The 288,358-nt window shown below is 43.6% G+C and overlaps 11 protein-coding genes and 1 non-coding gene across 13 annotated transcripts in view; 5 read left to right on the forward strand and 7 right to left on the reverse strand.

Annotated features, from left to right (window-relative positions):
* Nucleotides 1-3,216: 3,216 nt before the first annotated feature.
* On the forward strand, nt 3,217-6,380 carry ccnb1 (cyclin B1). Its single transcript, XM_034547527.1, has 9 exons — nt 3,217-3,348; nt 3,593-3,721; nt 4,025-4,141; nt 4,245-4,433; nt 4,512-4,670; nt 4,791-5,027; nt 5,119-5,259; nt 5,400-5,510; nt 5,661-6,380. Exons 1-9 carry the CDS (start codon nt 3,328-3,330, stop codon nt 5,763-5,765), a joined length of 1,209 nt encoding a protein of 402 aa, XP_034403418.1. The 5' UTR covers nt 3,217-3,327; the 3' UTR covers nt 5,766-6,380.
* Nucleotides 6,381-20,206: 13,826 nt separating this feature from the next.
* On the reverse strand, nt 20,207-27,707 carry LOC117740734 (calcium-dependent protein kinase 18-like). The gene is made up of 9 exons (XM_034547272.1): nt 27,062-27,707; nt 22,614-22,817; nt 22,158-22,316; nt 21,692-21,786; nt 21,549-21,599; nt 20,951-21,166; nt 20,681-20,858; nt 20,386-20,562; nt 20,207-20,298 (listed from the first exon to the last, which is right to left on the reverse strand). The coding sequence occupies exons 1-9, from the start codon at nt 27,705-27,707 to the stop codon at nt 20,207-20,209; spliced, it is 1,818 nt and encodes a 605-aa protein (XP_034403163.1).
* Nucleotides 27,708-51,378: 23,671 nt separating this feature from the next.
* pmchl (pro-melanin-concentrating hormone, like) lies at nt 51,379-51,759 on the reverse strand. Its single transcript, XM_034547178.1, has one exon. It carries the CDS (start codon nt 51,757-51,759, stop codon nt 51,379-51,381), a length of 381 nt encoding a protein of 126 aa, XP_034403069.1.
* A 4,067-nt stretch (nt 51,760-55,826) lies between these two features.
* Nucleotides 55,827-60,221, reverse strand: spag8 (sperm associated antigen 8). The gene is made up of 6 exons (XM_034547273.1): nt 60,061-60,221; nt 59,284-59,443; nt 58,995-59,040; nt 57,816-57,930; nt 56,327-56,389; nt 55,827-55,934 (listed from the first exon to the last, which is right to left on the reverse strand). Exons 1-6 carry the CDS (start codon nt 60,127-60,129, stop codon nt 55,827-55,829), a joined length of 561 nt encoding a protein of 186 aa, XP_034403164.1. The 5' UTR covers nt 60,130-60,221.
* A 6,002-nt stretch (nt 60,222-66,223) lies between these two features.
* Nucleotides 66,224-110,151, reverse strand: LOC117740420 (atrial natriuretic peptide receptor 2). The gene is made up of 22 exons (XM_034546813.1): nt 109,438-110,151; nt 100,832-101,013; nt 98,952-99,065; nt 98,459-98,594; nt 97,642-97,736; nt 95,307-95,442; nt 93,490-93,574; nt 87,606-87,726; nt 86,079-86,153; nt 85,052-85,129; nt 82,685-82,789; nt 81,994-82,065; nt 81,094-81,253; nt 80,809-80,964; nt 78,508-78,676; nt 72,958-73,104; nt 71,633-71,756; nt 70,520-70,588; nt 70,138-70,312; nt 68,865-68,963; nt 67,883-67,974; nt 66,224-66,778 (listed from the first exon to the last, which is right to left on the reverse strand). Exons 1-22 carry the CDS (start codon nt 110,132-110,134, stop codon nt 66,716-66,718), a joined length of 3,150 nt encoding a protein of 1,049 aa, XP_034402704.1. The 5' UTR covers nt 110,135-110,151; the 3' UTR covers nt 66,224-66,715.
* A 2,772-nt stretch (nt 110,152-112,923) lies between these two features.
* alad (aminolevulinate dehydratase) lies at nt 112,924-118,219 on the reverse strand. The gene is given in 13 exon segments (XM_034547572.1): nt 112,924-113,323; nt 113,946-114,075; nt 114,244-114,330; nt 114,413-114,506; nt 114,610-114,632; nt 114,634-114,660; nt 115,098-115,186; nt 115,332-115,415; nt 115,514-115,649; nt 116,255-116,351; nt 116,950-117,000; nt 117,201-117,326; nt 118,117-118,219. Coding segments are annotated over 12 exon segments (996 nt in total). The 5' UTR covers nt 117,320-117,326; nt 118,117-118,219; the 3' UTR covers nt 112,924-113,264.
* A 236-nt stretch (nt 118,220-118,455) lies between these two features.
* Nucleotides 118,456-121,027, forward strand: tmem203 (transmembrane protein 203). 2 transcript variants are annotated; one of them, XM_034547570.1, is made up of 2 exons: nt 118,456-118,567; nt 119,045-121,027. In XM_034547570.1, the coding sequence occupies exon 2, from the start codon at nt 119,319-119,321 to the stop codon at nt 119,733-119,735; it is 417 nt and encodes a 138-aa protein (XP_034403461.1). In that variant the 5' UTR covers nt 118,456-118,567; nt 119,045-119,318; the 3' UTR covers nt 119,736-121,027. The 2 variants fall into 2 exon arrangements, with proteins under 2 accessions (XP_034403461.1, XP_034403462.1); XM_034547571.1 differs by having other exon boundaries at nt 118,463-118,567; nt 119,049-121,027.
* A 1,476-nt stretch (nt 121,028-122,503) lies between these two features.
* Nucleotides 122,504-142,617, forward strand: tprn (taperin). Its single transcript, XM_034547569.1, has 4 exons — nt 122,504-124,932; nt 138,737-138,941; nt 140,270-140,394; nt 140,827-142,617. The coding sequence occupies exons 1-4, from the start codon at nt 122,671-122,673 to the stop codon at nt 140,887-140,889; spliced, it is 2,655 nt and encodes an 884-aa protein (XP_034403460.1). The 5' UTR covers nt 122,504-122,670; the 3' UTR covers nt 140,890-142,617.
* Nucleotides 142,618-144,433: 1,816 nt separating this feature from the next.
* ssna1 (Sjogren syndrome nuclear autoantigen 1) lies at nt 144,434-146,685 on the reverse strand. Its single transcript, XM_034547573.1, has 3 exons — nt 146,375-146,685; nt 145,264-145,463; nt 144,434-144,685 (listed from the first exon to the last, which is right to left on the reverse strand). The coding sequence occupies exons 1-3, from the start codon at nt 146,424-146,426 to the stop codon at nt 144,593-144,595; spliced, it is 345 nt and encodes a 114-aa protein (XP_034403464.1). The 5' UTR covers nt 146,427-146,685; the 3' UTR covers nt 144,434-144,592.
* A 1,562-nt stretch (nt 146,686-148,247) lies between these two features.
* ehmt1b (euchromatic histone-lysine N-methyltransferase 1b) lies at nt 148,248-170,815 on the forward strand. The gene is made up of 26 exons (XM_034546911.1): nt 148,248-148,299; nt 157,034-157,124; nt 157,207-157,757; nt 158,467-158,716; nt 158,830-158,978; nt 160,073-160,228; nt 160,630-160,701; nt 160,819-160,921; nt 161,710-161,847; nt 162,497-162,774; nt 163,460-163,704; nt 163,919-164,134; nt 164,247-164,329; nt 164,446-164,552; nt 164,740-164,862; nt 164,999-165,100; nt 166,056-166,160; nt 166,255-166,409; nt 166,530-166,700; nt 166,902-167,046; nt 167,166-167,243; nt 167,404-167,519; nt 167,713-167,799; nt 168,830-168,908; nt 169,082-169,257; nt 169,394-170,815. The coding sequence occupies exons 1-26, from the start codon at nt 148,279-148,281 to the stop codon at nt 169,581-169,583; spliced, it is 3,987 nt and encodes a 1,328-aa protein (XP_034402802.1). The 5' UTR covers nt 148,248-148,278; the 3' UTR covers nt 169,584-170,815.
* A 10,664-nt stretch (nt 170,816-181,479) lies between these two features.
* Nucleotides 181,480-288,358, forward strand: part of cacna1bb (calcium channel, voltage-dependent, N type, alpha 1B subunit, b) — a 135,663-nt gene continuing 28,784 nt past the window's right edge. The window contains 32 exon segments of the mRNA XM_034546505.1: nt 181,480-181,580; nt 184,407-184,546; nt 226,774-226,865; nt 227,518-227,670; nt 232,283-232,470; nt 245,298-245,401; nt 247,000-247,115; nt 247,254-247,343; nt 249,370-249,459; nt 251,819-252,040; nt 252,137-252,249; nt 252,350-252,462; nt 252,999-253,130; nt 258,675-258,747; nt 259,060-259,177; nt 259,657-259,724; nt 259,911-260,017; nt 262,561-262,623; nt 266,052-266,804; nt 268,419-268,624; nt 269,648-269,783; nt 271,437-271,566; nt 272,033-272,092; nt 272,266-272,372; nt 278,505-278,601; nt 281,008-281,168; nt 282,133-282,270; nt 284,752-284,953; nt 285,399-285,563; nt 286,269-286,298; nt 286,300-286,380; nt 287,784-287,867. Coding sequence (XP_034402396.1) covers nt 181,488-181,580; nt 184,407-184,546; nt 226,774-226,865; nt 227,518-227,670; nt 232,283-232,470; nt 245,298-245,401; nt 247,000-247,115; nt 247,254-247,343; nt 249,370-249,459; nt 251,819-252,040; nt 252,137-252,249; nt 252,350-252,462; nt 252,999-253,130; nt 258,675-258,747; nt 259,060-259,177; nt 259,657-259,724; nt 259,911-260,017; nt 262,561-262,623; nt 266,052-266,804; nt 268,419-268,624; nt 269,648-269,783; nt 271,437-271,566; nt 272,033-272,092; nt 272,266-272,372; nt 278,505-278,601; nt 281,008-281,168; nt 282,133-282,270; nt 284,752-284,953; nt 285,399-285,563; nt 286,269-286,298; nt 286,300-286,380; nt 287,784-287,867 — 4,425 coding nt within the window. The 5' untranslated portion in view covers nt 181,480-181,487.
* On the reverse strand, nt 241,681-241,762 carry trnal-uag. The gene has a single exon. It is a non-coding gene; the product is annotated as a tRNA-Leu (tRNA).

Raw genomic sequence — 288,358 nt, forward strand, 5'->3', positions numbered from 1 at the left:
CAAAAGACGTTTATACGTTCACTGTTGAGCTGCGATGTTGTCTTACCTTGTTCTTTGACATGGTTCTTGTGTCTCCCCTCGAACAGGTCAATGAAATTAATAGTACAGGTCCATCATACCGGAATGGGATACTCAACAGGTCTAGGCACAGGGTTCAGGGGGCACCAGAGCAAAAGTCTCCAAAAGTAGGGATGTCTCCAGTCCTGATCAGTTTTTTTAATCCTGATAATGTAATACTGTCTCCTGATACCATGTCTGAGCTGCTCTTTTTTTGTGTATTACATACTAATCACAATTTCCTTGTGCCTTTATACAAATACAAGACAAACAATGGTATTAAAAACACCATAAAACTCAATGACAAGCCCCAGCTCATTCATGACTACATTCGGCCCGACTCCCTTACCCGCTCAGCCCAGACCTTGGCTCTCGATATTGATGGCTCCATCGTCACCCCTCCACCCAGGTCATGATGGCTCCATCGTCACCCCCTCCACCCAGGTCCACAACCTCAGTATCATCCTTGACCTCACCCTCTCTTTCCTACCCCACACCAACCACATCACCAAAACTGTCTTCTTTCATCTCAGGAACATTGCACGCCTCCGGCCCTCCCTGTCCTCTGCCACCACTGAAATTCTTATCCATGCCCTCGTAACCTCCAGACTTGACTACTGCAACAGCACCTCTTTGGCTCTCCTAACAAAATTCTCAACAAACTTCAGTATGTTCAGAACTCTGCTGCTCGACTGCTCACCTCCACCCGCCGCTATGACCACATCACCCCGGTCCTACACAACCTTCACTGGCTCCCGGTCAAATTCAGGATAGACTTTGAAATACTATTCAACACTTACAAAGTCCTAAACAACATGGGCCCTCCCTACCTTTCAGACCTCCTCCCCCTCCAAGCCCCAACCCGTTGCCTCAGGTCCGCCGGTGCAAACACTCTGAAGACCATCAGGACCAAGCACTGGACCTGGGGTGACAGGGCTTTCTCAGCTGCTGCCCCCCCCCCCCTCTGGAACGCCCTCCCCATTCACATCCGCCATGCTCCCACCCTTTCATCATTCAAACAAGCCCTCAAAACCAACCTCTTCAAACTCGCCTTCACCTGCTGACCCCTGCACTCTACCCTCCACTATATGACTCATTCCTCAGAGCTTCTCAAGTTTTTACCTGAACTGTTCTATTTGTTTGTTTGTTTGTTTGCTCTTTGTCTTTCTATTTAGTTTTGTATGTCTATGCTCGGATACAAGCGGCCGAAATGAGCTTCCTCCGTAGGGTGGCCGGGCTCAGCCTTAGAGATAGGGTAAGGAGCTCGGACATCAGGGGGGAGCTTGGAGTCGAGTCGCTGCTCCTTCGTGTCCAAAGGAGTCAGCTGAGGTGGTTCGGGCATCTAGTCAGGATGCCTCCTGGACGCCTCCCATTAGAGGTTTTCCGGGCACGTCCAACTGGTAGGAGGCCCCGGGGAAGACCGAGGACACGCTGGAGGGATTATATCTCCCGGCTGGCCTTGGAACGCCTCGGGATCCCCAGAATGAGCTGGAAAGTGTTGCGGGTGAGAGGGAAGCCTGGGTCGGCCTGCTGAACCTGCTGCCACTGCGACCCGACCCCGGATAAGCGGGTGATAATGGATGGATGTCTATGCCTTATGTAAAGCGTATTTGTGTGTTTTGAAAAGCACTATATAAATTCGATGTATTATTATTATTATACATTGCTGATTCAACTTTAGTTCCAAAGCATTTTGAGTTTTGTAGGTAAAGAGTTCCACATATTGATCCCCGGACACACAATATAGCTGCATATTCAAAGTAGAGCAATTTGAAGACAGCAGAATGGCTGTTTTGGGGAATGTAGGGCGATCAAGTCGTTATTTCAATTCAATTCAATTTATTTTGTAAAGCAGTATTCACAAATTACAAATTTGCCTCAGAGGCTTTTATAATCTGTACACTTACGACATCCTCTGTCCCGGGACCTCACATCGATACACCAATAATAACAGCAACAGTGGATATAGTAGAATAATAATGATAAGAAAAGCAGTAATGGTATTGGCAATACTAATTGCAATGCAACAAGCAATAGAGAGAGAAAGCACAAAAACTCAGGGGAAGAAGTAGAGTTAGTAATGTGCATTGATGGGACATGCATTCATACAAAAGGAGATAGAGAAGAGGAGAGAGGAACAGAACCAAACAACATAATCAGAATCAGAATCACACACCTCATAGGGTCCATTGGACCTGGCGGTGTCTGATGCCTGGTGAGCCGGCCTCCCGCGTTGGCCCTGCTGATGTGCCCAGCCCCCCCTCCTCTCTACTTTCTTCTGTTTCATGGATTGGAGCTCCATTCATACATTATCATATTCATGTAATGTGTTTATGTAACTTTGTAAATGCTGTTCATTCTGTACACATGACATCTATTGCTTCTGTCCATCCGGGGAGAGGGATCCTCCTCTGTTGCTCTCCTGAAGGTTTCTTCCCTTTTTTCCCTGTGAAAGGTTATTTTTTGGGGGAGTTTTTTCCTGATCCGATGTGAGGTCCTGGGACAGGGATGTCGTATGTGTACAGATTGTAAAGCCCTCTGAGGCAAATTTGTAATTTGTGATATTGGGCTATACAAAATAAACTGAATTGAATTGAATCAGCTTTATTGGCCATGTTTGTGTGCACATACATGGAATTTGACTCCGGTAACACGTACGCTCTCGTCGTACATACATATTTAAATGACACATATAGATAAATATAAAAAGACATTAAAGACAACAGAGTAGCAACATGTATGTACAATATAAAAACAACAACAGTGACAATGAATTGGGGATGTAGTGCAGAAAATAACGTGAGAGTAATCTGGGGTTCACTGCAGCCCACGGTTCCTTAATAACTAAGGATGGGTTAAATGCAGAGAATGAAAACACATGTAAATGCATTAACTTCCGGATTGTGATCATTCTTTTTGTGAAACAAGCCAGCACGGTTCTTGTTTTGGGGGAAAACAAACGTGTTCACTGAATATTTTCGTTGCTGTAAAGAACACATTTTTAAAAAAATGTTGAATTTAGAAAACAAAAATGAAAGACTTAGCCGGAAATAGGAAAATAACAACTCTAAATCACGTGACCCGTAGTTGTCCGGGGAACGCATTTGAAACAGATGTGCTCAGCCAATCAATGGCTCGGAGCATTCAGCTCACAGCGAATCAGCTTGAAGGGAGCGAGGATTTAAACCACGACGGCGAGGCTCAAAACTACACCGCATCATTCTCCATTACGATTGTCCACCCCGTTGTTGAAGCGACACACATTTCGAAATGGCTCTTCGTGTGACCAGAGTACGTACTTTAAAGGTTTTTTTGCTTCTCTCTATTGCTGCTTTTTGTGACTTTTAAAGGCGTTTAAAAGAAACGCTTCTTTATCGGTTTTCTATTTATTGGATTCGATGTTAAATGTCCTCGTGCGCCGCTGTCTGCTCTGCTCTCGTGCAGCCGGTCTATCATAGGGGTTCGACCAAATGCTGTGCTATACATTATGACTCGGTAACATGCAATTTTAACTTTTATTCTATTTTGACTGCAGAACCGCTTGGCCTCTACCAGGACCGACCTCGGAGGGAAGGCTTGCTCGGTCACCGGGCCCGCAATGAAGCCTCGAGCTGCGCTTGGAGAGATCGGAAACATCGCAGTCACCAAAGAAGTACAGAAAAAGGTGAATATGTGACTTATTTATGAAATCTCCTCCTGAGTCAATTGTGTTTTGAGCTGATTGGTGAATGAAATAATTCGGCTTGTTACTGAAAGATTAGCATTTACAAAAAAAATGCTAATTTAGGCTACATAGTTAAATAGCCCATAGTTATGTCTTGGCAACTGCTTTGTTTGACTGACACTCAAACACCTATGTTTTACTATGAGTAGTTAAATCTCCACATTTAAGTGTATGTACATATTGTAATGACTTGACCTAGAATACAATTTCAGTTTTAACTTCAGACTTTTTATTTTATTTTAGATTGTCAAGCCGGAGGCCACAAAGAAGACCAGAGTCGTAACCAAAAAGGCAGCAGTAGCCGTTGTTGTTGTTCAACCAAAACCAGAAAATGTTGTTCCTGCTGAGCCTGAGGTGCAGGTGAGTTGTCTGCCAACTGCTATCTGGCCACTGGGACACAAATGGTTGCGGGGCGTCGTGCTTCAGTTCGTTTGACCTCTCGCTGCGATCTCCACGGTTCCAGGTTCTCCCTGAACCAGCATCCCCCACGCCAATGGAGACCTCAGGCTGTGCGCCTGCTGACCTCTGTCAAGCGTTTTCCGACGTCATGCTTCACGCCGCCGTCCGCGACGTGGATGCAGAGGACTACGACAACCCCATGCTCTGCAGCGAATATGTCAAAGACATCTACAAGTACCTCAGACAGCTTGAGGCAAGTGCAAATGTATTTTTTTAAATGTATTTACCACACCTGCACTTTTTAGTTTTAACCAGTTTCTTGTCTCCCCAGGTTGAGCAGAACGTCAACCTCTCGTATCTTCAGGGTCAGGAGGTGACAGGTAACATGCGGGCCATCCTTATTGATTGGCTAGTGCAAGTGAGCCTGAAGTTCCGTCTGCTGCAGGAGACGATGTACATGACCGTGGGAATCATTGACCGCTTTCTTCAGGTGATTAACTGTATCAACCTTAAGCCAGTCGCTTGCTTCTCTGCGTGAAACGCTGCTCTCACGATAGCGATGTGGAACAGGCCAGTTTCTAAACTCTGCATGTGATTGCGCCTCACACAGGAGCACCCAGTCCCCAAGAAGCAGCTGCAGCTGGTCGGCGTCTCCGCCATGTTCCTTGCTTCCAAATACGAGGAGATGTACCCACCGGAGATCTCGGACTTTGCCTACGTGACGGACCGGGCCTACACCACCGCCCAGATCAGAGACATGGAGATGTCTCTCCTCCGGGTGCTCAAGTTCCAACTGGGCCGCCCTCTTCCCCTGCAGTTCCTCAGAAGGGCCTCAAAAATTTACGAGGTTTGTGGCTGCGTCTTAAAGCCGTCAGTTATCCGACCACTCTTGTATCTGTTAACCAGCCGCTAACGGTCCTGGCTCGTCTCCTTCCCAGGTAACTGCAGAGCAACACACCCTGGCCAAATACCTCCTGGAGCTCACCATGGTCGACTATGAGATGGTTCACTTCCCACCTTCCATGGTGGCAAGTGCTGCTTTGGCTCTTGCCCTCAAGGTCTTGGATGCTGGTGAATGGGTGGGTGTCCTTATGCCAACTCTTCTGGTGTTGAATAAGGCTTTTTGGCAATGCTGTACCCAAGTGGAGTGTTTAATGAAGAGATGGGTTATATCTCATCAGCTGCAGAAGGTAACGTTGTCTGTCACGTTTTCCCTCAGGATGTGACGCTGCAGCACTACATGGACTACACAGCAGAGAGTTTGATTCCTGTGATGGCACACATTGCAAAGAACGTTGTGAAGGTGAACGATGGGCTGACCAAGCACATGGTAGGTGTTAATTTGATCCACAGTGGCTGTTATTGGTCTGAACTGGATCCCTGACCGCTCAGCCAAAAGAGGGACTTCATTGAACGTCATTTATATTTCCATGCCTATTAAATTATCTGAAGCGTAATTCTCAACTTTCTCTTCTTGCAGGCCATTAAAGGAAAATACTCCACTTCGAAGCAGATGAGGATCGCCACCATCGCGCAGCTCAAGTCTTCGGTGGTGAAGGATCTCGCAAAGCAGCTCACCCAGTGAGATGACCATGCGTTTGGCACCATGTGCTGATTTGTACAGTTTTAACTTAAACTTTTTTTTCTTTTTCTAATGTGACTGAAGGAGCTTCACACCAACGACCATGTTAGTGGTTTGCATGAGACCCAACTGAATATCGTGTACTTTTTTTTTTTAAAGCATGCTACAAGTTTTTAATCTGAAAGCTGGTCCCCCTAAAATGCAGAGCCCACAAAGGCAGTTTAGACTTGAGGAAACGACTTGCTGCTCAGGGAACCGTGTCTCCTCCTCACGAGTCGGTGACTGACTACCTCCACGTCACAACGCTTACACCACCGTTCATTAATGCACTACTTGCCAACTGACATCGTAGCGGTGTTTCCTTGAGCATGTTTTGAATATTCACATTTCAATGTCACTATACAATCTGACCACGTTTATATCCAGGAAAAGCTATTTTTATTGCTTAAACTCCTGCGACTATAGAACTTGTGGCATGCTTTAACTTGGTCTCCATCAAAGGGGCCAGTGGTGTGGCTTTTATTTTTTTAATGGGATTGTTTTATTCTGTGTGAAATGTACAGCTGTTTTTAACTGTCTTGTTCTTAAAGCCTCTATTAAATGGTTCCAACCAGACTTGCACTCCTTGTCAATGTTTATCTCCACTAGAGGGAACTCTAAGCTCAAAGTTGTGCCTGGTTGACTACAGGATCTAGAAAGTGATTATGTACTTCAGTTGAGGCGTAACTCAAGGGGAATCTTTACTTCAGTGAAAGGCACTTTTTATTTGTCATGTGCTGACATATAGACCTGCCTTGGGCTGTCAGCACTCGTTTCATATCAAAGTAATTAGTGGCCAATTTGTCCAATAAATTTTAAAAAATCAAATTGCCACTGACTCACCACTGCGCTGGTAAAAAAAAACCGGTGTACCTGCTTACTCCTACATATAACCTCAGGTGCCTAAACAATTACACTATGAACAATGAAAAGACTAATATCTAGACAACGAAGAACTATTTAAAGAAAAATCTAACATAATGAGGAAGCTATTAGAATAAGTAAACGATGATGATTTCAAATTGCGCCTACAGTCATTAAGACTTTCCTCCACATTGCAAAAATGTCCCACTGGCTTCATATTGGTTGCAATTGTATTTTAAAAGGGGCTATTCACCGCTTTAAGGGTCAGCTCCATGAGCTTTCCCGGTTCTACTCAGACATGTTCTGTCCTCCTTGCCTTTAGGTTCCCCTTTTCCCATTACTTACCCAGCTCTGATTTGTAAATTCCACCTTTTGGAAAAGTGAACGCTTTGATTTAATAAATACAACAAAATGTTTCTAAAGTGTTATTGTTCGGTTGCTCTGGGTGTTTGTGTGTAATGTCTCAAACTGTATATTGTAGTATTGTACACGTGCCACAAGATGGCACACCCTGCATTTGAAGCAGTGTTGGACCGTTTTCCTGCAAACGTTTTACAATAAAAGCCTTGACAGGAAATTAAGATATTCCTTCCACTGAAACAACAGAGGGCTTTTATTTTTAAGCAGAAAGTGTTGAGTTTGTACGATTTCATCTGATTAGACCAGAATTCAAACTGGAGACGAGCATTAAGAATAACTATAGAGATAAACAGTCTTCTCTCTGATGGTCTCGTTTAATGATGGAGGTAAAAAAAAAAAAGAATCCTATTTCATGCAAAGTGTGATGAGACTTTATTTAAAGTTGATTCAGTGAAACACGAGGAGTCAGTCCACATAAAATATCAGTGATGCTTTAATACGTTTTTTGAGCTGAACCAGGCTTTGATAGTTATTAAAGTTATGTATAATTGTTGGACAACAGAGCAGTAATGCTGACACCTTGAAGCTTCTACCCATTCAGCTCAGAGCCTTCTGTTTTCCACAGAGACACATAATTAGCCTCCGTTATCCTGGAAAGCCGGGCTTTTGAAACCCCCAGATCGGTATGATCTGTGGGTTTCAATTCATACTCGGAGGCTGAGGTCATGACTGGACAGCCATATCGGTTTACAAGACAGATTCCTCCTGTGCGGGGCTCCAAACCATACACTTGCAGCTGCCTGCAACACTTATTGGCCTTTGGGACGAAGATTCAGCTGCGTGACATCTATCATGACGGGAAACTGTTGCCGTTCAAGAGAACTCGCCAACACAGAAACACACGAGCAACCTCACTGTAGAAATGCGTGACGGGGTCATTTCACGCCAATTACAAAGAACTAAACATGTAATTCATCACTCAACCCTTGGTGCCGGTTTTAGGTGCGGAGTTTACATGTCGGCTTCAGAAAAGACTTTCATTCTGTGAAGACAAAGCAATCAGAGCTGATCGAGAGTCCGATTTGGATCGACTCCATTATTCGTCATATAAACAAATACAGAGACCCAAGACAATCAGTCTCGGGAACCCATTGGCCATCGGTCCGGCGATGGATACGCCTTTGGGGACAAGGAGCTATATTTCTGATGTCCCGGATACGCCGGCCAAGACTTCCTTCTCGGTGCGCTGCTCATTCTTTACAGTCCAATTAGGAACTTGAGATGCAACATTGGAGTTGGAGTTGAGATGGACCTGTACAGCACTTTTCTAGTCTCCCGACCACTCAAAGCACTAAGACATCACTCGCACCCATTCACACACTGATGATAGGAGCCACCTGTCAATCAGCAGTAACTAAGGAGCAATGTTGGGGTTAAGTGTGTCTTGCCCAAGGACACATCGACATGGACTAACTGAGCCAGGGATCGAACCGCGATGGACGACCCAGCTCACCACTGAGCCACAATCGCCCCCCAAGACGAGACGACGACGCGCTCGACCGGATTGTTTCTCAAGCAGCCAGTGTACGAGTTCATTTTAAAGCAATAAAAATCACCGTCCGCTCGGCGTCCAGTCGGCGGATGCCCAGATTGCATTTTGGCCTCTTTTGCTCTCCACACGGACCGTGACCTGCATTCAACCGAAGCCTGCACATGTTGACGTCTGTGGCTCACAGTGAAACAGTTTCAACATGGATGGATTGGCACATGGTTTTGCAAAGAAATTCATGGGGCCCAGATAAACTCCCTAATAATGTTGGTGTACAGCTCAGCAGCCTGTTATTTATGATAGAGTAATATGATTATGACTCTTTCTGTAGCATTCAGTATTTTAATTTGCTTTTAATGAGGAGTTAACGTACTGTGCATCAGCACTGAGCTGACAACGGCGTACTCAGCCACCGGTTAGAGGAGCTCCACTGCTTAGAGGCGACTGCTCTTCCTTCTGGAAGAAAGCAGTTCCAGTGACATAACAAGTCATTTATTGAATTAGTTCAGAGCGGATCTCTCTAATTCAATGTGCGCTGTACAAATACAACTATCTGCATGGCTAGATATCACATTTAATGATGTACTATTTTGGGTGACCCAACTACTTCAGTGTGCAATCGCGAAGAATTCATGGCTTTTAAAGATCTCAAGTGATGTTCAACACACATTGTCCGACACAATGTGAGAACCTTCATGATTCATGCGCATTCCAATGTCCTCAAAGCACAAATGCTTCTGTCCTGTTCCATATTTATTCAAGCTCTAGCCCATTAAATGAATTTGCTAGTCAGCACTGAGGTACCGAAAGAATGCAAAGCTTGGCTGAAGACCTCTCGGCATTTCAGCAGTACCTCTCACCCACAAGCAGTTGGTCCAAGACCAGTGTGGAGCTCCTTCCCAGTCTAAACATCGTCCAAGATGGCCAGAGATTAAACAAGTGCACCCTTCAAAATGAGTCAATGCCCATTCTCACCTCCCGTCCACTGCGCGTCTCAATTCAATATGACAAAGTCAAACAAACAGCCGCCCCGCGGCAGCACTGTGAGGGTTTCTGCGTGGCCGCTGGAGGCTGGCAGGCAGAACGAGGCCTCCGGGCCTGAGACTGGAGTGAAATGAAAATAAACTCGAGGGCATTCATTTTCACAATTTACAGATTCTCAAATAAAAATCATGTGCTTTCTGAACTTCGCTGACCTGGGACGCTCCGTGTCACATGAATGAAAGAAAGGCTCCCATTGTGGCCTGAACAGTGGAGCGTTTGAGCCAGGTGTGAATGGGATTTTCACCAGACCGCCGTAAGCAGGAAGTCATCTTCCCCTCCGGATCAAGGTCTTTGACATGTAATTGCAGAGTAAACCATGGTGTTATTAGTCACACTGATTATGGCCCTGTTCCATTCAAGTGGGCCAGGACGCTGGTATTGGCTGTTAAATGGCTGTGACTAAATAGAATAATACTACATTACATTTTTATCAATTACACCTGTGTTTACCCTGCTATGACATGTCATAATGGCTCCTGTGAAAAGGGCCTACTGGGCAAGCTGATGGAGATTATGTGATATGATTGACAGCTCCAGAACAGCTACTTAAATTCAAATGAGATCAAAGTGTGTAGTAAATTCATAATTTTTTATACTGGTTAACAAGAACATTTCAAGACAGCATTGCCCAATGTCCTATGATAACCATATGTTCTCTGCACACATTACAAATAAAAGCCTGGATACAAAACAGCGAGATTAAGTTAAATTGGACAAAGAAAAACATTGTAGAAATCTAAACGGTTATTATATGCTTGCTTTGGCAAGATATGTGGTTTTGGGGAGACAAAACAAAGTTATTATCTTGTTTAGGCTTTCAGAGATTACTTTTGGCACTGCGCAGCTCCAGTTCAAAGGAGAGTATGGTTGCAGGGAAGTGACTGTTGGTGGTTCACTTCCCTAAATGAGATTTTCACACTGGCCTTCACTATTTTAAAGTGCACGTGGACTTTCTCACGGGGAAGAAACTCAATAAGAAAAAACAAGGTCCAATTTCTATCTTAATCAGGGAGTTGCATTTTGAACTTGTTTCTGTACCAAATAATACATCAGTATTTCTGATGTGATGAGGACATTTGTTTATGCTGCTTCCAGACTGGTTAGATAAACAATCGACCAATCATAGCTGAGCAGGGGCGATTCAAATGGAGATTTCATCCTCCTTCACAGCAAGCTAGCTGGCGCAACATCCATGACAAATAATAGCAACTGAGAACTGGCCAAAAAAGGTGTGGATGACATTTAGACGCAGCTGTTGTCCGTCCACTTGCGGTTACAAGTCTGAAATAATAATCCCATAATACAAGTCCTCACCTTGTCTTAAAATCGTTCTCACGTGGCTTCGGAAATGCATCGCGCCAACTCCCTCGCCAGTGGTCACGTAGAGTGCATCTCTATGTTCACGTCACACCGTATCGACTGGAGCGCCGATGGTTTATGGTTCTCCGACTGTTCGCTGTGTTCTACCCTGTCATCACTGAGCAACAAAATAACCACCGAAGGGCTATTAAGTTAATGCTGTTACGCACCGGAACCATCAGAGGTTGTAAGTGGGGCCAGTGTTTGTGTTTGGATTTACGAGATCAGTAATAATGAGAACACGGGTGCTCATGAGTCCAGTGCTTGGTGCTGTGGTTGGAGGTGCGTTGGTACAAGTTCTACGGGCTAGTCTCTCGTGAGCCATGCGGTGCGGTACTGTCGTATTTGAAGTCTGCTTTGTTGATCCTCGACGTACATTTTTAAGCACGTATGTCCCGAAAAAAATAATCCTTCTACTCACAGAAAAACAACAACAAAACCTTTTCCACGTGAAGTAGTAATAGAATCCTTTTGCTCCTTCGTTTTAGTGATGTGAGGACTACAGAGAAGTCCCCTGGGATCCACAGTGTGTTGTAATCGGACCTGGTCAGGCCGCCTGGCACACGCCCGCCAATGGGCTGTGATAAATCCTCAGTGAGCTTGGAGGAAGGGAGGGGATCCACTGCTGCTCCTGCTGACACGTCGTAAATCAACCTCCGGGATCACTTGGCCATGCCCTTTGTTGTCTGCGTGCGACTCGGAGATTGGCAGAGACTGAACCACTTCCACTGCTTTATATGGGAAACCCATACGGCCTGAATCCATGAGCGCAATCTGCACTTAACCATTCTCTACCTTTTTTTCCCCAGTCACTCCTAGAAGGAGGATTTCTGACACCCAGGTTATACCGAAACATATTACCTGTCTGCAAAATGTATTCTGGGGAAAACATGGATGTCTGTACAAAATTTGATGGCAATTTATTATTTAGTATTCAAAGACATTTCACTCAAATGTCAGAGGATCACCAGAGACAGTAAGACACACCTGCTGGGCACCATAATTGTCTCTACAAAATGTCATGGCAAACCAATTAATTGCTGTCGAAATATTTCAAATCTGGAATAAATCGCCATCACAACACCGGTGTCGCTAAAAACGCAGAAGGGCATTTAACAACGCTTTTACCCGTTTTGAAGATTTATTCAGATGACAACCCCCCCCCCCCAAAACAATTTTTTAAGCCATTTCTCCAAGTTGGAACTCTTTTTCTTTTCTTTCGTCTTCCTACAGTGCTCCCGGCAGCTGTGTAGTGTGCACAGTGCTGTGAAAGCACTTTGGTAAATTAGAGTGGAGTCATCAGCTTTCACCTCATCAAGGTGAGCTCCTGCTCCTGATGAGGAGGACTCTCATCCCACTCATTTGTCACGTCACTCTCCTGTCACACTGAGTTCCCTTGGTCGTAGAGCTCTTTCCTCGTTGAGATTGGTCCCCTCAGGCACACGACGCATGTCGTCTGCCGTGCGTCTCGGCCTTGCCGTGTGGGGAAAAGATGTTTCTGCTTGTTGCAGATGGCTCCTCACTCGGCGACGTCAAGAAATGAAAGAACAAAATCGTTCCAATTGTCATCAGCTGCTTCACTCCACCAAGAATCAGGGATAAACCGATTTCCCTCAAAATGTAATTGAGGTTGCTTTTTTGTTGTTCTCTGGAGTGTTTTCTGGTAGTTTGACCAATCATCCCACACACACACAGCAACCTCCAGGGGCTCAACGGCGAACAGAAGCACAGTTATTGATTGTATCAGTCAATAAAAGCTAGTTTCCTCCCCAACTATTATACTAATGCACTTTGGGTGAGTGTCCCGGCGAGCCTCGCAGGCCAGGTTATAAAGTGCACCAGAGCTCCTAAATTATTAACAATGCCCCCTCCACCAGCTCCGGGCCTCCATTAGAGACAGCGGGGGAAGAGGGGGGTGGGGGGTGACGATGATGTCACCCGGCCCCATGGAGCCAGTCAAGGGCACCTGGGAATGAATGATGGAGTCAGCTGTGGAGAGGAGGACCACAGCTCTGCCTGAAGAGTCTCTCGGAGCAGACGAGTGCTCTGCCTCTGCAGGTCACTCCACCGACTGGCCTCAAGAGGGAAACGCCGTCTGTGAATACAATACATGTAACCACGGCTCATAATGACCAATGATTGTCAAAGTACAGATGGTTCATAGATTCAGAAACTCTACTGGAGGAAAGAACTCTTCCTCTGAAAGATATTCCCTCATTTGGTGTTTGGATGACTGGTGGAGAGTGCTGTCATGTCGCCCCCATCGGCATTCAACCGCCTAAAGGACCCCTCCAAGCGCCTTAAGGTCAACTACAACTTCCTACCTGACGCAAGTATTTTTAGATGAGCAGGCGCACGGGGAGGACCAAGAACCAGTCAGGAGGGGCCCATGAGAAATCAGAAATTTCTATTAGAAATAAATACAATTGAAAAAGGCTTAGAAGAAGACATTGGGCACAATTTTCAGGCACACGTGCAGAGCCCTGGTATTACATGGAAAGTGTCACTAACCTAGAATCAATCCGTGGTACTCAAACCCAATGGCGTTTGGTTTGCACCAGGACACCATACAAACAACACCAAAGGTTCCAGTGAACCTCCTAATGGCCCACTAGAGCGACCAGGACCGGTTGAACCGCCTCAATGACCACTACAACTACCTGTTTCTTGTCATGTTGAAGCATCCCTCTGAAGGCTGAAGTCAGGGAGCATACGTTTCCCTCCACAGCAAACATCTCAGATTAAATGACCAAGAGTGACACGTTTGGCTCTGCAGGATAGACACATCTCTCACACCTCTTATTGTATATTAGGAAACATAAAAACAAGATGACACACCATCCTCCCCACAGATGGTGGTTTTCATCAATCTGATACTGACAGACTGCATGCAGGAGAGAAACTGTATGGAAATTCAGATTGAAGTGATCCACTGTAAAATGCAACCGCTACGGCTGACAGGCTTCTGGGTGAAAACACCAGTGTGTGAGATGTCAGAGAGGGTAAAGTGGAGGAAAGCCTGATTGTTCTTTTGTGGTACACAAGGGAGCAAACTCAGCCATTATCCGACCTCACCAGGAGGACGACTGCTTACTGACCTTTTTTTCTGACGAGTATTGACGAGTTACCGCTTTACAACATCCTCCATGTACACCACTTGACTATAATCATATTCCAACTGCCTATATTCCCTCTGCTTCTTGTGGCAGTGTGAATGAACCCAAGGAACCCTCGTGAGAGGCTCTGGAAATAAAAGACAAGAAAGGTTATTTGACTTGGACGATCTCGTCAAAATACAGGCCTTGCTCCGCCACTGATCCGAACTTAAAAGCGCATGAAATAGGCCGTGCATGCTTCTAGCGTAGTGCGAGGTATTTCCGCTCTGCGCTCTACGGACGGTCTGCTTCTGTCTCATTTCTGGGAAGCTCAGCGCGTCGAATGCCAAACATTCAAACACAGTCCAGAAGAAGAAAGTAACCCTGTTGCCAAGACACATCTTTCTTTCTCTATATCTCTGGGCAGAGGGCTTCATGAAGCCGGGAAAGGCCTTCCAATCACTGGCACACGCTGACATCTGGTGTGTCTTTGCTCTGATGTCTGTGGGATAGTCAAGCAAGGATGGAGGATGGACGTCGCACATTTAACATCTGTGTGTGAATGCAGTGCTGGAGTCAGGATGAATAAATTAAGGGACGATGGGAATAAATCAGAAATGTTATCAAGGTCTCGAGTGTTTAAAATACCACAATATTGACTTCTGATGGCATAATAACAGCGATGCTTTGAGCAAAATGCGTACATATCCTAAAATGTTGAGTAAACGGCAAGGCTGACCAATCGTAGCGTAGCATCAGCAAGCTCAGAGCACTATCTGCTCCACAGACTCTCATGCAACCCTTTCGGATATTCTTCATTTTAGGCCAGTTTAGGCCAACACTCGGGCCTTCATTTTGATCTCAACACACCTGTAAAGATTGGCTTCTTGCACAGTGGTCCACAGACATATAAAATGACATAATGACACACACACACACAAACACACACACAAACACACACACACAAACACACACACAACACGCTGTCGCAACTGCTAACAAGGAAGTAACGCACTGTAGCCAATGTAATAGCTGAGCTCCAGCGGTATTAGAAAATACTGAGTCATGTAGTGACAAAGATTTGTTCGTAAATGTACTGAAGACCTCTACACTGAACCCCATATTGCTCCTGAGAGGCAGGACTGAGCCTTGCATGGCGAATGAGAGACATTATGAAGCCCTTTGTCCCGGTAGAAAAGGTCTGTAAGTGCAGTCCATCTAACACTGCGTGTAGATTACTGAAAGACATATGGCATTCAAACATCTTGCCTTCTGTAAAACCATCTGAGCTTCCTTTGGCCTTTTGGTGATTAACAGCTCGTCAGGTTCAAACATGTTTGAGCCGTTACACTGATTATTCAAACTGACTAAGAGGAATTCAATTAGCACCGGACATCGGAGAGCTCCCTTTGGCGCCAGATGTCGTGTAACTGGTTGGCCAAACTACCGGAGTGATGGGCCCAGTTACATTTCTGTCTCAGGTTTCAGGCACATAGAGACAGTCATTATCAATGCATGTAATGCAATAAATCTGGAGATCAAGTATGATGCTTACGGCTTGAGACAGATGGTAGAGCAGATGTTCACCTTAAAATAAAATTAACAACATCAGATCCAATATGTCTTTTCAAAACTGTGAGGAAACTTAAGTGCGTGCCACTTTATGCCTTCTATTTCTTAGATGTCTAGATATAATACTTAGTTTGTATATGATCTATATTGTAAAAATATATTTCATGTTTTTTTTAATAAATAAATAATGAATAAAAAATAATAAATAAATACTCCGCCCAGACCGTGTTACCCTGTGTCACTACATTACACTAGATGTATAATAATGCAATTGTTTGCTATAACAACTTGATAACGTAAATGTTTAATTATCTCTGTGTGTGTGTGTGTGTATGTGTGTGTGTGAGAGTGTTCTAAAGACCCAATATAATTCCCATGGTGACCAAGTCTTGCCAGCAAGAAGATGTAACAAAAATGTTGGTTTGATGTACAATCCAAAAATAATCTAGCAAACCCGTATATGAGATGTAGCATACAGTTGTATTCAGTTTCACAAGCCAGACATAATGTCTCAGGGACACAAATAAAAAATATAGTGCAGTTGAGATTTGGTGAAACAATGCACTGATTTTTATCTTGACAGCCCAGACAGAATAATCACTTGGTCAAATAATGGGTTCCAGATGTTTCTTTTCTCTCCAAGGCACCCTATTGAGGGAACAAGCTATTTGTTGTCAACTGTGCAAAACGAGCACATGTTGAACAAACAGAAATGTGCAAGGATCACACAGATGAGTCCTTCCCTGCTATAATTAGCCTCCCTGTGTTCACCTCCTTTCACTGTGCCAGCTGTTTCAACCATTTCAGATTGCAGGCGTGTTAAAACCTTCCCCGCTCTCCACTGTAAAATAACACTAATTCTGCTTTGTGCCACATCCGGAGCTGAGCAAGATTCAAAAGATGAGCAATAATTCATTTTCTTCTTTTTCTTTTTTAACAAGCCTTCCAAACATGTTCCATTTTCTAATCATTCACTCTTATATCAGCTAGAAATATGTTAAGTTACCCAAGCAGTTGTTGAGTCACCAGCCCTAACTTTGGAACAGATTTATTTATTTATATATATTTGTTTGTGTATATGTTTTAAAAAAATATATTTTTCTTTATATATGTTCTTATTTTGGGCTGCACGGTGGTGTAGTGGCTAGCACTGTCGCCTCACAGCAAGAGGGCTGCGGGTTCGATTCCCGGTCGGAGCGGTCCTTCTGTGTGGAGTTTGCATGTTCTCCCCGTGGCAGCGTGGGTTCTCTCCGGGCTCTCCGGCTTCCTCCCACAGTCCAAAGACATGCTGCAGGTTAATTGATCTCTAAATTGCCCATAGGTGTGAATGTGAGAGTGAATGGTTGTATGTCCCTACATGTGCCCTCGATGGACTGGCGGCCTGTCCAAGGGGTCCCCTGCCTTTGCCCTATGTCAGCTGGGATAGGCTCCAGCGCCCCCGCGACCCTAATGAGGATAAGCGGTATTGAAAATGGATGGATGGATGTTCTTATTTTTTTTGTTTGTTTTGTACAGGGCCCCTAAAATGCCAAATCATGATTTATTTAGTATGAATTAGTTTTTTACAAGGATTAAGCCTCGTGAGGACAATATCAACCAAATAATTTGAACGCACAAGATAAAAAAACATTATGTCTCTGCGAACCCTGATTCTAATTTTCTGTGCATTTGTTCCCCAAAAATGCTGTAATGTTAATTATTTCTTGCGAATCGCCACTCAAGAATCTCATTAAACCTCCATTGAGTGAGTTCAACTTGTCCAAAGGCTTCTCACAAGTCTTATCGTCCCAAATGGAATCATCCCGACTCAGTAGTGTGTAGCATGAAGCAGACAAGCTGTGCTTTCCACCCTTTTAAGCCGGAGACAGTTTCAATGGATAGCTAACCTTTCTCCTGCTGGTCCTCAGCTATTAATAGTGCTTTTCTTCCAGAAGAAACGACAGGCAACGAAAGCAAACCTTACAATGGCTGCCCTTCATAAGATACTTTGTGCATTTTAATCCCTCAATTAACTGGAGCAACGTTGAGCCAGTATTATTAAGTGTAACTGAAGGGACATTACACACATTAATTACCTTGATAAAGGCTTTTGCTGCAATAATTAGAGGTTTAATGTAAAGTTCACATACACATTGGTATCAGTGTACCTGTTATTGGTATGGAGACCTTAACTAAAAAGTACAAAAAAATAAAGAAAAGACCAGAAACCAGGGGAAAACTGTTTTTTGAAAACAGGTCATTTATTAAGTTAGCCATGCTAACAATATTTTTGGTGAATGAAAGCAACAAAGACACTGAAGTGAAGGTCACAGTTCAAGCATTACAGAAGGAACACAGTGAATTGTGAGTTCTCTGTTTATCTTGACAGTATTTCTTGGTGACGCAGGTTATTGCAGTTGATGCTGTTCGCTTAGGAAGAGGCAAACCTCTGCTCGGCTTTGCAATTGCTGAAAACCATATGTTGCATATGAATTTGGTGCCATTTAGTGACAAGTAAACAAGGCCGGTAAAGTAATTTTGACTTGCAATTTTGCTATTATTATTGTAGCAGCAGTATTATATTTAATTCTGGAAAAAGAAACATAACATTGTCTCTACTGATAGAGAATGAGGAAAAAACAGAAAGACCATTGCACAGTATCTTGTTTAACTGTTTTCAGATGTTGCGCTCCACAGTTATCGGTAAAGCGAAACACCTTCCCATAAAGTATTTATCTGGATTGTGTACTATTATGGGTAAGTAAATGTCAAAAGATGTCAAAGAGGCAGGAATTGCGGCAGGAATTGCTATCTGTTGGAAATATTGCAGTTTATGTAGCATAATTCTACTTACCCTACATTTGTTTATCTTCTCGGCCATATGACTCATTAATTGCCCTTCAATCCTCCATTCATTAGTTAGATTCATTAGTGTTAGTAAAGTCTAGTAAAGCCATTTGTCCACAATAAAACAATGCTCAGAGTTTGATTCTGGATATTTATGTTATGCCAACGAAGCGGTGGTATTTTTTTGGATGGTCCAGGAATGGGAAGCTGCACGGAGGCTGCAGCGAGAACCGCTCTGAGCTGAGGCACAGTGGAGACAGCGGGAATTGACGGAGCAATCGGCAGCGGGAGGCGGCAATCGGGAGGCGGCAAGCGAAAGGCGCAGCAATGAGGCGGCAATGCAGTTGGTGGCGGCAGCGGCAACCGGCAGCGGCAACTGGCATTGGCTGCAACCCTAAGGTGGTAACGGGAGGTGCCGTGTGCAGTTGGAGGAACAGAGGTGGCAGCAGGAAGTGGCAGCGGCGTGGGCAGTTGGAGGTGCCAGCAGGAGGCGACAGTGGGAGGCTGTAGTGGGAACCGGCATTGGCTGCGACATTGAGGTGGCATAGAGGTGGCAGCGGGAAGTGGCAGCGGCGTGGGCAGTTGGAGGCGCCAGCAGGAGGCGGTAGTGGGAGGCGGCAGCGGCAACCGGCAGCGGCAACCGGCAGCGGAAACCGTCAGCAGCTTATCTGCGACCCTAAGGTGGTAGCGGGAGGCGTTGTGTGCAGTTGGAGGCAGCCGTGGGAGGCGGCAGTGGAAGGCGGCAACCGGCATTGACTGCGACCCTAAGGCGGTAGCAGGAGGCGGTGTGTGCAGTGGGAGGCACAAAGGCACAGCGGCAACTGGCATTGGGTGCGGCTTTTTGCTGCGACACAGAGTTGGCATAGATGTGGCAACGGCAACTGGGAGGCTGCAGTGGGAGGCGGCAGCGGCAACCGGCAGCGGCAACCAGCTTTTGCTGCGACACAGAGGTGGCACAGAGGTGGCAGCGGGAAGTGGCAGCGGCGTGGGCAGTTGGAGGTGCCAGCAGGAGGCGTCAGTGGGACGCTGCAGTGGGAACCGGCATTGGCTGCGACACTGAGGTGGCATAGAGGTGGCAGCGGGAAGTGGCAGCGGGAAGTGGCAGCGGGAAGTGGCAGCGCCGTGGGCAGTTGGAGACGCCAGCAGGAGGCGGCAGTGGGAGGCTGTAGTGGGAACCGGCATTGGCTGTGGCATTGGCTGTGACACTGAGGTGGCATAGAAGTGGCAGCAGCGTGGGCAGTTGGAGGCGCCAGCAGGAGGCGGTAGTGGGAGGCTTCAGTGGGAGAAGGCGGTAGCGGGAGGCGGTGTGTGCAGTTGGAGGCACAGCGGCAACCGGCATTGGCTGCGGCTTTTTGCTGCGACACAAAGTTGGCATAGAGGTGGCAGCGGCAACTGGGAGGCTGCAGTGGGAGGCGGCAGCGGCAACCAGCTTTTGCTGCGACACAGAGGTGGCACAGAGGTGGCAGCAGGAAGTGGCAGCGGGAAGTGGCAGCGGCGTGGGCAGTTGGAAACGCCAGCAGGAGTCGGCAGTGGGAGGCTGCAGTGGAAGGCGGCAGCGGCAACCGGCAGCGGCAACCGGCATTGGCTGCGAACAAGGCGGTAACGGGAGGCGCCATGTCCAGTTGGAAGCACCTAGGTGGAAGTGGCAGCGGCAACCGGCAATGGCTGCGGCACAGAGTTGGCAGCCGGCGTGGGCAATTGGAGGCAGCAGCGGCAACCGCTGTGCTCAGTCTCGATCACATCAGCCAGGGGTGGTGCTTCAGTTCCTCCAGGGTGGGTCTGTCCTCTGGGCTCTTTTCCAGGCAGCTCAGAAGAAAAGCGTTGCATTCTGGTCGGACGAACAGGAATCATGTTTTAATACACTGGAATGTACGTGCGGGCCTGATTCCACTGCATGTGTGTGTCTAGGACTTACCTGATGAAAGATATTCACTGATGTCAGGGTCTTCAAAGCTGACTTGATGCCTGCCTCTGAAGGGGAGACGTCCATGCAGCAACGCAAACAGCACTACACCAAGCTGCCACACAGTAGTGGGTTCAGCACTGTAGCACCTGTGCAGGAACCACTCAGGGGAGGTGTAGACAACGGTTCCTACGATACACACAGTCACAGAGACACACAGGTAATGGTAAGGGACAGAGGTAGAGGACATAAACCACAAAGCTGCTGGGTTGTTTCAGAGAACAGATACAGAAGAAATACAACCTACCTTGTGCTGTACTGTATGTTCCCTCAGACAGAAGTGTGCCACGGCCAAAGTCAATGAGCCGGACACGTGGGACATCGGAGCCGGTCTCGATAAGAATGTTGTCCAGCTTGATGTCCCTGTGGAAGACCCCTCTGGAGTGGACTTCAATGAGAGCCTCCACCAGCTGTGTTGTTATGGTCTGTGGGAGAAAGAAAGAGACATGGAGACTGTGAGATATTGTATGGACACGTAAACAGAGACAGGTACAAACAAAACATGTCAGCTTCTTACTTTAGCTTCGTGCTCAGGCAGGGAATAATCTTTTGAGTTGATGAACTCGACTAGGTCCATGCAGGGGACTGGTCTTTCTAGGACAAGAATCAGCTCAAGGTCTATATCGTACCAGTCCAGCAGGGTCACCACTGTGCTGGTTCCTTCTGCTGCTGGTCGGAGTTTCAGCATCAGCGCCACCTCCAAAGGGACCGTCCTCATTTCCCCTTCCAGCATCTGTAGACATGTAGAAATAGAGAAAGCAAATAATGAAACCTTCATGTACACTTATACACAAAAGTTAACAGTATTGTGGGCCGACTGAGGGTCAGTAGTTAGCAGGTCCGTCTTTCATTCAGAGGATCGGGGGTTCGATCCCCGCGGCCCGCCCTAGTCGATGTGTCCTTGGGCAAGACACTTAACCCTGAATTGCTCCCTGTAGCTGTGTCTACGGTGTAAGAATGTAAGTCGCTTTGGATAAAAGTGTCAGCTAAATGTAATGTAATGTAAAATTGTAACGGTTAGATTGTGTGAAGAACAAGAGGAACAGTACCAGTAGATATTTAAAAATGAGATATTAATAGTGTGTTGGCATTAGGATGAAGATCAAATCACTTACCATTGATATGTGCTCAACTTTCTTTTTCTTGGAGATGCGTTTTATGGCCACCTACGAGAAAGAAACACAGACATTTGGTTAGTTTATACTACTTACAGTTTGAATGGAGTGTGTGTGTGTGTGTGTGTGTGTGTGTGTCTTACAGGCAGATTGTTGTCTCTACGGTGGCCGGCAAACACTGTCCCAAAGCCTCCCTCGCCCAGCAGTTCCTCCTGCTCGTACCGGTCCTCAAAGGCATCTGCAGAAACAAAAAACGTTGATTATTCTTGTTCATAACTTTCATTCCACTTATAAAGTAACTCAAAATACAACAGGTCCTTGTAATTATTTGACATTGAATCATATTTCCAATTTGAATCAAAAACTCAAGACCATGAAGCTACAGTTTGACCTATAGTTGACCTTTTGAGGCAGGAGAAGATTAGCTTAGCTTAGCATAAAGACTGTAAACAGACTGATTCTGCCCAAAGGTAACACAATCCACCTATCAACACCCCTCCAGATCCACTAGACACTAACAACCATCTTTACAGGCTAGAGTTAAGAAACTGTATTTACTGAAGGAACACCGAGTTCAACAGTGTTTCATGTATTTCTATCTCCTCTCACCTCTGCTGTTAGTAGCACCGGTGTTTCTTGCTGAGGAGGTGCCAGGTTTGTCACCGGAGGAGGTCTTTCTGCTCCTTTTCCTGGGTTCTTCTGGCTCCTCAGACTTTCTCTTTCTGCTGTTCACCTTTTCAGCTCCAGTGCTGACGTGTGTCTCAGAATCTAGAGTCAGTGGGACAATCAACACAAATAGAAAAAGACAAGAAACACAAGCTTGTTAGTTTCAGTGTTGATCAGATAATAATAGACTGTGCCCACTGGTATTCAGACTAATCAGACACATTCATCCTTTCACGTCTCAGACTTCGGAATCGTTTCAATAATCTCAATTAAGTTAAGCGAAAGTATATTTCCACATAACTTGGCAATAGATGTTTCTACTGAACTGAGAACAAAGACACTAAATATCCCCTTACTGAGGTTTGACTGAATTGTTCTATTATCTCTGTCTCAAGCTACCTGTACTGTCAGATGGGTCACTATACGCGGAGGCGGAACTGGCATCACTGTCAATTATTAAAGGCCCACTGAAAGTTTGGCTGCAGCCCTCGGAGGGACTTTGACTGGTCCTGCTCCTCTTGCTGGCTCTTTCAAGACTCTCCTCAGACTTCCTCTTGGAGGTCGTCCCTCTTCCATGTGAGATGATGGGGTCAGTGTGGCGCCCTGCAAGGACAGAAAAAGATCATTTAGTTTGCTGCTTGTGCTGATATGATCTACTATATGATCTACTGTCTGTGTTACTAAAGGAAGAACCAGCATCAGTGATCAATAGCTGCTAAATCATATGGATCGTCAGCCCAGATTCACCAAGTGATGTAATAGTGACTGATTTGTTATTCATTTCAGCACTTGTCAGAACAACTGTCATGTTTTAAAAATTTAGAAAGACTATTGATGGTGAACGAGTGAAATAAAAAACACAGGACTTTCAACCAGGAGACCGGTGTTTGTGTCTTAAAGTGTATTTGAGTTATTTAAATTACATTGTTAATGGTTCAGTTCATTTATAAACTGATCTTCAGTCCAACCATGATGTTTTTTTAAACATAACCAAGTGGAGATTGACAGTAACAACGTGGCGTAAAATGACACGTGAAAAGCCTAAAGTTATTGACAGAATGTCAATAAAATATGGTACTATCCATACACCTTCCCCTAAAATCAGGTTGGGAATCTTAGCTTAGAGACTGCAGCTGTTAACCAGTATTATGTAATCACTACTCACCCAGTTGTCTACTGGAAGGCGGACACTGAAAAGCGCTTGTAGTTGTCCACGATTTGGAAGTCATGACTCTCAAACTGTAATGCTTCATCGTTGAAATAATAATGCTGTGGATTAGTCCTGCTGTCTTGTTATGGGTCTTCTGTAGAACTGATGCCTGGAGTGTTGAGAGGTCAATAGAGCCAACTCAACATTCTACAGTTCAACATTCTACTCATTAGTATGCGGAATGTAAAGTCAAATCTAAACTATGGTAACCACATTTAAACTAAAATAAAGACATTGTATATATTGTTTTATTTTTATGATAGAGACAACCACTTCTGACAGTTTAGGATTCTTGTACTAATATAATAATAATAAAGTTTCCCTTGGCAAAGAATCACAGACCTCCAGTGTCCAGAGTACTTTACTTACCCGATACCTTCATTCATTATTGAAATCTTTGGACACAAACGTTTATTTGTTAACTTGTTTTGAACTTGTTTGCCCATTTTTGTATATATCTTTAATATATATATATCGTTAATATATATATATATATATATATATATATATATATATATGTAAATATATAAATATACATACATACACACATATATACTGTATATATATAATATATATATATATATATTTATATATATGTATATATACACATATATATATATATATACACGTAATATATATACACATATATATATACACATATATATATATATATATATATATATATATATACATATATATTAACTTTTCAAATATACAGAGGAGCAGCAGAGTTTAAATGTATGTTAGTCGATATTAATAGTATCTATATTAATATTAACTCCACCCTGGATTACAAATGATAACAATGACAATTAATTAAATCAGATTATTTTATGTTATGGCCTTATATGTAAAAGTCAGGGGTCAACAACTTTTATAATCCAAAGAGACATATTCCCCAATGTTCCATGAATGTCAATACCGTGACGTATACGTGTTCTTATATTCAACTTCTACAGTCTACTATATAATATATAAAAAAGCCAACGACCATACTGTGGTTTCGGTTAGAAATACTTTCAAATGCATACTCAATTCTTATTCTCAGTCTCATAGAAGGAGCTGTTTTTTTGGATGGTCGGCCAACATTTGTTCTTTACTGGCAAACCCTCCAGCTTCGTAACAAACGACCGATGGATTGCATTCATCGTTTCCAAAGTTCTGTCTGTGACCCATCCGTTGTTACCCAGACATGAGTCCGGATTCTTCAGGTTTTCTGGGAATACTGTCAGGTCCAGGAAGGTACTTTCATTCACATTGGCAAAAAGGAATGGGCTATTTATGTTATGCCTTGGGTGGTCCAGGAATGTGCTGCTGCACGGAGGCTGACAATCAGATATTGTGACCTGCTAATAGTGCTAAAAGACAACTCTATACCATTTGACCTCTAGGGACCAAGAATATCTGGACAACTATTTGATGACAAAAATGTCAACTTGATGGTGTCGCTAGGGGAATACTCAGGGATTACCAAAGTAAGTAGGATTCATCCTCTTTGGGACCATGAAGTCTGTACAAAATGTGATGAGAATCCAGCTGTGGAGATATGACCACCTTGGAGATACGTGGTGTTCTGACAGACAAGCCAAGCACCATTGCCATCTTTATGAAACACCACTAGCATGGCTACTCATCTCAGCCTTACAAACGAACAAACAAACATCTTGTTCTTCTCCGTTAAGCGAAACCAATATGAGTCATGTTTTTTTTCCCCAGTAGACATTACACTTTCTACATGCTGGATATCTGCCTGTCTTCAGTGTAATTGTTTTCCAACCAGAACCGTACTCCCAAATACCAAAAAGGTGCAGCCAATCCCAGAAAAGGATCCTCATTTTCTATTTTGTGGGGAATGTTCTGCAGTGGTTGACTGTGCCCCAAGTCCCAGTTGAACCTCACTGTGAGGTTGAACCTCACATACATGCCAGACCGCAAACCACTTTGAATTCATTTACATTATCAACTCCCACACAACCAGATCGTCACTCTGCACCAACAGCGCCTTTCTGCATCATAATACTCTCTTCACTGGTGTCACCCAGGACGGAAACGAGATGGGGTGAAATCATTTTTCACATTTTCTTGTCCTGCTAACAGATGAACAGGTCGGAAAACAACTTATTAGAGGTAACAATACAACAGGATATCAGACCCTCATTGCTCCATAAACTGCGCAGAAAGAGGTGTGTGTTTGAATCTATGGATCTTCATTATCAGCTGCATTTGGCAAGGCAGAAGTCACAGCAGCTATAATGAGCCAAATTATATGTAATTGATGTTTATTGGACATCAGGAAGCTTCCTGATTGATTGAAAGGCACTCTCAGTCCGGGAGGCAGACACAGTCACCTCATTCAAGAATAGACTTAAGACTTTCCTGTTTGATAGTGCTTATAGTTAGGGCTGAATCAGGTTTGCCCTGGTCGAGCCCCTTGATATGCTGCTATAGGCTTATAGGCTGCTGGGGGATGTTTTAGGATACACTGAGCACCTATCTCATCTTCTCTCTCTCCTTATGGATACATTTACATCTCTCCATTGCACCTTATTAACTCTGCTTCCTCCCCGGAGTCGTTGTGACTTCACGTCTCATAGGGTCTATTGGACCTCGAGGTGTCTGATGCCTGGTGAGCCGGCCTCCCGCGTTGGCCCTGCTGATGCGCCTCCTCTCTACCTCCTTCTGTTTCATGGATTGGAGTTCCATTCATACATTGTCATATTCATGTAATGTGTTTATGTAACTTTGTAAATACTGTTCATTCTGTACACATGACATCTATTGCTTCTGTCCATCCGGGGAAAGGGATCCTCCTCTGTTGCTCTCCTGAAGGTTTCTTCCCTTTTTTCCCTGTGAAAGGTTATTTTTGGGGAGTTTTTCCTGATTCGATGTGAGGTCCTGGGACAGGGATGTCATATGTGTACAGATTGTAAAGCCCTCTGAGGCAAATTTGTAATTTGTGATATTGGGCTATACAAAATAAACTGAATTGAATTGAATTGAATTGAAAGGCCATTTCCTATCAATCCCTGCCCCTGCTTGACGACACATCTAAAGAATCTGCAGGAACACATTAAGAAACAGCTTTTGTGTATTGTGAAATTTGCTCTTTCTTCCCTTATCCTGTATCTAGTTTTGAGTCTTAAAGAAGTAGTTCAACGTTTTAGCTTCCTTGTCAGTGTTAGATGAGAAGATTGATTCCCACTTTCATGTCTGTGTTAAGTATGGGGCTGAAGTATGGAGGTGATTAGCCTAGTTTAGCATTAAGATTGGAAGCAGAGGGACACAGTTAGCCCAATACTTAACCTACCAGTACCTTTAAAGCTCACACATTCGTAACAATGGCCATTCTGTTACATGCTATAACTATCTAACCAGTTCTTCTAAGCCATCACGTATGAACAGAGCTGAAAGTAGAACTGTAACCCTCAGAATCTCAGAGTTAAGAGTTAAGTAGTGAGACAGTGACCAAACATGCACAAGACATAAGGCAGAATTCAGTCGTTTTATTGAGCAGATCTGCAATAATTGAAATATAGATTTTTTGGATTATGTTGCAACTCAGTGTGAGGCAGGAAAGGAAGTGGTGGTCGTCCGCTGTTTCGGCACCTCGACGAGCAGAGAAACCCGCAGCGGCAACCGGCTTTGGCTGGGAAACAGAAGTGGCAGCGGGAAGTGGCAGCGTCGTGGGCAGTTGGAAACGCCATCAGGAGGCGGCAGAGGGAGGCTGCAGTGGAAGGCGGCAGCGGCAACCGGCAGCGGCAACCGGCAGCGGCAACCGGCTTTGGCTGCGACCAAGGCGGTAACGGGAGGCGCCATGTGCAGTTGGCTGCGGCACAGAGGTGGCATAGAGGAGGCAGCGGCAACTGGAAGGCTGCAGTGGGAGGTGGCAATGCGGAAACCGGCATTGGCTGCAACCCTAAGGCGGTAGTGGGAGGCGTTGTGTGCAGTTGGAGGCACAAAGGCACAGCGGCAACCGGCATTGGCTGCGGCTTTTTGCTGCGACACAGAGTTGGCATAGAGGTGGCAGCGGCAACTGGGAGGCTGCAGTGGGAGGCGGCAGCGGCAACCAGCTTTTGCTGCGACACAGAGGTGGCACAGAGGTGGCAGCAGGAAGTGGCAGCGGGAAGTGGCAGCGGGAAGTGGCAGCGGGAAGTGGCAGCGGCGTGGGCAGTTGGAAACGCCAGCAGGAGTCGGCAGTGGGAGGCTGCAGTGGAAGGCGGCAGAGGCAACCGGCAGCGGCAACCGGCATTGGCTGCGAACAAGGCGGTAACGGGAGGCGCCATGTGTAGTTGGAAGCACCTAGGTGGAAGTGGCAGCGGCAACCGGCAATGGCTGCGGCACAGAGTTGGCAGCCGGCGTGGGCAATTGGAGGCAGCAGCGGCAACCGCTGTGCTCAGTCTCGATCACATCAGCCAGGGGTGGTGCTTCAGTTCCTCCAGGGTGGGTCTGTCCTCTGGGCTCTTTTCCAGGCAGCTCAGAAGAAAAGCGTTGCATTCTGGTCGGACGAACAGGAATCATGTTTTAATACACTGGAATGTACGTGCGGGCCTGATTCCACTGCATGTGTGTGTCTAGGACTTACCTGATGAAAGATATTCACTGATGTCAGGGTCTTCAAAGCTGACTTGATGCCTGCCTCTGAAGGGGAGACGTCCATGCAGCAACGCAAACAGCACTACACCAAGCTGCCACACAGTAGTGGGTTCAGCACTGTAGCACCTGTGCAGGAACCACTCAGGGGAGGTGTAGACAACGGTTCCTACGATACACACAGTCACAGAGACACACAGGTAATGGTAAGGGACAGAGGTAGAGGACATAAACCACAAAGCTGCTGGGTTGTTTCAGAGAACAGGTACAGAAGAAATACAACCTACCTTGTGCTGTACTGTATGTTCCCTCAGACAGAAGTGTGCCACGGCCAAAGTCAATGAGCCGGACACGTGGGACATCGGAGCCGGTCTCGATAAGAATGTTGTCCAGCTTGATGTCCCTGTGGAAGACCCCTCTGGAGTGGACTTCAATGAGAGCCTCCACCAGCTGTGTTGTTATGGTCTGTGGGAGAAAGAAAGAGACATGGAGACTGTGAGATATTGTATGGACACGTAAACAGAGACAGGTACAAACAAAACATGTCAGCTTCTTACTTTAGCTTCGTGCTCAGGCAGGGAATAATCTTTTGAGTTGATGAACTCGACTAGGTCCATGCAGGGGACTGGTCTTTCTAGGACAAGAATCAGCTCAAGGTCTATATCGTACCAGTCCAGCAGGGTCACCACTGTGCTGGTTCCTTCTGCTGCTGGTCGGAGTTTCAGCATCAGCGCCACCTCCAAAGGGACCGTCCTCATTTCCCCTTCCAGCATCTGTAGACATGGAGAAATAGAGAAAGCAAATAATGAAACCTTCATGTACACTTATACACAAAAGTTAACAGTATTGTGGGCCGACTGAGGGTCAGTAGTTAGCAGGTCCGTCTTTCATTCAGAGGATCGGCGGTTCGATCCCCGCGGCCCGCCCTAGTCGATGTGTCCTTGGGCAAGATACTTAACCCTGAATTGCTCCCTGTAGCTGTGTCTACGGTGTAAGAATGTAAGTCGCTTTGGATAAAAGTGTCAGCTAAATGTAATGTAATGTAAAATTGTAACGGTTAGATTGTGTGAAGAACAAAAGGAACAGTACCAGTAGATATTTAAAAAATGAGATATTAATAGTGTGTTGGCATTAGGATGAAGATCAAATCACTTACCATTGATATGTGCTCAACTTTCTTTTTCTTGGAGATGCGTTTTATGGCCACCTACGAGAAAGAAACACAGACATTTGGTTAGTTTATACTACTTACAGTTTGAATGGAGTGTGTGTGTGTGTGTGTGTGTGTGTGTGTCTTACAGGCAGATTGTTGTCTCTACGGTGGCCGGCAAACACTGTCCCAAAGCCTCCCTCGCCCAGCAGTTCCTCCTGCTCGTACCGGTCCTCAAAGGCATCTGCAGAAACAAAAAACTTTGATTATTCTTGTTCATAACTTTCATTCCACTTATAAAGTAACTCAAAATACAACAGGTCCTTGTAATTATTTGACATTGAATCATATTTCCAATTTGAATCAAAAACTCAAGACCATGAAGCTATAGTTTGACCTATAGTTGACCTTTTGAGGCAGGAGAAGATTAGCTTAGCTTAGCATAAAGACTGTAAACAGACTGATTCTGCCCAAAGGTAACACAATCCACCTATCAACACCCCTCCAGATCCACTAGACACTAACAACCATATTTACAGGCTAGAGTTAAGAAACTGTATTTACTGAAGGAACACAGAGTTCATCAGTGTTTCATGTATTTCTATCTCCTCTCACCTCTGCTGTTAGTAGCACCGGTGTTTCTTGCTGAGGAGATGCCAGGTTTGTCACCGGAGGAGGTCTTTCTGCTCCTTTTCCTGGGTTCTTCTGGCTCCTCAGACTTTCTCTTTCTGCTGTTCACCTTTTCAGCTCCAGTGCTGACGTGTGTCTCAGAATCTAGAGTCAGTGGGACAATCAACACAAATAGAAAAAGACAAGAAACACAAGCTTGTTAGTTTCAGTGTTGATCAGATAATAACAGACTGTGCCCACTGGTATTCAGACTAATCAGACACATTCATCCTTTCACGTCTCAGACTTCGGAAACGTTCAATAATCTCAATTAAGTTAAGCGAAGTATATTTCCACATAACTTGGCAATAGATGTTTTCTACTGAACTGAGAACAAAGACACTAAATATCCCTTACTGAGGTTTGACTGAATTGTTTCTATTATCTCTGTCTCAAGCTACCTGTACTGTCAGATGGGTCACTGTACGCGGAGGCGGACTGGCATCACTGTCAATTATTAAAGGCCCACTGAAAGTTTGGCTGCAGCCCTCGAGGGACTTTGACTGGTCCTGCTCCTCTTGCTGGCTCTTTCAAGACTCTCCTCAGACTTCCTCTTGGAGGTCGTCCCTCTTCCATGTGAGATGATGGGGTCAGTGTGGCGCCCTGCAAGGACAGAAAAAGATCATTTAGTTTGCTGCTTTGCTGATATGATCTACTATATGATCTACTGTCTGTGTTACTAAAGGAAGAACCAGCATCAGTGATCAATAGCTGCTAAATCATATGGATCGTCAGCCCAGATTCACCAGTGATGTAATAGTGGACTGATTTGTTATTCATTTGAGCACTTGTCAGAACAACTGACATGTTATAAAAAGTTAGAAAGACTATTGATGTGAACGAGTGAAATAAAAAAAAAACAGGACTTTCAACCAGGAGACCGGTGTTTTGTCTTAAAGTGTATTTGAGTTTTTAAATTACATGTTTATGGTTCAGTTCATTTATAAGTTGATATTCAGCCCAACATTATGTTTTTTTAAACATAACCAAGTGGAGATTGACAGTAACAACGTGGCGTAAAATGACACGTGAAAAGCCTAAAGTTATTGACAGAATGTCAATAAAATATGGTACTATCCATATACCTTTCCCTAAAATCAGGTTGGGAATCTTAGCTTAGAGACCGCAGTTGTTAACCAGTATTATGTAATCACTACTCACCCAGTTTGTCTACTGGAAGGCGGACACTGGAAAGCGCTTGTAGTTGTCCACGATTTGGAAGTCATGACTCTCAAACTGTAATGCTTCATCGTTGAAATAATAATGCTGTGGATTAGTCCTGCTGTCTTGTTATGGGTCTTCTGTAGAACTGATGCCTGGAGTGTTGAGAGGTCAATAGAGCCAACTCAACATTCTACAGTTCAACATTCTACTCATTAGTATGCGGAATGTAAAGTCAAATCTAAACTATGGTAACCACATTTAAACTAAAATAAAGACACTGTATATATTGTTTTATTTTTATGATAGAGACAACCACTTCTGACAGTTTAGGATTCTTGTACTAATATAATAATAAAGTTTCCCTTGGCAAAGAATCACAGACCTCCAGTGTCCAGAGTACTTTACTTACCCGATACCTTCATTCATTATTAAAATCTTTGGACACAAACGTTTATTTGTTAACTTGTGTTGAACTTGTTTGCCCATTTTTGTATATATCTTTAATATATATATATCGTTAATATATATATATATATATATAATATTTATATATATATATATATATATATGTATATATATATATATACACACCCCTCGATGGACTGGCGGCCTGTCCAGGGTGTCCCCTGCCTTCGCCCTATGTCAGCTGGGATAGGCTCCAGCGCCCCCCGACCTAATGAGATAAGCGGTATTGAAAAATGGATGGATGATATATACACACATACATACACACATATATACTGTATATATATATATATATATATATATATATATATATATATATATATATATATATATATATATATATATACATACATATATATATATATATATATTAACTTTTCAAATATACAGAGGAGCAGCGAGTTAAATGTCTGTTAGTCGATATTAATAGTATCTATATTAATAGTAACTCCACCCTGGATTACAAATTATAACAATGACAATTAATTAAATCAGATTATGTTATGTTATGGCCTGATATGTAAAGGTCAGGGGTCAACAACTTTATAATCCAAAGACATATTCCCCAATGTTCCATGAAAGTCAATACCGTGACGTATACGTGTTCCTATAGTCAACTTCTACAGTCTACTATATAATATTTAAAAAAACCAACGACCATACTTTGGTTTCGGTTAGAAATACTTTCAAATGCATACTCAATTCTTATTCTCAGTCTGATAGAAGGAGCAGAATCTGCAGGAACACATTAAGAAACAGCTTTTGTGTATTGTGAAATTTGCTCTTTCTTCCCTTCTCCTGTGTCTAGTTTTGAGTCTTAAAGAAGTAGTTCAACGTTTTAGCTTCCTTGTCAGTGTTAGATGAGAATATTGATTCCCACTTTCATGTCTGTGTTAAGTATGGGGCTGAAGTATGGAGGTGATTAGCCTAGTTTAGCATTAAGATTGGAAGCAGAGGGACACAGTTAGCCCAACACTTAACCTACCAGTACCTTTAAAGCTCACACATTCGTAACAATGGCCATTCTGTTACATGCTATAACTATCTAACCAGTTTCTTCTAAGCCATCACGTATGAACAGAGCTGAAAGTAGAACTGTAACCCTCAGAATCTCAGAGTTAAGAGTTAAGTAGTGAGACAGTGACCAAACATGCACAAGACATAAGGCAGAATTCAGTAGTTTTATTGAGCAGATCTGCAATAATTGAAATATAGATTTTTTGGATTATGTTGCAACTCAGTGTGAGGCAGGAAAGGAAGTGGTGGTCGTCCGCTGTTTCGGCACCTCGACGAGCAGAGAAACCCGCAGCGGCAACCGGCTTTGGCTGGGAAACAGAAGTGGCAGCGGGAAGTGGCAGCGTCGTGGGCAGTTGGAAACGCCATCAGGAGGCGGCAGAGGAAGGCGGCAGCGGCAACCGGCAGCGGCAGCGGCAACCGGCAGCGGCAACCGCAGCGCAACCGGCAACCGGCATTGGCTGCGACCAAGGCGGTAACGGGAGGCGCCATATGCAGTTGGCTGCGGCACAGAGGTGGCATAGAGGAGGCAGCGGCAACTGGAAGGCTGCAGTGGGAGGTGGCAATGCGGAAACCGGCATTGGCTGCAACCCTAAGGCGGTAGTGGGAGGCGTTGTGTGCAGTTGGAGGCACAAAGGCACAGCGGCAACCGGCATTGGCTGCGGCTTTTTGCTGCGACACAGAGTTGGCATAGAGGTGGCAGCGGCAACTGGGAGGCTGCAGTGGGAGGCGGCAGCGGCAACCAGCTTTTGCTGCGACACAGAGGTGGCACAGAGGTGGCAGCAGGAAGTGGCAGCGGGAAGTGGCAGCGGGAAGTGGCAGCGGGAAGTGGCAGCGGCGTGGGCAGTTGGAAACGCCAGCAGGAGTCGGCAGTGGGAGGCTGCAGTGGAAGGCGGCAGAGGCAACCGGCAGCGGCAACCGGCATTGGCTGCGAACAAGGCGGTAACGGGAGGCGCCATGTGCAGTTGGAAGCACCTAGGTGGAAGTGGCAGCGGCAACCACAATGGCTGCGGCACAGAGTTGGCAGCCGGCGTGGGCAATTGGAGGCAGCAGCGGCAACCGCTGTGCTCAGTCTCGATCACATCAGCCAGGGGTGGTGCTTCAGTTCCTCCAGGGTGGGTCTGTCCTCTGGGCTCTTTTCCAGGCAGCTCAGAAGAAAAGCGTTGCATTCTGGTCGGACGAACAGGAATCATGTTTTAATACACTGGAATGTACGTGCGGGCCTGATTCCACTGCATGTGTGTGTCTAGGACTTACCTGATGAAAGATATTCACTGATGTCAGGGTCTTCAAAGCTGACTTGATGCCTGCCTCTGAAGGGGAGACGTCCATGCAGCAACGCAAACAGCACTACACCAAGCTGCCACACAGTAGTGGGTTCAGCACTGTAGCACCTGTGCAGGAACCACTCAGGGGAGGTGTAGACAACGGTTCCTACGATACACACAGTCACAGAGACACACAGGTAATGGTAAGGGACAGAGGTAGAGGACATAAACCACAAAGCTGCTGGGTTGTTTCAGAGAACAGGTACAGAAGAAATACAACCTACCTTGTGCTGTACTGTATGTTCCCTCAGACAGAAGTGTGCCACGGCCAAAGTCAATGAGCCGGACACGTGGGACATCGGAGCCGGTCTCGATAAGAATGTTGTCCAGCTTGATGTCCCTGTGGAAGACCCCTCTGGAGTGGACTTCAATGAGAGCCTCCACCAGCTGTTTGTTATGGTCTGTGGGAGAAAGAAAGAGACATGGAGACTGTGAGATATTGTATGGACACGTAAACAGAGACAGGTACAAACAAAACATGTCAGCTTCTTACTTTAGCTTCGTGCTCAGGCAGGGAATAATCTTTTGAGTTGATGAACTCGACTAGGTCCATGCAGGGGACTGGTCTTTCTAGGACAAGAATCAGCTCAAGGTCTATATCGTACCAGTCCAGCAGGGTCACCACTGTGCTGGTTCCTTCTGCTGCTGGTCGGAGTTTCAGCATCAGCGCCACCTCCAAAGGGACCGTCCTCATTTCCCCTTCCAGCATCTGTAGACATGGAGAAATAGAGAAAGCAAATAATGAAACCTTCATGTACACTTATACACAAAAGTTAACAGTATTGTGGGCCGACTGAGGGTCAGTAGTTAGCAGGTCCGTCTTTCATTCAGAGGATCGGCGGTTCGATCCCCGCGGCCCGCCCTAGTCGATGTGTCCTTGGCAAGATACTTAACCCTGAATTGCTCCCTGTAGCTGTGTCTACGGTGTAAGAATGTAAGTCGCTTTGGATAAAAGTGTCAGCTAAATGTAATGTAATGTAAAATTGTAACGGTTAGATTGTGTGAAGAACAAAAGGAACAGTACCAGTAGATATTTAAAAAATGAGATATTAATAGTGTGTTGGCATTAGGATGAAGATCAAATCACTTACCATTGATATGTGCTCAACTTTCTTTTTCTTGGAGATGCGTTTTATGGCCACCTACGAGAAAGAAACACAGACATTTGGTTAGTTTATACTACTTACAGTTTGAATGGAGTGTGTGTGTGTGTGTGTGTGTGTGTGTGTGTCTTACAGGCAGATTGTTGTCTCTACGGTGGCCGGCAAACACTGTCCCAAAGCCTCCCTCGCCCAGCAGTTCCTCCTGCTCGTACCGGTCCTCAAAGGCATCTGCAGAAACAAAAAACTTTGATTATTCTTGTTCATAACTTTCATTCCACTTATAAAGTAACTCAAAATACAACAGGTCCTTGTAATTATTTGACATTGAATCATATTTCCAATTTGAATCAAAACTCAAGACCATGAAGCTACAGTTTGACCTATAGTTGACCTTTTGAGGCAGGAGAAGATTAGCTTAGCTTAGCATAAAGACTGTAAACAGACTGATTCTGCCCAAAGGTAACACAATCCACCTATCAACACCCCTCCAGATCCACTAGACACTAACAACCATATTTACAGGCTAGAGTTAAGTAACTGTATTTACTGAAGGAACACAGAGTTCATCAGTGTTTCATGTATTTCTATCTCCTCTCACCTCTGCTGTTAGTAGCACCGGTGTTTCTTGCTGAGGAGGTGCCAGGTTTGTCACCGGAGGAGGTCTTTCTGCTTCTTTTCCTGGGTTCTTCTGGCTCCTCAGACTTTCTCTTTCTGCTGTTCACCTTTTCAGCTCCAGTGCTGACGTGTGTCTCAGAATCTAGAGTCAGTGGGACAATCAACACAAATAGAAAAAGACAAGAAACACAAGCTTGTTAGTTTCAGTGTTGATCAGATAACAACAGACTGTGCCCACTGGTATTCAGACTAATCAGACACATTCATCCTTTCACGTCTCAGACTTCGGAAACGTTTCAATAATCTCAATTAAGTTAAGCGAAAGTATATTTCCACATAACTTGGCAATAGATGTTTCTACTGAACTGAGAACAAAGACACTAAATATCCCCTTACTGAGGTTTGACTGAATTGTTCTATTATCTCTGTCTCAAGCTACCTGTACTGTCAGATGGGTCACTGTACGCGGAGGCGGAACTGGCATCACTGTCAATTATTAAAGGCCCACTGAAAGTTTGGCTGCAGCCCTCGGAGGGACTTTGACTGGTCCTGCTCCTCTTGCTGGCTCTTTCAAGACTCTCCTCAGACTTCCTCTTGGAGGTCGTCCCTCTTCCATGTGAGATGATGGGGTCAGTGTGGCGCCCTGCAAGGACAGAAAAAGATCATTTAGTTTGCTGCTTGTGCTGATATGATCTACTATATGATCTACTGTCTGTGTTACTAAAGGAAGAACCAGCATCAGTGATCAATAGCTGCTAAATCATATGGATCGTCAGCCCAGATTCACCAAGTGATGTAATAGTGACTGATTTGTTATTCATTTGAGCCCTTGTCAGAACAACTGACATGTTATAAAAAGTTAGAAAGACTATTGATGGTGAACGAGTGAAATAAAAAACACAGGACTTTCAACCAGGAGACCGGTGTTTGTGTCTTAAAGTGTATTTGAGTTATTTAAATTACATTGTTTATGGTTCAGTTCATTTATAAGTTGATATTCAGCCCAACCATTATGTTTTTTTAAACATAACCAAGTGGAGATTGACAGTAACAATTTGGCGTAAAATGACACGTGAAAAGCCTAAAGTTATTGACAGAATGTCAATAAAATATGGTACTATCCATATACCTTCCCCTAAAATCAGGTTGGGAATCTTAGCTTAGAGACCGCAGTTGTTAACCAGTATTATGTAATCACTACTCACCCAGTTGTCTACTGGAAGGCGGACACTGGAAAGCGCTTGTAGTTGTCCACGATTTGGAAGTCATGACTCTCAAACTGTAATGCTTCATCGTTGAAATAATAATGCTGTGGATTAGTCCTGCTGTCTTGTTATGGGTCTTCTGTAGAACTGATGCCTGGAGTGTTGAGAGGTCAATAGAGCCAACTCAACATTCTACAGTTCAACATTCTACTCATTAGTATGCGGAATGTAAAGTCAAATCTAAACTATGGTAACCACATTTAAACTAAAATAAAGACACTGTATATATTGTTTTATTTTTATGATAGAGACAACCACTTCTGACGGTTTAGGATTCTTGTACTAATATAATAACAATAAAGTTTCCCTTGGCAAAGAATCACAGACCTCCAGTGTCCAGAGTACTTTACTTACCCGATACCTTCATTCATTATTAAAATCTTTGGACACAAACGTTTATTTGTTAACTTGTGTTGAACTTGTTTGCCCATTTTTGTATATATCTTTAATATATATATATCGTTAATATATATATATATATATATATATATATATGTATATATATATATACACACCCCTCGATGGACTGGCGGCCTGTCCAGGGTGTCCCCTGCCTTCGCCCTATGTCAGCTGGGATAGGCTCCAGCGCCCCCGCGACCCTAATGAGGATAAGCGGTATTGAAAATGGATGGATGGATATATACACACATACATACACACATATATACTGTATATATATATATATATATATATATATATAATTATATATATATATATATATATATATACATACACATATATATATATATATATATTAACTTTTCAAATATACAGAGGAGCAGCAGAGTTTAAATGTCTGTTAGTCGATATTAATAGTATCTATATTAATAGTAACTCCACCCTGGATTACAAATTATAACAATGACAATTAATTAAATCAGATTATGTTATGTTATGGCCTGATATGTAAAGGTCAGGGGTCAACAACTTTTATAATCCAAAGAGACATATTCCCCAATGTTCCATGAAAGTCAATACCGTGACGTATACGTGTTCCTATAGTCAACTTCTACAGTCTACTATATAATATTTAAAAAAACCAACGACCATACTTTGGTTTCGGTTAGAAATACTTTCAAATGCATACTCAATTCTTATTCTCAGTCTGATAGAAGGAGCAGAATCTGCAGGAACACATTAAGAAACAGCTTTTGTGTATTGTGAAATTTGCTCTTCTTCCTTATCCTGTATCTAGTTTTGAGTCTTAAAGAAGTAGTTCAACGTTTTAGCTTCCTTGTCAGTGTTAGATGAGAATATTGATTCCCACTTTCATGTCTGTGTTAAGTATGGGGCTGAAGTATGGAGGTGATTAGCCTAGTTTAGCATTAAGATTGGAAGCAGAGGGACACAGTTAGCCCAACACTTAACCTACCAGTACCTTTAAAGCTCACACATTCGTAACAATGGCCATTTCTGTTACATGCTATAACTATCTAACCAGTTCTTCTAAGCCATCACGTATGAACAGAGCTGAAAGTAGAACTGTAACCCTCAGAATCTCAGAGTTAAGAGTTAAGTAGTGAGACAGTGACCAAACATGCACAAGACATAAGGCAGAATTCAGTAGTTTTATTGAGCAGATCTGGCAATAATTGAAATATAGAATTTTTGGATTATGTTGCAACTCAGTGTGAGGCAGGAAAGGAAGTGGTGGTCGTCCGCTGTTTCGGCACCTCGACGAGCAGAGAAACCCGCAGCGGCAACCGGCTTTGGCTGGGAAACAGAAGTGGCAGCGGGAAGTGGCAGCGTCGTGGGCAGTTGGAAACGCCATCAGGAGGCGGCAGAGGAAGGCGGCAGCGGCAACCGGCAGCGGCAACCGGCAGCCGCGGCAACCGCAGCGGCAACCGGCAGCGGCAACCGGCATTGGCTGCGACCAAGGCGGTAACGGGAGGGCGCCATATGCAGTTGGCTGCGGCACAGAGGTGGCATAGAGGAGGCAGCGGCAACTGGAAGGCTGCAGTGGGAGGTGGCAATGCGGAAACCGGCATTGGCTGCAACCCTAAGGCGGTAGTGGGGAGGCGTTTATGTGCAGTTGGAGGCACAAAGGCACAGCGGCAACCGGCATTGGCTGCGGCTTTTTGCTGCGACACAGAGTTGGCATAGAGGTGGCAGCGGCAACTGGGAGGCTGCAGTGGGAGGCGGCAGCGGCAACCAGCTTTATGCTGCGACACAGAGGTGGCACAGAGGTGGCAGCAGGAAGTGGCAGCGGGAAGTGGCAGCGGGAAGTGGCAGCGGCGTGGGCAGGTTGGAAACGCCAGCAGGAGTCGGCAGTGGGCGAGGCTGCAGTGGAAGGCGGCAGAGGCAACCGGCAGCGGCAACCGGCATTGGCTGCGAACAAAGGCGGTAACGGGAGGCGCCATGTGCAGTTGGAAGCACCTAGGTGGAAGTGGCAGCGGCAACCGGCAATGGCTGCGGCACAGCGTTGGCAGCCGGCGTGGGCAATTGGAGGCAGCAGCGGCAACCGCTGTGCTCAGTCTCGATCACATCAGCCAGGGGTGGTGCTTCAGTTCCTCCAGGGTGGGTCTGTCCTCTGGGCTCTTTTCCAGGCAGCTCAGAAGAAAAGCGTTGCATTCTGGTCGGTACGAACAGGAATCATGTTTTAATACACTGGAATGTACGTGCGGGCCTGATTCCACTGCATGTGTGTGTCTGAGACTTTACCTGATGAAAGATATTCACTGATGTCAGGGTCTTCAAAGCTGACTTGAATGCCTGCCTCTGAAGGGGAGACGTCCATGCAGCAACGCAAACAGCACTACACCAAGCTGCCACACAGTAGTGGGTTCAGCACTGTAGCACCTGTGCAGGAACCACTCAGGGAGGTGTTAGACAACGGTTCCTACGATACACACAGTCACAGAGACACACAGGTAATGGTAAGGGGACAGAGGTAGAGGACATAAACCACAAAGCTGCTGGGTTGTTTCAGAGAACAGGTACAGAAGAAATACAACTACCTTGTGCTGTACTGTATGTTCCCTCAGACAGAAGTGTGCCACGGCCCAAGTCAATGAGCCGGACACGTGGGACATCGGAGCCGGTCTCGATAAGAATGTTGTCCAGCTTGATGTCCCTGTGGAAGACCCCTCTGGAGTGGACTTCAATGAGAGCCTCCACCAGCTGTGTTGTTATGGTCTGTGGGAGAAAGAAAGAGACATGGAGACTGTGAGATATTGTATGGACACGTAAACAGAGACAGGTACAAACAAAACATGTCAGCTTCTTACTTTAGCTTCGTGCTCAGGCAGGGAATAATCTTTTGAGTTGATGAACTCGACTAGGTCCATGCAGGGGACTGGTCTTTCTAGGACAAGAATCAGCTCAAGGTCTATATCGTACCAGTCCAGCAGGGTCACCACTGTGCTGGTTCCTTCTGCTGCTGGTCGGAGTTTCAGCATCAGCGCCACCTCCAAAGGGACCGTCCTCATTTCCCCTTCCAGCATCTGTAGACATGGAGAAATAGAGAAAGCAAATAATGAAACCTTCATGTACACTTATACACAAAAGTTAACAGTATTGTGGGCCGACTGAGGGTCAGTAGTTAGCAGGTCCGTCTTTCATTCAGAGGATCGGCGGTTCGATCCCCGCGGCCCGCCCTAGTCGATGTGTCCTTGGGCAAGACACTTAACCCTGAATTGCTCCCTGTAGCTGTGTCTACGGTGTAAGAATGTAAGTCGCTTTGGATAAAAGTGTCAGCTAAATGTAATGTAATGTAAAATTGTAACGGTTAGATTGTGTGAAGAACAAAAGGAACAGTACCAGTAGATATTTAAAAAATGAGATATTAATAGTGTGTTGGCATTAGGATGAAGATCAAATCACTTACCATTGATATGTGCTCAACTTTCTTTTTCTTGGAGATGCGTTTTATGGCCACCTACGAGAAAGAAACACAGACATTTGGTTAGTTTATACTACTTACAGTTTGAATGGAGTGTGTGTGTGTGTGTGTGTGTGTGTGTGTGTGTCTTACAGGCAGATTGTTGTCTCTACGGTGGCCGGCAAACACTGTCCCAAAGCCTCCCTCGCCCAGCAGTTCCTCCTGCTCGTACCGGTCCTCAAAGGCATCTGCAGAAACAAAAAACGTTGATTATTCTTGTTCATAACTTTCATTCCACTTATAAAGTAACTCAAAATACAACAGGTCCTTGTAATTATTTGACATTGAATCATATTTCCAATTTGAATCAAAAACTCAAGACCATGAAGCTACAGTTTGACCTATAGTTGACCTTTTGAGGCAGGAGAAGATTAGCTTAGCTTAGCATAAAGACTGTAAACAGACTGATTCTGCCCAAAGGTAACACAATCCACCTATCAACACCCCTCCAGATCCACTAGACACTAACAACCATATTTACAGGCTAGAGTTAAGAAACTGTATTTACTGAAGGAACACAGAGTTCATCAGTGTTTCATGTATTTCTATCTCCTCTCACCTCTGCTGTTAGTAGCACCGGTGTTTCTTGCTGAGGAGATGCCAGGTTTGTCACCGGAGGAGGTCTTTCTGCTCCTTTTCCTGGGTTCTTCTGGCTCCTCAGACTTTCTCTTTCTGCTGTTCACCTTTTCAGCTCCAGTGCTGACGTGTGTCTCAGAATCTAGAGTCAGTGGGACAATCAACACAAATAGAAAAAGACAAGAAACACAAGCTTGTTAGTTTCAGTGTTGATCAGATAATAACAGACTGTGCCCACTGGTATTCAGACTAATCAGACACATTCATCCTTTCACGTCTCAGACTTCGGAAACGTTTCAATAATCTCAATTAAGTTAAGCGAAAGTATATTTCCACATAACTTGGCAATAGATGTTTCTACTGAACTGAGAACAAAGACACTAAATATCCCCTTACTGAGGTTTGACTGAATTGTTCTATTATCTCTGTCTCAAGCTACCTGTACTGTCAGATGGGTCACTGTACGCGGAGGCGGAACTGGCATCACTGTCAATTATTAAAGGCCCACTGAAAGTTTGGCTGCAGCCCTCGGAGGGACTTTGACTGGTCCTGCTCCTCTTGCTGGCTCTTTCAAGACTCTCCTCAGACTTCCTCTTGGAGGTCGTCCCTCTTCCATGTGAGATGATGGGGTCAGTGTGGCGCCCTGCAAGGACAGAAAAAGATCATTTAGTTTGCTGCTTGTGCTGATATGATCTACTATATGATCTACTGTCTGTGTTACTAAAGGAAGAACCAGCATCAGTGATCAATAGCTGCTAAATCATATGGATCGTCAGCCCAGATTCACCAAGTGATGTAATAGTGACTGATTTGTTATTCATTTCAGCACTTGTCAGAACAACTGACATGTTATAAAAAGTTAGAAAGACTATTGATGGTGAACGAGTGAAATAAAAAACACAGGACTTTCAACCAGGAGACTGGTGTTTGTGTCTTAAAGTGTATTTGAGTTATTTAAATTACATTGTTTATGGTTCAGTTCATTTATAAGTTGATATTCAGCCCAACCATGATGTTTTTTTAAACATAACCAAGTGGAGATTGACAGTAACAACGTGGCGTAAAATGACACGTGAAAAGCCTAAAGTTATTGACAGAATGTCAATAAAATATGGTACTATCCATATACCTTCCCCTAAAATCAGGTTGGGAATCTTAGCTTAGAGACCGCAGTTGTTAACCAGTATTATGTAATCACTACTCACCCAGTTGTCTACTGGAAGGCGGACACTGGAAAGCGCTTGTAGTTGTCCACGATTTGGAAGTCATGACTCTCAAACTGTAATGCTTCATCGTTGAAATAATAATGCTGTGGATTAGTCCTGCTGTCTTGTTATGGGTCTTCTGTAGAACTGATGCCTGGAGTGTTGAGAGGTCAATAGAGCCAACTCAACATTCTACAGTTCAACATTCTACTCATTAGTATGCGGAATGTAAAGTCAAATCTAAACTATGGTAACCACATTTAAACTAAAATAAAGACACTGTATATATTGTTTTATTTTTATGATAGAGACAACCACTTCTGCCAGTTTAGGATTCTTGTACTAATATAATAATAATAAAGTTTCCCTTGGCAAAGAATCACAGACCTCCAGTGTCCAGAGTACTTTACTTACCCGATACCTTCATTCATTATTAAAATCTTTGGACACAAACGTTTATTTATTAACTTGTGTTAAAACTTGTTTGCCCATTTTTGTATATATCTTTAATATATATATATATATATCGTTAATATATATATATATATATATATATATATATATATATATATGTATATATATATATACACACCCCTCGATGGACTGGCGGCCTGTCCAGGGTGTCCCCTGCCTTCGCCCTATGTCAGCTGGGATAGGCTCCAGCACCCCCGCGACCCTAATGAGGATAAGCAGTATTGAAAATGGATGGATGGATATATACACACATACATACACACATATATACTGTATGTATATATATAATATATATATATATATATATATATATATATACATACACATATATATATATATATATATATTAACTTTTCAAATATACAGAGGAGCAGCAGAGTTTAAATGTATGTTAGTCGATATTAATAGTATCTATATTAATAGTAACTCCACCCTGGATTACAAATTATAACAATGACAATTAATTAAATCAGATTATGTTATGTTATGGCCTGATATGTAAAGGTCAGGGGTCAACAACTTTTATAATCCAAAGAGACATATTCCCCAATGTTCCATGAAAGTCAATACCGTGACGTATACGTGTTCCTATAGTCAACTTCTACAGTCTACTATATAATATTTAAAAAAACCAACGACCATACTTTGGTTTCGGTTAGAAATACTTTCAAATGCATACTCAATTCTTATTCTCAGTCTGATAGAAGGAGCAGAATCTGCAGGAACACATTAAGAAACAGCTTTTGTGTATTGTGAAATTTGCTCTTTCTTCCCTTCTCCTGTGTCTAGTTTTGAGTCTTAAAGAAGTAGTTCAACGTTTTAGCTTCCTTGTCAGTGTTAGATGAGAATATTGATTCCCACTTTCATGTCTGTGTTAAGTATGGGGCTGAAGTATGGAGGTGATTAGCCTAGTTTAGCATTAAGATTGGAAGCAGAGGGACACAGTTAGCCCAACACTTAACCTACCAGTACCTTTAAAGCTCACACATTCGTAACAATGGCCATTCTGTTACATGCTATAATTATCTAACCAGTTCTTCTAAGCCATCACGTATGAACAGAGCTGAAAGTAGAACTGTAACCCTCAGAATCTCAGAGTTAAGAGTTAAGTAGTGAGACAGTGACCAAACATGCACAAGACATAAGGCAGAATTCAGTAGTTTTATTGAGCAGATCTGCAATAATTGAAATATAGATTTTTTGGATTATGTTGCAACTCAGTGTGAGGCAGGAAAGGAAGTGGTGGTCGTCCGCTGTTTCGGCACCTCGACGAGCAGAGAAACCCGCAGCGGCAACCGGCTTTGGCTGGGAAACAGAAGTGGCAGCGGGAAGTGGCAGCGTCGTGCAGTTGGGCAGTTGGAAACGCCATCAGGAGGCGGCAGAGGAAGGCGGCAGCGGCAACCGCAGCGGCAACCGGCAGCGGCAACCGGCAGCGTCAACCGGCAGCGGCAACCGGCATTGGCTGCGACCAAGGCGGTAAAGGGAGGCGCCATATGCAGTTGGCTGCGGCACAGAGGTGGCATAGAGGAGGCAGCGGCAACTGGAAGGCTGCAGTGGGAGGTGGCAATGCGGAAACCGGCATTGGCTGCAACCCTAAGGCGGTAGTGGGAGGCGTTATGTGCAGTTGGAGGCACAAAGGCACAGCGGCAACCGGCATTGGCTGCGGCTTTTTGCTGCGACACAGAGTTGGCATAGAGGTGGCAGCGGCAACTGGGAGGCTGCAGTGGGAGGCGGCAGCGGCAACCAGCTTTTGCTGCGACACAGAGGTGGCACAGAGGTGGCAGCGGGAAGTGGCAGCGGGAAGTGGCAGCGGCGTGGGCAGTTGGAAACGCCAGCAGGAGTCGGCAGTGGGAGGCTGCAGTGGAAGGCGGCAGCTGCAACCGGCAGCGGCAACCGGCATTGGCTGCAAACAAGGCGGTAACGGGAGGCGCCATGTGCAGTTGGAAGCACCTAGGTGGAAGTGGCAGCGGCAACCGGCATTGGCTGCGGCTTTTTGCTGCGACACAGAGTTGGCATAGAGGTGGCAGCGGCAACTGGGAGGCTGCAGTGGGAGGCGGCAGCGGCAACCAGCTTTTGCTGCGACACAGAGGTGGCACAGAGGTGGCAGCAGGAAGTGGCAGCGGGAAGTGGCAGCGGGAAGTGGCAGCGGCGTGGGCAGTTGGAAACGCCAGCAGGAGTCGGCAGTGGGAGGCTGCAGTGGAAGGCGGCAGAGGCAACCGGCAGCGGCAACCGGCATTGGCTGCGAACAAGGCGGTAACGGGAGGCGCCATGTGCAGTTGGAAGCACCTAGGTGGAAGTGGCAGCGGCAACCGGCAATGGCTGCGGCACAGAGTTGGCAGCCGGCGTGGGCAATTGGAGGCAGCAGCGGCAACCGCTGTGCTCAGTCTCGATCACATCAGCCAGGGGTGGTGCTTCAGTTCCTCCAGGGTGGGTCTGTCCTCTGGGCTCTTTTCCAGGCAGCTCAGAAGAAAAGCGTTGCATTCTGGTCGGACGAACAGGAATCATGTTTTAATACACTGGAATGTACGTGCGGGCCTGATTCCACTGCATGTGTGTGTCTAGGACTTACCTGATGAAAGATATTCACTGATGTCAGGGTCTTCAAAGCTGACTTGATGCCTGCCTCTGAAGGGGAGACGTCCATGCAGCAACGCAAACAGCACTACACCAAGCTGCCACACAGTAGTGGGTTCAGCACTGTAGCACCTGTGCAGGAACCACTCAGGGGAGGTGTAGACAACGGTTCCTACGATACACACAGTCACAGAGACACACAGGTAATGGTAAGGGACAGAGGTAGAGGACATAAACCACAAAGCTGCTGGGTTGTTTCAGAGAACAGGTACAGAAGAAATACAACCTACCTTGTGCTGTACTGTATGTTCCCTCAGACAGAAGTGTGCCACGGCCAAAGTCAATGAGCCGGACACGTGGGACATCGGAGCCGGTCTCGATAAGAATGTTGTCCAGCTTGATGTCCCTGTGGAAGACCCCTCTGGAGTGGACTTCAATGAGAGCCTCCACCAGCTGTGTTGTTATGGTCTGTGGGAGAAAGAAAGAGACATGGAGACTGTGAGATATTGTATGGACACGTAAACAGAGACAGGTACAAACAAAACATGTCAGCTTCTTACTTTAGCTTCGTGCTCAGGCAGGGAATAATCTTTTGAGTTGATGAACTCGACTAGGTCCATGCAGGGGACTGGTCTTTCTAGGACAAGAATCAGCTCAAGGTCTATATCGTACCAGTCCAGCAGGGTCACCACTGTGCTGGTTCCTTCTGCTGCTGGTCGGAGTTTCAGCATCAGCGCCACCTCCAAAGGGACCGTCCTCATTTCCCCTTCCAGCATCTGTAGACATGGAGAAATAGAGAAAGCAAATAATGAAACCTTCATGTACACTTATACACAAAAGTTAACAGTATTGTGGGCCGACTGAGGGTCAGTAGTTAGCAGGTCCGTCTTTCATTCAGAGGATCGGCGGTTCGATCCCCGCGGCCCGCCCTAGTCGATGTGTCCTTGGGCAAGACACTTAACCCTGAATTGCTCCCTGTAGCTGTGTCTACGGTGTAAGAATGTAAGTCGCTTTGGATAAAAGTGTCAGCTAAATGTAATGTAATGTAAAATTGTAACGGTTAGATTGTGTGAAGAACAAGAGGAACAGTACCAGTAGATATTTAAAAAATGAGATATTAATAGTGTGTTGGCATTAGGATGAAGATCAAATCACTTACCATTGATATGTGCTCAACTTTCTTTTTCTTGGAGATGCGTTTTATGGCCACCTACGAGAAAGAAACACAGACATTTGGTTAGTTTATACTACTTACAGTTTGAATGGAGTGTGTGTGTGTGTGTGTGTGTGTGTGTGTGTGTGTGTGTCTTACAGGCAGATTGTTGTCTCTACGGTGGCCGGCAAACACTGTCCCAAAGCCTCCCTCGCCCAGCAGTTCCTCCTGCTCGTACCGGTCCTCAAAGGCATCTGCAGAAACAAAAAACGTTGATTATTCTTGTTCATAACTTTCATTCCACTTATAAAGTAACTCAAAATACAACAGGTCCTTGTAATTATTTGACATTGAATCATATTTCCAATTTGAATCAAAAACTCAAGACCATGAAGCTACAGTTTGACCTATAGTTGACCTTTTGAGGCAGGAGAAGATTAGCTTAGCTTAGCATAAAGACTGTAAACAGACTGATTCTGCCCAAAGGTAACACAATCCACCTATCAACACCCCTCCAGATCCACTAGACACTAACAACCATATTTACAGGCTAGAGTTAAGAAACTGTATTTACTGAAGGAACACAGAGTTCATCAGTGTTTCATGTATTTCTATCTCCTCTCACCTCTGCTGTTAGTAGCACCGGTGTTTCTTGCTGAGGAGATGCCAGGTTTGTCACCGGAGGAGGTCTTTCTGCTCCTTTTCCTGGGTTCTTCTGGCTCCTCAGACTTTCTCTTTCTGCTGTTCACCTTTTCAGCTCCAGTGCTGACGTGTGTCTCAGAATCTAGAGTCAGTGGGACAATCAACACAAATAGAAAAAGACAAGAAACACAAGCTTGTTAGTTTCAGTGTTGATCAGATAATAACAGACTGTGCCCACTGGTATTCAGACTAATCAGACACATTCATCCTTTCACGTCTCAGACTTCGGAAACGTTTCAATAATCTCAATTAAGTTAAGCGAAAGTATATTTCCACATAACTTGGCAATAGATGTTTCTACTGAACTGAGAACAAAGACACTAAATATCCCCTTACTGAGGTTTGACTGAATTGTTCTATTATCTCTGTCTCAAGCTACCTGTACTGTCAGATGGGTCACTGTACGCGGAGGCGGAACTGGCATCACTGTCAATTATTAAAGGCCCACTGAAAGTTTGGCTGCAGCCCTCGGAGGGACTTTGACTGGTCCTGCTCCTCTTGCTGGCTCTTTCAAGACTCTCCTCAGACTTCCTCTTGGAGGTCGTCCCTCTTCCATGTGAGATGATGGGGTCAGTGTGGCGCCCTGCAAGGACAGAAAAAGATCATTTAGTTTGCTGCTTGTGCTGATATGATCTACTATATGATCTACTGTCTGTGTTACTAAAGGAAGAACCAGCATCAGTGATCAATAGCTGCTAAATCATATGGATCGTCAGCCCAGATTCACCAAGTGATGTAATAGTGACTGATTTGTTATTCATTTCAGCACTTGTCAGAACAACTGACATGTTATAAAAAGTTAGAAAGACTATTGATGGTGAACGAGTGAAATAAAAAACACAGGACTTTCAACCAGGAGACCGGTGTTTGTGTCTTAAAGTGTATTTGAGTTATTTAAATTACATTGTTTATGGTTCAGTTCATTTATAAGTTGATATTCAGCCCAACCATGATGTTTTTTTAAACATAACCAAGTGGAGATTGACAGTAACAACGTGGCGTAAAATGACACGTGAAAAGCCTAAAGTTATTGACAGAATGTCAATAAAATATGGTACTATCCATACACCTTCCCCTAAAATCAGGTTGGGAATCTTAGCTTAGAGACTGCAGCTGTTAACCAGTATTATGTAATCACTACTCACCCAGTTGTCTACTGGAAGGCGGACACTGAAAAGCGCTTGTAGTTGTCCACGATTTGGAAGTCATGACTCTCAAACTGTAATGCTTCATCGTTGAAATAATAATGCTGTGGATTAGTCCTGCTGTCTTGTTATGGGTCTTCTGTAGAACTGATGCCTGGAGTGTTGAGAGGTCAATAGAGCCAACTCAACATTCTACAGTTCAACATTCTACTCATTAGTATGCGGAATGTAAAGTCAAATCTAAACTATGGTAACCACATTTAAACTAAAATAAAGACATTGTATATATTGTTTTATTTTTATGATAGAGACAACCACTTCTGACAGTTTAGGATTCTTGTACTAATATAATAATAATAAAGTTTCCCTTGGCAAAGAATCACAGACCTCCAGTGTCCAGAGTACTTTACTTACCCGATACCTTCATTCATTATTAAAATCTTTGGACACAAATGTTTATTTGTTAACTTGTTTTGAACTTGTTTGCCCATTTTTGTATATATCTTTAATATATATATATATATCGTTAATATATATATATATATATATATATATATATATATATATATGTAAATATATAAATATACATACATACACACATATATACTGTATATATATATATATATATATATATTTATATATATGTATATATATACACATATATATATACGTATATATATATATATACACATATATATATACATATATATATATATATACACATATATATATATATATATTAACTTTTCAAATATACAGAGGAGCAGCAGAGTTTAAATGTATGTTAGTCGATATTAATAGTATCTATATTAATAGTAACTCCACCCTGGATTACAAATGATAACAATGACAATTAATTAAATCAGATTATTTTATGTTATGGCCTGATATGTAAAGGTCAGGGGTCAACAACTTTTATAATCCAAAGAGACATATTCCCCAATGTTCCATGAATGTCAATACCGTGACGTATACGTGTTCTTATATTCAACTTCTACAGTCTACTATATAATATATAAAAAAGCCAACGACCATACTGTGGTTTCGGTTAGAAATACTTTCAAATGCATACTCAATTCTTATTCTCAGTCTGATAGAAGGAGCTGTTTTTTTAGATGGTCGGCCAACATTTGTTCTTTACCGGCAAACCCTCCAGCTTCGTAACAAACGAACGATGGATTGCATTCATCGTTTCCAAAGTTCTGTCTGTGACCCATCCGTTGTTACCCAGACATGAGTCCGGATTCTTCAGGTTTTCTGGGAATACTGTCAGGTCCAGGAAGGTACTTTCATTCACATTGGCAAAAAGGAATGGGCTATTTATGTTATGCCTTGGGTGGTCCAGGAATGTGCTGCTGCACGGAGGCTGACAATCAGATATTGTGACCTGCTAATAGTGCTAAAAGACAACTCTATACCATTTGACCTCTAGGGACCAAGAATATCTGGACAACTATTTGATGACAAAAATGTCAACTTGATGGTGTCGCTAGGGGAATACTCAGGGATTACCAAAGTAAGTAGGATTCATCCTCTTTGGGACCATGAAGTCTGTACAAAATGTGATGAGAATCCAGCTGTGGAGATATGACCACCTTGGAGATACGTGGTGTTCTGACAGACAAGCCAAGCACCATTGCCATCTTTATGAAACACCACTAGCATGGCTACTCATCTCAGCCTTACAAACGAACAAACGAACATCTTGTTCTTCTCCGTTAAGCAAAACCAATATGAGTCATGTTTTTTTCCCAGTAGACATTACACTTTCTACATGCTGGATATCTGCCTGTCTTCAGTGTAATTGTTTTCCAACCAGAACCGTACTCCCAAATACCAAAAAGGTGCAGCCAATCCCAGAAAAGGATCCTCATTTTCTATTTTGTGGGGAATGTTCTGCAGTGGTTGACTGTGCCCCAAGTCCCAGTTGAACCTCACATACATGCCAGACCGCAAACCACTTTGAATTAATTTACATTATCAACTCCCACACAACCAGATCGTCATTCTGCACCAACAGCGCCTTTCTGCATCATAATACTCTCTTCACTGGTGTCACCCAGGACGGAAACGAGATGGGGTGAAATCATTTTTCACATTTTCTTGTCCTGCTAACAGATGAATAGGTCGGAAAACAACTTATTAGAGGTTATTATCAGCTGCATTTGGCAAGGCAGAAGCCACAGCAGCTATAATGAGCCAAATTATATGTAATTGATGTTTATTGGACATCAGGAAGCTTCCTGATTGATTGAAAGGCCATTTCCTATCAATCCCTGCCCCTGCTTGACGACACATCTGCAGAATCTGCAGGAACATATCAAGAAACAGCTTTTGTGTATTGTGAAATTTGCTCTTTCTTCCCTTCTCCTGTGTCTAGTTTTGAGTCTTAAAGAAGTAGTTCAACGTTTTAGCTTCCTTGTCAGTGTTAGATGAGAAGATTTATTCCCACTTTCATGTCTGTGTTAAGTATGGGGCTGAAGTATGAAGGTGATTAGCCTAGTTTAGCATTAAGATTGGAAGCAGAGGGACACAGTTAGCCCAACACTTAACCTACCAGTACCTTTAAAAAGCTCACACATTCGTAACAATGGCCATTCTGTTACATGCTATAACTATCTAACCAGTTCTTCTAAGCCATCACGTATGAACAGAGCTGAAAGTAGAACTGTAACCCTCAGAATCTCAGAGTTAAGAGTTAAGTAGTGAGACAGTGACCAAACATGCACAAGACATAAGGCAGAATTCAGTCGTTTTATTGAGCAGATCTGCAATAATTGAAATATAGATTTTTTTGGATTATGTTGCAACTCAGTGTGAGGCAGGAAAGGAAGTGGTGGTCGTCCGCTGTTTCGGCACCTCGACGAGCAGAGAAAACTGTCCTAGACTTCCCAGCACGGCCGATACACCCGTCCCACCATGCACCTCATCGTGTCCCTCCTCAGAATGGGGATGTTCAGGTCCTGGCTGTTGTCGTCGGCTCGCCGCTTGTAGACGGACAGTCCGCTGTGCAGCCCCCGCAGGTCCCTCCACAGGCTTGGATCGGCGATGACGATTACCCTCGGGCCACTGCTTTTGCCCGTTGTGGCCATGTCGGCGTTGCCGAGAGCGTTTTCGGATGCTTCGTTGCTCAGCAGCGAGGCGAAAGTATCCTGCTCCAAGGAGCCGTCGTCAGTCTTGCCCATAGGCAACGCCACGGACAGAGCATAGCACTCGCACAACAGTGCTGCGGCGAAGATGACGGACATGAGTGACTGTCTCATGGTGGAGAGCTTTCAGGCGTTGTCTTCGGGGATGGGTTTCTTTCCGGTGCTCTTTGCGTCGTTGTTCTGGCCCAGAGATCGTATCGTCCTCTTTTATATCCTTTTGGACAAGCTGGAGTGGCCACGTTGAATCGTTTCTCTTCATCGCTTCTCCTGTTGTGCCCAGGAAATTAGTTAAAAGCATTAAAAGGCAGTTGGGCAGAAGTCTTGCAGTGTTCAAGAGTGTTGTTTTGGTGGAACGTTGATTAAAGTCATCTCCAACGTGGCGACTGATAATAGACTCCAGACAATGAAACAGTGGGAAATCTTTGAGCAGGTGACACCAAGAAAGACATTAATCCAAAATGACTGCCTTTTAAAACAACAAGGAGGGATCACTAACCCGTGAAGCTCTTTGTGCTGTCAGGTACCCGGTGAATAGAGCCGTCCTCTCATGACATTGTTGTAACAGTGTTCAATATGGGATATCATTTTGGATTAGTGCAACAAAAAAAGAAAGGAAGAAGCAAACAGACGTTTCCGGAAGTGTTTGTGTGTTCGTGGCAGCAGCTCCTTGTCGACGTGTCAAAGTGAAAGTGAAGTTAGGAAATGTTTCTGAGGAGAATATAGAGTAGATCTGCTCCCGAGGCCCGGAGGTGGAAGTTGATCTGATCTCCTGCTGGACCGCAGCATAATTACAATCCTACCTAATTACCGTTGCCAGATGGGTGCTGCAGGAGCTTTGCACACCTGGGCTTGCATACGATCCATGTGAAATGAGTTATTGTAATTGACGCAGGTGGCATTTGAGTCAGATCAAACGTGTAGACAAATTCACGCTTGTATTTGTGGTTCGGATAATTTGCCGTCATTGGCTCTTCCAGAGAAGTTTGAAGAAAGCAGTGACGTTCTCCCAGCCTGGGAAGCGGAGGCTGCGAATAACAAGCTTGTGAGCACTAATAACTTCTGACACTGAACACTTTTTTCAGTAGTTTGACAGAGAAAATATTTTACTGACATGATTTGCAGCACATTATAAAACTTTGATGGCTAGACATTTAAGTTGATGTCATCAACTTGTTAAGTTTATTTTAGTCTTGGTATTGTGCAGCTGGGCAGTACAGATGGGAAGTCGGCCATTTCTTGCTGAAAGCCGTGTCTGTGGTTTTTAAAAAGTCTGGCATTAGAGAATCATCTACACCCTGTTTTTATTACTGTCTCCTGTGGTTTCCAGGAGACGGACGGTTTTTGTTTAAATCTTATCTTTCGTTCCTAGATGTCGGCTCGCCATGTGTAGCCCGTCATTGATGGGACGGGTGGTGCTATGCAGGAGGTGTTAATAGCGCAAAAGAGCTTGTTGCTGGTTTTGGATGAAAACCATATGGATCTAAAAAGTGTTTTAGGAATGAACAAAATAATATTTTCTTCCCCTAAAGATAATATTTTTTGCCAACACTTCAAATTTCCATGATAAACCTGCCAGTAACAGGACTAATTAAAAATATCACCTCTCAGCTGAAACACAAAACAGTATCGTATAGTTTCTCATTAATACACTTTAATATAAATTACATATAGTTTTTTCCCCATTTACATTGTAAAAACAGCACTTATTTGAAGTTTTGAACTAAAACGAGTAGGTTGATAGTTAAACTATCCAGGTTTCTAAAAAGGCACAGAGAAAAAAACATAATTACCAATATTACGGATGGGTGCCAAAGTAAAAGCACAAGAGGCCGAAGTCTGAAACATGTAAACGGGTAAAGGCGTGTTTGGGGATCAACGTTTTTTTCAGCAACTAAAACAGTTAAAGTAAATCAACAATGGCTGCAGTTAGAAGACAAAACGGGAATCCTGGCCCCTGGTGCTGATGTGTCACGCTTCGTACACCTCCCCTCCTAATGGCGTGTTTCAACTCAATACAACACCAATTTAGAGGCCATGTGGTTGAGGGTGGAATTGTGGCAGAGAGTGTCACGGATAACGTTTCTGTCCAACATTCTCGATGCCGATCGACTGAATCCTACTTATGACACCTGTTTAAATACAACGCCTATTACTACAATAGCCAAATAATTTCCCTTGCATTCCGGAAAAAAAACGAGACGCAGGGAACGTTTCTCCTGGTTTGCCCTCGGTCGTAAAGGCAGCAGTCGCCCACTGAAGGTGTCTGCGTGCCGCGGCCGGTGCCAAGCTTCGTCAGAAAGAAGGAGAGAGAAAAAAAAGGATTTCTAAAAGCAGAGATGTGCTGACCAGCTGACTGAACGCCAAGCAAAACACGAGGCCTCGGCTCAGGTGTTTGGAGAGCATGTGTAAAAAGACCCAACCGCGTGCCGAGGGAAGACGTACATAACACCAGCACAGCGCCGCTTCTCTTTATTACGATACCGAGCGCAAGCGTAAGTGTTTTTCCAGCTAGGTAAATACAGGACGCAGATCTAGCAGCGGTGAATGTATCAACGGGCACAAATTGAATTATGTTGTTGAAATTCCAACCCGGCGCGTCCAGCCAGCTGGTTCTGAGGTCTGACCGATTGAAATCTCAGTTTTTGCGTTTGCTCACAGACAGGTTAAGGATTTCTGTACCGCAACACGCACAGAGGTCTTCCCTTCACAGGGGCAGGAAGCTCTGGTGGAAACTCACTGCATGTTCTCAAACGAGCAACCAGAGTCGGAAAATCCCTTTGCGACTGTGTATATATATACTTTACTTGAATATTTCCATTTTTTGAGTCTTCATACTTGTTCTCCATCATCTGAGATATGACCTTTGAATAGCAGTATCCCCATTTCTCTCTAAAAGTCTGCTTTAGTAAGAGTAGTGAATATGCTGCATTAAAACCACTCTGACAAGTACAATTTTCCATGTCTAATGAATATGTTGTTTTGGGGTCACACTCTTTGGCGTCAGGTCAAAAAACAAATAACCCTCTAATGTGAACAATGGGCTGAATTAGTGAAGAGAAACACAATACACATACAGTTATTTGATACATCGTTCAAATAAAAACTTCTTTAGTGGAGCTGTGCGCGTTGGATTTTGGCGTGAAGGGTAATCACGACAGCACCGCTGCATGCTCCTGGTTAGTTTCCTTGGATCAGTCAGAAGGGCGTCACACATTCCCCGTGTATGATTTGTGTCGCAAAGATAAGAATGATGGCATACAACAACGCCTCAGACCCACCTTGTCGAGTTTCAGCCATTTGAGGCTCATGTGTATGACGGCAGAGGGTTTCAAGAGTTGTTCTGGGGGTCAGGATGTGACTGCAGGGGAAGATGAAAGTGAAGAGAGGAAAGTGGATCTTAAGGTGTGATGCTACCTCTCAGTGTGATTTGGCCAAAACACTGAGCTTTAAATACAAAAGTGGGCGCTCATGTGAGCCGCGAGACACAGATGCATGGTTTCCAACTGAGAAGAAGAAAGAGATCCAGATCTCGTCAATACATCTGCAGAGATGCTGGTAGTCATGGAGATGGTTACCAACATGTAATCACAAGGTGGTACATAAATAGCAACATCGGTGCTCTGCCTGCTGGAGACCGAGGGAGTGAACGATGTACTCCCAGCATCATGCGAATGGAGGGAGGGAATAATGAACTAAATGTACGGGGAAAATGTGGAAAATCTGAGCCGCATCCAGCTCTCACTCGCATCCGACGACACATGAGACACAATGACAATACTGTGCTGGGGAATGTGGCTCCAAGTTATTCCAAGACGTTTGAGCTTCAGAGATGTTTTACTTGCTCCTTGTGCACTTTTTGCTCTGGAAATAAATATTGAGCTATTTGTGGTCTAGAAATAGAGGGACTTGTGATACAAAATGTGTTGCTACTGCGAGGGGGTGGGAACCTACTTTCTGAATCAGCTTCCAGTATCTCCAGGATCATTAAAGACTAAAAATATTGTTAACCAAGTTGTAACTCTATTTCCTAATCCAAACAAAGACAGTAGCCAGTATTCCCATTTTTAATAGACATCTTCATGTCAATGTGTAGATATTTACAGCTGAAAGGCTGCCATTCCACTTTAATATCAACTGGTATTGAAGTGATGTCTTGCGATGCGATACTCCGACATACTATCTCAGTTATCAGGTGGGAGCTCGATTTCATCCAGCCGCTCGCTGATCGGTGTGCTGAACAGGGCCGACTTCCTGAAAGGAGCCTCCGGGTTCTGCACGCCAGTCACACCCTGGGACACAAAGCAACAAGAACAGTTTTAAAACGTGATCAATCATTTCACCGCACAAGTGTCAAGACTGAGGAATCTGACACAAAATAACAAAGGAGGACACAGAGCGGGAGAGGGGATATTATCAGTCTAAAAGGATCCTCCCCTAAACCCAGGTGGGTGGGTGCAACTCTTCTGACATGATATGGTGCCATAAGTGACTGTATGGTATTTTTTTGAAATACACTAAGCATTAGAGAGAAAATTACTCTGATATAGATCATATATTCATTTTGGCCCATAAATAAATTACTGAAAACAAACACAATATATTGGATATATAATTAATACAACAGCAAACAAACTGCAATATATAACACCCAATGTCCAAAAAGTGGAACGATCTGACACACCTGTATCCGCTGGCAATTGTCACTCCAAAATGTGACGGCCTGGTCAGTTTTATAATCATGAACCTGGATATGAGACAACAAGCTTTAAACAATGAATGTATTATCAACAGTGACTTTGATTAGTTTTTCTACCAACCAGAGACATTTGTTTGTGTGAGACTTTTGGAGTTATCATGATGTGTTAGCTGATCTTAAGAAAATGATGTAGAATCATGCACTGCTGTCAAGGACCATTTTGTTTTGCTGTTCTCTTCCTGGACGTCTCCCACCTTTACAGGCCTCTTTATGTTTGTTTGTGTTCATTTGTTTGCTTCTGTTCCTTTGTTATCAGTTTCCTTTTGTTAATAAAACATGTTGATCACAAAGGATAGGAGGAAGAAATGAGTGGGGAAAAGAACAGAACCTGGAGGAAAATAGCGTTAAAGAATTGTAATTTTTTTTTTTTGTCAAAGGCTGAGCTGTCACACAGAGACACAAACAACAACAACTATAGCTATGTGTGTACAAAATACAGCAGTATCTGCAAATGGAAATGGCTGTTTGGGGCGAATGTAAACAAGCTGCAAAAACACAGCAACTGCCAAATGTATGCAAATACAAGCCGGCAGAAAATCTCTCTGCTTTCAGCCTAAATACACCTTTCCTCTCGTGAACATCAGTGGGTCAGCCAGAAACCTTCGGGTTTAACTCAGGTTCTTTACTATCACATAACTGCTCAGATAAGTTTAGAATATCGTGACACTCGTGGTTTTGGTGTTAATGACTGTGATTGACTTGTACCGAGGGACTCTTATATATGAATGTGTTTATAGCTGCATTATTAAAAAAAAAACAGGAGTTGACTGAGCCAGGTGATAACCAGCTTCAGGTTGTCCAGGGTCACCTGTGGGTTGAGCTTAGTGAAGACTGGAAACTCTAATAAAGCCAGACTAAGTTGAACCTGTTTGGGGATGCAGGCCACCTAAATTAATATTAGTTACACATGTGCTTTTCCAGGGGGGTAAAAATGTCTGCCAATCCGAAAGATCTATGGATAAATCAACTAATCATTTTAGAACTCAAACCCAGTCTGCAACTGGTTTCCCCAGTTATGCTACAAATGAGTCTGGAATCCAGTAGCGACATTACAATATGATTAATGGTGTTTGTCTACAATTATGGCCATTGGCAGAAGAATCAGTCCTAATCAGCTGCTCTCTTTGTTCAATTGGCTTGTAATTTGAAACAGGCACAGCTAGTTATATGCAAAGTAGATGAAAACACATGCTTATAAAAACCAAACAAATAAATCATCCAAATGTCAAACCGGTGCAACATATTGGGGCGTTATTTTAACACCAGACCCGGTACTGATGTTGTGGTTTAGGCACTTATAGCAATTTAAAAAAGCAATTTAAATTGTTTTAGATTCAACAGAGGAGATTTGAGCTCATCACTGTTCGTGGTCTTGCATACACACTTAGTTCAGAGTACAAGTGCAGACACTTACTTGTGTTGTTTCGGGGGTAAAAGGCACAAATCCCTCGACACAGAAATCTTTCTGGGTTGTGGAGCAGAAGTCTGTTTCAGGAATCGGTGGGTTCAGTTCAGCGTGAACCTTCTCTCTGTGAAAACATCTAGATATCAGCCTCAGCAATTGTTGGAAGAAGTACTCAGAAGTAGAAGTTGCAGTAAAAACAAATTCATATGGAGTGACCCAGCAGCGGATTAAAGTTAGAAGAAAGACCGCTTCTCCTGATTCCACCGCCTTTGCCTGAATGCAGCATAAGACACAAGGGAAAAGGAACAAGGAAACAATTCCACATCTTCCACAGAAATGGTAAAAGTGGAAGTTGCCTCGCCCTAAGAGGTGGAAGCAGACCACCAGAAGAGTGAACCAGTCAACCAGTCTGCTCATGCCCACACAGTCCTGAGAAGGGGTCTAATCAGCGTAAACAACTGTGGGGGTGAAACAACCGCATGTTGGGCCCTTAAGAGTGGCGATGTAAGAAACGCATTATCCTTGCACATGTAATTTAATGTCACTTAGTGGATCAACGGTCATCATAAAGATTGGAGGAGAACCTTTTCATCTTGTATCAAAAGAGACCGGTGTGATATGTATAGCAAGCCATGAAGAAAACAAAAGCCGTTTACTCCTTCAAACCTCTTATCTGGACAACTGTTGATTAATGTATTCAAAAGGGCAATCATATTTAGCATAAAAACCGACCAGCCAAGAAAATTGCTCTGAGCTCCCTTGGCGGATGGGCACCCAGTATGAATCAAGCAGTGTTGGTGTGTACTTACGAAGTCCAGGTCATTTAGTGTACTGCTCAAGACTGAGTGATGAGACACTGTCTACTGCTGGACGAAGACACGATGCTTTGTGTTCTTTACGAGCAGTTAACATGTGCGGCGTGTGCATAACCTCATCTGTGGGGATAGACTCTATAAACGGCATTAGGATGACTGGCCTCCATGTAAAATAACATCATAAAATCTGATTTAAAAGGTACTACAGCTGTGATGGAACAGTAAAACAAGCCCAGACGTGTAAATATTACATCACTTTCCAACCGACGGATATGAGGACACGGTCAAGCCGAGTTCTCCGTTTCCCTGTACAACAACCGCTAGCAGCAATAACGCATTGAGCATCAAAAGACTCGTTTCATGTGTGATTTACCTTATCATCTCGGCTATTTGTTTTTCCAAAAGCTCGCCTCTGATGCCTGAACCGTGGGGAGGCATAAGAAGAGATGAACATGCTGAGCAAATAATCGGGTGAAAGATTTATTATACAGTTAAATAAAAACAAAAGGTCAAGGTGTCTGGCTGTAATCTGGAGCTCTATAAAAAACCCTCCGCCTGAAAAGAATGTGTTCTACTCTTCTGCGATACATGTCTCGTCTATACGTGGGTTACACCCTACAGGTAGGTTCCTCCTGTAGATGGTGAAAGACAGAGACACATACCCCGCAGCCTCATCCCTGGACTTTTTGGAGGGACGTAAGTCGCTTTCAGCGTGGTGACACTTTCCATTTTAGACTCCCAGTCCGTCGTGAGAATCCCTCTGTGTCCGTACTTCCGAATTTGTGACCTCGTCTCCAGAGTGTCAAGAGCGGCGACGGCCCTCTGTGTTTAGATGGAGACCAGCGGGTTTGGACAGGAACAAGTGAAAACATGTTAGGATTTAACGTTAGAGCAACGTAATAAATACGACCTTTGTAAAGGACGGTGTTTGCAATCAAAGATACGGTGTCCTGTCCTTTGATTTTGAAAGAATAACATATTATTTGTGTGCCAAACTATTTTTAAATGAGTTGTTTTTGCATTATATAAAGATAACCCTATCTGCAATGGTGACAGGTGACCTGCCACTTTTTTTTAATTTTATTTTTTTACATTTAGCCCGTTTGACAGGTGCTAATTTCACTCCCTGGTAAACACGAAACAAAACGTTGGCTGTGGAGGTCGCTACACCTTTCAAAGAGCCAAACGCAGGTGCAACTAATTAGTTAGCTTATATCTATCATGACTGAGTGCCAACACCAGCACTTTGCTTGGACAAGTCTCCGTGACGTCGTGTGGTCACAGCACACAGCATAACGTCGTGATAGGACTGAACATTAAAACATGTTTTAATAAATGTTAACTTAGAAGTTAAACACAAGCAGTCTGGAGTGACGTTTGGCTGCTAGCCTAGCTAACGGTTGCGATGCTATACTCGGCCGCTCGCGCTCAAAACTCACCTCTTCCGCCCAGTTGCGCAACATACAACTCCCGACTTTACTGTGCGCAGTGTTCGTCTGTTCGGCCATTGGAGCACCGAGATAACTATGACTGTATTATTACTATTTGTTATTATACCTCCAGTCCTCTTGAGTTTAACGCCAAGTGACTGCGTACGCCACTGTTGAGGGAACCGTCGCCATGACAACGGAGCAAACTTCTCCATCAAAAGCTCTCGTCCAATCCGGAACCTCCTCCCTCCCACTCGGTGACTGGGTGGACTCCGTTCCAGCTGAATGAAACGCCCTTCTTTGACAATACTATATCATATTACTATCATATATCTACTATATTATATATAGCTAATACTATATACTTAGAGTATACACACAGAGTATTGTTATCATTCACACTGACCTGAAACCTGAAACCTGAAACCTGACAATCTTATGCTGGTCAACCACGGTGAGCCCTTCAAGGTGAAACTAATTGACTTTGGTTTGGCCATTCCAGCCTCTGATGTAAAGTAAGGAATTATTATGCAACCTTGTGCATACAGAGCTCCAGAGGTGAGCTTGGGCCTCCCCATATGTATGTGAAGCCATCGACATGCGGCTACTGGGATGTACCCTGACATTCTGGGATGTATCCTGACATTCTGGGATGTACCCTGACATTCTTGTATTTTGCCCAGGACATCTTCTCTGGAGAAGCAACATAGAACCCAATGAGAACTGTTTGCCGTCTACTCGGTCAGAGGACCACCTGATGGATGCTGGGATGAGACACCTGGACATTTTTTGCAAAAGAGAACACTACTCTCCCAGTGGAGTTTTGACAATATCGGATATGCTAGTAAAAGTCCTGCTCAACTGCAAAGGATTTGATTGAATATGAAGACACATTGGCGTTTTCAAACCTACTTCAATGAGATTCACGCCTGCAAGCCTGACAACATGATTTTGTCCACCTTGCAGACAACATGGACACAAGCTCTTATGTGCAAGCTGCCTATGAGTTGAAGGTTGTCTCCCCCGTGTATGATTCAGATGATTCAGTTTTGTAATTTTCAAAGGCATTTCAAAGTGCTTTGCTTCTAAAGGTCTGCAGAAGACCAAAGTAACGTTGAACTCATTTGTAACTTTAGTACAGTAGTTAGGCGTAACATGCACCCAAAGCAAGAAAGGGGAAATAATGATGTGGACCAAAGTGTGACCATTAAAAAGAACACATTTGACCAGGTTTTCAGATGCCATAAAAAGCTTTATATTTTGGCAAATATTTGCGATAAGATAAGAAGAATAAGGACAATTTTGCTTCCTTAAAACATGTCACAAAATCTACAAATCTGGCCTTAATGAACAGAAAATTGTGATTATTAATTATTATTGTCATCTCTATTTAACGAGATACAAGTTTGGGGTCATCTGCCTTAGATGTATTCAAACGGCCCAGATTGAGCTTACAAAGATGGTACACGCATGGTATATTTACATGTTAGGCCTTCTTTAAAGTAAACACTTGAACACATAATGGCAACCTACAATTATAAAATGCATCACCATCAGGCGAGGATCCTCAGGTTATGTTTAAATAGTGATCTGCAGCAGCAAATTACTGATTGTTCATTCTACGAACACACAATATCCGTGAGTGTAACGTTGTTAAGTGTCAGAGCTGCTGCTACCAGTCTCTACCTGCAGGAGTTCCTCCTCTTCCTCCTCTCATTCTTCTCTCCTCACACCTTTCCTTCCCCCTTGGTCCCGTCTCTCTCTTCTCACATCTCTCTGTTTCTAGTGTGATGTCTCGAAATTTAGAAATCTTGTCAGAATACATTTTGAGGCCAAATCCCAGAAATATCTTTCCAGATAGGGCATTGATTTTTTTTTGTTTTCTCAAAGTGGTGGGTTTTTGTTTCAGAGTTGTGTCACTGAATGGCATTGAGTGAGTGTTGACACAACAACAGCAATAAAATAAAAAAAGGTGGATACCACATAACTGCATCATCCAGAGGCCAGAGACCTTCGCATGCTCCCATGAACATCGCTACATTTTTGTCTTTATTGGTTTTTTTACGAATGGCACATGTCAGAATATAGTCATCAACATCTGAAAAGGATGACATACTAATGACATAAATGATCCTTGAATTCTATATGCGCCTCTCTCCCCCCTTCTTTTCTATCTTTCTCGACACCATTATCTGTCCAATAAAGACATAAAAATGCAAAAATATACATATGTGCCCACTGAAGTGGTCATTTACATATTAATATCTCCAAGTATAGGCCACGTTTCATAATACATCTTAGTATTTAATAACATAATTAGCTGTTTCCAATGTGAAGCTAACAGGGTTGTTAAAAGAAACAGAGTTAATTTCCAGGTATTTGGGGTTTCTAACATAAGCACAAGCTTTATTGTTCAAAATACTCATTATTTTTCTCATACAAATGCTGACAAAAACTTGCACTAAATAATTATAAGTGCATCTAACGTCCCTATTCGAGTTAGAGTATAGGTGGTGGTACTTTCCATTTATGGAGCTCACTTCCAAATTGAATGGCAGTGGTGGAATGCAACTGTTTACCATAGTACTATACTTAAGTACAGTACACTGGTTGTGTGTACATTGGTGTAATATATACGGTGAATTACCGCCAGCTGTGATTGCCAGAACTTCACCGTAAAAAAATAAAGTGACAACGCATAAGACATTACACTATGTTTTTTTGCAACTTTGAAATTAACATCTGAGAATTGTTTTTGTTTATGGTAAAAAAATCGGATATATCATATAGGTATTTGTACTTTACAGTATTTTCATTTAGTGCAGTTTCTTCTCCTTTCCATTTTGGAAGACGATATTTTACTTTTTCATGAACTTAATTTATTTGATAAGATTAGTTGCTTTGCAGATTCGTAATACAAAAAATAAATCCACGAGTAATAGATGATGTAAGATTGTGGATTAGGATATGCAGTAATATGTAACATTATTAAAGTTAACTCCATTTTTAAAAAAGAGCTGATTGTCTCTTAGATCTGACAACAAACACCACATTTAGAAACAGTCCTATATGTTTTTTTAATACTTAATGCTGGCTCATGTTGTGCAGTGAAGGTTTAATCCAAACACATATCTTGTGTGGTTGATAATAATAATAAAGCTTATTTATACAACACATAGAAACGAGCGGCAATGTGTTTCACACATAAAAAGAACAAAGGATAGAATACAGCGCAGATACACGCACATGCCCACATAAATATTTACAAACCTCGGGTCTGATCACCTGATCAAATGTCTTCACATCCGTCCATTGATGATCCAGTCATCATCACTGTTACAGCCACGGGTCATGGTGGCACCTGGAGGAACATCACCGGTCAAAATCTTTTTTCTTCTTCTTTGTTTAACTTTTATGTTCCTCCATTACAAAAGGCAAAACGCTATTCTAAGTTACAAAGGCCCCGAAAACATGAATTATTAATAAAACATGTTTGAAAAACCCCGTTACATAGTTTCCTAATGACTTAAGCCACTTCCATTTGCTGATGACCGTCTGAGTGCAGCTGAAAGCTATTAAGTGGACCTTGAGTTATTTTGTCAGAAGCGCTGTTCTCAAAGTCAAAAATAGACTTACATGCTCCAAAAAGAAATACTGTTTGGCAAAATTATAACATTTACCGTTTGTATTGCAACATTTTATTTTTATTTCTTGTCCTAAATTTAAAAGTTATGATTCCATCAGTTTTAAGCAATCCATGTTTACAGCATTCAGCTAGTTTAACTTTTAAAATCATAAAAGCCTGATTATAACGCCTAATAACAGCAAATTATAATCTGAAGGGAAATAAAATCCATAATTCTTTGCCAAATCCACATAACTGCATGATAATCTGTCTTCCAATCACCTACAGTGATCAATGTCGGTCCAAAGCGGCACATTTCCAACGAGGAGCCGAAGTGCAGCAGCTCTCGTACCTGAAGGTGAATGTCATTTGGGTGGTAAAGAAAAAGAAAAAAACAAAGTGTAATTATTCGCTCAGTAACCTTGATGAGTCACTCGTTCATTGAGAATCACATTCCATGTATTCATATCGATGCAAACCCTGCTAAATATAACACTCGGTGCTTGTTACCGTGGATATGAGACACCAAACTAAAGTCTGTTGCTGAGAAACAGCAGAGGAGTGTGTTTACTGGACAGCCGAAGGGTCTGGAACAGACTGTCAAACGGTGCTGTCGACCCACAGACTAGAGGTGTCCACCCATTATGTGATACCCATCTGTGATTCTGTTTGCTGTACATACCACAAATAGACAATTATTTGTTTGATCAAAATAACTACACAACACTATACTAACGGGTTTACATCTGAAAATGCCATGTTATGTGTAAAGCTGTAAATGAATATAGACAAAAGGCAGAAATGGTCAAATATCTTTATTAGTTTCTGTTCCTTGCCTTTAATAAGGGCCGACTTCAAATATAGGATATTAATGTAAGAAGTAGTTGACCTGTACCTCTGATAAAGATGTAACAAGCAGAGCAGGCACAAGTGGTTTTAACATCTAAGGACGAGCAGAGGGCGCTGCAGTTGACCGTAAGGCCCGAAGTTTCAGTTTGGCCCCGCCCCCTGGTTTTATCTCCCTAATTACCAGTTGCTAATTAGCACAAAGCACAAATACAGCGGCAAGACAAACTAACGTGATGGTGTACGGGGAGGCACTTTCCCAAAATACTTCTTCGGGAGAAAAAACATCTAACGAGAAAAGTCTTCAGTGTACTTTTCTCCTCTTCTGTCGACGAAGAATTATCCTCCAGTATTCTTAACGGATGCTGAAAGTGCTGACTCCACACGCCATTGTTAGACTAAGTCTTTTATGATGCCTATTCATACATCTTGGTTCGTGACATAAAGCACATGTGACTCTACCAAATGTCATTTTAACATGACATGTCTAAGTTCATATATCGGCACATGGTCTTTCATTGCACATTCATTCTTGAATTCACGAGTTATATTTGTAATAACAACAAAAAAAAACATTCATACCAGTAGAAACAATAAAAGCGTAAAACTGTCCAACATGCTCAAACAAACTGTCCAGTTTTCCAACAGCATTAACCTATTTTAAATCCGCATAGGTTAAAACGTCCAAATCCCTTTTGTAGATGGGACGCCCCTCCAACTGTCTCGGAGACCGTCATGGCCGACCTCAGCGCGGCGGTTGGTTGGCTGACAAGGGTGAGTCACAAGCCTGATTAAGCTCACCCGGACCTTCCATGTGATTACCCCAACATTCAGCTTGCGTCACCTTCTTTTGCTTTTGCAGTCGACACTGATGTGCCGCACACCCCTGTCCTGCTTCCAGTCGCTGGTCTACACGCTCTTTGTTACATTTCCTGAGCCAGTTCGTCAAATCACCCGACAATTTAAGGTTTTAAAAAAGAATTTGACTGATGCACACTTTACTATTTATTTATTTTTCATTTTGCAGTATGCTTGGAGGCTCTGTGTATGTACTTAAAAGTTCTCGGCTGTAAGGAAAGGCAAACAATAACAAGACGACAGCTGTGAGGAGCTCGCGGGTCAGAGCGGTGTTCTGCAGAGACCTTCACTCTGCTCGCCGTGACTCCAACAGGCGAAGTATCACTGTGAGAAAGGGGGTGGTAATTACAGCCGTGGAGGAGGAGGGGAGATGTTCTCCTGCAGAGATGAAAACACACATAGACACCGACGCAGCGCCCATGCCTCAGCATCTAATGAGCGGTGATGTCATTACAGCACAAACGCACAGCTGCCCCACGACACCAACTCGCCTTTCTTCTCCCTTATCTGTGCACAACAGCTTGCACTTAATTAGGCTGCGCATACTTAATGCTCAGCTTCTTCCGTGGCACACTAGTTGCGTTTTAAATCATGGAAATGAAATAATCCTGGCAGCGTTGTGAAAAGGTGAGGCGACAAGGCCTGGATCAGATAAACCCCAGAGTTAATTGCCAGGACGGGCAAGAGTTGATGTTCAACGGGATCTTCAAAAGAACGGACTCATTCGGGCTCTTCTCGTGTTACAGCCTTTTGTCGATGTAAATGTCAATAAGTAACCAGACTCCTCATACCAGGAGCATAAAAATACTACCATAAATGGAAAAAAAGAGTGTTTTACTCATGTTTATTCAACAAAATATCTCACAGTATCTTGGATATACATATATACATATTATCTTGTACTGTGTAACGCGGTTTATGAGCTTATGCAGTGACATCAATTGTAACGCTGTGCCTCCAAACCTCAATGGATGGTACAAGGAAATATTATTACGTCATTGACTCCCAAACACATTATATAGAAATATAGAAAGCACAAAAAATAAGAATGTATCAGTGAAAAGCACTCAGGACACAAAGGTTCTTCATACAAAAGAAACAAAAACAACTTTTACAATATTTTGCCTTTTTTTTCTGTCTTTTTTTTCTTTTTTCTTTTGCAGTTACAAAATACAGGTAATAAATATACCTGGAATTTCCTCTTTTTTGTGTCGTATGGTGTCCTTCTCTTTTCCTCTGCGTGAAAATCCCCAATAAGGACTTATTCTAGAACAAATAAAGAATAAAGCTTCTGCTGGCGTCTCCACTGCTGCTGCCACGTTATCAGCTGGCCTCTCAGATAACATACACATCAGTCTTCTCCCCAAGAAGCCAATACGTTCTCATTTTGCCTTTGCCCTGGAAAAAACACAGAAATCAATAGGTTCATCAATGGGGATGAAGTGGGCGATATCCTGCCCTTCATTTATCTGTGACCCTGATGGTTACTGCAGGTCAGCTTCCACCTCCACCCTCTCCCAACGAGCGAAGCCTTTATGCACGATCAGAGGAGAATTAACCACATCGTCACAGTGCCAAAAGCACATCGCTGCTATCAGATGAAAAAAAATAAACGTTTCGGCAAAAGATCAACATTTTGTTTCAATCTAAAAGTTTCACAGGGTTTTTTGTTTCTTGTGGACCTCAACGAGCTGGCTCTGAGTACATTTGATACAATGCCGTCTGTGAGAACATTGTCTTGTGTGTTATGAAGCATAGTTGTGGCGTTGTTGTTCAAGTAGCCTCATTGTTTACTATATTAGCCCAGCAAATTGCCTCGGCTTGCATCCATGAACTCTTGTGCATTGGGTTTTGAGTCTGCGTAAGACCTCCGCAGCAGACTGGAGCACTAGATGGGAAGGACCCCACCATTGGCCCTGATTTTTAAAGAATAAACGATTCATCTGTTAAATAGACAAATTATCCTCAACTAAGATCCTAAAGTAAGAATACGATACTGAACATAATCAAGTGGCTGCTGCATTCAATTCACGAAGAAGCATAAGATTCTTCAACTCCTTGAACATTGAATGGTATGTTAGTTTCAAACATTATAGTAAGCATTCTTTTCCCAAGTTATTGTGTTGAATATCAAATCTTAAACTACATTTGTTTCATCTGGTTATAATGCAAAAGAAGTAATCTGTCGTGTCACCATCTCAGCCAGAGGTGTGTGTGTGTGTGTGTGTGTGTGTGTGTGTGTGTGTGTGTCAGCGCGGCAGCATGTTGTCCTGGAGACACCTACTGTAGCAGGAACTAGAAGAGGACATTACCGGGTGTTTACATGTCTGTCTGTGGACAGATTTTGTCAATCTTGTTTTTAAAACAATCATTTCGTGAACATTTCTGAAGCAAACTGCACGAGCAACAACACGTCGAATGAGCCGTAAAGTCAGATGTTTTTTTTTTTTTGCAGTTTGAGTTTTTTTGGGATAAAAAAAAAAGTCAAATGTGGCTTCTTACCTTCATTTCTACGTCTCCGCGTAACTGGAGATCAAAGTAGCCGAACTCATCCAGCACTTCTTTGGTGGCCGAGGATAAGTGGATCTTTAAGGCTGGACACACACAAAGAGCACAGCAAAGACTGAGCATGTCCACACTGTAAATGATATACTTAAACGACATTTGCGTCAGCACCACACCGCTCTCGTCCCCGGCCTCAGGACGTGCAGCAGATGAGGGAATGGAGGAGCGAGACGAGCTGCGATATCAGGGATGAAAATCGGCATTGTTTCGTCCAATTAATGCACACAACGCAGAGACGTGAGACGAGAGTCCCGTCTGTGAAGCTCCAGGCTGCCTGGTTTATCGCTGGCTAAGGGCCTCTAGCTGTAAGTGCTATCAATTATTTACCAGTGGAGGGCACGATACAGGAAGCGACCCAGTAGGTAATCAATACTTCTGATGATTCGCTTGCAAACTACCCAACCACCGTTTCATGGCACTAGCTCCTGTCACTGCCAGATAAGAAAATGAATGTCGGTGGAGAAAGTATTAGACTCAGCAACTCGATCCACCACTCATATTCAGCTTTGAAATCATATTCTTATTCAAAATCGTTTCTCAATCACACACACACACACACACACACACACACACACACACACACACTCCAACGTGCTGCTAAAAATACTAGAGCACCACATGTATTAATCTGCAGCTAAAAATAGTCCCAAACAAATGCACTATATTTTGTCCCGTTTGAGATACAAAAATGATGCGTTGTTTATTTTTACATTAAAGGGCGTTAGACCATTTCACCATTAGAGTAATGATGAGATTGCAGAGTCACGGCAATCTCAAAGACAACGAATAAGGTGGAATTTTCTGTGAACATTGGAAAACAACGAGGACATTGTCGCAGGTTCAACCCTGTTCAGGATCAGTGCGGAGGCATCTGATATAGAACAAAAAGGAAAACAGAACAAAAAGAAGTGACGCTCACCCTCTCCGTTGGACTCCATTCGAGATGCTGTGTTGACAGTATCTCCAAACAAACAGTATCTGGGCATTTTCAAACCGACCACGCCGGCACAGACCGGACCTACGAAACACAAGCATCATATAGTCACATTTTACAGCAGGAAAAAAAACAATATGTTGCAATGCTGGGAGCTGCCGTCATTATCACACAACCAACCTCTGCAGCGTGCACGTTGTTTTTGAATATGACGACAGAGGTGTGAGCGAAAGGATATATACGTGTACCAGCCTACCCACGCCGGCCCATTTCTGTTGCATGTCAAGTGTCTGATTAAGAATATGAGCAGCGCCCCGACAGCTGACACAGTGTAAATACTGTAAGTGACATCAGACTAAACGCTGCAGACAGCTCGAGTTAAAACACCCAGAGTGTTTATGTCCAGCCGGCACGTTGGTATCCAGAGGTGGGAAGTTACATTATCGCAACTTGACATACATCAGTTGCCAGTTCAAGAATTATGGTTAGCTAATACAACAGAGCCGCTGTAAATAAACCCTCCATTCATTAAGGTTCGGCTTTTTTAAGAGGAGAGTGAGAAGAAAAAAAAAAAAGACACGGCTGACTAGTTTTATTGGACGGAAAGCTGCTGCAGTCATTCGGTCTACATTTCCACAAGCAATCTATTCATCTAGTTGCAGAGCACATTAGGTGTCACATTGCACGAGTTGTTATGACAGTTTATCTTCGTCAAAAAACCCCTCTTGGACTAACAGGAGGAGCAGAAAAGTTTTGATAGCTGTGCAAACCTTTGATAGCGTGGAAAAGGAGACGGGCCAGTGTGCTTTGGTTCGTCCAAGTTTGTGAAAATATTTGCTCACAACGGAATTTCTTTCGCGGAAGAATCTTTTGTAACCCATTTTAGATCAGCCCAGAACCCTCTGTGAGAAGGGAAAGAGAGCAATTTGTCCAAATACATACTTGGCCAGCTTCCTGATAATGCTACAACTGAATGAGGTCTCCTAATTACAATGTTCAAGTAGCCTGGTTCAGTCTTCTCTATATATCACTGCCCGCATCCTGATTTGTTCAATAATTCACAAAGGTCTGGTGCTGTGCTCATTACAGGCAGAATGGAATAATCACCTCCCCGAGCCAGACAGAAAAATAGCTATACCAACAAGAGAAATAGAAGATGAACGGCGGTGGTCTAGTCAAGGACATAAGGGCATTATGAGAGACCCGTCCAGGTGAGCTCAGCGATGTGCAGCGCTGCAGGTCAGGAGTTCAGACTCACCTGTGTGGATACCTATCCTGAGTCTCAGCTGGTCGTTGGGTCTGTGTCGGATCTTGAACGTTTTGACCTGCTCTAACAACGCCAGCGACATCCCAGCGATCTCTTTGGCATGCAGTTTTCCGTTCCGCACCGGCAGCCCCGACACCACCATGTAGGCGTCGCCGATGGTCTCCACCTGAGAGATGAGTCACAAGGAATGAGAGAGGGGGGAAAAAAAGGGAAAAAAACAGTCATTTGTAGACATTTTCTGTTGTATTCCCATGATTCCTATCGAGGTCCTCAAGGAGTACTCACGATTTAAAATATAATACAAGAGCCAAACATCATATTCTTGCGTTAGAATCCATAGTTGTATCAATTCACACCGATCATCCCGACTCACCTTGTACACATCAAAGTTATCGATGATGGCATCAAAACAGGTGTAGAGGTCATTGAGCAGTGTGACAACCTGGAGAGGCAGAAGAGTGCGACTGGTGAGACTCGATAAAGCAACCGTACGGTTTACAAACCGTAAATCCAACATTTGACGCGGTTCTCTTGGTTAACGGGCTGACAGACTGGGAGGCCAGTGTGTCTGCAAAGCCTCCCAGTCTCCCACTTAATCTCTGCTTGTCTGTCGCTGGACGAGCGCCCGCTGAGGCTCCCTGGCCAACACATGTACAGGGTCATAAATCAAATCCGCAGACGGAATATTACAAAAACACAATGTGCATTTAATTTGACCACGCGGTTAGTAATTTAGTCTTCATCTCTAATTATCTTTTTATTATTATAATCGTGTCTCTGCCGGCTCTCGATCTGGCTAGAGTGAGCCGTGTGAAGTGAATGAGAACATTGAAGATTGAAACTAGGATATGAATTGAGATCGTTTTCATCCAAACTGAACTCTTAAAGGCTCAAACTCAAAACACAGGATTATAATCTGCAGTTCCCTTTCTGCCATAGACACACAGCATGTTCACGCTTGTCTTGTTTTACTTCCACTAACTACCGTACTGGATTCGATGAAACTGTGTGGGATATTTTGTTCCATCGTATGAATGTCTGGCCTGGCCAAGAAGCACACTTGGCTCCTTCTCACGCCTTGAGAAGAGGAAAGAGGTGAAGCTGAGGAGAAGCCGTCAAATTGTCCATCAACACCGAAGAACCCTCTAGCCGGATGCAACATCAGGAGGGTGTTGTTGCTCTATAGAAGCCTCCCTTTGGTTGAGTGGCTCAATGTGACTCAACTCTGCGTCAACACACTGCTCCATCTAACAGCTGTACTATTTCGAGTAGCAGTGGGAACACACACTGTGGGAACTATGAGACGCACCGTAGGTACAGAGACCCGATACCGGTGGTGAGCACATTATATGCATGAGCAGAGGAAGGGAATTCACTGCGACTGTGATCGGCCAAGCTTTCAGACTTCAGTTCGGCGGGTGTGGAGGGGTGAGGTGGGGGGGGGGGGGGGGGGGGGGGGTGGGGGGGGGGGGGTGTTGCTGTGTACCTGTAGCGGTGTGCTCTCCGCAGACATGGAGGTGAAGCCCACGATGTCGCTGAAGTAAATGGTGACGCTGTCGAAGGCTTCGGCCTGAACCGTCTCGCCTCCTTTCAGCTGCTCTGCTACTGAACTAGAGAGAGAGAGAGAGAGAGAGATAGAGAGAGAGAGAGGGAGAGAGGGAGAGAGAGTGAGAGAGAGAGGTCAAAATGTGCAAAGGGCGGACACTGAAAAGAACGGGGCAAACGAGCCACTGCAGGAGGTGATGAGATTATGATGGTTGTTTTGTTCACAACTCTTCCTCGAAGATTCGTCTCCCCCCGCCCCCCCCCACACAAACACACACACACACACACACACACACACACACACACACACACACACACACACACAATCGTAGGATGCCTAGCAACAGGTTCAATATAACTGGACGTCAGTTTATCTTTGCTTATTCGGCTGGCATTTTATTTTACTCTCAATCAAATACACGTCAGACTGATGGCAAAACAAAACTATTGAAATATGTTTAATAACCCCAACACTACCTCACTACACTTATCATGTGCATATTATTACTTAAAACTATATAACTTAAAACTGTCTAATTTAAAACTGTATCCCAAACTGTACATATTAGCACCTTTCTTGTTCTTGTACATAGTGCCACCTTTCTGTGTACACTACCACCTTCTGTATAGTGTTTTCTTTTATATTTTTTCTTTTTCTTTTTCTTTCTTATTACAGTGTTCATTCTGAACTGTTGACTCGGAGAGCCCCTGCACAAGATTTCCAATGCGTCTGGATTTGTTGGTCTAGGCACAAATGGGAAATAAAAGCTTGAAACTTGAAACTTGAAAAATAATACCAAAAGGCAAAAGGTACACAGAAGCAGGCCAGTGCAACACAAAGTGCGGTGAGAAAGGATGTCTGCCCTTTCTCTCAGGCTCCTCTCTGTATATATCTGATAAGAAAAGAAAAAAAGGATAAATGGGTGAGAAAGATGGGATTTGCTCCTGTGGTGTTATCCAAACGCCTACACTCACTATCATGTCTGCTCCGACGTCCGCCTTAATGAGCAGTTGTTTGCCTGTCAGCTCTCTCCGCTCCCTTCCATCTACAGTGGGATCGCACCACGGGGAAGTGGGTATCAAAACTGAGCGTTGGAAGGGATTTAGAGTCTTTAATTAATTCGGGGATTTAACCCAACTGACAGTGTTATTGAACTATGCTGGTAAAAATCACCCAATTTCCTGGTTTCAAGTTAATTGGGAGTTTTGAGCTTCTGGGTGGAAGGACAAAAAGTGCGAATGTGCCATTATGTCATTTGCTCTTACTGTGGTAAAATTTGATAGAGGAGGTTTTCGGCCTTTCTTTTCTCCTCCAGGTATGCCTGTGTTCGCTCCTCCACCAGGTTCTCCAGGTTATTGGCGTACTGCTCCATCCGGGACAGCAGGTTGTTCAGAATACTGGTGCTGCCCTCCCTACGGAAAACACACACAAGGTCAGAATCGGGTGACAGCCACACAAACCCCCGGCCAGTGAGGGGCTATAGGCCCTTTCTGAAATCGCTGGTGAAACAATGCAAAACACACAAATGTCGAGATCGTCTAAATGTACTACCTAAATCTCGTCTGAATGTCACCATAGACTGCAGTTCATGAGACAAAAATCGTGTTCCTCTCCCTCCTTTCTGTGCTCCGAAATTCCACCGAGGCCAAAGAAACACCACCAATCAGAGCCGAGGAGTCTACTGTAAATTGTCAATTGTAAAACTGCAAAAATATAATCCAAGTTGGAATAAACCAGAATAATCCATTAGTACTAAGAGTACTCCACCGATTAAGAATTGCACTCCTTTAAAAATGAATAAAAAGCATTCTTCTTCCTTGTCAACCTGCCACCTACGTTACCCACAATGCAACTCCACCGCTCACAGTTGAGTCTGATATATCGGTGTGTTACGATGAGCGGCTAATGTGTCGAATCAAGCTGCTCGGCTGTAGCAGAGCGAGCCAAAGAGCTTCTAACTTCTAACCGACCAAAAATGTTATTATATTTGAATAAGAAAAAATGTATATGTATTAACGAGACAAATAAAAAAAGGTCTTTGCCACTTATCAAAGTAAAAAACGACTTCATTCTGTAAATGTCAAACTCTCTAAATGTCAAACGAGGCCGAGTCCAAGGATTTACCCTTGATGAACTCCTTGTCCTCTTGTCCCCTTGGCAGCTGGAATCCAACTGGTGGAATCATCACGTGTGTGGTAACTAACATTCAATATTGATCTGTGGAATGTAATGGCTAATCCAGGGATTTAGTATCGCAGCAGGAAGAGGCTCAAAAGAGGCATAAAAGACTCAAAAGAAAAGAAGAGGAGGCTGAGAGACCTTCACTTTTAGTCACTAATATCGGCCAAACTCCAATAAACTCTTGATTCCCTCATTTCCCAGAATGCAACCAACAGCGTGTCTTTGTGAGACCTTCCCTGCCTGGTAAAGGCCCAGTTTGTAATACGTCTTTCTGTAAAAAAAAAAAAAAAATTTTTAGTCTCCGACCCAAGCTGAGATAACATTAATGACATCATCGGGAATCATTTTCCCAGACTTCAGCTCCTCCAGGAGACGACCTAAAGCTGTTTTCACAGGCTGAGTCGTACCAGCCACGACACGTGAACTGACCTTCATGTGCAGAACGGGTGGAGTTCAGAAGTCAAATGGGAGTGCAGATGACTGAGATAGAAAGCTAATCATTCAAAGTGCTCTTTGAGTGGTGTAGCTTTCACTCCTCCAACACGGAGCACTGGCACCAAAGGCAAACCCCCTTTCGAACCAACAAAGTCTCTTTCTGTGCAGCCGTAAAAAAACGGGAAAAAACAGATGTGTATCACTGCTCCACGGCAGCTTCGTTATTAATACATGCGCTAACGAGATTGTTACGTTTAGTTTGTATACAGCAGCTGTTGTTACCTTCCAACAGGGAGGAAAAAAAACATTCCTCCTAACATTCTGTCTCGGAGCATTTCACATATATCGGAAAGTTATATAATGCACGTATTGTGTAATGTGTGTGTCTTGGGAGGTTTCTAGGAGTCATAGGCTCACGCACACACACACACACACACACACACACACACACACACACACACACACACACACGTAAGCACAGTGAGCATGAAGGTGAGTCATCCACGCCACCGTGGCGGCTCTGAGCATCAATGCCTGGCGTCCTGCCATGTTCCTTGTGGGTCACAGCTCCTACACACGCCCACGTGTTGTTTAAGTTTAAAGAACAAAAAACCATCAGAGGGAGACATGAAAGGCGGCGGTGAGTATCGACGCACCGGGCTCGATCGCTCAGGCCGTGCGCCGTTTCCCACCATTCACCCAGACTAATAGTAACGGTGGAAACCTGAGAAGTGCCCTCTAAGCCGAGCGTGAAGCGGAAGAGGTGAGAAGCCAGAAAATAATCATTTCAGTCAGGGAATAATTCTACATCCTGTTAATCCTCTTAAAGCATGTAGGGGGGTGGGGTGGGTGGGGGCACATATCTTAGACATTTGGAAAAAGACTTCCAGCGTTTCTTTGTCTGTTGAAAGCATAAGCTGTGTATTGGAAGGAGACGTAGCGACCAAGAAGTCCCTCTTTGGTTCGCGGAGTGCCGTTTTGAAGCCTCGAGTTCGGCATTTTGTCCGTGGCCATCTTGTTTGGGGACAGGGGGGGAGGAGCTAAGTACAACCGAACGACCGAATAGGACATTGATGAAGTAAAAGCATACTGTGAAAGGGTTAAATAAATGTTTTGGGGGATTTCTCCTTATAGACTTCTTTCTATAACATAGCCAGACAGTTCTAACAACCACCTGAGTCAGTCGCCAAAACAAGAACTTGGGCTGGACGTACATTGATCAAATTCAAATTGAAACTCAACACAACTAAACTGTAGTTAACATCCCCTTAAATTATGATTATTACTGACTGGATTGAGCTACTATCACTTTTGAACAGATCAACGGCGCAGTTATTTGTACAAAGCTGTGACTTTCCCAGGTCAACGTAGTTCCAGTGGACCGTGGCTGTCGTCAGCCCCTCAGCATGTTTGTCCATCACTGAGCTTTTTCTTGTTTCTGTTGGATGCAGATCTGGATCCAGACGCTGATTGAAACACTTTCTTACTATTTATAAAACAAATGTAGAGGACTGTGCAGTCTTGGCGGAGGGAAGCGCTCTGTGAGTGCTTTCTTGTTTACAAAGCGGCGAAACATTCAGAGGGGTTACAGTTTTTTCCTCAGATCCGTGGACTGTGTGCGCCGGTCGGCTCAGAAAAACACAGTTGAGAATAAAAGGAAATAAAAAGTATTTTGCAACAACAACAAAAAAGGGGACCATTTGATTAATGAACACAAAGTGAAACAAGTACAGAGAGAGACTTGATGTGCACCGGGGGGGGGTGGGGTTAAACCAAACCGTTTACTGCATACACCGCTCTTGTTGCCGCACCCTTTAAGTCCAAGCTCATACAAGCACACACACACACACACACACACACACACCAAAAATAACCGGCCATCAAGAGCATCCTTGAGTGCTTCTGAGGATGTCAATCATACGCAGCTCTCTGCTTCCAAGCCGGCTACAAATGGAACGCCGTACATCACCGGGCTCATCCTGCACCGACATTACACAGCTAACGGAGGAGAGGGTCAGGCTGAGACAGAGACAGAAAGCACAGCGACCACACGGATTTGTTTATAGATTCCCTTCCAAAACCACCTGCTTTTAGATCGCCGCCGCTCCAAATCAACACCCGTGCATTTTGTTTAGCGCAGCTGTCGTGCCCACTTCCATCTTCAGAGGAGCGCAGCGTCTGGATGCTCTCATCCTGACGCGTTCGTGTGCAGCAACTGTGCAGCTCTTCCTCGTTGGCGAGGTGGAGGACAGTCCGAAGCCCGTGAACCAGCTGAATACTGACATTGTTTAACGCAATAAATGACAAGTTGTCTCCGCCTCGTGTCTCTCTGGTGGATGTTATTATATCGTCCTTGAGGTTTGATTATTATGCGGGACGATATTGCACGAAGAAATGCGGCGTATGGATTTGATTTAGCTCACGAAATGCAACGGCCCCTCACACCCAACGCTCTCTGTCTCCGATAACAGAGCGGCCTTGAACAATAACGCACCTCGACAAAAAAAAAGCTGTGACTCAACAGGGCCGAGCGTTATCTGTGCTGATAAAGGGCCCCTCTCAGACAACGTCGAGGTCTCCTTCAAAATAATGAATAATAACAATAATCCGTAAACCAGCTGCGGCAGGCACGACAAACAGACTGGTAGACATCAATGGCGCACCGGCTGTATCTTTAGAAACGAGCTGCGGCACCGATACTGTGACGGTGCGTCTGTGCTCAAGGAGATATCGTGGGGCGACGTCGGGAGCTGTGATTGGTCAGCGTGTGTTTTCGCCTCGAGTTTCCACACGGAACGTTACGTTGTGTTTGTCTCGGCGCTCCGTTTGACCTCCTCAACCCTGATTTCACCCTTTGATAACGCCGTTGGAGCCGAAACAATCGGCAATGGTTTCTCACGTCGTTTGTGGAGTCATGTATTTCACTTTTCCAACCTTATGGTTACATTGTTGTATCGAGTTGAAATATCTCAGATGTCTTTTGCTCGCTAGTAATTTAATGGCCCTGAAAACGTATTTTTTTCCGATTTTGGTTCTCACTATATGAGTGATGGGGGTCGACATGAACACACCAGCTTCTGCCAAAGTCATAAACGTTTTGGTTATTTCACAGGATGAGATTTCTTTTTTTTTCACTGCTTTGAATTGGGCCTGCCACAGTTGGATTCAGTCCATCATCATCATCTATAAATGATTGTTTTTTGGGCTGGTAAATGCAATGAGTTTCTGCCAGTCTGTAGTTTATGCCACTTTTCCAATTAAGAAAAGGCCAACGTTATTACTTAAGTTACATATAAACTGTAGACTAAGCGAATGAAAATACATATACTATTTGCAGTTTGACAAATAGCTCATGGGAACCAGAAGCGAACCGTCACACGATCACTGCAGAGACCATCCATCTACCATTCTGCAGCACATAAACGGGGACAAACCTGGGAGGGTTGTTCTGGGTTTTTCAGCACACGAGCAATACTCTTCAGCATTATATCTGCACACATATACCAGTATTTCACAATTTCCACAAACTGCTCCCACCTGTATCTAGTTTAAATCAAAAAATGAAAAATGTGTGTCCATACATTGTGTCCATGTGTGTTTTTGTGCGTGCGTGCGTGTGTGTGTGTGTGTGTGTCACTTTGTATCAGCCGGGATGCTTCATGCGGTAACTATTTCTAACAGAGCTGCCCTGCTGACATAAAACCAAAATGTGCATATGAATAATTCACAGGATCATAGAAAACAGTGGACCCCCCCCCACACACACACACACACACATACATGGAAAGGCCTGTCAGGAATTACAAACAGCTTTTTATCCTAAATTGCTCTGGCGATTTCTAGAACATGATTCTTTTGTTTGTCTTTTTGAATCTCGTTAATGTGTCAACTCGCACGTCGTTCAGAGGGCAAAAGGTTCAGTTGGCAGGAAAGAGACTGATAGTGTGAGAAAGAAACAGACTGTCAAATTCAATCCGTCAAATTATCTCCACTTTGAAGTGTAAAAACATTCTTATTCTTATTTAAACAGGAGTGCATCCAGCTCCGAGTGTTTTGGAATCATTTCATCCCGTCACACATAAACGGACAGTTTACAAAATGAAGAGTTGTCTTGATTTCTGCGCTTGCTTTTGACTCTTTAAAAAGACAAAAAGCTTGATGTGAGCGGGTGAGGAAACGAAGTGAAGCGTGCGTCTCACTTGTTGAGTTTGGCCATGTAGATCTTGATGTGGCCGAAGTCGGGCCTCTCCGCGGGGTCCTCGGCCCAGCAGCCCTCCATCAGGATGGTCAACTCCTCCGAGTGGCATTTGCTGTCCGTCGTCGGCCGAAAGTACGGCTTCTGACCGTTCCTCACCTTCTGTACGATCTCTGAGAGGACAGACGGGGGGGGGGGGGGGGGGAAGCGTGGCGTTGAGAAGCACTCCTACTACGTCTCTCGGTGTGAAATGTGTGTATGTGCGTCGGACGAAATAACGGAAACACCTAACAATACAACAATCGTCGGTGATGATGTCCGATGCGACATTTTCTCGTGGCATCTGTGTCCAATCAAAACAAGGATTATTAGAAAACATGTGTTGATTCTAAACGTTTCCGGTAAGCATTAACTGCTTCTTTAATGGAAAACATTTGACATTTTGGAAATATGCTTATTAACTTTATTGCTGAGAGTGAAATGAGAAGATCTCCGGTGTTCTTTTGTATTTTAAGGTCTTTCTGATATTTTACACAAACACAATTTTCATGTGAGTGCGAACTCAAGCGTCAATTTTTTTACATTTCACGTCTGCGGCTGAAAACCTTTAGTGAGCTTGTATTTAGCGTATGACTTATTACTGGTCTCATAATGCATTGACAGTGTTACTAATAACTCATTATTTTTATAAACGCAGTAGATGCTGCACTCTGGATTAATTTCTTTCACAAATATTGATATTCTTATGAAAGTTCTGTATTTCCGTTAATGTGCTACTTCTGCTGAATGAGCCGTAATACATTCAACATCGCACGGTTCTGCTTCGGGTTGACGCAATAATCCGAGACATTAAAAAAAGTTTGAAAGAGACATCCTTCCCGAAACGATTCCTCCACATCCTCTCGTTTCTGTTTTTGGTATCATCGTGAAATGACACATTCAGACACCGGAGTCTTCCACTGCTCTCAGCTTGTTAACGGATGATTATGCCTGTCAATCAAAGGCCAATCACAGTCATCACATGGAGGAAGCGCCCCGGGAGGGTTTGAACTCCTGATCTTGAGTCGCTTAAGAAGTGTTCCCGCTATCACTGAGCAGGAAAAGTACTTGCAACATGTGTGCAGGATGCTAAAGAGCCAATTAGTGATTAAGCTTTACGATTATGTTTTTTGTCAATGTGTTGCCCAGCGAGAGAAAGCTACTGAAAAACAAAAGATCTCTCAGTAATACGGCTGTTGTCCAAAAATACCACTCGTCATGTTCACTTTCATCAGCGACTGTTTGTTTATCTCCTGTTGACACTCATATTTATAGTTTTGTGTATCTCATTGGCACTTCCTAGCTAAATACAAGACACATAAATGAAGAATCTACCGTCTAAATACATAAATAGTATCTTAAACCGGCATACAGTTATTGCTTAAAAAGTAATGAGTTTGGAAATAACTGAGAGGGTTAGTTCAGATTTTTTTGAAGGGTTGTTGATATAATCCCGTGTTATGAGTTGTGGCTTTTAAGAGAGCGATATTACGGCTTCAGGTCCCCGACGACAAGGTTGAGCAGCCGGGATTCAGGAACAGAGGCAAAACACATCTTAGCCGCCTAAATAAATCAGTTTAAGTGTACAATACATTTAGAATATTTTCACAGAAGCCGTTATATCGCTGTCTTAAAAGCCACAAGACCTCATTGACAACAACATAAAAATACAATTTTAATGCTAAAACATACGTACTTTAACCAAAATGTGAATGTTCGGATTTGAAGCCATAAGTCAAACCCCTGAGAAGCTACATAATGAAATAAATTCATAAATAAATGGATCCGCCCTCTAAGCTGCCTCTTTTGACATTTTATACTTTTTTTTAAAATTCACAATACTTTTGTTATTCGATTGCCTCTTCTGTGCTTTGTCTGGGTTTGTTCTCATATGTTCTCGTCCCCGACTCCACCTGCCTTTGAAATCTGGCCAACATGTGTTGTTTGTTTGTGTTGTCTGACCTTACCGAGGTCCCCTTTTGAAACGTCAGTGAAAAGCCAATGAATGAAGTTACTATTACGTGAACTCTTTTCTGTCCTGTTTTCAGAAACATTTCTCAGACGAGTTTCTTATAAAGAGGCTTCATACTTTTACAGAGATATGCTTTTTTCCTCCCTGTGAATTACTGACACAAAACATGTTTGTGCAGATTCATCCATTCATCTGCGTTCACGTCGTACACATCAGTTCGCTGCATGCTTGATTTCAAAGGATCCCAGTGGTCAGCTGACCTCCCCGAGGCCTAGAGGAGAGACTTGTGTTTACCTTTGGGGCTGAGGTCCATGCCCTCCACGTAGAAAGGTCCATTCCTCAGGGCTATTTCCTGCAGTATGATGCCAAAACTGTACACGTCACCCTTCGGAGTCCCTTGAGGAGGATGGCGGTCGTATATGAGCAGCTCAGGAGCCGTCCAGAGCTTCTCTGGGAAGGCAAGAAACAGAAGCGCTCATAAAATGTCTGCACTCCAAAAGGAGTCCATGTTTTTTTTGTTTTTTTTGCGGTGAATGATAAAATTCATCGCTGTGGCCCGAATACACAAACTGCACATACTTGCATAGAGTGCGTGCGAGTCGTCGTTTTCGCAGGACGAGCGGAAGCTGGCCAAGCCATAATCCGTGATTTTCAAAACAAATCGACTGTCCACCACGCAGTTAGATGACTTCAGATTTCCATGGCAGCCGATGTAGCTGTTGTGGAGATAGTTCATTCCCTGGTGGAGAGGAGCGTTAAGTCAAACATTAAGGGGTGCTCTCACAACTGTTTTTTGTATGTATTCTTTCTCCACAGCAAATCATACATGGAAACACACAAATCCAGACATGTGGAAGTAATACGCTTTGACGGCACAGTCACGGGGGAACCTCTATGAAATTACTGTTAATTCCTTTGGGAAAAGGACTGCGGGTACTGAATGTACTCGCGTTCAATATTTTGTGGAAACGGTGAGTCAAACATCCCCTCAGAGCTTCACCCAGCGCCTCTCCTCTGCCCAGCGCTGCTATCTGAGTGGAGACATTCAGCAGGAGCGCCTCGTCGTGCACGTGGTGCGGCATCCAGTCCATCCGAGAGACAAAAAGCCTCTTTGTGGGGACAGATTGAAGATAATCTTCTGAAGTAAGTCCATGATTAGTTTGGATTGGCTTGCAGGAAAAGACTTACGACGATGTTTTAGTCCTACTTTAAACTATATAACAATAATATTTACTGTAGTCTCAGAGACTGCGTTGCGCTTTAAAACACACACGTATTCCTGCCTCACTCACCCTTTGACAAACTGTCCATGTGAAACCATGCCAACTGGGGTTTTTGACACACAAAGCACAAACATAATTTAACATTGAATAGGCGACCTCTTTGCCAACATATATACAAAAGCATGACATAAACGGATTGTCCTGCCTTTGATCTCCGTTTGTTTTCCTTCTGTTTGCAGAGCTTCCAGTCACGTACCTTCACGATGTCATTGATCAGCGAGTAGCGGAACATCCAGTCCAGGTTGATGCTCTCATTCTCCAAAATGTCCTGTAAAACAAAAACATATTCAAAAACAGAGCAGAACAATTTTTACATATAGAAAAAAAACGTTAGCGTATCTGCTTTATCTTTTTAACTTCCAAGAGCCTATCAGCAACCACGCGCGCCCCAATGTATATTCTGGGACCAAATACGGATCCACTTTTAGTCCAGAGACTGGAAGTTACCCTCAAATGTCCTGCAGCCGGACAGTTACTGGAATCCAGGTCGAGCTTCGACATCCAGCCACAGCAGTTGCAGCTATCTGCCTTTTACACGGAAGTCTCTCTCTCTCTCTTTCTCTCTCTCTCTAAGTGTGAGTGATCGAGACCGTGGCTAAATTTCCCATCTGTTTCCAGCTCGTCCATTTTAAGGTTAAGTTGGGAACACGGAGCGCGGTGCCAAGAACGAGTTCACTTAAGGCATCGTGTGCTAATTTTTGGAAACAAATATTCTAATTCATTAAATAATCAAAGTAGATGATGACCATAAGTGGTACATTAAGGCTCTCGAGAGGCATTTAGTCTGTATGTTAAAATCTGTCTGTATGAAATAATGATTTCACGTTCACATATTTCCCTTTTTATGGCTTTTAACACTGCAATGTTGTTGTCCTTGTTCACATTACCTGCAGGCTGCCTCTGGGACAGTACTCTGTCACGATGCAGATGTTCGGAGGGTCAATGCAGGCTCCGATGAACCTGGTTAGATGGTTGAACTGAACGTCTCTCATCTGAAAATAACCACACAAACACACTGCAACTGTGAGTGTAACTCTTTCCAAGCATCACATTCCCAAACCCCATGGAAACAGAGGACAGGGGGGGGGGGAGGACTGACGGTTCATTTATATACAACGTTTTGAGAATAACGCTGCCAGCAGTTCATCAAAATAGTCTATTTGCAGTTCGGCTAACTGGCACGGTGTCTTTTCGACGTGTCGAGACGCATTCCTGCTGAGGGCACCCTGATGAAACATGTGCATGTGCATAAATTGCCCTTGGAGGTTTATGAATGAGCCTGTGTGCTAAGGATGATGACAAAAATAATACGTTGAGGATGTTCGGTGCAGGAATATCAGAGCGGAGCAACTTCTCAACATGGAAGATAAGCACTAATCACGCGATACAAAAACATGGCCCACTTTGAAAAGGAAACGCATGAAAACAGAGATGTTTGAGTGATCAAGACGGATCAATAGTGTGTCCCCGTGCACGTTCCTCCCCCGAAGCAACACACACACAAAGAAAGGTCAATCTTTCTGAAACTTCTAAAAACGGTGTTCACAAAGTCCACAGTGTACGTTTCTCCTGTGGGCACACTGAGGGACAGGCGCTCTCACACCAAAAGGCTGCTGGTTTCACGTCTCGGGAGATGTTAGCCTACCCTTTGGCCTATATAATTACCCCCACTGCACACTGGTGTGGAGGGGGAGGAGAACCGCTGTTGCTGGAAGACAAGTGGTTAAGTTTCCACTGGCAGGCCCGTCTCTTGCCCCATCTGGTTGGCTTTTTCACGAGCTGAGGTTTGACAACCGATCGGGCCCCCGGGGCGTCTGAGAGGCTGCCAGCTCAGACAGAAGCCTCTCTGCTATGTGTGCCTGCTGACTGACCGAGAGACCACGGAAGCATCCAAGAAGACTAAACTGCTCTCCTCCAACGGGGGGCTGCAAAAAAAAAAAAAAAAAGGACCGAGAAATACAGAGCCGAGTCGGATTAAAAACCAAGAGATGTTAAAGTGAAGAAGAAATGGCCAAAAATCTTCCCCGCAGGCTTCAGTCTTGTTCGTGAGCAGCCGTGACATTTCCGAGTTATGGCTTTCCACTTTGTATTTCCATCACCAAACCACATGCATTTTTCTCCCTCAGCTTCCTTATCGCTCTCTCTCTCTCGTAAATATGTCCCAGCCAAAAGAGACCTTTTCATCGCCAGCTGCTGTCGATGAGGTTGAAGAGATAGTTTAAGGATGTTAACTCTTTAACAAGCAATATCCTGCAGCGCTACTGGCCGGATGCGCTAATGAGGAGCCAGCCCCCGCAAGAAAAAAAGAAAAGAAGAAGAAGCTTTTAATATCCGACGGAGTAAGAAAACATGCCAATATGGTGAAGCCTTCTCAGGAGCTTGGAGCAGGTGGAGGGATTGAACGTTTCTGTTTGAAGGTCTCTCCCCTGCAGTAAGTACGATCTTGTCAATTTGTGGTTGTTTCATTTTAAGTGAATGAAATAGATGATTTGTTGAAAATGAGATGGAGATGGATTTGTTTTTACAATTCACCCCCAAGGTCTCTGTGCATGGCTCTCGTCACACTGAGCACGGAAGCAACAGCACGAACCAACGCTAGATTTCATTAGATTATTCTTCTGTAGAAAGAAAAAAAAAGACTAAAAGATAAACTGCGAGAACTGTAGCTAAAAATAAAAACGTTGTCCTCGAGAGGAAAGGTCATTCAAATAAAAATGCTTCCCCTTCAGGGGCGCAGTGGACTGACGAACCGACTGAAATTGTTTCCCTTAAACCGGTCTTACCAGATTTCTTGGCAACCTGCAGGCCACAGAAAGAAAAATAAACGATACAGGGAAATGTGATACCATATAACGTGTTCGTTTTTTAATAGTTCATTAAAGGCAAGTTTAAAATAAACGTCGAAAAAAAGAAAATACAGATGTAGCAGCGTGGATTGTATCGTGGCGCCATGAAAACAAATATTCCGTCAACCTTGGAAGCAAATCGAGAGCAATTTGAACTGTATTGATTTGGAATTGGAAAATACCACAGGATTTTTCTCCTTTTCACCCATTTTTTTAAAATACAAATCATTTGTCTTAGGATAGAGACTTGTATGCCGTCCAGAAAGCAACGCTCTTGAAGTGGACACATACGTGATTTCTTTTGGCCGTATGAATTAAATTAAGCCAACGTAATTGTTCCGAAGATATTCCTCTGAACCCTGCAAAAGGATAAATACATCTACTATATGACATTTCACGAACACTTACATGTTTGAGCTCCAGCAGAACTTGTCTGGTCAGCTCGATCCTCTTCTTGTTGACGTGCTTGATGGCCACCAGGTTCCCCTGTGTGCAGCGCCAGAAGAAACAGAGCAATGAATGCAGTCCGAGGACGGAAGGTCCACTTCACACACAAAAAAACGCTCTTCATGAAGACATTCAAGGACGCAGATGTAAATAAAGCAGGAATACGAAAAACAGGAGAGAGTAAATCGAGCAGCACTCAGGGGAGAGAACATTTGGGGCTCATTTCTTATGTCGCTTTGATATGTGAGGATCGGTCCCCGAAGGAAGCGAGGGGAATATCTCAAAACAACCCCGTTGTAGAGAATTCACGTGTGAGTCCACGTGGGAGCTGTGACTATTTATCTGAGAGGAAATATACAGTTGTGAGCCGGTGGTGGCCTGCCACATGTAGGAGAGCAGATGCATTTGTCTTGTGACTAAAAAACACCTCTTTTTAGAGGTTGCTTTCCACCTCTCGGCGTTGGAGCAGATGTAATCGCCTCAGGGCCTGTATTGAATTTGACGAGTGTATCAGTCGCCCCGGAGATCCATGAGAGGTTCAAGCTGTACCGTGACATCAGCATTAATATAAAAACCTGCAGCATACAGCTAAACGCCAAAGGCATTATTATTGTTATTAATATTATACGGTAGGCTCTATTTGTCACATTTCCTCACACACACACACACACACACACACACACACACTCCTCCATCTTAAACGGACAAATTAAACCACAACAAGTTGATGGCCGTGTCCAGACTGCGAGGTGGGAGTGTGGAAACAAAGAAAGAAAGAAAAAAAAGAAGAAGAAGAAGAAGAAGAAGAAAATTGACGCATTCTGCAGCTCACATTAAACCCAACTACCTAAGTTCGCCCACGCTCTCTCTCTCTTTCTCTCTTTCTCTCTTTATCTCCCCTCTCCGGCTTTTCTCTGCGAGTGTGCACATGTGTGGGTGGGAAAGGAGTGCGCAGGAGTTGAAAATGTCAGAACTCACTAAGCCTTACCTTAAAATAGCCGGTTTTTGCAAATAGCTGATATTTTCCATGGGCAGTTATCAAGGAGCCGTAGCTGGAGCCTCTCTGAGTCGGTGGTAAGGAGCAGTGAGAGGAGAAGACAAATGAAATGAAGTCAGTTAGCGGTGCGTGTCGATTAGAGCAAAGAGGATTACACATGAGTCATTTAAGACTGCAACGTAGCACTGCAACGTTCTCGTCCAAGGTACGAGAAACATGACATTCCCTTTCACTCGTGTTTGAGGAAACAAAGTGTTTCCATTTTATTTATTTTTTTACAACACCAACTGGATGGAGTCCTTGAGCAAATGTCTGCAGTGCAACGCAGAGTGAATCAAAATGAAGTGGGCGCACTGCATTCGTGCACACAGACAGGCGGCACAGTCGACTACACATTTTGTACAGAATGCAAATATTGGAAACACGCGGTGGCACGCTGGAAAAATACATATAAATGACTGCGTTTTCCACGCGGACTTTATCCAGTTGAATTGGACGGAAAAGCAGTAATGAGGAAGGTGTGCGCATGTGGTCTGCGTGAACGCTTGCACGTGTGGGTCGGGAAAGAAACAGCACCCCCCCCTCCCCGAAGAACATGCATTAGGGCCGCTCAGACAACAGAACCTGATCCTTGAAGAACGTGATGAGGTATCATATATGTGGGGGGACTGAGAGGGGGGGGGGGGGGGGGGGGGGGGGGGGGGGGGGGGGGGGGGGGGGGGGGGGGGGGGGGGGGGGGGGGGGGGGGGGGGGGGGGGGGGGGGGGGGGGGGGGGGGGGGGGGGGGGGGGGGGGGGGGGGGGGGGCAGACAGGACGGGAGCTTATTTTAACAATCATTTAATATGCGTCTGCCACCGCAAAACCCAGCCATTTTCATAAACCGCTGGAAAAGTGCTCAGGAATGTGTGAACTAACAAAGGGCTTGGACCCTCTCCGGGGCCACAGCTTCTCTTTTTCGAACAAGAACCTCAACTGCTTCTTTTTTCTTTTTTTTTAAATGTGTTTTATACATGGCGCAAAAAAACAGGGTTCAACATGTTCGATTCCCGGCTACATTTTTAAAGCAGTGACACGTGCACACCGATACAGTCTTGTGTGATGAACGCTGGGGGAACCCCCTGGGGTCGAGTCCCGCTCCACATTGGCAACGGGACCTTTCCGGAAGAGCAACTTGTCAATCACACATCGGAGGCCGTGCGGAATAAAAGACGATATATGAGGATGAGAATTATGAAGAGATGTTCAGAGGGGCCTGCTTTAAAACTAGATGGATGCATTTAGTCGTTCACTCCCAGAAGCACGTGAACCACTCTTGGTATACGTTTGTTTACTGTTGTTTAGAAGACATCCTTACCTGCGACAGGGTGTCTACTGTTGTTTACAAGACATCCTTACCTGCGACAGGGTGTTTACTGTTGTTTAGAAGACATCCTTACCTGCGACAGGGTGTCTACTGTTGTTTACAAGACATCCTTACCTGCGACAGGGTGTTTACTGTTGTTTACAAGACATCCTTACCTGCGACAGGGTGAGCCGACTGCCGGCTCGTTTGTGGTATTTATTGGGGCTCTCGAACTGAAGGTCTTCCCACCGAATCCTCCACAGCATTCCAGCCAGCTCCTTCTCCAGCTTCAGTTTCCTGCACACGAGGAAGAAGGGAAGAACCAGGTGGTGAAGTCAACAAGGACAGCAGCAAAAAGAACAAAAGGAACAATCTCACATAAAGTGCATTTGGGTTCTGGGTTGTTGCGAGCTGATGTTTTTTCACCACGGCTTGAATCTCAATCTCGTCTTTATGATTTCACTTTTCGTTCAAACAAAATAAACGAACAAAGATCCGTCCGAGGTGGTCTGTTGACTCGTGGTTTTATTTTGACGGGGAAAGCACATTGGCATTTCAAATAACATGGATTTAATCTGTCAAGTTACCAGAAACAAAGAGGGTAATTGCTGTATTTGTGCAGTATCTCCATCTCTCTGGTGGCATTTCCTGGAGATTGCGGCCTCACATCTGAGTGCAGAACGCTCCGGCGTTGGCTGTACATGTGTTTATGAGTGGAGGGTTTGGTGCTTGCATTTTATTACATCTTAACTTCACTGGGCCATATGCTCTACTTATTAACCTTTGATGAAGTGGAAAACTCAGTTTGTAGGTGCGTTTTTTTTAATTTTTTTTGTCCTGGACAATGGGCTCTTTCTTTCAAACACATGCAACAACTTTACACCGTCAACAACTATAGTGGAATCATCAGATTTATAATATTTAAAATGTTGAGAAGAAACGTTGCTTAAAAGTCAAATCAACATTAAACTACTAGTTGCCAATTTTGACACTTTAATTATTATTAATTAAAATGTAAATATTATTATGAGTTGATTCATGCTGATAAATCCTATTTTCTTCTGCTTCATATGAAGGTACCTGTGATGACTCACAGATCTTTCATTTTGAGAAAAGTGGAAAAACAACGAGGATTAGAATCCACTCACACAAAATTTTTTATTTTTAATAAAGTCACAGAGAGCGGACTCAGATGTTCTAACCTCATCGTAGTGCTGACGCTAGTACACAAATAACAAAAAAATACTTTCCTTAAAAGTGAAAGATTGAAAGTAACTGGATCAATGAAACCATGTAAAATGCCCTTTTTTTGTTTGGTTTTCCCCAAATTTCAATTGTCACGATGGAGGTGACGAACAGAGGACACAAACACGTTCGAGTCCTTTTCCACTCGTAACATAACTCACTCTAATCAACGCAGAGCTCGTCATGGCCTCACAGATTACACAAACAACAATGAAACAACTGTGTAACTCACAATGAAGTCGGTATTGAATCATGTTAAGACCTTGGCACTGAAAATACTGGAATACTGGAAAGCATGAAGTAAATCACAGTTCAGGCAACAGTAACATAAACCTTACGAGAGTCATAAGAAATGGAATGAGACCCATTGATTTATTGGTCTGTATGTCTCATTTGAACTGTGCTAATATGAAGTGGCTGTATTGACTGAGCATGTGATTTAGTGCTTTGAAAATAAAATGCACATTTAGGAAATAAAAGGCATTTAGTACGTCTGTGTTTTGCCCATTGGAAATTTGATTCTTAAAAAAAGGCAACTGACAAGCGGCTAAATGAGACGACTAAAATGTAGTTTAACGTCATACATTTTTTTCTTCCGGTTCCTTTGTGAGCACTACCTTGCTGAACAAAACGTGTACATATCATAAAAAATTTAAATTAAAAAATCCCATTGAAACCACTGCGATGCTAACTTCCTGTTGGACTAAAACAATATGTCATCCCTGCAGTTACGTTGTGTTTGCAGTTTCTTATACATTATGTTGCGTTGCGTTACATCTCAACGTATTACCTCGGCTAAGGGGGTTATGTTTTCGGTGGTTTGATTGTATGTTTGTCGACCGGATTACGGGAAAAACTACCGGCGGGGTGCAGCACGGGGCAAAGGAAGATCCTGTTTGGGGAGGAAGATCCGCATCAGATGCACACGTTGTTGTTCAACGGTTCCAAACAGCTTTGGTGGAGGTCTGAGCTCTCTGAGTGCACTTAGTGTGTTATTACAGCACGTTAGGTTGCAGGTCACGGTGTGTTATATTAGATCAAATGATGTTTCTTTACCATAGTGCTGTTATAATGTTATGTTACGCTGTGTTAGGTCATATTATGTAAGTGTACATTACATTTTCTCGGGTTTGCTGTGCTATGTTGAGTTGTGTTAGTTTGAGGTTACGTTACTTTATTTATACTCATTTAGTATAAAAAAACTCTTTTGGCTGGTAATTCTGGTTGTAATTAGCCAAGTCAGTTCTATTCCCAAATGGTGTAAAAGTGTTTTGATGTCCATCATCCGCCCAGTTTTTCCCTGCTGATCACTGCTGTCTTGAATTAAGGGTGGGTGAATACAAGTGGTAGAGGATAGAAACTGCTGTGGCAAACAACCTCCAACTGTCTACACAGCCTAATTAATTAATCTAGTCATTTTCATGTTGTGTACATGTTTTAAGTGTTATTCTTCTTCGTTTTTTTATCAGTCTGTCTGGCAAACACCGAGCACCGCAGACGGGAAGAGGCATTCCAGACCAGACTAAACTATTACTACAGGGTCCAGAGATTTCGGGGCGCGGGTTCTTTCAGTTTAAAATACTTGAAAATGAAAAACGAGCAGGGGCCATACATTCCAACCCAATCTAAAAGGTGTAAAACACTTCCAGATGGCTGCGGGGGAAATTATTGAAGAGTTCGCATATCACCGCGTTTGAGCTTTTGGGCCCCAAAAAAGGGGGGTTTTCTTTTTCTTCTTCTTCTTTTTTTCAAAACTCGATTTCAGCAGGAAAAAACTGTGTCAGTCCTGAAACTTTAATCGACAAACGCCGCATGCAGGCCATGCCTATGTGCAACCATTTTCAGGGCAGGAAACACCATTTAAACAGCGGTGCCCTCCAGCACCATCCACCACCAACACCACCACCCAAAAAAGGTATTTTTCTATTTATGGAGCTTCGTTTAGAGACCTCTGGCAGCCAGAGGGGCAAAGTGTGGAGCTCCACACTGGGCCTATTGTTTCATAAGTCCCATATGTGAATACCTCTGCTGGACCAACCCCTCCATTAAAACAACAGAGCCACTGGTGCTCTGCTCAACATCCCCTCTCACTGCTGCTGCACACCAGCCTCTCGCTCAAGACCGACTCCGAGCTGCGAGGCGGTATTTCACGTTGCTCCGTGGAAAGTAGAAATCAGTGGGCATTATTTCCTTTTGACAGTGTTGCATGTGTACAGCGCGTGTTATTGCAACAAAGCAATACAACGAATCAGGCAATGTAATACACAGGTTGCGTTTTATTAAGTTGCATATTCCCCAAATGTTACTATGGTGCACAATTTCCACTGGCAATAGTTGCTAGTTGGGCGCTATCATGTTGGAGGAGCAACATATTACCAACCAGCCACCCACTTCTGATACAAAATACATCAATAAGTTCACATTATTGGGCTGTTTATTGCAGATTTAAACCTTGTATGCCCCGTGAACTAGATTTAGGGTTCCCTTTACATTAGAGTATAACATATGTTATGTTTATTGAACAAAATAAAATAAGCAGCAGCAAATATAAAATGGATAGAAACAATGATATATCTTCTATTACAAATATAAAAAATACATATCAATATATCACTTTTATAAATTGCAACCCCCTATGCACATCAAGCGGGTGACGCCCAAGTTAAGAAAGTCTGGGTTATCAGCTGATTGATCTGAGAACAACGATTAACAGTGACAGAACTCCAAAGTGTTTTAGAAATAGTTTTTACGGGTCAAGTAGTGAACATGGCGGCCTCTCAGCAGCCGGACGGTCCTAAAGAGAGTAAACTGCTCTACGTCCATCATCAAAGCTCTGCTGGTGTCTGAGAAAACAGGAAGCGATTCGTTAGCCGTTGGCGTCCAGCAGGAACGTCACAGAAACATTTCAAACTTTTTACTTGAACAGGTGGTTCACATTTACAGTTTCATGGCCTCGTGGCGCTTGAAGTCTCCCCAAAATCCAATAAACGGAAAAAAATATGTTCAGGTCTGTGAGCAATAGCTTTCCATACGTAAAACTGTCACTCGTGTAAATGATCTAAATCTATATATAGTTGGACCAGAGCAGAGGGTCAGGACCTAAAATTCATTACAGAGTTTCCCTGTTGGGTTCCCGTAACAGAAATAGATACTCGTTGCCATAAGTCATCAAATGTTACACATTGGATCCAAGATATTTTTTAACAAAACTGAAGAAATAAATGAAGAGCTTATTTCACAAAACTTACTGGCCAAGAAGTAAAGTAGCTAGCTCGTTAGGAAGCTGTGCTGAGCTCGCTGAACTGTGAGCTGAAAAAGAAACCAGAGAAGAAGATGTTTTCAGAATGATGCGCACACTCCAATGATCTGGAAGTTATTTGATATTTAACATGATCAACACAGATTCAGGTTCAGTGGATTTACCTCAGGCGGGTAGCTGCTCCTCCGTCTTTCTTCCACCATCCCTCTGATCAAAATCCATTCTGATTGGCTGGTGATTAACACTCGTTAGTGTTAATAGTCAGTATTGGAAAAGTGATCAGATTACCGGTGTGATTTGTTAGTTAGAGCTGAGAATGGAAAATATAAATCAGCTCCTCCTTTGAAATAATAGTTTATTAGTCGTGAACACGATTAACCGCCTATTTGAAGACACCTTTGAAGACCTGATGAAAAAAATTAATAGGAACCAGAATTTTCTTTAATTTCATGCAGATTTCCCCCATGGCGCACATTACCCAGAATGTAGCAATCCTTCCAGTAGCTTAATTGCTGAGGGTATGCATGATTAACTTCTTGTGTAATTAAATGACGCTCAATCTAGTTCTCATAACGATTCCCATAAACAACATGTAGACTGTGCCACTTGAGACCCGGCAACTTCTTTTTAATTTTCTTTTTCTTTTCACGGCTGAATGCAGTGCGCAAAGTTACAGCCAATAGGAAGGATGCAATTATTTTAACTGAAAGACGCACGGCTGCTCGGGGGCAGAAACACGGGCGCTTATTTAAACATCTAATCACAATTAGTGAATTCCATTTATTTTAGCTCAACAATCTAGATCACATACGCAGTTCAAATACAGCGTGTGGGATCAATTTCTATATGTCTATACGTAGTTTTATAGAAACATCCTACTCAATTTTTTAAAAACATTTTTTACCATTAAAACATTCAATGTGTGGCCTTCACTCTTGTGTAATAATAGATTGTAAATATAAGTGGGAAAACAATACTGAGGACGTGACCTCCGTGCGTCTGAAGCCGCAATCAAGGGAAGTCATTTAAATTTTTATATTCCCAAATCGCAATTTTGCCTCAAGGCCTTAGCCATCTTTACAGCACATGACATCCTCTATCTATTCTTAGACCCTCTGTTTAGATAAGTTAGATCTCCTTCCCAAAAAAGACTCAGTGAGAAAGGGTAAGAAACCTTCTTCTCGTTAGTGTATACCAGGAAACAACAGAACACTCTCTACCAAATGTTTGAAGCAGTTTGCTCTGCATTGGAAGCGCGTAAAAAAAAAAGCCTTTTCAGACTCTCACACACACACACACACACAGCCATTTTAATCCAGCACAAATAAAACGTAACTTCATGAACACACTGATCATTCAGTGAGAATAGCAGTGAGCATTGTTCCCGGCCAGTATGTGAGCTCACTTGGCTGTTTGAACACACTTCGCCGCTGCTTTTACGCCGCCACCTGCTGAGCCGTTGTCGTGGCAACATTTGAGTATCTTTCTCTCTCTCTCTCTCTCGCTTTCTCTCTCTCTCTCTCTTTCAGCATCAGCTCAGTGCAATAAAAACTCACCTGTAAATGAGGAAACTGGAGATTCCAAAAATGATGAGCGCTAAGCCGGATCCCACAGCGACGATACCCAAAACTGGCAGATGACCTGGAAAACAGGAGTAGAAGGTTGTCTCTCACATATTTAACAGATGTCCGCACTCACATCTTTGAAAAGAGAGAAGAAGAAAAAGACAAAAGAAGAAGAAGAAAAAGAAGTGCAGCTGTGACTTCCTGAAGTACAGCTGCAAAAACCAACAACAATTTCACACAATTGCACAGCTCATGGCATTCCTGATATATATTTAAAGGCCTTATGGAGACTAATTATACCACCTGCAGTAAATCACAGGATAAGATACTCATCATTAGAGAAATATCATTTATTACACCAACCGACACGTGAACTGAAGATATGTCATGAGCAATTATAGTCTATAGTATTCAGCAGGTGCACTATGAGCAGATGTAAGGTTGTGTTTGCATATTGTGCCGCTGTGTAAATCTATACATCTTTGGAAATAACATAAAAATTATATTATTTTCTCGAGATGCCGCGCAAGAAATGTGTAGTGAGTTTGTGTTCTCTGACCTACAAACGCGCAAAGTTTGATATCAATTACAGTATTTACACAGCTGGCGCAAGGACACAAGTTAGGACAACCAAACCTACTATTTTCACCTATTTTCTCCTGGATTTACGGTCGCTGTTTTAAACGCACGGTTAACGTTGTGAAGTCCAACCAAACCAAAACACAACAAAATGACTTATGAATGTGTTATTGGTTTGGTGTTCAATTCAATTCAATTCAGTTCATTTTGTATACAGCCCAATATCACAAATTACAAATTTGCCTCAGAGGGCTTTACAATCTGTACGTTACGGTCGTAAATTAAAACAAGTCAAAGTTGACCTTTGGTTTCACACGGCACCCGAATAGCGGCCTCCTGGGTAACAGTCCGGTGTTTGTTATTCACCAATCCCCCCCGTCCTCCATTGGAAAAATATATTTGCAATGTGTTAAAAAACAAACGTAAACCAGAAGAAAATGTTTCCCTCGATAGGTAATTAACAAGGCAGTTGCGTTGTGCGAGGACGCGATGTTTTAGGAAACGTTCAGCCCGGCTTAGCATAAGGACTCCAGCACACTGGCCTTCTCCATGTCGACACTCTGCGGATGAGACACTGCCGCCATTGTGCTTTGTGTGTCCGAATATGTTGTTAATCATTAATATGCTTCCTTGAAATTCCACCACCACTCATCATCATTGGTGCTAAAAGTGCCCCTGGAATAAGACGACATCCAGGCTCTCAACTCTGCAAATGATTTGAGTCTAATTTATCCCTGCGTCACATGAAAAATGCATTCATAATTGCAGTGGTTTTCCTCCTCAGTTTATCATCTGTGACATTTCCCTCTGAAAGTGTCACTCTGTTCAAGCAACAAAGACAACTTCCAGCAATTATCTTTCACACGGCTGAAATATTACACATTTCTACAATTGCTCGTTCACTTCATTGAGGGAGAGTTGGGATGAAATTGAAGAAAAACAACACATTAATCGCCACACAGCATCAATGAACATATCCCAGGCCCTGTAGAGATGCCGGCGATAATATATAAACAGAGCGTTAGTGCAATGCAATATCCATTTGATGAGAGATTCAATCTCACTCAAGAGAAGAAAAACAAAATCGAACTTCCGTGTCATAACTCTTTTCGTGTAATTTCCTGACATCGGTGTCTCCATTAGTCAACCTTTCGCAGCTTGTTTCTAGAGAATATTTCCCCTGAGACACAAGTATAATCATCTGTAGGCAGACTTTACTGTTGACATACCATCATTGCAGGAGGGGTCGTCTGTGGAAAACACACAAGGGGGGTTATCCAGCGGCGGGCCACCGTTGGGCCAGTGGATCTTCTCCGTCTGGGACCAAATGATGTCTTTGGTGGTACCGTTGTAGTATGCGACCAGCTGCAAACACGGAGGGAAACGGGTGTAAAATGACATACTTGGAGCCTGTTGTATCGTAAGCTCACTCCTATAGAAATGTATGAATGTGTTGTTGAGGACAATATTGATAGCATTGCTTTTCATTTGCTGTGCAACCACAGAGAGAGTGCAGATGCCACCTCCAGGCCAGGCACTGTGAGAAAAATCACTTTTTCCATCGAGGGTTTCTGTCACTGGTCTGAAAAAGTTCAACGTTTTCATATTGTAGGATTTAGCATTCAGCTCATAGAGCTGCTCCAGCCTCACAGAGCCGCTAGCATGGCTGGAGACTCTCATCCCAACAAGTAACGGACCACAAGTCATTTTCAGTGGTTCATTTCGGTGACATGAAGCTACAAACTGGCGCCTGACCCTTGACGCTGCGTGGCGCTACGATAAAACCAAAGTTGAGCCGGCTTCAACTATTCTCAGCGCTCCAATGACGCTGAACCAATCCGTATGGTTGTGTTTCACCATCTTGGATCCCCTTCTCTCTCCCCACGACGTCCCGAATAGCATCTATTGTGTGCGTGAGATTCTATTGGACGACACAGCCTCAGGGTCAGCATCTGTTGTCCTGCTGTGAAACACGACTCCCGTGTTTCTAACCACTGGGATTTTGTTTATGTTTTACCCCCCCGATGCTCCCAGCGTCCTGCGTGGTCTCCGCTACAACCTTAAAGGCGGCCGACCCGACGTAGGGTCATCAAAACAACGGCAGTGGGAGCGCCGTCTGAATTAGCAGCAGTATCTCAGTTCAGTGGCCCGTGTTGACTGTAATACACACTGTGTGGCCTAATGCTGCGCACACTACGAAGCCTGGCTTTAAGCATGGGGGCGTCGTTACGTTGAAGCAGGAATGTGCACACAGGGGTCTAAAATACCATTATACACCGTGTATTATATGCTGTAACATTCAGGGGGAACTCCACCACCTGTTGTTTAAAGGTCTTGGAGAGTACCGTGTTGTTACAAAAAGCTTTTGTTGGCACTCCAGGGGGAGCTGTGTGAAGTCTGATGAAATGCCTCAAGTGATGTCACTTGACAAGATTGAACATTTAAACAAATATCTGGGGGATGTGGAGTTAGAAAGAGTAACTATGTGTACAGATGTTTAAAACACCTGTTCATCCATTGTGGATCTAAACCAAATTTGAGTAATATATAAATCATGTAGAGAGTAATTTCCCATTTCCCATGTTTATTATGCCGACGGCCATGTCAGGTGAACAGCAATGTAAGACACACATCTGGTATTTTCTTCTGTAATTGTGAATATACAACATAGTCAGGAATTTGACAAAATAAAGATAAAAAACGTGAAGATGACCAATATAGTCAATAATCCGTCAGCCCGAGTCATTTTGATACTCATATTGTATTTGATTATATTCATCAGTCTGAACCTGACATGTGATGTTTTCCGCCAGGCAGCTGACTACCGGGGTCAATCGGCAGTACATGCCCAGTACATGCCCAGTACATACCCAGTACATACCCAGTACATACCCAGTACATACCCAGTACATACCCGGTACATGCCCAGTACATGCCCAGTACATGCCCAGTACATACCCAGTACATACCCGGTACATGCCCAGTACATACCCAGTACATACCCAGTACATGCCCAGTACATACCCAGTACATGCCCAGTACATACCCAGTACATACCCAGTACATGCCCAGTACATACCCAGTACATACCCAGTACATGCCCAGTACATACCCAACAAAAAGACCTCGGCTGCATTGTTCCATTTTTCTGTCACTTTTACAAGTTTGATATAAAATTCTCTTTTTTACTGTTCTATTAAAATCCCGTCACTTATTGCATTCATGAAATTGCAGTCCAATAAAATGCTTGCAGAGATTCTGATCCCTTTAGCTGATCTCTCTGGTCTTTACCTTCATTCAACTTCAGCTAATATTTGGTTTCATTTTGGACGCCTTTAACTCATTTACTTCCACCCTTTAAAATTAATTCCCTCTGACATTAAATCCTCCTGCCAAACTTCCTGTTTCATACAAACAAATGGTTGACACCAGAAGATGCCAATCTATAAACAATACATTGGAGCTACAAAGGAATAATCCAGGAATAATGGTGCACTAACCCTGATCACAGACACGTTAAACACAGCGTTACTTCTCCACGGCAACCGGGAAAGTGAGACCTACCCCGTACTCTCCTGTCTCGTGGTCGGTCATCGCCCACAGGTTGATGTCTATTTCCCTGGCATTGTTGTCGTCCGTGGTAACAAGTCCCGTCACTCCTAAGAACACAAAACAATATTCGCAATGGTCCTCATTACGTCGGCTCCAATTCAAATGTGCATTCATTGTGCACACTGAGGGCTTTTTCTATGAAAAAAAACCTGGAAAAGAGGAGTAATGTGACCTTCTAAGTAGAAAAAGAAAATGCATCCGCCGAGCCAGAATTGGATGAAAAAAAAGCGTTTCCCTCCGTAAGCCCAGTAAACATTGTCTACACATCCACACAACTTTCCATTATTATTTTCAACATTGGCCCCCCCCCCCCCCCCCCTCCCGCCCCGTCCTGCTGAGCAAAACAACCCACATCAACCTTTTTGATCTGAAGCAACAACATCCCATTGTTCTGCTCCTTCCCAAATGATGTGTGCGCAGATCATCTGGCAGCCAGCGGAGTAAACCAGGAAGTGTGTGAGTGCCCACATCAAGCATCGAATGGCCTCCTAAAGGAGTGCCTTGTGAAAACTGTTCAATAACGCTCTCATTATTGCGTTGAAGAGATATGTTTTAAGATGATTCAGGCTTCAATGGTGCTTCCCAATAACCAGCCGGTCACTTGGACCGCATGCTTATTGGAGAGCACCTTTCCCTGTTACCTGAGAGGTCATATGAGTACATTTATGTCGAATCAATTTTGGCACACACGCACAAAGTATATATTTATCTTCTAAAACCTACTCTCGTGTATGAAGCACTTCCTACAAGTTAAACCACATTTGCTCACCCCAGAACTGGCGCTTCTGCATCCTCATGGTGATTTTGATGCCGTCGTTCTGGGCTCCGCCCTCCGCCAGCGTCTCCTCCAAGGCCTTTGCGTACAGCACGAAACCGTCATAGAAGCTGCCGGCGATGTAGTCCATCTGCGGGGAGAGAGGCATCAACAATGGGATGTCTTTTTAATACACACGGTTATGATTAAGACATTTAAAAAAAAATACATTCAGCCAATATTCAAGAGCCTGCGAAATACCAACAAACACAATAAATGATCATTCATTTATAAAGTATAGTCTAATGTGCTTTTTGTGAAACTTCCATACTTAATAGCTAAAATGAAAGCAGTCATAAAAAGAAAGGTATTAATAGCAAACATTATTGTCAACATCATTAACTGCTGCCTGTAACACAGCACAGTGGGGATCTTTTTATCTTATAAAAGATTAAAGAAGTCGTGACGCTGTTGAGAAAGCAAATGGTTTTCATAGACGGTAACCTACCAATGAGGGCTCCAAATGCACATTGAAATCCCTCTTAGCTCTGGCGTGGAGCTTCTTCTGGAAGTCCTTGTACTCTGGATTGTCAGGAGGCCGGTACGTTATGACGAAAACGGACTGGGGGAGACACGGTTCAAGAGTTTGACTGGAGAAATACAATATTCAGACAAACACTTCAGTACAAACGTTTGCCTCAAGTGACCTTTAAATCTGTCGATATCTTTGTTGCTATCGCAAAAAACAACGTTTTAGACATTTCCCAGAATTCCTCTGGCTTCGCTCTCGACAGGAAGAGCTAGATTGTGTTTCATGTCTCGACAGTTATTGGAAACCACCACAAACTTCCACGAGCAATTAACACCCTGAGGAAACATATTGCCATAATGAGCCCTGTTATGGTTCGCAAACGAATTGACGCTTCACGTCGTGATCAGGAAGAAATGGGAGCCAAAATGTTGTTCTGCAGCCGAGAGGTTAGGGGCAGTTCATATCACAATACGGATATCACTGGATTTTAATGTTAAAGCGGTTTTATTCCTATTCATGGTTTCAACTCGTCATGAAATGTGTCACCAGTCGTAAGATTGCTTTCCTCTTGATAGAAATGAAATATTTGTGAACAGGCATAAGTATCATGGCACAAACTGACATACCATGAATGTGTGCAAGCTGATGATTTTATTTCTATAATATATGGAAAAATAAAGGAAAACATATTTTTTAACCTGGGTGCCAACATTTTTCTGTCTAATTGGTCCAGTTCAAGAACATTTTAGTATTTGACGTTTCTTCAATGAATTTAACTTAAAAAAGGTTTCACGAATAGTTTTCATATCATGCATCTAATTACACCAACAGAAACGCACCTCGTTGTGAAAAGATTGGTGACAAAACTGCTTACAGTTAGAAAAAACCTCATGGTTTGTTATGAAATAACAACAACTTGCAAATAAACTCTATAAAAGTGTCATTAGTTTAATCATTGTTTTCACATGCTTTAAATGAACAAATTAAATTACTTCTTTTTGCGGTGCTGTTCGCTAAAAACATATTTCCGAGGGACAAATATTAAGACTGAGAGGGCGGACATGTGTGAGGAGTTATGTATTAACACCTAGTTCCCTTTAAGTTCTGCAAATGTTAATGTTTCAACTTAAAGCATTTTAAGCAAACATGTGCTGAGTGCATTATGACAGAAGTGGCCGTTATTAATTTGATATTATGCAAGATTTATATTCATCAGGCCGCTCTCCGTCAAAACTAAACGAAAGAGAAATAAGAGAAGCCAGTGTGACATTTAGGGAGAAAAATTAGAGGAGCAACACATCTGTGCTCTGGTACATCTCAGTGCACTAATGTGTAGGGCTAAATGGCTTCATGTGAACCCCCCTCACATTAATTAATGTCAAGTGAGAATTTCAAGCCCAATTATGGTCGAAAGGATTGAGGTGGTCTTTTTGCACACCCAATGGCATGTCGATGAAGCCTCCTAAGTTCATCAGTCAGAGTGCACATAAAAGTGTCATTACCATGAAAGCTTCCCATGATTTTCATTTGTTTTAAGACACTTCTTGTCAGCTGGGTTTGAGGACTTATTCCTGTGTTATTCAGCAGGGCATGTTAAATATTATGGGGTCCAGAGGGAAAAATGAAAAGAAACAGATATTGAAATATGCATTGTCGGAGACATCCAGCTCTCATGCCAAATGGTGGTTGTGGTCTTGTATTATTTCCTGCCTCCAATTACAAAGCGGGTGAAAATATGACAGTCCACATTCAATAAATCTACAAAGAATGTGAGCACAGCCTCAATTTCATCAACAGATGAACAAGTCTGTTGCTCCATGCTGTCGTGTGCACTGGGTGTTCTGGTTTCATGGTACCTTAAAGACCTTGATGGGATCGACCCAGTCGGGGTCGGAGTTCTGCCACGGTTTGCGATCCGTCAAGCTCTCCGCAAACACGTCCAGATAGAAAATGGCGTAGTTTTCTGGGTCCTGGATCTCCCTCTGAAACAGTTTCATGATGTTCAGGAAAGTGTCCACGGGCCCGCAGATGTATACAACTGCAGAGAAGAACAACAACAACGACAAAAACACACACTCAGTCCTTTTTCTGAAATGTTTTTTTTTTTTCTCAATAAACCCAATCTTTGGATTTCCATTGTGATCTTTCTTCGATCTTGTGCATCTTCTTTCGGATGCCCTCGGGATAATCATCGAAAACCCAATCCATTTGTATCGGAAACAGGTCAGTAAACAAATTTTTCAGGTCTCGATGCTCGATAAGATGGAGACTGTGCAGTGAAACAAGGGAAAGTGTTTGACAAATTGCACAAGCTGAAGACCTCATCTACACCACAGGGTTTGACACACTGTTCTGATTTTAGTCAACATCTGACTTTGTTTGGCCACCTATTTATTTCTAGCTTCAACAGTGAGCCAGGATTATTTTCACTGAAAACAATTAGTAAACCGACACGAATAAATGCCAGATGTAAGAGACCGATCAGCATCTGCAAAACAACAGGCAAGAACCAGACGGACACAATAAGGGAGGCTGAAGAGCAAGAGGTGGGCGGATGGTTTGGACATCCACTAGTCTGGGGCTGAACAGTCCAATGGAGCAGTGGGAGGAGCCAGTAGCAGGTGGGCGGAGTTTTACTAGCATATTGTGCTAGTAGGTACACTCCTTGCTTTGTTGATGTTTCGCCCCAAGTCCCCAAATTTCCTTTCAGCGTGCTCTGCGTGTGTCGATGTTTTCAAGATCGGTCACTAATTTTGGTTAAAATATTGTAATTTTGTGTTTAGTGTGGAGGCAGTCAGACCTGCACACTGTCTGTGCATGGACTGTGGTTTCATTTTATTTGTTACCATTCCAGCTGACCAATACTGCCTGTTTAAACCTGAGTTTAGTGCCATGTTTTCGTAATTGTTGTAGTTACACATCCTGAAATCAACAGCATACCATGAGTAGTGGATAATACACTTGGATGGAGGAATAAAATATTCACCCAGACATTTCAGTCCAAATATTTGCCTTGAGTGACCGCTGATTCAGTCCATCTGTCAATTCTATCGCAAAAAACTAGACCTTTGCTCTTTTCTCTACAAATATTTGAACTATCTCAATGTCTGATTCAAATAGAATAGGTCCGACACAGTCATCTGCAGCATATGCAAAACTTAAAAACAAAATAAAATGTTTATCCAAAATAGAGCCAGAAATCCTTCAAAGATGAGTTGGTTCTGAGAACTCCTCACAGTAGAAACAACCAAAGGAGGAAAAGGGATTCAAGCAAGGCTCCCCCAGCATCATTTAGCATATGCCAGAGTTATGACTCCTTGAGGTGCAGAAGGAATTCTTGTGACATCGTTATAGAGCAGCAACGTCTGCAGAGGGAGGGATTGATGGACTTTAAGATGGCCACCGCCGTTCCCTTTCGGTTTTCAACTGACACAATTGGTCTGACTGTGACCATGTTTGTTCCCTGATAATAACCAATTCAGGATTATTGGCGTCAGATCAGAAAACATATTCAAAACACATATGTCATTAGTTGTCATTATTTATCATTAGTGTGATTCAGTTTTTTTGGTTCTAGTTTCTGTCACAATAGGAACAACAATCTCATCAATATTTAATACAATCATTTATATATAATAATATATATACACATATTAAATACTACAAAATCATTTCTTTTTCTGATCCAACAAAAGAAGCCAAAGTTCTCAAATGTTAAATGTTCTCTAAAAACAAGCAGCTATACAAGAACTATGTTGACACAAAATAGAATTGAAAATGTTAGACCCCATTTTTGTCAACTTTACTTTACTTGGTACGACGGACACATGTCAGTTGGCACCCAAAAAAGCCCTGAGTTTCAGCACTCCCACCTACTAAAACAGGAAGAGAACATTGGACATCTTCGCTCAGCGAGCGGGCAGACAACGTCTTGCTTAAAGACACCGCAACAACACTTCATTGTTTGCTGTTGTAGGGATCGAACTTGAGACCTCCGTTGCCGGCTCTGACCGTGTCTCCGCCCACGACGTTTCACCCTGCCACCCACGCCCTCCTTCTTTTGAGCCGTGAATAAGAAAACATAGCATTATTTCCATTCGCAGCAGCGTATGTCGGAGTGGCTGCTGCCAGCCGCCGGCCAGTCGTCCCAGTTAGCAGACGTTTCCTCATGTGTGAGAGCAAAGTCGGCTGCTGCTTAGAACCCAACTCTCATCTCTTCCAGCGTGGTTTGCCATGCCAAGGAGTCCTGCTGTCTCCTGGACCGCTCCCAAAATAAATGCCCTGCATAGCCGGGGGGTGGGGTGGGGGGGGTGGGGGGGGACAATGTCCTCGCGTGTTGTAGCAGTCGCATGGTGTATGAACCTGCCGAGGCTTCGTTTCACACAAAAGCACATTAAATTGTTTGGTACAACTTGTTCCACTTCACAGACTCCGCAATGGTAATCAGCCCTGCTCCTAATGTCTGCACTGCAACAAAAAAAAGATCCTTCTTGCATAATTTAGGCTGTTATTAAGTCCCATATTCATATTTCCGTTTTTTTGTTTAAAGAACTTTACATAATAAAGTCTCTTTTTTACCTCCACTAAGGAGGCAATGTTTTCAATACTGTTTGATCTTGTCTGATATGGCAAGAAATCTCATAAACCTGTTGACCAGTTGAGCCAAAGAACAAGTGATTTGTATTGAGTTTTTATTCAGATCAAGTGACTTTCTGTCTCGTTGTGTATTTTGATTTATGGCATACACAACTTCTACTATTACAATAACCCTCACAATAACGGGCATATAGATTGAGGGCTCTGTAAACTCTTGAGTGATTTCTCCTTCACCGCAATGCAGTCCGGCATCTTTTGAGATAATGACGCTACACAATTGTTCCAAGAAGAACAATAATTACCTCACCTCACAAGGAAAATACCTCCTGACAGCTAAATGGCAGACTGTATGACTTGTTGAGGCTTGTTTTTTGGGGGGTAACTGTGACGTGATAGTGGCATTCTGGGGCCTTTTTACACTGCGTTAATTAGCCTAGCATAGCGGCTAGCGGACGTTTCCCTCCTCTTCGCTCTTCTAGCCTATTCTTACTTGGTTGGCTTCAGTTAATAGAACGCCACGTTAGACTTTCAGCCTGCGTACACGTTTTAAGCCTGAACATTGTTGAAACAGAGCAGCTAATATTTGGAGCGAGAATAAGAAACTAGCGTACAGACGTCTGCAAGCCGTGGTACAATATAAACACACACAGCTGTGACTGCAGGTTTTTGTCACCAAAGTCGGGTTTCTGACCCACCAAGTTATACAGAGTGAAATGTACACAGCTGCTGGTTTGGTAAACAGACAACAGTCCTGCAATAAGTCCTTCCTTCGTAGGCCTCCAGTTCATAATGTCCATCATCAACATCCATGGGGCGGACACTTGAACATAACACAATTCAGCAGCAACAAAAACTACATCCTCCAAAATACGTATTGACCATGTTGATGACTACTTTGATGAATACTTTGATTAAAATTTAAGTAAATAATGGAAATAATGAAGTTGCTGAAGGGATTCTCTCTTATATTAGTGTGCATTATTGCTTCCTCGTTTGCAATAGAGAGAGTTAGGGAGAGTAAGTGCCTTGAAACAAGACCAAAACAAATCGATGATTGAAGTTATTAAAACAGCATATTTAATTTTTCCACAGCGTTTTAAGAAAATACAAGTTAAAGAGTGAGAAAATCACATGCGAGTGCACAAAGAGGAATGATGGTGCTGAACCTCAACTTGACTTGTGTTGTTTGTCTTGTCTGAATCTTTTTCTTCCTCAAACTCTTTATTTATTCATGCTCTAATCTGTCTGAATTTGTCTGCAAAGGCAATTTGTCAAAACCAATTCTGTGAACGCAACGTCGAGATTATCTCTCTGTCTGCCGGTGTATTACACAGATGCGCTACCTGAGCACCATTGTGAAGAGACACTCTTTGTATCAAAAGCAAAAACTGGCATATGAACTTGGAAAAAAGCCTGATGTTTTCTACCACTCGAACAGGTGAATTCTCCCTCTTGTGGGCCATTAATGGACTGAAAAGCATCAAGGTGAGAGTGTCACCGGGCAATGTGATGGGAGCTGGATTACTCAGTGGCCTGAGTAATGCTTTCATTTCATACTGTGTCCACAGCAAGAAGAGAGGCTCCAATCCAACAAAGGAATTTCACTTGTGATGCTCACTGCATAGAGCAATTCAATTTTCTTAAAAAATCAACAACCGTCAGAAACAATGTCCATATGGCTACTAATTACAGAATACAGCTTGTATAGAGACTGTCTGGTAAATAGCCGTTTCAATGAAGACTCTGAGAGTGTTACGAAATGAAATGATAATTAAATAGATTTTCAGATCAGGAGAAAGGTTACCATACTCTACAAAATGAGAAAACTCTTTAATTATGCTGGAGATGGATTGTGGCATTGACTTCAACAGTGACTTTCTGAAATGTTGACATTTTGAAGATCTGGATCTGGATTAACATTATGGGGCCGCAGTGCGGCCCCCGTTGACCCCCAGTCACCTACCATCTGCCTTACATGGCTGGACCCTGTCCCTCCTCCATGTGTACATTGAAATAGTTATTGGTTGCGGTAACAGTCGTTTTGAATCTTTTTAACTTCTAACCTTTTTTTGCCCCCATAGTTCAGGAAATAGGTACATTCAAGAGTTATTGTTGGAGGTAGACTTACTTGTTTAGCTATGTCAATGTCATTCACAATTGTCCCTATTATTGTTTCCATTTTTATGTTGCCATGCTTCTGGTCCTCAATCTTAATACAAAGCTCTGCTTGGCTTGATTGTCTTTAGCACCTCTACGGGTGGCTCTACGGGTGGCTCTACGGGTGGCTCTAGGGGTGGCTCTACGGGTGGCTGTAGGGGTGGCTCCACGGGTGGCTCTACGGGTGGCTGTAGGGGTGGCTCCACGGGTGGCTCTACGGGTGGCTCTAGGGGTGGCTCTACGGGTGGCTCTAGGGGTGGCTCTACGGGTGGCTCTACGGGTGGCTCTACGGGTGGCTCTAGGGGTGGCTCTACGGGTGGCTGTAGGGGTGGCTCCACGGGTGGCTCTACGGGTGGCTGTAGGGGTGGCTCCACGGGTGGCTCTACGGGTGGCTCTAGGGGTGGCTCTACGGGTGGCTCTAGGGGTGGCTCTACGGGTGGCTCTACGGGTGGCTCTACGGGTGGCTCCACGAGTGGCTCTACGGATGGCGACGTCAGCAGTTCTTGATCAAATGGATCGCCACGAAATTTCACTTTTTTGCTTTTGTGTGAAATATCTTTTGAACAATTGGATGGATACTGTGGCATTTGGTGCAGATATTTAAGAAGTAGAGGAGGACTATTAATGACCTGATGATGGCGCTGATGAAGAGTCGGGCGATCGCCAATTTGTCCGAACACAATGCAAAACTAATAACTTCCCCACTCCAAAAAGGACAACGTAATAATGCCTTTGTTGATATTGTATGATGGTGCTAAATTTCCTTTACAAATGTGCAATTAATCAAACTCCCACAAAGCTTTGAAATGAAGAGGACCTGTGACGTTTGTAGGGGGGCCAGAGGGCAATGAGCTCATCTAATGTTGAAAGTAACATCAGCGACTTCCAGCTGTCAGAAGGCGTAAAAAGAAGGCAGTGGAGGAATAATGTCTCACATAAGGAAAAATACTCAAGTGAGATTCCCGAAAACCTGAGTATTTGAGTCCGACATCTGCATTTTCCAGACATTAAAATTAGGAATTTTAGGAATTTAGATGGTGGTGGTGGGAGGGGGTTTTAAGCTCGACCACAGCACGTAATGACTTGGTCAGCTGTCAAAGCTCCAATGATGTGTGGCTACACATTTTGGTTGCACTCTTACCTCGCTGCACCGCCCTTTAATTACCTTTACGCTGTGTTTATTCCATTATTTGTTGACGCCGTTACTGTAACAACAGATTAAGACGTTTAAACAGTCCTGGTTTCCCTGTGCCAGAAACCATAATACTCCCAAGATTTACTGGTTGGAGGCAGAAATTGCCCTGAGATGTCGAGCTGGTTCCAAATACGATCCCCTCCAAAAGTAGAGGAAGATAAATGTTTTGACACATACCCATGAACTATAGCTGAATATCAGGATAAGCTACGCATTATTTCAATATATATATATATATCAAAATAGAGAAGAAGAAACATGAATGATGTGTGTGGAACAACAACAACAATGATCTCACAGGAGCATGTAATACCTCTAGCTACTCTAAGGGAACTATTTAATTGATTCTTATCCTCTGTTTGGGAGATTTTCCTTTTCGTAGTTGTCGCTAATGCTTGTTAACTTCACTACTTTAATAAAAACAGATTGCAGGACTCACTCGCGGGTGTTTTCAATAATAATCCTTTGATTTAAAAATTGTTCCGTTGCTGTTGACAAATGTATGACCCAAAGCGTTCAGGGTGGATAGGTATTTCTCATAATGCCATCAATAAGAACAACCTTTGGTTTGACATGTTGTGAAAGAAATAGATATAGAACAAGAAGGCTCATGTCTGTGCAAACACGAGGAAACGGCTGGTCTGGCTCTGCCCGAAGTACAAAGATATGATAACCAACATCCCTGAAGCTCACAGAAATGAACAACTTCATCTTGTTTGCATGATCTGTATATATGAACAGAACTACTGCAGTTTTAGGGGGCGTTACATGCTGGGACTATCTCACATGTATCTCATGTGTCTAGCCTTTCTCATTGTTGTTCGTCAAGAAATAGTTCCAGCACAAAATGTCCTCGAGAACAACAAACCAACATGTTTACTTTTCTGTTATTGTGTAGGTCAAAGGCAGGCCAGGACTTGAGTTATAATAATGCATACTTAATGCACAGACATGAGAGAAATTGATAACATTCACAACTGAAACTGGAGGAAAGTGGACTGGTTTCTGTTTCCATTGTCACAAAAAGTGGTGGTTCAGTGCGTCCACTGCATGCTCACTCAATTGGAAATGGTCAGAATGACAATAAATCATCTCTTTAGAAAGTACAACATCATCGATGGACAAGTGCACTCGGACCAAACTCAGACACAACCTCAGAACTGTAAAGGAGGCGTGACAATATTTCAATATTGTATTTCTGGCTCTATATATATTGTATATCAAGGGAAACAGAAACCAGTATGAACCTGACCAAAAAAACAAAGGGTTGTTTTCACAATTTGGAAACCCAAAAGCTGCCCCCAGCTCATGACTGATAACGTATTGGTAATTGTTTACCATCAATAGAGTCAGTCGTTACTAGGAGGTATAGGAATTCGTCGTTTTGCACTATTTATTTTTCACAAATGATGCACTTTATCAGTTGTTATTCTCAGCTGATTTTTGTCTTTTCTCATGCACAAAACAAATGTTCAGAATCCAGACCCTCAGTCACACAATTAACTTTACACAACAGCAGTGATGAGGAAGTCAGCCACACAATGTTTCCAGTTAATTAAACCTGAGCCACGAGAACAACGATGGGTCATTTAACAGCCACTCTGCTGTGTGATTTACGACTAATCAACAAACAGCTGTTAAAAACAAAATGTCTGTTTTGCGACTCAACATGTTAGTTTCCCTCAGTAGTTCTTAGGGATGAGAAGTCATGTTATACCACACTGATGACAGCTTAAGACATATTCTGTATATGATCTTGCGCCAGCTCCTCATATGTTTCCACTGAGGGAAATAGTCAAACCAGGCAAGTAAAGTAACGTGTGGTTCTACTGGCGTATTCATGCATTGACTCCTTTTTCATTCCCAAGTGAATGAGCTGCAGCCGCAAGAGTGCGTAAAGAGAACCGCACAGACAATACATGTTTGGGCTGAGAGGGTACCCATACTCTCTCTCTCTCTCTCTCTCTCTCTCTCTCTCTCTCTCTCTCTCTGTCTCTCTCTCTCACAGAGCGCCGGTGGTGGTCCTCTACAGGCCATAAACCTACAGCAGACTGCCCACAGCCTAAACATTCCCCTGTAATAACTCCGGAATACAGGATGTTCCCTGCACCTATTACAGTCAACCTCTGTCTATATCTGCTGGGAAGTGTGACCTCATTGAAGGGGAAGGGAATCTCCCATTGCAGCGTTTCTTAAAAGCAATACGCCAAATCTAACAGATTGGTCATTTCCCTCAAAGAACAATAATAATCAGCCTGTAGCCGTGTGATAACTAAACTAAACCGATCCCCGGGTTATTGGGATCACTTCTCCATCCGCTGAAATAGCCCTGATAGTGATCAGCTGGTGATCTGCTCTATTTCAAGATAATGTTACACACACTTCAAAAACAAGCTGGCACAGGGAAAGAAAGAAATCTGGATAAGAAAATCTAAGCACATTGTTTTTTTGGAGACGATTTTAAACTTCCAGTCACACTTTAATAAATCACTTTTTCCTTCAGCATGGACTTACTTCTGCCGCGCTCCTTCATTAAACTAATAAGATCCTTGTAGTACTTGTAGTCGTCCTGGTACGGCTCGGCCTCCACCGTGATGTTCATCTCCCTCTTTAAGTTCAGGTAGATGCCCTCCGACAGAAAGTAGTGCGGCCGGTCGTCCATCCGCAGGTCGTGGTAGATCACCACAGCCCGGGACGTCCAGTTGAAGTGCGTGTGCAGGACGTTGGCGAAGTCCCCGAGCTTGGTGGTGGACGGCCCGCTGCGCACGATCGTCCGGTATTCCTCTCGCTTGTCGAAGCCGTACGCGGGTCCACCGGCTGTGATCAGCGGAAGTTTCCAGTGGGACGCGAAACGCCCCACGGAGGCAAGCGGGTACACGCACCCGGGTCCGAAGAAGGCGTCCGGACGGAAGTAGAGCTTGGCGTCCACGGCGAAGACCTGCGCCAGGCTCTCGGCGCACGAGCCCGCGACGGGGTCTTCCGTGCTGTAGTTCAGGATGTGGATGAAGCGTCCGAGCAACAGTCCGTGTTTGCTGTGCAGGTCCTCGTACGCCATGAAGATAGCCGGGAGGACGCGCGGCAGAGCCCACGGGTACTTGTGGTGGTTGTCCGGGAGCATCACCGCCACGGTGATGTTACCTCGGCAGCCGGGGAGGAGGCAGCAGGACAGCGCAGCGAGCAGGCAGCATCCCAGCGCGCCTCTGCATCCCATATTAAGTCCAAGCCGCTTGGAAGTCCCAGACAGGAAAGTACACGGTCACGAAGAGCGCACCGTTTGGAGAGAAGACACGTCCGGCTTTGGCACCCCGACAGCACACCATAAGTATCCGTCTCCCTCTCCCTCACTCTCTGTCTCCGTCTCTCTTTTCTCAAACGTCAAACAAAGTCGGGAAGGGGAAGGGTATCATCCCGTGGTGCCAGCGCGGCGGTGCCATGCGTCTCCGCTGCGTAAATCCACGTGGAATTGAGTTCCCGTACTTCCCAAAGCGACTCCCCCAGCGCAGCGTGGTCCTCACACTGACAGCCTCTCGGAGAGTGATAGCATCCATCCAGATGACTGCGACTTAAATCAGAGCAGCCCTCTGCTCGGCCCCCACGCGTCACACACTGCAAGAAAAGACCACCGCCATTAGTCAGTTGACCATTAATGGATACCATCATTTATTTTACAGGTAAATACGTTTCCTGTGAGTTGAGATGTGATGTTTTTTTTTTTATGTAGATCAAACACTAAATGTTATTATTAAAAAAATAGATTTTTTTTAAATTATTTATTTTTACATAATAAGGCAGATCCTGCCTTATATATAATTACAATTCACAAATTAAACTGCACTGGAGACCAGGAGATGATCCTTTTAAATGGAAACGAAAGTAAATCAAAGTGCGACAGACTGGACAACAATATTTGACAGGCTTATTTTTTTTCTCTCTCTTTTTTGCAGTGTATGAATGCATCTGTCAAAACGGCAGTGAGTCGCCCCCTGCTTGCCACTTCATTCACACAGCGCAGCGGGGGTCGGCTACAGTCTCCTGTGCGTAATTACTGTAATTATTGTAGGGGTCCACGCACGTGCAAATTCTAAGGGTTTTGGATTTAATTGAGTATATATAAGTGCCATCTGATATATTCAATAAGTGGCCGCCTGTTGGTGACGCTGTAGATGGATTGGTTGATTTGATTGACACACGTTGCGGCGCATCAATCAAAGTGACTCAACTGCTCCTCCTGCTGGCCGGTCATTGGATGATGCTCAAGGGAAAGTTAAAGTCCGCCTTTGCTAATTGTGGGATTAGTTAGATGCTTAGGTTAGGTTAGGTTACTTTATTTGTACCCGTATGTAGACTTAGTTTGCAATGGAAAGCGAGGCATTCATCTCCACAAACATTACAATCAACACAGACAACAAGACAGACGTGATGATAAAAGTACACAAAGCCACAAATCAGTACACTGTTATAATTATAATGTGTTCACATGAATGATGGCTGCTGGAACAAAGCTGTTTTTATACAGCTTTGTTCTACACCGTGGTTCTAAATACCTCCATCTAGAAGGAAGAAGCTGAAACTCCCTGTGCAAAGGGTGGGAGTGGTCCTTTAAGATGGAGCCGGTTATCTGGTATAACTGTCTGGTGTTCAGGGACTCTGGGCTCAGCTGTGACTCCAGTCAGCCTGCTAGATTGTTTCACAATCTGATGCAGAGAGTTTCTGTTCTTTAGAGACCAGGTTTCCAAACTATGACACCAAAGAAAAAGATCAAATTGATTCAATAAAAGCACGATAAAATAAGGTCATCATGGTTTTGTCAATGTGGAAAAGGGACAGTTTCCTCAAACAAAACAAACGCTGGTGCCCCTTTTTGCACACGGCTTCACGGTTTGCTTCAAAATTCAGTTACAAAGATGTTTGTAAGCTTGCACACATTCCACTGTCTGACCCTTGATGGATATGACCATGTGTGTGGGCATGTTTTCTAAAATCCATTATCAAGTCTTTTGATATGTTTCATTGAAGATAGGACTCCTCACAACGTGGATGTGAGGATGACCGGACCGTGGCTGGTCTCATCGCCCTGGAGCCGACTAACAGAATCATCTGCATACTTTAAAAGGGTCCTATTTTCATACCTGGTTTGACACATATTTGTGTAGAGGATGAAGAACACGTAAAAACACAATCAAAATAAAAAACACGAGGACGCCAATCTCTCACTGCCGGTTGCAGCGGTCACAGTGAAGGTGAAGCACATGCTTGACCTTCACTGGGATACAGCACACATTTTGACTCGTCACAGCAGTAAAAGCTGCACAGGTCAGAGGTCAGTTTGGAGGGTGTGGTCAGTGCTCTGCTCAGTGCCAGGAATAAGAATCTGAAAGGATGCTGGTTAAAGAGATGTGAAAGGACCGCCCCCTGCAGTATTCAGCAACATGTAGCACATTCTAAAAAGTCCAGATGCTGCACATTGCTGCTTGTATTTGTGTTTATTTGTTTTCGGTACAGCTGTGATCGCCTCCCACACAGCAGTACCTTGAATTAGACTTTAATGACTCATGTGAGTCATATTCCAGAGGAGTGTGGTAGTTCATCTGCCAGCAGCGTACGGAAAATATATTACCCCATCAAAATTAATAATTACAAATCTTGAACTTTACTTTATGTACTGCTCTTGAAACATGTATCTTTATGTATTCATGTGTTTGTTGTTTTATGAAACAGGGGCAACACTACTTTTTAAAAACATATTAAATTGCATTTACTTTCACTAGACTAAAATGTGATTATGATTAATTTTATTAGAGAACATACAATTTCAAACCTGCTACAATTATGACCAATACTGTTGATGTATTTGTTTAATATACTCTAAATATGTAGTGACAGACAGGAAATGCAAAAAAAGGTTTTAAAACACTGTTGCTTGTGGAAAAAAGGGAAGAGGTGGTTCATTACCCAACATGCATCAACATTTAAAAAAAAAAAAAGACCACACACACACACTGCTGTTGTAGCTCTGAATGAGTAACTTTATTCCCTCTGTTCAAAAAGACAGTGCTCAATCTGAGGCAGAAACGTATACATCATCATAGCAGACATTTGTGTTCCCACCATTCATACAAACATACATCCCATAACCTCATTAGCTAGGAGAGCGACAGCGTTTGTTCAACGCTGAGCCCAATGACACAGAGGAGACGTTTCCCTGATGGGAAACATTGACATTCTCATGTCAGGCTCCATATTAGCCCTTCAAACAGAAACTGATTATTGCTGAACAGATACACGTACTGATGTCTGAATGAATTATCACAAAGCGGATCCATCTCTGTGTTCGCCATCCTTCACTCCTTCAGCCAGCTGAGCAGCTGAGGTGTGAAATAGGTGATGATGATGTCAGCACCTGCATCAGAGCATGGAGGGACACAACAATGCATCAAGTCAGATTACATCTAGGAGCTGAACCGATACGGATTCATGGTGACATACAATTATTTATTATTTTTAGATACCAGTTTACCTGATTGAAGGAAGAAAATAAATCAACAAACACTTTGCGTGTTGTGAGCAGGGATACACTAATCATCCATCTTGCTTTTCCTGTTCTTGCTAAACTGTAACTACTTGCGTCACATATTTCCATGCTAAACGCTGTGCGGCACCATGAATGCCTTCAAGGAGAGGCTATTCATTATCCCGTCTCTATGACGGCAGGCTTTTCTCTCTCTCTCTCTCTCTCTCTCCACGCGCTGACGTGTAACCATAGAGAACAAGTGTGGACTCTTTGTCTGAAGACAAAGTGGCACAACGTGTTTTACGGCCCTCTTGCGGTTCCTTTTGGAGCACGAGGGGACCTTGAGTCCACTGAATCTAAAAGAGGCAGACACTTGTGAAAACAAAACTGCCGTTTGAAGAGTCGTCCACTCGCAGGTTTTGAGTGCCAACACAAGCTGGTCAGTGTGGATGAGAGCTGACCCGGAGGGGGCGGGGGGGGGGGGGGGGGGGGGGGCCTTTGTTCCTCTCACCTGCTCTGCGGAAGGCGGTCATGGCCTCCATCACAGCGGCCCGCAGGTCGAATGCTCCGGCCTGCGCTCCGTGCCACATCATGGCGAACTCCCCCGACACGTTGTACACGGCCAGGGGGTGAGTTGGGAACTGAGGAGAGGTAGCGCGAGGGAAAATAACGTCACGGTATGTGGAAACTTCCTCCAAAAAGACTCAATAATTACAAAATGATGGGAATGTCTTTCCCCTAAATGCAGAGAACACCGACATTGTTCTTCATTGACCCCCCCACCACCCACAACCGGTCCGGTTACAGACCTTGTCCTTGACTTCTCTCACGATGTCCAGATACGGCAGACCTGGTTTCACCATCAGCATGTCAGCTCCTTCCCTCACGTCTCGCTCCTGCAGCAAAACAGAACCAACGCCTCAGCTCAACGCTTCGGCTCCGGCAAACCCCCGAATGTTTACGTGCTGACGCACTCACCACGGCCCGGATGGCGAGTCCTCTCGCTCCGGGGGGCAGCTGGTAGCATCGCCTGTCTCCAAACGCAGGTTTGGACTGTGCGGCGTCTCTGTACACAAGCACAGCAGAAGGATTCAGCCTGTCCTCACCTCAGAGACGCTTCACTGGTCACGGATCTGTTTACACTTGATCTTAAAAAGCGCTTCCTTACCTGAAGGGGACCGTAATAACAAGAGGCAAAACTTTGCACTGTAGCTCAGCACTGAAGCCTGGATCGAGCGTAGAGAGAGAAAAGAAAGATGCAAAGAAACTATCACCAACAATGAATGTATCCTACTAACAAGTACTGTGTGGATCAAAGTCTACGACACATTATTCCTCTTTGCCACAGAGCGCCATTCAGAATATTAAACGTTTAAACTGAGCCACACTGATGCTCAGGGTGACACGGCCGTGAACAAACACCATGATTAATCCACGACAGGAAATAGTCCCCATCGAATGCATGCTTTTCCCCTGTTGTGAGTAATGTTTGCTAAAACCTACAGTGCCCAGCTGTTTAGGGAAATTACTGAGCCCTTTAAAAAAAAAAAGTCATTATTGGCTGTTTTTAAGGGATTTGCATCTTCTCTTGAGCTTTTGAAGGACCATGATCACCTCCATTGAGGTATGCTTGATTTTGAAAGGTTCTAAGCGTATCCATTACCTTGTTCCCCATACCATTAGATAACAGGGCATGTTTTATGGCTCCGACTCTTCCATCCATCATGTCAGAGGGAGCGATGATGTGACAGCCTGCAAAGCAAGACAACCCGATTAGCGTCAGTCATTATAGGATGATATTAGCTTCAAAAAGCCATGACTGTAGTCCAAAAACATAAATAATTGTAATGTTTGTTCCTTAATTGGAGACATTCTTGTCTAGAAAAACAGGAGTTACCAGCTTGAGCGTAGGCCAGAGCCACTTCTGCCAGGCGCAGACAACTGGCATCATTGTTTAGAGTACCGTCATCGTTCAGGATACCTGCAAAAAGAATTACATTATGTCTCAACTTTTCACGCTGCCCTTTTTGTAAAAAAACAAAAACACACAGAAGGTAGGCCGTCATCGAAGACACTGACCACAGTGTCCGTGGGATGTGTAGGGACACAAGCAGACGTCGCACGCCACCAGCAGCTCCGGGAACAAAGATCTGATCTTCTTCACCGCCAGTATGGCCGGCGTGTCGTCTGCGTCAGCGCCAGAACCTCTGTCGTCCTGACGGGGAAGAGACCAGATCACAGTGTGAGAGTGTGTGTGTGTGTGTGTGTGTGTGTGTGTGTGTGTGTGTGTTTGAGCGTGGGAAAGAGCTGGTTTGCCTCCACTCAGACTATAACATTCCACAACCCTGGACTCCAGTCTGTTTAAACAGGTCTTTCAAGAATTTGCTCCCATCCAGAAGCAAGTTCATTGGTGTGGTCCGACACTGTGAAGCTGGGCAGGCCAGTCAGGTCCTTCCACACCTTGCCCAATGAAAAACAGCCGCGCACCAAATGTTGTTTTGTTATGAAATATTGTTGTAATAGTTGTGGTAGTAAGGGATTAGTGCGATGATGTTGGATGTTACAGAGACTACGATTAATACAGATCCCACTGTTGTGATTGTATGCATATGGTGGTGTGTTCTTTATACTAAATTAAATTTATATGTTATATATAAATCTTGAATAACCCATGTATCATGATACACATTGCATTGCCAATACATAGCCCTAATTCATGGAAAAAATTAATTATGTGAAACGGCCTTAGACTGTTGCTTTGAGTTCAATTTACGCAGGCTCAGGCTCCCCCCCCCCCCCCCCTCTTTTAGTCTTACATACCTTTTCTATATTTGCAGGCACACCAAAAATCAGCACACATTTCAAGCCGTTCTCCACAAGCGGCCGCAACATTGCCTCCACCTTGTTCACCCCGTATCTATAGACGGGGACACATATAATATGAACGTTACACCAAAACACAAAAGGGGCCTTTCAGGGAACGTATGAAATCGCAATGAAAACAATCTTCCGTATCAAGTTTTATTCAAAACTAGGATCTACATTATTACATAGTGCCAGAAAAATTTTGCATTTCAAACAGAGACTCTGAGAACTGTGTGCAGCTCGGGCCCTGTTCCTTGTGATTCAAGTCACAAAAAGGGAGGTTTGCAGTTTGGTTTTGTTGTGTGAGAAACAAAAGTCTAACGGATTCTTTTCTTATCTTGGTCCAAGTCCAGCGTTTGGCTCCGGGTCCACCCTGCCTGACTACTTTTATCTAAAGACAACACCCTTAGTGGGTTCACAGCTGCAGGGTGATACTGTGTGTGTGAGTGTTGTGTTGTGTTGTGTGTGTGTGTGTGTGTGTATGTATGAGTGTGTGTGTGTCTCATGTGTTTTTTGTTTGAATTAGGACTTTAATCCCCCCCTGCAGTCAACACAGGGCAATAAGACATGTTTTCCTTGTGGCTGCTCACAAAAACCAGCTGCTTTGTTGTAACGACCTGAATGGCTATGATGGGATTCGTTGCTCTTACCTGGCCTGTCCCGGCAGGCTGCCAATGGGCTCCACGGCATCTGCACTGTCTCTGTAGGCGAGAGTGACAAAGAACCAACATTAACACCTAGTCCATTTAAGCCACACATAAAAGAAATACTGTCCAATTCCTCGTGGTGAAAACACAGTCCATGGTTGTTGACCCCTGACCTCATCCGCCAAACCTCCTGTACATTTGTTTTTATGCGATTTTTAAATATTTGTCGGGAAAACGTGATGGATTTCATTTACGTGATGAATATCGGGTAGATGAGATTGTCGGGCCTTAAGTCGGTGGCGCACGTCTGCCAGTATCGGAGCGTTGGATGGAAATAGCCGCTGTGGAGGATGGACTCCGCTGGTGTCTGCATCTTTAGCCTGAGACAGAGAGACCGTTAGTAACAACACACAGAAGATAACACAGGGACGAGGCCAGGTCCCCATTAGTGGACCCGGAGCCAAATACCATTCTCACACGCTTCAGCTCGGCTCAGTCACCATTAAAACTGAGCAGGCATGCGTGAGGCTGCTTCTCCAAACAGCAGCTTGGCTCTGGACTTTCTCACTGCAGAGTAAAGCAGGCTGCAGCTTTTCAAACTCTATTATGAACCTTTTATCTTCATGGGTAATTTTCCCCCAGTTTTTTTGCTGTCATGCACATGCATTTTCAGAAAAAACAATTTCACAGCAGGACACATTTTCTTGAATTGTAAAAAAATAATAATAATAATAATAATAATAAATATATATTTTGATAGTGATATTAGGACCTGCATTGCGAACATGATATGCTCAAAATCTAAACCATGCTGTAATAATAATCATAGATTTATGACCGCAGATATGAAGCAAAGTCAAACTGACATGAAGCAGTGCGCTTTAAATCAGACGGAGGTTGAAACACACTGCAGATTGTGTGCTTTCAGACATGTTCCTTGCCTGTGTGCTCGAGAGCTATTTAACCAGAAGGAGGCGAAGTTACTTTTACTATTGTCATTTGTCACCTTGGCTGGCAAAACCCCTTCATACCTTCATTCATACCCTTCATGTACTCCAATGCATAATTGCGTATTATAGCCACGACCAACGGCAAATTATTTCTGTGACGTTACAATCCAAAAATGTGAATAGAAACTGCATAAATGCTACAATAAGTCGGTGTACTTACCTGTTAAAACGAGAGCCGGCGACTGCTCCGCACTTCTGTCCACTCCCAGTGATTCTTCTCTGGTTTTTGGCAGACGGTTCGCGAGCGACGTGATTGCTCACTACCGCCACCCACCGACTGGAGTATTATTTGTATTAATCCGGAGTTAAATAAAGAAACAATCCAAATGGGAGTTATTAAATTATTATTATAACTAAACGCAACAGTAAACATAGAGCACTGGGTGATTAATACAGGTGGAATTGTTAAAGATAGATAACATAACTGGAAAATAATTGCATATTTAGTACTTTAATCCTTTCGGCTTCCGTACTGAACGTACTCGTCTCGCGATATTTCCAGAAAGGCGAGAAAAAAAGAAGAAACTACGATGCTAATAGTTTGATAGCTTTGTGTGTTGACAGTTTCGCTTCCAGATAGATGGAGGAGAAAACGCCTGAGTGTTATTAAGGTGAAGTAATGTGTAGTCACAGGGAAATACATTTTGTAGAAGTCTATGTGTGCGTTGTGTTGGTAATCAGATGATATCTGACTGTCTGTGGTTAGCTTACATTGTAGTGCAAGGATCGGTTACACTCTGTTTCATCGATGTAGATGTAAGTTAGCTGGACTTCATCTGTAACGTTTCTATAGCTACGTGTAATTGCAGACTCACTCTACCATTATCAGCCGCTATCTAGCTGAATTAATTCAGTCTAACTGTTAAACTGACAACGTGATGAAGTAATGGAGAAAGATAGCTGTAGTTACTGTGCCATCACTAACGTTAGCTGTTTACTAATCCAGTGAGAGGTGATTTTGGCCCTGTCCACTCTGCGTTATAGTCAATGTGTGAGTGTATGCCTGGTTTGTTTTCTCCATCAGATCTGTCAGTTGTAACACACTGCATCCTCTTTACTCATGTTGTGTTTTCTTTGTCATGCATAAGGAAGGGTTTCCAGAGACTGGGAGCACTTCCTGCAATCCACTCCCCGATCATCATCATCATCCTCAGGGTGGATTTGAAGATGTAGCCAAGAGTGACGTGGGTCATCTTTGCAGTACCTCACCATACCTGCTAAGGCATAATCGGGGACTACTCTCCTCCACCCTCCGCCACCTTAACTCTGGAGCACTTTGGCCCCTAGCCAGGGCTGCCTTGTGCGCGATTCTGCTGTCCTCAGTCCATCCGTCCCTGTTTGAAGGCCCTTCTGTCCTCAGCTATGCTGTTCTCCCTGAGGGAACTGGTCCAGTGGCTGGGCTTTGCTACCTTTGAACTCTTCCTCCACCTGCTGGCATTTCTGGTCTTCAGCATGATGGTTGCTCTGCGAGCCGACATGTTCACCCCGACACTGAGCTGGTGGCTGGTGTTCGTCCCGCTGTTTGCCGCCGACGGCCTCAGCACCTACTTCACGGCCATTGTGTCCATCCGTCTTTACCAGGAGAATGAGAAACGCCTCGCAGTGCTGCGGCTCCTCTGGGTGCTGACAGTGCTCAGTTTGAAGCTGGTGTGCGAGGTGCTGCTGTGCCAGAAGCTGGCGGAGCAGGAGCAAGCCAGAGACCTGTGGTTTGGCCTCATTGTCTCACCGCTGTTCATCCTGCTGCAGCTGCTGATGATACGAGCATGCCGCGTCAACTGAGGAGAGGCAGTTAGTGGTTGTTCACATGACCGACAACACAGAAGAAAAGAGCAATCGTCATCCGCCGTTAGAGATTTAAAGCATAACTGTGGTGTCATTTATCTTTTGGCTCATTACTACTTCTTTAATTATTTTTTTTAAACAGAAAAAAACAAACAAGCAACAGTTTTTAATTCATGTTTCAGAATTGAGTTTGTATACATTTGCGTTTCTAGTAGCTATGAAATGAACACACATTTTCACTGCTCGCTTAAGTTTCATGCAGTACTTCTCTTCCCAAGAAGAATGGAGGCTATTGTATAGCAGCACCATGATTTTGTAATGAGAATAATAGGGGGACCACAAACCTTTTGACATTTCGCATAAACATTTGTAATGGAGCCCATTGCGATGCTAAACCTATAGTGGATTTTGAAGACTGAATGGGAGTTAATCGCAACTAGACAATGAATATAAATACAAATAATTGTTCTTCTGAGCCCCTTTACATCAGGGTGGATTACTGCTGTTCGTTTTTGATACTTTTAGCAATACAAAGAGTCAGCAGTAAATGTGTATTCGGGACATGGTGTGCCTTTTACATTGTGCAATCAATGTTAGACAATGAGCCATGAGGAAAAATGTACACCAGAGTTATGTTTTAATGCACGTGTACACAAGACACATGTAAATATAATGAACAGGTGAAAACCTAAAGGCTGTAATGCCCCAGCCACCTTTTTGGGCGACTGTCATGGATGGGTAGCAGAGTTCAAGAGTTGCTGCAGCTTTGATGCTCCCCCCAACAGGAAGACATTGCTTGTCTGCACAATTTGGTAAGGTTTACTATCATGTGTCTCACTTTGTTGCCTGTTACAAGAAGTGTCGCACGCACACAATCTCCCCCTCCCTTGTCCCACTAGTTGCCTAGCTTGTCAATTCCATCAATGAGAACGGTCTGAACCGCAAGAAGCTGGTTCTGAAACTTGTTCGCGACTCAGTCTCACCCCAATGTAGAAGAACCGTATGTGATTTCTGCCCAGCAGTCAGTCGTGTGCACACGTCTTCCCTGTGTATTGCTGTTTATTTGTACAATATGTAATGTATTTGATCTGAGTTTGATCTTACCTTGTGTATGTACTGCATGTATTTAATGCCTCATTTTAAGGTAATTCCCGATATGAAATTACGTGTAATTTGTACATGTTGATTTTTTTGAAAGAAATTCACGGAACCTTATTTATGTTCATATGTTCTTGTTATGGCAACCCTACTGTCATCTGTATATACGTGTAATAAACATTCAACATTTAGCCAATGTCGTCTTGTGAATATTTTAGTCTGGTGGAGACGTCTACCTTGGTCTCTCTGGCCACAAGGAGGCGCTAGTGGCCTATTTACATGAGCGTGTATACCACAACATATCCAAAACATGCGTCGTTCTACACATTTTTTAATATATATATATATATATATATATATATATATATATATATATATATATGCTTTTATTTGACAGTAAATTCAGCACTTTACAGACTTCAATAAGATGCATCACAATGCATATCCTATACTGTATTTGGGTCGTCAACAACAAGCATCATTATTCTTGCATATGTTATGTGATGGTCTTAAATGAGTGTCATTTAATGTCTCGTGTAATATTAGACTGTAATTTTTTTTAAATATTATCCCCAATGAATGTTAGAATGAGTGAAAATAAATGTGTTTGATACAATTAATCAATCTTCTTTTGACGTCACCGCTCGATTTTCAGAAACAAGGTGACTTCTAGTCCAGCTGCTTTAATTATCTGTAAAAAACAACTTTGACGAGCAGACAAAGGCACACACTGACCTATTTCTTCTGTGCATTTGATTATTTTCCTCCCGCGTTCTCCTTAGCCTTGCCGTTCTTAATTATGGCTCGGTGATAAATGTTTGATGAGGTACAGTAATCGCTTGTAGTACCCAAGAATAGCCCTCTTAGTGCTGATTCAATATGCAGCAGGCTACTTCTCAGCTCACGTCTTTACTGCAGCCAGATTATCGACAGGTGGCATCATAGGCAAAATGGTAAATGAACAGTCGTCAGCCTCCACCCGGTAATGAATATATATATATATATATATATATATTTATCACATCCGAACAAAAACAATGTACAGTTTAGGTATCCCTATACGGCAACATATAGTAACATTAATACTAGGTGTTTTTAAATACAAAAATGAACCACAAAACCACTAAAACAATGAATTCAGAATATTATTGAGAAAGTACAGGTAGTAAAGTAAAAAAAAGAATCAAAGCACAAAGAAGTCAATCATCAGTAGGCGACCTAGATACAATAGACTAGAGACTAATCATGTTTTTATTTTGTTTTTGCAATTGTACTCATATCTAGTCTTGTAAATCTCACCCGTTAGGATTGGGATTAAATAATGGTTACTGTTTATAAGAAATCTAAACTGTCGCAGCACAAACAATATTGACAACAAATCTATTTTTAATTACCCAATAAAAGATACATCCACTGATGGTATTAAATATGGTACAAAAAGAGAGGGGCGGGTTGAACCTGAACGCAACACTTTTGATTGACAGGCCTTCCTTGCCCAGTCAACAATGGAAACGGGGGGGGTTGCGTCGGTGGGTGGCGTACTACATAAAGCGAGGGGCGTGTCTGTAAGCAGTGGCGACCAATCAAGAAGCGGATGGGAGAGCCGAAGCCGCTGGTGCTGCTGCGGATGGGCGGGGCCGCGTTCATGGGCGAGTCAGAGGGTGAGAAGGCAGAGCGAGAGGAGAGAGGACAATATAGACGGTGGGGATGTGTGTGAGTGCGCGGTGATCGGTGCTGCAGGTACAGTCGGAGCCGGATACAGGTTTTATAGCCGCACCGGACCGCGTCATAGCCGGCCTCTCTCCTCTTCATCCCTTCCAAACAACCCTCCGCAATGTCGGGCGGAGGAGAGCTACGCGTCCTCCGCCAAGAGCCGGGGCAAGAGAGCCCGAGGATGCCGGCCTGGAAGCGAGAGATCTTGGAGAGGAGGAAGGCGAAGGGCGGCGGGTCTGGAGGAGCCGGTGCCGCGGAGACGAGCCCCGGCGGCGCGGGCTCGCAGCGGCTCAACGGCGAGCAGAACGTGAACGGCGGCGGTGGCGGCGGCGGCGGCTGCAGCAGCAGCAGCGGCGGCAGCGGCGGACCCAAACGAGACGGCGGACCGAGTGGCGGGTCCGGGCGGAGCTACACCATCACCACAGCCAGTCAACACTTCACCAACAACAAAGAGCCCCGGCCGACGGACGCGGAGAGGACGACGCCGGGTGAGGAGGACGACAGACGCGAGAGCCTGGTGCTGCAGGAAAGCCTGGGCCCGCTGGATGAGAACCCCTTCATCAAGCTGGAGAAGGAGCGGAGGAGGCGACAGGACCGAGAGAACGCCGCTCGCCCGGTCCAGCACATCCTGGAGCTGTACGGCAGCGTGCCCGGCATACGGACTATCCGCGCGGACAATATTATCATCATTGAGTCGGACCCGGATTACTTTCCGGAAGCCGGAGTGCTCAAACCGGGGTCCAAATGGCAGCAGAACGGTGTCAGTAGTTACAGCTCCCTGAACGACCTCCTGGACCAGAGAGGGAGTGCTGTTACCGAGATAAGAGCCAAGGAAGTGGTCATTTATGACACCACGTTAAGCAAGAGCGAGGAGAACTTGAGCACCCTGGGGCGCCCCAATCATGAGGCCCTGTCCTATGAGATGGGCGAGGGTCAAGGCAGGGTCAGCCGGATGCTGCAGAAGTTTGACAGCAACTACGGGAAGCTGCAGAAGAAGTCCCACAGCACGGAGAACCTGCTGGACCTGGACTGCAGTCCCAGCAGCAGGCCACGGCTCTGGTGCAAGCCACAGCCAGATCTGGTGCCAAAGGCCTGGCTGGGCCCGTCGGTCAGCAGCAGCCAGCCATCGTCGCTCGTCTTCCAGAGTCCCTCGTCTTCCAAACCAAAGCCCCAGCCTGCCATCTCCGAGCTTGGCAGCCCCCAGCGCCCCACTGGGCCCCCTCAGCCCGTGTCTTCCTTCCGCCAATGGTTTGAAGAGAGTGGAAGCCACGGTGCAGTGGTCAGCCCCGAGGATGAGCCCAACAGGGGGTCAGCCAAGCCCACCAGAGAGAGAGAGTGGGAGATGCCATGCTCCCCAGAGAACCGTCGCGTCCATGCCGAGTCCCCTACCAGCCCCGTCCTATTCAAGGTGTCGCGCTCCTCGTCCGACTTCGAGATCCGGCCCTCCCCGAAGCCGGACCTCGCCCGAATTCCTGACGGGGACGCCCAGGCACGGGCCCTCGCAAACCTGCGCCTGCAGTCCCGTAACTCCTTCACAGTGATCCCCAAACGCCAGCCGACCGCCTCGCCGGCCGCCTTGCCGGCCGCCTTGCCGGCCGCCTTGCCGGCCACCTTGCCGGCCGCCTCGCCGGCCGCCTCGCCGGCCACCTCACCCGCAGCGGGCAGCCCAGTCAGGTCTTCTCCTTCACACCGAGGAGCAGAGATGCCCACGCCAGGAGTGCCAACCGGCCACTCCCCGACACCTACCTTGGCTCCCTCAAAGAGGAACGAGGAGAAACCGCTAGAGGAGGAGGAAATCAAGAGGTCTGTCAGGGTATCAAAGCCTGAACCATCTCCTCCTGTTGCCACGAGTCCTTCACCTCCCCCGACTTCAGAACCTTGGTCTCCACCTCCTGCTCTAACCCCTGCCCCCTGCTCTCCACCTGCCCCTTCTTCACCCCCCACCTCTCCGGCGGTCCCATCTTCACCCCCTACCTCTCCGGTTCCCTCAGCCCCGTCCCCCGTCCCCTCTACCCCGTCCCCGGCTCCAGAACAAGCCCCCCATGATCAGCTGCCAGTAACGAACATCGACGACATTGAAGTGGAGACCCAGCAGCGCGTCCCTGCTCCCAGCCCCATGGCGCAGAGGAGAAAGGGGAACACCTTCACCGTTGTCCCCAAACGTAGGGTGGAGCCCGAGGGCCATTCGAGCTCCCCTGAGCCCCAGCAGCAGGACGCCTCGAGTGAAGCCCCGCAGGGGTCCACACCCCCACAGGCCCCCTACGCCCATCTGGGCTCCCTGCTGAAGAAACGCTACCCAGCTGCGGAGGAGATCGAGGTCATCGGTGGGTACCTGTCCCTGGAGAAGTCCTGCCTCTCCAAGACGGGTGTCATGGGCAAGAAGGTGAGAGCAAAAAAGTGAACCAATCTGTGGCTTTATTGAGACATGATGTACTTCGAGCAAGAAGGACACACACACACACACACGCACACGCACACACACACAAAAAGAATGCTGCTGAAAAGATTAGTTGATTGAGTGATTATAGTCAAACCACTTTGGCTGTCAACTGATTACAGTCATTCATCGAGCAAGAAGGCCCAGCGGACAAAAACACAGTCACGGGAAAGCATCACCTTTTTAGTCTTTTGCAATATGTTCATTTGAAAGACTGTTCGTCAAAAACACAGAAGACAAATCCACCCGTCATGAAAACAATCGCTGTGCACCGCCCTAATTGCTCGATCATCGTTCCTCGGCGAAAACAAACACTGCAGCTCGCGGTAGGAATATTATCGCGTCCTCACGATCGTACGCACGACATGTGACAAACGTTCCCAGGGGGGGGGGGGGGCATGAAAGTTTCCTCTGATCTAAATTTAGTGGCATCACACAGAGGGAAAAAGATGTGTGTGTTATATCAGTTTTTTTTATTTTGTATCTCAGTGCATCTGCCACTCATTCCACTCACCTGCACCTTTTGTGCTTTTTGTTGTTGCATTTCCTCTTCATGGTCCCATCACTTGACCTGCTCTTTTAAGTGGATTTAAAAGCGTGTGTTTACAGCCACTCTTTCTCCTGTGGACGCGCCCCCCCCCCCCCCCCCCCCCCCCCCCCCCACACACACACACACACACACACACACACACACACACACACAAAGGCATGTTATTTGTCAGAGAGCGCATTATTGTGTCAGGTGGCCCCTTCCAAGCCTGTTGACTGAACATTCTGATCGGCGGGGGGCTCGGACCTGTCCCAGACTCCGAGGAACACACCGATTGGTGCTTTCACGGTTGAATCCATCCGGGGCGTAACACCGGACGCTTGAAGCTGAGATGTTCCGCGGCCCAGCCCCTCCAATCGTAATTAAATGATAACAAAATTTGTGTTTCAGGGGCGTTGCAGTTAATCTTAACCATCCTAATCCGATTGCCCGGGCGAAGGTCTGGCGGCCAAACAAATTGCTGTATCAGGGATTAATTAGATATCAAAGAATATTTCGAATCAATTTAGGGAGTTGCTGCAGGCCGTGGATCCGCCTGAGTGACTGGCAAAGATCTCATCCCGTCTGAGGCTTGAATCTCTTCCTCTGAGAGAACTCATTAATGCGGTGGTTCAGAGTTATGAGTCCAGCCTTTACAGGCGCATGGCGGGTCCTTCAGCCTACTGTACTCTGTACTCCTGGAGAGGAACTGGTTAATGCATTCAGTTACATCGACCCTGCCCATTGCGCTTCACAAGGCGCCGCACCGCCTCTCGTGCTGGATATGTTTTGGCAGCTCTTCCATCTATAGGCCGTTGGCCCCGCAGTCCTGTTCCCTTGACCCGCTCTGCTGTAATCCTCTGCTCTCCAAGTAAAGCCAACTACCTCTTACAACCTGGGGGCACGTAAAAAAAAAGCACGCTAGATTATATTTCTCAAAGTAAGGTATCAGTAAAGCTTTGGTGGTCCCGGGACTGAAGCGCTCATCAACTGCTGTTGTTTTTTTTGGCATCAATAGAAGCTCCGGGATCGTTCCGCGGGGTTTTGAGTGACGCCCGCCATGCGGCTCATCGTGACTTTATAATGACGTCGATGTTTAGGCCGCTGACCTGTCGCGTGAGGAAGCCTTCGACCCCCACGTGCACTTTCATTGCGCGCGGACCACCGGCGGTGACCGCGTGGTCACGACGAGAGACATGACGGAGCACATCCTGTCTTTTTTTTTTTGTCCCCATCGCTTTCTCCTTTCTTTGTTGGCCGTCGAACTCTTCTCGGCCATCACTAAGGCCCAGATTCTTTCTCTCCCCCCCCTTCTCTTTTTCTGGGCATGGCTGCGCAGGCAATTACAAAAAGCACCGAGGCTCGGCCCGGCCTGTGTAATTTGTGCGGAATTTTTGTGTCCAGCGCCGCTTCGGTGTGAGAGCAGCTCCCGAGAATGGCCTATTTTGACTTTTCTTTTACGAGGAACTTGGCTGAAAAAGAATGTTCCATTATGCACGTCAGTACTTGAGAACCAAAGCAGATCATCAACTCCTGCTCTATATGTTACAAAGAAAACATTAGACCCTGATCCATCTCTACTCTCTTGCTGCATGAGGGTGCTGAACGCCTGGACCACATCCAGCACGGCCTCATATACTCCTGTCTTTATCTCTCCACAAGCACCACTCTGCTTTGTGTGTGTGTGTGTGTGTGTGTGTGTCTGTGTGGTTTTCTTTCCCCCTCTACCCATAGTGCACCGCTTTATTCCTGTGCGCTGGTGGTTAATAAGGTTTGTCCCCCTAGCTTCCAGCTTCCTCTGATCTCCTCCTCTCTATTGGGGAAGAGCTATGTAGGTCAAGTGCAGCTTCTTGTATCGCAACACGCCTTCATTTGCATAAAAAGTGACTCTGTTGAAATACACCGACCGGGATTGACTGTTTTTCTTCTGCAGTTTGATTGGGCTGTGCTGACTTGAGCAATATATATATATATATATATATATATATATATATATATATATTTATATATATATTTATATTTATATTTATATTTATATTTATATTTATATTTAATTTCCTTGTGGTGGGGGACACCGCTCCATCAAGGAGATCGAGCTGGCAACATGACATGGGAGGGGGTGGAGTGGTTTGTTTTTGAAGTCTCTGCTCCCTCTGACCGGGTTATTATAGGAAAAGGGAGGCGGGCCCATGTGTTGTGTGTCAGCACATCAGAGAGAGAGAGAGAGAGAGAGAGAGAGAGAGAGAGAGAGAGAGAGAGAGAGAGAGAGAGAGAGAGAGAGAGAGAGAGAGAGAGAGAGAGAGAGAGAGAGAGAGAGAGAGAGAGAGAGAGAGAGAGAGAGAGAGAGAGAGAGAGAGAGAGAGAGAGAGAGAGAGAGAGAGAGAGAGAGAGAGAGAGAGAGAGAGAGAGAGAGAGAGAGAGAGAGAGAGAGAGAGAGAGAGAGAGAGAGAGAGAGAGAGAGAGAGAGAGAGAGAGAGAGAGAGAGAGAGAGAGAGAGAGAGAGAGAGAGAGAGAGAGAGAGAGAGAGAGAGAGAGAGAGAGAGAGAGAGAGAGAGAGAGGCAGGGATTTTAGGAGCTCGCTCGCCTTTTTTCTCTCTTCTTCTTCCAGTGTATTCACACAGTGGAGCCACTCGGATGACTGATTGTTTAAACTTAGGGCTGGGGCGATACGGCCAGAGTCTTCTTTCACTGCAAAGGTCACTTTATATCGATGTCACAATCGGATCAGGACAATAGGTGTGTGTGTGTGTGTGATTTGAATCACGATATAATCCCACTGAAAAGGTGATACATGATCATATTGAATCATCAGCCAGACCGTAAGCATGCTGCATGACGCTTCAGTAGGTGGGTGCAGGCATGTTATAGTTTCACTTCTTGGGTTTTTGAGCCCTTCGTGACACCAGAAGAGATACATTAAATGATGCAGTCATTGGAGTTCAATCATTCTCCTCATGATGCGCAATGGCAAGTCACCAAAACTGTCCAATCACCGACTTACCTGACAGATTTCTGACTCTGGGAAAGTAACCAAATCGCACACATTTAGGCTACTCTGTGTGGTCTTCTTTAACTATAATGTAGCATTTGTTCACTTTCGTTCCCTGTTCCTTTATAAGACGCGTAAGCAGCATAAGATTCACGAGAGGGGCATTTACTGGCTTATTTAATATATCCATCCATCCATCCATCCATTATCACCCGCTTATCCGGGGTCGGGTCGCGGTGGCAGCAGGCCGACCCAGGCCTCCCTCTCACCCCGCAACACTTTCCAGCTCATTCTGGGGATCCCGAGGCGTTCCAAGGCCAGCCGGGAGATATAATCCCTCCAGCGTGTCCTCGGTCTTCCCCGGGGCCTCCTACCAGTTGGACGTGCCCGGAAAACCTCTAATGGGAGGCGTCCAGGAGGCATCCTGACTAGATGCCCGAACCACCTCAGCTGACTCCTTTGGACACGAAGGAGCAGCGACTCGACTCCAAGCTCCCCCCTGATGTCCGAGCTCCTTACCCTATCTCTAAGGCTGAGCCCGGCCACCCTACGGAGGAAGCTCATTTCGGCCGCTTGTATCCGCTTACCTGTTTCTGAGTTGATTCGACTCATCCCTGCAGAACTCTGTGCATATTGACAATATGTATTGATGCCATGGCACAACAATTAAGGTACACGCTAAGGCGAACAGCTAGCTGCTTTTGTGAGAAGGTCACGCTCGTCATATCAAAGTTGGGTTTTGGCAGCACTGAGTACATTCTTCCGCTGTGCAGGCATGCAAAGGACATAATCCTCATCTGTGTGTTCTTTGTGGTAAAATGGCACACATTCAGCAGGCTAAAAATACCCAAACCTAAATGGTTAAAAGCTCCCTGAGACACAGGAAGGCCATTGAAAGGGCAAACTCCTACATTTACATTGTGCGTCTGAGCTACAAGTGTGAAAGTCCATTGTGTTTAATTATTTACCACCCAGTAGACATTCCCTATCTCTCCTCCCTTACACTACCACCACACCCACTTGCTTTTAAAAAAAGAAATTATTTCAAAATAAAAGCCTCCTGCCCCTTCTCCTGCATGTTTTTTTTTTTTTTTTTTTTCTTTACTTAGGCTGAGCTGGAGCGACAGAAGAAATCCTTCAGACGGCCTTGGGACAGTGCATTTTTAAAATGTCCGTAACTTATCACTAAATACCTCATCTACACGTCCAGCGTGAGCATTCCTTTAGCAGTCCTGTTGTCTGGCTTTTTCCCGGCTTTGTCCTTTTTCAACTTTCTTTTGGTTTCCACCGGCTTCGGAGAGAAATATGCTCCTCTTAAGCCGCTGAAGGCTCCACTACGTTCCTCAGCTATACTTTGTCTGTCTGAAGTCTGGTGCTGGCTGTGCAGTTTTAAAGTGGGTTCATCGTAGCTGTTGCGACTGAACACAGTTGATGAGTAAAACTAAGAGACGGTCAAATTTGTGACGGTAAAAAATGAGCTGGAAGACGCCAAAACGCTCCGCATGGGAATCATGCAAATTCCATCAGTGGCTGCAGTTGTGGCTGCTGGGTCCTCCTCGCAGTGAGGGAGCAGCAAAGCCGATTGGCAGCAGCAGTGGACGGGTTAGGGTGTAGGATTCGACCACGTCCTAGACGTAGGATGGACCTGCCCCAGTCGCAGCAGGATAAACGGCAAGCAGCTCCTGTCACATGACAGACGGCAAAAAGATCCATAGGTGATGGAAAACAATCGAGAGCTATGAGGGCAGCTATAAATTCAGTTTTCATTGAAGTCTTCAAATGTTTTTCCAACGTATACTTTTCTTCTCATGAGAAGTAAACTACTTTAACAGGCGATGGATCCTCTGACGCTGGTTTGAAGTTTGACATGCTTTCATTCTTGATTTGGAGAGAGGCGCTAGTTCTCTTCTTTTTTTTTTTTTAGGACCGATGTCACTGTTCGTGCAAATATGGTTTCCGTTTTGACGAGCTTGTCAATTCTTCCGAGGGCTCTGTGGCTACAGGATGTGGACAAAGACACACACACACACACACACACACACACACACACACACACACAGACACTCCACCATGCCTAATTTCTGGCCCGTACGAATACACACTTGCAGCTTTTCCCACACAGGCCTCAGGCACATGCAAGCCTGCAAAGCCTGTGTAATTAGAATTCAGCCAGCAAAGCCCCACTATCATGGTCATGTTTAATTCAGTGTGTGTGTGTGTGTGTGTGTGTGTGTGTGTGTGTGTTTAGAGTGCACGAGCAAGAAGACGAGGAGACTAAAAGCGGAGGACGCTCACAGAAGGGGCTTTTTGAAAGTTTATAAAAAGAAGCAGAGTGGGCGAGTGACGGAGGCAGGTAGAAACCACGCACTTTTCATAGCTGTAGTGTTCTTCTGCCCACCATCTGCTGTGACGTGCATCTTTCCTGGATCAATTAGTTTGGTGGTCTCGATCGTTGAGAGGGTTGAATGTTTCATAAAGACTGAAGAGTGCATCCAGTTCTCCAGCCTCGATTGGCAAATGCAACTCTTGGGCCTTATGCGGGGCTTTTTGTGCGTGATGTAAATGTTATTCAAAAAGCTCCCTTTCGCGAAGGCTGTGTGGGATCTACGGGACTCGACTGGTTTACGTGGTGAACAGGTCCTCGCGCCGGGCCGGAGATGTGTGCGGCATCAGCATGTGAACCGTGTCTCGTCTTTCTGTGTGAGTCCTCGACGCTCCTCGTTGATTTGTTTTCCTGTTTACGTAATCAAAAGCTGTCCGTCTTACTGCCGCCCGTTGTCTCTCTCTCTCTCTCTCTCTTGACTGACTGTCTGCCTCTACTTCCACTCTCCCGTTTCCCCTTTGTCACATATCCATGGCGCCTGTTGCCGGGGCAACACGAGTCGCGGCCATTCTATCCTGTCATTAGGATTCCAGGATAAGGACACACACACACACACACACACACACACACCTACACACACCCGTGCTGTTACGTCAGTGCTGATGTTGTAGATTTTGTAATTGGTGGATATGTAGTTGCCACGAGGAGCGCTTTTGACTGGAGGTGGAGAGCGGCATGAAAATTTAAACGTCCTTTAATGAAGATGTTTGAATAAGTTTCCTGGTGAGCTTGTTCTGTAATCAGTGTGTGTGTGCCCTCTGATGTATGAGAGAGGACGGGTATGTTTTCATGAGGCCAAGGTCAGGCGTTTCAGGGCAGGGTTGGAAAAAAATCTCCAAACATGTTTTCTTTTTTTATTTGTTCACTTATGTGCATGATCTTGTATTGTGTGTGTGTGTGTGTATATATATATATATATATATATATATATATATATATATATATACACACACGTCTTATTTTCTTCAAAGAAAAAGGATTGAACACAAAACTAGTGACTCTTCTCGGCTGTACTTTAGCCCGGACGGCGCTAACTAAGCTGCGTCCATCTGGACCGACGATGCCACCGAAGTACCAACATTTTGCCCAGTTGATCTCATCCATCACCAGCGTGTTTACACTATTTATAAGCGAGCTCCTAGAAAATATGTTGTTCACGTCATTCAAAGGAAACAGACAAGCAAATCTTTATTGCTGCAACATTTGGACTTCCCGCTGCGTTTTTCCTGGTTGTGCACATGAGCCTGCCGTATTTGGTGTGTGTGTGACATCTTTACCACAGGGCTGCCGAGAAACCACGTCGATCATTGACTCATCTCTGACCCAAAGTTCACGGAAACAGAAGCCTTATCACCACCAGTTCAACTAAAGAGCAATGGTAGACACGGCCATTGGCTCCTCTTCACTTCCTGAAGGTTCAAAGAAGTATGTGATGCATAGACAAACTATTACATTCACAAAGAGGTTCTGATCCAACATAGATCCTAGGCCCCAGAGAATATCCTTGATCCCATCCTGTCCTTTGTCCGGACACTTTCATGGGACGGTCCAGAAGGGAGCTTTTCTGTATTAAATAGCCTGAAGGCTCCCTGCAGACATGCTTCGATCTCCGCCCTGCTCTGTCTCTCCTTACACATGCAACGTGTGCAGACATACTGGCCCATGCCAGCTCCTTATCAGCAAAATGTTCTTAGATGGGGCAAAAATAATTAGTCTGTTTTGGGACTCGCTGATCCAAACAGGTTTTGGGAATGTGTCTCCTCTCCTATCGGTTCCTTATCAGTCAACTAACCCAGCCCAGCGCAGGGAGACTTAAAACTCCCACCAAAGGGCATTGCCCTTACAGCAGTGACTCACGCGGTCTTGAGACATCCGGCAGTGTAAACACACATTTTCTGCACCGCATTGCTGAACTGATGAACCGCAACGCGTCTGACGACAGCACCTACGCAAGAGCACGCGTATACGTTCTTGACCCGAATCAGGTACCGGGGGTTTCAGCGGGTGTGTGCTGACCTTTCACTGATAGCCTGGAGGCTCCGATGTTTGGGTTGGAGCCGGACACCGGAGGGTTGAATCTCTGTCATTTTGTTTGCCGTTTCGGTCGTTTAGTTTATTGAATGCAGCAAGGTGTGTCTCATTGGCGGCCGTAGGCGCCGTCGACTTAAATAACTCATAATTACTGTCAAGAATGTGCTTAAAGGTGTGATCGCTAGGTTACGCCAACAGTTGCTAATGATTGAAAACAAATCTGGGCTCCGTTTCAGTCTGGAAGGGCTTCATTCCTCTTCCACGCAGCAGGGGAGGGCTGTGCTCTCGTAGTGTCGTGGCATTGCTGTTCTCACAGAGGAGTGATCATGACAGTTAAAGGCACATTTTACGGTGCTGGGAGTTGCAGCGTCACACAAGTAATGCCTATTTTTCCATAAATACACCGCCACGTCTGTCCTCTTCCGGAAGGAAATAGGTTTCTCTGACGAGTGTTCTCTTACTGTTCTGCCATGAACGGACCAGATGAGGAGAGGAGTCGCCGTCCGGTTATCACCGTGTCTCCGGAGCATTTAGCTCGACAACCGGCAGGAAGTGCAGCGTGTGCTCTGTGATTTTGTTTGTTTGTTTTTGTCCGCTTACATACAGGCTGCCGAACCTTATCGGTGAAGGTTGTTGGGGTTGAAAGGGATACCTGCAGACATTACTCAGGGCTGACACATTTACCTTTTTTAATTAACAGTTAATATAAATACTCCTTGTAAAGACTGTTACTATTAAAACTGTGGATGAATATCTGAAAACATGTCACCTAGTCAACTGATCCCGGTCATTCATCTGCAAAGTCACAACTGTTTTACTATCTTTTTTCTATTCTTCCTATTTCTTCTGCTAACAGCCTCGTACATATAAACACTACAGTCTCTCCTTCGTTAGTTGGGGTAGTCAGAAGGCATCTCTGACGAAGCATCCCCCTGCGTGCATTTGAACACACGGAGCGACCCAAACAAGCCTGAATATTCTTTAACTAAAAAAAGTGTGGAGACTTTCTTTTTCATGTCTTAGATGTGGGTCACGAAAAAAAAGAAAAGAAAAAGAAATGGACAAAAGAAGGAGCGGACTTTAGAAATGTGACGCGAATATGTTCACTGTCCGTCCCCCCCGTCCCCAAAACGAGGCCCTCTGGTTCGCACTAGTTATCCCAATTTGCCAGCACAGTGGAGAGGTACAGCGCGTGCTCTGTTTGAGTGCGCGTCGGCTTTATTATCCCTCACTAATGCAGCAGCAGTTAAACTCCTCAGCCGGTTCATTGTGCTGCCGTTCTAATATTGTCTACCAGGCAGGAGATTAGCTCTAATCGCCTGGTCAGTCTCCTCCGAGCAGGTTAGTCCTCTTCTTCTTCTTCTTCTTCTTCTTTTTTTTTTTTTTTTTGAAAAGGACTTTAATCTGCTGTACGAGGCACGATTAAAATGTTGAAACACAAAGATGCACTCGATGAGCAGGTGCACGCCCAATACCAACACGCCACGCCCGATGACACCTGGCCCCACTGAGATGGATGTGGAACCACATTAGGAAGAGACGCACGCCCACGTCAGACACACATTAAAAGCACTCGTGTGTTGTGTGTGTGTTGTGTGTGTGTGTGTGTGTGTGTGTGTTCGCTCAGTGGAAACCAATTTTCACCAAACGAGGACACGCCATGCTGGGTGCCCTGGAAAGCATTCCCTGGCACTGCTCCCATCTGGCCCGTTGGCCGCAGCCCATTCATGAAGACATAATCTCATCTGCCGACTCTTCTTCCTCTCTCTCTCTCGCTCCCCTTCCACTCACTTCTTCTTTTGTCCGTCTTCCCCACGTCCCTTTTGTGCCTCCGTACAAAAAAAAATGGCGAACAACAACAAAACAAAGCTGATGTGGGGGGGGAAGGAACCCGTGTGCGGTATCTATGATGTGCTCAGCTCGGCGTCTTCGCTCATCTGACGTCTCGGTCTGGTGGCGTTGAAGCTGCTGATGCTGCTGCATCATCAGCCGCTCCAGACTCTGCAGACAGACGCAGTCTTAACAAGTCTGTTTCATTTTGTATTCAGCTTCAAAGCCCCCCCCCCCCCCACCCCCTCTTTTTTGTTGGGTTTTTTGTTTCAGCGCAAGCCAAACTAATCCACCGCGAAGCAGACCTGATTCTGCTCGCTTCCTGAACAGTTTAATTGTGTCGCAAAGATTTCTTTTGTTTGTTGTCGTTTTGTTTTATTTTTAAATCCTCCCTTCCCATTTCCTTCATTTGTCCCTTACGTTTAACTCCTGTTTTATATACATTATAATATAAACCAAGACAGTCAAATCATGCTTTGATTTAGGTTTTCAAGCTTAAGACCTGAAGGCCATAACTTTTTTTCCCAAAACATCTATTAACTTATCACAGAGACAGGATTTTCTTTACTTTACACACATTACTGATGCATATATTGCAATAATGAGTGATATGTTGTATATGAAGCTGCTGTTTGTGTATTTAAACTGCCTAAACCCACCACCATACCGGCAAGAGCCCGTTATAAATACTGTTCATATTGGACGACACATTAAGTGACCTGTTTTAATAATAATAATAATTGCCTGCTATAGCAATGCATTGTCTCCAAAACATAGTGAGATTTCCCCGTTACCGTTAAAGTTATCTTGACGCAAAGCAGCAGCCAAGTCGCACACATCCCGAGCCTCACAGTCGGCCTTCGGTGACACAAAACCAAACCAGAATAAGGAGTCGGTCGTTGGTTGGCCCGTTAGTGCCGCCGCGTCCCGTCTGAGCTCCCCGTGGAGAAGAAGGGGGACAGCAGGGCCGAGCCGGGGCCCCCGCTGGCCCGTCCCACAGCCTGAGGACAGAAGACGGATCACTTCTGCCACCATAATGCAGGCTTTTATCACTGAGATGCAAAAGAGCCACAACGGAAGCTGAGCCACGAGCAGCAGCAGCAGCAGCAGCAGCAGCAGCAGGCTTGGTTATATACACCCCCCCCCCCCCCCCCTTTTCCTCCTCTCTTCACCATTAAGTTGGATCAATGCTGCTGCAGCGTAAAGTCAGAGAGAGGACACGGCGACGTCTCATGTGAGAAGGGTGCTGTTTCGGCCAGACGAAAAAGAAAAGTGATAGACAGTGAAAGAGGAAGCGAGCCCGGTGGCGAGCCTGATTTATTGATGGACTCGCTTTTGGCATCCAGAGACTTCCTCTAAGACAGGATGCCAGTTTAGCAAGCAAAAGGCTTTTCATGGTGTAAGAGTGAACACAGAAACCCCAAAAAAAGAAAAGAAGAGCCGTTTGTGCTAAAAATAAGTGACGCCTGGGACTGCGGGTCCTTTTATAAAGATGGTAACATACTGTCAATATATATATATATATATATATATATATATATATATACACACAGGATTTGATTTGTCTTGTGGATTGTACTGTTACTGTGGCTGAATACTAATGTAGAAACCCAGTCTGGGAGGAAAAGATGCTGTTGAGTGGAAAGTGAGATGTTTCAGGGCGTCTGAAACCTTCACATCTCGCCTCACGTCTTATCTTCAGTTGTCCCTGAACGTTTGATATTTCTACCATCTTCATTTTTCAGAAGATGTTGATGGTATTTTTTTTTTTTTGGAATGCCTTCCCATGAAACCTGAAACAAACTTGATGCAGAAATCCCAAAAAAACTGGTGTAGCTGAACATTGTGATTAGTTTCTGGGGTGGTTGGGGGTCTCTGATAATCCTGTTGGCCTTCTAGGGGTCCTCCATAGACGGCTGCTCCGTCCTGGTGCTTCCACCACCTGGACAGGACACGATCACCCCTGTAAATGGATACAACATCCTGACTGATACCATTATCTCGATTTGATGTGATTATTATTTTATTTTTTATCAGCTCTAATTAGATGTTGGCCACTATTAATACATCAAAACACGATTCGGAGGGAGGAGATAAGTGGGGAACATTTAGAACATTTCCAACCTCTTCTGACATGATACCCTCAATGTTTCAGCCAGTTTAAAGAGAGAAATCTGGGATTTGATGTCCCTTAGATCCTTGGAATGAATACAGACTTCCTCTAGATCCCTGATCCGTCGGCTGTGGACCCTTGTCCTTAATGTATAGTCCTGAACCTAAGTATACTACTCTTGAATCTATTGGTCCTTAGTCTACGTACCATGTTTCTCAATCCATAGACTCTCCTCCTGAATCTATAGACCATTGTTCTAAATCTATAGACATTCTTGCAGAATGTATAGACCCTCATCTGGACTCTCCACCGACCTGAACCTCAAGACCCTGATAAAGAGTCTGTATAACCTTGTCTTTAATCCATATCCCTGTGTGCTGAACCTGAAGACCCTTGTCCGTAGTTTGTCATATACACATAGTCTCCACACTCCGGGTCCCCTTTAGGTGAGCACTGTTGGCTCTGCCAGCACTGTTACCACACATTGCGCTGCTAGCTCTGTTCGCTGCGAGCCACCAGCTCGGCTGGCAGCGTGTCGAGAGCCGGTGAGATGAAATGAAAATGCTCCCAATCTCGTATGTAGCACCTTTTAAACTGTTTAATCCAGGTCCCTTTGGGATATATAGACCCAAGCCCATAATTTGTCCACCCTCGTCTCTCGCCGTAGAACCTCATCCGAGTCTGTCCACACTCGTCTCCCATCTCCAGACCCCTCGGCATAGACCATGAATATTGTTGTCAAAAAGCATAGCCACAGAAAACAAAACAAATATTAGACAGATTCTGTTTTCAAAGTTAATTTGAAGATCTGGGTCACTTCCTGCTTTCAAAGTTAGCTGTCAGCTGATGTCATTAACATACACTGCCAATGGAAATAAAATGGGACACGTTTAGAATGCGAAAATGATCTATATGTTTTATAGATCTTCGCTACATAGGACATTTTGATAACTATAAACCTTGTTCTGAATCTCTAGACCCTTGTCCTAAATATATAAACCATTGTCCTGGGACTCCAAACCTTTAGTCAGTCATCATATCAGAATTGATTTTTTTTTTGTCATACAATAGAAGAATCAAAACTTATGAGGTGGATTTAGTATAACAAGTAAGACAATTATTCAATATGTTCCAACGTAGACTTTGTCTCAATAGATAACAATAATTTGTACTTTGTGCTTGATATATGACATGATGACGATGATATTGAGGAAGAAGAGTTGCGCTTTCGCGTCTTCATGCCACGCACTCTCCTGACTGGTCGGAGGTGGCGTTGCTGGCTGGAGGCCTTGTGACGGAGATTAGGGCAGATTTAGATCAGTAGATGGAGCCCGGTACAACACGTTAAGAGCAGTCAGCAGACATGGACACCCACGGCGGTGTACGTACGTGGGGATCGTCTGTCACGCCTCCATCACGACTCAGGGGAACTAATAAACAACCTGTTAGAGTTCAGAATACATACACGCTAACTTGGTAGAAGCCATCGGATTTGTGACTGACAAAGAGATAGGGTGCTGATCATAAAAGAAGGGTTTTCTCCTTTTCTTCTTCACAAGGGGCATAAATAAAGTTGACAAAAAACAGATGAAAATACCTATTATAGAAGAACCTGTCCTCCAAAGGGACGTGGGGGAGTCTAGTCCAAGAAGACTAGACCCCCCCCCCACAGTGGAAGGCTCTGAGACGACCAATTTGACTGGTGACTGGTTGTTATTTTCTTTATCGTGGGGAAAATAAAATATGGAGGCAGTGGAAATCCGTGCCACCGTGTATCTACAACACAAATGGGGAACACTATTGCCAAATCAAAGCACTTCAAGATGATAGAGAACCACTGGTTTAAACATGTTCCTGTCTTCTGACCTTTTGCAGCTCAAGATCTCGTTCAACGAGTCGAGTCTCCAGAGTACGTACGAGTATCCGTCGGAGAGCAGCGTGTGGGACAGCGAGGATGAGGAGGACGAGGACGAGGAGGAGAAACGGGACGAGAGGGTGGCGGACGAACAGCCGAGCATGGTGGGACGCATCCACATCCCCCGACCCAGTTTCATCAGCTCGCCCACCCACACGAACAACGGTGAGACCGCACGGAACGGGACGCGGCCCATTTGAACGTTTAGCTGCCTCCTGACGATTGTTCGTGGCCCCCGAAGGATGATCCCGAAAGGCTTTTTTGGCCCTCTGACTTTTCTTTTGAGAACAAAAATCAAAAAATGTCGACTTGTTCAACGCTCAGGTCTTCAACAAGCTACCTTGAAGTTATTGGCCTGGGGTCTCTTTACCGTCACTGCTGATAGTCGTGATCCCCAGAGGCTGAACCCTGTAATATGTTTTGGCTAGTGACCCTCTGAATTTAGCTTTCGGCCAAAATTCCTGATGTAGAAAGCACAGTGAAGGATTGTATTCCAATACCTATACTACTATGCTATTTAGTATGCCAGAAAACTATTTAGTGCGTCTCAATACATAATCTGTCAAATGCAGTAGGCCAGAAATACCAGGATGTTCTACTGCATCCTGTCCCATGTTGTATAAGCAAGCCGGCATGCTTTCCTGGCTATTCGGACCCACAATCCTCAGCGCGCTCCGAGTTCAAGGGTCTCATGACGATGTGCCACTTTGCATTCTCATGATGAGTCATTGATGACCAAATAAAAAGACTATTGAGGCAGTAAAAACTTATCTCGATGATTGTTTAGCGCCAGATATGTGGCCATGTTCCTGGAAGACGGGAGCGGGGATACTGTTTTTCCTTCATTGTTTTATTTCCAACAGTCTACATATAGCAGCCTATCCTTAAACGCTGGCTTTGTAAAGCTCTTGACATACAACTTAAGCTGAGGCTGAGTCACAAGGGCTCATGGAGCCTAGTTCTGGGGTATTTAAAATGTCTATATGTGCCCACCATTGTTCCTTTTTTGAGTCGCAGAGTTCCAGCCTCAGTGTCTTTTCCCCCACTTTGTGTTGGACAATCAGAAAATATGCACATTAAGCTGCTGTTTTCCCGTCTTAAAGCTGAAGTGCAATGCTCGGCATTAGTCTAAACATAAAAGGCATTTGTTCTTTTGAATAACCCGGTTGTGGCTGTAACAGAAACATAATACGAAAATACTTTGCCTGGCAGTTTGAATTTAAAGGAGATGCGTTTCCTTTCTATGTCATATCAAAACGGGTCAGTGCTTCTTTATTAAGACAACATTGCTACCCTGGTGCGGATGGTAGAAGTAGGACAGAGATGGACAACTTTAGGTATGATGACAGAGACCCCTGCTGGACAAACTGTGCATCACACCTAACAACATCATTAACATGTATGTCTTCTGCAAAATGGGAAAGGTACAAAGGCATCGGTGTTGACTGTTCTTTACATTTTAGTAATACATCCCTTCTTTGTAATGCCTGCAGACCTTTCCAGCTACATTCCCAAGCACTCGGTGGACTTCAGCGCCTGGCAGGAGCACAAGCGTGACGAGAGCGACTACCAGGAGGACGCCGCCTCCCGACCGACGCAGATGAGCGAGGAAGTTATGGTGAGAGAGAGAAAGAGAGAGAGAAAGAGAGAGAGAAAGAGAGAGCTCCTTCATTCGTCATACCGTTTGCACCTGTTTCCGTTCTAGAGTTCCACCTCGCACCTTTTAAACGGACTAAATGAACCGCCAAAGTACTCTGTTCTAACAGCCCCTCGACCGATTATAATTCATGCAGTTGGTTCTTGAATAGATTTTAATGGGGTTCAATTGATAGCTTTCACACCAGGCCAAAAAAAGCCCTGTTCGGTTTAACCAAACCGACCCGAGTTTGGTTTAACCAAACCGACTAAGTTAGTTGTGAAAGAGTAAGTGGAGCCCATAAATCATAAACGTTTGGATGATCATTGCCAAAAGAAAAGAAAGGGAAAAGAACATTAGGTCTGCTTTATAATGACAGTATCTTTCAATCTTTAAACTGTTGTCTCTCCTCAGCTCACGCCGGCTGACAGCTCGTCCCTGTCGGACTACAGCAGCGAGCCCGCCCTTTACTTCTGATCAGTCGGACCGATCAGCTGTACAGTAGCATCACACCTGTGGGACCAGCCTGCAGCCTGAGCTGCCTTCAGCTCGACACTCCAGCCGTCTCTAAGCACACCTTCCTGATCAGACAGGACACATAGTGGGTTTTTTTTTTTTGGGGGGGGGGGGGGGGTTTGGAGCTGATATCCTGCCACGGAACCGCCACATGCCACGTTTTATCAGCCGCACATGGGAGCAGGTGAGCTCATTGCCACACGTGGCCGGTGTTTTTCCCCCCCCACCTTCCTGACCTGAAAGCAGCTGGGCTGTTTTATTCTCCCCTTTCGATCCCGGACAGTTGATCTGTCGGCCTTCCTCCTCCCTCCTCATCCTCGCTCAACTTAAAATATGGGACAGGGTCAGACGGATTGTCAGAAAATCCAGACGGAGACGTCCGGCGTCCTCTCCAGACTCTGGAAGAAGTTGGCTGACTTCACGTACCTTCCCTCCCCTCTCAGCTTCCAAGTCTTCAGCGTTTGCGTCATGTTTTTTGGGAGATGTCGACAAGCGAAGGGAGCCTAGAAAGCGAGTGACCGAACTCCTTAAAAAAAAAAAAAGAAAAAAGAAAAAAAAACAGGAAGCCGCCAGTGCCCACGTGTAGGAAACGCCACGGTGACGGAGTTCAGTGTTGGCATGGAAACATGTCAGTCAAACGTGAAGGACGCGTCTCATTGTGTAGATTGCCGGCACACTTAAAACACACAAACACAAAAAAATGGTGAAAGGGTGCCACAAATGTGTTTTTTTTGTTTTTTTTTGTACCTGCATGTTTTGATTTACAGCCATCAGCTTCTTGAGTTGGTTCTCTTTCACTGTAAAGCTTCTGTATGCCTGTGCGTGTGCGTGTGTGTGTGTGTGTGTGTGTGTGTGTGTGTGTGTGTGTGTGTTTTCTGGCAAACTATGCTGTAATGAAGCTGCTGGAAGTTCAGTAGAAGAGTCTTGATAGCAAGCAAACTTCAACACTCCCCTTCTTTGTGGTGTGGGGGGGGGGTGGTATTGGGAAATGCAGGCAAGGGAAGATGTCTGTCCTTTGGCAATTTCGGATTACACGCTTGGATAAAAAAAAAAAGTGACCTTGGCCAATAATGTCTGTATGTCCATATTGCTGGTGCCCAAACCATCACACTGTAGAATGGTTCTGTGTCCTCTATCAAAAGCTGTTAGACCTATTGACACCTTCTTTCCTTTTTTTTCTCTTCTGGCTTCTCGTGTATTTATTCCTGCTTAAAGTTGAAGTTAGCATGTCTGAGATCTGCTCATGTACAAAAAAAAACCCTCTGATTTTGTAAAGACACAGTTGCTGGTGCGGAAGGATGTTTTGTTGTTGTTGTTGTTGTTGTTGTTTTTCCAGTCAGACCTCACGTACTTTGACATTCCACGGAGAAGGAAAAAAAAGCCGGTCCATCGAAGTAAAGAACATCCATGATGTGGCACGTTTGTAAGAGCGAATGCAAGATTGTGTGTTTTTTGAGAGGATATGTAATGATTTATTTGTCTTTTTTTTTTTTTATTAATTATGATAGTTTTATATACAAGGATGCACCAAGTTTCCAGATGATTTTTTTTTTTTTTTAAACTCATAATGCCAAGTGATTAAAAGTGTTGCTGTAACGGCCTCACGTTTATTGTCGCGACCCTTCGGCCAGTATTGTTGTACAGCAACACACCATGTTTCTCATGAAGTACGAAGATCTCTCGCCCCCCCCCCCCCCCCCCCCCCCCCCCCCCCCCAAATCGGTCTTTTTCTTTTTAATTTTCTTCCAATCAGATGAAATGTGTTGAGTCCTCCATGTTGGATTCAGCTGTCAGGAGGTGAGGCTGTTTTTTTTCTCCTTCTTTCTTTTGTCTAATGAATTTTGGAAATCATCTGTTCCCTCCCGTCTGGAGTCGTGGATGTTAACACACAAAAAAAAAAAACAGCAGGACATCTTAAGAGTCGAGTTTTGCTTTGAAGCCACTATTGACTCCTGTTGTATGGATTTCTGTTTTCAATCGAAACGAATGAAAAGTATTGTGGGAAAGAACTCTTCAGCCGTACACGATGAATGCACTGCCGACGAATGCCATGTCATTGTTTCTTTGTTTAGTTTTTTTACCGTTTGCCACAGCCTTGCATCAAAAAGTCTTACGATTGTCGGCCTTGTCGCTGTGACACACAAACCGGAGCCCGAGCTCCTTCCTGTTAGTCCTGGTTTATTATTGGCCAGTTGAGTCACCCTCTGATGTACCGCTGCTTTCAAAGGCCATACCAGTGATTTTGCATGTTTAAGCCCATTTAGTACAAATCACATCTACTTCACGGCTTCACCTGTTTTGCAAACAGTGCTGCGGCGGTTAAGGAATTTGAATGTCATTTTCTTTTTTCACCCATTCCAGATGTCCGTTTCCACTCAGTCACGTTTTGAAAAAAATCTGCCAGAAAACTCTGAAGTCGTCACAAGTAAACATCAGGTCCCTTTTACCGTTGCATCATAATGCAATGAGGCTGGACATCGTTTAAAATTACAACGAAAGTGATATATATATTTTTTTTATACCTTTCCATCTGATAAAACCTTCTCAGAAAGCACTCTGGACTCCACATTGAAGTCGGTGCCAGAAAGTATTGGCGTTTATTATCCAGCCCTGTAAAGTGCAGAGTTTAAAAATCAATCTGCCCATTAACCTACATTATCATGATGTAATGGTAACTGTAACATAACGGGAGATAAATCAACGCAGACGTGATTCGTGGTGACTCGAGACAGTCGACGAATACATTTCCATGAGGAAACCAACGGCTACTTGAAGAACGGTGGGAAAAAGTCGGGAACAAAAATGTGAAGTACATGTGATTTGTAGTTAAGCTCAAATTTCCCCAAACACATTGGTACGAGTGCTTTTAAGTCGAGTTCGGCCCACTCTGACTTGCCGTGGGTCACGTGACACGCCTGGTGGTAACCGCTGCCTTCATCGACCAAAACAGGATGTCTAAACTTTGTGGGAATCTTAAGCTCATCTGTCTGTTTTAACTGAAGTACCCACCCACACACACGCACACACACACACAAAAAAGGGCAGAGTGACTTATTGGCTTCAAAGACGACAGCGAGAACTTTTCTGATAGCCACTAGTGGAGACACACACACACACGACTTGACTTCAGGAGGTGTACACGTGACCTCTCGCTGCTCCCATTGCAGAGCGTTGTACACTACTGTAGCAACTGTGTGGTAGAAGCACCATCTTGTTCCTTTTACCCTCCCGTCTGTAAATCGACACCCCAGCAGATGTGCTTACTGTAAAGTTTTTTCGTCAAAGACTTGGGCAAATAAAACAAAAACAAAAAAAACTAAGTGATGTCATACTTATGTACAAATGAAAGCTCAATAAATAGGAGACTTGAACAAATGTAAATACTGTATGTGTGTCATTTGTCCATCCGGAGAAACGAGATTTGTTTTATAGATTTGACGGTAAGATGAAAATTGAAGATACAGGACTCAAATCTGCCACAACCCAGTGTACATTTTAAGAACAATCACAGGGGTGATAAACACATTTATTAGTTTAAGTAACTTACAATAAATCAGGCAAAACTTATTACAATTAGTCCGGAGTGAAGAAGCAACTGTTCAAAATGCAGAGTCAAGTGTTGCTGTTCTGGTCAAAATGAGAGTTCAGTGACCTTTCGTTGCCATCAGTGATCCTTCCTCCGGGGCTCTGTGGCTTTACTGAGGTTTCCTGCCTCCAGTTTCAGGACGCTCAGAAGAGACTGGGAGCTCTCCAAGATCTATAAGGGGGGGGAGGGGGAATCTAATTAAATATACTGCAGATCCTTAAAACTAGAAGTAAAAACATGACTGTATATACTGTAAAGGCAATTAATAAAAAAAAAAAAAAGGGGGCCCCAGGCACTGCTGACTGTCTTGTTGTTCTTTAATAAAAGCAGCTTTGGAGTGTGTGTTTGTAGTGGTTAGTGAGAGTGCTCAGGGGGTTCGGCATCAGTTAGTGGGACAAGAACCTGCTGCAGAAGCACAACATCACGGCGCGTCATCAAAAGAACAACGCTGCACTACAAACGACAGCCGAGTCAGTCCACAATGAACATGGTGACAATATTTCTGACAAAAAAAACAACTATTCCACCTACAATAATATAAAACAGATTAAACAGCCAAAGCTAACTTCAAGGATTGAAATATAGAGTCTCTGCTAGATCCCTCACATAATTAAGTTAGTGTGTTTTTCAAGATGACACTGAAAGATTCTAAAAGAGATTCTAAAATGGCCCAAAAAGGTTGCATGGCCCACAATCGACTTACATCGTGTTGCTCAATAAGAGCCCCACACACACACACACACACACACCTTGGTGTACGCAGCCTCGGTCTCTGCGATGGTGCGGTCGAAGGTGGCGCGGGCGGCGAGTCTTTGGGCCAGACTCTCATTGACTCGACTCAGCTTCTCTGAGAGGACGCGGATGTCGTGCTGAAGCCGCTCCTTCTCCTCTTCCTCCTGCTTGATCTGACGGTTCAACTCCTCGCGCTTGGAGCACAGGTCCTCCATACCTGACGGAGACAGTGAGGTTGATTACACCGGAGCCTCGCTGGATCAGCTGAGGCCAGTGACGGATAATTCTTCAATGCTTTTCTCTGTTTCATTTCATTGTAAACTGAATATCTTTGAGGTTTTGCTCTGTTGGTACAACACAAAACAAGCAATATGAAGATGTTACCTTGGGCTTTGGGAAAATTCACCAAAAACCAGCGGCACATTAGTTTATTAGGAAAAGTTGATTAGGAAAATAATTGCACATTGAAAAGAAAATAGATATTATGTGTATTAATAATCAAATGGCTTTCATTTTCTATACATCTTGGATGTGCAGTAATATCACTCATGAATTCATATTGCAAACAACAGCTGTCTTGTAGGCTGTGGGTTGTTGTGCATAACAGACGTGAACAAAGAAAAAGGCTGCAGAGTATCTGAATTATAATTTGTTAACAGGTTTTTAACTGTATACAGTTTGTTTTTTGTTGGCAGTTTTAAACACCTGACAATTATTCAAGTTGAATTCAACCTCCAAATGGGGTCTGCCAGGTAAACCAGCATCTGATAGGGGGAAAGTGTTTCTTTGTTCAGTGTTCATCTACTTTATCAGAAAGTGTACGTTTGTAAATTTGAGGGTATATTCAAAAAGTGACAGCGGTTATCCCTCCCTATTGTGTTCTTCACTGGGTTAACAGTTGATTTGCAGGTGATGGACATCGACATCTTAACAGGTTAATCAGATTGTGCGGCATCATCCTGTCGACAGGTAAAAGTAGCTTCGGGGACGGTTAAGGGAGAACAGGTGCCCGTCTCCCTGGGACACTACGAAGGGAGCATGGACGTTACAGTATCTTTGTGGTCCAACATTGACTGCTGCACCGTACTATTTTCATTTAGTGAGAGACAAGATAAAAGAGTCACTTACACTTGACGAGTTCATTGTTGTAGGTCTGCAGAGCAGCAGCTTGCTGGGTCATGTTGGACTGCGGCTAAACACCGCTTAAGCTAACTAGCTTTAACCCAGTTAACTTAACGCTACTTGTTAAAACTCCTGCGGTCGGGTCTCGCTCTTCCTCCGCCTCACGAAGCTCAGCGCGCCGCGGCTGAGACACGTATCCAAATATCCGCATAAAAAGTGTGTTGAACTGAAGTCCAGCGCTCGTGCGAGGCGGGCGTCCCGGGGCGACTGAACCAAAAGGTATCGGAGGTGGTTCAGGGGCGCTTCTTCGTCTTCTGTCTTTCGGGGCCGCAGAACGAATGCGCTGCGCTGGCGCCCTCTTCAGGCCACTGTCGAAATGACAGGGCAAGGCGATGCACTTTTTTTTGTTCCAAGTTCTTTGATCTTTTAGTGAAGTGAAAGTAACAATACCGCAATATTGTGGATATGCTAAAGTTACGCAATTGATTGTACTTTAGTAAAAGTACAAAACACTTAAATCAAATGGAAGGCTAAAGTTCCGAAAGTGAAAGTATGCAGAATGACCCATTTAAGATGATTTATATATTATTGAATTATAACTATTGATATATTAATATGAAGATGACCTTCATGCTGCAGCTGGTAAAGGTGCTACTATTGTAATTACTTAGTAGACTGATTATTATAACCTTCACAAAGGCAGGATTGATTGCAATACTGTTGTGTGGCTGTTATAGGTGTAATAAACTGGCCACTGAGGTTACATCATTTATTGTATTTTGCATCTGAATCTGGAAGGTAATTACTACCTAAAGTCATCAAATTAATAGAGCAGTAAAAAGTATACTGTTTGCCTCTAAATTGTATTTGAATAGAAGTATAAAGTACCAGAAAATGTATATGCTCAGGTAAAGTACATTTACCTACAACGTGTATTTATGTGCAGTACTGGTGTATAACACATGTAAACTCAATGGGCACCCTATTTACTCATTCAGATGTGAACAGTTCACTTTTCCCCCCTTAATTTAGTCTTTCCTACAGTTACTTCAACAATAATAATAGAACGCATTTACTGTATTTTGAGTTATAGTGGTGGCCACTACCGTGTGTTTCAGTTTAAACTAATTCAAACAGTTTGTATGAATCTTTGTCGATCTAAGATGGATAAGCTAAAATAGCTGCAAAGAAGGGACTGGAATATGTAAAGAAAAACATGTTTGAATAGATACGTTTCCTTAAGAACTGAACAAAGAGAGGAAAGTAAACAGGCATAAACACAGATAAGAGGAATCTGAACATCTGGAGAGTATATCCGTTATTGAGGGAAGACTAAGCAAAGGAGGCCCCTGCTGGTGTAACACAGACATAACAATAGGATCTCAATTTAACAGTTGCAAGTGCAAGAGATGATTCATAGAGCAAGATGACCAGTTAAACCAGGTTAACCTCAGTAGGTCAGGCCTTTTATCAGGAAATTCTGTTTTCATGAAGTATAGTTTATGTGTGTCCTTAATGCAGTAAAGCCAACTCAGCATTCGTCTTAATAGCAGACATTTTGAGATGCCCTATAATAAAAGCAAAGGTCTGACATGGTATTGTTCTAATCAAGTGCCATTTGTGTTTGCATTCGGGTAATGGATTGTATGTTTGTATGTGTATACATCTGTTGCCTCTTCAGTTAGATGCACCTTTTTCAGTGTGTTTGAACGCTGCTCCTTATTGTGCTGTTATATAATCCACTTCTCTGTGATCTTAACACGGGTATTCTAAGGGATATTAAAGGGTATTGTTATTATTATTATTTACATTATAATAAACAATCATATTCCCAGGTGTGGTATTAAACCGGCTCCAAATCAATTTATGTGACGTAATCGGGGGGTGGGCGGAGTTTACGTCCAGGCACCATGGCTTCGGTTGGACCCGAGGTGAGTGTTGTGAGCGTTATCTACGCTAAGCTTGTTTTACTTTCAAAACGGTTTTCCGAGCCGGGGGAAATATGTTCCGCCCCGGCAGCCGGGACCCCGCTTGTAAACGGGAGAATTGTCGGTGTAGCGGTGTCGCGTTGTCGTAAATTGCCCGCTGCCAGCCCGCAGTCTCTTGCTTTTGTGCTGGACCGGAGGGCAGCTGAATGTGCAGGAAGATGCTGCGCCCCGGAACCTGAATGTGACCGTCCGAGGCGCACTGTGGGCTGCGAGCCGAGGATGAGTTATTCATGGTCCGGGGCTCACGTCACTATCCTGCTTCTATGCCTTTTTTTAGCGGTTCAAAATAAATTGGAGACAGACGTGCCTGCAGTTGAAGCCGGTGCTGTTTCGCGATTTTAGCGGCGTTGTCTGTCACCGGCTCACCGGTGGCTATTTGTACACTGCTGTTTTAGCTAGCTGCTAGCAGCCGTGCTAGTTAGCGGACAGTGCACACTTTCTAAAATCCACACAAAAACAGTTTTTAATTCAGGGTTAATATGCTCTTTGAACGTCGGAGGCTAATCTCTGTGTAAGGTGGAGCGGCTCGTATTCTGCCCGGCCGATAATGTGGTATTTCCTTCTGCTGTGCTGTTTGTTAGCTACGTGATAATTGATGCAGTCAAATGAAGGCAACACTGGCAGTGCTGCCTGCAGCCTCCCACTGTAAACATATGGCGCGAGCTCTTAAACCGGCGTTGATGCTCAGCGCATGATTGCGTTTTTCCCATAAAACTTTTAAAAAATGGTTTTACATATTTATTCTCCTGGTGCAGTGTTGTCTTTGTTAGCTATCTGCAGTTCTGGTCCATGACTTTCAGTCGGTAGAAACCAGTCCAGGTGTTTGGCTGTAACAAGTTGTGTAAGGTTTCGTCCTTAGAGACGGACTGGTTGAACTGATTGACTGCAGTGGCACAGAAAAGTGTGCAAATGTGTCAGATCTTAAGTCTTTGTTTCTTTTTTTGGAGATCTGTTCTCGTTCGGCAGAGGTCGCTCAAGCAGCGTTGGGATGTCTGCTCGTCGGCTAAGTGGAGTAGAAGTGTGGGACACTGAGCTCTTCGGCCGCGGTCGTTTGCACGCATAACTTTTGCCCTGTGGGATGCGTTGATGCATTTGACACGTTGATATGGTGGCCTGAAAGGGTCAGTTCACCCACATTACAAAAAAAGATGCATCTGGAGGCAAATAGCCATGTGAATAGTTTGTTTTATCTGTTGATACTTTTTGATATCTATCTATCTAAAAACAACAAAAAAGGCCTCTCACTTATACAATGGAGGTGAATGGATTTTCATTGAAGCATTGAAAAATGCAGCTACATGTCTTTATTAGAAACAATGCCCCTAAATCATCAGACCCCATCATCAGTTTCCACTAGATCTACTTTTGTATTGTGGTTGTAATTTAATGGGTCGTCGAAATGTGTGCTGTTCACTGCTTTGACTGAAATGTGTTACTTTCTGTGTTGGAACAGACTTCATATGAATTGCTGGGACAGATAACATTTTGCTACCCAGAGATTTGCAGCATGTTATTTTATAGTACCATCCTTAATGTTCAACAACACTCCATCGTAAAGAAAGCTCGAGTTTCGGTCTCCTGTTTCTCTTTGCACTACACCAGACAGGTGTTCCTGATTTCCTTATCACTCAGTTGTGTGTGTGTGTGTGTGTGTGTGTGTGTGTGTGTGTGTGTGTGTGTGTGTGTGTGTGTGTGTGTGTGTGTGTGTGTGTGTGTGTGTGTGTGTGTGTGTGTGTGTGTGTGTGTGTGTGTGTGTGTGTGTGTGTGTGTGTGTGTGTGTGTGTGTGTGTGTGTGTGTGTGTGTGTGTGTGTGTGTCATTCAGCATCCAGTTTGTGTGTGCATTCATACAGGAAATACAGCAGGAGAAGAGGTTGGTTGAATGTCAAACAGTTCTTTGGGCTCCTGTAGTTAAAATACATGGAGTTAGAATGGCCATTGTTGGCTTGTTGGCAGATACCACCCACATGATGTCATGTCCTCTCAGATGTCTACCGTAAATCGTATGGTTATGATGTTGCTGACGCATGACTAAATGGCACAAATGCAAAAAATAGGCATGTAGTTGTTGACCATGTGACATTCATGAAGCAGAGCCCTGCACCAGGTATGATTTAATGTGACGCAGTTCGCTTAATCACAAGCGGTTAGAGGAGAACATCCATCCAAGTAATAATTACAATTATTATGTCCCATGATTCTAAATCAATTCACAGCCTCAGAAAAGCTACACTTGAATGTATGTTCCAATAAATAAATAAAAAGCCCGATACTAATACATGAACGTGTGTATGTATGGAGGTGATATGATTGCTTGAAGGGCCTGGCTCAGGTTAAACCTTTTATAAAACATCAACAAATCGGTAACATACAGAGGATGAATGCCATATAACTATTTATTATGTACTTTGACAGTCAGTCATGACTGAGAAATCATTTTGATTCCCTTTGTCTATCTGCTAGCACTTGCCCGACTGGTCCTGCAGACAAGTCTTCCAACATTTCATTTGCGGTTGCCAAAGGGGGATTTCCTCGCACGCCAATCCGCTCGTTGTGCAAATACGCTAAACTTGATTGAGGTATATAATTAATTTGAAGAACAAAAAAATATGAAGTCATTCTTTTGGGATCATAAAACATTGATAGACTTCTGATCATTTTGATATTGGTACAGTTTACAGACCTTTCTGTCATATCTGTAGCCTGGTTGCAAACCTCTGAATTGCTGCCTACGTGGAGACATGGCTACATAGCTTTGTTCATGAACAATTGTGACTGAAAAATGCTAATGTGTAGCTGGGATTGATGCAGCTGTAAAGGTTGTTTTGAGTGGCCTAAGAGAACATTCTTATCAATATGAAACCCCTTATGCTAAATATTGCCTCAGTGGGATGAATAAGTCTCTTGCTTAGGATTGGTTAGTGCAAAACTAAACAAAATTACCCCCTCCCAGGAATAATTAAGATGATAAAAACAATCCAGTCTAATTATTGCTATTTTGAAAAGGATAACGTAGCAATAAAGCGTACTGTTTAGGACTCGGTTGAACCTTTTGGTTACAGCCAAAGTAACAAGCAGAAGATACAATTCTGTACTATCTGAGAATTACATCTGAGTGTAGCATGTCAGCATACTTGCTGTTTACTATTAGCACTCAACACAAAATACAGCCAAGGCTAATGGGAATGTTAGTAGTTTTTGATTTAAACCAACGTATTGAATACATTTAAATGTTATCCTGATGATTTTAAGTGGGGAGAAAAAGGTGAAAATGTATAATGTATGCCTTAAGTTTCTTGCCAAAATATTTTGCAAGATTACATTTTAACACATTATAACAATATAATTGACCTTGTCCTAATACCATTTTTTTCTGAATAGAGCTTGAACGCATTATAATGTTATTCAATGCAACCTCTGTGTGTTAGCTGTTCGCTCTTATATTTAGCCAAGTTGGACTGGGCCGCTAACAGCTACCTTTAATTTGTTGTAATGTCGTTTACCATGTTGCATTCACGGAGATATTACGGTGCAATTACGTCAATAAATTAATCATAAATGTTAACTTCATCGTAGAGCTAGAGGAACATCAGTAGGCTTTATCCTCCTGATCATGAATGTCTTTAGCCAAATGTCATGGCAACCTAGCCCATCCAATAGCTGTCAGGACCAAAGAGGTGGACCAACAGACAGAACGTCTCTTTATTGCATACAAATAAATCTTCTTTAAATCAACTTTGTTAGAATGTGACTAATGGGAACAAACCTTTTGTTATGCTCTAAGTAAAATGAGTTTCACATTATATTGTTGCAGGCTCCAGTTTTTAGTTTTGTTTGTGTACAGAACGAGCTTGTGTCACTCGGCAATAAGCTGCTGTTCTTTGATTTATGGTTGGCCTTCTTTTGTGTCTTGTGGGTGTTCACTGGCTTTTCAACTCTCTCATTTCAACTCTACCATGGTTGGTGGGAAGAACATTGAGCCATGAAAGTTGATAAAGCCTGAGCCTGTATGTCGAGACAAGGTTGGTTGTCATTGTTCAGTTGTGAAACGGGAGAAGCCACCGACATATCTGCATTCCTACGGGACTGAACACCACCCCTGAGGAGAAGACACGTATCGCTTTGCAAAGTGACAAGCTACTGTTCTGATTAGCAATGAATTTATTTTATAGCATTATTGTGAGGGTTTTCTCTCATTTATGTCATTGCATTTTTAGATGGACAAAGCAACTCGTTATAAGAGAAACGTAGTGAATTCTGGATGATTACAAAATAATCAACAGATTATTATAATGAAGGGAAAAAAGCACAACAGAGATCATAACACTTTTTGTAAATATGCATTACGCTCAGTTGGGATTGTACATTTGTATTCACTCAGTTCTTACTGAGGAAAACCGAATACTTCAAGTTTATCATCAGGTCCTTTTTGTGGTTGCTTTTGGAATTCCTTTGAGGCCTTTCCCTCAATGGCCGCTCAGTCTGTTACTTAATTTCTGTGACTCAAATATCTGTTGCACGCCCGGGGAGCGCCCTTTTTGCTGCCTTGGAGACAAAAGACCCTCCTGTTTTAGAGGTTTGGATGTGGCCGGTGTCCATCATTGCAAATGTTTGGCTAATCGGGCTCCTCGCTGACATCCAGTTTGCTTCTGGGGCCTTTGCCTCCTCCATTTCCTTTCCCTCCTTGTTCCCTCCTGTCCTCAGACGCACCTGCTTTGAGGCCCTAAATCCCCCCCACCCCCTCTAAACTTGATTGACCAAATATATTTCCATTTTACACAAAAATGGAATAAGACAACAACAAGAAAGAAAGAAAAGGAGAACAATGGTTCTTGTAACAAAAACTACAGTTGACCTCAATATTAGCATGTGTGAGATGGAAACATTAGCAGGATATGTTTCTCCAGCCTTACAGCTACGCAGTGTGTACTGTATATGGTGAGTCTGCTCCAGTGGGTACCTTCGGTGGCAACGAGGATCTACTAGTTTACAGAAATGGAGTGGTGTTACAGCTTGAGCTCACTGAGCATGCTCTGTGGATACCCTTCTGAAGAGGAGGACCGACAGAGGGAGCCACCAGGTCACATGACCGGCGAGGTGAATGTGCATGCGGGGAAAGAAAGAAAAAAAAAAAAAAAAAGGAGCAATCTGTTCGACACATTCTTGCGCTCTCTCACTCTCTCTGTTCTCACCCTTCCCTCGTTCGTTCTCTCTCTCTTTCTCTCACACACCCACACTCTCCCTCACACACACACACACACACACACACACACTCTCATTCTCTCTGACGCCTTCTTCTTCTCAATGGAGGCCATGAGAAGAAAGCAGGTATGATGCTTCCTGGAGGCACACGAGGGAAAAGACATGTTGGCTTGATACTCTTTACCCTTGGTTGGCTTTGAAAGGTCTGAGGAGAGATGCCACGTCTCGCCCTCAGTTCCTTTTAGCCGTTTTCTATAAAAGTTACCATCAGTTGGTTTGAGCTCTTGCTGTCTTCTCGTTGAGATGGGTTCTCGGTTTGTAAGGTGCGCTTCTCGAGACGGTTGCGGCTGCTTCAGAAGCAGACTGATTGCTCTTGATTCCCGAAAATCAAGGACTTATTCTCGAGGAGCAGTGCTTTTCGTTCAGCAGCAGCGCCGCTGTATCAAAGAGAGATTTGAATGTGTGGCTTTGCTGGATCCTGTTGTTGGAGAGCACAACAGCTGTATTTAGAGCACAGCACGGGACATATGATGTAACTGTCTGACCTCCTGAAACTGAAGTTTTTTCTTATCCTTTTTGCTCCATCCCACATGGTTAGTATGATGTCTCCGGGAACTGGACGTGTGACCAGGAATTTACTAGAACATCAGGCTGGATGCATGTTAGGCTCCAATGTTTACCGGCTTTGATCTTCCGTGCAGCTGTCTGGCTGAGGGCCTCGCATCAGTCAGTTTGCGTATACGGACAGGTACACTTGGCTAATTCCTGGATTTTATGCAGATAAGAGTCTCAATTATTTTGGGATTTGTAAGTTATTTTGGGAGGTTTTTGCCTTTTTGTTTAGATAGCGGAGAGGTGACAGGAGATAAGGGGGTGCTGACGCTCCTGCAGACTGGGATCATTGTGATTGCGTGGTCAGCGTGTCAGACCAGTAGACGATCACCAGGAAGCCCCCATATTTGTGATTTTTCTGTTGAGGATGTGCAGTTGAAGGGGCTGCAACATGAATCTGAAGGTTCTCGAGAAGAAAAACCAGACAAAGAAATGTTTCTGATGCCCTTTTTCTTTTGAAATACTGCATAGTTTTACCACAGGCCTCTAAAAAAACAAAAAGGAAGTGGACAATCCCCCTTTGGTCAAATGTCTCACAGCCCATAGTTGAGGATTCACAAGTAGATCCTGCTTAACTCGAAGGGATCACATGGCAAGAATGTGTGGATCACCTAATGACTCATTGTTATCTTTGGCTGTGTTGGGTGCGTTTGTTAGCATTTAGCCTCATTTGGGATAAGTGTGTCAGCGTATCGTGTTTGTGTTTTAGTTTTCAGGCCTCCTGTGTTAGGTTTTACGATCCCGTCGGTGTGAACATCCGGGCCTTGTCACACAGGGTTCACATTATGTTGTAGGGCCAGCGAACGATTGATGCATTAGAATATTTTACAGCATTAAAATATTCCATATAATCTGTGACGAGCTTATTTCTAATAAGCTCTAAGCTGATTTACTTGTATGAGTTTTTAATATTGCCGTTTGGAATGTAAACTCTGGGCCATCGTAGCCTCCTTTTTGCAGCCATAACATATACATATACTTCATTATTTTTAATGTGCTACTCCTGATCAACACTCAGAGCCTTGGCGTCACATTTGGAGCTTCATTCAGAGGCCCACATATCCCCATCCACGTGCCTCAAGACCCTTAAGTTCCCCATCTAGTGGAAAACCGCTGCAATGGCCGCGTTGTGTCAGTAAACAATCTGGTTTGCGAAATGGCGGAGATCTGCAGACAGGCTTCTCTGCCTCCCTTCCCCCCCCTTTCCTTTCCGTTTCCAGTGTGTCCGTTCCACTTTCCACCACTAGGGGGAGGGCTGAGGCTGGTGTGTGTTGTTTTTTGGTGTGTAACTGTCTCTCCTCAATAAGGAACTGAAGGACTCTTCTTCTCTTCGCCCTCACATGTGCTCACTAGGTGCCTTGAGATCAGACACCACAGAGAATTGCCCCAGACTAGATGTTTCTTTGGGAAACCCACTGGGATATTGTGCTCCTGGATGTGCTCCCCGGCTCCCGCCCTGGCCTTGTTGCTGTTTGACAAGGTGCATGTCCGTGTCCGGTTCAGGGACTCGGGAGCACGTGTCTGGAGAATGATTTGGGAACTCTGTCCTGGTGGCTTATTTAGGTGGGAAGTCGGTTGCGTGCAGGTTTTCAGGACAAAACAGCAGTCAACTCGATCACTTGAATCCTTCTGTTAAAATTAAGCTTTTAGTGGCCTCTGTCTCTCACAGGTCTCGTGATTGGGAGAAAAATGTTTCCTCTGCCTTCTAGATAAGACCCGAGCCTTAAGCAGCGACGGTGTCCATGTAGCCACCTTAATTCAGCTTGGTATGAGCGTCACAATTGGTCAAGGGGACTGTAAACCTTCCTGATAAGCCCGGAAAGGAGTGCTGCTCTTGAAGGACAAACGGACATAGGACCACTTTCCTTTGAGCATTTTATCTAAAATGTTGTTTTGGAAAGTGTGAAGACAAGCGGGGCAGCCTGGACAAGCAAAGGTGGAGCCCAAAGGGAACGCAAAAGCGTGGTTTAGTCTCTTGTTTGTCCTTTGAGCCTCTTTTGTCCCCTAGAGTGAGAGCCAGGATGACGGTCCGCTCAGGAGGAAGAGAAGAGTTTTCACATTTCCTGGTGTTGTCTCTTCGACTGCCCCCACCCCCCCCACCCCACCCTGTGAGATGTAAAGACGGTCTGTGGGTGATTTCTATTGAAGCCTGGGCTGTGCATCTCCTGCTGTCCTGGTTGGCTGTGGCATAGATAGAGAGACAATGAAAGTGTATGGGGGTCGTCACCCTCATTCTCTTGGCTCACTCTATAGTCTCTGATTCTGACAAAGATACGTTACTGAAAAGAGGTTTTGACACAGCATTCGGTTTACAAACGGAAGTTGGTTTTATTCAGATCCTGTTGCTTGAGTTGGGCCTGTATTTTTGTTTGTTTGTTTGTCAGTTGATATAAAATTAATTCACACCAATTTTGATAAGCAAGCAATATTGGCAAACACTATTCTGCTTATATTCATTTTTATCATTTAGGGTGGCAACAATTATTCTCATAATTTTTTTTTTCCCAACTAGTCCATTGATCATAGTCTTAAATTGTCTTGTTTTGGCACAGGGAATGTTTGGTATTTTTGCTTGATAAATGAGCTAATCGGTGAATTGATTATGGAAATTGTTTCCGTCAATCGACTGATCCCTAAATTCAAGGAATTGTCTCTGCACTGATATCATGAATTGAGAGTATTTGGCTTTTGTTGGTCAGACAAAACAAATGATTTAAAGATGATACCTTTTAAAGATGATTCTTGTCTGTTTTGGAACTAACCGATTGAGTGAAACCGATTTATTTCATTGAAAACAACAATGAAATAATTGTTGGTTGGAGCTCTACGTTTGGTTTCCCTTGACATGTGTTCTTTTGCCATCAGCCCGCTGGTCTAGCCAAGGGCAGCGTGGATAAGGGGGCATCCACAAAGAAAGAAGAAGTTGACGCCGCAAGCAACAGAGAGGAGAAACCAGGTATTTGTTAATTTTCATAGATGAAGTGCTTTCAAGTTGAATTTCACTGTTTACATCGTTTTACATCGTAATTCTTCCACAGATGGAGACAAAGAGATAGGTGTCAGACTGTCCTCTTCCCCTCCATCAGAGACGATGCTCAACGGCACCGAATGCGACACCACGCGGCACAAGAGCCCGACACACGGCTCTGCAGCCGCCAACAACAACAAAACTTTGCTGTTGCTGAATGAAAATGGCACGTCGAACGTGGAGCCACCGCACGGTTCCGTTACTGGGAGCAACGGATTCATTCTCACGAAGCAGCAGCAGCAGCAGCAGCAGCAGCAGCAGCAGGAAGGCGGCTCTGTTGCAAAGCCGGGTTCGGGAGTTTCCCCTCACAGGACTAACTGGTTGCCTTCGGGCTCACCGACGGGGGGGCACGCGGCCAAATCTCCCCCGGCCTCGGCTTCTGGGTGTGCGCAGAGTTCAGCCGCACTAAGGACTGACCCCAGTACAGGGACTATGTCGGGACAGGAGACACCAGACACTAAGAACGGCACAGCCTCGTCTCCTGCCCCACCTCCTGCACCCGTTACCATACACAGAGCACGCAAGACCATGTCCAGACCTGCTGTGAGTCCGGCACAAAAGGTAAACCGTCCGGATCTGGTGCCTCATCAGCTGCTGTTTTCTGTATCTTTCTCTCTTCTGTTAGGGCGATGTCGTTGAAATCATTATTACAACATAAATTAAAATATCTTCAATTGTCAGTACCTGTCTTTGTGCATGTCATGCCGCAACAGGAAAGAGTCTTCTCTTTGTGCCAAATCACACGTAAAATAGGGCTGCATGATTAATAAAATATTGCTCGATTCAGGTTCAGAGGAACCACATTTTAAGTCGATGATTAGTTAATTAGCAGGAATGTAGAACAATAAATGCAATGGTCTGTTTATTTGAATGTGAAAGTGCATAAACAATATTTTGTCCCTAAAATCAATGAATAATTGTATTGATCGAAATAATCGTGCAGCCCTGATATACGATTATAAAATTGCTAAATGCAGTGACCTGTGCTCCGGTACATCAGACAAATCTTTTAAAAATGTTTCATATTATGTAATTATGTTTAATAGAAAAATCATCCCATTTACCGGGACGGCGTTCTCTAAATGGGTGGTTTTCTAAATGGGTGGTTTTCTGAGCCTTGCTTGGTGTAGGAGGACCTTGTTTAATGTAACACAGTGGTCTCTTGCAGTGTGACTCTCGATCATGTGGACATAACAATTAAAACAAATAAACTTAAAGTAAATCCGTTGGTAACACAATGATCCTGACTGATTTTGGTTGTTACCTGCAGCTTCTTAACAGGGAATTAAGAGAAGCAAAGAGCGCCAAAATGGAGAAGATGGAGACTCATGCTGCGCCTGACGCTCAGAAATCCTCGCAGCAGCCCTCTGCTCAGAACCATCTACCTCAGAGTCCGCCGGTTTCATCAGCTTCACCAACACCTCCGGCTCCTCCAGCTCCCGAGGGTCCTCCGAAGCCCCCGGCTTCTGCGGCTCCTCAAGCTTGTCCGGCTCCTCCAGCTCCAGCTAAGCTCCAACTAGGTCAGACTCCAGTAACACGTGACCTTGCGTTTCAGAGCTCAGTAATCAGACCAGAGCGTCATCTCTATTGACATTTGTGCTGTAAACATGTGTGTCGTTCTCTTGTGCCGTAGGTCTGTACTCGGGAGCGTTTTCATCCCGGAAGAAGAAGAGGAGGATGGGAATGTACAGCCTGGTTCCCAAGAAGAAAACCAAAGTGCTTAAGCAGAGAACTGTGCTGGAGATGTTCAATGAACTTCAAAAGCCTGCCAAGAGCTCGCAGGTCTGCGCTCCCCACAATTACCAAAACAAACACCATTTAAAGGCACAATGAGTAGGATTATCCTGGACGACAATGTGTAGACCATGTAAATCCCTCTCAGTCGTCACTTCTGACCCAATTCGAGTGCATGACGGAGACACTGCCCCACTGCCTTTTTTTTATTTTTATTTTTCTGTGTTCGGGACCATTCTGGGCATCAACCTCTATTAAAAAGTAGGTACTAGGTGCCAAACCGCGAGCACACATCCAATAGAGCTGGACAAAACGCCAAGTGGAAAAAGCTGTTTCCAAAACGAGAGGGAAGTTGTGTTTTAGAAAACCGTAACCGACAAATCCTACTCATTGTGCCTTTAAGTGATCTCCTTATTTAGCCACTGGGTTGACGTCTCATTGAGGAACCAATGACTAGTCAAAATCCCTTCATTTGGCATATTCAAACGTTCACACAGGCACTCGTTTATTCACACTTCATTTTTAAAACATATCCGTTCTCTTGCGCGCTTTTGTGAAATGTCCTTGAATGTCAGCGTGCCAGTTAACAAGGTTTGAAAAGTCAAACATGCAGAGAATTAAAACGTGATCCAGTGGTGTGTTTGTACCAGAAGCTCTCTTAGCATTTTCAGTCTGATAAATAAACTAAATAAACTCATAGAATGTCAAGAAAGGAAATATTCCTTTACCTTTTTTTTCCCCCCTTATTAAACCGTTATAGGTTCTCATTTTCACCAAACTAAGACTACCTTAAATGTCATTTTAAAACGCACTCCCACTCAACAGAAACAAAATAAAACCATGTTGGTCAGTCTTTCCACTGTTCACTCTGGTTTGGTCAAAATGAAGCCCTTAATTTACAGAAATAGATGTGCTGGCTTTACGCACTGTTTTTCCCATTGTGCGCTTTTCCAGCTGAATCATATTATCTTTAGATAACTATTTAATTTAATAGATGAGGCTAAAGCAGTCATACATGAACTGTACCGAAACAAAGCAATCTGTCTGACAACCACCTGGTGAGTTTTTGTGTTTTGATTTCACAAATTATTTCCTAGCATATTTTGGTTATGGTCGTTGTCTTGTCCGCTCTTGTGTCGCAGGCTAAAGAGATGGCAAACGTTAATGGCGAGAAGGTCGAAAATGCATCTGAAGAGGAAGAGTCCGAGGAGGTGGAGTCTGAGGAAGAGGAGCGACAGCAGCGGACAGAAGAACCTGCCGGCGCTGTCCCCATGGCAGCATCTGAACCCACCTCTCAGGTTGGAACACACCTGACGGATGTTTTTTTTACCCTGCCGTGAGATGTGATCAGTTTATTTTGTATGTTCATGGCAGTATTGTAGTATTGTTATCTCAAATGTTTTGAACAAAAGTCAGGCAGTAGACGGCCTTGGGTGGCCCTCTGGGAAAGCAATACATAACTTCCAGAATAATTAGGGTCTTAAAAGAGTTGGTGATGACAACATGGGAAACATGTGAGGTACAAGCCTTCAGATGCCGTCTGTGGGGGAACTCCCCAGGTCAGCTTTTTGTCAGCTGGGAAAAGTTCCACGTTCCCGAGAAAAGAAAACCGTACTTCCATCTAAGTAGAGTGACGCCTGTCTCGATGTGTCGTGTGTTAAGCGCTGCTGATGAACTCTGCCCCCTGTCTGCCGTGCAGGTGGCAGACGAGCAGGAGTCTGAAGAGTCTGAAGAAGTAGATGGAGAGGAGGGGGGCTCAGATTCCGACTTGGTAAGCCATCACTATTCGGCCTCGCTCCTTACGAGCGTTGCATTCTCATCTTGCGTCTATCTCTTTTGAGTGAAGACGGAACGGTTTGAAAATCATCGCTGTATTCGTCTGCCGCAGAGCACCGAGTCCAGTCTGAAGAAGAAGTTGAAAAAGAAAATGAAGAGAGACAGCGAGTGGCTCAGGCCGTCCAGGAAACGGAAGAGGAGGATAAAGGCCAAAGGTGATCGCCGCTCATGTCACACCCACACCTGTACAGAGTCATCGAGTCGCTCACCTGCGGTCCACGTGTTGAGCATCAGTTTTTATTGGCTAAAAATGTGACCGAAAAAGTATTTTGACTGGCGATATTAATAATAGCTTCAAGCTGGTTGAGAGCCCAGAACTGCATGAGATCTAGATTGAGCAGTTAGGCCATGATGGCGCATGGGTTGTGCATTCAGGGGGGAGGAGCAGGTCGTCCCTCATTCAGATGATCGGCGGTTCAATTCCTGACTCCTCTAGTCCATGTGTTCCAACTTAACCCCAAAGTGCTCCTGAAAGCTGTGCCTTCGGTGTACGAGTGGGTGTGAATGGTTGAATGACCTGTTGTGTTAAAGCGATTCACACGGGTGTAAACTGCATCATGAAGGCATACAAACCATGAGGCATAAGATATGGCAACAGACAGTCAAAGCTTACAGTTACAGTCCTATCCATAACATTAACTACTCCTATTGGAAGTCAGAGCAAAGTTCTGGTGAGCAGGAGAACAGAGTTGCAGGGTTTAAAATTGCAAATTTTTGTAGCTAAATATTTTAAATTCAACGGGGGCCAGCGTGCGGACATGCAGCTCCACCAGAAACGTCTGGAAATAACAAAAAAGAAAAACGCTCCCACTTAAATATTAACATGAGGAATGATTTGTTTTTACTCTAGCGTCGCTTTCTCTCTCCGCTTGTGAACGGTTTGAATGCCGTGGTAAACAAACGGTGAAGCATTTCACTTACTGATCACTGTCGTTCTGCTCAGAACTTGAGGCGGTGGATGAGCCTCCGGCTTCAGCTCCGGCCCAGGTGGCTGATGGGAAGGAGCGCACACAGATTTCCTCACCCGAGTCTGTGAACCTCAACAAGCCCCAGGAGCCGACGGTTCCCTCAGAGAGCAACGGTGAGATTAGAAGAAATTGAGGGAAACGTGTTCAATTTGTTTATAATAATAATAATAATAATGTGTGTTGATGTGGTTCTACCAATTAGAATAATAATTAGCAGCATTATGTTTATCCTGAACATATGTGTGTCAGAAACGTTTGTTGGTGTCCACAGACCACTGACTGTTGCATCATACGTGTCACTTTCAATTCTAACAAATTTTAGTTTATTCATAATTAAGTGACACAAGATAAGATAAAATAAGATAATCCTTTATTAGTCCCTCAGTGGGGAAATTACAGGATTACAGCAGCATTGCTCACAGTAATAAGTAAAACAAGTATTATAATAACAGAAATAAGATAAAAGAGTAAAAAACAAGAAGAATATTATATATATATACAGACGGAGTAGAAATAGAATAAAGTGGATAAAGTGTATAAAATAAATTTAAAAAAATTAAAAAGTACTTAAACGTATTAGTATTGCACAACAATGTGCAGATGCTTCTGTTTGGACATCATTTCGAACAAAAGAAGTTCGACTTTGTTGGATGAAAAAATTGCTCCATCGGCAGCCAACGTATGATTTTGGGCGAGTCCTTGTGTTGAATTAACTGAAGCTAATTTGAACTGTGGTAAAGTCTGACTTGTGTTTGTCTGCAGACGTTCCCGGGTCAGTGATGGAGGAGGCTCAGGAGCTTCCGCTCTGCAGCTGCCGCATGGAGACGCCCAAGAGCCGAGAGATCCTCACGCTGGCCGACAGGAAGTGCATGGCCACAGAGAGCGTTGATGGACAGCTGACCCGCTGCCAAGGTGCCATACTGAAGCATGAAATGATGCGTCCCTCCAACTCGGTTCAGCTGCTGGTTCTGTGCGAGGACCACCGCAACGGCATGGTGAAGCACCAGTGCTGCCCCGGCTGTGGCTTCTTCTGCAGGGCTGTGAGTGTCAAAATAAATAACATTCAATGCACAATCCACAGCAGTGCTATGAACTCATAGGGGCACGGCTGCAGCGGTATGAATCGGCCATTACAGCTAATTCTGTTTTCCCTATTCGGTTCTGGTTAGGATTTGCACTGCACACAAATGTGCCTTTTCTCTGTTACTTGAATTAAACTCTGGATGTTTCACACTGAAATAAATCCATCACACTTCAGAGGTGGAGCGGTCAGCTCGTGTCAACAATAGGTACCGTCTGAACCAGGAAATAAAGATGATAAAACTCAAGTAAAGAAGAAGATGAAGTCGAAGCTATTTAAAGCAACTAGTGACATTTCTAATCAGATGCCAAGGCAATATACATAATTAACGCCAATTAAAACTACAAAATCAAGTTTTAGAGTTTCCTGGGACTTAAACCCACGAGGATCAAGATAATAACGGTGCTGAATTCCAAATTCAGAGCATATCTATGAATGGCGGATTGCCTACAAAAATATTTGGGGCTTTGTATGTTTTCATTAAACAGTTAATCAACCAATGGATAACACAATACGTAATGGCAGCCATGCAGTGTTGGTTTTTAACCAGACTATTACAGCTCTTATTTCCCATAGTAATCTGCTTTCCTGTGTGAACACAGCAGTCAGTGAGGGCCATTGACTTATTTGCTTTTCTTGTGCAGGGGACCTTCATGGAGTGCCAGCCGGACCTCAGCATCTCTCACCGTTTCCATCGAGCTTGTGCGTCGGTGCTGAAGGGTCAAAGCTTCTGTCCCCACTGTGGAGAAGAGGCCGGCAAGGCCAAGGAGGTCACCATCGCCAAGGCCGACACCACCTCCACCGTGCCGCCCGTGCCCGCGCTCGCGCTCGAGCACGGGCCGGCCACTCCCGGGGTCCCCGAGGGCCGAGCAGACACCACCACTGGCAGGTAAAGTACCACCTGGGGAGTCAGATTGGGCAGGAAGTTACCTGGCATGATTATCGGAGGATGTGTGATGTTCATGTCGGGCGTAAAATAATACTTAGTAGCCTCCTGGGGAATATGTATGAATAGTTTAAGCGCAGCAATAAAATATCAAGCCCCAAAGAAAAGTCAGTCATTCACTGCTTACCTGAACTACTAATTTTTTTATTTTTTCCAGCTCCTCTCGTCTGACTATGGGGGCTGAAGTCAGCGGCAGGGCCGACAGCTCGCTGTCCGCTCGTTCTGCACACGGACTCGACACCGCTGCCGTTCCTGGTTCGTCCCGGAGCCCGACAACGCTGGTTGGGTTGGGAACAACGGTGCCACCTCCCGTCCTTCAAGGACCACCTCGAGAGACTCTAGAGAGCATCCTGGTGGCACTCGACACAGAGAAGTCCGTTCCGCCACCAGACTGTCGTCATGATTTATCTGAAGGACCAAAAGATGTTTGAGACAAACGTAGACAACCTACTAACTTGTTTTTTTTATTCTCGTGCGTGTCTCAGGCCAAAGAAGCTGCGTTTTCATCCCAAACAGCTTTACCTCTCAGCCAAACAGGGAGAACTCAAGAAGGTCTTGCTCATGTTGGGTGTGTAAACCGTACCTCGTCAATCTTGTTCTCCATAAACTCTTGTTTTTCTCTGTCTGCATCTACATCAAAACATCTTTTTTTATGCAAATGCATGTTCTCCATTTATCTTCTAGTGGACGGTATCGACCCTAACTTTAAGATGGACTCTCAGAACAAACGCACCCCGCTCCACGCTGCGGCGGAGGGAGGATACAAAGACATCTGCCACATGCTCGTGCAGGTAAGGTCTTGCCGTCCTGCCCTGGACCTACTCCTGTGCTAATGAATAAGGTTGTTTTTTAGATCCTCAGTTTAATGTTTTAAGAGGAGAGATGTCATACTTTATACAATGTGATACTTAAGATGCTCAAGGACCATTTCAAGCTCTCTTGAGTTCTCTAACCGCCGTCTGACATTTCACACTTCAGGCGGGAGCAAACTTGGACATGTGTGACGAAGATCAGCGGACGCCACTGATGGAGGCCTGTGAGAACAACTACATGGAGACGGTCCAGTACTTGCTGAGAGCTGGAGCCAGCGCCATGCACAAGGTGAACTTGCATCAAGTTTCTCTTTCTACAGTGATGAGCAATTTGACCTTTTGTCAGCCATCTTACTGATGCTTTTATTTGTGTGTGTGTGTGTGTTCATAATAAGAATTAACAATTGATTCTCTGCTGCTCTCAGGATGTTGAAGGATTCACGTGTCTCCATCTAGCGGCAAAGTCTGGCCATTACAACATCGTTGAGCACCTTCTGTCCACAGGATTAATCAACATCAACTGTCAGGTTGGTACACTTTCACATTTTTTCAATCAGTCGTTTTGATCCTCTGTGATTACAAGTTTTGTTTTAGTCTCGACATGAGACACAAGCTTATCGTTTCCTGCTGTCTGACCCTACGTAGACGCAGATGTCTGACATACATTAGGAATTCAAGGGTAATTAAGCATCCAGACATCAAAAGTATTGCACTAACATTGCCTCAATAAGTTGTCTAATAATAATAATTCCGACTTGGGTTAAACTACTGTGGGTCAGTGGTTAGCAGCTCCGTCTTTCAATCAGGAGGGTTGGCGGTTCAATCCCTGCCCTAGTCGATGTGTCCTTGAGCAAGACACTTAACCCTGAATTGCTCCCTGTAGCTGTGTCTACAGTGTATGAATGTAACATGATTGTACGTCACTTTGGATAAAAGCGTCCGCTAAATGACACGTAATGTAATGTAACTACTTTTGGCTGAAGATGCTGGAGAGATGATTTTATCTTACCATAGATATTATCTTAAAAGAAAGGTGAATTTGAAGTGAATTGAAATATCCGTCAGCTGCTGGGTTCACACGCGGTTAACATTCAGTTTAATTCAGGTGTTTATCACACGCTGTCAAAGCGCTCCGAGGAACGATCTGCAGCGGGACGGAACTGAAATAACTTAATTGAATCAGCGAGTGGCTCCACTTAATGCTCTTCTAACGTTGCTCAATGAGTATTCAAATGTAAGTGTTCTATATCGACCGTGTGCCTCATTCAAACGCACTTTGCGAAATATTGGCTCTAGACAGATGCGGCACTCATGCAGAGCTGAGAGCAAGGAGTGCACTGCGTCTGACGCGTCTTTGTGTGAAATGTCTGACCTTCTTGCAGCAAAGTGCTGTATCACATTTCAATATAATTGTGGGTAATGTTTCAGCTCTACTCGGCTCATCAGTTTGCGGAGCTTGAAAGTGTCATTGTCCCCCCTCAGGATGACGGAGGTTGGACAGCCATGATCTGGGCGACAGAGTACAAGCATGTGGACCAGGTGAATCTGCTTCTGTGCAAAGGAGCCGACATCAGCATCAGAGACAAGGTGGGCGAAGGAGTCTGTCCACTCTGTGCGTCACACGCTTTACACAAGCATCAAACGTCGTCCAACTGCTGGTTTGTGTTGTTTCGTCGTCCAGGAAGAGAACATCTGCCTCCACTGGGCGGCGTTCTCCGGCAGTGTGGAGATCGCCGAGCTGCTCCTGAACGCCCGCTGTGACCTGCAGGCCGTCAACATCCACGGAGACTCGCCTCTACACATCGCTGCCCGGGAGAACCGCTTAGAATGCGTCACGTGAGTCACTGCCTCCAGAAGCTGTAGTTAAAAACGAGATTTGCTAAAAAGTGTACATGAAATAAAAAGCTGTTCAGAAGTGGCTTGTTGTTGTTGATCAGAGGAATGTGGTCCCCTCAGGCTTTTCCTGACTCGAGGAGCAGATGTGTTTCTGAAGAACCGAGAGGGAGAAACCCCTCCGGACTGCTGCAGCCACAACTCCAAGGCCTGGGCGGCCCTGCAGGCCAACACGAGAGAGAGGGACGACAAGAACACCAGGCTCTCTCGAGTGGAGGAAAAAGTCCTTCAGAGGTTGAACTGATACTGTGAAAATAGCAGCGTTTGGGGGGGGGGGGGGGGGGGGGGGGGCTATGGGATGGGCATGTGTCAACATCTACGAGTTTGGGGCTGATTAGATGGCAAAACACTGGAGTTGTCACCTCAGCATTTGAAGGGCAGATTTCTTTCTTTCTTTTTTAAACGGCCCCTAACCGACGTGTGCTCTGTTTACAGTGACGTAGCTCTGGGACAGGAGAGTGTTCCCCTTCCCTGTGTCAACTCTGTCGACAGTGAACCTCACCCGGATGACTACAAATACATCCCCGAAAACTGCGTCACCTCCCCCATGAACATCGACAGGAACATAACGCACTTACAAGTGAGTTAGAAACCCTCTCATCCGGTATTCTAAAGGAAACAAAGATATCCTTTTTTCTTTTCAACTCTCTGATTGGCTGTGTGAAGTGACCAGCAACATCTTCTCTTCTTAATCCACAGTATTGTGTTTGTAAAGAAGACTGTTCAACAAGTATCTGCATGTGTGGGCAACTCAGTCTGCGCTGCTGGTATGATAAGGTAAGAACACACACACACACACACACACACACACACACACACACGTCTTCTTTTGATAAGATGTATCAGAAAGTATATAGGGACACCTGGACCATCCCAAACCACGAGACACGACACCGTCAGTATGTGACCTGTGCATACTTTTGTTGTGTGTTTTTAGAGAGGTTGTCTTCTCCCTGAGTTCTGCCGTGAGGAGCCTCCCCTCATCTTTGAATGCAACCACGCGTGTTCCTGTTGGAGGACCTGCAAGAACCGCGTTGTGCAAAATGGAATCAGGTATTAAAATGTGCACCAAATAAGAAAAAAACTTCCTGCAACTTTCTCCACCAAAGGTTATCTTTCCTTCTGTCGAGTCCTTGTCTGCGTGACAGTTTGGCAACTTCCAACTCACGTGGTGGTAGAATTGTGCTTGGGACGTTTCGTCCTAACTGTCTTTACTAACTAACTAACTTTACTGTGTATCTTCCAGGACCAGGCTTCAGGTCTTCAGGACCAGTAAGAAGGGCTGGGGTGTCCGTGCAGTACAAGACATACCACAGGGGACCTTTGTATGCGAGTAAGTTCACAAATACAACACTGTATGTCACCTTTCAGTTTTGACCCACAAAGACCACTAATATGCTGCAGCTGATCCGTCAGGGATTTGTATTTATTTGTACACACCACAGAGCAGGCATGTTGTTACTCCTTCCACCCCACATTCAGAAGTGCCGTCGAGGTGCTGCTGTTCCAGTCACTAGCCTGCCAGTGTATTCTCACTCTTTTTTTAAAGCTTTATTTTATTTTTTTCAATTAAAACATTTAGGTTGTGTGGGCTGTTTTATATAAATTAAAAAAGAAACAAAAAGGTGAAGAAACACCTCTGTTTATTTTGGTACTTGTGTTGAGAAACGCATTCCTGATCTAAACCTTGTTGTTTTTTTTTTAAAACATTGTGTTGTATTTTATCTTAAGTACAGTAACTTCAAAGATATGTCAAGTCAGCATACTGCCGGTAAAGCCTCAGGAACATTACCATCTGTTCATCATATTCTCTTCCCCCCAAGAATTCGAAGCATTCGATGGCTTGAGCAATAATATACATCAGGCATATACACATTTCTCTAATGATGTACTGTTTCAGTATTCAATTAATAATTTGACAGTTAATTAAATAAATAGATTAAAAACAATACATTTGACAATTACAAATATTTTTTTTTTTACTACATTTCTGTTCATGTGATGTGCAAACAGCATCCCTATAAAATGAAATCAATTCTAACTCAAAGCAGCAACCGTTTAGTTTTGTAATGGGCGATTGAAACGCCCGCTCCGGACTGCAAAGGATTCAGTGACGCCGTGTGGAATATGTGTTTCTATCAGTCCCTCATGCTGCCCTCTAACGTGTTTGTTTGTCCGTGGCGATTGGTCACTGGTCAACGGTTTACCTTCTAATCTTTGAAGCTCAGTATCTCAGAACTTCAGTCTACGCTAATACAACCTTGAAGAATCCCGCGTCCATGAAATCTTGACGCGTGTGTCAACTGCATTGAAACGATTCCGTGGCGCCTCCAGCTACTGACGGGTCGCCTGCTTTTGAACAGGTACGTCGGTGAGATCATCTCTGAAGCCGAAGCAGAAATGAGGCAGAATGACACCTACCTGTTCAGCCTGGATGACAAGGTAACTAATGTGTTATTACACTGAAGACATCTTCTAGATATTTAAATACCTTCACTCCCAGCTACGACTTAATCACTATGCGTCTATTAGCCGTTTACTGTGGGATTTCTAAGCCACCTGTGCAGCCTTTTCTTTCTTCCTCTGGTCTCTAGCTCATTTATCTTCCCTCCCAGCCACAGGATCTATACTGCATCGATGCCCGTTTCTATGGAAACATCAGCCGCTTCCTCAATCACATGTGCGAGCCCAACTTGTTTGCCTGTCGAGTGTTCACGAAGCACCAGGACCTTCGTTTCCCACACATTGCCTTCTTCGCCAGTGAAAACATCAAAGCTGGAGAGGAGCTTGGGTAACTCTTCATTTCTTCTTTTTTTTTTAACCAATTCAAGACATTATGTCTTTCAGAAGTAGGATTAAGACAGGTTTGGATTAAATGGCAGTACTTTTCTGTCATCCTAATTTGTCTCTCTCATCCCCCCTCACAGATTTAATTACGGCGACCACTTCTGGGAAGTCAAAAGCAAGTTGTTCAGCTGCGACTGCGGCTCTTCCAAGTGCAAGTACTCGTCGGCGGCCATGGCGTCGCTGCAGGCGGACAGCACACCGGAGGGCCAGCAGCAGCCCAGTGCGTCGCCCGACACCAGCTTTTCCAACGGCCCCTCCAGTCCTTCCTAAAAAAAAGAGAACCCTCTTCACGCTCAACGCTCGCGCACACGGACACCTGGCTGACGGGACACACAGAGACACCTGTGCAAGGCACCCAGTCTGAACTTTTATCAATGAACCTGTACTGTATCTCCACTTCTGATTCAAACCACGGACCTTCGTGAGGACCCCGTCAAAACGTTGTCACACAGAACCAGATGCACAATCGAATCCTGGAAGAACTTACTGCTCCCTTTTTCGTCCACCTTGCATAACGTGAAGAGCTGGGGGCAGCAACATCACGCACAGCAAAGTCACAGGGACAATAAAGCATTATACATAACGTCACACATTACTTTACTGGGAAGGAAGACAGCTTTTTCTTTTTTTTTTTTTTTAGATGGCTTGAAATTGTTACATGGCTTTTCTTATTGACTCATGATTCTGGAACTTTGGGGTCGGGATGAGGGTATCGTTGTCTTTTGCGAAGACAACCTCAGCGTTCAGCTGGGTTTAACTTGTCTGACCTTTTGCGGTCATTTTCATGAACCATTCCAGTGAGATTAGCTGATAAATATTGAACTATGTTGCCACTTGTTTGTCACTTCCTCTTTGTCGCAGTGTTTGAACGGACGTGTTCGACATTTGCCACCACAGTTGATTATAAATTGATGAATTACCTGACACGGTGGGAAAGACCTGAAGGAGTGGTGCAAAAAAAAATGTTTTTCCTTTATTTGCTACTCAAGCGAGTATAGATTGTCTGTCTGAGAGAAAGATGCTGTACCATTCCTCCAAAACGAGGCTTTTCTAGTCTGAATAAATTGGTTGACCGTTTTATTAAGCATGCTGCCACTGATGTGGAAGAATTTGATTAAACTGAAATAGTTTAAAAACAAGAAAATGGTGCTGACAGATTTTTTTTCTTTTTTTCTCATTTTTATTACCCAAGTGAACATAGTTTGTAAGATAAGAGAACGTTTTACGTTTTTTTTATGTTTCATTTTAACTCCACTTTTCTAAGCGTCGTTACTGTAGTTGGGTTATTTTTGTTTCATGATTTTGCCGACAGAAGCCAACCAATCTTTTTAAATGTTAGTAAAGCAGTGACTGTTGTGCAAAGTCTTGAAAGGTATAAATGATTAAAAAAAAAAAAAAAGGTTAGAAAAGATGCAATCCATAACGTTCTGTTACATATTTCATGACCGTGAACCATCCATCTAATTGGTTGTATCTTTTTCAATAAATTTACTACTAATGCATTTATTCTGATACGCGTTACAGTTTCTTTTTTCTTTCTTTTTTTGCTGGAAGGCAAACCGGTATGCTGCAATGTTGCCCAAAAAAAACGTTGCACAATTTGAACCCGGCGTTGCCTCTCTTTCTCCAGCTCGCTCTCCTCGTCCAGTGGGAGGTCGAGCTTTTTGGAGCTTTTGAGCTTTCGATCTCGTCGACCTCAAACGCTTGACTGAAAGATCTTCAAACTGAAGCCTGCAGTCAGTTCGACCCAGCACTAACCCGACAGCAGCAGCAGCAGCAGCAGCCCCGTTTCAACAGACGGGGAGTTGTGGGGGGGGGGGGGGGGGCCCCGGGCCCCGGTGCCCCAGTCCTGAACTACTGGAGCAGCTGTGGCATCAGAGCTGCTGACAATTCCCACACTCTGATGTCATGAGTTTAGATTTTCAAAGCGTCTCGTTTGAGCCGTGTATGCATACAGCACCATTAAAATATGGACCTCTTTTTACATGAAATAGATGAGTCAAGTCCCCCCGGTGGCTACCGATCAATGAAAGTGACTGTGGGTGCACATTCACGTGGTGGTGATTGCATCAGCATGCTGACATTACAAATGTCGACATTAGTGAAACACGTTGGCATGCAACCACTTGCTACTTCGCACACAAAGTACAGCTGGTAGATTTGTTTAAGTATTTGGTCATACATTTAATTGAACGTTTGAGCCAAAATTCTAATGCAGTCCATCTGTTTTTTGTTTGATATTTCAGTCTGGCCTGAAGAGATGTCTCTCCTGACAGGTTTTTTTTCAAGCTCAACAAAGCAGTTTTTTGTCCATGAAAAGCTGACATGTATGACAGTCGTAAACACTTAATCTGCAAAGCCACAGTTGGAGTAAAAAGGTACAAAGGAAGCTGAGGAAGAAAGTGTCTTAAAATGGAAACATTGAAGTATAGAGCAATGCTTTCACATTACTGCAGTACCACAGTAAAGGCGCCTCGTTCTGTCCCACTTCTGCAACTAAACTCCGTCCAAGAAGCACGCTGTAATCAGCTGTTGTAGAAGACTGAGACCCAGAGGGTTTTGATCCATAAATGTCCCCTGTAGCATCAACGTGAAGAAAAGAGACCCCAGCAGGAAGTGAGTAGCTGAAACATCTGCAGGCCTTTCAGGCCTCAAACTGGCCCGATGATTGCTCCCTTCCTGATTACTGGGGCGGACAGCGAAAACAGAGACGATAATTGAATCAGAAATTTCTCCTTGAGCATCGAAGACGGTCGGGCCTGATAACGAGGTCCTTAACTGGCAGAGCAGGAAGCAGCCTTTCCGCATTCCAAGGTAGGAGAAACTTTTTTTTTTTTTCTTTTCGTCTTTGTTTTTGCCCCTGCCCTGGTGCCTCCTGCGGGCAGACATGCATACATGAACGGTGTGAGGGTCAAATAGTTGCTTTATTCCACCGGTTAAATTGGATTTATTCCCCTAATCCTGGAGAGCAGATATGAAGAGAACACTTCCATACAACTCCAGATGGGCAGAGAGACGGTCCACGGTGGTTTATGGTATGTTCATTCTGGTTCTTATTGCGTTTGCATTTCTTTATTGAACTGATAACCGTTAGGGCAGTAAATCCTGAGTTAGGGCAGGTGGGCCCACTGGGCCAAATTAGTGGTCGGGGCCTTTCCCCCAAGATCATAAGATAAGTCTCGAGGGTTAACGTGTTAATTAAAGGGTAGAAAAGCAGGCAGAAAAGAAAAAAAATACTTTTTCTTAAATATCTAACATATTTGTAACTTAACTGTTCATGTTATCACTGTAATAGAGGTGGACCTTAGAATCCCAGATTCTAATCATTGTGTTGGAATTGGCACAAAAAAAAAAAAATGTATTGAGTTTATCAAGAGAGATTATGGCAACGTAGAAATGACTGTACAGCCTCTGAGAGCAGACATTTTGACTTTGTGGTCACAGAAGTCAAAATGTTAGCTTTACCATTAAAATAAATTAAATCTCAGTTAAACGAGGACCATATGTTCACTTTTTTCCAAATACGTGTTGCCTGTGAGTTAATCTTTGAGATACAGGTTGTTTGTTGAGTTTAATTCAATTCAACTCAGTTTATTTTGTATAGCCCAAAATCACAAATTTCCTCAGAGGGCTTTACAATCTGTACACATACGACATCCCTGTCCCAGGACCTCACATCGGATCAGGAAAAACTCCCCAAAAATAACATTTCACAGGGAAAAAAGGGAAGAAACCTTCAGGAGAGCAACAGAGGAGGATCCCTCTCCCCGGATGGACAGAAGCAATAGATGTCATGTGTGCAGATGAACAGAGTTACAACACATTCAATGAATATCACATAAATGTATGAATAATTAGTAGATGACCATGATCCATGTAAACAGAAGGGGGTAGAGAGGAGAGGGAGAGCATCAGCAGGGCCATGGCAGGAGGCAGGGCCACAGAGGCAGGAGGCATCGCGAAAGAGGCCGGACCAATGAGGTCAGGCCTTTGAGGCAGGAGGCACAGGCCATTGGGAAGGAGGTAAGGGGTCAGGACCAGCATCAGAGACAGCCAGTTCCGATGGACCCTATGAGGCGAGAAGGCACAAAGACTCCGGGAAGAAGTAGAGGTGCAATGCGACGTACATTCGTCTATAAGTATAGAGTATAACAACATCAGGAAGTTGCAGGTCATCCATGTTTGTATGTCTTTAAGACATTCTTGAATTTTAGCGAGCTGGTTGGTCTCATCTGGTTTGATCGATAGATTTAATTGAGTATCATCTGCATAACAATGAAAGCTTATGGAGTGTTTCCTGATAATGTTGCGCAAAGGAAGCATATATAAAAAGGTAAATAAAATTAGTCCAAGCACAGAACCTTGTGGAACTCCGTGATTAACGTTGGTGGTCATTGAGGCTTCATCGTTTACAAATACAAATTGAGATCGATCTAATAAATAGGATTTACGAAACTTAGTGCGGTACCTGAAATGCCAATCGACTGATCCAGTCTCTGTAATGGGATGTCATGATCAATGGTGTGGAACGCAGCACTAAGGTCTAACAAAACAAGTACAGAGATGAGTCCTTTATCTGATGCAATTAGGAGGTCATTTGTAATTTTCACCAGTGCTGTGGTTTTTTCTCAAATAAACTATTATGATGTAGAAAGTCAAACAACTGATTTGCGACTACTTTCTCAAGGATCTTAGAGAGGAAGGGAAGGTTAGAGATCGGTCTGTAGTTAGCCAACACCTCTGGATTAAGGGTGGGCTTTTTCAGGAGAGGTTTAATTACAGCTACTTTGAAGGAATGTGGTACATGGCCTGTTAGCAAAGACACATTAACAATATCCAGCAGAGAGGTGCCAATTAAAGGCAACACGTTGTCATGACCGAACAAAGACTAGAACCCATACGCACGACTCAAGGCAAAGTAACAACAACAAATGTAATTAATTAACTGGAACAAACAAACAGAAAATCTACATGAACAAAGTAACAAAATATCATAACCTGGTGAATTCCATGAAAATGGCTGGTTCTCTGGCACAAAAGACAAGACGAACTGGCACAGGACAAAGGGAGATGCAGACAATATATACACAGGGTGAGGGCACAGGTGGAAACAATCAGGAGCGAGGCAGCCAATCAGACCAGAGGAGAAACACACAGGGGAAGGAACAAGTTGCCTGAAACAAGAGGAGAGTTGACTTTCACAATAAAACAGGAAATCACGAGACAATATGGACACAAGACACAAAACTGATTAATTTAACATCACAGTTTCCTGGACATGACACACGTCTTTAAGCAGCCTCGTTGGGATGGGGTCTAAGAGACAGGTAGACGGTTTGGAAGTAGAAACCGTTGAGGACAATTGGTCTAGGTTAATGGGAGAAAAGCCATCCAAATATACACCAGGGCATACAGACGTTTCCAAGGCCACTCCTCTTGAGGACAGATCGGCAGTAGTTGAGGGCTGGAGATCATCAATCTTGCCTCTAATAGTTAAAATCTTTTCATTGAAGAAGTTCATGAAGCCATTACTACTGAGGTCTACAGGAATACACGGCTCCACAGAGCTGTGACTCTCTGTCAGCCTAGCTACAGTGCTAAAGAGAAACCTGGGGTTTTTCTCTATTACTGATGAGTAATAGGCTGCTCTGGCATTAAGTAGAGCCTTCTTATATGTTTTACCATCTCGCCAAACTAGGCGTGATTCTTCCAGATTGGTGGAACGCCATATGCTTTCAAGCTTTCGTGATGTTTGCTTTAGATTGCGGGACTGAGGGTTATACCAGGGAGCAAACCTCCTTTGCCTTCTTCTTCAGTGGGGCTATCAAGTCTAGTGTCATTCTCAGTGAGCCTGTAGCACTATGGACAAGATGAACAATCTGGGACGGACTAAAGTTAGCACAGGAGTCCTCCGTCACATTGAGACGTGGTATTGAATCAAATGCAGAAGGAATAGCTTCTTTACATTTAGCTACAGCACTGTCAGTTAGACATCTGGTGTAGAAACTTTTGACTAACGGTGTACACTCCGGGAGTATAAACTCAAAAGTTATGAGGTAATGGTCTGACAGAAGAGAGATCTGTGGGAAATGCTCAATATCAATGCCACATACAAGAACGAGGTCGAGGGTGTGGCCAAAGCAGTGAGTGGGTTTCTGTACTCTCTGACAGAAGCCAATCGAGTCCAACAATGAGATGAATGCAGCATTAAGGCAATCATTATCAATATCCACATGAATATTAAAATCTCCTACAGTAATAACCTTATCAGTTTTAAGGACTAAACTTGATACAAAAAATGAACTGAATTACTGTTTAGCACTGTGTTTTTAGGCCGATACCAACTTCTTTAAGTAATTTTTTTACATTGTACGGCAGGTTAATCATAAATGGCACCATGTCCTCTGCATGGGAATGCATTTTTGTATTTATCTTTTTCAACCCATCACCAGCGGTACGCACAGCCACACTGGGCTCATGGAGGAGTCTTTCTCTGGGGGCGGAGTACGAGGACACCTGGGCTACGTCACCTTACCGGAGAGGCCGCCCCCTTGAGACCCGCGTCGAGGAGAAGGAGGAGGAGGAGGAGGAAGAGGTGGAGGAAGAGGTGGAGGAGGCGGGGGCGGGGGCGGGGCTTGTCGGAGGCGCAGACGTGTGCGCCGGAGACCCGGGGGGCCCGTCGTGGAGAGTTGACACAGACAGGGTGCAGAAGTATGACTCGGTGTTCCGCCTGGACGGGCTGAGCAGAGCGGGGAGTCGGGACGGTCTGCGCCGGCTCGTCAGGAGGCACGACGCTCTGAACGGCACGCCGTGGCCCCGCGGGTGAGTCACCGCGTCACAGCGCGAGCCAAACACTGGGGCCCCATACGTGCTAAAGCACACACCTGACATAATGAAGGTAATTAAACTATAGATGTGTACACAGGGCACCTCTTCAAGAGGCCTCGCGACACATTAATAAAACCCTCTTGAGCTTTAGTTGTTAATATTCCCAAACACATTTCCAATTACATTTGTCGATAGTGATAAAGGAAGAATTATTATTATTATTATTATTTGCACATGAGCAGTTTATTTAGCGGTATCGACGTTTTCCATTTTCTTTTCCGCAGTACATTTACTGAACCACTAGATGGCGCCTCCGCCGAACGTAGATCATGTGTGTTCATCGTATGGCTGCAGTTTAACAGGGAGCTAAATTAGATTTATTTATTTCAATAAGAGCAGAAACGACACAAACGTGGATCCGTTTGTAGCTGGCCTCTGGATGTGATTAAGTCCACAACTAGCTGTGTCTGGTGTGCAGTTGGTTCACTGGGCCAAACAACAAATGCATTCAAATAAAGGTTTTAAAGGCGGGTCAGATGTTGTGAGTAATAGTCACACACGTTCATGAATGAATGGCACCGTGTGGTTTTATCCCGAATTGAAACATTTTGAAGTTTGAAAGGGCAAAATGACGGCACAGTATCAGAGCTTACACTCTCTGGCCGAAAGTGGACACCACTGCCCACTTACCTTCCATGTACCTTTAATTTAATTTGTGTAATGTGTGTACACGTACTTTTGGACATATTTGATTAAATGGCTAAAAACAGAAACATTTATATCCCATTATCTTAATCCAACATATTAACATATTGGAAAGAAAAAGACAGGAAATGGTAACTGCTGAGGGGAAACTAATACGAGCTTTAGATCGAAGTGCCCGAGTGAAAGGTTTTTATGTCGCATTTTAATCCCTTTTCTCAAACTAATTTGAAAAGCATAACCATCATCTTCGGTAAACGCCACAGTCGTATAGTGGTCTGTGAATCCCTGTAGCCACCAAAAACATGGCTTGTTTATTTCCTGCCCACAATAAACAACTTACCACGGACATAATCAAAAATAGAATAGTTAATTAAACCATATACACACACACACACACACACACACACACACACACACACACACACACACACACACACACACACACACACACACCACACGGTAACACTGACATAAAGTCTAAGTAATAAAATGCAATACAAAGAAATGAAGTAGACACTGTCTGACAGAACACTTTCAATGAGAGTGCTATGGACAAAGTCATTTTAGGACATGAACATGTTGCACTTGTTTGAATTTAAATTCAATTTAAATTGGGAATATTCCCAAATACTTGAAAGTAACTTAAAGAAAGTCCTGTTTAGAGCAGAGCTCCAGTGCACTTTGCTCAGCAGGCCCGGAGAGCAGTCCCATGGCACAAAGGTCATAACGTATAAACCTCTATTTGTTGTCTTGTGTCATTGTCCCAGTAGATATACAAATTACAGAGGAGATAAAACAACTCGGAGGAGCGTTTGTGATCATTCTCATACGCACGGCTTTGTGTGCAGCTTCTGTTGGAAGCCACTTCTTTTGCACAATGTCTGGATGCCAACTAGCTAACTAATAACTGACCCCAAATATATATTTGTCTTGGAGTTACTTTCTGCAAACAACAAAAATCATATATTTTGTTTCATGCATAGCCCACAAATTGTTAGTTTTTTTGTATAATAAAAATGCTTTATGGCCATTTTCTAATGTTGTCACCTGCATTAGATGTGCAATTCCAGTTCTAGTGAAGGGTTGCCACGTCAATGGTTTCTACCTGTGGGCTTTTAATAAGGTAATAAGAAAAGAAGGAAATAGATTTGTTGATTTTTAATTTATTAATATTACTATTGTTATTATTATTATTTTAAGTTATTACACATTAGGCTCTGTGGGACCCCAAGCAACGAGGAGGTGAAGCTAATTTGAACAAAACATAAGAGTCAAATATATAAATAAGACAATATGGCTACAGGTTTAGATTCTCATACTGGGTTCTACCTTATGCTTTGTTGTGTGTCTGATTCACTTGTGTCAACGAGGTAGGTATGCACACATTATTTCCAAACATAAAGTGTCATTTAATTTACATTGACAAGAGAAAAACAATCTGATTTCTGCAAGCATGTGGTCACTTTGCTAGAATTATTATTATTATTATTATTATTTAGCATTTTTTGAGAGCTGCTACCTTCTGTATGGACAACGTGTGTTGCCTTGTTGACGCCAAGAGAAAGATTGATTAATAACACACATCATGTTTTGACCCGCAGGGCTTTTATGAACTCCATTAGTTCGTGCGCGCTCTCTCATAAGCAGCCAACAGACGGGCAGCGCGTCTATGCGCTCCAGTCACCGATAGGCCCGTTTTGGTCACATGCGCTCTTCCTTATTCTACTGAGGACTTGCTATATAGCCCACAACCCCCATACAGCGAGCGATCAGACAGAAATATCAGGACAACTTGGATTGGCTCGCCGTCTTATTTCTCTCAGCTGCAACAACAAGAAGAAGGAACCCGGAGGAAGCCCGGTTGTTTTCTGACGCCCCTGCTCGGGTTGACTGACGCCCTGAACGTTTCAACTGGTGTTTTGGATGCTGGCACGATGCTGTCAGGATTCTGGACAGAGACGGGGCGATCTGGTCTGATTTCACCGTGATTTTTTCTTCTTTTTTTTTTTCTTTCTTCTTCTTCTTCTTTCTCCACTCAGTGCCCGGCTGGTATGGATGCAACAGCCTGCGCGAAGTGAATTATTGTCCAGCCGAAGTGCTTTATCGCGTTCAACTTTTCAGTTTCACAATTCTCTGAAGATGAATGAATGGAAAGGATCACGGAAACATGGTTTTCTATGAGGCCATCCTGTTTTTCATCTTCCAAAAACGCAACGCTTTCTGGCCACTCCAGCGCTCGGCATTGTGGTTTGGATGAAGTGTGTTTGTTGTGATGCGTCTCCCCTCCATTTCCACTGACACCAGTTTGGATTTACCCTTTTGGATCTGTGCGTTTCCAGAATGGCCCGCTTCGCAGAAGATCTACCCACCCGCTATGGAGGAGGCGCAGGCGGCGGAGGGAGAGGCGGACCGGGCGCTGGCAGAGGGGGAGCCCGCGGTGGTGGCGCTCCGGGTGGCCAGAGGGTGTACAAGCAGTCGATGGCCCAGAGAGCCCGGACAATGGCCATCTACAACCCGAACCCTGTCAAACAAAACTGCCTCACGGTCAACCGCTCCCTCTTCATCTTCCGCGAGGACAACCTGATCAGGAAGTATGCGAAGCGAATAACCGAGTGGCCATATCCTTCCCGAGCAGCAGCAGCCTGTAGCACCGCGCACAGAGCAGGTGCATCTGTAGCCCCTAACCTCTCTGTCCTTGCTTGGCAACCACCCACACAGACACACACACACACATAACACACCAACACACACACACATATGGTTGAAAAGCAGAAACACACCACTCCTCGCAGGCCTGTCGGTCAAGCCGGTGCGTTTAGGTGCTGGTGTGGATTACGTGCTGTGCTCTCAGTTGTATGAGAGTTGTTCCCACAGTGGAGCAGCTTCTAGTGTCTTTCTGCACCTGTCGCTCCTTATCTGTGGTCAACATGACACAAAGATGTGTTTCTCTATCAGTGCGGCCGGTGGAAAGACTCCACATCTGCCTGTTGTGTTGCCTTTGTTGTTGTTGTGGTTATACATTATCAGCTCAGTTCAGAACCTCTCAGCGTCCGCATCGACCGATAAGTTATTTTTATTGTCAAAATGTCAGCTGTGCTAACTGTCAGCCGGACAAGGACGGCAACCCCAGCGTCAGTTAGTGAGCCGCGTGCGTAAAAGGGCAGCGGGTAGCCGGTGGTGTGGCCGCGTGCGCCGGCTGACCGCCGCTCCTCGTGTGGTTCTGGAGAGAAGACGCTGGCCTCGTTGTCTTCGTTAGCAGCCCCTCTCCATGGTGCTGAAGTCGCCCACGCTCAACTCTTTCAACTCTGCGAAAAAGAAGAAGAAAAAAAAAAGATGTCTACTTCAGCGAGTCATGGTCACCCTTCACGTTCAAAGAGTATGTTCTCTCTCTTAGAGTAAGGAGAACGATTCTGCCAGCTGACATTATTCAGCATGCGTCTGGCACGGTGTCATCTATTTCCAGATAGTGTCAACATCTTGTAGTCACGTTACATCTATAGTAACAACCGCACAGTTTAATACAAGAAGCGTTTTGAAACATTTGATTCGGTCTGAAAACAAGTCACATTATGTCATTTTTTTCAAATTTGTATGAGAAAAAACACAATGTGGTTATTATTATTGCAGTGATATTAAGAGAATTGAAAGCAGATCATGCCGTTTAAGTATTGAAACAGGTGCTTTGGATAAAAACAAGTGAAGTAATTCAAAGTTAATAATATGGTTGTAAACATATCCACATTAATTAATGAGGGAAGCCAGATGAAATGACTCGTTAAAATGAATATCTTTTAGCAGTGAGGCTGGAGAGCCAGAGCTTGTGTGACAAACGCAAGAAGACAACTTGATCTGCACTGTGGGTGACGGTGAGAACCGCATTAGCTGTAATAGAATAACAATGGCTTTAATTCATCCGTGCCCTTCATGAGCTGATACGAGTTGAACCTCCCTAATACTCCATGGGAACAAACATAAAAAAATTAAACATAACCCACCGCAAACCACGGTTAAATGTAGCCATTGTAACCATTTGCTATTCAAACTCACTGCCAGGAAAACAGTGTTCTGGTTGCATAATCACGGTGTCTTCTGGGTACTAATTCTACATCTTGACTATAATGGCCATAAGCTCCCTCGCGATTCATAGGCTCTCAATAGGCTCTGACCCGCGGCATTGACCCAGTGAAAATGGATTGCAGAATGAACCAACCATTGAAAATGGTTGGAAATGGTCAACCATCTGGAAAGATCACAAGCGCATGTATAGGACGCATTCTCTCAGGAAAGCCTTCAACCACAGCCTGATGGATAGTTTATGCTTTCGTGGACAGAATACGTCCATATTTGAGTTTAATGTACATTTTCATACAGCAACATGCAGGATCATTTGCTTTTCTGTTCTATTTAATGCTGTCAGCCAATGTTTCCACCCTTGTTTTAATAAGACTGAGATGGGTTAACAACGTTGACCGGTCTCATTGTACTCCCTGTAAAGCCATTTATCCTGTTTGAGAAGTAGGTCTTTGAACCCTCCGTCATAAGAATGTATAATTCATGATTCGGCTGTGAAATGAAGTGAATGCAACTTTCTCCCTCTCTCTATCGCCACTGCTCCTTAACTTTCTCACTCCATTTGAGTACATGATCCTCGCTACAATTATCGCCAACTGCATCGTCTTGGCCCTGGAGCAGCATCTGCCCGCCAGCGACAAGACGCCCATGTCCGAACGCCTGGTAAGTGCTTCGACGTGCCCAAGGTCACTTCCTTTTAGACGAAAGAGCTTGTCAACAGCCCGTCGGACAGATATGGAGGGTAATACAATCAGCTAATCAGTTCACAGTGTTTTGTCTCTTGCAAGTCAGCAGAACCTCTCAGTAATGACGCATAGCTAACCAGTATCAGAGACCAACGAGACTGTTGCACAGTGAGGTCAAGATGCACATCCCGCCCTGTGCACCAGGAAGAAGAAAAATAAAGCAAAGAAACTGAATAGCGAGCAGCTTTATGGTTCAACACTTTGCTGTGATTGTACATGAGGGTGTTGTAGCTCAGGGGAGTTTGTCTTTAAATAGAGAGCCAGAGAGTGTTACAAAGAGCAACAGCTTGATGTGAAAAAAAAAAAGGTAAATGATTTCCCCTCATATCCAGCCACCTGCTCCCGGTTTGAACGATCTCGGCGGTTGCGATGCAAATCCATCAGGGAAGACGTTCCCACTAGGAAGACAAAAAGGTGGCGTTGGGCACCTGAGAAAGCGATTAGAGCGGCGGCACAAAGGAGAAAACAAGCATCCGCTCCCTGCCTCCTCCACCTCGAGGATGTAATGCAACGAGAAGCCTTTTAATTACAACAAGGGATCAGCTATTATTTATGACGCTCTGTCAACAGAGTAGGAGGCGTGCTGTAAGTGGAGGCGATGATAGTATGCTATTCAGTCGGAACATTTCAGATCCATTGCTGGAGTTTAGCGCCGTGGTCCTTTGGGGATTTCCCCGGCCATCTTCTGCAAGCGTATTTATAATTTAGCAGTATTTTAGATGTATGTATAATAGATTTTAACGCGCGACTAGTACAGACATTCATCCAGGCAGCTCTCCGGCCATGTCATTAAATATCACATTCAATTGTTTTGTCGTTGAAATGTTGCAGGCTCCTCCCATTGGGCACGAACGGTTCTTCTTCTTCTCAACAAACAACAAACTGTCATTATTTTACCAGCGCAGCCTTCACGATACAGCAACCACCCATACATAATCTCTGGATGTTCACTGTAGTGAGCCAGTGCTATGGAAAAGGTCACATTTCTTATAGTGCTCGGGCCTGTCACACTGCTTCTACATGATTGTTTATGTTGGAGGCCGGGTGATGCGTGGGGTTGGGGACAATGTCTGTCAGGTTGTGGTATGCTCGGAGCGAGGTGGAGAAATAATCGAGGGGGAGCGAGGGTTAGTGTAGGCGTGAGATATCTTCTCCTCGTGCATCGCCCCCGGGGCTCCCACAGATATTAATGGAGGCAAAGGAAAAAGTGTCATCTCATACGCGCCTGATCCATCTTCCTTCCTTCCTTACAGTAAGGCCCAGGGTTCACCTCGCCACGTTGTTCAAATGATCAAACTGTGACGGTGTTGCTTGACACTTTTAGGGAATACCGCAAAGGGTTCCCAATCAATCGTGTCCAGTCATGTGTGTTGTGCATATGCTCTCAGTGCTAAAGTGCACTTTCAAACAGGACAGTCTTTTTTTTCCTATTGAGATAATGTTGTGCTTCTGATTTGCCCTAATTTCACCCTTGAGCAACACAAGTCCCCCTCTGGTCACTCCGTGTACCGCCCATTGCCATTATGCCATGGTCCTAGCAGCCCTTTGATCTGTACATCGGCCCTTCTGGTTGGCCCAACTGCCTCGTTTTTACCCCTGGGGTTGGACCAAGAGGCCCACAAGTACACTTGTGGTCGATCTAAGTGCTTTGCCGATTCCATGCTTCATTTGTGCACAATAACATGCCAAAGGGGCACTTGAATGGCCCAAGTGCCTCCTTACTCCCCCCCCCCCGTGGTTGGTCCTAATATCCGGTTGGTCCACCCAAACGCCATGTGTTTGGCCAAGGTGGCAAATTCTCCTCTCGTGGCCAAAGGCCCCCACGTGCCCTTTTTAGCTCGCTCCACGTACCTTCCCCTTTAAAGACTCAATTTGCCCAAATATCCCGATGGTTAGTCCACGTACCCTGCTGCTTGGCCCAGTGGCCATTTTCTTGGACTCAGGCGCCCCACTAGTTGACTAGTAGCATCACTTGATTGCACTGAAACCCGTCCGTGGCCATTTTAACACGGTAGCGTGGCCACTGCGAGCACCAAAGCTTGCACATTGTATATGTAATTTTCTTCATCTCTTTATATCGGGACCAGCGCATAAAGTGGTGCGGCTTAATGGCCCCCTGGACACCAAACTTCTGGCGCCCTTGAGATTACATAATTACATTTATGTTGGGCACATCAGAAATATATCTCTAGGTATCTTTTATTCACTGTAGAAACTCATAATCAGAATGTGATATTGATTTGCTGCTACCGCTCGATACGCACAGCAACATGTGGCACTCTGGTTGGCGTGGTCATCTCAACGGTCAGCCGGAGAGCCACTCTGCTCCCTTTTCACCACCACAGTCAACTTCTCTGGTGGGTCAATGGGGCACGCGTGAACCTTTACGCATATCTCAAATGTTCTATCATCAATTGAAGCTAAATAGCTTATTTATTATGTTTGAATGCATTAAATGAGCAGGCCTGAGGCGCCATTGATTTTCCACTGCCCTTAAGATCAAACTGTGTGTGTGAATAATTGTTTTCACTGTATTTACTCTCTTTTCATCCTGAGAAGAGGGCTCCACGTCCTGCACTTCTGTTCATGCTGCTGCAGGAAGTGAAAGGAGCCATCTTTCTTTCATTCCTTTACCCCCCCCCCCCCACCTCTCTCTTTCACTTGACGCTTCATTAACCACTCTCTTACCTCCAACAAAAAGATCTTCCTCTGTCACTCTCATCCCCTCTCTGTCTCCTTGTAGGACGACACAGAGCCCTACTTTATTGGAATATTCTGTTTTGAGGCTGCCATTAAGATCATCGCCCTGGGCTTCGCATTTCACAAAGGCTCCTACCTACGCAACGGCTGGAATGTAATGGACTTCGTGGTCGTCCTCACGGGGTGAGTCCCTCGCCCGCTCAGCTTGAAATGGAAGTCACAAGTGTGAGAGTGGCTTCCATTGTGTGTATCTGTGAGCGCCCTGAGAGAGAGAGTGAAGTGGAATCACCTTCTTGCAGTTAGAGCATCTGCCTACAAGCATCCTTTTAAGTTATTCAACAAGTAACGCGAGCCCGTAAAAGATGCGGGGATGTTTGTTGCTTTGGCGTTTCCATTTCTCGATTTGAACACTACTGCTGGACGACGCTACATGGACACACTCTCTATGACTTCCAACTTTATGGCAACAATAACCCAGTGCACATTTTTTTGTTTCCAGATGTGGTTGAACATGACTGGCCTGCACAGAGCCCCAACACCTGTGGTTTTAGGTGTTGAGGCCATACAGTGTAATACACGCTTGCGGTTGAGGATAATTTACTATTCATTTATGTGATTACGTAATTCAGAAACCTTCGTCTCATCAACCATACGATACTGCCAGGCGCAACTCGAACGCCTTACCAACTGTACATGGCAGTTGGAACATTTTGTATTTGATATATGTGTTTCAAAAATAAGTATGTGTCGACGTGTGTGCTACGTGTCGGCTAAGTGGACCATAGAGGTCTGTGACTGATGCTTTCATAGTTCTTCCTGATGAGGGGCTCGGACAAGTGTGGCGGCCCGGCAGGGAAGCCGTCAGGCGCTGGGCGGTTTGGAGAAATGTGGTTTCTCATTATCAAAAAGGAATCCTGCAGAGTCAATGAAGGAGACCGATTTAAATGTAGGCAGCACTGAAGCTTGGTCTGGAAGGCAGTATGTTGATGTCACCGTTGATGGCAATCAGAAAGATGTCCGCAGAAGATTGGAAGAGAAAGGAGTTTATTTCCAGTTTCCCTATGTGCTTGTTTCCTCAAAGAGACAGGAGTCGTGTTGTCTTGTGGAGCTGCTTAAAGCTGCCAACCGTTATTGTTAACATTGAGTATTGTGAAACACAAGCTGACACATTCACTGCTTGTCAGGTTTCGCCTGGACTATTGGACGATAATTTATCTCTCTTTTAGTGCCTCGAATTGAACCACAACCTGTCTGTGTCTAAATGGGACGCATACCTTTTTTGTTGTGTTATCCCACTGGAAAGGCACTTAGCATATATATTCTGTTAAACACACGAGCACCTGAGTGACGCCTTCACCCTTTTTTTCATCCGATGGTGCATCCTGATGGGGAGGTTCCCTACAGGGACACCTAAATTGCTTGTTAGATTCGCAGCTTGCTGTGTATATCGGTCCCATACGCAGAGGAAGCGGCCCTTTTCAAATGGCTCCTTTGCTCCTTAGTCTCTTTAATGAATGAGGGATAAAAGTACAGAGAAGGGCTTTCACAAGAGCACCCACCTCATAATGCACCTCAACGAAGCTTTGAAATGTACTAACTCCCACTCGTGAAAAAATGCCCCTGTGTCACTCTTCACTGCATGGAAACACAGTCACACCACGTTGAAAATGTGCCCGTTTCATACAAGTTCACTAGCTGCTCCTGTTGCTTTGTTACATTTATGAGGAGAATCACATTGTTCACAACTGGCACGGTGCTGCATTAGGCCCAGATTGGGTTTGGGTTGGAAAGAATGGCTGTTTTCAGAAGCTCGATAAACACATGCATCGGAGTGGATCGTGAATGAGCCGCAGAACAAAGATTGCAGAGAAGCGCTGACCGCAAGTGTTTGACATGGAGAGGATAAACCAGACAAAGAGGGGAGATCGGGATTCCTTTTCGTCAGGAAGCATTACAATTTGAAATGACATTTTTAAGCAAACACTCAGTGGGCCGGTGTTCAGCATTAAAACCGTAGCCAGCGCACCAACAGTTCAGAGATGCCTTTTTTTGTTCTTGTTCTTTCTCTTTCACTAAGTGGGGTGATTGTGTTTGGAGCTGTGATCGAATTTAGCTTTCCCCTGCAATAGCTACTCGTGTGTGGAAGATGAAAGAAGGCGTTCAATGAATGTAAGGTTGAGCTCACAGAACACTTGAATTCCACTATGTTCATGTGGAAAGAGGCTTCTTGCGAGGTGCACCTCCTGCGTCTGACGGGCGGTGCGGCCGAGCACGTTGCTGTGTTGATCTTTAGAGAAGAAGCTCATTCACGTGGTAAACACACGAGTGTGTTCTGAATAATTACAGTCATTTAAATTTGCCATCGTCAGAAAATAAGATAATCTAAGTAGGTAATTCATTTGAAATTACATTATTATTTTATTGTTTACAGGGGCGCCGTGTGTCTAAAATCAGATTTTTGATTCAGAGTTTTTGCTTCCAAGATGGAGATATATCACCTCAGTTTTGGCTACCCATTGCTGACACAGCTGGATACAAATTAACCGCTATGTTACCAATGTGACCGTCTCTGCTTGGTTGCCAAGCAACCACAGTAGATAATGTGCCTCTGCGTGATCGGGGGTTTCTGCGTGTATGTTTGCTTTGTGCTCGACGTGCTGCTGAGGAAATGGAGGGGAGGGGGAGGCGGTTGGTTGGCGGAAGGTGTCCGGGCCGAGTCCACGTCAATTAGAAATCAATCACATCACCCCTGGATGTGGTTCGGCCCACTGGGTCGCAGTATGAGCGAAAATTGGGTCCTCTGAGAAATTGTCCTGATGGCAAACGATAAAAGGCATCTTAAGCATGTCCTCAGATGTTCAGCCTCCCTAAGTGAAGTTAAGAGGATTAAACAGACTTAACTGCACACCTGGGTGCTTAAGGCCGTGTCTGCTTTGTCCCGCGTCGTCCACAGAGGGCAAGAACTGCTGATCATTATTATACTGAAGTGTGGGATATAGAAGATGAAATGATCACTTAATGAAAAGATTTTCGAGGAGCAAAAAGATGAAGAAATCGGTCGGCGAGAAAACCCACAGACGAACATGAACACTCCTACAGTTGGATGTTATGTATATTCATTGGCATAATGCATGAATGATCGATACAAAATAATATTGAAAAAAAAGGCATGGCAATCAATCAGAAGTGAAGGGTGAGGGTTTTCTTATCGATCTCGGTGGTCAGAAATCTAATTTAGGATGCACTATGAGGAGATGTGATTGTGGCTCTGCCACCAGAGGGAAAATAAATAGTCTTGCTTTGCTTGAAATTAAAACATAGTCAGTTCTGCTCTAATACTCATCTTATATTACATAAGGCAATAACGTATCTCACTCTTTTTTTCTCCCAATTAGCTAAGAATCCCTACTAGGTTTCCAATTCCAGTGCTTAGTCTTCGGTATAATTATGGCGATGCAGCCATCCAGTCCTAATACAAGGATCTGAATGATAGTGTAGCTGGAGGCAGTGGCAGACCTTTAATCAGGCATTAGGAGCTGCTAATAAGAGAATAAATCTGCCCGGGTTGCCAAAGGCCTAATCAATAGAACACTGAGCTGGTCAGCCCAGGAACCCGGTGCCCTGATGAGGAGCCAGACACGGCCAATCACACGCTGAGCACGACAGCGTCTGTGACATGAAGAGACTGGGTGAGAAGCCTGCTCTACTTTGAAAACCATTTTCTTTTCCAGAGCATTTATAGCAGTTGCCGGTATGAAGCATTTGCTTACAGAAACTGGGGAATCATGACTCAGTGACTGGAAATAAGATTTTCCAAAAAATAATTTGATTACATGACACTCACATTTGTTCTCGTTTCAGAGGCCGCAACTCAGTGGGAGTCAATTTAGTACTTAACCAGAAGGTTTTCCCTTCTGAAACTGGGAGAATCCGTTGAGGTAAAAAGCATCTTTGCAGCCAGGGAGAGTGTAGAAATGTGGCTTCTTACATTTAGAAATAGATCCATTATTCAGCAACCCAAGAAAGTGATGTACAGTACTTTCTACCATGTCCGCCGTTTTTAATATTGTCTGTGGCTCTGAAGAAGCTTTGTCTACAAATAGTGAGGGTTTTAACGCGAGAGGCAGTAGGCAGGGTCAAAGTTAAGATGTTGAATTATAGTCAGTGTCTTGACCCCGATTTTATAGAAGCACAAAACACGAAGAAAAGGGAGAATCGTGGCTGGTTGCCGGCTGAGTTTTTGAAGACCGAAACGTAATGGACAAAATCATGGAGTTGCCCAATGAAGATCTGAGGTAGAACCATTTATGCACTTAAATATTTGTGTTTACAAATGAGAACATGCAGAAATTGTCAGTCATTCAGGTCATATCTAGAAGAAGCCAACAGCAGCTGTTTTCTTTTGGACACATTGAACTCATTACAAAATGAATGTGTTTGAAGTTGGGAATAAATACGTTGCTTGCAACGTAATATGTATATACTACTTCAGGTAGTCGGCCTGTCTGCTATAATCTCATGAACTCAATATCTTATGAATGCTGGGCGCACCAGAGTCCCTTAAAATACATCTTTAATTTTACTACAGCAGGGTCTGACAGTCAGCTACTCTCAGTCCTGGTTCTGGTTCTCCCGTACCCCCCTTCCCTGCAGGTAAATGGCAGCCTGGGGTTGGCGTTGGCTCCCAGCGGGGCCCGGCCGAGCTCGAAAGCTTCAGTTAAGCCGGATCTGGGTCCGTCTGCGTGGGGCTGGTCGCTGCTGGAGTCTGGGCTGAAGAGGTTTCTGGTGAACCTGCATGATGTCATCTGAGTCCGACCTTGTGGCACCGATGACAGGCATTAGGAATAACTATCTTGAAATAGCCAATCTTCTCTCTGATGGTCTCGTTTACTTATAAAGGTCGGATAGAGTCATCAGTATTACATCGAGACTGTTTCATAACCATTCAAGTCATGAACACAGGAGAGAAAACCATTACGATCAGACTTTGGATCACCAGAATGTGTTTTTATCTTGTCTCTGACGACCTCCATATACTGTAAATGCACACTGTATATACATATAGCCTATATGTTTTGATTTTGATGTGTGCCAGTGACAGGCGGGTGGAGTCATTGTGAACAATAATCCCACTGTCAGCTCCAGGGAAACAAAGGCCAGGGCAGTTGCTTTTATTTATTTATCTGTGTGTTTGATTTAGGAGGCTCGGCCGTAAGTGGTCGGGCCGAGAGTCGGCGCTTGTGTCGACTTCAAAGTTGCGATATTTCCTTTCATGTGCCTCTCAGACGACGGGGCTACCACAATAGGAGGCCTCAAAGTATAGTCGCTAATACTACAGAGGTCGGGTCACTTTAGCCTGTGCCCACACCCCGCAGCATGAATAAATGTTCCCTTTGAACGTCTGCCAAAGCGCTGCTGCCTGATCGTGGAGGTCTGACAGTCCTGGTCTTTACAGGGTCCATGTCTTTGTTAATGTATGTGCTGCACATTACTGCACCTTAGCATTTGATTTGAGTATTGAATCCACTTATCATAGCTGATCTTCCTTCATACCTGACGTTGAGAGTGTTTCTGCACATTTGTGGCAATGGTAGCAGCAAAGTGGCTCTATGGATGGCACGGATCGTCTGATTGGTCGGTCTGTCCGTCCATGTCAGCAACTACAGGGCGGATTGCCGTGACATGTAGTACATGCATTCACTGTCTCCATGAATCTTTATGACTTGGCCCACTGGCTTTTCCTCTACTGCCACCATGAGTTTAGTATTTGTGATTGGATGGATCGTCATGAAATTGGATGGACATGTATGTCCTCCTCTGGATGATTTGTGATAACTGACCATTCAAATACCATTATTAAAATGTCCATTCGTCCTCTACTTTGATTTATGACCAAATACTGAAGCCAACGACATGTTTTGTGTGCTAATGAGCTCATGTTAGCATGCTTAAATGCTGAACTCCACCGGGGCTTAGCATCAACATGTTGGCCTTGTTGTTGTTCAACGTGTTAGCATTCCTGTGTTAGCATTCGGCTCAAAGCACCACACAGTGTATTAAGAAAACGTACAGCCTCGCAGAGCCACCAACGTCACATGGCCGAGTTGGTTCTTATGTTCTCGTGAACACCACATCTCTCAGGTTCTCAGGAACTGGTCTGCGGAGGCATACAAACCAGCAGGCGGTAATTCTATTGACTGTTATTTGACTTTTTACGCAGGATAAATGGTGTAAGCGAGGAACTATTGATGTTTTTTTTGTGAATGCCACAAACACTTAACAGTCTTTTCAAGTGAAGAGCACCAACATTAGGTCAGTGGAGTAAACAGCTGGATCTGAGGTGGCACACATCTTGTTGCATGTCACGCGTAAAGTACATCACCAAGGAGAATTGTTCTGCTATCTATTGGTGTTAATAACTTTGTATTATTAAGTTAACTGCTGAGATCTGGGTTTGCAGAAACGCAGACCTTTTATACCTTTCATTAATAATTTATAGCTGGGATCCTGACCAGTTGGGGTCAAATTTTGACTGTCGGGGGTTTCGACCTGCGTTTTCACTTAGCTGCATCCTGAGTGCTGGGTGTGTCGCAGCAATGAAGAATGGACAAACATTGCTTATTCACTTACCAGACCATATTTGTCAGACATTACGCCCATCTCTTATTGACTTACTTCTCCCTTCCTTTAATTTTAAGTTAGTTTGAGTCCAGATGCTCGTGTTTCTCTTTCAGTTCGATCATGGCTCTTTCCTCTCATGATGCTATTGATCCTTTTTCTGCGGTGACTGACAGACGTGGTCAGTGACCTGACAGCTGTGAGGTTGTGTTGAGTTTTCTTTTTGTTCCTGCACATGTGTGTGTGTGTGTGTGTGTGTGCTGGTTATGTTCTTGGCACAGGCTGTTCTGCTTCACGTCGCCTTGCCTAGTTAGCAAACCCTTCAGTGGGCGAACACTGCTCGCTCTGTGAAGGCCGGCGGCTGAGTGCTGCGGATGCTGATGCCTTGTTGTCCACGTCGTAAGCAGACCGATACCATCTCTGCTCTGCCTGTCGGAGGCCACGTAGAGCGCGGGAGCCCAGCCAGCTTCTCCTTCTCCCCGCTCACGCTCACGCAGGGATGTGGTCAGGAATTCAACAATTCAAAGTGGAGCTGCATCCAACGATTGTTTCCATTATTCTCTGACCTGTTATCATCTGTTGGATTATTTCTTTAAAAGGTGTCAAGAAGTCGTGGGAAATTCTGAAGATACTAGACAGTTCTTTAAATTGCTTGTTTTGTCCAAACTCCTAGAAATTCAAGTTATAAAGAGAGAAAAGCAGCACATCAAGAGAACCATAGTACATATTTTCTTGATTAATGACATAATACTAAATCCAAAATCACCAAATAGCTTGGTTGTTTGTTCCTGCTGGGGAAACAGCCGTCAGCAAGCACCAGACCTATGTTGTTAGTTGCCACATTGCGTTCGTCTCCATTAAGCCAAAAGATAAACAGATTAATGTTATTCATTTTTTAATAATAGTTTCACGGCTTTATTAGTTAACATGCAGCACGGAGATGACAGGAAATGAATGGAGCGAAATGTCCCGAGTGACCGATGAACGGACGTGAACGTTGCAGTCCTTTATTTGGATGTGGATGTCACATTAGCATTAACATGTTTGAACACGACAACTGACTTGACAAACGGAGGGATCGCCGCTCGCTGCCAACCAGCACACAAGCTTATTTCATTCATGAGCTCATGAATATTTATCAGAACAGTCAACCAATGTGACTCAGTATAACGCTGCGGATGCAACAAATCCAGCTTGCATCTGTCCCTTTGCCATCATGCCTGTTCAAGTCTGTTGTCTAAAATGGCTGCGAGCTAGATGGCTTCACATTAAACCAGTTATCACGATGACGTCGTATAAATATTTGGCAGATTCTTGGCGAGACCGTCCCAATAATTTTTTTTTTTGCATTATCTGCACCAGTTGCGACACACAGCCCTTGGTAAGAAGGCACGGCTCGTAGAAGCTTTCGAGGAATAATATGATTTAATTTGGTTGAGTGCAAGGTTGGCAAAGAAACAGAGGCACTATATGGCGCACGTTAATCGCCAGTTTTTTGGACTAATTGATGTGCGCACACACATCTGTCATTAAAGTACACACAAGCACTCAATATTTGTCTAGACATGAAACCCCACACCAAAAGAAACGTGAGTAGTCACGCACACACGCACACACACACGCACACGCACACACACACACACACACACACACACACACGCACACACACACACACACACACACACACACACACACACACAGACCATTTGTGTCTCTGTTGGCTTGGCTCCAGTGGAGCGTGGCTGAAAGAGATGCTTGTCATTTCCTGTAGGCAGAGGAAGTGCACTACACCACAGCTGATGAGGCAGAGTGGCAGGTTTCTCTCTTCACACATGATTCACTCCAGAGCTAATTACAAACAACGTGTTATTTCCTGGCAAACATCAGTCGAACATCAGGTAATCCAACTGCATTGTGTAGGAAAGCGAGAAAAGAGACAGTCAAATTTATTTTTGTTATTTTATAGTGACACACATGTTGCCAAATGAAAAGAAGGTATATACATATATAGAGCTCCAACCAATGATAGTAATTCCTATAATCCATTTTTTTAATCAATCTTTGATATGCATAAAAGATTTCTAAAAAGTATATTTCCAACAAACAGCCCAACAATAAATAAAAACATATAGATAAACAAACATAGTAAAACCTTAAAAAGAGGCTGAAATCAGGTTTGGAACTTAGCCATACTGATGGCATGGCTCTGTTAATGTCAGTTGGTCCACTGTTAGATATTAGGTCATATTAGATAGATTGCAGTGAAAATGTAAATAAACATTCATGGTAATAAATCAATTGAGAAATAAAGTCTTCTATATAATCTGACTTGTTTTTGCAACCAGAGGAGTCGCCCCCTAATGGCCATTAGAAAGTAGGCATTAGAGAAGTACTTTCCGCCCAGTACAGTGCAGAGCGCGCAGGGTGCATCCACCAGGAAAGGTTGTTGGTATTTTAGTGGAGAATATGACTCGATAATAGACGTCAATCAGATGCAGATTTTATCTTTTTTGTTCGCTAATTTAATGAAACAATCCACACCCAGTGGTTGGGTTTCATATTGGCATCACGGAATAACAATAACAATAATAATGTGGGGAAAGTATGAATGGGTGAGTGGTTGTCACAGTGTTTGTTCTTGAAATGCAATATAGTGCATACGCTGCTGACATGAGACAATTCACAACATGAAATACAACAGAATTATGACTGAAATAGTGTCGAAACTGATCCGGGCATACTCACCGTGTCACCAACATAATGTTTCTGTCAGGTACAGAAAAATGCTGCTCGACAGCTGAAAAACCAGAACTTTTTAAAATAGTGAACAAAATAAGACTAGAGTGCGGTAACCATGCTGGGCTTTGAACGTCTTGGTGGTTATGGCCCCCTCCAGGCAGCTGTGTCTGTCACAGCTCAAGACAAATAACAAAGACCTTTTAAATCCTCGAGCCTGCAGTCTGCAGCGCTGAAGACAATGTCAGCTTTTATCATGTTGAACGTGTCGGTTTCTCAAAGAAGCGAGGATGACTAGTCGGCCTGCAGTAGGTTGACCTGACCGGCACCTGTGACACCGAGCGCCGCTCCAGCTACTTTCATATACCTCGCATAGTTCTGAAATGCAACAACAAACAAACTGCAACCGCTAGTAGAACTAATTTAGCTTTAAATGTCGGCTTTGTTAAGTGAATATTTACCGCGCATTTCCATTGTGACTCGTGATTCCCGCTTGATCCGTTCCCCCCCTCCCCCATTTCTTTACATTTGACAGTGAGCACATTCAATTCAAGTTGCTCAAATATACATTAGGGTCATTAAAATGAAGAACTAGGTTTAGTAGACAATACGTAAAATCCTAGTTCTTAAACCAAACACCAGGAGGGAGAACTAAGAAATGTTCTCTCTTAGAAGACAACCCTATGTTCTAGTAGACTTCACTTGAATGCATGTACATTACATCAATGGAGGAATCCATTTTACTTGACTGTATTTTGGTCTTTCTTGCACTACTTGGTTAGGGTCCCTTTTCTTTGACCACATGATTTCTGCCCTACAGTTGTAGTTTTATCGGTTTCTTTTACAGTGTTCAGAACCTCAAAATCCAAAATGTGACGGGTAGCAGCTGCAGCACAAAGTGGGCCCCACTCGCTGGTATTGCTGCTGTAACGGATGGACTGGCTCCCATCGTTTTTTCTTTTGAGTCGCACCGCGGGCCCCCGCCAGGGCTGGAAAGTGGCTTTTTGCGGTGCGTCCCCTCCTGTTCCCAAAACAGCTGCAGAATAAAGCGATTTCTGGCACAGAGAGCATCTCCTCCTCGCTGCCGGCTGCCACCAGAGCAGAGGGTGTGGGGAGTTAGGTTCACACTGAGAGAAACGGGATTCCTCCTCCGGTTTTTCTTCCCCTCCGTCTCAATAGATCTACCGGGAGGACGCTGCCGCCGGTGTAGCGCTCTCCTCCTCCTCCTCCTCCTCCTCCTCCTCCTCCTCTCCACCTCGTCTTTCTCTCCGTCTCGCCTCAGTGGAGAGGAGCTCTGTTTGTTCGCCCTCCCCGGCCCCCATGTAAGCTCTCTCACTGTGGAACAACTGACGGAGTCACACACGGAGAGGTGCAGGGCACAATAGAGAGGAGGGAAAATGAGACAGATAAGAGGGGCCGAGATCAAGTATTAGCTACCACAATAAACGGTATACATAACCTGGTGTACTTCATTCTTTGCTGACGCTGTTACATTGGAGCCTCAGTGTGCATCATTTCCTGTATCTTTGTATCACCATCTCGCTGTGAAGTGGACTCGCTCGTCACTAAACACACAGCTCCACTGTCCAGGCAGGGAACAGCGTGTACTGTAGCTTCCATGTGTCTATGCCGATAGCACTGCAGGTCTTCATGCTCTCACTGGCATCTTGAGTCATCTTTGGACATCATTGTGAGTCAGGTGGTCGTTAAAGTTTCTGAGGAAATTCTGGATTTCAGCTTTTTCTCAAACAGGTTATCCAGCTGCCTCACACCGTTGGTGAGCTCAGGTTGAGGCAAAGCGCCACAGTCTGGACAGGCCAGCTAACAACTACCCAGAGGTGTGTGACAAAAAGCTTGTGGTGGTTGGTCTCTTAGTAGGCGCACCTCTAAAGTTACAGGTCCACTGTGTGTCGAGAGGATCCCCGTTTCTCTGGATTCTTGTTGTGCTCTAGAACTATTGATTCTGGCAGTGGAGTGTTTTCATAGGATGACAAGCTTGTGCTTCTTCTGGAGAATCCTTGTTATCCATGCTTTAGGGACCACATGACCGAGACTGGGTACGATTTGTGTTTTTTTTTTTTTTGTAAATGATGTTTATTCTCAAAAGCACACAGTCATACATTGCACATGTAATCTTCTTCGTCATTAGCCCAGTTTTGCTTTAGCTCTTTTATTTGTTCAACTAATTCAAACCTAACCTCAAAGCAGTGTTACCATGAACAATCATAGCTGTTGTTTCAGATGGTACCGGTGTACAGGACCTTCTCAAGTTTGTTTTCCTTAGACTCATTACTTCAGTGGGCGTTTTCAGCCATTATTGCAGTTCGAGTGCTAATGTTTTCCTGCTGCTAATTCGATGTTCTGTAACACCATAATTATCCCATCTCTGATCCAAGTAAATGGAACACACAAGGAGAGCTTGTATCTTTTTAGCAAAATGCAGCCTTTTTGGGGGGCTGCACTTGAGCCCTATTGACAACATGGGTGGTTGTCTGACCAATTTATAATAAGTCAATATTGACTCTAGAGGGATGAAGCGTCTGGGTTGAGGCAGGTGGAAGCAGACCATCAGCGAAATCCTTTGAGTGATCTGTTTGGTGAGCGTCTCTTTCTCTTTATTGATCCGTATGATCGTACAGGCACACATGGCTACATGCCTACTCAGCAGTGTGGGAGACTGGACAAGCCTGTTAGCACTGATAGGGGCGATGTTGAGGATCGACCTGGTCCCAGACCCCACTTGTCCTTTACAGTTCAAGGCTAACACAGCTGGAACCACTGTTCTTCACCATGGGTGGCTGTTTGGATGTATGTATACATCTGAGTGTTCTCAGCAAAGTTTCATAGCAATCTGCTCTTTAGATTATGAGATATCTTGTGGACAAAGAGGAAAGCTCACAATCGAAAGGCTTCATTTGAAGTGTTTTTAGTGTGGGCCCAAATGACTGAATTTGTAGCGGCTTTTCCAAATTTGCAGACATGTTTGTGTTCTGAAGTTGACAATTGCAAAAAATGTCAGTTATTAAAACTTCTCATTTTGGTATGGACGAGGTAGGACTAGAAATGTTTGGTAACTCTAAAAGTGATCGTTTATTTGGAGCAACTCACAGCTCGGCAGTTTTGTGTTGAAGTTCAGAAAGCGTAGCTTACTGTTATCTAAAAGATGTCCACGGCTAAATATTTAGATGATTTCGGCAATGTGGACGTGATGCCAATATTCGGAACGAGGCTTCTCCAAGCGAGACACAGAAAAGTGTTATTTCTATGTGGATTTCTTTCCATAGTGTCGTCAGACAAACCAGCACCTTTTTAGTGGACGTGCATTGATGGTAAGGAGTTGGCCCAAGGGATAACATTGCATCCCGTTTAGTTTTGCTGGCTGCAGCGTTTGACTGAGACAAAGAAAACATGGAAATTATAATCCAGGTTGAAAAATACCAATGTTACCCTTCCCCGCTAACCGTGCATTGAGCACTGTGTTGTTTTCACGCCATTTAGGGATATAAATAGACACAGACAGAAATTAAACCAAAACCCTTCAGTGATTGTCAGACAGTTATCATTCATTATCCATCACAGTCACACTATCAGCAATACGCCACTCTCATCTCTCCTTCCTCCACTCTTATCAGCTCCCCCTGTTTCTTTTGTTAACCAGTCAAACTGACAAATGATAAACTGTGACAATACTTTATTAAGAAACGCAGTATTGAATCCTTGGACATCCTGCTGCTAGCCGGACAGAAATACTCAGTGTCTAGATGACACAAAAAACTGAAACGCCAAGGCAGTGTCACATAATGCAACCCAAGATAATAACTGTTATATCCCCACTCCGACACCTTTCTATCTCAAACTCCACGCGACCCGAGTGTTCCAAAGATAGAACGAAATGAATGAGAGAAGAAAACTGGTTGAGAGTCTTTGCTGCTGTGTTGTTAGACTAACAGTCCCGAGAGAAGCAGGTGAGCTGTGTGTTGCGTGACTCCCATCCAATCTCTGGAGAGCCCTGCTAATGCTGGAGTGTAAATGGGAAAGGAAGTGGCCAAATCCTCCCCCTACGGAAATAGGCCTGATGTTCGTCCTTCAAGATGTGCACTCAAGGTCTTTCACCCTAATTACCAAGGAGCCAGCACCACAACCGTCTGCATCACTATTACTGGAGTCCACTGTGCTGCAAGATTGTTGAAATATCTTTCCTGAGTAACCGGAAAAGACAAACAAACCGCTTTCTAAGTGGGAACATGCTGGCAATACAACAAATGTATCAGTCAATGATATCTGGATAGCAACGTTTTGAACAGAAGTGGAGGTGATAGTCAAGGGTACTCCGATCAGGATTTCTGGGGCCCGATACCGGTCACCAATCATGGGGTCTAATTTATTTATAAGTTATATATTAAGTATGTATATAAAGAGATGAGAAAGTATCATGAATTGACAACTGTTTATTTATTAGAACAACTATTGGCCAACAACAATCTGCGGCCGATTGATCGGAGCACCGTTAGATACCACCTTTTAGTCGACCCAATTTAACACAGGCAGACATGGAAATGCTACCCAAGCCTGATGAACATAATACATTTAAAGAAAAGAAAAAAGGAGGAACCCAAGGATAATCAGGATTGGTCTGATAGAGACCAGAGAATGATGAGTACCCATTCCATAATGCAGTTGGCCCAAAAAGGCCATAACAGGGTATGAACAATGGCAGCAGTTAACAAACAGCCCCGAAAAGAGATGGATGCATTTCTTAAGAGTCAATTTAACCACCAACAATAACAATAATAGAGTGGAGCGACCCATTGGCCCCCAAAGCTGAGACCTCGGCTGTACAACAAGACCTTCCCTGACGAGATCATTCTGAACGTAATTTGGACCGGATGTCTCTGTAACAAGGAACCAAGCTGACATGTGACGACCTGTAATTATTTCACTTCAGCTTCCATGTAGTGTGGCCCACTGCTATTTTGTCATAATACAATTATCAGTAACTAACCTTGTCCACTGAGTTTTACAGACTAGTGCAGTAATTCCAAAGGACTGGGTTGCAGAAGATTTTATTAGGGTCTGCAACTAAATGTGCGGTATTATTACACAACCTTGTATTATTGTATCATTTATATCTGCGGTACACCTTTTGAGATGAACCTGAATGTTCGTATTGTTCTGGGCATTGAATCTCATATGAAAGCCCAGCGTACATTCTGTTTGTTTTACTGCGGAAATGGCGGTCAACATATTAGCTCATCTCACAATTTAGAGGAAAGGCCTATAGGGATGTGTTTTAAAAAGTGGGTGCCTCGAGAAAAACCTTAGGAAACACCGGACTAGTTCTGCTTGCAGCTTTCTCAATAACAGCTCGTCCAAACGGTTGTCGAGGAAATCGAACGACAGACAGACAATTTCGCTGGATGTAACTTCTTGTCGGCAGTCTGCAATGGCAGTTTTGTAGCATCTTGTTTGGCCACCTGGGACGAACTGGTCAAAAGGCCCACTCCTTCGTGTATTCAGCTCTTAATACATCAGTTAATATACTGGACTCGATCTTGATATGTCTAAAACAAAAGCAGGCAGGTCCACATGCAGGTGTTTGCAGCAATCTTGAGATTCGAAGCCTCGAGAACCTCGGGACTGTTTTTAAATATCCTAGAGAATAGAGAAGCCTTCATCCTTTATGAGCATTATGGCTTTCTACTGTATGGCTGTTATTGGACTTTTAAGTCTTAATTTCAAAGTCAGTTATAACGAGGTTATGGTTAAGTAAGAATTTTTTTCTTGGAAAAAAAAACAAGATTAGTTGGATCAATGTACAGACATGTCGTAATCTCTTAGCTGCAGGAACAGAAGAGGAAACACCCCACAGAAGAGATGGAGAAGGCGTGCGGTATGCAATCCAGCCGTCGAGTAAAGTGGAAGACAATAACTTATTATTGTGATCCAGTTACCTTATCTCCATGCCAACAAGTGTGGATATTATGTGTTATTTACCTCCTGAGTAATGTGGTTTTTTTTGTTGATTCTTTAAGAGCAGTCCTTCCTGGAAGACCGCTCACACAGTGTGCTTTTGGCCACACTGTGCCTTTTCAATCAATATCTTTCTCCACTACCTCCCCTTCCCACGTCTTCACCTCAATAACAGCTTCTCACCGTGTGAATGAAGCTATTTAGGAAGAGCATCTGAGATTGTAAGGGGGCCTTTTAGCCACCACAACTGATTTACTGCTGTGTGTCTATGCTACATTAGAAAGGCTGTAAGGAGACAGATTGGAGTGGGGGGGCAGTAATGAGGTAGAAACAGAGAGAGAGACAGATCTAGTCAGGAAGAGAGACATCCAGACACAGAGGGCGAGAGTGTGAGAGGACCTGCATGTATGAAATAAAGACTTGGATCATTTTCACTTATGGCAGTGATCAGCAGTAGATAGAGGGAGCAGAATGGCCCCTAATGATCTGGAGATGGGTCTCACTGGTTTTCCAGATATAGACTGGAACATCATGTAAAAAGGATGCTGTTTGGCTGCAAGCTGTAAATCATAACTGCATGATAATTTGCTATAAATAATTAGAATTTGCGGCTGAAATCGCATTTTGGTTTTTCTTTTTCAAAAATATTTTCTTTTTGGCATTTCACCTTTTTATTTGATAGGTGACAGTGTAGAAATGGGATTGTCGCAGTTATACGGCTACCAAGGCGCTCCAGTGATGAGTATTTAAAATAGACTATACTACCCAACAGTATACAGAAGTACTTGAAAGTAGCTCCACCATGACCAGCTGCTTACACATTGATGCATCTGCATTTATAAGCAATTCTGATAGTTAATGTATCATAATAAAAAGATAATAGACACTCTGAAAACATCCTTTCTGCGTGATCAATACTTTTATTGTGCTGATTATACCATTTCTACTTTTATTTACATAATGAATCAGAGTGCTTTTCCCGTTGCTGCTAAAGGAGTGGATATATGAATACTGAACCTCTCGGTCTGGAATTATGCATCTGATATTAGGAGTGAAACCACGCTGCACATTGTGTCAAGATTGTGTGATACGCTGCCTGTTCACAGCTGGCAAATGGCAACAAGGTGTGCGCCTGTAAATGAAGTATGACATGCAATGCTTTCACTTCCGCTCTACTGGACATCTACTCTTGCAAACTGATAAGCTACTATGAAAAAGAAAAGAAAAAAACTCAATTTTGGTTGATAGGAATGTGATGTTTACTAAATAGCAATGAGTTAAAACTATTCGCCAATAAAGCAGGTTATTATTGTGTAAGAATTGTTTTTATTGCAATGGATGTGTTGATAACAACTTTTACATGGATGTCTGTATTCTCCGATCTTGCAGGCTGTAGTCCTTTCAGTAAGTATATAAGTCTATAAATCATACATAAATGCCTGCAATGTGATGTCCATGTAGCTTTGCAGTAATGTTTCTGCTGCGGACTGCCGAGACCCGACTTGATTATATTCTAAGGCATAAATCCCAGCACATGTTGTCAGAATGGCTCCTGTGGGGAATCTTTCCTTATTGCACTGTTGCATTGAAGTTATTGTCTTCCACTTTACTCGACGGCTGGATTGCATACCGCACGCCTTCTCCATCTCTTCTGTGGGGTGTTTCCTCTTCTGTTCCTGCAGCTAAGAGATTACGACATGTCTGTACATTGATCCAACTAATCTTGTTTTTTTTTCCAAGAAAAAAATTCTTACTTAACCATAACCTCGTTATAACTGACTTTGAAATTAAGACTTAAAAGGGAGCTACGTCCATTTTTAGAATTCCTACTTGTTATTCCTGTGGTCCGAAAATAATAGTAAACATGAACAACTTTACATACAATTGAATACAGCTCATTTGGCCATAAAAAAAGACAACACTTCATGAGTTTAAGGCTTTCTGGTTTCTGGGTTTGCTCGTGTTCACACATATGGATTGTCATTAACTTTCCGATAGGCCATGAAAATACCATATTGGAATTCTTAATTAAATATTTGTTGGCACACCTATTCTTCAAACTGGGATTTACCTGATTGTGGTGGTGCTTTGGGAATGAGATATAGGGGAGTTTACCAGCAGACTCCATTAGTCTCCGCCACATTACTTACATACCCAGGAATCTTTTTTTGAACCAAGCTGTAGTTCTGGGGATAAGCGTGTCAGTCAGTAGGTTACTTCGCTAACGTTAGCATGCTTACCTAAGATGGAGACCACCAGCATGTTAACGTTGTCACTCAGTATGTAAGCCTGCTGACGTGGCTGTAGGCTCTCTTTATCTCCTCTTGTGTTCCTCTCTCATTCCATTCCTCCTGACGATCACCCCCGAGGTCATGCGCTGTCAACATGTCTTCCCGTCCCGGCAAATGGCATTTAAATGTTAACACCGGCTCGGAAGTCTCCAAACCCCCACAATGCACCGTGCCACTTCCCACCTTGTCCTCTGTCGCCTGTGCCGTGGTTTCTGGTTATACTGGTGTATATATATATATATATATATATATATATATATATACATACATGTGTCGGCCACCTGTTGCATCAGTGGGTGAGAGAAGGTGCTAAATTTGATATTTAGGGATTGCCTCCATGCAGCTAGCATGGCGACAGCTAAGCCGGCGGCTCGCAGCTAACGGCGCCAAAAGCACCAATGGTGCAAACCAACAGAGCTAACAGAGCTAACAGTGCTAAAGGTTTGAGGGTGGCTGCTGTTTAAAGTATAAAACGCACACAGAGGGAGAACTTTTAATTGAACTAAATGCATTGTGTCAGGCTCCTTTATTGTTGTTGGTAGGCAGAAGGCTAGCTCTCTCCTGTGTGTCTAATCTTTAGGTGAACAAATATAAATCTCTCTATATGTATTATATATTGCTACATCCCAACCTGACATGCTTTTTTTTTCACCATCTACTGTCCTTGGTGTCTTTTCTCCCTTTCATGTTATCTCTTTCTGCTCCATCCCTGTCAACACTCAACACGTTACTAGGAACCACGGCGGCATCATTGCTTGGATTGGAGTGCAAGTGAGAGAATGTGTGTTTTTCTGAGTTAAGCCACAATGAGAGAGAAATGTTGTACATAAAGAACCTGATTAGCAACAGCTGGCTGAATTGGAGAAACCATTTTAATTTTTTTTTTTTTAGATCTCCATTAGCTGAGCTCGGCTTCATGGTTTCCTAAATCTGGTTTAATTGTAATTACTTTCAGCGTGACGTAAAATGGTGCGTGCGTGCATACACAGCTTAATGTTCAACGGTTTCTTTGACGTCTTTTGGTGTTAGTACAACTACCTCCATGAATATTTTAGCTGGCATATGGAAGCATTCATTACTAAACCCGTTTCTATATTAGAAATAATATTTCCCTTCCTTCTAATTTCATAATCAGCATCTGGACAGAGACTGCCAGAATGTAAACAGCGCCCTAGAGTATCATTTATTTGTACATGTCTCATATTGTAGTCATTAAAAGGATCCATATGTCCAGGCACCACGGCAGAGGGTCGAATTAACAAAACAAACAGATATGTATGATTCATTCCTCTGACTCCCCGCCTCTTCTCTCTCCCTCCACCCACATCACTTTCTGACTCTGTCTCTCTTATCGCTCCCCGCTGCCGCTGTGTATCCTCCGTGAGCCCAATGGAGCCATTGTCATGTCGTCTTCCTGTTTCTATGGTGACGAGGTGCGATCTGTCGCCAGTGAGTCTCTCGCCTCGCCGCTCCTCACTTGCCCCAGTGACTTTCAAGCATGTCCACTTTCTCATAAATGACAGTTGGATCCAGTGGACTCGTGCACTCTTCTCTCTCTCTCTCTCTCTCTCTCTCACACACACACACAGACAGTACAATGTTATAGTACAATGACACCACACCAGAATCGCATATATCTCCCAAAAAAAGGCCGTGGTTGGTCCGTTAGAGTCCGCTTGAAAGCTAACCGGTCGTCAAGTCTGCACCAGGGTTCTCCATCTTTTTTAACGCAGAGCTGAGATGGTACGAGCTTTATAGAAATCAGTTGCTTTTTTTGGTCCTGAATTAAATTTTGACATTGGCCTGATGTGTGTTGTGTGTTCGATGTTCTTGCAAAATTGAAGCCTTCAGGTTTTCAGATTGCATTTCCTTGATATCTTTTTTTTTCCTTGCCTCTCTCTCTCTCACTCTCTCTCCCTCTCTCACTCTCTCTCTCGCTCTCCATTATAAAGATGCCATATAGGATGTAATGTCCAAACAGGCGTCTCCTTAGCTGGAGGTATGAGCCGAACACACACCTGCTCTCCCTCCTAGACAGGAAGCTGTGAAATACCTTTGGCGCATGTTAGCGCTCGTCCAGCTGGGGCTGGACCTCAGGCAGCTGCAAGTGGACATAATTGGCACCAGCACATACGTACATGTTAATATACCGCCAGGCAAGTTTACAAACACACAAGCTAAAAGCCTCTGACAAAGCCAGAGGACCCAACACACCATGATGAATTACAAATGCTACCACATTCACACTTCGGTCATCGCAGACAGGGCAAGTACATGGACACATCATCCAGTTTATCTACTTAAAGAGAGGCATATTTGTAGGTGAGAAGAGATGAATGATCCTTATTATAAATACGAGATGAGGTCTGCAAAGGCACAAGAGGGGTGTGCAAACCAAAGAGCAGTCTGAGAGCGCATACCTCCATCAATCCTCTAAATGTGTTACTTTATTGAAAGTGAAAGCTTCTAAAACCTGCGATACATTTCTGTCTGGAACCAGTTTACAGTTTACTGTATTATGAACTCTTCTTCATTGTGATAAAGCACCTTGACCCCCCCCCCCCCCCCACCCTCTTCCTCCCATTTTGTTTCTCCCAGTGGTGAAAATGACTTGTTGAAATGTGACACATTTGGTCATTGGGTGAACTCCACCAAGCTGCTTTACTCAACCAAGTGCGACACCTGAATGCTTCCGTTGAAAAGCGTGCTCCTATTAATGACGACAGGCTTTTTTACCCAGCCTTCGAGTGCGGCCATTTTGAACAATTTTAGCTCCAGCACTTCATTCGCACACTCCTTGGCTCCAACCGAAAACACCGGCCTCAGCGCTGTGATGTAAACCCATCCGATTTTAAAGTGCGGTGTGGTTCGGTAATAAAATTCCATTACCATTCTCTGTATTATTCGTGCTCGGCCCTTCTCAACATCACACACATACATGAGTGAAGGATCTCCGTTATTGGAGAATGGTGTTGCTGTTGTTTTTACACTGAAAACGTCTTCCTGGAACTCTCATGATTCATTGAGAAAAAAAAGACACTTAATCCCATTTAAAGCAGCGTGCTGTAAATCACAAAACAAAACAAAAAAACACTTTGATGCCACACCACAGCCTCCTGTTTGGTTTACAACTCCACGGGGAAATCAGGTGTCGGGCAGAAATGAAATGAAAAAAAAAAAGAATATCGGCAAGTGTAAAAAATGGGTTTTAACAATGCAGCTATATTGACAACAAATCCCTGCAGGTATTGAGAGTAGTTCATTATTGACAATCAATATTCCTTGTTGAAAAACAGAAACCAAGATCAGGTTTGTAAAAGTTATAGGATAGCGATGACTTCTCAGTGAAAAGCTTCCTTTCTACATTTCAGTGTGTTCTCCAATGGCGTGACACTCCTGCCTGGCGAACAGATTGAAACCAACACTCACATTGGCTCTCAGGCAGAGCGCCAGCTGGTAAACACGTCCAGCTGATAGATTTCAGTAGATTCCATCTTTGTCTTAGACCTCTGTCTGTCCACTTCTCATCCTGTCTACCTCTTGCTGTGTGTCTCTCCTCGTATATATTTCGCCCTCTCCTTTGATCACAGTAGACCTCGGTTAGTGTGCAGCAGTGTTCACGTGTAATTACACATTTGTAATAATTGTAATCAAGTGAAACCTTCTTGAGTGTCTCCCACCTTGCTCCTTAACTTGTGACTGGAATAGGTTAACTTAATAAGAAAGTTAGTTAAACTTAGTTGCCTGCTATTCGGCCTTGAAACTACCCGTTTACGTGCCAAAGACAGAAGCTTTGTATGTAGTAAACAAACATTTAGCTGGCAGCCAGACAGATACAAATAAAGTCTGGAAAATAGTTCTCAAGTAAAAAGAAATATTGACAGTGTACGTGAATGAAATATTCTTCAGCTGTACTTATTTTATATCAGAAATGACTTGAATGAAAACCTGTGGCCATGACCCCTGCCATTGTATAATATTACATGTCATTTAGCTGATGCTTTTAACCAAAGCGACTTACAATCATGTTGCATTCATACACTGTAGACACAGCTACAGGGAACAATTCAGGGTTAAGTGTCTTGCTTAAGGACACATCGACTAGGGCGGGGATTGAACCACCAACCCGCTGATTGAAAAGACAGACCTGCTAACCACTGACCCACAGTCACCAGTATAGTTTCAGTCCCATTGAATGTAGCAGCATTGAACGTCAGTCCAACATTCACCCTTCCTTTTTTTGAGCTCTGGTTTGAACTCCACCACATAAAACATATTGATGAGTGGAGCATAATCACAGTACACAGCATTTGTAATTAATGGGCTCAAATTCTTTTTCATCAGATATTCTCCAGAAATGTCATTTTGTGTTTGTGTTTGTGTTGTTGTTTGTTTGTCTGTAAGGCCACTGGGGTGGCATTAGAGTATGTGTTGGTGTCAGTGCCTTCCACCCCTCACTGTCTTGTAGATGTGCCCGTCGACTCTGCACACATCGACGCGTTAGTTTAGCTGCTCCGCATTAGCAGCTCTGTGTCAAGGCTTCCCGCTTTCTCTTCAGCTCCAATTCACCCATATAATGGCGAGACATCAAGAGTGTAACAGTCTAAGAAGGGGCGGGGGGCGGGGGGGGGGGGGGGTTGGAAAAAGGAGAGAGGATGCGGTCGCTGACAAGTTGTTGTTATTTTTGTGCAAGTGTGGGTAATGTTTTTACGTGTGCATGTTGTCCTGTTGTTCCCCACTGTTTTTACAACTCAAAGCCCTCACGGCGATCTGGAGATGGATGATGTTTTGCTACAGTGCTGCCGCTGGTGTGTAAATAATAGAGAGATATTGAATGTAATTAGTCGTGAAGGAACCACAGTCAGAATGTGCAGAAAACATGATGACATGCAGCAGCAACTGTGTGTGTGTGTGTGTGTGTGTGTGTGTGTGTGAGTGTGAGTGTGTGTGTGTGTGTGTGTGTGTGTGTGCGTGTGTGTGTGTGTGTGTGCGCGTGTGTGTGTGCGTGCGTGTGTGTGTGTGTGTGTGTGGGGGGGGGGGGGGGGGGGGAGGGGCTAGTCTCCGGGCCCCAGGCTTGTTGTCTGTGTGGACATGTATGAGCGCAGAGGAGGCACAGGTGTGAACTTCCCAGGACTCTACCAAACATAACCTGCTCATTTTCCACCTCACTTATCACAACCTCAATCACTCCTGATGCCACCAGGGCCGACTTATCTCTTTTCATCAGCTTACGCTCCAAATAACAATCTGGTCAAACTGCAACTTGAACCTTTTTTTTATGTTGATGTAAGCACCATATTTCTAGCATTTCTTAAACTCACCTTTTATTAAACCAAGCAAAGCATGCCTTATTCAGCGTTTGGTTGTACTTAGCTGCACCATCTCGTGTCACTTCTGGTTTAAAAAAAAAATAAGATTGCGATGACCAAAATGCCGAAATCGAGGCTTCAAAACCAAAATCCACAAACCAACCTGTGACGTCACGGTGACCACTTCTACTTCTTATGTAGCCATGTCTACAAACAATCATTTAGACATCACGATGTAAATAGTTTTCTAAAATTAAGTTAAAGTCAATAAGTATAGACATAATAGAAATAAGAGTCTTTAAAGTTCAAAGGTTAGAGTTCATGCAAATGACTAGTTTGTGTGATATGTACATGGTTCAGCATGTGCTTTCTGTCTAACAGCCTAACGTGCTTAGCAGAGTAATATGTCAATCTTTATTTTTTTTTGTTTTAATTGGGTTGTCCTGAAACTAATAACCAATCCAATCTCATTCTCAGGTGGAGGGGTGGGACAAAAGCATATTATCAGGTACAGTGTTTTTGGGGGCATGTAGAAACAAATTATCACAGTTGAGTGAACATATCGTACGAGAGGAATAATGTTCATAACTTATAACTTATATTATGTTGGACTTGTAAATACAAGTTGTTTATTGTTTTCTATACTGTGACTAAATGTTATAGCGTAAAACAATGTTGTGTTGCTAATCGCGATTAGCATTAGCATAACATCTGTTAGCTTTGCTACTGTTAGCTCTGCATGTGAAACCAGTTGCTATTGCTAAAGCACCATGATTTAGCGTATGGACGCGTTGCTTATGGCGTTTGTGACTAAGAGGACCTTTGGGCCACGATGGAGAACCTGTAGACTGTTCTGCTGTTTCTTCTGCGCTCTGCCTACCGACCATCACCCCACTTTTCCTCCCCTCCCCCTCTGAATATTCCTTGGATGCGTGAGTACTAACAAAGCTTGCACGTGGCCTTTTTGTTTATTGTTGTGTGAAGCGGCCACTACGGTTTTAGGCCTCTACGTTACAAAGCCACGGGAGAGTGTGTGTGTGTGTGTGTGTGAGAGAGAGTGTGAGAGTGTGTGTTTACATATTGTTCACATGTTAAATATGCTATTCAGTTATGATATTAGAGCCTAAGTAAGCAATGCAAATGTACAAAAGACTTTGAAGTTACATAGAGGAATTCATGATTAGTTTGGGTTTGTTGATATTGCGTCCTATCTTTATTGATATGTATTTCAGAACTGATCTGCATGTCATTTTGTTTGTATCCACGCTAATAAATACCAAACTGTGTTTTTAAGGCAGTTAACGTATCTTTGGTGTGTCAAAGTTCATCACAGATAGGCACATTCATGTTTATGGTAAACACTGTTTAAAAAGTACAATAAAATTAAAACAGAAGATAAAAGGACTTAGACCTTTTATTTTACTTCCTTAATTTTATTGGAGGCTCCACCAGTTATTTCAATTTTCAGAATAAGAGAGGAACGGTTGTAAGAATCATCGTTATTCATTCATAAGAACAGGTAATAGCTCCATCATGTTTAAAACTACCCAGGGCCCTACACCTAGCAGATTCACATATTACTATATAGCTACATGGGACGGGTGTTACACTTATATTCAGTCTATATTCATATTGTATATTCTTTTATAATGCACACACGTATGAGATCATTCTATGCAACATAGCATTTTCAGGAATTTCAGCAATTGACCATTTTTCACCACTGAAACACAGGATTATCCATCAATGTTTGATCCTTATTAAGAATGATCAATAGCTTTTGCATATGATGCTGTCATTTTGAGAAACCTCTATAAATCTTTTTTTGTGAAATGTTCTGATATTCTTACACAGTTCCAGTGGGTGTACATCTTTTAAAGAAGATTTTCTAAGATTGTCTTTCTGTTACTATTGTTTGTGATTTTTCGCTCTGCTACGACGGGATTTCCTGTGATAACGCCTCCATAATGCAACAGCCACGTGTTGATTTATCTTCTTATTGCTAATGAGTTGAAGGCTGATTACAGCGTAGTTAATAGCTCTCAATAATGGCCTTGTATAGACAAGGTGATTTATGGGGGATGGCGTTTAGAACAGAACTGGCCACACAGGTTCATTTTCAACATTAATTAGCTCCGGCCTGCATCCATGACTTTATTTTGCTCTCCTACCCTTTCTCTGTGTGTATGTGTGTGTGTGTGTATATATATATATATATATATATATATATATATATATATATATATATATATATATATATATAATGTGTGTGTGTGTGTGTGTGTGTGTGTGTGTGTATATAAAGAGAGGTCGAGCATTCAGCTACCTCAACCATAGCAGAATACAGTAGGCAATATTCCAGTTAATTATATTCATGCTATTAATATTTAATTTGATAGCATCATAAACTAGTGTAGATGTAGATATTTACCCATTATTTTGGTTATTCAAAAACATCCAACATGCTATTAGGTTTATGCTACTGAAACACTTTGGTTATGACGTGTTGAACGATTGCAGTTGTGGTTAAATATTCCTGTTCTGGGTTTTTCTATATTGCAGCTGCAGATATGAATTATTGTTTTAATCCAGTATTCTTCGAATTAGTTCTAATCAGATAAGAAATGCTTTTGTTTTATTATTACTGAGCAATCGTAAATATACAAAGAAGTAAAAAGGAAAGGTCTCCTAACTCATTAGTTTCCTTTTTGAAAAATCCAAATTCCTATTGCTTAAATTGGATACAATAACATCGTCTGTCAAAACTAAACCCGTTTAGCTGATCCAACGTCATGATGTGTTCATCAATATAGATATTGATTAATTGATATTCAAGCATCCTGGTCCTTGAACGAGACTTTGATGCAAAAAAATTTGGGGAATCAGTGTTAGTGATTCATGTCTTTAAGGAATTTTTTTTCAGCCCTAATTGTTTTCCTTCCGCTTTTACAACCAGTGGCATTTGTTTACGGATGAATTTGTGATTGACCTTTGGCGGTCCACTGGAATAACAGGGCTTCAGTGAAGTGATACAAGTATATAACAGTGGTCAAAATTAGATTGATGGGAGGAAAATGTCCCATTGAATAATGTTTAAAGCAGTGGAAGTGGATGTCGTCACTGTGACGTCACCAATGGGTTTGTGGACTGTAGTTTTGAAGCCTCACGTTTGGCATTTTGTCCATTGCCATGACATGAAAGCTAAGTACAGCCGAATGCTGAATAAAACATTTTTAGGCGACCGAAATGTCACAATTTACTTTTGTGAATCAACCAGAGGAGTCGCCCCCTGCTTGCCATTACAAATAATGCAATTTTAAGGCATGCTGCATTGGCTTCACTCTTCAGACCCAAAGCTTGCTTCCTGGTTTAAAGTAACACATGCCCTATGCAAATCTCTCATTAAGAAAGACATTATATTTTAATAATTGTTACCCTCACCTCTCCCATCCAACAGTGGATGGAGAAAGTAATTATCTACCTCATCCAGTTAATATGCAGCAGACTCAGAACAGTTAGCTGGCTTTTCATGAAGTCAATATTTCAATGTTTAACTCTTTGCCTTGGGAGAACGGTTATAATACAAGCAATAAAGAGTTAATTAAGTGCTGCAAAACCGAGGAATGCGGATCACAGACAAGTGCATGTTCTGATGTTGAGATCTTTCATCTTTTGCTGACTACTTACCGAGGCGCATTAGCTGTAAATTCTTTGCATGAGAAATAAATAAATACTGCTCTTTAAATGTGATATTTACTTTCTTGCCATGGATGTTTGTTACAATTAACATCCTGAAGGGGGATCGGACATGAAATCAGCAGTCCGAAGCATATAAAGTGATTAGAGACGGATAGAGCAGGATCGTAATGTGTTTAGCTGGCTTTCTGTGTCCTGCTCATTTCTTGCATCAAAACACAACTTGTTTTGATGCACAAAATTGATGTGCGATTTACTGAACGGCGGTGAAGTGGAGGTTTCACCACATTGTTCTAGCGTATCATAAAAAGTAACAACATGCGAGCATACGATTTTCAGAGGCAACCAATTGTACACTCAGAATGAGAGTGACTTCATTCTCTGCTCAGGTAGACATTACTCCACGGCATTTTATCATCGGTAATAGTTGTTTGCTGCGATACTAATACGCAGAATTTGGAATTTAGGGAGAGTTGAAAAGGTGTTTGGGTAATAACCTACAACCGGAATAACCGATTCTGTGTGAGACCATCGCCTGTGTTTTTCCTGCGTTGATCATGTAAAATGTCTTCTGTGCAAAAGTTCCACAGCACTCATTGGTTGATTGTGTAACACAATATTGTTTTGTAATATATACAGTTTAATGGTTTGGCAAAGTATTAATTATTTTACTTGCGGACGGATTTTAATACTTTTATATCTGCCTTGCTTTGCCGTGATGCACTGATCGTTATGTTCGCTTAAAAATGTAATTTGTCAACAGAGAGTAAATTGATTAGCATAGATTAGATCCTCTTGTCACCCATAAAAACCCCGGCCGCCTGCAGCACAGCAGATTTCATTTAGCTTCGCTCCACTTAATTCTCTGTTCTCAGTCAGATCCCATTGAGACTGAGTTCGTCCAACGTCTGGTTACCCGGAAACATACATTTCGGAGGCCCTCTGGTGACTGTAAACAAAGCTGATCAGTAACTGAACCTCCGAGCTGCTTATGTTCAGAGATGAGGTCCCCTATGTACACTGGCCTTTCCTCACCAGAGATATATAAGGTCACTCCTGTCTAATGCATCCTTCATTAATGAATTGATTGCTAAATATAGTTAATGTGTAAAGGTTCCAGCATGACTTGAAATTAACAAATGAATATATTTGAATCAAATGTCAAGTGATTTGAACAGTAATACTGCTTTTATGCATTTGAGGCGATTATAAAAGGAATATACTGGGCTGTTCTTGCTGCTCTTGTCCATCCATCGTTTTTCTGTTGCTTCCACAGCCCTGGACCTGTACTTGAAAGCATTTCTTCCCAAACTGACAACCTAATCTCTATTTTGCAACGGCCAAACGAGTGCATTGCCCGTTCAAAACGGGACGATTTCTTGGCCTCCGGAATGGCTGCGTGCAGCAGCTGCTCCTCCAAACAACTTGACACTCCTGAGCAACGCATCAACCGTGACATGATAGTTCACGCCGTTCTTAATCACTTTTCTTACTTTGAAACACTTCAGTGTGCACAGAACGCATGAATATCACACTCGACATTGGGCTTCCTCTGGTGCTCAGCTCAACACTCGCCGAGGCGATCGGATGAACGGTTGTCGATAAATTCAAAGGACAGATGGAGAGACTCGGTTCGATATGTTCAAAACGGGACGAGCAACGTTTTTTATTTTGAGAGCAACGGGTTTTATTTTGAGAGCAACGGGTTTTATTTTGAGAGCAACGGGTTTTATTTTGAGAGCAACGGGTTTTATTTTGAGAGCAACGGGTTTTATTTTGAGAGCAACGGTTTTTATTTTAAGAGCAAAGGTTTTTATTTTGAGAGCAACGGGTTTTATTTTGAGAGCAACGTTTTTTATTTTGAGAGCAACGTTTTTTATTTTGAGAGCAACGGGTTTTATTTTGAGAGCAAAGGGTTTTATTTTGAGAGCAACGGTTTTTATTTTAAGAGCAAAGGTTTTTATTTTAAGAGCAAAGGTTTTTGAATTACAGCAACAAATTCTGGTTTCATAAGCAAACAATTAATTTACTTACAAACGAGAAATTTGCTCTCAAGTGTTTGTGATTACATTTTTTTTTGTTGCAGTGCATTTATTTGTCTTAGTTCAGCTCAAAAGGAACATGAATCACATGTGCAGAGAGAAGCCAAATATTTGAAACGTATCAGTGCTGTACTACCCAAACATGCACAGCACAGCAGAGTACACATCTCTCTGAGCCGAGTTAAGATAAAGTAGATTATCTCAGCCTGCCAGTCGTGCTTCATCTTCTAGTGCAGGGCCCCTCAAACTCTTTTTAAACGCCTTTCTATTGTACATATTGGAAATAAACAGCAGTTAAACGGAGCTGTGTAGAGTATGTATGCCGTGGATGGGATTTGTTTAGATACCTCACCATTTGGTGAATCGTTTGTCATGTTTTCTCAAGGCTTGACACACCAGCAGATTTTCAACAATCAAACCACTTTTTATTCATTTTGTCTGTCTTTACCTCACAGTATTAAATGACTGCTGCAGGAACTACGTTTAATGAAGTACTTTCCTGTCTCATCTTTTTGTCATTTTACATACTTAACCATTTTGCTACTGTGCTCGTAATACATGCTTTAATTGTAAAAGCAATCCGCCATTTGTTTTTTTAATGTGTTGGCACTTAGCTGTTCTGCTAAAAACATTAATAATGGATGCCATAATTGGTTTAATTTGTACTGTCAAGCTCAGTGGCAGCCACTATTTATTTGTCTGTGCCTAAATTGTGGCACACCTTGTTAGCCGCTTGACTAAATAAACCAAAATAAACTAAATTAAAATGTTTGACTTTTTTAATGAGCTTTAACTCCCTGTTACCTCAAAACCATTCTCTTTGAGGCATTATCTTTTTTATAAAACTTTGTTTTTTAAGGAATAAACTACAGTGGTTGCTTTCTTGTCAAAATGCCGTCGTATAATTTAAACGTCTGCAGAAATAGAATTTGACAGTGATCCAAATTAACCAAGTGGCCAGTGGCTGCGCATTAGAGAGCCGTTCTTCCAAGAAAGACGGATCTCCCCACTGATGACACTTCGCCTGGCTGCGAGCACGTCGACCGGCCCGGAGTTTCTGTTCACCACAAAAATCTGTGACAATAGACATGAGAGTAAAGGAGTGTTTGTGAAGATGAGAGCCGAAGGCTGTTCTGCAGGATCTGCAGCATGGCGCTCTAATGACTTGGTCAGTGATATTCTGATGACAGGTTATGATTACTGTTGTGATACAACTTGTGTGGAGAGGTCCTCTGTAACCACAGGGACCAGCAAGTGATGCAAAACCAATTAGGTTGAAAAAAAAGTCCAATTGTATTGCAATCAATATAGCAATCATGGCCTTGCGAAAACAATATTTGAGTCATAATCACTCATCACTGTAATCATGAAGCCTTTCATTACAAAATATAATTTACTCATTCCATATTAGACAATATATCAATTATTAGGGTCAATATTGGAATCATGCATAAGTATATTCTGTGCACTATATTGTGTTTTGTGATTGACGTGATTTTTCATGGTTATATACATAACTGGATCCATCAAATACTATAGCAAGTATTGCCTTTTTAATTGAATTATTATAAAAATGTATATTGGATTTATTTTAATGCCTCTGCGCTGGCATTATGCTAGTTATGACAATTTCATAGGATAAAATGATGAAGGGATGAAGGGATGTAAACTGCAACTTGACTGGTTGGCGGAGGCATACAACCGTGAGGCGGTAATTTTAGTTTCTAGTTTTAGTTTCACAATTCATACAATTGGTCATATCTTCACAAAGTACTTATATAACAATTGTAACTAGGGTTGGGGCGATATAGAATTTGATCACAGATCGGGATCAAAACCGCTTAGTTAGGTTTTGATCATGGTGAATTTCCCGTATCTGTTAAAACCATGGACATCCTCACACAAGTGACTTGGAAAAGCTGTCTAGAAAGAACCAACCCCATCACATGGGGAAGAGAATAGATAGATATTTCCGAAATGGCCACGTGTCATTAGTACGCAATTTAGGCTTTTTGCATGTCATTTGCAAGCCACTTTTCACGTGTCGCGATGTAGGCAACAAAATGTTGAGTTAGGTTTTTGAAAAAACAGCATGGTTAGGTGTAAAATGCGTATAGATAGCACTCAAAAAGCAGGAAAAGGCGTTCTAATTGCACGCAGATTGACTAATAATAATAAATTGTTGTGTCATTCATACACCAGCTGGTGTTCTGGGCAGGTTATAAGAACAGACTCACACTGTGTTGCTTTTTCTTATTACATTTAATTTATATTGGGGGGCCTTATGAGTTATGATTACCTCATGTGTTGGTTTTTCACTATGTGATGCAGTAAAAGAATGTGTCTTAACAAAATGTGAGGTAAAGCAACTATAGTATGTTTTAGGGCCATTTTTAAGAGTTGAAAGCATATATATTGATGACTATCGGGATAGTATTGTGAATCTGAATTATCTTGGTCTGGAGAAAAGTGACATTTTCATGTCGTCGGATGCCGTAGGCTGAATGACTGAATGGAGTATAGTTAATATCTGTAAATCAAGAGGGAGACCCATTAACTCAACCCTAAGTCAGCCATTACAAACCATTGGGGTCACTTTGAAATGTCCTTATTTTTCAAAGAAAAGCATTGTTTTCTTCAATGAAGATAATACACTCTATACATTGTTAATGTGGTAAATGACTATTCTAGGTGGAAACGTCTGGTTTTTAATGAAATATCTACATAGGTGTATAGAGGCCCATTTCCAGCAACTATCACTCCAGTGTTCTGATGGTACGTTGTGTTCTTAGAAGACAAATGGATGGTTAGAAAACACTTGAAAACACTTGTGCAATTATGTTAGCGCAGCTGAAAACAGTTATGCTAGTGAGAGAAGCTATAACACTGCTGCAAATAGAGCATTCTTTGAACAAAATTAATATTTCAAATAAAAATCATTATTTCTAACCTTGTCAATGTCTTGACTATATTTTCTATTCATTTTGCAACTCATTTGATAAATAAAAGTCTGAATTTTCAAGGAAAACACGAAATTGTCTGGGTGACCCCAAACTTCTGAACGGTAGTGTGTATATATATATATATATATATATATACATACAGCAATACAGCATATATATATACATACATACATACAGCATATATATATATATATATACATACATACATATATACAGCATATATATATATATATATATATATATATATATATACATACAGCATACATATATATATACATACATACATACAGCATACATATATATACATACATACATACAGCATATATATATATATACATACATACAGCATACATATATATATACATACATACATACATACATACAGCATATATATATATATACATACATACATACAGCATATATATATATATACATACATACAGCATATATATATATACATACATACAGCATACATATATATATATACATACATACATACAGCATACATATATATATACATACATACATACAGCATATATATATATACATACATACATACATACATACAGCATACATATATATATACATACATACATACAGCATATATATATATATATATATATATATATATATATATATATATATATATATATATACATACATACATACATACATACAGAATATTATATATTATTATTTAGAGTTGCAGGTTGAACAGAATGGCAACATCTTCAGAAGTTATGTTTCATCAGTTGCAGGCCTTCCTCCAGCCGAGATAAACACTTTCTGTCAAATATTAAGCAATATCTTTACTGTCTGGCTTCATATTAATCTTACTTTTTTATTAATGTTTATGTTTGTTTGTGTCTGCTGTTCTCTCTCTCTGTTGTTCTTTATTAGCTTTTTTTTTTTTTTAATAAGCACCCTGGTAAAGATTTTCTTCCTTGAAATGTACCTTACTTGTATACAGTACTAACAGAAAGAATTGCATTATATGAGTGACGCACTTCATGATCTACACAGCGGTAGTCTACCCATGCAGTGAATATGTGCCATAACATCACGTCTGCGCGGCTTTCCAGACAGGATTCAGCTGTGGATGCTGTGGTTGATTGCATTACCACACATAACTCACAGCACATTTATTCAGGATGTCTCCTTGAGGGGAAGTGTCCTCTAACAATACTGCACATACACTGACAATATTCTATATACATGCGGTACTCCAGTTATGCTACTATTGCTACGACTAACAGTATGAATTCTAATATTTAGGCTGCAGAACTTGAATGAAATGTGTCCACCAAAACAAAGATGGCCAGACTTTACTGTTTGTGTCGCTGTCATTGTTTCACTTGGGCATCTGCTTCCTGTTTGGATCCCTGTGAGATGATGAAAATGCTTTTATTGGAACACCTGGACTTTAGCTGTTTGAAGTTTTCCAAACACAATCTAAGGAAGGACTTAACTTGTGTCTCAGTTCCATACGACACACTAATACTATGCGGAATGGACTGTACGCACATGTTCAATGTGTTCTGTTATTAGTTAATGTGCAACACATCGATGTAGAACAAATGGTTCAATACCTCCAATGAGAGGATATAAAAATCTCTTATTCCAGGTTTAAAGGTACCCTGAGGGTTTTTCTTGTTGAACATTATTGTCTTCAGCATGTTACTCGACAAAATAGATTGTGTGTAAAAAAGAAGGAAATGTTGAATGTATTTCTCTCTCCTTTGAACATTTGTAAAAGTATTAAACGTTCCTACTTCTGCTGGTGTATTTCTTCTTTTCACCACCTGTCGATTAGAATAGCCTTTAACCTTTGGGAAGAATGTGCAACATAAAGACGACCCAGACGTGAACGCATTGCTTCACAGTGCTGCTAGTGGTCAAAAACCTCTACAGGGGTATCGATATTTTGATATGCACTACATATTAAAAATCCTTCCTAGAATTAGTATGAAGCACACTGCCCTCAGCAAAAATATCTGTACCCCAGCATCGGAAAACATCTGAAACACTTTCATTCCAACACTGGTGAAGGGATTTATTGGATACCCTCTGCAGTGAAAAATCCAGGTTAGTCCTTTTAAAAAATGTATGATTTTAGGAAACCTTCCCAACGATACCAATTATCATGAGAGCGCTTACTATCACAGAGCCTCTAAATGAGGTCTTTGTGGCTCCACCCAGTAAGTAACCCAAGTTGGGCCCGATTCATAGGAGAGAAATATTTTCTTTGAGGCAGGGAGAAATGAAACCGTGGCGTTCATGAAAAATTAAAGGTTTTGCTGCTCAGAGATGCTCGTTAATTGGTGGAGCCTCATGCTGCTGCTAGTGTTGATGCTCCTTCTCTATCTGGGCCTATTTGGCTCCCCTACTTTTAGGACCGGGACCAATCAACCTTGGGTTTATTACCAGGCGCGTATTGGTATTGGGTTTACCCTGTGAGTCTGTGTGTGAGCTGCCAGATGTTTATATGGACAGATTTTGTGACCGGCAGTACAGTGCAAGAGGCAGTCTCCAAACATTACAGCAGTGGTGGCTGGCCAATAAGGGGGCCACGGGGCCTAGCCCCGCCCACCTCGAGCCACAAAAAAAAAAAGCATAACAAAATTATAATATTATTAATTATATTTATAAATATATGGAATATACCCAGTAATATTGGTAAAATAGGATATCTGAGCAAGATCTATGCTTTTCCTGCACTTCCCGCACGTCCTCACCGCCTGTCTGCGTGTATCAGCTGCGCTGGGGCCGAATCGTTCTGGCCCACAAGAGACGGGTCTAAGAAGCAGTTTAGCCAATTACTGATTAAAGATATAAATGAGTGATATACAATTCAGCCAATCAGCGTCCTTAAATAGGTTCAGCTTTGGACCAAAGTCGTCTGGCCCAAAAGCTGCACGTTCTCATCAGGCGCGAGCGCTTCTCTCCCAAGGAGACCCTTTCCTGTGTTGTGTATGTTTACTGAGGCTCGACTGACTGGCTCAACAACACATCTCAGACCTCCACCACACACACGCACACACACACACACGCACACACACACACACACACACACACACACACAGATACAGTCTTGTGTGTCTTTTAAGCCTTATTTGCTCGGTCCACAGTAATGTGTTGTTTGGCACTCGTCCAGAGATGTACTGCATCAATAATAACACACAGAATGCTACAACATTACATATCTATATATTCTTGTAATTATAATAATTGTGTTGTGATCTCATCTGACATATGTATACTGTGCTTAAGTCCACGCTTATATCGACCCAGGTAATGACACTTGATTCAACGTTCCAGTTCGTCCTAAAGGTAGAAAAGCAAGCAAATATACATCCATCACTGCTGGAAAAGAAGGTCCAAAGATGGATGATGAGAAATGAATACTAATAATACTAAAACATTCATTAAATTAAATCATGTTGCAACATTAAAGGGGCAATTGGTCACATTTTATGGGTCAGTTCAATCTGTGTTGATGGTTATTGTAGGCAGTTTATTCCTGAGTGCGTGCTGTATTGATCGAGCAAGCTTAGTTCTCTCACTTGTGGAGACGTGCCGGCAGCGCCTACATGTACCAGGATGCATTGGGCTTCTGACACCAGGAGGGTCCACGTCGGCCTCCCCCCTATTGCACAGCTCATGCAGCCACAGCCTCGGCCTAACCTCCACCGTTTACTCTGGCTCGAATAAAACACTGTAAAATGTTACCTCGCACCATATCATCCTCTGCATCCATATTTTGGGAAGCCATTTTATGTTAGAAACATAGATAGTGTGCAATACAAGGAAGTTCTGTTTTTCTGAGCTGCGTCTAGAGCACGGCGCCTCCTGCCTACCCAGAGGCACAGACTAGGAATCCAAAACTGAAACAGCCGCTAGTTCTTCCCACCTCCAACTCGTCAGCTTCAAATTCGGCTCTCTGTCAGTAGAGCATGCACTGAGCAATGTGTTGCTTCAATCGACTGCATTCACCCTCATCACTGAGTGAACATCCACATGGAAGGTGGCACATCTTGCCGTCAGTTGTTTATTACATGTCAGATGGCTTTATTTGAGGTAGGTCACTAATGTAGCTCCTGTTGAATAATTAGTAGTGTCATGTTATTCAGCAATATCCCACCATTTGTGCTGTAGGAGAGCTGGAACATATGGCCCAAGTCTTCTACCACAATATAGGTCATATCTTGTCTCCATAACGATGTTTATGGAGTGTAGTCCTGGCAACGGGGACGCTGGCGAAACTTAACGCCACTCCGTCTAGGACTGTTTTTATTTTTATTTTTTCTACCTTTTTTACAATTTAACATTCATTTAAATTATTTAAAATTGTATTTAACATTGTAGCCATTCTTCTGACTTCATTATTCTGCAAATCTTGGATTATTTTTTATTTTGTGATTGCCGTTGGCTCCTGCTCTCCACCACTGCGATCTGGTCAACTGGCATTGGCCGGCTAGCCGACAGTCTCTTGCTGGCCGGCGGCTACCAACGAGCCAGCCGACTCCCTGCTGGATGCTCTCCACTGCTGCCGCCTGGATAATCCTGGACAAATGGCGTTGGCTGGCTAGCCGACAGTCTCTTGCTGGGTGGCCGACAGTCTCTTGCTGGCCGGCGGCTGCGGGCGAGCCGGCCGACTCCCTGCTCCGTGCTGTTGCTCTGAGGCTGGTCGCCTCTCAGCGGTCCTGTTGCTCCGGTGGTCCGGTCCGTGGTTGGGGATTGCGTCCTCCCCGGCTGGCATGGTTCTGCAGTGTTCCACCTCGCAGCTCCTCGGGCTTAACGGCTTCTCTGCTCCTCCGTTTGTCTTGGCCATCGGGGCGCTCGGACTCCTTCGTCGGCCCCGTTGCATCCACAGGGCCTCCCGCGGAGGGTTTGTTTGCTCCTGGCCTGATCGCTCCACGCTTTCCATCCCCTCCCTCTGGTCGGCCGAGCGCATCGCTGCAGCTCGTCATCACAACAACAGTCCCCAAGAGCGAGATGATGGCAACGAAATTAGGAACTGTTACAGCTCCCCCAGCACCCTCTACTCTTCCTGCTGACTCCACTCCCCAAAACCGGACTGGTACACCTTTTATTACCTCCAAGATGTCATCCTTTTATGCAGTTCTTTGGTTCCCCTATTTTAGTTTGTCTATTCTGCTTTATTTTGTATTTGTAATTTTCTATTCCTCTATTGTGTTCATTGCCTATATGTCATTGTCTCCTATTTTCTGAAATGTTTACTTGTATTGATGTTATGTTTTTACCTTGCTTCTAGATAGAGCACTTTGTAAACCCTGTTTTTAAAGGTGCTATATAAATAAATGTCCGGCCCTAGTTTGTTCTTGTTTTAAAGGTGGAGTCAAACTTTCCACCTTTTGAATGCTTCTCATAGAACAGATGCAATTTTACTGAAACAATATATATATATATATATATATATATACACAGTATAGTTTTTTTTTCAATTATGCTGGACGTAAAGTAAATATGAGGTTGTCAGGCCTGAGCTGATGTTGAATCATAAAATCCGAGCTACGTTAGATCCCAGCCAGAGGATGTGAGCTTGCTTGCTTGTTTCTCTTCACTCCGCTGCCTTTGCCTTGTTTATGAGTTTCATAAGGAGGACGCCTGCATGTGTGTACGTGCGCGTGTGTGTGCACATAAAATCGTGCATGCGGTGTTAAGTTGTAACCACGGCACGACAACAGCAGCCATGTTTGACAGCGAGTGGCTCTGGCATCCACGATGAGTTCATGAGTACCCCCTTCTGTCCTCGTGTGCATTGTGGGAAATGCTTGCTCTCCTGACTCTGTCACAGCTGTCCACTCACATCACATAACGTCATGGCCCACCACATGCGCACACGCACACACACACACACACACACACACACACACGCACGCACACACACGCACACACACACACACACCTACTCCACTTTTGCTCACAAACAGGATGTGACATACTGACGCCGGCTCATGTTTGCTTTCCTCATTTCCTATTAGATGAGATGGTAGAAATGAGGTCTAATTGGCAAGAAATGGTCTGTGTCTAATGATGGGGTCTGTTTCCTACCGTGTGTGTGGTCTGTGTGTGTCTGCCTGCACATCCATGCACTCTTGTCAATTTAACAAAATGGACATTTCCAGAGCAATTTTAGCTGTGACACCCAAGTTCTGAGGCTGAAACGGACAGAAAGACAATAAAAACAAAAAAAACAGACAGGCAGTGGGCTCAGACGAGATTCTAGATTTGAGCAATGCAGATACTAAAATTAATTTCAATCTGGTCGGTATTGTGAAAACAGTTGGACCAGCCAACTAACAGCCAACCTTGTGCCTTACTGCTAAAATAAACAACCATTATCCTTTGGGTTTTGAGCAGATCAATAACGTTCGACATCACAGTGATGGTAATCGAACAGACAAGAGACAGAAAGGAAGGCTGAGAAGCAAAATAAATATGCAGTTTGACAAGTCACAGGGGAGACACATATGTTAGGCTTTGCCCGTACTCAGTTGCCAGAACAGCAGGACAAACAGTGGCGTTCAAAGTGATTTCCCTAACGTGCTGCTTACTGTATATGTCAGTGCCCAGACGGTTGTTTGTTAAACTTAAAGTCCTGACAAGGAATCCTGATGTGTACATCCAAAATAGTTTCTTGTTTTCCCCCTCAGTTAAAAATGTCTCTCCCTCCTGCACTGTGTTTTACCAGTACAGCTTCCCACCCCTGAGCTGGAATGACAGACAGGCAGGTAGACATATGTTATGCAACAGCACCAGCTAGACAAGCAGGTATTGAATTAATATAATCATACAGTCTGTGAACAGCTGGTAATGTTCAGACAGGCAGACAGCAGTTTCTTCTTTCTTCTTGCACCGTGTTCTCTTCGTCCGTCCTGTGGGAGACTCCAGTGTCTCCTCTTGCCGCGAAGTGTGAGGAACTCAATCACAGCCCCCGGCCCCCAGCTGACGAGGGTCGCAGTAATTAAACTCACTGTGCCTCACGAGAAGGACGCCTTTTTCTCTTTTTGCCTCTTTTTCTCAGCTGCACCTTTCCACCTGTGTTCTTCTTTATTTTTGCTGTCGCTGTTTTTTTAAAGGAACAGTTACACTTCTTTGGGATATGACTTGCTCTTTCTCAAGTTAAAAACAAATGTGCCCATCAGCAACTCTAGATTGCACATATCGCTGTTTTTACACAAACAAACTAGATCTCACTTGTTTATTAGTGAGCTTCAGAGGTGCTGTCAGATCTTTTTTTTAACCTTTGGACAGAGCCAGGCGAGCTGTAGCTTGTAGTCGTTAAGCTAAGCTAAGCTAACTGGCTGCTGGCTGTAATTTTTGCGTTTATCCTAGATTGGTATCAATCTTCTAATCTCTTTTCTCTCGGCAAGAAAGTAAGTAAGTAAGATTATTTCCCAAAACTCCTCAAATTAAGCTGGCAAACCTTTTGAACCTCGTTGCGACTAACTTGTTGACAGCACGTTCCCCAATTTCACACCCCGTGGCAACGTCAGCGTCCTAAATGTCTTGTATTTGATGAGTAGTGCTTGTGTGAGAATATTGTCTCCTGGTGAGCATGCCGACCATTGTGTTCAGTCATCCATCCAAACCGAGCGGAGGAAAGTGTCACATTATTTTTGCACCATGAAAATGAATCGGCAGCTAAATGGAGAGAAGTGTATATTCTTTCCTTCAGATGTTTTGATGGGCAGCATGAATCTAAGTTATCTCCGTCTCATTCTGCCATTCAAGGTTGAGTTAGTTCAAGTTCTATTCTTACTCAGTGCAAAAGGGCTGAATCACAAGATCTGGATATACGTACGTATACTTGATGAACAATACAGAAAATGGGTACTTTATTGTGTACGTGGGAATGTGTACACAAATGTAGAACTCATCTGTGTGTATGAATGTGTCTGTGGGAATTTCATTTTCTTCTTCTTTTTTTTCTTGTTTTGGGGACCGACCCGAAGAACGAGCAGAAAGCTACCTCCTTTCAGATACACTTTGTACCGGTGTGTGTGTGTGTGTGTGTGTGTGTGTGTGTGTGTGTGTGTGTGTGTGTGTGTGTGTGTATGTATGTGAGAGAGCGCGAGTGACAAACGATAGCATCACCCTCCATATTTCCTGTGCCGGTGTCTGGCGCCCACATGGATATATTGTGGTGATGATAAAGGGATATTAAAACTCATGGCTTCTTGCGCAGCCTGCTCCCTGCCCGACTGTCTGTCTACACAGTCATCAAATCATCTTTACAGGCAAACACACACACACACACACACACTCTCTCACACACACACACACACACACGCTCACACACACACACACACACACACACACACACACACACACACACACACACACACACACACACACACACACACACACACAATTTGACATGCAAATTTGTTTTTACTTACTGCCAGAGTGGGATTGTCTCAATGTATTTTAATATAAGGCAGATGAAGAAAAACTCCTTCCCAATCATAACATAGACTTGGTGAGACTGCAAAATATTAATGTTTGTTTATGAACTGGCCACTGGTCTCCTGTCTTTTTACAAAAGTGGCCCCAAGGTAAAGCAGGTGGACTATCCTCGGTGTACGTGCTGCTTTCAGCCCTGATTCAAGGTGTTTGTGAGTGAGTGTCGCGAGGTTGCCAGGATGATGGGTGTTTGCATTAGTTACACCGCACTTACGTTACAAGTAGTAGTAGTAGTAGTAGTAGTAGTAGTAGTAGTAGTAGTAGTAGCTGTATTAGTAGTTAAAGAAGCCAGTTGTGTGGAATATTGAAACACAATATTTGTAGAGAGACAAAGAGAGAGACTAGATGTGAAGGTTTCAGCACCATGGAGAGGGACAGCAACAAAGATGTCAAGTATCATTAAAGCCAAAGGGAAGTTACAATTGAAGACTTGTACCTTAATTGGTTTAATTGTGATTATTGTCACAGTATCTACTGTTAGAAATGTCACCAAGTGCTGTAAATTGCTTTTATGTTGTTTCTTTACCTCAATTATATGGTCTTTATTTCTCGGTTAAGACTTGCAGTGACTACAGTGCAGGACTACTACGCGTGACGTCTGGAGGATTATTTTATTCCTGATTTTTTTTGTGCAGCCCAAGCTTCAACCATAACTTGATACAAAACAAACTGAGCTGTAAAATGTTTAGTTCAGTTGTGTTTGCATTTGGAAAATGTGTATAGATCCATTGTGACTCCAATGTGTTCTGAGTCTTGATCTGAGAGCAGCTACTGTGTGCGATGGTTTTAGTACAAAGAGTGGGTTTACATGTTCACCACCATGAAAAGAGACACAGAGAGACTTTGGATGTTCATTTAGGTCTTTCCACTACAGTTTTTTAAAGTGTGAATGCATGTTTTCATACGCTGTTTTGCAGTCCTCATCGATATTTCATCTTTACGTCATCCCTCAGCTCTGATCTCTCTCTCTCTCTTTTCCAGTTCCCTCCTCTGACTGCTCAATACTAAATCTAGGTTCCCTACATGGAGCCGTACATTGTAAAGCAATGCGATAAATAAAAATCCAAATTTGCATGTGGGGAAAGTATTCTGAGACAATTATGAAAAACAGCATTTAGACATTCATCACTGTCTGATAATTTCAATATCAACTGCAAAGCTTGTGCATGAAATATGTAGAAAACAATACATTCTATGTTACATGGCAGGCACTTTCATCCCAGCAGACTGATTTCATAAAGCACATCTGTCCTTTATGGGTTACCATGCCAACTGGTACCCAGGGAGCGATAAGCAACCTTTCTTGTTTTCTACTTTTTCTGTCCGTGTGTGTCTGTGTGTGTCTGTGTGTGTGTGTGTGTGTGTGTGTGTGTGTGTGTGTGTGTGTATACTGCATTTCTTTCAGTCAGTCGTGAGTGTTTCGCTACCCACTATATGTATAAATAAAAGCTATTGTACTCCTGGGGATTTGGGCTCCCGAAGGTACTTCACTGAGAGGTTTAAGGACACACATATAACTTATACTCAAATGCTTTTTAAAAAATGCATCATGAAACATCTCAGTGTTTTCCAGTGAAGAGGAAACTAAATGTGTCTTCAGTCTGATAATCAGGCTAGTTATGTCATTTCCCTCAACAAACTGAGGCAGACTTCTCTCAATCATTTTGTCTCTACCATTGTTGGTCACACTTGACAGAGAGAATGCTACACAGAGTAGAAACTTAAAAAAAGATGAAAATCTGTTTCAGCTATGTGTTTACAAGTCAGGGATTTGAATAATTTAGCTTCCTTTAAAACTGGTAAAGTAGGGAACGTGTAGGAATGTCTCCCTCTTCGAATCAGGATCAAATTATTATTCCTGGCTGCAGGGATACAGTCATCCCTCCTCCTCTCTTTATTGCCCCCCCCCCTCTCCCTTTCTCCTTTGCCTAGAGCGTGTGTTTTTTTCCTTTCTGTGTGTTTCAGTGGAGCACTTAAGTCTCCCTCTCTGTGTACAGCCTGTAATGAGGGCTGCCAGCTGGGTCTCGCTGGCTGGTGCACACACACACACACACACCCGCCACACTATGTTGCTCCTCCACTTGTAGGTAAAAGCAGATATGATGTGATAAACCTATAGGCTCTATGTGTGTATAATGTGTTTGTGTGTGTGGGAGGAGGCAGAAAGATTAAACATAAAAATAACTGTTATGTACAACCCTCTGTATTGTGTGTATCAATGCTACAGTGTCATATTGGAGACATTTTAACTGTGCTTACTTTTGTGTGTGTGTGTGTGTGTCTGTGTGTGTGTAGAATCCTGGCCACGGTGGGTTCGGACTTCGACCTGCGAACACTGCGAGCAGTGAGAGTGCTGAGACCCCTGAAACTTGTGTCAGGAATCCCCAGTAAGTACCTCAACATTTGAAGATATTACTTCAATAATTGTACTGTGGACAAAGTGGCTTGTACACACTCCAGGAAAATTATTTTGTAGCCCAGCTCTGAATTGAGAATTGAGATAAATAGACAGGACTCCATGCATAGAATGTGTTCACAGTGTTGGACAACACTAACAGCTCGTCCCTTCAGGCCTCCCACCAACATTATAATATGATTGTAAACAACAAGCAAACAATTATTACAGGCCAGATAAAATTATGTGGCTGTCACAGATATTACAATTATTTATTTTTCACAGCAGTTGCATTATTGATTGCTGTTGCTGTTTTTCTTTTCACACAAATATTTAAGTTTTTGAAGAAGATACCTTTAAATGATAATTCCTGCTTATTACAACTTGTGTTGTTTGGACCATCGTTATTTGGTATTAATAGCATTGCACCCGCAACTATAATTGCTGAGACCTGGGAAGCCATTAACATTGCGAAAAATAAGCTAGATGATCAAATTGGAGTGATGTTGTGTTGTTTATTTTGGGTGAGTCTAATGTCATCATAGCTGAGAGAAATGATGAACAAGACCCGAGGTGCGATGAACCTTAACTACCCTCAGAAATAGTTTGCCTGCTGACTCTCCCCATCTTCTCCTGACCCTCAGGTCTCCAGGTGGTATTGAAGTCCATAATGAAAGCCATGGTTCCTCTGCTCCAGATCGGCCTGCTGCTTTTCTTCGCCATCGTCATGTTTGCCATCATCGGGGTGGAGTTTTACATGGGCAAATTCCACACCACCTGCTTCAAGATAGAGACTGGTGAGAGCAACAGCTTGGCTGCGGCGTGTTGTTTGTACGACAACGCTGATTATCGGCTGAGCTGACAAAGAAAAACTTTCCCTCCTTTCAGCTGTGTTCCCAACAATCGTCACGCGGGAGGACATTATATTACATGGCATATTTATGCAGGCGTACATAAATGATTCATACGTTTCGTGTATATATGTATGTGGCTTAGGCGCAGCCTCACATCCACAGTGCCTATGTCAACGTAAGAAACAAGTGCACAGCAGAATCTCTGACAGCCATTTCTCACTCCTTGATTTTGATGTATAGTATTTTCACAGTCTTCAGAGCTTGATTGATATGGCTTCTCCTGTATTTCAATAGGGATGCTTATGTACCGCGCCTCCTGATCGAATTCTACCTCTGAGTTAATGAGGTTACTATTCACTCGTTCTCCCCGCTACATTAGAGAGAGCAGCAGTAACGCCTAATGGCGTTCCTCGCTGTGTGAGTAGGAGTGGCACAGCGTCTCAACAACAGTGTTTTATGAGTTTCAGCTCCTTAAATGTGAACCGTGTTGACTTCACATTTCAGTTTTACAGGTTTATTTGAAAAAGAAGAATAAGGTTTCCAGATAGTATTTCTGTTGGTTGTAATAGATCTGTGCCATTTGTTTCCAGTCTTTCAAAGAATTTGCAACTACACATAAAGCTAAAGAACGTTAAAGTAAAGGTTAAAGCTGTACCAGCAACAAAGAATAGTAGAAAATGAAACAAAACATCCTAATTTCCCCTATAATTATAATTATTCCCTATAATATTTCCCTCTAATTCATTATTTTCAATGAAACCCAAAGGGACCGTGCCAATGATAAGCAGTGTAGGCTTACTCAGAACATCACTCATTCTTGGCGATAATAGATTAGAAACAATGAATGTTGTTTTGCACATTTGAAAAGGAAACCATCGACTAACTATGAGATCGCACAAGCAGTGAGAACGTCCCACTTGAAACACGTCACAACTCACCTCCACTCCGCCTTGAGTCTCCCACCACATGCCCTCGAGGTGGTCTGAGGAGAAGGAGAAGTCTCCTCTGTGTTTGAGTCAGCGTATAGCAACAACACCTATTTATGATCATCTACAGGCAGGCACTATCGGTGCCATTATTAGTAATTGCAGAAAACACGTTCAGTCTGCTCGGCTGAAATGACCCATTGTATAATGCAGTTCTGGAAACTAGAAGGCTTTATTTCCTCGCTGCTGGTGTCAGTGTGAAGGCGTGACTCGAGGGTTGTTGGCCAGCTGTAAACGTGTGCATTCCTCTCTGTGTGTGTGTGTGCGTGTGTGTGTAGGTGTGCGTGTGCATGTTCCAGCCCAGTCAGGGTGCTCGTAGTGGTGTGAGCAGCTGTGACAGCCTGCTCATGTACAGTACGTGTGTTATTGAGCTATTTTAATCAGTCACAGCAGGGTTTGATGAAGATGAGCAGCAATGGTAACAACTTTCTCCATGAAGACTGTGTCTTTGTGTGTGGGTGTGTTTCACCAATCTTGTGGGGACATCAACCTGATTACAAATACACATGGTGGGGACTTGCCTTCCTTTTGGTGGGCAAATGGGGACAAAATGCACGTCCCTTTAATGTCAATCATTGCATTTTAGGGAAAAGAAATGGTTGAAGGTGAGTGTTAGGACTAGGACTAGGCTGGTAGCTGTTAGAGTTAGAAACAAGGTGAATCTCCAGGAAATTAATATAAGTATATGTAATGTCCCCGACAAGTCATGAAAATACAACTGTGCATGTGTGTGTGTGTGTGTGTGTGTGTGTGTATCTAAATGAGTGAGTCATAAGCGGGTAATACTAGATAAAGACAGTTTTGTGGGCCATTTGTTTTGAGTATGTTTGCATGGTGTCTTTTTGTGTTGTGTGCTTTATTGTGCTGTCCGTCAACTTGAGCTCAGGGCTATTCAAGCCATTGGCTTCTTTGTCCTTTGCACGGTAGTAAATTGTTTTTCCCCTTTAATTCTCTCCACTGAGACTTTGCCTTTGTATACATGATGATATATTGCCATGAGCCATTCATTTAGTTGTTGTTAAAGATAGACAGACGAAAGGATGGAATTGGATCTCCGTGACATTAATTCGATTATGAGCAAACTCTACAATGTCCAATATTTCTGAAGGTTTATATATATTTTTTTTTTTCACCTTGAATTTTAAACGGATCATTTTTAAAGATGCTAAAATCACACTAAATCACCTGGAGATCCTTTAAAATAAAGACCAAACAAATATATATATTTCTTCCAAAAAATAGGAGAAACCTGAAAATGAGCCCTAATTATTTTGTCACGGTATTCCATTAGGAACTGCACCCAGGAGAAGAACATAGAGGCGCGAGATGTTCCCATATGGTGTGTGGACACTGAGTCCGGCTGACACAGCACCTGTCAGTAGGAAGGAAAGGGACACGTTTTACTGGAGAGACACCAGAGGGATGTTGGCTGTGCAGTCTGGCTCTGCAAATCATCGTTAAAACTTGGCACGGTGGTCGCGGCACTATCCCTCATGAAACTCTGGGCGCACAAGGCATCTGTTATACTCAGCACATTTATTCTTTTCCTCTGATCCCCATCTGCTGACTTGTGTGCCAGCAAATCCTTGAGACAAACTCTCGGCACCCTCCATGCACTCTGTAACTTGGTAATCCCTGAAAAGTTGGGACACTTCTAGCTTAGTTATACTGCAGCCACACTCGACTAAACTGGAACACTTTTACAAATTCACTGCAGAGCACATCTTAATCAAATGTCAAAGTTTATTTTTGCACATAAGTCAATCATATCCGGTATGTTAATATGGCTGAAAGCACTTCCGCACGTATTGATTTACATCGTTACCTGAAGTGCATGTTCGCAGCAATTCTTTCCAACATCAGGATGAATTGGTCCACACTGAGGTGTGCACGTAAAGACCAATAAGCATCCCGGAAATCCTGGTCTGACTCAGCCCCCTCTAAGCCAGTGTGGTCTGCAGTGTGCTGGCAGCTGTGCACCAGTATATTCGACAAGTACGCTCCACTGGTTTGAATGACAGATAACGTGTGAGTACAACAGAGATCTGATCGAGCCAGGGGGAAAAAACATGGAGAAAAGTCCGTAAAATGATTTAGATCCGACTGTGACCTGGTGGGTATCAATGATATGTCCTAATCTGACGCTGGCTTCTGCCTTGCTGTTTTTTTAAAAATGTTTTATTATAGAAGGAACCTAAAAAAAACGACAGGACCTTTCCATGCAAAACCTGAACATTGTCAAGTCCGTTGACGTAAAAATTTATTTTCTCAAATCTTCCCCTTGTCATGATCACACTTGCTGCCGCACACTTCTTTATACTTTACACTTAATAATTAATTTTCTCCTTGAATTAGTTTTTTTATTTTTATTTGCCCTTATGCACATACATGAGCAAAGAGATAAACAATGACACATATTTGTTTCAGACATCATACTCATTTAGTAAGTATGGTTGGCATTGCATTAGTTTCTATTTGTAGCGCACACATTTAGTCGATATACTTCGGTACATTCACACTTTAGTTTGTCGTTTGTACTTTAACAATGAGATTCAAGAAGATAGACCCAAAATAAATATGTGATGGGGTAGGATTTTAAAATCAAGGATAACAAAATACAAGCATTTAGCTTTTTTAATTGGCTGACATCATAATCTTTATGTGATAACCCCAAAATGATCTGATCAGCCATTACATACAATGTGTTTTTAAGTTACTTATATAGTTGACCTCTTTCATTGCTCCAAACTTTAGTACATCATTTGTACATTGAATATTATTCATAATATGTTATCCTTAATTCTCCCAGTCACTGCGATATGGTACACCTTGTTGTAGGTACCACTTGTCTTAACTTGGATGTAATTATCTATTTGATGCAGATGTGGTCTTGTAGTACAGTCTACAGAGAACAATTCAAAATCCAATGAGAACCAAACAAAAGAAAACGCATGTTTCTTTATGTTTCGTTAACTAGCTGTAGGGGGAAAACGGGTATCTGACAAATAGATAACTTCCAGATGTTCTGAGTGGAGAAGAGAAGCGGTGATATTGGCTGCTGGCTCGGTGCCTCTGGTGCGATAACAGAGACGCTCTGTTGGAGCGTGCAGTCCATCTTTGTACCGGCCTTCACCTGTGCTCACAAGCTTTGTGCAGTGACTGACAGAATGAGGCTGCAGCCTCACTCTGCATGACATGTTTGGGAGGTCAATGGTCTCCAGTTGAGGAGGGTGGAGCACCTGGGTGGTTCCCTTTGGAAGTGTTAGCAGCACGACTGATGACTGACTGTTAGGAGGTCATGGGTCACGTCAGAGCAGCGTGAGGCAGCTGGAGAAAGTGGCAGGGGAAAAGGACATGTTGGCTGCTTCCCTGCTGCAGACCTGACCCACTTAACACCTGTTTTTGCATTTGGGGAAACGGTAATTATTATAGTGGCTTAAGTTGTTTTAAGATCTATCAATTCATCCACCAATCAAATAGACACAGCAGTTTAAGTAAAAGCCACCTGACAACATGAATATGGATATCCAAACTCATTCCTTGTCTCTCTTTACTTCTTTACCCGGCAGGTGAGCGAGCAGCAGACTGGCCTTGTGGTCTGGAGGCTCCGGCCAGGACGTGTCCCAACGGGACCCAGTGCAGAGAGTACTGGACTGGACCCAACTTTGGCATCACCAACTTTGACAACATCCTGTTTGCAGTGCTCACTGTGTTCCAGTGCATCACCATGGAGGGCTGGGTGGACATCCTCTACAGCGTGAGTCTTTATGCACTTAAGAGATTTTTGGAATGTTGCATAAGCTTGATTTCTTGCAGTCTGTGTTTGTCTTCATCAACATCTTCTATCTTAATGTCTTCTCAGCTATAGTTCACCCTCTATTGGCAGGGCTTCAGGATTTCTTGCTTGTTGGTGTGTTTGTTAGTTGACTTGTCTTCAACCACTTCGGTTCAGAGTATAATACCTATTGGCAGCCAGATCGATATTCATGGTCCTCAGAAGGTGATTTTTCTGGTGCCAAATCAAAGTGGTCTGGCCCAAAACTACATGAAAATGTGTCTTGAAAAAATAAGGACTGGATTTAATGAAATCAGTTGGGGATTAGTTGTTGATATTCATGTTTCTCTGAGGATGAGCCTCACTGTATGAAATGATCGGAAAACCTCATTCTATCTATCTATCTATCTATCTATCTATCTATCTATCTATCTATCTATCTATCTATCTATCTATCTATCTATCATTCTATTTATCTATCTATCTATCTATCATTCTATCTATCTATCTATCTATCTATATATCTATCTATCTATCATTCTATCTATCTATCATTCTATCTATCTATCTATCATTCTATCTATCTATCTATCTATCTATCTATCTATCTATCTATATATCTATCTATCTATCATTCTATCTATCTATCTATCTATCTATATATCTATCTATCTATATATCTATATATCTATCTATCTATCATTCTATCCATCTATCTATCTATCATTCTATCTATCTATCTATCTATCTATCTATCTATCTATCTATCTATCTATCTATCTATCTATCTATCTATCTATCTATCTATCTATCTATCATTCTATCTATCTATCTATCTATCTATCTATCTATCATTCTATCTATCTATCTATATATATATCATTATATCTATCTATCTATCATTCTATCTATCTATCTATCTATCTATCTATCTATCTATCTATCTATCTATCTAACTATATATCATTCTATCTATCTATTTATCTATCAGGCAGATTTCCATTCATTTGTTGATGTGTACGCTCCCATGGAGATAAACCCTGCTGATGAAATGAACCCATGACTCTTACTGTAGCACCACTCTCAGGACACACTTAATTTGGAGGTTAGGGGTTAGACTAACACAATAATATTGTATTTGCAATACATCATTTGAATATGTTTGTGTGTAAAGAACATTTCAGCCTTTGGGAACCACTAAGGGTGTATTAAACTCATAAACCCATGAATAATTCATTGAGTGAAGGATTTTGTTGAGCATACACACTCTTTCTCCATCACCCATGTGCTTTAACATTCACATAAAGACGCACATTCACACTTGGGAGCTGCCAACCACAAAACTGTGACCATGGAGCGGCTCACCTGGATTATTTTAAGGATCGATTAGTTCATAAATTTAAACATGACACCCTCATGTTTGATATCTTGCCCATCTCTCTGTGTGTAAGCCAGCATGCTGAGGCAGAGACGGTGAATAAGGAAACACTTTTGAATGTCAAGCTGCCGGTTTGAGTTCTGCATGGATGGTAAGGATGCAGCTGTGTCTGTAGACTAACACTGTGTTAGTCTACAGACACTGCATCCTCTTTGTGTTCTAAACCAAATAAATGCATATACGTCTGTCAGTATACTTTACAAAAATAAACTGTATTTGATTTTAGAAAGGGAAGAAAATAAATCTTCAAGCAACAAATAAGATGTTATTGTTATTGATTATTTACAAAAAAAATGAATAGGTTTGTAACGTAACTCAAGCTTCAGACCTAACGGTATGTGACTCAGTGGCGTGGCGCCACATAAGCCCGGAGCGTTGGTATCAAGGCTCCGAAGCTTCAGCATTTGACACCCTGGAAGTGAGACCAGTGTGCAGCTATTGTCTGTACACTGTACATTAGCTGTTTCGGAGGAAAAACACAGATCATTTTTATTTTTTTTTGCTTGAACAATTATAAACCACAGCCTTGCATTATATTCTAAAGTAGAGAATGAGAGGACACATTACATTTAGTTTTACAACCTGGGGACAAAGCTGAGCTGTTACGGCCGTGTGGCTTGTGTCTTAGACAACTTGGTCACTGTTCCCTCTGTCACCGACCTAAACAGTGTTGTTATCTAAAATGCCAGCTCTTCTGTGTGTTTTTTAAAAGGTCAGCCAAAAGCACAATGGTGCCTTTTTTTTTTTTTTTAAATGCACAATTCAAGAAGACAAAAAGGAAAACAAGAATCCCTAAAGGATGAGCGAAGCCCAACCAGGCATAACTAAAACGTGTCTGGGCTAATACCACTGCGGCTGGCTGACTTCGAAGCTTCATCAGTTTTTGCACATGAGTTTCCATCAAGACAAAAAAAATTGATTCACAGTGTTTACACAGTGAACGTGTGATGAAAGGCTGCCTCTGGCACATTAAGCTGGTTTAGTAGATGGTAGTAGTTAAACTCAATTCAAAAACACTGTGATTTATGACTTTAAATTAGCCTAGAGCCATTTACACTCTGACGGTGGAAGCTGAGATACCAGGTGCCAACCTGCCCATCAGGACCCAATGGAAATGCTCCATATCGGATTCTTTCATTTGCTATTTTTTGCTGTGTAATATTCAACACACTTAGCACAAATTGTACCTAACACCGCCTTCACCGGAGATGTTGCTGAAGCAGCCGCAGCTTCAGTCCTCCGCCTGTGTCTTTTGGTCGCGGGTTACACATTTATCGTGGAAGTGATACACGAGCTGTCGTGCGGCCTGTGTAGACCACCGGCCTTGATTTAGGTGGGTGTCCACCAGACGTGCGTGAGACGTGTGGCTAAGAGACACATGTTCATATGAGGGAAGAGGGTCTGTTGATATTTGGTTTTTAAAAAAAAACTAAATTACAAGCATATTGTCGCATCAAAAAGTCCCTTCGCTGGAATAATTTAACCAAAAGACAAAGATCTCTTTAGGAACATTACCTTTAGCTCATAATCAATTATTCTGGATACATTTTACTTTCCAAATTATTTAGTTGTTGCATTACTTGCAGTACTTCTCATGTATCTCTTCTGTTGTCTACCACATTTAATTTATATTCTTCCACTCTACCTTCTTTTCATTCCAAAGTGCCTCTCCTTTCCTTTCCTTTCCCTTCTCCCTCCACTTCATCTTTTCCTTTCCCAGGAGAGGGCAGATAACTGTCACTACATTGTGAGCCATTTGCGGAGCCATCTCTCCCCCTCCTCCTCCTCCTTCTTCTTCTTCTTCTTCTTCTTCTTCTTCTTCTTCTTGCTCTTCATCCTTGTCTCTCTCCAAACATCTCCCGTAGCTTTTTCTAGCTCATTATCCTAAGCGATACCGACCCACGCTGCTGTGACCCGAAAATGTCTCCTCTCCCAGTCGGTACTTTTTCTTTCTATTCAGTCTTTTTCTTTCCGTTGAGCTCAATCATTCCTTTTGATCCGACAGTTATTTTTACCGCAGCCGTTTTGTGTGGCATACTGTACTTCTTCCTGACCGCCTATTCAACCAGGTACTTCTCGACGTACGGCGTACTTTATTTTTCTTCTTCTCTCTGCCTTTTTCCTGTTTGTGGACGGGAATGATTCACATCCATGAAGGCGTACGGTGGGGTCGTTTTCTAAATTGCCTTTCAGAGACCATTCATACGTCCCGTTGAGGCAAACCGAGACACATTTTGGGACTGTTTTGATTTCCCTGATTGCTTCAGGTTGTACTTCACTACGCACAGACGGTGTTGTGCTCATTGGAGAGTGTTTTCACAGAAGTTCAATACCTTGCTGACCGTCCGTCTGTTGAAGCCTTTGGTTACTCGCTCACTGTGTCTGAGAAACATCAGCATATCATAACAAGTGTGAGATCCATTACATGAACCGCAGCCGTGGAGGCTGTCTGACGGGTGTGAATGCTCAAACAACATTCTAAATGGTCTAAATCCATGAGCACGATATATTTACCAGAAAGGAAGCTACAGGTTTAATTTAGCCCGATGATCCAGCCTGAGTGAGAGGTCTTGTGTTTTGTTTTACCCCAAGCTAACCTATTGATATGTAGTAATAAGACACGATTTTATAAGACATTGGAAGCGTTCTGGTTTCTGTTTATAGTCGGAGCAGACTTTAGTTGAATGCTGGTAAACAGTCGGAGGGCAGCAGAGGCAGAACACATTAGCCCAAATGCAATCTGGGAACCCAGCTAGTCGGACGACGACTACGTAGAAAATAATTTGAAAACGGGCAACTTGAGAAACAATACGTTCGCACACGTCGTCTCTCAACTCCAACTCCAGTCTCGCATCTGAAGTTGCTAATCAGTGTAAACAAAGAGTAGCGCATGGGAAAGGAAGTCTTTCCGTATATTCTCTGGCAGAGAATGTTAAGGACGGGAACATAAGTGTGTCATTGCAGAGGTGATAGTAAATGGTGGTTATTGTTTTTCATAGTGGTTCTTGTTCCTTTAAGTGATGACACATTTCTTTGATTCATCTTGACTGACCATGCGATCAGCACCTCTCAAAGTACCTGCGACTCCCCCCCCCCCCCCCCCCCCCCCTGCAAAGAACGTCTACAACAAAGAGAAAAAAAAAGAGGAGAAACCTTGACGACCTTCTTTAGTGGGACAGAGCCATAGGTGTATTTGTGTCAATGCAGTGGAGCGTGCGTGCCATGTGTGCATTCATATCCGGAGTATACAAATGTATATTCACTATTGGTACAGAAGCAGGGCAGGCTGGGGGTGGGGGTTGGGGTTGGAGTCTAAAACATCATAAGGCCACAATAGCATCCAGGGGCTTTATTCTGTGGATTATATATATTCCCGTAACCCAGCGTTAACCCCGCAGATTGATGACTATGTTGCCTCTGCCCTGAGGGGGATTGCTCAGACCTTTCTCTCTAATGGTGCAAAAGAAAATGTAGAGTACTTCTCCCCATCATTACCAGCCTGCCCCCCCCCACACACACTGCCCCTTCTATCGTCCTTCATAACTTCGCTTCCCCCCGGCGAGGCCACGTCCCAGGATCCTCTGGTCTCCCAGCAGCTTCTGTTATTCTTTCAACCGGAGGGAGTGGTGACATGGAGGCCCCATGGAGGCCCCATTCAGACCGACAATGTGCCTTCCTTCTCGTGGTGTGAGCATGCTGCTGCAGTTGCCAGTGATGAGAGAAGCCGGGAAGTCCAGTTTGAAAGCCGAATCAGGGACGGGAAGACAACTGTCATTTTAAATGAGCCTTAAAGATGTTATATTTGAAAAGACACTGAGGCCATGTTCAGACTATAACACTTTGGTTGTGATGATGGTGCTGATGAGAGGGCTCTGTGGAACCTGATATGTTATGAGTCTTTTGTTAAACAGTAGTTTCTGTCAGGAAGTGGGTCATTGAATTACTGTTCTGTGATGTGTTGACATATTTGACAACTTAGAGAATTCAAATAAAATGCATGCTTGTAACATTTCCTTTTTTTAACTTGAATTATATATTTAGAAATTGTCCCATCATGATTCTTGAATACAATTATTCAAATCAACTACAGTAAATATTCCTTTTCAAATAGTCCTGGTTATCTAGAAGGAAATGCGATGCATCCATATTTGAAGCCAATGGGAGACTTTGAGAAGCTGTTAACGTTTTTCTTTTTGGCCTGGGACTGAATTATTAAAACTGCCCTTTGTGTTTCATAATGAATGATGTCACCAGGACCTGTGGCAATATGCCCCCTGCATTTATTGAATGCGGTGCTGTTTTTGCCTCATTAATGCTAATGTGTTGTGGGGCTGCAAAACGAACGGCCAGGATTGAAATTCTGTGGCCTCCGTTGGAACTTTCATTAAAATAAATGGGTACCGTAGAAGCTACAAGGTCTCCTTTATGCTGAGGCATTTCATACCAGCCTGTCCTAGTACACGGTGAAATCCAAGCCTCCACACCCAGTGAGAGCCTGGGAGTGAGAGAATGACACCAAATTGAACCCTTTGAATCATGAAAGCAGAGGAAGAGAGGAAGAGAGTGCAAATGAAGAGAGATATCAGCTTATGCTAATGATCATAATGTTGCCAGCCGCTGCAGAGCTTTTGACTCGAGCGAAATATCCTCCCATCAGTGTCGTCTTTTGCGGCTAAATCACATGGTGGATGTTACGGATATGCAACTCTCGAACGTTGGAGGCCAGATTATGGTGGAATACGCAGCCACGCATAGGAAGGTGATAAGCATTTTCCTTCCATATTATTCTCATTTGCTGGGTTTTTTTCTTCATATTTCCTTCCTCCCCTGCATCCGCTAAAGTATTCCTGCTTTGTTAATAATCAGTGTTCACGGTGAAAACTGGATATTATTGTAGAGCGCTGTTGATTTTGACATTTGCGCACGATAATCGATCTGAATCGCCTCTGGCCGTGAACGGAACATGCCATATTGTTCATCTCTCTCCATCGCAGAACATGTTCACCTTTTTTTCCCTTCAGATATTGTTGCCATGTTATCACCTGCCAGCAGCAACAAGATCATATCTGACTTGTTAAAGGTACAGTGTGTAGAAATGGCTCTTGGCATGAATTGAATAGAATATGAACGATATACTATATTGCGTATGTTTCCTTAAGTGTATAATCACCTGAAAATCAGAATCGTTGCGTTTTTGTTACCTTAAAATGAGCCTTCATATCAAAATAGGGAGCGGATCCTCTTCACGGAGTCCGTGTTGCACCGCTATGTTTCCACTGGCGTCTCATCTGTACTTCTCCATACACCCTTGGCACACTGGAGAAGTTTCAGTTGGTTGCGATCTGTCACCTAACCTCTAGAAACTACTTGATTAAAGTAAAGGAGTGATGATGATGATGATGATAATGATGATGATGATGATGATGATGATGATGATGATGATGATGATTATAACGACGACGATCACCACCATCATTACCACCATTTTGGTCTAGGAAACCGTAAACAGACTGTGTTACCCCTCCACCCTAAACTACTCCCCATGAAGTTTTCCGATGACCGTAACAACGGGCTCCTCCTGCCTTTCACTCGAGCGGTCGAGCGGTCCTTGTCCGCTGAATGTAAACAAATGTCAATTGCGCTTGTTTTTTCTTGTGAGGACTCATACAAGTGTGAGGAGAATAGCTCATTTATTCTGGGATTATGCCTCGTTCATTCCAATAAAAGTTGCTTTACCGGTACATATATACGGAAAAAAATATATATAAATATATATGATGCATCATTCATTTTCATATCTTACTTTAATAAACGTTGTAAACGTTCATATTCAACAAAATCCAATGAGCTGAAATGTATTAAGTTTGGACAGTTTCTCTGAAGAAACTTTGAGAAACACAAGTACCATCTTGAAATGATCCCACCATGCCCGTCTGTGTCCACTACACTTTGTTTTTGCAGAAATGCAAATGCCGTGACGGCGATCCACAAAAGAGGCCAAAGGCGTGCACTGATTCATACGAGGGATGCTGCTTTAGTCAGTGGGGAAGTGGCACCGTTGTAGCAGCAGCAGGATGCGTGGGTGGTTTCTCAGCGTTGATAATGTGGCAATCTTTGCTTCACGCCTCGTGATTTTATTACATTTCCTCTGTCTCTCCTGGCAATGCAACGGCTGCCATCAAATTTCGACGGGGCCCTAATTACCTCTGCCGTGTCATGGCCGGTCACTTCACATCGTGTTTGCTCACATTTGTTATAATACCATTTTACCATCAGCTTATTGCTATAAGCGATGGGATCAGAGCACATTTAAAAAAAAAAAGATGAGTTAACATGATTGGAATCTTACAATGTTTATTAAGATCTGCATGTGAGTTTGTGAAGTTTAATGTTTGTGAAGTTTAATGTGTGTGTGTTTGTGTGTGTGTGTGACGCGAGGGGTCGCATGCACCTTTTCCTCTCACTTCATTAGAGCCGACGGAGGCAGGTGCACCTTGACCTTGTCAGGGCGACATCTTGTGCTCGTCAAATCCTGGTAAAAATAGAGCGGCGCAGAGGAGACTTTTATCGATACTGTGTGCACAAGTCGGAGCTGTAGGTGGATCTTAAGATCTTAAACCTCAGCGGATGAACTGTAGCTCACTCGAGTATCATTTGGAGACGTATTTGTGTCCACCTGATACATACTAGTGCTATTAAGCTCCTCTTTGTTTAACAAACTGTTCTCTAACTTTGTCTGTCAGCTGTTTGGTGCCGGGTGCAGATAGTGTCAGCTGAAGGCAGGTTACCATGGAGGTAAAGGCCTCAAAATAAACTAGTCTGAATACCAGCACTCATACTTGTTTAGTACTTGGATTTAAAAAGAAACTGTGTGTGCGAATGTAATAATCTGGAAGCATCAATCCTGGTGCTAAGGCAACAAAAATCAAACCTTTTGAATGTCGCAGCCCAAAACCTCTAGCAAACCATATCATAACAGCTGGATATTACCTGTGCACAGACTAAAGTGAAGCAGAGCAAAGTTAGTGTGGTTTTAGTGCGGGCATGTTAAGGTGGAATATTCAACTTTTGTTAATTTGTGTACATTTTGTGTTGTTTGAAATGTCCTCAGTTAAACAGTAAAACACATCATTCCATTAAGACGTCACTGTAGGGTTTAATCACAGCTCAATACAACTTTTTCGAACTTTATTTTGAAGAAGAAATGTATCAATCAGACCTTCTATACTTGTTCCTATTTAAAGAAAACCATAACCCATTGGTCTATTTGACCTTCTCATGACTATTGAAGGCCAATGCCTTTACAATGAGTGCAGTACCATGATTCAGCCACCAGATGGACAGCCATAGAGCGTGTGTGTCCTTGGAAGGCTGATGATAGGCCGTCCGAGTGCAAATGCTCCACGTAAATGGCCCCGCTATACGCTTGTGTACCGTCAGCGTGCTCTCGTTGTGCTCATTTAGTTGCCTGGTGTTGGAAATTGTGTTTGTTTCAGGTTAACATGGCTAGCATTAGCTTTTACTCAAGCTTCTGCCCGTTGTTGTGTGTGTGCGGTATGACGCGTTAAACACGTCGCTACGTGTTTGTTGCGGTGTTGCAATTGTTCAAGTCTTGAAGTCTATCCATCCATCCATTTTCAATACCGCTTATCCTCATTAGGGTCGCGGGGGCGCTGGAGCCTATCCCAGCTGACATAGGGCGAAGGCAGGGGACACCCTGGACAGGCCGTCAGTCCATCGAGGGCAAGAAAGAATGGCAGTGGTGGGATTTGAACCCAAGCCTCCTAAAAGACTGGAGTCTAAATCCAGCGCCTTAGACCACTCGGCCACACTACCTAAGTCTTGAAGTCAAGCTGGCTAAATAAATATGACTAAAATTAGCACGCAGCAAATTCAGTCGGTGTCAAAAGAGAAAAATACAAAGACTCAACGAGAGATGATAGGAGCCCAAAATTCAAATCAAACTGTTTTGATGCTTTCTTCTTCTCCAGGCAGCCCTCTGAAGACCTCTTGCTCTCTGTGCCACCGGAGCTGTTGAGCACAGACACTGCTGCTTGTTGTGAATGTTTCAGGACTGTAAGGAGCTGCAGAATGGATTCAGAGTGGCTGTCTTTATCTCAGCAGGCTTCCCTTGGCATCAGAGAAAGTTTGTGTGTGTGTGTGTGTGTGCGCGTGTGTGTGTGTGTGTGTGTGTGTGTGTGTGTGTGTGTGTGTGTGTGTGTGTGTGTGAGAGCACTGTAAGCTGAGAGAGTGGGAGTACACTGTCAAACCACTACTGCATGATGCATGACTCCAAATTATGTGGCAGCGTTTGCTTTTTCCTCGCTGATCATTCAGAGCAGTCAGCCAGCGATGACTCATGGAAATAACAGAGGTGGAATAACGATATCAAGTGAACTCGTATGAAAACATCAAGATCAGTGAATATTACTTATAATAATATATAAGTCACTGAAGTTCATTTTTACGTCAACAAAATGTAGGAGGCAACGTTCGACATCCACCATGGAGGTCCTGTTTTCAGTCCCATATGTTTGTTCTTTTTTATACAGAATGGTTGGTATGTGTTTTCTTTTTTTTTGAGTACCATAAATTTGTTGGATTAGATTTTGCAAGATTGATTTGAACCTTTTCAGTTTTTCTGTGTAGATAGACCGTACGATATTCATAGCTCCATTTTACTCTTGTATTTTTGTTCTTCTGTCATTGCATTGCACTTAACAACATATGGGGTCATTAGAAGCGCTGCTGAAGGCAACTTAGTGCATCAGTAGTTTTGTAATGAACTTAATTAGTATAGCCAGTGGCTTTGATTGCCATATGCCCTGTATTTGCTCTCTTGCTGTGCACGCTGTGCGTTTTAATCTCATTGCCTGGCTCCATACCCAGAGCTTAAAGGTGGGCTCCAAAGCAGAGCCTTTCACTTGGAACATATTTAGAATATGGTGACCTGTATATTCAAAGGTCTGTACGCCTATGAACGACTGTTATTTCCATCTTCCAATATGTTGTAAAGGTTCTTGATTTTGACCTCAACCACCTCAGGGACAATATTTTTAGGAGGAATATATTGAATAGTAAACATCAGCTCAGTAAAGGTAAAACAATTATTTTGGGGTGGGGGGGGGGTGGGGGAGGGGGGGGGGGGGGGGGTTGGTTTCCACGTATGATTATAAAGTAAGAGATTGTCAAATTTGTTCAAAATGCATTACAAACAACCTGCAGACTTGAAGCGAAATCGTGAACACAAACATCTTAGTGTATATGAATAAATGTAGAGGGAACCACAGATGTGTTTGTCTCGTGTTGCCAGAGGCTGTTTGCAATATAGCATACTGGATCACACCCTCCATCCTGAAGTGACATATGATGAATTGAAGTGATGGATGTCCATCCATGCTGCCCAGTGGCTACGGTACAGCCTGACATGCTGGTCTTTCTGCGGATGAAATGATGAAGTCGTCAAGAAGCATCCCTTCTTCTGTTGAGCCATTGTGCTGCTGTCGTTTAGTTTGATCCTTGTTTAGACCAAAAGCAACTGTCCATTTATGTTCTTGTTCCAAATTGTAAAAAAACATTTGCACACTGAACTCAGCTCGCCTGCCTGAGCAGTCAGCTGAAGAATTAAGGCCCTCTCAACGGGCGAGAATAGTCCCTCCTCAAGGGACACAACCGATCGCATTTCCGATCCAGAGTTCCCCAGAGAGAGAGAAGCTATCTGGGATAGGGAACACTTTAAACCTTCCAGCATCCCATTTGGTCCTTTAATTTGTCCAATATTTTCTCTTCTTTGCGCTCTGTTTTGGTCTCCACCAACTCACAATGGGACATATTTGACCCTGTATCGGTAACAGCGAAATCTGATTGTTTGCTGTCTGTTTCTCGAATGGTGCGGGGCAGGAATGTTTGTTTTGGAGAGCGATGGGACTGAGCCGAAAAAGTGGAAGTGGCATGCCCTAAAGCTCACCATGACATCACAACTTCTGGGAGCTACACTCAGCCACTGCACCCAGCTGCTGCTCGCAAAACAAATAGTACCAGCGTGTTACCTGCTATAAAGCCTGTTCATGTGCGGGCTCAACAAACAAGATACCACTTGTTAAACAGTGAGCGTAAGAGGTGTTTGTCGGCGTATTTCTGAGCATTGGACAGAGCCCGGCTAGCTGTTTCCATCTGCTTATGCTAAGCTAAGCTCACAACATCCAGGCTCCTGGGATGTAAGCAAATAAGCATATTTAAACATCCATTTCTGCTTCATTGTACCGAACTGCCTCGGAGGAGATTAAAGGATGCTTATGGAATGTTTGTACCGGGATAATTTAACTTAATGTGGAGAGCTAATATTGAACTAAATATTCCAGGGAGAGACGCAGAAAAAGACGTGACGGGATGCTGGACACGGGGGGGGGGGGGGAGAATTGTTGGCGAGCAACATGGGGAAATTCTAATGGCCATTTATCCTGGTGTGTGTGGGCTGCTGCTCTCCACTGACATGTGAGATGGAGGGTGTGCTACTGTATATGTTCATCTCACATACCCGGGTGCATAATAGAGATCTCAGGCCTGCTGATTCAGCCGCCCCGAAACAATTACAGCCAACGTGTGACTGCGACCAGTCCACAGGTGTGTGTGTGTGCGTGTGTGTGTGCGTGCGTGTGTGTGTGTGTGTGTGTGTGTCTGTCCCAGCCATGACTGCTCATTATAAGAGACTGAATGGTCACACCGCTTTGCCTGTGAGCTTTTTATTCTAGGTGGATGTTTCTGAGCTGTAACTCGTTGTTGTTTCACCGTGATAGTTGTTGTTGGCTTTGTTTGCTTCAGAGATGACGGAGAGACTTTTTAAATTGCTTTGTTCCACTTCTTTTTTTTTCTTCTTTCAAATTGTTAATAAATTTCTAATGAGGCAAGATGGCACACATTTTTGTTCAGTCAGCCAAGTTTGTGAAAATTGTTCTACGCAGCTGTGGATGAGGAATGGGAATGCGGCAAAAAACATATTCATACACTGTCAGGTCAAGCTGGTTCATTCAAAACCAAATGACCTGATGATGTTATTTCATCTTCATTTGCCATTTCTTACACAGAGGACTTTCTCACTCGAATCAAGCATATGTACAATATAGTGATAAAACAAAAGTCATTTTTAAAAGACTTGTGTAATGTTTCTTTGCATTTTTGTTTTAGGTTTCACACTTTACCTGTTCATGAGGACATTGAGCATTACATGTTCAGATGTGTACATGCGTACGCATCTGAACTATGCGTACGCTTTCTTGATGATATAACAATATATATGTTTATATTACAGTATGTAGGTGTAATGAGAATTGCTTGTTTATGCTTCCGTCTGTGTGTGTGAATGTGTGTCCAGACCAATGATGTAGCAGGAAACACCTGGAACTGGCTCTACTTCATCCCTCTCATCATCATCGGCTCCTTCTTCATGCTCAACCTGGTGCTCGGTGTCCTCTCTGGGTAAGTCAACGCTAAACATAAACACACATATTCCAGGTATGCTCTTAGCAAAATCACATATCATGCAGATTATTGCAGATTACAAACTCCGTTTTGCCGATATGAGATAAAGAGATAAAGATGAGATAAAGAGGTTTGTATTGTCATTGTTGTTATACAACGAAATTTCGTTTGATGGCCCACAGCCAGCCAGTAGCAACAAACAACAAAGATAGACAATGTACAAGATAAAAATACACACGGGTAAACAATGTACAAGATAAAAATAGAGGAATAAAAAAACGATACTAAAGTAAAATAAGATAAAATGTGTAAAGTGAGTGACTAGAGATTGTGGAGAATCAGCACTGTAATTTCACAATAAAATGCTCACAATTTTCACAATAAAGTGCTTGAGTTTGTTTTGTGTTTAGTTTATATATTCAAAATGTAATAAATATAAAAATGGTATTTGCATTGCAAACACCTGAAACATTTTCATCGCTAACAACCCAGTTGACAGATTCTTTTTGGCCGTTTCTACAAACCACGAGATCTGTTGAGTGTCGACGTTTCAGAACTCAAAAATCTCGAGAATCACAATGCCACGTGAATAACGTTGTGAAACGATGGTTGCAGTGAGAAAAAAGATCATGACTTGTTTGCGACAATTATTATGTAAATAATTTCATTTCAGTCAACTCTTTCGATTTCTTCTCCCATCACTGTTGGATAGGGGTAGGTGACATTATGAAATTTAGTATGTTACGGCATGCAGATACGAGAGTGACATCAGCTACTGCAGTTTAGGATGCAAACACAGCTTCACAGCATTGGAGGCTTGATGTCCACGAACACTTTCACTCTGCGTTGCCTGCTCTCGGCTGTTAAACCGAACCAACATAGGGGCGTATTCGGAAACTATCTCATATTATGAAAGTATAGTTCACAGAATTGTTTTTCCCCAAAACATTTTTTTTACAGTTATACAACATCTGAAAGAATTTCTGAAAGTTCTCTTGTATCCATTCGTGGGCTCATAGAAATAGCTTGGCCAGAATAGTTTAGATAGTTTGGATTTCCTTTTCCAGTTTTTTTCTTTTTTGCTGTCTTTTACTTCTCTTTCAATTAATAATTAATACATAAATGTTTTTTCCTGAACATATCACTCACAATATATATATATATATATATATATATATATATATATATATATATATATATATATATATATATATTGCAATCTCAATCTAAAAGGTCAGAGTATGCTGTCATAAAACCTACATGCGATGTCCAGGTTTCATAAATATCTTCTAGTTTGCCAACGGCCTTTTTCCTCTTTCGTGCCCTCAGCAGCTGCGCTGCGTTCTGATCTCCACATTAGATAATCTTGCAGATGTACACTTGAGCCCCTTATTCCCTTCATTCCCATGATGCAGTATCTCACAAATGTGTTATTTTGGTAATTCACATAATCCGGTTTGTTGCTGTGAATGTGCAGGTCCTGGCAGATTTTTGACACGAGAAGAAAAAAAAAAATTACCTTCAAATGTGATAAAAACATCTATTTATTCTTTTTGATTTATTCATACACAATATCTGTGTATATGTTTCAACAGAGAATTTGCCAAAGAAAGAGAGCGTGTGGAGAAGAGGCAGGAGTTCCTGAAGCTCCGGAGGCAGCAGCAGATCGAGAGAGAGCTCACCGGGTACTTGGAGTGGATCTGCAAAGCAGGTCAGACTCATCTCTGAAACAGTGTGAGAGCTGGCATGCATGTGTTTGTTGTGTTAGAAAAGCATGACAAATTAATAGAAAGTCCCTCTCTCCTCTCTCTATTCCTTTATCTCTCTCTCTCTCTCTCTCTCATTGCAGAGGAGGTGTTGCTGGAAGAGGAGGATGAGATTGCAGAGGAGAAGTCCCCGCTGGATGGTGCGTGGTACAAGAGGAAACAAAACCTTCCAGGTAAAAAGAAGGCTGAGTATCTGTTGCCTCCTTCACCATAGTCCATCACCGAAGGAGGAGCAGTTACTCATTTCCATGTAATAATAGCTTATTTACAGCATCAATGTGCTGCTCTTACTGTAAATGATCGGCTGAGAATGTGATCTGGTTCTCTTTTGGAGTGGAGGTTTATTTGGATCTCAGCTATACGATTCTAAATTTGTCCAGAAATTCAGGTGTTCCCCAAAGGCCCAATTCTTTGAGTTGTTGCACATTGTGAACTACATGTAGAAATGCTGTATTGTTTTGAGCATCTGTACGGCATTTTTATAGAAAATTTAAACCATCATATGTTTCTTGAAACTTTAATACAGAAAGCTGAGAAGGCATGCACATGCCTCCCAACATGGAGATGGTTGAGACGACGGCTAGAAGCTAACAGTGCAACTGTGCTGGCATGGCTAATAGTGTTTACCTGTGAGGGAAGCCAGATGTTTTGTTTGTTTGCCTCTGATTGGCTAGTACTCGTTGCCTGCATTTGTTGGGTTAGGCATAAGGGTAAGAATATCAGGGTCGGCCAATCAGAGGGCGGGTCACACCTTCACCAATCTAGAAAGAAATATGTCGTGAACCAAAGGATTGGTTCTCGACTACAGAGGGAGAATGACTGCTCAGGTAGACATTACTCCACTATATCTTTACCTAGCAAACAGTTGTTTGCTGCTATATTAACACTTTTAATATATATATATATATATATATTTTATTATTTAAATAGGTAACACTACAGTAAAAAGGAAAGTAAGGCGGTTCCTTAGCTTTACATTAATCCCTATTGCACAACTGCAATATGTGATGGTAGAAGCCATGCCAGATAACCATCAATCATATAATGACCACTTATAGTGATGTTATTTGAGTGGCAATCAAGGTTTCCAGTTCCACTTTATATTTTGTCTTTAATGTAAAGGGAGCACGCTGCAACTCAGTTCTCTCTCTCTTTCTCTCTCGCCCATGATGTCAGTCCATTAGGCCTGGTGTGAGGGCAAGGGTTAATTAGTGGGATTTACAGCTTTAGTCTGATTGGATTTGCTGAAGAAAATTCCCAATACCAAGCTCCCCAACACACACACACACACACACGCACGCATATGGAAATGTGTTTGCTATTTTTCAGTTAGTTACATATCAGGGATTAAAAAGTCTGAGTCCACAGCCATAGAAAACCACTCTAATGTTGTTAGAGCAGAACATGTGGAGTTGCCCCGTCAGATGAATGGCAGGTATGAGTAGTGGAGCAAAGTGCCAATCATTGCTGACTGACTTAGTAGTGGTGATTTTTTATCATTATTTGTTTAAAATTATATATCTACCGTTAGATGTAATTAAACAGGTTGACTTCCATCCCACCCACCACTCAGGTGACACGGAGCTGGTCATGTGACGGTCGAGTTCACGTTGCGTTGGCAGCCTTTTCATTCCAAGGCTTGCTTCAAGCACGAAAGCGGAAAATCTCCAAATGAAAAACATGATTGATGCCTGCTATTCATATATTCCAATTAGTTCACCTCTACACTTTGCCACACACACATAACCTGGACATAAACCATATGAGGGTTGTTTCATTGAAATACAATTTTAAAATGCTTGTTTTTCATGCCATAATTGACATCTTTGTTTCACAAATCTATGTTAAAGAAATAGTTTGTCCAGAATAGTTGTGTTTGGATTTCCATTTCCAGTTTTTTTTCTTTTTTGCTGTCTTTTACTTCTCTTTCAATTAATAATTAATACATAAATGTTTTTTCCTGAACATATCACTCACAATATATATATATATATATATATTGCAATCTCAATCTAAAATGTCAGAGTATGCTGTCATAAAACCTACATGCGATGTCCAGGTTTCATAAATATCTTCTAGTTTGCCAACTGCCTTTTTCCTCTGCAAAACAGAACATCACCATTCCTTCATTGCAATCACTGTATGACATTTAAGACTCATACATGAGTATTCTTCCCTCCCTCTCTGTTCTCTTAACAGTCCTGAAAAGAGGCAAAGTCAAGAAAGGTATAAACGACCTGATCGGCGATGAGGAGGGTGAGGATCCTTTTGCAGACATCTCCTCCATTCGTAAGTCTTTTTATCCACAGCCTCCAGCACCTCACCTCTGACCTTTGCATGCTGTCTGTTCACAGAGTCGACCTTTACGATAAAAGCCACCAGAAAAGCCTGTCTCCTCTAATGAACAAAACCATGTCCTCTGACTCTCTAGTCTCCATTTATCAAATTAGTATGTCATGTCACCTTTATAGTATAAAAGAAGTTGTGAGCTGTCTCACGTAAACGTCAAAATGTACACGACAGAAGCAGATTCAGCTTTATCCGGATCTGGAGACCTAAAGCCGAGTCTACTGACTTCTGCAGACACATATCACCTCGAGGGAGAAGAAGTATAATTAACTTTTATAATTAGACTGTTACATTAAAATAGCAAGAGAATCACCTGCAGACTATTAGAATGAGTCCACAGAAATATAATAGGATTAGAACGGACAGTTTTCTGTGGTCATTCGACAAGTATGAAAGAAAACGGCGAACGTTGTTAGTCGTTATGGTTGCAACATACGTAGGTTGGGCCTCGAAGTGTTGTCGCGGCTTGCAGGAAAGAGAGCGCACAAGATAGCTTGTCCTTCCACAGAGAGGAGAGGAGAGGAGAGGATAGGAGTGACCCAGCGCTGTTCAGTGTAGCAATAAAGCATGGCAGAATTTACAAGTTAGCTAATTAGCCCGCTGCCACCTAGTTAGCTAACTAGCTTTCTAAATCCGCCATGCTTAATTATCATCTTGGGATAGCAATGTGCCTTCCTACGCTGTGACAAGAGTTAAGTTGTTAAAAGTGACTCATTTTCTCTGGCTCTCTGCACTCGTTTTAGTCGTTACGGCAAAACCTCGTCGATTTAGCCGCTCTGGCCCTCCTGCGACATTGGTTTTCATGGAAATGTCTCTCCTACTTCTCTTCTACAAGACATTTTATGATAGGATGGATTTTATGGTCCAGCACAAAGACAACATGTCATTTTGTGGGTTGGAAATGAGAACAAGCGTGGTAATTGAAACCGTTTTGTTGCCTTCGCTACTACTTTTTCCTATCTCATCTCATGTTTCTTTTCCGTAAAATCAAGTGCCAAGGGGATAGATGCACTGCACAGTCAATTTTCGTCTCTCATTTCACTTGTTTTCTCGCATGATGCCTGCAGTCCTTGGGCATTGGCTCAAAGGTATTAGGTGCATATTCTTTAATGAGCAGCTGCAAGACAAAAATGTGATTTTTACGCTTTTCTTTCTGTCCCTTGTGTAGCTATTACTATTTTGCAATACTTTTATCAGTTTAAGTTTAAGGGCAAAGACCTCTTTCGGTGCTTTTCAGCAGGTGTGAAGCTGAATGGATCCCTACACGATCACACTGTCACACTTCTGTCATATAAAACTTGAGGTCCTTGAGCCCTCATGTCCTGTGACTGGGTAAACTCTGCACACAAGCACATGGTTTTGGTTTTCAGTTTCGATAACCGGACACACAAGTGTAGTCCTGGTGAAGCTTGGGAACGCTGGCAGAGTCTGGAACAGTGCAGAGACGTCATTATTAGAAGGAATACAGCATCAGCAGGTTACATGTCGGGAAGCTGAAATAGTAACTGAAAGGGAAGGGTGTGATATTCTGCAAGCAATTTTCTAAGATGACATAGGGAAAAAATTTAATAATCAAACCCAGTTCAAACTGGTTTTACAGAGATTTGTGGAAGTATTTCTTGAATGGAAGGATTGCTGGTAGTTACTGCACCAGAGAGAAGTACCACAAGCACGTAACTCCCTGAAAAACTACTTCTATGTTCTCCATCCATCCATTTTCAATACCGCTTATCCTCATTAGGGTCGCGGGGGCGCTGGAGCCTATCCCAGCTGACATAGGGCGAAGGCTACTTCTATGTTCTTTCATATGGATTTAACAAGCAAGATATAACATGCAATTTGTATTTGGATGAGCTGTTAGACAGATTTCTTCTTTCCTTTGGAGGAAACCAGGCTAGTTGTTTACCCCGGCTTCAAGTCTTTATGCGAAGCTAAGCTAACTGTCTCCTTCACATCTATGGTATCCAGACATGAGAGGGGTATCAAACATCTTGACACCGGCAGAACATCTTGTTTTTACTGGGAATAATTCCCATCTTGCTGCATTGCCGTCCAATTGTACATGCCGGTGTGGGCAGTACTCCGTGACATCACTGTTGGGTGTATAAGGTCCAACACATTGGGCTCTTTCAACCAGAAAGGGCAGTGAAACACTGCTTTTAAACCAGATAAGTTAAAATATATACAGAAACATAAGAACTGTAAAGCAGGGACCAATGTCAAAGCGCACATTTCCTCTCTCCCCTCTCCATCATCATCATCATCATCACATCATTATCATAATTTTCATAATTTTCAGCTCCTCCTGGCTCTCCGTTTGGTCGGGCCAGCATGAAGAGCAGCGGTAAGATGGATAGCTCCTCATACTTCCGGCGTAAGGAGAAAAGGACCCGCTTCTTCATCCGCCGCATGGTGAAAGCTCAGAGCTTCTACTGGATCGTTCTGTGTCTGGTGGGCCTCAACACTCTGTGCGTGGCCATAGTCCACTACGACCAGCCCGATTGGCTCACAACGGCCCTCTGTAGGTCACACGTACAAACACGCACTCGCACCCCTTTACGCTTTTTGATGTCGATTGCCCTTAAAGACACTTTCTCTTTGTCCATCTTGAAAACAGACGCGGCCGAGTTTGTGTTCCTGGGTTTGTTTCTGACTGAGATGTCCTTGAAGATGTACGGCCTTGGAGCGAGGAATTATTTCCACTCCTCCTTCAACTGCTTTGATTTTGGGGTAAGCTACCGTTAACGGTAAGTTATTCAACTTTAACCACCAGTGCTAGGTCTGTTGTGGATGCTTATTGGTCACTTATCCTCTGCTCTCCTTTCTCTAGGTGATTGTGGGAAGTATTTTGGAGGTGATCTGGGACATGATCAAACCCGGGGCCTCGTTTGGAATCAGTGTGCTGAGAGCTCTGCGACTGCTCAGGATATTCAAAGTCACCAAGTGAGCTCAATTCTCAACACACGCGTGAAACTCTGGACAATTAGCTGCGTGTGTCTAAAATCAATGTGCAACATTGGTGGAGTGTGGCTTTAATTACCTAAACAACACATGTTCACAGCGTAAACCCAAATGAGTGGTGCTAGTTCAATAGACATAGTCCTGAATGAACAAACACACCCACGACTAGAACATCGCAGCGTATCTACAACGAATTCCATAAGCGCTGTGAATGCTTCTCTTGAAACCCTACATTTTGACGACGTTGCAGTTTTTCCTCAGGGCTCTAATATAAATGTTTTACCCTCCGTGACGATCCTGTTAGAGTTGGCAATCCTTTTTTATTCTTCATCAGATTAACTTAAATCCTGTGATTCACTGTAACTGGCAGCTGAAGACCCTGACGCATTGATTGATCTATGCCACCTACAGCTCATATTGCCATTTGTTTCTCTTGTTCCTCCCCTGTTTTGGATGTTTTTGTCTTTGTCTGAATTTATTTGTTCAAAAAGTGAAAAGAGTTTGCTGCTTTCTGCCAGGTACTGGAACTCATTGAGGAACCTCGTGGTGTCCCTCCTCAATTCCATGAAGTCCATCATCAGCTTGCTCTTCCTCCTCTTCCTCTTCATCGTGGTCTTTGCTCTGCTGGGCATGCAGCTCTTCGGAGGACAGTGAGTAATCTTACCTGTGCTGCTCTCCTCCTTTTATCCACCTATTGAACACAGACACACACACAGATACATCCTCTCCCCTTCTCCTATATCCATCTCTTTACCTGACCCCCTCCTGGTGTGTGATCCCCGGCCCGGCGTGGCGATGTTGACAGACGGGAGGACACAGCAGGTAGTTGGCAGAGCAGCAGCACCGACTGTGGCCCTTTGATATCACTCTCAGCAGGAGCTCCATGTCATCTAATGGCAGGAACACCTCATGATTCTAGGCGGGCTGCAGTTAATCAAAGGCCTGGCATCTTACCCTGTCTGACTCAACTGATACACACACAGACTTTCTATGTCCTCACAACAACAGTCTTTATACATCTGTGTAGTTCTTTAATTTACAGCCTATTGGTGTATCCAAGCCCTAGCTGTGAAACCTGAGCCTTTGCAGTGCTGTTTAAATTTCGCAAGGACAGAAAACCTTTATTTTGTACCTACAATGGGGGAATCACGCGAGAGAGATAAAAAAGCATGGTTAACATGCTATGGGCAGATTTTTATTCTCCATTATGACTCAAAAACAGTGGATCCTACTCTTCCCAAGGGGCCGCATTATAGAGACTTGTAGTAGACCCTTACAAAGTACGAACTGTTGCATTAAACTGGGAGAAACTAGTAGATTGCTTCTTGAACTTTGACCCTCTCGCTCATATATCCGCTGTGTGAAGGACGGGGTCAGAATAGCCAGAAAAGCATGCTGGCAGAATGTGGTTAATCTGGCAGAGATCCACGTGAGATTAAAGGATTTAAAATCTTTTCCAAGGGAGGTTTATCTGCCAGTAATTGGCTTTGATATTTATTCATGAAACAGTTTTGTTCAACAACGATGTTGTTGCATGTGGTCACCGCTGTGACAGGTATTGTACACCCTGCGATGACATGCCACCTTCGCATGAAGTCATGTCTCCTCGGACTGACGGCCTTCACAAACGTCACGCCACAACTGGGTGTCTGCGAAACAGCAGGCTGTTGCCATGGCGCCGAGCCTAACAACAGTGTGCGCCATCGTTAGCATGGCATTTTTCCCCTGGTGATGGGCAAGTGCGAGATGAGTCTGACGTCCACATGGTGCTTCCAGCCAGCCGAGCACATCAGACCGAGAACACGGTCTAACACGGTGTCAAATGATTTGATTTTCTTGAGTAAAAAAAGAAAAGAAAAAAAAAGTCAGTCTTCTATTCTTGTGCTTGCTGATGATGTCAGTTTTTGTTTCAGAAAATTTTGAATTTGATCAAAATTAAAGAAAACGCAAGGAGATAATGTCATGTCTTTCAACTCTAAATAGAAGATTAAATGGCTCATTAGGGATGAGAGGAGATGCTTTCTAATTAATATTCAGACTTTATTTTTGGCACAGAGATTATGTTCCTGCTCTCAAAAAGCATAATCTCTTGGTAAAATTGTGAAAATTGAAAGATAAACAGCTTGAGACAGGGGACCATCTTCCTGCTGAGACTCACAGGACAACGCAGACAAAAAAAAAGATGAGCTCAAAGGAAACGTTCAGAATTTACCTCATTTGAATTTGTTTTTTCTGGTTGCTGCTTTGTAGCGCTTTAAAGGTGCAAACCGTCTTTGTTCAATTCAATTCAATTCAGTTCATTTTGTATAGCCCAATATCACAAATTACAAATTTGCCTCCGAGGGCTTTACAATCTGTACACATACGACATCCCTGTCCCAGGACCTCACATCGGATCAGGAACAACTCCCCAAAAATAACCTTTTGTTGACTTTGTCAGAAACAGTAGAGATGGCGTTTTATATTTTCAGCTCAGTCCTTAGTGTGCAGGCTCAGTGCAACCTCTTGCTTGGTTGTCCATCACAATTTGTCAAACTGGAAGGATGTCAATCGCCGCACATTTCTCATACAACAGTGGTTCTGATTTAATTCAGAACCACAACAAATGTCTAACTTGTCTTCTAAGGCAGCGCTTGTCCCCGGGCTATGTATCACATGAGCAGCTTCTTAAAACAGTTCATTTTTAAGTTATCATTTAACCAACCAGTTATTAAGACCAACTCTCAAGTTACTCCTCAAACTGATCATCGGGTTTAGAGGAATTTGTTGGCAACACGTTATTGTAGGAAGCGCCATGGTTACCTTAATTGTTATATTACATTATATTGCCTATGTCGTTAGCTTCCTGGCTAGCTAACTTCACATGTATATAATATATTTGAATTTCAGTTTCTTACTTTATTTAAAAATATTACCACAGTTTATTGAACATAACACAACACATTTTATTGACATTTTGGAGAAGCTGCTGCAGTTTTGGGTCGTAATAATAACAACAGCCGTGTATCTCTTTGTATTCAGACCTTCCAGATGGTGTATTTATTGACTTCTCTTAAAGCACTAGGATGTCACGTGTGTCTTGATTCATGTCACAGTCGCAATGCTTGGCAGTGTGCCATTTTTCATATCAATATCATCCAGCCGTCGTCTCCAACCCACTTGCACATGCCTGTGTGCTCTCAAAGATGAGTGTTTCACTCAACTACACAATGTAAACCTGCTGCTGCTGTTTGAAGGATTAGATATGGAAAAGGCCAGGGCGTGTGCTCGAGGGGAGTTTGGCCTCACATGATTCTTGTTTTCAGGAATTGATTTAATGAAGTCCCCGTGGATGTTGTGCGGAAGCCGGGCAGCACGCTCCCATTCCCTATTATCAGAGTAAACAGAGGTCGGCACGCAGCAGCAAGCCGCCGTCGCTCTCCACACCACCGGGCCCGCTAATCCTCAAGAAGGGAAGGGGGGAAGATTGGTGGACATCGTGGAGAGCAGAAAGGGAAGGAAGGAAGGAAAGAAAGAAAGAAAAACGAGGAAGGCGGGGAGAGGTAGAGGCTCATGGGAAATGGATAAAGTGGCGAAGAGATGAGCAATGGCTTAAAGTAGAAAGGGGTCGGGTGATCGAAGGTGCAGTAATAGGACAGAGAGAGACAAATGTAAGGAGAACAGGGCGGGGGGCGGGGAGAATATGACACCAGGGGGAGGAAAGGCTTATTGAATTAATAGCCCCTCCCCCTTCTCCCCCCTCTCTTCCCGCCCACCCTCATCTCCCACATGCATGCACAGTACACATTAGAGCCAGACAGATACACGGTGGTCGATATTGTTGGACTTCCACTGGTTCGTCACATGGCCTGAAGTATGCCGAACAAAAAACATGGCCTTTTTGATGATGAATCATGGCTTTTTGATGAGGCCCAGGCTCGCTGTCAGTTCATCCACAAAGCCATTTCTTCGTGGGCCCATCTTTGTGCTCATGTTGAGGAGAAACAGCTCTCCACAAGCTCACAAATCTGTGCAGACGGTCGTTGTGGTAACAATCTGTGCTCCACTGCCTCTCCTAATTTCTTTACAGGCCCTTCTGCCTCCTCCATGTGTGCTCCTCCCCTCTCGCTCCTCTGCTTTATTTGACACCTGATTTGAATTAAATGGCTGTTCGTCGTTCGAGACATCTCATGCATTCCCTACAGCAGAGATAATGGTGACATTTCAATAAAAAAAAGGTAAACATTTGATCCCGTATGAAGATCATTTTGCGAACATTTCTTCATAAGCTCTGGCATGACTATTCCTTAATCGTGTCAATCAAAAGATATTCAAGAAGGAAGGAAATGTTCATATTTGTCGTAGTTTAACACTAACCATCTCAAGCATTTAAACAGTACTCATGTTTGTCCTTGTTCGGTAAAAAGGATTCAATGGGCTCTATTCTTGTCACAGTGCGTGGAACATTTTGAGCATCTTTGCCAGCAGAGGTGCATGTGCTGTCGTACTCTTTATTTCTACGCCTGTTTGGCATTTGCGCGCTGCAGTTTCCTCTATTGCAAAATATCTGAAGTACAAAAGCTCACGGAGCTTCATCAACTTCCTTTAGTAACTTTGGATAAGTGCATGTAAGATGTCACAGCACTGATTTAAGTGACACTGGGCCATTACGACAAAACAGAATGTCTCTACAGTCAAAACAGACAAACACAACTTTTTTTGTTGTTGTGTTGAAAAAACAGAGAGCCTTTTATTGTCTGCCAACAACTTTATAACAACACTTTATATGAGTCGGCAAGATGTTGTGGGTGCAATTCAAAGTCCTAATAACAGGATAGTCAAAGACAGAGGTGGATGTAGAGACACTCATCTGTATTTGAAACGAGTGTAGGATTATTATTATTATTATTATTATTAAGTGGTGGAGCATCAATGGCAGACTTGAGTAGAAATAGTGGCATTCAACAAAATGGTGTCACCAGCACAAAAACAAAGACTTTATTGTACTGATTGGGAGGAATGATGTGATATATTGCATAATGTGCATAGTGCTGGGACGAAAAGGACCCCTGTGGTATTTCCATTGGTGATTTCCAGATGGTTTGATTTAACATCAGCCACAGTGAGTTCTCCCTGAAAGAAAAACGTGGACCCCAATTGAGTGAGGCATCGTCTTTATGATCTAAAACTATGGTTCCCGGTCCTTTTTGACGTCCCCCGTCTGACGTCCCTCGTCTGACCCACAGCACGGACGGATGTAGTCAGTAGGAGCCCTTCATCAACAACTACCATCACGAGCCGACACGGAGAAACTCAAATACCCAGATGCCTTCAGCATGCTTAGTATCACGGATAGTTTTTAAAAATGACCTCACCTGGTGAGGTTTGAGGAACTTAAACTTCCATCACTCCAGGTTCTCCATATTTGGTTGATAATTGATGGCTAACATGCCCCTGTTCCTCATTGTTGTACATGTGACAGGCGTCACACGGTGCAGCCCTGAGTTGCAGAGCTGTGGCTCCCTGGTGACCGGTGTTTCCTGCTGCTGCATGTTTCTCCACATCTCCATCTGTCTCATCCATTATCAATATGAGACATTCTCCTTCACCTTTGGATACACTCGTCTCTCCCTGAAGCTGTGAAGGAATCTGAAGAATACACATACACCCATGCTTGTGTTGTACTTCTGTTTATTCAAAACCTTTTAGGGTTTCATGGTTCAGACTTTGTTTAAGGATTCGGTTGTGGTTTTGATGGTTAAAGAAAGAAGACGGTTTGTTTCTGCTTGAGTCTTTTGTGTGTGTTTTATTTTGTTCATAATTTCCATCAGTTCTGGCAACAACAAGTCTTATACTCACCGGCAGTTAGATGATTGCACAACAACACAACAACACAACAGTTTAGCCAGATTATATTGCTCTTGTGGATCTCGTGAATCGAAGTGTCACGGACAAGCAGATGAAGAAGAAGTAAGAAACGGGGCAGCTGCCACTCACAGTGTCACGCTTCTCATCTTCTCATGAGCAGAAACATGATGCTCGAACAGCAGCAGGCTCCTATTGGTATTAAATTAATATGTTTTATTAAAGAAATGATAAAAATCTAGCTTCTGCTGAACTGCAGGGAGATGCCTTTACGATCTGACTGGGACTACAGTTTCATTATGTCGTGTTTTCCTCTCTTTGTAACGATGTTCTGATTCTGATTCTTTTAGGTTTAACTTTGAAGAAGAGACGCCAACAACAAACTTTGATACCTTCCCAGCGGCCATTCTCACTGTGTTCCAGGTAAGACCGTCACACACACACACACACACATACATACACACACACACACACACACAGAAGGTGCACTTCATACCGTCTGAATAAAAGGGAGAATATTTACTTTTTTGAAAAAGAAAGATTGTTATCACTCATTTTAATTAGAGGGAATGGCTGGTCTGTGTGCCTTCTGTCCCTTAATGAGCTCACTGGTAATCCTTCAATTAGTCCGCGCTCATAACCCCTCACTCGGTAAAGTAATTTAATTCAACACAGATTTGCACGGGGCTTTACAAACCCGCCCGTGTCCCATCTGACTCTCTTCGTCTTCCTCAGATTCTGACTGGCGAGGACTGGAACGCCGTGATGTACCACGGGGATCGAGTCTCAAGGGGGCGTTCGTCGAGGCATGTTCTCCTCCGTCTACTTCATCGTCCTCACGCTCTTTGGAACTGTATCCTCTTTGACAGCCCGCGATTAAAACTGCAAGCGCGTCTGAGTCAGAAGGAGCAGGGTCAAAACGTGAAAAATGGTTTCAGGTCCAAAAAATGTTGTTGTGTTTCGGTGTTCTTCCATTTATTTTTCATGCTTTGCATTCAGAGGAAATAGTGTCCATCAACAGCATACTCAACATTTTGCAATCTAATTTTGAAACTTTTAAATATTAATACCTCAGATTCCTGAATCTCAGGTATAATTAGAAATGTGGTTTGAATGCTTTCTGAACTGGGACACATCCTGAAAGTGTAAAACCTCACTGGAGGCTGCAGCTGTCCTTATACCCCATTTACAAACATTATTAAAACAACAGACCGACAGTTTTGTTCATCAGTTGTGGAGCAGAAAGGAGTGAAGGCCAAATGTGTATTAAAATCAGATAGGAGTTATTTACCAAGTTAAGAAACTCTGCACTTTCTCCTGAGTCCTGTTCAGACACCCTCCTGAATGTCTTCTTGGCTATCGCCGTCGACAACCTCGCTAATGCACAGGAGCTGACTAAGGTAGGTCTGAATGTTGTATTTTAAGACGCATTAATAAAACAGAGCAAAATAAATGTTGTAGCTCCGCTTCCTACTCAGTGAAACCCGTCAAACCGGGCACCTGAGAAAAGCTTTGCATGTCCACGGGGCTTCCATGTGTTTTTGTTAAAACACATGTTGACGTCTTTGCGGTCACTGATGCTCAAGGATGAAGAGGAGCAGGAGAAGGCGGCCAATAAGAAGCTTGCCCTGCAGAAAGCTTTGGAGGTGAAGGAAGTCAGCCCGATATCTGCAGCCAACATCTCAATCGCTGCGTAAGTTTCCGAGCATCTCTCTCCTCTGACAGCAGCTCCGTTTGTCCCTCTCAGTCTGAAACGTCTCCGTATAACTTTGCACTGTGTTTTATCTCCTCCTTTTATTTCCACTGTGTTTTTTTATGTCCTTGGTCATTATATCCCCATTGTCTACCTTCTCCAATACTTAAAGCAAATTAGGAGGCTTCATTCAGCAATATATGTTAGTTCCCCCCCCCGACACATTCTGCACTCGGTCGCAGTAAACACGTACAAAAAACCTTTGTTTCGGTTTAGGGAACAAAACCACTTTGGTTTTCCAAAAAACATAATTGGGTTATAAATGAATCCGTGAAATGTATATAAAGCGTCGGTATGAGACACCCTGGGAATGAGGACGGGCTGGTTTTTTCTTACAAATTGAAGTCTTTCAATGTTTTCTTGGCGTCTTTAGTGGCAAAGTGTAATTCATGTAGACTCACTTTAATATACCAGAAATATGAGACATATAATAAGATAGAACTAAACCTTCATCTTCACTGTCATAAGTTCCCATTTTCTCTCATAGATAATCACAGGCATGTCTTCAAATACCCAAATACAGGAGCTCCTGTCATGCACAAAACTTTGGCCCGCCCCCTCACCACCACAGGCCTGTGATTGACAGGTGTGGGGACTTGTGTCGACGAGGAAATCATTTAACACTATTTTTAGAGCCTAGATGAACACTAAAATCACGAGTCCGTCAAAAAAGGAAAGTGGTGGTAAAACGGAGAGTTCTCATCAGTGATTCACAGCCTCGATCTGCAATGAGAGGTTAAAATATGCTTTCCTTTGACTCCCATCCGTTCTGTTAACGTGAGGACAAAACACATCACGCCAGATACATTTGATTGTGTGCTGTATAATTCTGCGCAGCCCTCTATTCAGATAATGAAGTGTTTATCTTTGATTCACACTCGCTCCCTAATTGCCGTCCTCTTCAGTAAGAAATGGGTCAGTTAGACTGTACCGATGGGTCAGGAGCTGTTCAAAGGTTCACACGCAGCCGAGTGGAGTTTCAACACGACGAAAATGAGAATGGGTTGCTGACTAGACTAATGTCAACGTTAGCTTGCTAATATGTGACCCGTTTAAACTAAGGAATACAAGAGGTAATAGGGAATTCGACATATCTGTATTAAAATGAATGCTGTTTAATAATAATAATAATATAGATCTCGAAGATAGACAATAACATAACTTTATGCCGATGACATTAGTAAGCTAAATAATGTCAGTCAGCATACATTTTCAACCCGGTCTCAGTATCGTAAACCCAGCCACGTCATTATTAGACAGTAGGAGCAAATGTCTTCAGATGAATAGCAAGAAAATCCAAGAGGGTGGACGGGTGGGTCGGAGAGGAGGGTGGACGGGTGGGTCGGAGAGGAGGGTGGACGGGTGGGTCGGAGAGGAGGGTGGACGGTGGGTCGGAGAGGAGGGTGGACGGGTGGGTCGGAGAGGAGGGTGGACGGGTGGGTCGGAGAGGAGGGTGGACGGGTCAAACACACTCAGGACTTTCAACCAGGAGACCACTGAATGTGTCCCGGGGGAAAACAAGTCAACGATGACGATTTGACCTCAGTTGTTGTTGTTGTTACTTACTATTTTTTAACCCAAACCGTGTTCTTTTCCTACTTTGTTGGAAACCTACATTGGCGAACTTTAGAAAAGTGACTGTATGTGTGTTTCCTGTGAACACAGAAGTTTACTTGTAAACAAAAACGACACGACGCATGTAGAGCCGGAGCTGAAGCATGATGCATGCCAAAAATATAAATGTTGTGCCTCTTCAAATTTTATTTTTGAAATTGAAGCGCCTTCCTGTTTACTCATTGCTCTTGGACAGCCCCACAGATGTTTCCCAGTGACAGATTTACACATTACTAAAGTCTTAACTAGCTCAGACTGTGCTTATGTTTTAATGATGCAACCTGATAATCACTATTTAGAAACTAGCTAGGAGTCACTAAGGACTTGGTGAAGGATGTAGGAAGCTGGTGCAACATATTCCAGCTCTGGTAATCACTGCATTTCCTGTCTTTATTGTTATTATGTGTTCCTATGCATACTTTGATTTTTACATTGACAACTGCCTTTATTGTAAATGCTGTGTGTTCATTATGTGTGCTGTTCAGAGGAACACAGGCTTTCATTACAAAATACCCTTTTATCTTTTTATAAATTAAATAAAATAAATCCCTATGAAAAAAAAAATGTCAATCTAAAAATAAATTTTAAAGTCTCAGTTTTACTCATAGAAGATCATTTCAAGCAGTAACTTATGCTTTTCCTATTTTTGGAATGAAACTCCTGAACACTTTTCAGTTTCAGTTTTTTTGTCTTTCTAGAAATGTCTCTGCTGACGAACACGCTTTTGTTGCCGTTGTGTTATTGACATGTTGCACAGTTTAGTCCTGCACTGTAAGACAGGAGTGGACAGGTGGTGACTGACAGACAGACCACCTGTCCCTTCCAGATTTGTGTCTCATTTTTCTTTTGTTTTTGTTCTGCATGTACAGTTTTGTAAAGCAAAATCGAGAGGCACTCTCTCGCAAGTCGTCCATCAACAGCATTCAGTCACCGTGAGTTATCACTCTCTGTTACAATATTCTCCTCTCGTCTCCTCGTCTCCTTGTCTCATCTACTCCCCTCTGCTTCCCTTGGTTGCTTTCTTCTTCTCTCCACACCTTGTCTCTTCTCCCTTCTCCTTGTTTCTTCTCATTTTCCTCTCCTTATGTGATCCTCTTTTATACCTCTCCTCTTTTGTCCTCAATTCCGTGTCTTCTCTCATCCCATCTCTTCTCCCATTCTATTTCCTTGCCTCCTTTTCTTGTTATCACCCACCTCTTTTCCCATTTTCCCTTCGTCCTCTTCTTTTCCGCTCCTTTACTTTTTTCATCTCCTTGTCGTCTCTTTCGTCCTTGCCTCCACTCTGTTTTCCCCTCCCCTGCTCTTTCCTTGTGTCCTGTCTTTTCCTCCTCCTGGTTTCCTTTCCTCTCTTTTCTTTTACTGCTTCCTTTCCTGCCCTGTTTTCCTTCCTTCCACTCGTCTCGCCTTTCTTCTTCCCTCCTCGTGTTCTCTCCTTCCCCTTGTCCCTCCTCTTTTTTTTCTCCTCCTCCCATTTACTCTGGACCGTCAACAAACTGAATGTCTTCATTGCTGGAAAAGTGTGATGTATTTATGATTCTTGTATAAAAAAAAAAAAAGAAATAAAAAGCAGCCATCACAAAGCCTCACAGAGCAGAAAGCCTGCGAGTCCAGTCCGGGTTCAGTTGCTGATTGAAAAACCCGCTCTGGTCCTCTGTGTCGGCGCCGACAGTTCCTCATCTCCCGCTCCGTGCTCTCTGATGTGAATCATTTGGGTATAAATGTTTAATTTCCCTGAATGTTTCCATCACCGCGGGCGGTTTGACATTTATTTGTTATCGAAGACCCCCAGGACATCACTTTAAAAGATATATGAGAGCCAAAGTGTGCTCTGCTGTCTCAATTGATTTGAGTGCAGTGAGGCTTATTTAGCACCTCACCTGAGATAACGATACCGTACGTTCCTAGATTACGCAGAGTGGCTGTAATTTCTCTGCCCTTTGTGTGTGTGCTTTCTTAATACAGCTCACTAAATAACACTCCCGTCCCCCTCAGTGTTCCAATCCTTCGCTTTCCTTTCTGTGAACATTGAAACGCTTACCTGTATGTCTGCTGCTCACCTGTCTGTGGATACCTGTCCTGTGTCCTCTGTGTCTTCTGTCTGTCTTTTAGGAGTTATTCTGTCTACTCCTCCCCCGCCCGAGGATTCTTGAGGTACAGGTGACCAGATGGAGCAAACTTAACTAACCCATAAAGCCCGATGTAAATAAATCATACTGCACAGAAACAGTATGCAATGCCTCCAAATATGATAGATGGACACATAAAAACAAATATTTTTATGGTGTTTTGACTCGTTTCACATCTTTAGAAATACCCATGTCCAAAGAAACTGCACAGTCGCTAGAAAAAAAAATGTCATTGTAGGTTTCAAACCACGGATATGTTTTTTTTTAACCTTAACTAACTTAAACCAAACCTATTGTTTGTCGGTTTATATGAAATGTGTTTATGAAACGTCTACATTCAACGTATCCTGTGGTTTCCAGAAACGTATGAATGGCAATATTGTTTCTGGCATCTGGATTTAAAAAAACTACAACAAATCCCATTTCACCTATCGACGTGATCTCCCACCATATTATTCACAACCCGGGAATCAGCTCGTTAAAGACGACAGGAGTGACCATCACCCACAGCATCTTGGTCACACCTGACCCATCTACACATGAACAAAAGATCTCTGTTTCAGTTTACTTACGTGCCAGGTTAGCAGTGCCAACTTTTGACAGCAAAAATGATACAAAATCTATTTCCCGTTAGCGGTTAACCAATTACTAAAATGAACACAACTGCCTTCGCTGTTTTCTTTCCACATGGTGTAAATAAAGACGCTCAAAAACGTTGCACATGATCCGTGATGATCAACCCAGACATGATCTCTTTCAGGGGAGGTCCTTCTTCATCCTGACTTTGTTTTGGGATGTACAGTCATATAGTAGCTTTGATTTTTGCCCTGACTTTTCCACACCATCTCCAGTTGATGAAGTGCTTGTATCAGTATGCTCATGCTAGATTGTGGTATATAATTGGGTTCACCTTTTTTTTTCCAAGGCTAAAATCACAACTCTCACATGCCCGTCTGTACAATATGGAGTTATTGGTTGCTGTAATTGTTCCCCTCCTCCATACTAGTCGCAGAAAAATCCCTTCTTAAAACAATTTCAGTGTAAAAGATGAATGCACACACAATTGCAAACATGAATTGTAGATCAGCTGAAGCTAATATGAGACTTCAGCAGACTGAATTAGACAAAGGAAGCGGTTATTTTTAATAACCTTCTTGCTTAGTCATAGTGCTGAATATTTGTAATAACCTCAACCAAAATGTTCAAATGCATTTTTACACAGACAGACTATGGATTTTGTTCCCAATCTCTGATATTAAATCACATTCAGAAGGGAATTATTTGTGGCCAGTAGGAGGAAACACAACAGCAGCCACTACAGTATCTATCGTCAGTTTACTTGATGAGTTTCATGTCAGTGTTGGTTGACTTTGAACATGTGACCCTCATTTCTGAGGGTACAACCTTCACAAATGAACTTGTGCCACACGATGCAGTTGAAAACAGCATGAAACAGGCTTGATGCAGGCTGTTGTATGCATCTGTATTAGTCCATGAGAAGCCTGCAGCCACCATCAGCTCTTAGTAGTTTGAACAAATCAAAAGGTGGAAGCCTCGAAATGCAATGTGTGAAAACACTGCCGATATGATCTCCCTTTGGTGTTTCCTCCTCCAAAGTAGTTCAGGGAAGAAAAGTTTTTCTGGAGATGTTTCCCATTTTTGACATGAACGCCACACATCTGGTATTTAGTAGCGGTAAGAATCAATTAAAAACATATCCATAAAAAGACCCAGTCAGTCTTCACTGGTAAAAAAATAATAATAAAATCCCACAATACTATGATTGAATTGTTCTGCTTCTATCAAAGTATGGCAATACGTCAATGTTGAGGACCCAAAATAAGACATACACTTCCCATGATCATGTCATGACAACAGCATGCAACAACCATCAGCATTAGACAAACTGTGCCATCTTACAGTCGGTGTTGGGAAATTACAAATATTCATATTTTGCTGTGGAGGATTTGAGCTACTTTCTCCACACGACCCTCAAAGCATGGTAAGTGAAGGCTTTACCATGGTGAACATGTGTGCTGACGCATCCATAGAACACCTCGCGTCGGGTTACCTATCTGGTTACCGATTGTGGCGTGGCTATGGATGAAGCTGTGGATGGTGATGTTCTCCCAAAACCCATAGGAACAAGAACTCAAAGTGTATAAAGTGTTTCTCTTGTCATTGTTTGTCCCTTTCCCATGATCCCTCTCTGTGGCTTTGATTCATATGTGCAGTAAGGAGCAGCAGCGCTCCGCAAAGGCCATGTCAGTGTGGGAGCAGAGGACCAACCAGCTAAGGAGACACAACGTACGGACGAGCAGCGAGGCTTTGTTCAACGAGCTCGACCCGGAGGAGCGCCTCCAGACGTCCTCCACCCTCCATCTGCACCCGGACATGAAGACTCACCTGGACCGGCCTCTTGTGGTGGAGGCCAAGAACGGGGACAAACCCGGCAGGTCACCCGAAGGAGCGTGGAAGGAGTCGGGGGATCCCCGGCAGCAGGACGGGGTGGGAGACAACTTCCACACGCACACCAGGAAGCACCACCGGCACCGCGACAGGAACGGGGAGAGCAGGGAGGGGGGCGAAGGCCGGGGAGGGAGGCACCACACCCATCACAGCCGGAGCAGAGATCACAACACCGACGGTGCCCAGATAAGAGAGAGGAGAGGGGAGAGCAGCCACAGCCGCGACGGAGGGCAGGGACACCGGCAACACCACCAGGCCGGCTCCCCTGAGGAGGAGGCCAATGACTGTCGAGGAGGAGAAGAGAGGGGCCACCGCCACCATCACTCCCATCGTCCGCCAAAGGAGGGGAACGGGCTGATGGCGAATGGCGCCCAGGGAGAGCGCAGGGGGAGGGGTGGAGGAGGAGGAGGGGACAGTAATGGAGAGAGGAAGGGACGCTGCTCCCGTATGGTCAGAGCTCAGTCTACTCTGGATGGAGACGACTGTAAGAGGAACAAGAATGGAACCAAAGGCCACAGGTAAAGACTGCACATATTGACCAAAAGCCAACTCATACAGGACTCTGCCCTCGGCGATGCTCTCACAGTATGCAGCACCCCGCTTCCATCTTAAAGTATCGCTCCTCATGTTGTTGTGTGGCAATGCAATAGATGAGTGCTTGTTCTCTCCTTGTGGCGACGTGGTTGAGCAGGGTTGTCCTTCAATCAGAGGATCGGAGTTTCGATCCCCATACACCGCTATTTCTGCGGTGTATGAAAGATAAGGACAGGTGGCACTTTGCATGGTAGGGCCTGCCATCAGCGTATGAATGGGTGTGAATGTGTGTGTGTGGGATGTAGTGTTAAAGCGCTTTGAGCGGTCGGAAGACTAGAAAAGTGCTCTACAGTTTTATCTATTATTTATAATAACAACGTATCGGACGACAATGTGAAAACAATGTGAGTCGTAGTGATGAACCTTCAGAGAATTATCACCTGAATCTGCAGCTCCCCTCAATTCTATGGAGGTTTACATGGGTTTTTAGCTGATTGTTTGTGTCGGGCTTTACTTTACTGTAAAGCTGTTTTCAAAGTAAAAGCTTGAAGAAAAAAAAAAAGGCTTGCACACAAAGTAGTTATTATTTAGTTGAGATCAAAAACTGAGCGAAAAGAACATTGTTCTGACAAGGAGGCCGATCAACATAAACGGTGATGACATGTCAGTGTTGTGTTCACATTCGTTGCCCTAAAGAGGCAGAAAAACAACCTGTTATTGCAAGTTTAAGGTACGGTGACATTACACCTCCGTCTCCCATTTCGTTCTGTGTAAACCCCCACAACAGACACATCCAAGCAGCCGTTTTCTGCTTCTCAAGTGTCGGCATTTACCTTTTTTTCTTTGAATTATGGTGCATGGCCAGCCAGTAGAAACACTGATGCAATGTGTTATTATTTTAGTATCACCATGAAAAGTAAAACGCTACACTACCAGGCAAGGAACAGCAGCGTCACTCTCACAGACCTGCGATCACTCTACTCGATACCAAACCGTGAGATCACATCCAGTTTCAGGCTGTTGAACTAATGAGATCGTACCTTGAACAACAATCCTTCCTACACCTGGTTCTTATTACTTATCGGCCTTTATTGTGTTTGATTTGCATTTTCCGGCTGATCTTGAACCATCAACGTTCTCTTCACCGTCCACCAAGTTTAGTTTGCAGTTGCAGAGTCTTGCTGAATTTTATATCTTCTTTGCCTGTTTTGAATATGTGTTCATGGGGTATAACGGTGACACGTCAAAACATCGTCTAAACGCTCGCTACAGCTCTCCGATTGGCTTGTTATGTATCTGACTGGGCCTAATTAATTCTCTAGTGGATCTTTTAGACTTACATTTCATATTCCACAACACTGTGTAAGAAATATTAAGAATAATTTACTATATCAGTTTGTCTCCATAGAACAATATAACTGAGTGCTTGGATAGCAGTAAACAGCTTCTTCGAGCCTGCTGCCACATAAATTGTGGTCGGTCTCCCAGGAGGACAGAGAATCGTACTCCGATGGATCTCATTTGGCAGAAAAAGCGTGAAGCATCCTGAGAGCGGAGTATAATGATGTCTGTGATAAGACACACTTCTCTTTTCCCAGGGAGAGGCAGCCGGATTCTGAGGAGGAAGGCCTCGCCTCCAGTCCTCTGCAGCCAATGCGGAGCACCTTGAGTCTTGGAGAAAAGCAAGAGGATGCTGACAACCAGAAGAACTCCACCAGGGCCAGCCAGGCCGGCCTCAACAGCAGCGCCATCCTCATCCCCGTCACCATCACTGCCCCGCCCGGAGAAACCACCATCATACCCAGTGAGTCACTGTCACAACAAGTGAGGGAGCAGTGGGAAGGAAAAGTTTTGCTTTTGAAGTTTTTGAACATTATTCACATCAGTTATCAGATTAAAACCCTTTATTATCATTTTTACCACTCGTCATCACTTAGTCATTAAGGCTAATTAAGGCTAATTAAGAATACCACCAGAGCCCCAGATCTCAGCAAAGAAATTAATGAGTAAAATCTTATCATATACAGTAAAGGTAATAATTGATGCCAAAAAACTACCATGTTGTGGAAAAAAAAACTGTACTGCACTGTTGAGTATGACGAACAGGCTACATGTTAAGCAGGTTAAATGTTTCTTCATTTCATTATTTTAGAGGGACAAACACTATAGAATTGCACAGGTCATCATGTTCACCATCTTAGCTTAGCGTGTTAGCATGCTAAAATATTTTAAAAAATAGCTTATTAGCTCTAAACACACAGCTGAGGCTGTTATTAGTTTTTGCAGGTGTTCTCTGGTAACTCCCAGTAATATTTTCGTAATCTGAAAAAAATAATAATACGAATTAAATTATCTGCCCAGCTTTGAAGAACAAGGTGGACGTTAGCTACTAGTTTAAAAGAACTATAGCTGTAACAGCGGCTTCACTTCCACTCAAGTAGTGTGTGTTTGATTGTCAAGTAGTTGATTAATAATAATAATAATAATAATAATAATCATCCATTTAATTTATATAGCGTTTTTTAAGATACTCAAAGACACTGTGTTACATGTTACATTATACACCGTAGACAGTTATGGGGAGCAATGCAGGGTTAAGTGTCTTGCTCAAGGACACATCGACTAGGATTAACTAAGATGTTTGTTTATATTTCATGCTTAGTCAACCACCATCATAGGAGAAATGTCCAATTAGTAGAGTTATTGATTATACATGTTTATGGATGCAGAAAGTAAATACAATCATAAAACAACTTCAAAAATCCTTAGGAAAAAAACAGTTTGTGCTTCTTTTAGCTAATGAGTGTGTTTATTTTTTCCACACCAGTGAACAATATTGACTGCGACAACTTCCGACTTGGTGAGGAGAAGAAAGACCTGGAGGAGGATGAGGAGGAGGCAGCTAATGGGCCTCGGCAGATCCTTCCCTACAGCTCCATGTTCATCTTCGGGCAAACAAACCCGTAAGTCATAACTGCGAGGGCACTTCAAGGGCTGACATAGACTAATATTGATAGTTTGGGTTGAATTAAGGACAACAGAAAGTTCATAAAACCCACTGATGAAAAGGATGTTTTACTATGTACAGCAGGGACAAACTAACCAACATCACATGGTGAATCCCAAGATGTAGATTTTATTAAGTTATTTAATTCACCGACCTTGTTAAAGCCATCCAAGAAACGACGAGCCATATATTACATTTTTATTTCTGCTTTCCTGGTGGTTACTGAGTAAACATTTTTCATCCTCATTTCCACAGGAAACCCACACATACCTTCAATACTTTGTTAGAGGCTGTATATCTCGGGTTGTGGACCAAAATCAATAACATTGACCGAGAAGAAAAGATGACGAGCAATATCAAATTTCAACCCTCTGGCTACAGGAAGTGGTTATCAGGATGTTCCTCTGATTCTGAAGGAACAAAGCTGGTGCAGTTGATTGAAGCTCTGGAAGGGGCTGAACTCACGCTTATTATCCAGAGATGAGTGTTATGACACTCATCATGAGACTCCGGCTGACCAATGGTGTGTGAGGTTTTCCCAGGAAAACAACAAGCTCTTTTCTACTTACGAGTGACTAGTTAAAATTCTTGCCTCAGTGAATACTTTCAGGGTACTATAAACGCCTCATAATGCGTGCAAAGGCTCTGACATGTCACCGGAAGAAAACTGCTGCCTGGCTACTCGGCCGTTCTGCTGGGCGATGAGAGAGAAACCCGATGGAGTCGGCTATTACCAAGAATTGTTTTATTGCACTACTGTGCTATGGATTGTTTATTAGAACAAATTATGTTTAAGCGTAAGTTACAAGTACACCGTTGTTCCAAAGATCAACATAGTCATTTCGTCAGTTCTGCCGGCACAAATCTTGGATGGTTGCGTGAAGCGAGAAGTAGTGTTGAGTTGGATCAGAAGACGCGGGAAGCCAGCGACACATCTGGTTGTCCACAAGGTCTTCAACTTCTGCCTGTGGGAGAGTTTCTCCCGCATTCGTTATAGTTTAAACCCTCCTTCTGCCATCCTGCCATTGTATAACCGCAGTGAGAGCTATGTCTCGCTGTGATTCTCTTCTATGCTGATGATGTAGTTCTGTTGGCTTTAGACCATGACCTCCAGCGCACACCGGGGTGGTTTGCAGCTGAGCGTTAAGCAGTTAGGAAGAGCGCCAGCACCTCAGATCTTAAGCCAAAATGAAGGGTTGGTGTGCCAAGTGAATACGCATCTCAGGATCTGAGGAGCTGAGTCCGAAGAGGAAGCACTTGATCTACCAGTCTATCCACGGTCCAAACCCAAACTCTTGATTGGGACTGACATAATATCCATCCTGGGAAGCACAGACAAAGTACTTAGTTGTTGTTTAGTTAGTTTTGTGTGTGTGTGTGTTGTTTTTAAACCGTCTCTTTGAAAGTTGTTACATGTTGATTCCATTAAAAGACATTGTGAACCTAGATGTCCCGTTTGCTCCCCCTGAGGCTGATACACACATTGTTTTGACAAGGAGGGATATGCATGTTCTCCTTGGCCTGATATCCGAGGACGTCGCCTCGTGACCTACTCTGTGCATACTTTTTTACATTGTGTGTGTGTGTGTGTGTGTGTGCGGTCCTGCAGTGTGCGTCGGCTGTGTCACTACGTGGTGAACCTGCGCTACTTTGAAATGTGCATCCTGATGGTCATCACCATGAGCAGCATCGCCCTGGCAGCCGAGGACCCCGTGCAAGCCAACGCGCCGCGCAACAACGTGAGTCAGACAGACATCTAGACGTCATGAATAAACATCTGGAAGTACACCTCAAACACACTGCTTGTCAGACACGCAGTCACACATGAGGATTCACGCACACAACACATTTCCTTTGGGCCGACCGGCTGATTCATTCAGACTGATTCAGTCCTTCCTCTAGGGGCTCGACAGGTTGCCCATATTAAGGAGCACAAAAATACTTTTTGTTTTGTTTTGTTCAAATCTTGTCACACTGTTCAGGGAACAGGAGAGTGCAACGCTGACAGAGCTTGAGACCTCTGACGGGGCAGAAGAACATGTTGTGCATAACTGGCCCATTCTCACACACACACACACACACACACACACACACACACACACACACACACACACATACACACACTTCCAAAGTGTCTTCAATATCTGTGACTGAATCTGACGACTTAACTCAAAGGATATTTTCTCTCGCTCTCTGTTCTTGTAGGTTCTCAAGTATCTGGACTACGTCTTTACGGGGGTCTTCACTTTTGAGATGGTGATTAAGGTGAGGAGGCTGTTGAAATGGAGGAACACTTGGATTTGAGCTCTGAAAAACCAGCTCGGTCCAAAAAACTGTGATGAATGTGCTTGAGAAGAGGCCGTACAAACAAACAAAGTGTCTTTGTCAGCGTGTGTGATTTTTAAAATGATTCTGTTATGTTTATTCTGTGACTCGAGATGATCGACTTGGGACTGCTCCTCCACCCGGGCGCTTATTTCCGTGACCTGTGGAACATTCTGGACTTCATAGTGGTCAGCGGAGCCCTGGTGGCCTTTGCCTGCTCGTAAGTCAACTTTTCCTTTGTTCACGCAGCGCTGCTCTCTAATCCCGGCAGAGCTTTGAGTGTCATGTGTTTCGGGGACGGATACCACCCCAGCACCACAAATGACTGGTTGTCTCGTGCGACAGTATTTTAAGCTGACGTCACCCTCTCGCTCGCGTCCTTCCCTGGAGCAGGCCAGCATGCCAACACCCTGGGGCTGGGTGCACCCGTCCCTGTGTTTCGCTCAAACAAACAACCGCAACGTGTTCTTCCGATTGCTTTTGCGCTGCCCCGGGTTGGTTCGCGGACACGACGATGTCAAACTGAACTTTCATTGTTACGTCAAGTCTCCACAGCCCCCTGTTGGCAGATAGATCACGCACAGTTTGGCTGACGGGCTCATGGTTCAGGAGGGAACAGACGTCTCTAAGCTGGCACCCAATTGCAACTCCCTCAAGATGAAATTGTTGTATGACTGTAGTTTGAAAGGTGCAAAGTAAGTGTGTGTGTGTGTGTGTGTGTGTCAACAAATTAAGATACTAGCAGTCATTTTTAAGCCTTTAGCAGAAGAGTTAGTATCATGTTTGTAACCTTCAGCTCATGATACCTTAAATAATATTAATCTGTGTTCAAAGCATCCTATTATATTATATATTATATTCTTATATGTTATCCATAGCCACAGTATAAAGGGAGTTAACGAGCCCCTTGATGCTTGCAGACCTGCATTCTGGGTCTCTGGAGTGAGAAGGTGATTACATGTTCCGTCTGATATTTCCAACCCGCCACTATTTCACGTCCAGTATCAACTCGTCCGTCCTGGAAGTGTGTCCACATTTAGTCACCTGCGTATTTTCCTTTGTTCTGCTTTCTGTCGCTCAGATCTCTTCTCTTTCGCCAGCTGTAGATTGATGCTTCTCTCTGTCTTATATCTGTTTCTGACTCTGTCATCTCTCTTTCACTTTTCCCCCCTTCCTCTTTTGTGTTCTGGCTTTGGATCGCTTTCAGGAGCCTTATGGGGTAATGCTCTCTCTGCCTGTGTATATGTCCATGTGTTGGTTTTTGTCTCCTGTTGTCCTCCCCGTCCATCTTAGCGAGTTTATAAATGCGTCTGAGGCAGCCTCCCTCCCTCAGCTAAATGTTTTGAACAAATGTCAGATTTTGTTGTTTGCTTTTCTTATCATCACCGCCACCGTCACAATCAAAGATACTGGCATTTAGTTTGTGTTACGTGTTTGTCACATTACATCTGCATTTGGGTTGCATAGGCAGAATTCACTGTTTTCCATCCGTCAGATATATTTTATATGTGTTCGTAGGAACAATCTACATAATGCACACAGCGTGGCAGTCTGTGAATCAGAAACACGGCGTACTGCCAGAGACACAAGCTTTCAGAAGAGTAAAATGTGTTCAAAATATTCATGAACACAAAGGATAACAATAATCCATAATAAATGCACAAGTAAAAAGGTGATAATTGAAAACTATTAAAAAGCTCTTAGACGCAGAATGACATTATAATAAAGATGCAAAGCGATGTAAATCAGTGTGTGTCCAACCACACATTCTAATTCATTCCAAAAGCACTGTTCATATACATACTTTCAGAGCATAATAGCATCGTCTCAGTCTCAATCCGGGGTTTATCAGATTCAAACACGTCCCCGACATCCCATATCATCTCTTTCATCAATTCACGTTGGTGGCATGTGAGCGTGTAACAGGCTGCATTCACACTGCAAGGCTGACAGGAGAGCCGGCTGCTGTCCGTCTGACACGGAGAGAACCATCAGCAGTCAAACGATCAGACGGGTTTGAAGGAAAAAACGAGGAAACAGAAACAAACTGTTAATATATTATCGTAAAACACAAACTGTCCGTTGTAGACATCCATCTTCGAGGCCGATGCTTCAGCTCTGACTGCTCACTTTCAGGTTCACCTCCAAATAAAAGGCTTTAAAATGCTTTGGCCAAACTGCCTCGCTGGAACCGTTCACGTCTATTTGAAAGAAATATGCAAATCAAGCCGAATTGAGCACCATCCATGGCTCTAAAACCACTCAGGCAATTAGGCAAAATCCAAAATGCCATGGACCTGAACTTACTCTAATAAAGAGACTAATTAACCACCAGCCGCAGGCTGATACTAACGTTTATAAAATGTATTCACATTTCCTAAAATAATTAATTAGTACGCTTATTTATACAGATATTTGAACAGATAATTTGGCCCCCGCTCGAGTCTCAGTTCCTCGGACACATTGAACCCATGAACCAGGCCCAGGGCAGCGACTCAGAAGCCTGAATCCAGTGCAGGTGAAATAAAACCCAGTGAGATTAAGACAGCAGTTAGCCTTGAAGTGACGTCAGGACTTAATGCGTTACATAACAGATTTGGAACCACATACTTTGGGAAAGTGGTTGACAGTGTCTTTAAAAAGCAGATCTGGCCGCGTTGTTTTGCCAGCTGCAGTGTGAACATAGTCATAAGTGTCCTCTCATCTTTGTTTCTCTCCCAGTGAAAATCTGTTCATGACTTCATGATCATCCTCATGCTATAAATGTGTCTTATTCCCTATGCGAGGGACACAACCACTGAAATATTTGATCAGACTTGTCTATTGCTTTGCTTTTTCACAGGGTAATTAGTTTAAGTTCTTCTATTTGTCTCTTGTCTTTGGTTTCTTTTTGATGTAAGTTCGAGAGGCCGAAGAATCTCACTGTATCTTCATGCCTGTGTGCTTAAAATGCTTATTTTGCTCTGTCTGTCTTTATATGCTTGTGCGCTCTGTGGGTGATGTTTGTGTATTGTGTTTGTGTCATTGCTTTTTTCTCATCAGATCGCAACAAAGCGTGGCCAGGTGGGAACTGTCCCTATCTATCTTTTGCTTATTGAACCCCTCTCCCTCCCCGTGTCCCCTTTTCCCCCCACATGTGATAAACCTGTTATCAACCCTTCTGAATAGACTTTGGGATATGACCATAAATCCCCCCTCCTTCCTTCCTCTCTGACCTCCTGTCCCAATATTGGGACATCCAGACAAAACGACAATATTGGGGACTCCACCTCCATAGCTTTCAGAAGACCAACACATTAGCTGCTCTCACGAACCAGCACTTAAATATCTTTCAATAATGGATTATAGCTTCTAACCTGAATATAGCTTGAGCAGCCTGTGTATGTCAGGAAAATATTGCTTTGTTTCCCCATCGAACACATTGTAGGCCCATTGTTCTGATTGCTGACGGAAAATAAATCACATTGTCGGCCCATTGTTCTGATTGCTGAATGAAAAACACTTTTATTGTATCGTTTTAATTAAAGAAAATAGAAATCTAAGTTATGATTGAACTAAATATATTTGCAAGTACGTTACTAAAATCGTGCATTGAAAACAGCCGGATCGAAGGAGCTGAGGCAGCGATGTGCTTCTAATTGGATGTCAGATGTTCCCGAAATATATAGGGGGAAGCTGAGATGATACGCGTCGTCATCATGATGATGAAGAAGAATGACCTCACATGCTTGGCTGCTGACCACATTTAAGTTAAATTGCATTTTTAACCTGTTGAATCTGAAACCATCAGGAGGGAAAAAAGGACATCTTATATGTTTGGTTCAATGACGGCGGCCCCTTAGCTTTGCACCAATTTGATGGAATACTGTCAGGCGTCGACGTAGGCGGAGACCTTATTTCAATGGACTTGCATGAAGCCGTAATATCGGCGTTCTGTCAGGCAGAGCCGACGGTCACACTGAGTCAGCAAGAGACCAAACTAATATTCACTGGGCTTTAAAAACCTTCCTGCTTATTGCAGCCAATTAGCTGCTCAGCTGCAACACATCAGACAGCAAGTAAACGCACCTGCAGATGCCGCTTTGGTGGGTTAGATGCCGCTGTGGTGCTCATTCTTCAGAACCACTAACAACAAGCCGCCTGCATGGAGCTGCAACACAAGTTTATCTTTTCCCTGCAGCGTAACCCCGGTACTCTGGCAGCCTGCCAGCTGCTGTCAATCAAACACAGGCACGCCCCTGCAGCCGGCTGGTAACATTATAATAATTTACAAAACGCATTTAAATGACGATAGACTGCAAAGAAAACACAAATGACAAAATGTAATTTCAGTTCAAGCACTCAGTGCTGAGTTAATGTGATCACACAACCTCGTATCCACACGCACACGCACACACTACGTCTTCCTTGCCCACGGGGCTTCTGAAAGCTATTGGGAGACTGTTCTTGCCGTCTCAATGTGTCGAGGTCCTTGAATAGCGAGGACTGGCATTGAGTTTGCAGATTGCATGCCAGGGTAACCAAGTCATCCACGCATGAGAGCTGCATGCCATTTTGTTAGTTTTCCGTTGAGAAAGGAAAAGGCCCACAATGTTTGGAACCATGCTTTTCTCCCCCAGCACCTACAGACTTTGTACACGTATTACAAATGGATGTATTTCATTATTTTAATTCTTTTGTTCGCCCAGTAGTGGGTAAATGGTCACATGTTGAGCTGTTGATTTTCACAAGTCCCTTCAGTCCCTATAGATACTTGCCAACCCAGTGTATTTTAAAATCGAGTCTGAAGGACTGATCCGGGCCTTCGTGAGAGTCCCTCTGTGTGGCACAGGGAGGAAAGGCTGGGATAGGAACTGATGATGCTTCATTTCACCGGTATACTAGTCTCCACATTATTTCATAGAAAGGAGCCGATACCTTATTTTCTTGGAATAGACTTCCGAATTTGGTACTTAGCATCGGGAAATAATGTCCAATTTCTCGTAAAGAAAAAATGACCATCAGGCAGTTACATTGACAATAGAACACAACTGGGTATTTTCTGGGAGGAACTGGACATGTTTTACTCAAAAGATCATTTTGGTATTCACGGGTAATAGGAAAATGTATTTCTGTAAAGCTATTTGTTGAATTGCATTTAGGCTACATTACAGTTTGCTTTACGGTGTTTTTGGTTTTGGAAAGCCGACAACCCGGAAGAGACCTATAAAACACAATTTGTGTATTTTTTTATGCTTGAACAAATAGCATTATTTGAACAGAAGTTGTTTTTGTCCCCTGGCTATGAAAACATTGGTTGGTCCGTAACAGAGCTTTTATACTCCATTTCTTTTCTCTACTATGTCCTTCCCCACATCCTTCACACATGAACATATTGCAATGCACACACAGATGTAGACACACTCTCAATTTCTACATCTAAGAATGTTTTGAAGTCAAGCAGAAACAAACCCTTTTATAAAGAGTGACAGACACATTATGTGTACATGTGACTGAATAATGAAAAAAAACCTCTTACACTCTCCTTGGCCAATGTCAGTCTGAGTGAATGATGGCTCAGCTGTATGTCATTAGCATAACAGCTAGTCCACCCCCCCTCACACACACACACACACACACACACCCCTCCCACCTCCCACTCTGTGACCAGTTAACAAAACCTGCAGCGTCTGCAATGACTGATAGCAGTGGTTCCTGCAAAGAAGCTGCCTCCTCAACCAGGGGCTGATCCTTTGTGCATTTACTCCACACAGTATGAAATGTCTGTATGTTATTCTACAGGAACAGCATGCTGGTTATATGCGATATGCTACGCTGCCGAGGTTACACATTAAAAATGGCAGTTTGTGGAAAAAGTTTCTGAATCAGTGGAAAATGCTCTATGAGTTAACGGCCTGCGTTGACATGTAAACAAGTATTTGCAGTAACATGTTTTGATTGCTGAAGAAGAGTTTAGAATGATGTAACAAACAAATGAAAGAAAGAGAAGAAAAGGAGTAAGGAAAGAGAAGAGAATACCAAAATATATCATGGAAAGAAGTAGAGACAGATGGAAAGAGGGAAGAACTGTGAAGTAGAAGAGATGGATGTGAGATGGAACCGGAGGGAAAATAAATGAGAAGGACAAAAGACAACATCTGATATGATACTTTTACACAGGACTTCCTCGACTGTTGCATGCGTCTGTAGAATAACATGAACTCATGCGCATGCATTCGACTAACAGAAAGAGGTATTTATCTGTGTGCACGGTACACCTGCTGGTGTTACTGGAGGACGGCTTGAAAGGGTTACCATGCTTTGTCGGTGACACCACACCGCCCCGGACTAACTGTACTCTCCATCTGCACAGAGGGACGAAGGGCAAGGACATCAACACCATCAAGTCCCTGAGGGTCCTCCGAGTCCTGCGGCCACTCAAGACCATTAAACGTCTTCCCAAGCTGAAGGTACAGTAATCCAATCTGTCACCCACCCGGTGCATTACGAGAGAAACAACAACGCAGAGCAGCCAGCTGGGGCCACATCCGGTGTCAGTCGCACACTTTCACGAGTCAAATGCATTTATAGTCCACCAAGGAGCGATGGACGTATCTGATTTAAAGCAGTGGTGCTTTAATTGAAACGTAGTGTCCCCGGCTCTCTAATGAAGCTCTGAGCGGTTTGACCTTTGGGGTGCTCTGTGTTGTGCAGAGACGGGAGAAGGTAAAGTCACACAAATTGGAAGTAAGTGACAGAAAATTGCCTCCTTTGCTGAAGTGGTGCTGCGCAGGGATGCTTATTCATAGGGCTTTTGTTCAGGAGGCCGCCGTTCGTGTCCCGTGCGAAACCAAGAGGAAGTGTTGACATCATGTGACTCGTACGTCCCTAGCTAGGCACGCGAGTCGTTAGTCAACATCAACCGCGCTCTTCTCCTAAACCTAACTAGGAGGTTGTGTTGCCTAAACCTAACGTCCTGTGAAGAAGGAAGTTTATTTAGTCCCCCCCAAACCACATCTTGTATGTTCACTATGTGTCATATTACGCCAGAAATGACTAAATAGAAACAGAAGCTGTGTGTGTTAAGTCATACTTTTGCAACAATATGGGCGATTGGAGTACACATAGGTCACTTGTTACCCCCTGTTCTTCTTTTTCAGTGCAGTTTATATTTGGTTTGCTTGGTTGTTATGGTTTAAGTGGCTGTTTTTGATCTATTAATACAATATTGCAACTTGGACTTGAAAACTGTACCTGCAGAATTGCCATCATTTTGCCAGTTAGCAGTCGCATCACAAGTTTCCTCTTTTATTGCTGACAAATTGCCACTCAGTTAAATACAAGCCATCTTTGTTGTGGTGTTCAGTAATTGCAGTTATGTTTTCCTCTATTTTGTCCTCCCTTTTACACAAAATATGTTCAGTTACTTGATGTGCTTACAAAGAAATGTTGAAAAAGAGAGGTCAACAGTGAAGTGGTCAACCTGAAGTAGAAATGTTAGAGAAACCTCATTGAGCGCTCAAAGTATTACACATTGTTCATATGTGAATGTATTTGTAGTTTAAATGATTTTTGGATTCTATACAACCGCTGGGGGGTGGCAGCGTTTGACTTTTTGAAATTCTACGTAGTGCCTTTAATATAAAGAACCTCAATGATCGTATGTCAGGGTGAGACTCTGATCATGGATTGTGACCCTCAGCTGTTGCCTCTGATGCAGAAACGAATGGATCTGACAAAAGATGAAAGACCTGATTGGAGTAATAGAAGTGAGATGATTGAGTCAGATCCGAGCTGGCAGACAGACGCGCATCCACAACCCCTCTTGGATGCTTGGCCGGAGCGGCTTGACGGACAGGCTGGTAGAGGAGGGGGGAGGGGAGGAGATATGCTCCGTCCGCTCTCCGGAGACAAACCCCTCGATGGCGATCACTCATGCGGCAGCGCAGTCATCGGTTAGATTGCACACATGTCAGGATAGATAGACGGAGCAGTCCATCTCACAGAGAGATCACGGCACAAGCTGACTGACGAGAAGAGCTGAAACAAGAGTGTGACAGGCGCAGAGACAGACTCCATGCAAAGGTGTGTTCATGTACTCCAGCAAGCATCCATTTGTCCTCGGACGTCGTGACAGCCGGGGGAAAACAGGGCTGGGTTTGGAGGGAAAAAAAAGGTTTTAGTTGAGCTGGAGTATAGTCATTTAGTGACTGCCGTTGAAACTATTATTTTCACTTTTCAGCCAAATTAATGCTCATATTTTAACCTAGAACCTTTGCTGCCATACCATGAGTGGCCACTAAAGATAAATACATTTGGAAGCAAAGATAAGCAGAGGCACCGTATCCAATTCCTATTGTACATGATTAGAACATGTTTGCTGATGGAGTTTAGGTTTCAATGCATAACAGACTAACACATTTATTTTGAATGAATGAATATGTAATGTGGAGTTGTCATTTGTTCACGCTGCCTGGGTGGCAAGCTCGCATGTAGGTCCTGGGATGTGTTGTCTCAGTCCAAAGGAAGTTGGGGATGTCTTTTCTTACAAAGTGGGCAAACAGCATCATATCTGTAATCGGTAATTTATCCAACAAAGATGAGTGTACTTCCACACACTGCGCCTCAGCTACCGCGCCAGTGTTTCGAACTGTTTGAATATTTAATTGCCCCGGATGTTTGACCTGAAGTTTGGGATTTCTAATGGAGTGAGTGACGGCCCTAATTCAGAATGTTCAATTCAACACAGCAAATCATAAACCAGTTATGGTTAAGCTTCCTGAGAATGGACAGAACTCAATCAATGCGACACCTTGCCTTTATCTGTGTGTGTGTGTGTGTGTCTGTGTGTGTGTGTGTGTGTGAATATTTTCCAGGCGGTGTTCGACTGCGTCGTGAACTCTCTGAAGAACGTTCTCAACATCCTCATCGTCTACATGCTCTTCATGTTCATCTTCGCTGTTATCGCCGTGCAGCTCTTTAAGGGCAAGTTCTTCTACTGCACCGACGAGTCCAAGGGTCTGGAGAAAGACTGCAGGTACGTGGCCCCAGCTGACCCACCTTCATGCCCGAACGTCTTCAATTCACACTCAACGAGGTCCAGTGAGAGAGAACATCACGATAATGTATTGCGCTATGATTTAGTCCCGCATATAGTGAAGTATTGTGAATATCTCAACAATATTCATCGGCAGTTTTCAAATTGAACTGGATGATTTAGAATTATATATACTCTTAATAATAAATACATGTTCTTCTCTCAGTTCAATTAGAACAAGGGTTGTATTTAAAAATTAAAAAAACAGAAAAATAAACTATGAAAATAAAGTATTTCATTTAAGAAAAATGAACAAAAGCTTTAAATTCGGTTCATTCAGGGGTGAAGTGATGCTAACCCAAAACAAGATGATTTCATATCTTTCTCTGTGTGCAAGGACTACATCTGAGGCTATTGAAACCACTTATTTCAGCTCTATTCTCCTCTGTTAACATCGTAACATCATTTCGGATTTGAGTTGGTAAAAGATGTGTGCTTTGTCTCGAAGTGGTGCTTCACATTGGTGCTTTTAATAATCACCACGGTCTTTGAACCTATGAGACATACTGGATTTGAACTGTCTATTGTCCATTTTTTCTCTTTTTGATTTCACTGTTATTTCATCAAGCTTTCTTGACTCCACTTCCAGGGTTTATTTTCGTCAGTTACTGAGTAAAGTTGGGTGAAGGGAGAGGTGAGCTGATGTGCCGGTTCTCTTCAGAAAAGTCAATCTTTGAACCTATGAGACATACTGGATTTGAACTGTCTATTGTCCATTGTTTCTCTTTTTGGAGAACGCCATGTGAAGAAACTTCTCTGACTCGCGTACTCACACCTGTGTTTATCAATACCTACTTGTCTAGAAGGTCCGCGGTCCACCTATTAGTGACCCCCCCGATTTTTTTTCTCAATCTCTTTTAATTTTGATGATCTAGTATTTTCCCCTGCCGTCTCTCTCTGTCAGGGGTCAGTTTCTGGATTACGACAGGGATGACGTGGCAGCTCAGCCCAGAGAGTGGAAGAAGTACGAGTTCCACTACGACAATGTTCTCTGGGCCTTCCTGACGCTCTTCACGGTGTCCACGGGGGAGGGCTGGCCACTGTAAGTCAGAACAACCTCCAGATCACGTCTACACCTCGTACTTAAAACGTACTTTACAGATGCAGTGTGCAGCTTTCTGGGGGGGGGGGAGTCGATCTATCAGCAGAAATGGATTCATTAGTGTATAATCACCTGATACTGTTTTTGTTAGATTAGAGTCATATATTCATCGGGAGCGGGTTGCCCGGCATGTTGCGCCGCCATGATTCTACAGTGGCCCAGAACGGACAAACCAAACCAATCATGTGTTTATGTTACCATGCAGGCCACCGTAGCTCTCCAACACACAGTGGTAAAACTTCCGTTGCTCCTTAAGTCGTGCTATTATGGTATGGACGGCCTCTGAGCAAGTCGAATGGTGTTACCACCGTATTGCATTCGTTGGCTCAGGTTACAGCAGTTTGGAAAGGGAGGAGTGAGCTGAAGGGGTTTTCTGTTGTTTGCAATCTGCAACCACGCAGACAAAATGCAATCAAACGCTACACAATGTCCCTTGAAGTCAGCTTTGTTCAGTGTTTACAAGCTGAATATGAAACGAATAAATCAGGAATAAATTGGGTTCAAAAGTAAAGATGACCCCAATACAACAGTTTAATATATAATCTTGTTGAAGTGTTGTTGAATCATTTCTTCTTCTTCACGTCAGAACTTCCTTCAGTGACTTGCCGTGAAAAGCACTCGGCACACCTGGAGGCCGATGGTACTGATTTCTCCCAGGCTTAATTACGGTGCGCTTCCTAAAGATGCAATCAAGGCTCATTGCATAGATATCTTCAGTCTGCTCTTCTCCGCCTGAGCTAAAGTGACACAGGCAGATGCATTACCATTATCATCATCATCATTATCATCATCATCATCATCATCGTCATCATCATCACCATCGTCATCTCTGTCAAGGACTGTTGATGGCTGTTTATTTATTTCATTCATTGTATTTACCTGACGATGAAAAGTAAATTGTTGAACTGAGTCAGCTGGTCATCACCTAAAATCACTCACAAGCGACAGCACAGTTTCTCGTTTACATATCGTATACGTATAACGTTAAATAAGTATTTTCCATTGCTTATGATTTGGCATACTTATAATATCATACTCCACCAGTTACAGCTCTGTTACTTTTCTATAATGAGAGTCAAGCATTCTAATTAAAGGTGTGTTCATTAGTAAACTAACAAACTGCTAACCCTAAAAATTTACAAATGCATCGATACTCGACTAAAAGATCCACGATCAAAATGAACTGTCGTGACTTGTTTGTGGAGAGGAGTTGAGCTGATAATACACCCAATAACAATGTATGATGATGATGATGATGATGATAGTATTTAGTTGTCAGATCGTGTCTGAAATTTACCTTCAAAAGAAAACAAATGAAGACAACATCTTCAAGACCCCTATTTGGATTTAATATTTGGAAATTTCCTATTATTTCTATTTTAGGATACCTAACCTCATTCAATCGTGGAACCCTGTATCTCCGATTTTATAACAACAGTTCGTATTCACTGTTCAGCACACGGTTGGAGTCAGAGACGATGTTGTGTGGACGTGTTACGCGCTCTAACATCCCCTCACTTCCTGCTGGACTCCAGGGGGACTTGATGATGACACTTTCTCACCATCATCACTGAGCATGTGCACTTTTCGAAAGTTCCAAAAAAACACATTTGCACACCGCCACGAATTCTAAACCACAGTGTGCAGACGGCGCTCAACAGGTTCGTCAGAGGACCGTGGAGCGCTGGCTGATTTCACAGCAGGAGAGTCATTAACTCACCGAGACGCCTGTCACATTCTGTGAGCCGGTAGGAATGAGGACACTGGGCCCACAACTGCACCGCCGTCTCCTCCGTTGAAGGTGCACACGGGGCACCGGACTGTGGCGTGACTCACTCCATCTTTATAAATATCCTCAGTGAGGAGCGTATGGAAGCTCTACGGGGCAGGTTGGCTGGATATTTTGGGACCGGTTCCCTGGATATTTCTGGACGCATTGATTTCACTGTTATTTCATCAAGCTTTCTTGACTCCACTTCCAGGGTTTATTTTCGTCAGTTACAGAGTAAAGTTGGGTGAAGGGAGAGGTGAGCTGATGTGCCGGTTCTCTTCAGAAAAGTCAATCTGAGGGATTTCGGCATCTTTTAAAGCTCCACTTGGAAGATTAGTAGAGCGCGGCTGGCTCTGAAATAGATCTGTGAAGATAACAATCGCATAGAAAGGAAATGACTATTTTGATAATCAATTATTCAGTTTTTCTTTTAATTAAAAAGGACACACATTTGATAGATCCAGGTTTTCGAATGTGAGAGTTTGCTGTTTTCTTGGTCTTTCTTTGGCATTTAATAATTCGTTTTTTTAATTGTTGATCAGACAAAACAAGTAGTTTAAATATGCATTTCCTTGTGTGTTTTATAGTCTGGTTAATTGGTAATGAAAGCATGACAGCCTGAACTCATTGAGATATTTTTTTCTTTTCAGGGTCCTGAAGCACTCAGTGGACGCCACTTATGAGGACCAGGGCCCCAGCCCAGGCTACCGCATGGAGACGTCCATCTTCTATGTGGTCTACTTCGTGGTGTTCCCCTTCTTCTTCGTCAACATATTCGTGGCTTTGATCATCATCACCTTCCAGGAGCAGGGGGACAAGGCCATGTCGGAGTGCAGCCTGGAGAAGAACGAGGTGGGAGGACGCACTGTGAACACAGCGACAACCTCTCTTCTCGACATGCACAAGCTGATATATTTCTGCAAAAGCTCTCGTTTCTGAAAACGTCACAAATGTTTTTTCTTCGTTAGAAGTCAAGAGCACACGCTGATCCACTTCCAAACATCCTATGTAACGTGAACTCAAACAGAACGAAAACAAAACAGTTTAAAAAGAAAGCAGGGAGGTTTATCCTGTCTACCAGGACTTTGTTAAAATCATGCCGTTTTTCTTCTCTGTTAAGTGTTGGCTCGTGATCAGAGAGGCTGATTTTGTAGTCTCATCTTTTGATTTAACACACCACTTAGAAGATTCTCATGTGGCGTGCCAACTGTCTTTTTTTTTTTTTTTTACTTTTGAAGGCGCACCAGAGAAGATTCATACACAATTATAATTTCTCTTTCGTCTCTCCATCAAATAGAGGGCTTGTATTGACTTTGCCATCAACGCCAAGCCGCTGACGAGATACATGCCGGAGAACAAGCAGTCCTTCCAGTACAAGATGTGGAAGTTTGTGTGTCGCCCCCCGTTCGAGTACGCCATCATGACTTTAATAGCCCTCAACACAGTCGTGCTGATGATGAAGGTCAGTGATTCCTCCTGCCAAATGGCGCAAAGCACCATATTTCTCTCAGATCCCTCTAAGCCCCAACAATAAAAGTGTTTGCAATGGCTCAGCTGCTAGTGTGATGTGCAGGGCACTGTTGAAATATTCAAGGAGATTGCAGAGGCAGTTTCCATGAATCTGTACCATTTAATAATTTAGCTCTGAGGCCGAGACGCAACGGCACAGTTCTGGCCTTGAGACATGGGCAACAATGAGAAATCAAACGTCCCCACCATCAACACCACTGGCACGCTTCAATGCTAACAGTCGCTCGCTGTTATCAGAGAGAAGAGCTTGTGTCTTGGCTTTATTCCTGGTTATCTCAGAATATTTCAAATGTAATCAAATCCCGAAAAGTTATTCGATGAGACAGTTTGAAAGGCTGCTCAGATATGCTGCTTTCAGGCCTTTTAAACACTGGGGGGGGGAGGGGGGGTGTGGGGGGGGGGGGGGGGGGGGGGGGGGGGGGGCGGGGGGGGAACCAAAGGGTGAAACGTGCTGCAACGTGAATGACCAGCAGCCGACACAAACCCACACTCGGATCATGTCAGTGCCTCAATCAGTCATTTGTTAGTTTTCAGTGTCGTAAAGCTAACTGATCTGGTGCAAGGTAAATGGGGGCGAAGGATGAAGCTTGTTCACACTGCCGGTTCAAATATATCAGTTTAAGTTTTCTGTCCTCAGTTCTACGGAGCTCCTGACCTGTACGAAGTCCATGCTGAAATACTTGAACATCGTCTTCACAGCCCTCTTTACACTGGAATGCATCCTTAAGATTATTGCCTTCGGTCCACTGGTGAGACCATATGCTGACGCTTTGGCTCCGCGAACACCAGACAAGTATTCGCCGTTGTATTGTGTTTCTGTTTACACACATGGGGGGTGGAGGAGGGTGGGGGGGGGGGGGGGGGGGGGGTTTTCTCGGTGGGGGGGGGGGGGGAGACTCGTGCATCAAGCTGCTCCCTCCTGTGATGCCGTGCTCAGTGTCATTACAGTGTTGTCCTTGTGAATTCAGAAACAAGATTTTCTAAATCGGTGGTCTAATGGATAGTTTTGGAGGGTTGCGTTCCTGTGTGTGCAAAAGCACATGAAAGGTGGATAGTCCACAAAACGACTAAAAATAAAAGGTGTAAAGTTTAAACTGATAAAAAAAAACAAAGAGGGTATGCGCAAAGAGAATAAATCTTCCCCCAACGTGGGGCTGTCTGGCTCGCAGTGGGCCATTTCATCTCTCACTCCGTTCCATTTACGAGGCCCATTTGTTAAATAGCTTTTCTCACACACCACTTGCCTCCACCTGTTTAGCTGTTAAGCCCAGACGGATGGCCTCGCATCTGCCGGTGTAAACACTCGGCTGCTGCATCTCCTCAGACTGCAGCCTCTGCCCCCAGTAGCAGCTTGATCGACCGGTCTGAGGGGAACCAGGCTGCAGCAGCGGCTCAGCATTTGTGCGTGTGTTGTATATGCACATATAGATGTGTGTGCCCGAGGGGGGTATGTCTAGATATCTTTAGCTTTTGTTGTATTTATTGTTTCTTTGTTTCTTAAATCTTTTGTGAATCTTTTGTACACCTCTCTAACTTGGTCATATCCACATAACTTTACAATTTAACCAAATACACAGACATTAGATATTTGCCATTTTAAAGTTCCAGCCCAATTTGCAATTTAATCAAAATCTTAATACTTAAAAAAATAGGGGGATTGTGAATAAAGGCTGGGGACCATGATTAGTTGATTAATCAAAAATAATCTAAAACAGAAGTTTCAGAGTGAGAAGTGAGCCTTTCCAGGGGGCCTCCAATCAGTTTCAGGGGATGCTAAGTGAATATATCACATTAGTTAAAAGAATATCACATAGAATGTGTGTGAGTCAGAAACTAATAAATGCCTGAGGACAAACCTTTTGGATGTATTCAGTTTAGTCTGAAGTCATGTCAAACTGTATGATTAGGAGAAGGGGGGCCTTTTACCAAGCTTTGCCTGAGGGTTGGCCCACACTCTCAAATCATAACAAAACAGTACGAGCAGCCTGAGTTTGAACAGTTGTCCCACTCAGTTTCCTTTTATACTGTATAGTAACAATAAATAATCACAACACCCAGATGTACACCAAAGACGCTGAACATGTCAACGGCTTGAATGAACTCTCCCTTTGAATGTGCAGCCTGATCTCTCTCTGTCGGCTCTGTTGCTTAGAATTACCTGAAAGCCGCCTGGAACGTGTTCGACTTCGTGACCGTGCTCGGAAGCATCACAGACATCTTGGTCACAGAGATTAAGGTAAGCGCCGCGGTGATCATGGTGTGTGCCATTCCTGCTGGCGGAGCGTCGACGTATGTCAATAACCAGCTTCACTCTCGGCTCTCTTGACGCACACTGCTATTTGAAATTTATTGGACAATCCCGAAAAACGTGATGCCCTCAACGTTGTGTCAGTTTGTCCCTGTGGTATTAAAAACAGCGTCAAATACTGATATAAGTCCGAGGTATTGTGGCAGTATCGTGAGAACAATACTTTGCACATTTGTAGTAGGATTCAGTGGAAGGGCAGCACGATGGGATTTAGTCTCGTCCAGGGAATCGCTGTAGTAAAAGTTTACTCATGCAGGAAATGCAATTTACATCTGGTTTGCGAGTAATGATTATTCTCATTATCTGACCGCAAACTTTTTGGATTGAGGAATTATTTGGTCTATCAAATGTCAGAAAATAGTTTAAAAAGAATAATGCCCATTACTAGTTGTTAGAACACAAGCTGACAGCTTCAGATT

Source organism: Cyclopterus lumpus, chromosome 12, assembly GCF_009769545.1.
Source record: "Cyclopterus lumpus isolate fCycLum1 chromosome 12, fCycLum1.pri, whole genome shotgun sequence".
In the NCBI taxonomy this organism is placed as follows: domain Eukaryota; kingdom Metazoa; phylum Chordata; class Actinopteri; order Perciformes; family Cyclopteridae; genus Cyclopterus; species Cyclopterus lumpus.

Bases quoted from the DNA above. Each gene is read 5' to 3' on its own strand.
- ccnb1 (XM_034547527.1), top strand. From the start codon at position 3,328: ATGGCTCTTCGTGTGACCAGA. The intron at 4,142-4,244 runs GTGAGTTGTCTG...CCACGGTTCCAG, and splicing joins CTGCTGAGCCTGAGGTGCAG to GTTCTCCCTGAACCAGCATC. The intron at 4,434-4,511 runs GCAAGTGCAAAT...TTGTCTCCCCAG, and splicing joins AGTACCTCAGACAGCTTGAG to GTTGAGCAGAACGTCAACCT.
- ehmt1b (XM_034546911.1), top strand. From the start codon at position 148,279: ATGGCTTCGGTTGGACCCGAG. The intron at 164,330-164,445 runs GTGTGTAAACCG...TTTATCTTCTAG, and splicing joins GAAGGTCTTGCTCATGTTGG to TGGACGGTATCGACCCTAAC. The intron at 166,701-166,901 runs GTTGAACTGATA...CTCTGTTTACAG, and splicing joins GAGGAAAAAGTCCTTCAGAG to TGACGTAGCTCTGGGACAGG.
- tmem203 (XM_034547570.1), top strand. From the start codon at position 119,319: ATGCTGTTCTCCCTGAGGGAACTGGTCCAGTGGCTGGGCTTTGCTACC.
- LOC117740420 (XM_034546813.1), bottom strand. From the start codon at position 110,134: ATGGGATGCAGAGGCGCGCTGGGATGCTGCCTGCTCGCTGCGCTGTCC. The intron at 80,965-81,093 runs GTATGTGCAGTT...TTGCCTTCCCAG, and splicing joins CTCGCACGCACTCTATGCAA to AGAAGCTCTGGACGGCTCCT. The intron at 67,975-68,864 runs GTGAGCGTCACT...GTGTGTGTCCAG, and splicing joins AATGGAGTCCAACGGAGAGG to CCTTAAAGATCCACTTATCC.
- pmchl (XM_034547178.1), bottom strand. From the start codon at position 51,759: ATGAGACAGTCACTCATGTCCGTCATCTTCGCCGCAGCACTGTTGTGC.
- ssna1 (XM_034547573.1), bottom strand. From the start codon at position 146,426: ATGACCCAGCAAGCTGCTGCTCTGCAGACCTACAACAATGAACTCGTC. The intron at 145,464-146,374 runs GTAAGTGACTCT...TGTCTCCGTCAG, and splicing joins CAACAATGAACTCGTCAAGT to GTATGGAGGACCTGTGCTCC. The intron at 144,686-145,263 runs GTGTGTGTGTGT...CCCCCCTTATAG, and splicing joins CCGAGGCTGCGTACACCAAG to ATCTTGGAGAGCTCCCAGTC.
- tprn (XM_034547569.1), top strand. From the start codon at position 122,671: ATGTCGGGCGGAGGAGAGCTACGCGTCCTCCGCCAAGAGCCGGGGCAA. The intron at 138,942-140,269 runs GTGAGACCGCAC...TAATGCCTGCAG, and splicing joins GCCCACCCACACGAACAACG to ACCTTTCCAGCTACATTCCC. The intron at 140,395-140,826 runs GTGAGAGAGAGA...GTCTCTCCTCAG, and splicing joins AGATGAGCGAGGAAGTTATG to CTCACGCCGGCTGACAGCTC.
- LOC117740734 (XM_034547272.1), bottom strand. From the start codon at position 27,707: ATGGCGCCTCCCGTTACCGCCTTGTTCGCAGCCAATGCCGGTTGCCGC. The intron at 22,317-22,613 runs GTAGCTTGAGAC...CACTGACTCTAG, and splicing joins TGACCCATCTGACAGTACAG to ATTCTGAGACACACGTCAGC. The intron at 20,563-20,680 runs GTAGGTTGTATT...TGTGTATCGTAG, and splicing joins AACATACAGTACAGCACAAG to GAACCGTTGTCTACACCTCC.
- spag8 (XM_034547273.1), bottom strand. From the start codon at position 60,129: ATGGCCGAACAGACGAACACTGCGCACAGTAAAGTCGGGAGTTGTATG. The intron at 56,390-57,815 runs GTAAGTGTCTGC...TCTCATATCCAG, and splicing joins TTACCCCCGAAACAACACAA to GTTCATGATTATAAAACTGA. The intron at 55,935-56,326 runs GTGTGTCAGATC...TTTGTGTCCCAG, and splicing joins ACAATTGCCAGCGGATACAG to GGTGTGACTGGCGTGCAGAA.